This window comes from Monodon monoceros, unplaced genomic scaffold (genome assembly GCF_005190385.1).
Source record: "Monodon monoceros isolate NGI ecotype Baffin Bay Population unplaced genomic scaffold, NGI_Narwhal_1 Super_Scaffold_14, whole genome shotgun sequence".
Classification (NCBI taxonomy): domain Eukaryota; kingdom Metazoa; phylum Chordata; class Mammalia; order Artiodactyla; family Monodontidae; genus Monodon; species Monodon monoceros.
In genome coordinates, this window is record NW_021703770.1 from 42,207,523 (window position 1) to 42,441,984 (window position 234,462).

Sequence of the window (234,462 nt, forward strand, 5' to 3'; positions counted from 1 at the left end):
GCATCTAATGTAAATTGGGTGAATTGTAATAAAGACTCTAACTCCATTATTTGACTACTGCTGACAGCTTTTAAACCAAACACCTTTCTTTTCCCCTCTGCCCCACATCTGAGCAAACTTATAGGAAGGCTTGAGTGCTTCCTTCTTTGTTATGGGAGGTTCAAGAACACTTTCCCTCGCCACACCTAACCACCATAAAAATCTTAAGCTAGTCTCCTTCCCTTGGTCTCTCAAATCATTTCTTATGAGGGTAGGAGGCCTGCCCACTATCCCCAGAAAGCTGATTATCTAAGTAACAAACATTTTCAAATCGTCTTTGTGCCTGTGTGGCACCATCATTCTCAAGACAAATTTTGAGAGAGCGTAGCCATCTTGTCTCTAAAGAGTGACCACAAAAGAGGTGATCATGAAAGGTAGCCTGGATGATATTTGAACAGCATCTTAAACTGTGTATACTTAGCATGTAGGATTATAATTCTCTTTTTACCTATTTATGGCTTGCCCGGAAGTAACTAATATCCTTAAAGGAAAGAAATCACTCATTCTTGTATCCATATCAACCAGCATGGTACATGGAATGTAATAGATGTTCAAATACTTTTTGAACACATGAATGGTTTTCAGATGCCAAGAGAGAGCACGATTTTAAGGAAGAGAGGGGAGTTGAGAATATGAAAAGCAAAGAGGATAAGTAAGAAATGTATTAAAAAGTAGCTACTTAGTTTGGGAATTTAGAAGTAAATGATCATGTTTTTTCAGAATCCTTTAAAGTGATGAGGGCAAAAGTCAGACTGTGAAGGCCAGAGATGGGCAAGTTGAGACAGTAAATGTTGACTACTGTTTTAGCAAATTGGAATAAAGATTATTCAGGCAAGACTGAAGATAAGCATAGAGAAGAGCCAGAAAAGAAAGCATGGCCAGGTGAGGAATTTTTTTTTTTTTTGAGGAGGGGAGTAAGATAACAAAGTTTTTTTTTTTTAATAAACTATGGTTACATCCAGTCAAGCAAAAGAGATTAAGATAAGACACTAGAAAGAAGAGTTAATTGATAGATCTTGCCAGGAAAGGCAAGATGGAAGTTTTGGATTTTAAAAAATGAAGCTAAACTAACAAAGAAAGGTAGGGAGGAGAAAATTGCATGTGGCAGATTTGATCTTGATTAGAAGAAAGTACACCACAACCAAATATACTCAAACAATGTAAGTACTTATGGATATGGATGTGTGTATTTTTACGTGGCTAGGATCAGTAGGACATTGAGGGAGAAAATGCATAATGGCTTCCTAAAGTGGTGGAAGCAAGGTTATCTGTGGAAGGCCCTGAGGAATGGGATTTAGAAGGGGAATTAAGGATGTGATGATGGTTTAGAACACTGGAAAGTAGGAATGGCAGAATCACTAAGCACAGAGAAGTGAAAGCATTGACAGACAGCACACAAGGCCCACCTCGTGGTAGAGGCTAGGACTTTTCAGGGACACTAATCTTCAGAAATGTGACATTTTCCCAGTCTGTATATACCACAAGAATTGGGATACAGGATCTCAAGACTATACATATTAGATTCCCCTCCATTCTCACTCAGACTGCAACTAATTTTTCTAACATTTATTCTGTCCTGTTTTGCTTTATCCTCTCTCTCCCTCACATTGCTGTTAACCTAGATGGTTTGTCCTGGGCGAGTGAGGCATGGGAAGATGTGCAGAGAGGTCCCCCTCACAGCTCCTCTTGGACTTGGGTTGCAGAACATTGCTATATAACATTCACTTTAGAACAATTTCTGATTTCTTTAAAAAGAAAGAAATTTTAAAAAGATTGAGATGGAGTCCAAATACATATTTTTATTAATTTTTGGATCTTCGGAACATTTAATGTAATTAAATCAATTACCCATAGAAAGAGAATCACTTTAAAAAGTGGATAAGGAATATACTGAAGTAAGAATATTCCACAAAAATGAAACCTGAAGACATACATTCACACATCTGGCAGTGATTCATAATTGAATATTATTTTCTCTGTAGTTATGATGGTTTACATCAACCCCATTCCCAAACTAAAAGTAGCTGAGTAATATTACTGACACCATCTCTTTATCCTAGCTCCATAAGTGCAGAATAAAAGATTTTAATTACAATTCACTCTGGTAGCATTACACAGGAAATTTCAATAAAAATGCTGAAAGAAAATTATCACCCATGGAGCCTTAGGCTGGAAGGGAAATCTCTCTCTCTCTTTATGAAGTGTTTCTAATAGATATGTGTGAGGAGAAGCTTGGAGGATGAGACCATTTTCTTATATGACTATATTAGTATCTTTCAGAAACAGTATAAATTTGTGAAACAAGGAGGAGACTGAAATTTTCCATGATGAAAGATATTAAATACAAACTTCCTGTCTTAGGAAATTCACCCAAGAATATATGAATAGGGATAGTATGTTTCAGATACTTTCTGACTCTGACAAACTCATATTGATCAAAAGGTGTAGTGAATTTGACACAGTCCTTTGCCATGTTATGCCCAGTTCTGGTAACTGAAGCATAGCACTGTAGATCCACTATATATCCACAATACACTGTGACTGAAGCACAAGCCCAAATAAAACAAGTGGTGAACACATATGTGCCTAAGACTTAGAGTACAGGGCTTCTTTCTAATACCAGACTAAAGAAAGCCTTTGTGACAGTGATTCCAAACTTTAGAGTATAAAATGAAAGTGGATGATTTTTTTAAAACTCTTATCCACAAAGTCACTCCAAAGAAATTCTGATCCACTAGGTTTTGGGTAGGGTGCTTAAATCTACATATGTAGAAAATACCCATGGTGGTTCTTGTGCAGATATTATAAGGATGACATTTTAACCAAGATTTAGGAGAGAGCTGGCACCATCATTTTCTTGGTTTTAATTGATTAAGCCACTAATCTGTTAAGTGAGACCCTCACTACTTCAATCTTTTCATCGGCAGAGTGAAGAGGAGCAATTGAAAAAAAAAAGGTTTACACAAGGCAAGAATTGTATGTCAATTCCATTTTTGGCAGTTACACTGCTATTCTCAAATTTTAATTCCAGAGCCAAAGGCATGGGTCCAAACTCCAGGAAAAGCTGATATGTGGGAAGAACTGTGTTTGGCTTCATAAACACCAGTTCCACCATGTCTGTGTCTTTGGAGTAAGGTGAAGGGGTGAGGGCCTGGCCACCCAGTTATGCCTGAGGCACACTGTTCAGCCTGTCTCCCAAAGCCATATCGCCATTCTCATCCCTGCCCACAGCAGCACCCTGAACTCCAAAAGAGATTTTTTAACCAGCCTTCCCTCATCAAAATTCATTCTGTGCTTTGTTTTTCTCAGCCCTTGATGACAGTGTCATAAGCTTATCAGATGAACCAGTTCTTCCTAACGCTAACACAATGCATGGCAGGACTTACATGCATTCTTCCTTTCTTATAATATTTACTCCATCCTAAATAAGTGGTTAATGCTGAGAATCTCAGGCCCCTTGGAAGACTGATGAAGTATATATTTGGACTCAGGAGACAGCTAGATATTCCTAAAATCATAGGGTTTGCCATGCCAACCAACCTCCTCCTCATCTACTCACTACCCGCCTTTATCCTCAGCCTTTCCTCCTCCCCCCAAACCATCTAGTGCCTAGGCATTGCATTCACTGCCCTCCCTTCCCAATACTCTCTCAGGATTCATTAGCCGAAGGAAAGGCACCTTTATTTAAACAATAGATCCCTTGTTACAAATTAAGAAAATAGGGAGCATGGAAGCTTGAGAACTCTGTAGCATATAAATCAGGGTGTAAAGAAGTGTAGAAATAGGGCTGTTAAATATGGAAGTTGATTTGGAAAACATATTGCAGTCTAATAGAGTCTGTCTTCCTTTACTTTTCTACCCTCACAAGGCCAGAAATTGCTTTAAAACAAAGAAGGGACAAAAGGCAGCTTTAGAAGCAAAGGAAATAAAGATACAATTCTATTTTTTTAAATTGAAGCATTTTATTTTTTTAATGCAACAATTGTTCTTGTTAAGTATAAATTCTTACTGGACTTATTCATTAGCCAATTTCTAAATGTGGCCATAAAAACAAGAGGCTCCAAATAGGCAAAAATACTAAATACTTTCTATACTTAGTAGAGAGGCTGGTCTTTATTATTTAGGACAGAAAGGAAATATGTTTGACCAAGATAACCTTCCTGTTGCTGGATCAATAGAAAATGAGTGAGGATTTTTCATAATGAGCACTCTGAAAGCCATAATTTCAGAGCACTTAGCTAATTTGTAGTAACCTAGTATTCTTTCCTTCTTAATAAAAAAACAAACAAAAAAAACACAAAGAAACAAACAAAAAAGTGGAAAGCTTTCACTGCAGTTAGCATCAGGACTCTGTTCTGCACCTGTCCCTGTGACAACTGGTAGAATTAAGCATGTCTCTTGTTATTTTCTTTAACAATATGATAGTTAAGGGAAAGCTAACTAATTCAATTCTATCTTCAAAATAGGATGGCTAATCATTAGAAACTATCACCAGAATACAATGTCTCAGCTTCTGAATAACCATTGGTATACTGCAAACCCATTCTGACCACTTCACATGTTTCATGGCCAGAATCTCATCTCAGTAGCCAGGTATGGCTAGTAATATCTATGCTAACCTACACTTTCTAGCATTGAAATGCTTTAACCAGAGAGTTCACAATTATTTCTCATGTTTTTGATGCAAAAACATCATATTATATTAAATATAAATAAAATTCTAGTAAGCCTAATTTTCAGACATAAAAAGGAATTTTTTAATATATAAGAAATTTATAACTCCTTGCTATGGACTTGTGTCTCCCTAAAATTTGTATATTGAAGCCCTAACCCCCAATGTGACTGTATGTGGAGATTGAGCATATAGGTAAGTAATGAAGGTTAAATAAGGCCATAAGGGTGAAGTCCTAAGCTTATAGGTTTATAGGATCCTTTAGAAGAGACCAGAGAGCACTCTCTTTCTACCATGTGAAGGACACACCAAGAAAGTAGCTGTCTACTACTAGCTACAAGCCAGAAAAGAAGTTCTCACCAGAAAATTGAATCAGTTGCCACCTTGATCTTTGACTTCCCAACTTACCAAACTTTGAGAAATAAATGTCTATTGTTTAAGCTCACCAGTCTGTGGTATTTTATCATAGTAGTCTGCTAAGACATTCCTGTTATCACCATTCCTGCCACCCTATCTCAGGACACAACACCCACTTTTCTGCCATACTTTCTATCTTCTTTCCTTAATTTATTCTTATTCTTAGCACATATTATCATTTAACTTATAATAAAGGTATTTAAAGTTTATCCCATTTATTTTGTCTTCCCTTGTTAGAATGTAAGTTCCATGAGGGAAGGGATGTTTTTTCTGCTTTATTCACTGCCATACCTCCAACACCTAGAAGACTGACTTATCTTCTTTTTCTTTGAGCAGTAACCTTTAAAATTCTGGAGAATATTGAACTCAGCCTAGAAACTCAGGAAAGACAAACAACAGTATATAAATGAAGAACCCAAACAAATTAAAAAATTAAATTATATATTAATTAAAATTAGAACACAAAGGATTTAAACCTGGTGTAAAAGGATTGTGTAAATGTAGTGTTGCAGCAAAAAGTAACTTTATTAGCCTTCCATAAATTGACATACTATACCTTACAATTTTAGGTTTAAATTTTGTAAGAACAAATTACAAAGAATATTTAATCCAGGAATTGTCAACACATTAGACTGTGGTCAGTCTAAGACAGCAAAATGTATTATTTGCTTTACAGGAGGGTGAATAATTTGAAATAATGGACACAAATCCATTTAAGCATAATAGTTACCATATTTCAGTTTATTTCCATGTAAATTGGTTGTTATATGCTGAGTCAGGCAAAGGATTATTTAAAAGATAATTAAATGCATTGAAAAATATAAAAATATGTGTGACATATTAGATGATACGATTTTTAACTAAAAATCTTAAGATTGTGCAAGCCTCACTTAACTCCCTATTGAAAATCTGGCAACAAAATCACTGCCAAAAAGCATATTTTACATTGAATTAGACGATCATCCTACAGTATGCAGAACATGCATTTCTAAGCATATGTATGTTCAAAAACATACTAATATATTTTGGTAACCGCTAAATGTAAAACATTATCCATACAGGGTATTAACACATTAATGTTTTCATTAAAAAAGAGAGATTTCTTTCCTCATTACATTACACATTTATACAGTAGAGATCTGTCACATAAATTACTGCAAAGTAATTCAAGTTAGACTTTATAACACTTGAATCATATAATCAGGGGAAAATAACCTTTAAAATGAAAGACAAATGGTAAAATTTAAGGGCATTTAATTTGCATAAATATAATTTAACAGTCTTTTTCCTGGTTACACACTTTATGGTTAATTTATATATGTCACTCTATTAGGTCCTTAACTGGTCTTATAGGTCAGTTTTAATTTTTCCCAATTTTATTTTACCATAATAAGTAATATGAAAGTAATTTATCATATACAAAAATAAGGTAATCTCATAAAACTAATTAATCATGACTAGAAACAGTCTAGCATCAGTGCCATATTATAGTTCTCCTGTTATTAATGTCTGCTTTGAAATAAACGTTTATGTTTTAGAATCTTGTGTGTCTGAAACTCATATTCAGTTGTTGAGCTTTCAAAACTCAATTTCAGGGATTCCTACAGGTCTAGTCACTGGGATCTTACTATGCAGGATAAGCCTTAGAACAAAGGGTTATTTATGGTACATGTTTTGGTCTTCCTTTACTTTGAATATAATAACATTTGACACCAAAGTTATTAGCTTTTAAGTTTTATCCATTAGATGCCTATTATAAACACTGAAATGCATTCAAATACATCTTCTCATACAACTAGTTGTCAGCTTTGTTAATAAAATAGAAGAAACCATCCATTGATTACCTGTAAAGATTTTAACGCCATCTACAGTCCATAATCTCTAACAAATTAGAAAATGTCTACAGTGCATGCATTTAATAATAGACTAAATTTGCATAGAAATACATCAATTTATACATAGCAAAATATATTTCTTTCTTAACTTCCCTTGACTCATGTTTATGTGCCAATGACCAATGGATTAGTGATGGTGAATGTTGCCACCATCCACCATTGGAATAATTTAATCAGAAAAGGAGAGTGAAATTCCTTTCTTTAAGGAAATTTTACTTCTAATTATTACTTCCACAATTTCTTGGAACAGTATTTGATGGGAAGAAAAGTTGGCTTCACTCATTTCAATCCAAATTAGTGATGAAAGGATTGAAGCTTCCTGTGGGACAAAAACTACCGTTTGTAGTTCATGTCAATCAGAATTGACATGGCTAAATAAGTTACGAGGATTTGAAATGTTTATTATTCCCCTTTCATTTCATTACATTGTCTGCCTAGGACTCAATGGTAAAAATAAGGGCCATGTGAATGTTTACTACACATTTGCTAGGAATCATTACATCACACGGCAGATATTAGAATTTACTCTTACAGATGTTCTCAAAAACACCTAAATTACGAGTCTTTAAATTTGTTTTCAAACTACTTTTCAAACTCACTTTAAAGTACTTGGCTTTTTGTTAACTGGTAATTTCTAGAACAGTTAAAATGTCTTAAGACTAAAGCGTGCATCTACATCTATCTTTGAAAGTGAGATTTCTTCATAGGTAAATCAAATTGTTAGATAAAAATATGAAACTATATAATTGTATGTGATTGAAAATATATGTAGAAACATGAAAATAATAACTTATACAAGTCAGCCTGGCCTATGGTATTTATTTGTCAATACCCTGGTGGTTTAGTGGGTTAAAAGATAATCACTTACCTAAGCTCCCTTCTAACAAAAGAAAAGAAAAAGCATTCTAAGGAGATCTATCTATCTATAGGGGTATAGATAGATAAATGTATTATATTATATTGACTATCTCTCTGAAATAGGAAAGTCCCAAACTACTACAGTTAATCCTATATTGGAAAAGTACAAAGCTATTCTACTGGTGATATTTTCTTTTCTAAAAATCATATTTGTGAAAAAATCATAAGGGGTTCAACTTCCACATTCTCTGGTTCCAAAAAAACTAAAGCTGAAAATGGAAACTTTTATGGGGTGGGAATGTGGAAATTAGGGCTATAAGTTCTGAAGATCCTAAGCATTTCCAATATTTACAGCAAAACAGACTAATGTCAAGGACATGGTTTCACTGGGATACTACTTATGTTGAAAACATTCCTGAAGACATCCACACATGGAAAGGTATGGAGAAGAATAGTTTCTAGTTTGCCATTTGTTTTTGTTTGACTTACTTTCTGTGAATTTCATAATCATATTGCATGAAGTAACATTTAAGCTTATTGATATTTAATGGCTTCTTTGGTTAGGGAAAATGGCACACTTGCTAAGTTGTTTTTATGTATTAGTTACAGATGATCCTGCATTTTTACAAATGGCTTGCAAATGTTCTAAATCTTTTATCATATGACAAAGTATTCCTCACTTTTACAAATGAACTACAGCAAACTGAATTAACACAAAATACTTTGGTATGAAAAAAGGAAATAAATTCATGTTTACCTTTCAGTACACTAAAACTAAATGCATATTGATTTTTATAAAATAACTATACAATAACCTACAAAGTGAATTTGCTTACTAACAAAGATTAGATAAAATTGTTGGCAAACCTTGAGCAGCGGTTATGTGGTTAGTAAGTCACATCACACTTATTTTAGTAGAGGTCATTTGTAGGATCTACACAACAAAAAATGTTGTGAAAATACTTGAGTATGGCCTCTTCGGGGCAGTTGCTAAAGAAAAGAGCTGTACTGCAGCAAAAGAGTCTCAGATTTCACTGTGGTCACTGAGTTTGCTCAAATTCTGAAATAGAAGGGGAAGAAATTAGCAATTGCTACTTACTTAACCCTTAAGTCGATATCATAGTCAAAGAACAGTAGTAACTGAAGCAAGCTGTCCAGCCAAGCTAAGAAAATGGATATTCTCTGAGGCATCAGAGCATAGAAGTTTAAAGCTCCAGGTCCTAGGTCAGACTGCTGACTTTGAAACTGGCTCTATCACTTACAAATGGTATAACTTCCCTGGACCTCAGTTTCCTTATTTCTAAAAATAGGTTCAATAATAGTATCTACTTCATGAGGTTGTGGCACATTTAGTGAAGTAACATAGGTAAAGCTCTTAGCACATTCCTGGAACATAATGAGCACAAAGTGAATGTTAGGTATATAACAGTAGTAGCAGCAGCAGCAGCAGCAGTAATAGTAGTAGTAGAAATGACAATAATAACAATAATGTTATTATTATTATTCTGTAAATACATACTCTTCTAACTGCACATAATAGGGATGACTCAGAGAGATAACAGATGCTGTTCTAGGGATAAGGAAAGGCCAAACAATTCAAAATCAAAGAAAAATTATGGGAAATCAAAGTTCTAGGAACAGTTCTTAAACTAACCATACAGCCCAGTATTGGAAGATAACTTTGACACTTCAAACCATGTGAGTGTTGGGCTCTGTAAATAGTATTTCCAAAGGTGGCAGTATGAGCTTAGAGTAAAGGGTATGAGAGCAGCAAAAAGCTATAAGGCTATATTTACAGTTTTTGCATTTGACAGAGGTGGATTCCAATTCCCAGGATAGTGGATCCTGGAAGATGCATTTATTTTTATAAGCAAGCAGTTTGCACTTAATAGGTGATCACCAAATCCTCTAAGCAGTGATATTGTTGGAAGATCCAAATTATTAAACAATTCATAACTTGTCCAAAAAAGGAATGAAAAAATTCCTTTACTTGTAGCAGAGGACTCTGAGGAGGGGGCACATTTTAATAGGTTTTTAGATGTCAGTGGGATAATAGGCTAATATAAAAAATGCAAAGCCCATGTATTCTACATTCCAATTTTCTTATAATTCTGGCATGCAAACTTGCTCAACTCACCTTATTTAAGTGGATGTTACTTATTGCAGCAGATACTGATTCAAAAAAAATTGGTTTCTCTGAATCTAGGTCTCCCCAGTATTTCATTGCTTTTATCAAAGAAGCTATAAGAAAACACAAATGATATAAGGTTACATGTAGCAGCAGAAGGATCATGTCCAATGTTAGCCAAGGATACTCCCTTACCTGTGCAGTGGACTAATGATACATCCACACTCTTGTTCTTGCAGTCCGTGGAAACCTGGAAGAATTAAAATAGTACACCCACAATTAATTCAGGATAGCTGGCAGGAAGGAATAAGATGAACTTCAGAAGGCAGAATTTCTAGTAAAAAAAAAAAAAAGCCAATGTTTATGATACCACACCACCAGGGGGTGGCATTGTAACACATTCAGGCATACTCTGACCGACTTCTAAAAGAGATGGTCTTAGCAAAGGAAGATGAACGCCAGCAAGGCATTTACCATTTTTTCTTTCTTTCTTTTTTTTAAATAGATCTTTATTGGAGTATAATTGCTTCACAATACTGTGTTAGTTTCTGTTGTATAACAAAGTGAATCAGCTATATGTATACGTATATCCCCATATCCCCTCCCTCTTTCATGTCCCTCCGACCCTCTCTATCTCACCCCTCTAGGTGGTCACAAAGCACTGAGCTGATCTCCTTGTGCTATGCTGCTGCTTCCCACTAGCTATCTATTTTACATTTGGTAGTATATATATGTCAATGCTACCCTCACTTTGCCCCAGCTTCCCCCTCCTGCTCTGTGTCCTCAAGTCAATTCTCTATGTTTATGTCTTTATTCCTGCCCTGCCACTACGTTCATCAGTGCCATTTTTCTTTTTTTTTAGATTCCATATATATGCATTAGTATACAGTGTTTGTTTTTCTATTTCTGACTTACTTCACTTTGTATGCCAGACTCTAGGTCCATCCACCTCACTACAAATAACTCAATTTCATTTCTTTTTATTGCTGAGTAATATTCCATTGTGTATATGTGTCACATCTTCTTTATCCGTTCATCTGTCGATGGACATTTAGGTTGCTTCCATGTCCTGGCATTTACCTTTTATGTAACTAAGTTTTGCTGCTTACATTTTCCATTTTATTTAATAAAAATAAAAACACCACCTTTCCTTCCCTATAAAAGTGATATAAAATTGTTTTCAACCATCTTTTATTGGAAGTCAAGGACCCATCTGTGAATATGATGAAACTGCTTACTTTAATATTTTACAACAATTTGCACATATTCATGGATTCTCTAAACCCCATCCATGGACAGTAAATTGAGAACCTCACTATAATCAAAGCCAAGTTTGATTGCCCAACTTCCATTTTTATGGTCCACCAAGATGAGAGACCCTGACTAATTTTCTTGGCATACTGCAGGGTCTTGCCTTCTTTTAAGTCCTAGAAAATCTCAAGTAGTAACAACCTTACTGAAGGCCCTGATCTTAAATTCACCCAGACCAGGGCCTGATCTTAAATTCACCCAGACCAAAGTCAGCCAACAAAACTCAGTAAATCCAGAAGTTTTAGTAACAGTAGGATGGATTTGGTTACGTAATAGTAAAGTGTTATACATATAAAATGTAGAATGCTGCGTTTACAAAACTTTTTAAGGGTATGCATGATACACCCAAAGATTTCCCTTATATTCTTCCAGCAATAAGCAGTTATCTCTATGGTAGAAGAATTGTGGAATAATAGGAGACATCACTCTGGGCATAAATAAACAAGCAAATAAACAAATAAATAATACATGGTCTGAGACTTGCCATTGAATAAATGGCTTCTGTTTTCCTAAGTTAAAATGACAATTCAAAGTGATCTGTCAGTGTTTTACTTTTTCTTAAGCTCAGTGAAGCACAAACACATTGCTATGGGTGGTTTATTGATGCTGATAAACATATTCTCTAGTTCACTAAGTAGAAGTGTCCTAAGTAGAAGAACAAATAGCATTCACTCCATTTTCTTCAACCTATACCTCTTAGGAGAATCTTCCTTATACCAAAGTGACTGAGAAAATAATCCAGGGAGTGTTTTTGGGAAGCAGGAAGACATGCATGGCTGAAGAGATTCTGTGGCTCTTTAGTCTGGACCCTATTTCAGGGTGGCAGGAACTAAGAAATAGTATTAGTTGCAGTGATATTAAGAAATGACTTTTGCAAAATGAGAACAAATAGAAGCTAGCATTATTGAGTACTTAACTAACTTCTAGAAACCTTTTTATATGCTTTGTGTCATTTGTCATTTCTAATATGTCATTTCTAAGCTTCACAACAACTCGAAGTATTTCTACTTCCAGTTTACAGAAAAGCAAACAAATACTTGAACCCAGATCCTAGAACTAGTTATGTAGCTAATATTTGGACCTAGAATTTGTCTATATTTAAAGTTTATGGTTGTAACATACATCATAATTTACTGTAACCATGATGAAATAAACTAAATAGTAATAAGGAAACTAAAAATAGCAAATTGAAGGGCTTCCCTGGTGGCGCAGTGGTTGAGAGCCCGTCTGCCGATGCAGGGGACATGGGTTCGTACCCCGGTCCGGAAAGATCCCACATGCCGCGGAGCGGCTGAGCCCGTGAGCCATGGCCGCTAAGCTTGCGCGTCCGGAGCCTGTGCTCCGCAACGGGAGAGGCCACAGCAGTGAGAGGACCTCGTAACACAAAAAAAAAAAAAAAAAGAAAGAAAGCAAATTGATACAAAACTGCTGGTTTTGTATATACAGAAGGGCAAATGTCTTTCTGCCCATTTAAAAATAAAATGCATCAGTTGATTTATTCCTTTATTATGTTGTGCAGTATTTTAAAACCATTAAGATGAATTCTTAAAAGTTTCTTTCTCACCATGCCCAAAACCTAGATTATTTGAATTCCTCTGAATTTTCAACCTTAGATCTTAAACTCACTGACAATAAGTAACCATTTCCTCCTCTTTACTAACTCCAAGTCCTGATTTGCAATATCTAGAGAGGACAGCTAATAAATACTGGAGTATATTCAAAACAAATTTTAAATACAATTAAACAAAAAATATACATACTGACTTTTCCCAGTAAAAGGACAATCCTAGTCTAGTGTTGCTCAAAACATAATCCTTGGACAAACTACATTGTTTTCAATGAATATTCCTGGGCCAGAACCAGGACTCAGAAAACTGCATTTTTTCCTTCCAGTTTTATTGAATTATAATTGACATACATCACTGTATAAGTTTAAGGTATACAGCATAACGATTTGACATACATACATCATGGAATGATGACCACAATAAGTTTGGTGAACATCCATCATATATAGATACAAAATTAAAGAAATAGAAAAAAGATATTTTTCCTCTGATGAGAACTCTCAGGATTTACTCTCTCAACAACTTTCATATATAACATACAGCAGTGCTCATTCTATTTATCATGTTGTACCTACATCCCTAGTACTTTTTATCTTATAACCAGAAGTTTGTACCTTTTAACTGCCTTCATCCAATTCCCCCTCCCCTCACCCCTTGCCTCTGGTAACCACAAATCTGATCTCTTTTTCTATGGGTTTGTTTGTTTGCTTGCTTTTGGAGTATAATTGACCAACAACACTGTGTTAGCTCCTGTTACATAACATAATGTTTCAAAATTTCTGTACATTTCAAAATGATCACTCCATCAAAAGACTGCATCTTAAATAAGCTCCCCAGGTGATCCTTATACACATAGGTTTAACAGTGCTCTTCTAGACCTTGGCAACACAGTAAATAAAAGTGCTGAACACAAGAAGCCCTCCAATGATGAGAGACTCTCTGTTTACAGTCAGGATTTAGATGCAAGAAAAGTATTGAGGTTCAACCCTATGCCAAATTGTGCAAAGTTTTTATGGTGAGCAACAAGAAATTAAAAGCATATTACACGTGGAAAAGTTACCAAAAACAGCCACTAGATTTAAGGCCTAGGATATTTAAAATTCAATTCTTTTGCATAATTTATTTCTTTTTTTAATATCTACTAAATCTGAAACAAAATCGCCCCCCCCATTTTTACAAAATGAATAAACTGAGATCCAGACAGGTTAGACAATTTTCCTAACACCTCCCAGCAGGTGTGATAGATCTGAGACTACGCTCTGTCACATAGTAAGCTGCTTCTCTTCACATAGTCCCACCCCATCTTCATAGGAAAGCCAGACTGAAGCTGACCTTTGTACTATCTTGAGTTTGAAAGGTTGGACATTTCAAATTTAAAATATGAATGAATAGAGACAGTTATGCAACACCATGAGAAAGCAATCAAAATCTACAATGTGAGACCTTCTAGGACTACTGGTTTTAACTCTTTAAAAGTCAATGTCCAATTTTGACTTCTGGCCATGAAGAGTAATTAATATAAAGACTATCCTATCCTTCGTAAATAAGTAGACAAATGGAGAAAATATATAAATTGTTTTCCGGCAATGGGAACAGGCAGAAAAGGACGGAGTTTTCTGAAAGAAAAAAAAAACAAACGACGTGAGCTCTCAGATCATCTCAGCTTTCTGCTTCAAAGCAGTTTGTGGACCGTGACATGATGAGCGGGGTGGACCCAAGCAAAATGCAACCACTTTACTGAGCTGAGAAGACAGAACTGGCATTTAGGAAGGACTGAGTGGGTGAAATTTATGGGAGAGAGTAATGGAAAGAAGGGAAATATGCAGGGAAAGAGCTCCAGAAATTGCCATAGGTTATGATTAAGTTTTTGGCTGAATACAAAGCCTCACACAGCAGGAGACTGTATGAAGCCAGGGTAAGAGAACCGCTGGGAAACAAACCGCCAAAGGCGAGATGAACCAAGTTCCACACAGCAGAAGCTAATGGAGGACTGAGGACAGCTGAGAAATAGACATTGCTTGATCCTCAAGATCCTCCCTCATATTTAGGGTATTGAGGAGAGAATAAATGGAAATAAGAAAGGGAGTACATTCCTTGTTGACTTAGTATTTACTCAAAAAAAAAGGAGGAAACAATTCCGGAAGTGTCTGAGTTTTCCTTGAATTGGCAAAATTAGGTGTTCCATCTAACTAAATGGAGGCTTCAGTTTTAAAGAAATAAAACTTTTATTTTTTGCAACCGGGATCATGGAGACCCCATGGATATCATGGGGTAGAGGACACCATTGTCTGAGAGAATGGAGAAAAAACCCTGCACTGAGTATTATTTCAGAGACCAGGAATGGTTTCAGGTCAGACTGTACCCATCCATGATGTGAGAGACAACATCCTGCCATCATCAGGCCACTTGCTCATGGAGGGGACTTTTCTCCTTCTTTCTAGAAACCTAGGAGTTGACTGCCCAGCATCTGCTATACCCATTACATCCCAAGTCTATGTTCTGTTCTAACACCCCACATGAATACCCACCTCTACTCCTCCCGCGCTCTCCAGATTCACACACAGCTAGAAACTTCACAGCATCTCCTGAAAAGAAATCTACAGTAGTGGGAGTAATAAAGTCTATGCCCTTTGGAGAGAATGGATGAGATGAGTATTGAAACAAGCAGGATCAAAACCCCAGAGCTGAGAGAGAGGCTGGTGAAACCGTGTTACTAAAGGGAAGGGAAAGAATCAGTCCAAACACAAGCTGTGTAAATACCTCAACAAGCATGGAGACTCCAGAATAGTCATAAAAGGTCAATCCACTGCAATCTAGGATTAAAGAACACTTCTGATTCAGGCAGGGATGTGTTGCTTCTTCTGTAGGAGGAACAGAGTTGAGTTAGGGAGAATTCTTAGAGATTTTTACTGTTGATATTGTTGAACATTGGGAAGATTAATGGTGGCCTCGTGTTTAACAAGGTCAATTCCAAACACTTTTAATTTTTACATTTTTCAGTTAATTACTAATTATTTTTGAACTCTTTGATTTTTGAATATTCAAATGTTGTCTCAGGTAATTATTACATAACTCAGATAGGAAGATGGGCTAACTTAATTACCAGTATCATTTCACAGATAAACAAACTGAAGCTCAGCAAGTTTAGACGATTCTGAAAGGAGACTGGCAAGTTAGTGCCAAACACAGCCCAGAATTGAGGCCGCTAGACATCCTCAAAGTTCTCTTTGCACAATATCCCACATTTTCTTTCATACGTATGCCCAGAGGTAGAGCCCTATTTTGTGGTGTCTGAAGTTTATACAATTTTCGTGTCACACTAAGGAAAAGATTCTATCTTGGAGCGTGTCCCTCAGACTTAGAAGCGTTCTGTGTGAGGGGCCTGAAAATTAAGCTTCATTTGGTTCATAGTAAATCTGACTCTGAATGCACCTGCTGGGAATTTTGTTTTTAATTAGGAGTTCATGACCTCTTTCTCACTAATGTCCTCAGGGCCACAGTTTTCTCATGTGAAATGACATATTTCTAAACAGTGACAGGCCACCACATCTGAGGTCCCTCTAAAGAGTGATAAGGTTCTGAGACCAAATCATGTAGGCCAAGATTCCCCCACCATTAGTAGGGGGAATTCAAATAAACTCCAATTCATTCATTATTATGAAATTCTCTGAAAATATACATTTTTAATTGGAATAGTTTTGCTATTTAAAATGTCCATGGTTTTCCTCTATAGTGGCTACAGAAAAATTGGAATATGGTTGTTTCTCAATTAGCATTGAAGGGAAGTATGAGGGAAAATCGGTATTTTTAAAAACTAAGAAATGCTACAAAGTAATTTTTAATGTATTTTAAGAGTAGTATTCAGGTATAGGATTTGTTTCCAAGTTTCATCTTTAGATGTATATTCATATTTATTAATTGAAATAATAACAATAGAGCATGAGTTTGTTCAAGAAATTTTTTGAAATGAAGTGAACCATACAAATGTGCAAGATCCTATCCCTTTCTTCTAGGAGTTTATCCTTGAGTGCCAAGGATAATATTGGTAAATAACACATGATTAAAAATGAAAGAGAATGGAAAATTAAAAGAGGAAGAAGTCTCTTTGGAGCAATCAGGGAAGGCTTCACACAAAAGTAAGCTTGAAGGGTATGTTTAATTCCAAAAAGTAGAAACAGGATGGAATTTTAAGCATTCTAATCATGTGGACAGCTTTAATTAAACACTAATGATAGTCTGAGATCTCAAACTTTTACTGCTCCCAGTCAATCAATATTTATTGGGGGCCTACCTCATGCCAGGCACTCTAGTAGTGCCTTCTGTTTCCCTTTTTCTCCCATGAGAAGGAGGGCTGAGGGTAAGTATAGATTCAGGCTATGATACTGACTCCAAATGGTAAATTAGAAACTCAAACAAAATGAAAAGTGACCACAACTTAGCTCTTCCACTGACTACTCGGTAGTAACCATTATAATTCAATATTTGCCTAACTAAAATAGGACCTAGCCCTACTATACCAGGGCTCTTATTTATAGATTCAGATATAATGTGTCCCTGCTCATTATCAGAGATTGGAGAGAGGGTTTAAGAATACAGGAAAAATAAAAATATGTATCCTAAGCAAAGATAAACAGTGGAATGTTGATTGGTATTTATTCCTTTTATCTCCTAGTCTCACAAACACACACACACATGCACACACATATGCACACATATAGGTTGGTACTACATTAATTAGTTTAGAGATACATTTATTCCACCTTATTTAGAATTACAGAGGCAGAATTACTAGATCAATATTAAAATATTTGCTAAGACATTTGGCCAATTATTTGTTTGTGATATGTATTTCCTTGCAAATTTTTTATGATTCATAAATATATTTTTATCCAATTTGGAAATATTTTATTGAATTTTAAGAGTATAAGAATCTATAACAATTAAATATCACATAAGCTTTCCTGCAAAAGTTCAACAATTAACAAGATAAACATACATAAAATATATATAATGGAGTAGATATTTCCTTACAAAGTTAGATATAAAAAAACTTTAGTAAGGCTAATTGTTTGCAATGTACCATGGAGTTCAAAATTTGAAGGGCTTGTATGCAATTCTCCTGAATATATCTGTTTTAGAAAATAAACTGTATATGATTTTTTAAAAGACATCTCAGACCAGCTCTGTTTACATCTTTTCAGAATGTCAATAGTGTACATATCTTTTCAAGCTCTATGTTTAATGAAAACATATTTATACCATGGAAATCGGCAAGTGCAACAAATCTGTGCTTTTCCAACATCCCATGCCATAACCCCCACTCCAAGAGTTATTTGTCAAAGACTTACCATCACATCACTACGTAAATCTGGGTACTCTTGTTAAACAAAGAAAATAATCAGTAATGTTTAAAAATTCAATGGCTTGGATTAAATAAATAACTGAAACCTCTGACATATTTAGCAATAGATCTTAAAATGACAGTGATGCTCTACACACAGCCTGCTGTCTCCACCTCCATCTTGAGTTGGGATGCTGTGCAACCACTTTGAGCTAGAAACTCTGCTCTGAAGGTGCTGGGTTTGAGATCTCTGCACGCTGCACCCTATGAGCCAGTGAAACTAGACTAAATGCAAAACAAAAGAAAAAAAAGTGGCCTGGAACTGTACCAGCAATATTTTCAATGTCCTCCTATATACAATTTGATGAGTTTGGACATATGCAAAAACTCATGAAAACATCACCATGATCAAGCTGAAGGTGTCATTACTGTGATCTGTGGGATGATTCTGCACACGAGCCAGTATTTCTCTTTCCTCTCATCAGACTTGGAGCCGTGTGGCTGGCAGGGTCTTGGTGCTCTGGCTGGGTGTCAGCTCTGTGCCTCTGAGGTGGGAGAGCTGAGTTCAGGACATTGGTCCACTGAGACCTCCCAGCTCCATGTAATATCAACCAGCGAAAGCTCTCACAGAAATCTCCATCTCAACCCTAAAACCCAGCTCCACTCAGCAAGCAGTAAGCTACAGTGCTGGACAACCTATGCCAAACCACTAGCAAGACAGAAACACAACTCCACCCATTAGCAGAGAGGATGCCTAAAATCATAATAAGGTCACAGACACTCCCAAAAAAGCCAACAGATGCAGTCCTGCCCACCAGAAAGACAAGATCCAGCCGCATCCACCAGAACATAAGCACTAGTACCCTCCACCAGGAAGCCTACACAACCCACTGAACAAACCATAGCCACTGGAGGTAAAGACCAAAAACAATAGAAACTATGAATGTGCAGCCTGCGGAAAGGAGACACCAAACACATTAAGTTAATCAAAATGTGAAGACAGAAACACACAGCAGATGAAGGAGCAACATAAAAACACACCAGAAAAAAAAAAAAAAAAAAAGAGGAAATAGGCAGTATTCCTGAAAAAGAATTCAGAGTAATGATAGTAAAGATGATCCAAAATCTTGTAAATAGAATGGAGAAAACACAAGAAACGTTTAACAAGGACTTGTAAAACTAAGAGAAAACAAAAAATGATGAACTACACAATAAATGAAATTAAAAATTCTCTAGAAGTAATCAACAGCAGAATAACTGAGGCAGAAGAACAGATAAGTGACCTGGAAGACAAAAAACTGGAAATAACTATTGCAGAGAAGAATAAAGAGAAAAAAATGAAAAGAATTGAGGACAGTCTTAGAGACTACTGGGACAACATTAAATGCACGGACATTTGAATTATAGGGTTTCCAGAAGAAAAAGAGAAAAAGAAAGAGTCTGAGAAAATATTTGAAGAGATCATAGTTGAAAATTTCCCTAACATGGGAAAGGAGATAGTCAATCAAGGAGGCTCAGAGAGTCCCATACAGGATAAATGCAAGGGGAAACACACCAAGACACATATTAACCATACTACCAAAAGTTAAATACAAAGAAAAAATATTAAAAGCAGCAAGGGAAAAAACCAAATAACATACAGGGGAATCCCCATAAGGTTAACAGCAGACCTTACAGCAGAAACTCTGAAAGCCAGAGGGAGTGCCAGGACATATTTAAAGTGATGAAAGGGAAAAATATACAACCAAGATTACTCTACGCGTCAAGAATCTCATTCAGGTTTGATGGAGAAATTAAAAGCTTTACAGACAAGCAAAAGCTAAGAGAATTCAGCACCACCAAAACAGCTTTAAAACAATTGCTAAAAGAACTTCTCTAGGCAGGAAACACAAGAGAGGGAAAAAGACCTACAATAACAAACCCAAAACAATTAAGAAAATGGTAATAGGAATATACATATTGATAATTACCTTAAATGTAAATGGATAAAATGCTCTCACCGAAAGACAGAGGCTGGCTGAATGGATACAAAAACAAGACCCATATATATGCTGTCTACAAGAGGCCCACGTCAGACTAGGGACACATACATCCTGAAAGTGAGGGGATGGAAAAAGATATTCCATGTAAATGGAAAATCAAAAGAAAACTGGAGTAGCAATACACATATCAGACAAAATAGACTTTAAAATAAAGACAATTACGAGAGACAAAGCAGGACACTACATAATGATCAAGGGATCAATTCAGGAAGAAGATATAACAATTGTAAATATTTATGCACCCAACATAGGAGCACCTCAATACATAAGGCAAATGCTAACAGCCATAAAAGGGGAAATCAACAGTAACACAATCATAGTAGGGGACTTTAACACCCCACTTTCACCAATGGACAGATCATCCAAAATGCAAATAAATATGGAAACACAAGCTTTAAATGATACATTAAACATGGTACACTTAATTGATATTTATAGGACATTCCACACAAAAACAACAGAATACGCTTTCTTCTCAAGTGCTCATGGAACATTCTCCAGGATAGATCATATCTTGGGTCACAAATCAAGCCTTGGTAAATTTAAGAAAATTGAAATTCTATCAAGAATCTTTTCTGACTGCAATGTTATAAGACTAGATACCACTTACAGGAAAATATCTGTAAATAATACAAACACATGGAGGCTAAACAATACACTACTTAATAACCAAGAGGTCACTGAAGAAAACAAAGAGGAAATCAAAAAATACCTAGAAACAAATGACAATGAAAACACACAGACCCAAAACCTATGGGATACAGAGGGAAATTTATAGCATTACAATCCTACCTCAAGAAACAAGAAACATCTCAAATAAAAAAACTAACATTACACCTAGAGCAATTAGAGGAAGATGAAAAAAAAAAAAAAACCCAAAGTTAGCAGAAGGAAGGAAATCATAAAGAACAGATCAGATATAAATGAAAAAGAAATGAAGGAAACCATAACAAAGATCAATAAAACTAAAAGCTGGTTCTTTGAGAAGATAAATAAAATTGATAAACCATTAGCCAGACTCATCAAGAAAAAAAACGGGAGAAGACTCAAACCAATAGAATTTTAAATGAAAATGAAGTAACAACTGACACTGCAGAAATGCCAATGATCATGAGAGATTACTACAAACAACTATATGCCAATAAAATGGACAACCTAGAAGAAACGGACAATTACTTAGAAAAGCACAACTTCTGAGAGTGTACTAGGAAGAAATAGAAAATATGAACAGACCAATCACAAGCACTGAAAATTAAACTGTGATTAAAAATTTTCCAACAAAAGGAAGTCTAGTACCAGATGGCTTCACATGTGACTACTCTCAAACATTTAGAGAAGTGCTAACACTTATCCTTCTCAAAGTCTTTCTAAATATAGCAGAGGGAGGAACACCCCCAAACTCATTCTACAATGCCACCATCACCCTGATACCAAAACTGGACAAAGATGTCACAAAGAAAGAAAACTACAGGCCAATATCACTGATGAACATAGATGTAAAAATCCTCAAGAAGATACTAGCAAACAGAATCTAACAGCACATTAAAAGGATGATAAACCATGATCAACTGGGGTTTATCCCAGAAATGCAAGGATTCTTCACTATACGCAAACTGATCAATGTGATACATCATATTAACAAACTGGAGGAGAAAACCCATATGATTGTCTCAATAGATGGAGAAAAAACTTTCAACAAAATTCAACACCCGTTTATAATAAAAACCTCTGGAAAGTAGGCAAAGATGGAACTTACCTCAACATAATAAAGGCCATATATGCCAAACCCACAGCCAACCTTGTTCTCAATGGTTAAAAATTGAAACCACTTCCTCCAAGATCAGGAATACGACAAGTTTGTCCATTCTCACCATTATTATTCAACATAGTTTTGGAAGTTTTAGCCACAGCCATCAGAGAAATAAAGGAAATCCAAAGCGGAAAAGAAGAAGTAAAATTGTCACTGTTTGCAGATGACATGATACTATACATAGACAATCCTAAAGATGATGCCAGAAAACTTCTAGACCTAATCAATGAATTTGGTAAAGTAGCAGGATACAATGTTAATGTACAGAAATCTCTTGCATTCTTATACATTAATGATGAAAAATCTGAAAGATAAATTAAAGAAACGCTCCCATTTGCCATTGCAACAGACAGAATAAAATACCTAGTAATAAACCTACATATGGAGACAAAAGACCTGTATGCAGAAAAGACACTGATGAAAGAAGTTAAGGATGATACAAGCAGATGGAGAGATATATTATGTCTTGCATTGGAAGAATCAACACTGCAAAAATGACTATACTACCCAAAGAAATCTACAGATTCAGTGCAATCCCTATCAAAGTACCAATGGCATTTTTCACAGAACTAGAACAAAAAATTTCACAATTTGTATGGAAACACAAAAGAACCTGAATAGTCAAAGCAATCTTGAGAAGAGAAAAAAAAAACGAAGCTGGAGAAATCAGGCTCCCAGAGTTCACACTATACTACAAGGCTACAGTAGTCAAGACAGTATGGTACTGGCACAAAAACAGAAATATAGATCAATGGAACAGGATATAAAGTCCAGAGATAAACCCATGCACATATGGTCACCTTATTTTTGATAAAGGAAGCAAGTATATACAGTGGAGAAAGGACAGCCTCTTCACTAAGTGGTGCAGGGGAAACTGGACAGCTACATGTAAAAGAATGCAATTAAAACACTCCCTAACACCATACACAAAAATAAACTCAAAATGGATTAAAGACCTAAATGAAAGGTCAGACACTATAAAACTCTTAGAGGAAAACATAGGCAGAACACTGTATGACATAAATCACAGCAAGATCCTTTTTGACCCACCTCCTAGAGAAATGGATATAAAAACAAAAATAAACAAATGGGACCTAATGAACCTAAAAGCTTTTGCACAGCAAAGGAATCCAAAAACAAGATGAAAAGACAATCCTCAGAATGGGAGAACATTTCTGCAAATGAAGTAACTGACAAAGGATTAATCTTCAAGATTTACAAGCAGCTCATGCAGCTCAATATCAAAAAAACATATAACCAATCCAAAAATTGGTAGAAGACCTAAATAGACATTTCTCCAAAGAAGGTATACAGATTTCCAACAAACACATGAAAGGATGCTCAACATCATTAATCATCAGAGAAATGCAAATCAAAACTACAGTAAGGTATCACCTCACAGCAGTCAGAATAGCCATCATCAAACTATCTACAAACAATAAATGCTGTAGAGGGTGTGGAGAAAAGGGAACCCTCTTGCACTGCTGGTGGGCAGGTAAATTGATACAGCCACTATGGAAAACAGTATGGAAGTTCCTTAAAAAACTAAAAATAGAACTATCATAAGACCCAGCAATCCTACTACTGGGCATATACCCTGAGAAAACCATAATTCAAAAAGAGTCATGTACCAAAATGTTCATTGCAGCTCTATTTACAATAGCCAGGACATGGAAGCAACCTAAGTGTCCATCGACTGATGAATGGATAAAGAAGATGTGGCACATATATACAATGGAATATTACTCAGCCATAAAACGAAATGAAATTGAGTTATTTGTATTGAGGTGGATGGACCTAGAGACTGTCATACCGAGTGAAGTAAGTCAGAAAGAGAAAAATAAAAACCGTGTGCTAACACACACATATATGGAATCTAACAACAACAACAAAATGATTCTGAAGAACCTAGGGTCAGAGTAGGAATAAAGACACAGACATAGAGATTGAACTTGAGGAAACTGGGAGGGGGAATTGCAAGCTGGGATGAAGTGAGAGAGTGGCTTGGACTTATATATACTACCAAATATAAAGTAGATAGCTAGTAGGAAACAGCCACATAGCACAGGGAGATCAGCTCAGTTCTTTGTGGCCACCTAGAGGGGTGGGATAGGGAGGGTGGGAGGGAGATGCAAGAGGGACGAGATATGTGGATATATGTATATGTATAGCTGATTCACTTTGTTATAAAGCAGAAACTAACACACCATTGTAAAGCAATTATACTCCAATAAAGATGTTAAAAAAAAGACAGTGATGATACAATTTGATAATAAATTAATGAAGTCTTTTTTTACATCTCCTTACACAGCATTGTTCTTAACAAATGGCATATGTTTTTTATAATATATTACGTATTTCAAAATAAGCTAAATCTAAACTCCTTAGTCCAAAAATTTATGTAGAAAAAGTTATCATTAATATCTAATCCCCCAAATTATATAAATTATGAATTTTTGAGATTTTTAAGCATTATTATTTATTTACTAGAAAGCATAATTGTTATTGGCAATATTTAATATAATTAAATATATATATTCAATATAATCTGAAAAATATTAACAACTATTTTATTTGGAAAATGTCAATGCATTGCTTTTCCTGAAGGAGGTACATAAATTATTACCCATAACTAACTTTATGGCATGCGTTCTATCATCCCCATTCCTTAGCAAGCCAAACATGGCTAATCAATCATGGCAATTTTTCCACTTAAGTCAAAGAAGACCTCAGAATTTTTATCAATTCAGTGCTGCAGGAAGTCACTACTAGTTCATAAGAAATTTACTTGTTGATCTGAAAATAACATTGCAGTGAAAAAACTCTGTATATATTATTTGGAAAGATTGATCACTAGATCTAAATGATTTGGAAATGGTGGTTAAAAGGTACAGAAAATTATTTAAGAACTAAGTTTCTTTCTCTTTTCTATCCTAGCACATTTATTTCACTTGTAAATTATACTTGCCATTCTCTGTATTTTCTTGCAATTATTTCATTATTTAAGTGATGATAGATTGTTAACTATGAAAATGTTTGGGTTTAATCAATAGAGAAACAAAAATTTTCCTTCCATTGCTTCAGTGTGCTTGCTCTGTCTTTCATTTTTACATTCAACGTTCCTCTTTTCTGCTCCTTTATTCAAAATGCATGCACATTTTCACATCATCCAAAAAAAATAAATAAAAGAAAATAAAAGAATTGTGCCATGTATTTGTGGATAATCATTTAAGTAAGCTATATTAAGAGAAGCAATTCATGATTTTTTTGTAAATAAAAAGACATTCTTAATGGCAAAGTTACCATTTCACTCAAATGGAAATTTAAATACAATGGACATTTCTGAAATCTTTCCAAAAATAAGTGAAATTTTCTTTTACACTCTCAGTTTTGCCATTGTAATGATTTTATGGCTATATCCTCGTGTTCTAAGCTTCTAAGTAAATCAACCAGTGCAATAAAAATCACATTGTTATAGAAAAGAGTAAAGTGAATGCACAGCTAATATCCTGCCTTATGCAAAATGAGGTAAGCTTGGAGCATGTACAAAGGAGACAACAAATCTGTACCCATGTGGGATGTGGTAAATGATGGGCTTTATCTACAAAAAACAACATTTCAGAAAGAAATTAACAACCAGGTGTGGATGAGCAATTAACTCCAGACTGTGCAAGCCAGCTCTTTCCTGTGGAATATTCATTAACTCCTTTTATTAAAAAGTATTCATAGTTGCATAATTTAGGAGTGCTTCTTTTATACTTCAAAATGTTCTTGACAGTCTGTGAGTCATTCATAATTTTTTAAAAGAAGGCATTTTCTGTTGATATCAAGTAACTATTGAGAAACAGATTTACATCTCAAACTTCTCAAGAAAACAAGGATCTCAGAAATATTTAGGACAAACCAAAATACTATCTTTGGAAAACATGTGCACATATTATTGAGCATCTCTCTAATTCATTCATTCATTCATTCATTCATTCAAGCAGTCAATCAATATAGAAGTATTGAGTGCTTAGTCTAAGCATTGTCCTAAAAATACAAGCAGAATGATGGACAAGAGAGATGATGGTCCTTACCCTCAATAGACTCACAACCAAGCTAGGAAACCAGTCAGTTGAACTAGTAATCTGAAGTGTTACAAAGGCTGGGAAAGTTATGCAGAAAGAGCTAAGGAGGTACAGGATACACCTCATATTATAGACAGAATAATGACCCCCAATTATGTCCATATCTTAATCCCTAGAACCTGTGGAATATGTTGCCTTACATGGCAAAAGGAATTTTGCAGACTTGATTAAATTAAGGATCCTGAGATGAGCAGATTACCCTGGATTACTGCGGTGAGGGAGGTCCAATGTAATTACAAGTGTTCTTATGAGAGGGAGGCAGGAGGGTCAGAGTCAGAGAGGGAGATGTGGTGATGGAAGAAGAGGTCAGAGAGATATGAAAATGCCAACACTGCTGGTTTGAAGATGGAGAAAGGGGCCATGAGCCAAGGAAAGTGAATGGCCTCAAGAAATTGAAAAGGACAAGGAAGTAAAAGTGTTCTCCCCTAGAGTCTCCAGACAAAATACAGCTGGTTTGGGTAACTAGAAGTGGGGGGGCGCGGTTGAGAGAGGGGAGCTAATTTAGGTTTCAGCACCCATGATGACAGAAATCATGCCTGCTTTCTTCATCCTTGAATATACAGCATCTGTCATTGTGCCTAGGACTCAGAAGATGTCCATTAAATACAAAAATATTTGCTGAGTGAACAAGGACATGATAATACAGGAATGAAAGGAAGAATGGGACAGGTAACCTGAGATTTGGAGGATAGTTTGAAGTTAAGCAGGTAAGAAGGTGGTGGAGGGAGACCTTCAAGAAGGCAGAAGAGTAAGATGTGGAGATCACCTTCCTCCCCACAAATACATCAGAAATACATCTAAATATGGAACAACTTCTTCAGAACATCAACTGAATGCTGGCAGAAGACCTCAGACCTCCAAAAAAGCGAGAAACTCCCCTCGTACCTGGGTAAGGCAAAAGAAAAAACAGAGACAATAGAATAGGGATGGGACCTGCGCTGGGGGGAGGGAGCTGTGAAGGAGGAAAGGTTTCCACACAGTAGGAAACCCTTTGCGGGCAGAGACTGCGGGGGCGGAGTGGGGAAGCTTCGGAGCCATGGAGCAGAGCACAGCAACAGGGGTGCAGAGGGCAAAGCAGAGAGATTCCCACACAGAGAATCGGTGCCGACCAGCACTCACCAGCCCGAGAGGCTTGACTGGTCACCCGCTGGGACGGGTGGGGGCTGGGACCTGATGCTCAGGCTTAAGAGGACAGATCCCAGGGAGAGGACTGGAGTTGGCTGCGTGAACACAGACTGCAGGGGGCTAGTGAGCCGTGGCTAGCCAGGAGGGAGTCCGGGAAAAGGTCTGGAACTGTCGAAGAGGCAAGAGACTTTTTATTGCCTCTTTGTTTCCTGGTGCACGAGGAGAGGGGATTAAGAGTGCTACTTAAAGGAGCTCCAGAGGCGGGAGCCAGTGGCGGCTATCAGCATAGACCCCAGAGACAGGCATGAGATGCTAAGACTGCTGCTGCAGCCACCAAGAAGTCTGTGTACAAGCACAGGTCATTATCCATACCTCCCCTCCTGGGAGGCTGTGCAGCCGGCCACTGCCAGGGTCCCATGATCCAGGGACAACTTCCTTGGGAGAACACACAGCACGCCTCAGGCTACTGCAACATCATGTTGGCCTCTGCTGCAGCAGGCTCGCCCCGCACTCCGTACCCCTCCCTCACCCCAGCCTAAGTGAACCAGATTCCCTAAGCAGCTCTTCCTTTAACCCCGTCCTGTCTGAGCGAAGAACAGAAGTCCTCAGGCGACCTACATGCAGAGGCAGGGCTGAATCCAAAGCTGAATCCCAGGAGCTGTGCAAACAAAGAAGAGAAAGGGAAATCTCTCCCAGGAGCCTAAGGAGCAATGGATTAAATCTCCACAGCCAACCTGATGTACCCTGCATCTGTGGAACACCTGAATAGACAACGAATCATCCTAAATTGAGGAGGTGGACTTTGGAAGCAAGGATATATATTTTTTTTTCCCTTTTTCTCTTTTTGTGAGTGTCCATGTGTATGCTTCTGTGTGTGATTTTGTCTGTATAGCTTTGCTTTTACCATTTGACCTAGGGTTCTGTCTCTCCGTTTTCTTTTTTTTTTTTTTTAGTATAGTTTTCACCACTTGTTATCATTGGTGGATTTGTTTTTTAGTTTGGTAGTTCTTTCTTTCGTTCTTTTTTTAAAATTAATTAAAACAATTTTTAAATAATTATTTTTGGGTTTTTCTTTTAATAACTTTTTTATTTAATTTAATTTAATTTTTTCTTTCTTTCTTTCTTTCTTTTTTTCTCCCTTTTATTTTGAGCCGTGTGGATGACAGACTCTTGGTGCTCCAGCCAGGCATCAGGGATATGCCTCTGAGGTGGGAGAGCCAAGTTCAGGACATTAGTCAACCAGAGATCTCTCAGCTCCATGTAATATCAAATGGTGAAAATCTCCCAGAGATCTCCATCTCAATGCCAAGACCCAGCTCCACTTAACGACCAGCAAGCTACAGTGCTGGACACCCTATGCCAAACAAATAGCAAGACAGGGACACAACCCCACCCATTAGCAGAGAGGCTGCCTAAAACCATAATAAGGTCATAGACACCCCAAATACACACCACCAAACGTGGACCTGCCCAATAGAAAGACAAGATACAGGCTCATCCACCAAAACACAGGCAACAGTCCCCTCCACCAGGAAGCCTACATGACCACTGAACCAACCTTAGCCACTGGGGGCAGACACCAAAAACAACAGGAGCTGCGAACCTTCAGGCTGTGAAAAGGAGACCCCAAACACAGTAAGTTAAGCAAAATGAGAAGACAAAGGAACACACAGCAGATGAAGGAGCAAGGTAAAAAACCACCAGACCTAAATAATGAAGAAGAAATAGGCAGTCTACCTGAAAAAGAATTCAGAATAATGATAGTAAAGGTGATCCAAAATATTGGAAATAGAATGGAAAAAATGCAAGAAATGTTTAACAAGGACCTAGAAGAACTAAAGTGCAAACAAACAATCATGAACAGCACAATAAATGAAATTAAAAATTCTCTACAAGGGATCAATAGAAGAATAGCTGAGGGAGAAGAATGGATAAGTGACCTGGAAGATAAATAGTGGAAAACACTACTGCAGAGCAGAATAAAGAAAAAAGAATGAAGAGAATTGAGGACAGTCTCAGAGACTTCTGGGGCAATATTAAACACACCAACATTCGAATTATAGGGGTCCCAGAAGAAGAGAAAAAGAAAGAGAAGGAGAAAATACTTGAAGAGATTATGGTTGAAAACTTCCCTAATATGGTAAAGCAAATAGTTAGTCAAGTCCAGGAAGCACAGAGAGTCCCATACAGGATAAATCCAAGGAGAAATGCACAAAGACACATATTAATCAAACTGTCAAAAATTAAATACACAGAAAATCTGTTAAAAGCAACAAGGGAAAAAACAAATAACATACAAGGGAATCCCCATAAGGTTAACAGCTCATTTTCAGCAGAAACTATACAAGCCAGAAGGGAGTGGCAGGACATATTTAAAGTGATGGAAGGGAAAAACCTACAACCAAGATTACTCTATGCAGCAAGGATCTCATTCACATTCGATGGAGAAATTAAAACCTTTAAAGAAAAGCAAAAGCTAAGAGAAGTCAGCACCACCAAACCAACTTTACAACAAATGTTAAAGGAACTTCTCTGGGCAGGAGACACAACAGAAGGAAAAGACTTACAATAACAACCTCCAAAAAGTAAGAAAATGGTAATAGGAACATACATATCAGTAACTACTTTAAGTGTAAATGGACTAAATGCTCCAACCAAAAGACATAGACTGGCTGAATGTATACAAAAAGAAGTATAAGTATACAAAAAAAGTATAAGTATACAAAAAGAAGAATGTAAATATGCTGTCTACAAGAGACCCACTTCAGACCTAGCGACACATGCATCCTGAAAGTGAGGGGATGGAAAAAGATATTCCATGCAAATGGAAATCAAAATAAATCTGGAGTAGCAATTCTCATATCAGACAAAATGGACTCTAAAACACAGACTATTACAAGAGAAAAGAAGGACACTACATAATGATCAAGGGATCAATCCAAGAAGAAGATATAACAATTGTAAATATTTATGAACCCAACATAGGAGCATCTCAATAGATAAGGCAAATACTAACAGCCATAAAAGGAGAAATCGACAGTAACACAATCACACTAGGGGAATGTAACACCCCAATTTCACCAATGGACTGATCATCAAAAATGAAAATAAATAAGAAAACACTACCTATAAATGATACATTAAACAAGATGAACTTAATTGATATTTATAGGACATTCCATCCAGAAACAACACAATACATTTTTTCTCAAGAGCTCATGAAACATTCTCCAGGATACATCATATCTTGGGTCACAAATCAAGCCTTGGTACGTTTAAGAAAATTGAAATCGTACGAGGTAGCTTTTCTGACCACAACACTATGAGACTAGATATCAATTACAGGAAAACATATGTAAAAAATACAAACACATGGAGGATAAACAATACACTACTTAATAACCAAGAGATCACTGAAGAAATCAAAGAGGAAATCACAAAATATCTAGAAACAAAGGAAAATGAAAACAAGATGAGCCAAAACTTAAGGGATGCAGCAAAAGCAGTATTAAGAGGGAAGAATATAGCAATACTATCCAACCTTAAGAAACAAGAAACACCTCAAATAAACCAACTAACCTTACACCTGAAGGAATTAGAGAAAGAAGAACAAAAAAACCGCAAAGTTATCAGAAGGAAAGAAACCATAAAGATAAGACCAGAAATAAATAAAAAATAAATGAAGGAAACGAGAGCAAAGATCAATAAAACTAAAAGCTGTTTTCTGAGGGCTTCCCTGGTGGCGCAGTGGTTGAGAGTCCACCTGCCAATGCAGGGGACATGGGTTTGTGTCCCAGTCCGGGAAGAGCCCACATGCTGCGGAGAGGCTGGGCCCGTGAGCCATGGCCACTGAGCCTGCGCGTCCGGAGCCTGTGCTCTGCAATGGGAGAAGCCACAACAGTGAGAGACCCGTGTACCACAAAAAATAAATAAATAAATAAATAAAAAGCTGTTTCTCTGAGAAGATAAACAAAATTGAGAAACCGTTAGCCAGACTCAGAAAGAAAAAATGGGGTAAGACTCAAATCAATAGAACTAGCAATGAAAAAGGAGAAATAACAACTGACACTGCAGAAATACCAAGGATCATGAGAGATTACTACAAGCAACTATATGCCAATAAAAAGGACAACCTGGAAGAAAAGGACAAATTCTTAGAAATGCACAACCTTCCTAGACTGAACCAGGAAGAAATAGAAAATATGAACAGACCAATCACAAGCAATGAAATTGAAACTGTGATTAAAAATCTTCCAACAAACAAAGGCCCAGGACCAAATGGCTTCACAGGCAAATTCTAACAAACATTTAGAGAAGAGGTAACACCTATCCTTCTAAAACTCTTCCAAAATATGGCAGACGGAGGAACACTCCCAAACATATTCTATGAGGCCACAATCACCATGACACCAAAAGCAGACAAAGATGTCACAAAAACAGAAAACTACCGACCAATATCACGGATGAATATATATGCAAAAATCCTCAGCAAAATGCTAGCAAACAGAATCCAACAACATATTAAAAAGATCAAACTCCATGATCAAGTGGGATTTATCCCAGGAATGCAAGGATTCTACATTATATGCAAATCAATCAATGTGATACACCATATTAACAAATTGAAGGAGAAAAACCATATGATTATTTCAATAGATGCAGAGAAAACATTCAAAAAAATTCAACACCCATGTATAATAAAAACCATTCAGAAAGTAGGCATAGCGGGAACTTATCTCAACATAATAAAGGCCATATATGACAAACCCATAGCTAACATCGTTCTCAACGGTGAAAAACTGAAACCATTTCCACTAAGATCAGGAACAAGATAAGGTTGCCCACTCTCACCAGTATTATTCAACATAGTTTTGGAAGTCTTAGCCACAGCAATTAGAGAAGAAAAAGAAATAAAAGGAATCCAAAGTGGAAAAGAAGAAGTAAAGTTGTCACTGTTTGCAGATGACATGATACTATACATAGAGAATCCTAAAGATGCTACCAGAAAACTACTAGAGCTAATCAATGAATTTGGTAAAGTAGCAGGATACAAAATTAATGCACAGAAATCTCTTTCATTCCTATACACTAATGATGAAAAATATGAAGCTGAAATTAAGAATACGCTCCCATTCACCACTGCAACAAAAAGTATAAAATATCTAGGAATAAACCTACCTAAGGAGACAAAGGACCTATATGCAGAAAACTATAAGACACTGAAGAAAGAAATTAAAGGTGATACAAATAGATGGAGAAATATACCATGTTCTTGGATTGGAAGCATCAACATTGTGAAAATGACTATATTACCCAAAGTAACGTACAGATTCAATGCAATCCCCATCAAACTACCACTAGCATTTTTTACAGAACTGGGAGGAAAAATTTCACAATTTGTATGGAATACAAAACACCCCGAAGAGCCAAAGCAATCTTGAGAAAGAAAAATGCAGCTGGAGGAATCAGCACCCTGACTTCAGACTACACTACAAAGCTATGGTAATCAAGACAGTATGGTACTGGCACAAAAACAGAAATATAGCTCAATGGAACAGGATAGAAAGCCCAGAGATAAACCCATGCACATGTGGTCACCTTATCTTTGATAAAGGAGGCAAGAATATCCAACAGAGAAAAGACAGCCTCTTCAATAAGTGGTGCTGGGAACACTGGACAGCTACATGTAAAAGAATGAAATTAGAACACTCCCTAAAACCATACACAAAAATAAATTCAAAATGCATTAAGAACCTAACTGTAAGGCCAGACACTATCAAACTCTTAGAGGAAAACATAGGCAGAACACTCTATGACATAAATGACAGCAAGATCCCTTTTGACCCACCTCCTAGAGGAATGGAAATAAAAATAAACAAATGGGACCTAATGAAACTTAAAAGCTTTTGCACAGCAATGGAAAACATGAACAAGATGAGAATACAACCCTCCGAATGGGAGAAAATATTTGCAAATGAAGCAACTGACAAAGGATTAATCTCCAAAATTTACAAGCAGCTCATGTAGCTCAATATCAAAAAAACAAACAACCCAATACAAAAATGGGCAGAAGACCTAAATAGACATTTCTCCAAAGAAGATACACAGATTGCCAACAAGCATATGAAAGAATCCTCAACATCATTAATCATTAGAGAAATGCAAATCAAAACTACGTTGCGATATCCTCTCACACTGGGCAGAATGGCCATAATCAAAAAACCTACAGACAATAAATGCTGGAAAGGGGGTGGAGAAAAGGGAACCCTCATACACTGTTGGTGGGAATGTAAATAGATAGAGCCACTATGGAGAACAGTATGGAGGTTCCTTAAAAAACTAAAAATAGACCTCCCATATGACCCAGCAATTCCACTACTAGGCATATACCCTGAAAAAGCCATAATTCAAAAAGAGTCATGTATCACAATGTTCATTGCAGCTCTACTTACAATAGCGAGGACATGGAAGCACCCTAAGTGTCCATTGACAGATGAATGGATAAAGAAGATGTGGCACATATATACAATAGAATATTACTCAGCCATAAAAAGAAACGAAATTGAGTTATTTGTAGTGAGGTGGATGGACCTAGAGTCTGTCATACAGAGTGAAGTAAGTCAGAAAGAGAAAAACAAATACTGTATGCTAACACATATATATGGAATCTAAAAGTAAAAGAAAAAATGGTCTTGAAGAACCTAGGGACCAGACGGGAATAAAGACGCAGACCTACTAGAGAATGGACTTGAGGACACGGGGAGTGGGAAGGGTAAGCTGGGACAAACTGAGAGAGTGGTAGTGTATATATGGACATATATACACTACCAAATGTAAAATAGATAGCTAGTGGGAAGCAGTCACATAGCACAGGGAGATCAGCTCAGTGCTTTGTGACCAGATAGATGGTGGGATAGGGAAGGTGGGAGGGAGGAAGATGCAAGAGGAAAGAGATATGAGGATATATGTATAGCTGATTCACTTTGTTATAAAACGGAAACTAACACACCATTGTAAACCAATTATACTCCAATAACTATGTTAAAAAAGAAAAAAAAAAGGGAGAAGACTCAAAACAATAGAATTAGAAATGAAAAAGGAGAAGTAACAACTGACACTGAAGAAATACAAAACACCATGAGAGATTACTACAAGCAACTCTATGCCAATAAAATGGACAACCTGGAAGAAATGGACAAATTCTTAGAAAAGCACAACTTTCTGAGACTTAACCAGGAAAAAACTAAAAAATATACAGACGAAACACAAGCAATGAAATTGGGACTGTGATTTACAATCTTCCAACAATCATAAGCCAAGGACCAGAAGGCTTCACAGGTGAATTCTATCAAACATTTAGGGAAGAGTTATCACCTGCCCTTCTCAAACTCTTCTAAAGTAAAGCAGAGGGAGGAACACTCACAAACTTATCCTATGAGGCCACCCTCTTAACAAAACCAGAAAAAGATGTCACAAAAAAAGAGTACTATAGGCCAATATCAGTGGTGAATATAGATGCAAAAATCCTCAAAAAACATAGTAGCAAACAGAATCCAACAGCTCATTAATAAGATCATACACCATGATCACGTGGGGTTTATCCCAGGAATGTAAGGATTCTTCAATAAACGCAATTCAATCAATGTGATACACCATATTAACAAATTGAAGGAGAAAAACATATGATCATCTCAATAGATGCAGAAAAAGCTTTCGACAAAATTCAACACCCATTTATGATAAAAAAAAAACAGCCAGAATGTAGGTATAGTGGGAACTTACCTCAACATAATAAAGGCCATATGTGACAAACCCACACCCAACATGGTTTTTAATGGTGAAAAATAAAACCATTTCCACTAAGATCAGTAAGAAAACAAGTTTGCCCACTCTCACCAGTGTTATTCAGCATAGTTTTGGAAGTTTTAGCCAGAGCAATCAGAGAAGTAAAAGAAATAAAAGGAATCCAAATCGGAAAAGAAGAAATAAAGCTGTCACTGTTTGCAGATGACATGATACTATACATAGAGAATCCTAAAGATGCTACCAGAAAACTACTAGAGCTAATCAATGAATTTGGTAAAGTAGCAGGATACAAAATTAATGCACAGAAATCTCTTGCATTTCTATACACTAACAATGAAAGATCAGAAAAGGAGATTAAGGAAACAATTCCATTTACCATTGCAAGAAAAAGAATAAAATACCTAGGAATAAACCTACTTAAGGAGACAAAAGACCTGTGTGCAGAAAACTATAAGACATTGATGAAAAAATTAAATATGATACAAACAGATGGAGAGATATACCATGCTTTTGGGTTGGAAGAATCAATATTGTGAAAATAACTACACTACCCAAAGCAATCTACAGATTCAATTCCATCCCTATCAAACTACCAATGGCATTTTTCACAGAACTAGAACAAAAACTTTCCAAATTTGTATGCAAACACAAGAGACCCCAAATAGCCAAAGCAATCTTAAGAAAGAAAAACAGAGCTGGAGGAATCAGGCTCACAGGCTGCAGACTATACTGCAAAGCTACAGTAATCAAGACAGTTTGGTACTGGCACAAAAACAGAAATATAGATCAATGGAACAGGATAGAAAGCCTAGAGATGAACTCACACACATATGGCCCCCTTATCTTTGATAAATTTGGCAAGAATATCCAATGGAGAAAAGACAGCCTCTTCAATAAGTGGTGCTGGGAAAACTGGACAGCTATATGTAAATGAATGATATTAGAAGACTCCCTAACACCATACACAAAAATAAACTAAAAATGTATTAAAGACTTAAATGTAAGTCCACACACCATCAAACTCTTAGAGGAAAACATAGGCAGAACACTCTATGACATAAATCACAGCAAGATCCTCTTTGACCCACCTCCTAGAGAAATGGAAATAAGAACAAAAATAAACAAATGGGGTCTAATGAAACTTAAATGCTTTTGCACAGCAAATGAAACCATAAACAAGATGAAAAGACAACCCTCAGAATGGGAGGAAATATCTGCAAGTGAAGCAACTAACAAAGGATTAATCTCCAAAATTTACAAGCATCTGATGCAGCTCAATTACAAAAAAACAAACATCCCAATCCAAAATTGGGCAGAAGACCTAAATAGACATTTCTCCAAAGAAGATATACAGATTGCCAACAAACACATGAAAGGATGCTCGACATCACTAATCATTAGAGATATGCAAATCAAAACGACAATGAGGTATCACCTCACACCAGTCAGAATGGCCATCAACAAAAAATCTGCAAACAGTAAATGCTGGAGAGGGTGCGGGGAAAAGGGAACCCTCTTGCACTGCTGGTGGGCATGTAAATTGATACAGCCACTATGGAAAACAGTATGGAGGTTCCTTAAAAAAACTAAAACTAGAACTACCATGCGACCCAGCATTCCCAGTACTGTGCATATACCCTGAGAAAACCGTAATTCAAAAAGAGTCATGTACCACAATATTCATTGCAGCACTATTTACAATAGCCAGGACATGGAAGCAACCTAAGAGTCCATCAACTGATGAATGCATAAACATGTGGCACATATATACAATGGAATATTACTCAGCCATAAAAAGAAACTACATTGAGTTATTTGTAGTGAGGTCGATGGACATAGAGACTGTCATATAGAGTGAAGTAAGTTAGAAAGATAAAAATAAATACAGCATGCTAACACATATATATGGAATCTAAAAAAAAAAAAATGTTCTGATGAACCTAGGGGCAAGACAGAAATAAAGACGTAGACATAGAGAATGGACTTGAGGACATGGGGAAGGGGAAAGGTAAGCTGGGATAAAGTGAGAGAGTGGCATGGACTTATATATACTACCAAATATAAAATAGATAGCTAGTGGGAAGCATCCTTATACCACAGGGAGATTAGCTGGGTGCTTTGTGACCACCTAGAGGGGTGGCATGTGGAAGGTCGGAGGTAGACGCAAGAGGGACTACATATTGGGATATATATATATGTATAGGTGATTCAATTTCTTGTAAAGCAGAAACTAACACACCATTGTAAAGCAATTATACACCAATAAAGATGTTAAAAGAAGATGGTGGAGATGAACCTGAAAAATCACAATGCTAGGAGAGACGTTGGCAGAGTGCCTCTTGGTAATGGCACAATGTGACTAAAGTGTTTTGGAACACAACATACTAAACATGTTAATGGAAGATTTGTTCACATTTGTGCAATTTTTGTTTTCATTCAGAGAAATATGATGATTTCCATCTTATTATTTATGTAGTTTATATGTATTTACATATTTTGATTTTTCAATCCAATCTTCCTCTTCTATAAAGATTGTTTGGAGGGGGTATTTTTTATTCTCTTTCCTCTTTCCTACTCCCTTTCCCAGCTGATAACTCCCTTTGCCTTAGTTACTTCCAGATCTCTTCAGTGGTCCCCAAAACTCATGGATGTCTCCTGATGATCTCCCAGTATCTTAAATTCACCATCTCCTAAAATAAACTTCCCTTTCCTTTTAGCTACCCTCCTGGATTTCCTGTTATTTATCCCATTTTGAGCGGTTCAAAGTTTCAAATCATCATTTGTATTGCCCTCTCTCTTCCCCCAACACCCAAACTGTGCTGGTTATGTTAATTACATACTGAAATCTCTTTTAAGTTCATCCTCTATCTCCATTTTCACAAGCTTTCAACCAAAGCAGAGGAAGATGGTGCTGTCTGTTACCTCCTTTTCCCTGTATTAGCACCAACCAACCCTTCTTGGTTGTGTTCCTGCAGACTGCATCTGGCTCAGAACTCCCAAATCCCAGCTTTAAGCACCCTTTCCTGTACACATGTCTGTCTTAGACAGGGACTTGAGTTCCTCCTCTGTCCCTAACCAACTGCACAATTCTGAGCAAGTTAGTTATCTATGTCCTCAACATTTTCATCAGTAAAATGAATAGTATCCTATTACCTATTTGAAAATGGAAGTATAGTTGCCAATTATCTATTTCAGTTATTCAGAAGAATGTCCTTTGAAAACTTGGAAGTACTATACAAATATTAGCACTGTAATTTTCATTCACTGACCTAGTGTTCATTGGACAATAAAGGATAATGCAATGGAATTTAAAATACATTTCTTCCCTTAAAAATCTAGTTAGGAGGAAAATATGGATGAATGAAACAACTTTATAACCATGTAAGGTGATATGTGACCGAGTGAGGCATGTGGTAGTCTCTCCATGTTACTATGATTTCCATCTTACAGCTGAAGACACTGAATTCCAGGCTGCACTTGACTGTATATTCCCCTCTATGGATCTGGCTGACTTCTTTGTCTACCTGAGATTGCCAAAGAGTGTGTCCCTTCAATTTACTTTACTTCTCTATTAAACGTTGAAGAAAATATAGTATTTGGATTGGCAAAAAAGTAGATTGTTCTAGAAGGGAGAAGATAAATAAAGGATCAGATCCAGGGACAATAAAATTAGATGTAGGGGTCATGAACTGATTCATCTGATTGGGATAGAGAACTTGTGTAATGTGTAGTAAAAGGGAAATCGGTTTGAGAAAATAAGGAAGGGTTTTAGGTGTCAAGATGAGGAGTGGGCACTTGATCCTCAGAAGGGAATCTTTATAATATCTAATGCATAAGAAGGCTTTTTTAAAAAGGTGGTTTAAGATTAATGTATCATTACATCACAGAATAGAATAAAGCTGGGATGGCAACTACATCTCAGCTTGTGTGTCAACACCAACCATTTGTAGCAGCTTCTTACAACTGCCTGTTTAGAAGATTCTCAGGTTACTTTGGCTCATAGGAGGAAGTGCCTTGATTAATTAATTCTGTCTGATGTAAGCATGGGAAACTGGGTATTTTCTATCCATGGAGTAAGACAAAGACTGTCTCATAGCAGAAAAAAAAATATGAAAGTCATACTAATTCATTTTGAATATGGTTAAGGACAGAATTAGAGTCACAGAAGTGAAAATGTAAAGGCAATAAAACCAAGAGTTATAGGTTTTACTAGTTAAATTGAGAGAGGAAACCAAGAACATGAGCAGTAAATGAAACCTGAGGATTTAAAGCACAGGGAAGTGAGAACAGGAGGTTGCCCCTGAACAAGAGTGAGAGATGCGAGAACCTAGATACTTTGGAGTGTCAGAAGAGGGGAGAGAAGGAAAATACCAGAAAAATATTCTGGTCAACCAGTCCTAGCTACTATAAAAGGGCCACTGGGTGCCAAAATTTCACAAGGACAGAGCAAAGGTGACCATGCCCATCAGCTACTGCTCTGTGCAAAGTGAGCCTGATCTAGTGATGCAGAGGTGAGAATGCCCTTAAAAAGTTTCCAGATTAGCAGAAAAGTGAGACCTTTAAGAAATGATCATTAAATAAGTACAATACCAGTATTATACAAGCATCCTTTGAAAGCACAATGTAGGAGAAAGTAAATTCGCTACAAGAAGTCAGAAGAGACCAGAGAAGCTAACATCTGAGCTGCATCCATGTTGATGTGGGTCATGCAATTAATTCATATATTTATATGATATTTATTTTATTCTATTCTATATGTTATACATTTATTTAGAATACTTTACATAAAGTAATATAATAGATATTATAATATGTATTTATTATAATATGTATTTATATAAACATTCCATATGTTCTTTATCCACTGTACTGTTAATAAATATTTTAGTTGTTTCTGCATTTGGGAGAATTATAAACAAAGCTACTATGAACAATCTTGTATATGTTTCCAGGTACAGATATTAAGAGATTCCTTTTTTATTGTCTTTAGAAGAACAAAAATCAGTATGTCAGCTTTTCCTGTTTTTTTTTTTTAAGTTTATATAATGGAATTTGAATTTAATGTTTTCTTTCATCTTTTTATTTTTGCCCAATTAAGTTTATAAGACTCATCTAGTTTTCATTATTATATATGTATATAGTATAATAAATATATCAAATAAAAATTCAAATGTACAAATATTCCATAGTTATATATACCTGATAATTTTTTTTTGAAATATGAGCTGTTTACAGGTTTGTGTAGTTACAAACAATACTGTGTGAACATTCTTGTTTATGTAAATTGCTAGAATGTATAACTGGGAGTGGAATTGCTTGTCATAAGGTATGGTATCTTCAACTTTATATGATATTGTGAAACTGTTTTCCAAGGTGGTTGTAACAGTTTACGCTCCCACTAGCACTGCAAGAAACTTTTTGTTGCTGTACATCCTCACCAATACTTGGTATTGTCAGACTTTTAAAAATATCAATTATAAATATATATATGTATATATATACATATATATACATATATATGTAGTGTTATTTATTATGAATTTAATATACATTTCCTCAATAATTATTATAAATAACAATAGTGAATTTAAGCATATTCTCATATGTTTATTGGTATATTTGAAAATGTCTCATTTTGTGAAATGTCTGTTCATGTCTCGTGCCCATTTTCCTAACAGGCCATCTGCCATTTTTACTCCTTGATATCCTGGGGAGTGCAATTCTTTCTCCATTCTATTTGTTATCTCCTTTTACTCTGGCTTATCTCTTTATGCTTTATATGATGCCTTTTGGTAAACAAAAGCTCTTGATAATAATCTAGTGAATTTTAATGATAATGTTTAACATTTCTTATATATATTCTCCTATGTTCTCTTCTAATTTATAATTTGTCTACCACTCCTAGGACTTTGATCCAGCTGGTACTGATTTGGAGTATGGTATGAGATAAAGGTCTAATTTCATTCATTATGGATACATGATTGTCTCATCATTGTATATTAACAAGACTGTCTTTTACTCACTGCTCTCCAGTGCCACATTTGTCACAAATAAAACACCAATATATGTGAGATTTTTTCCTTACTTCTGTGCTCTCTACTCTGTCCTATTGATCTGTTCACTTATCTTTGAACCAGTACCACACTCCACTGATTATTAGGGCTTTATAATACATCTATACATACATAAGAAAACATGCTCTCCCACTTGTTCATGTATTTCAACAGTTGTGCCTATTCTTGGCCATTTGTTTTTGTACAAAATTGAGAATGAGCTTGTCAATTGCCATTAAAATGTCCTATTGGAATTTTAATTGTGACTCAATTTATATCTATAAATAAACTCAAGAACTGACATCTTTTCAATATTGTACATTCTGATCAGTGGACATTGTATTTCCTTCCATTTTCACAAAAATAGTACCATTAATTTGTGTTTCAGGTATTCTTAATGCCTCATAATAAAGTTTTACACCTTCATCCTTTGTAGGTTTATACATCTTAAATTCACTTCTAAAAGATTAGGAGGATGAGAGGGAAGAAGAAGAAAAGAAGGAGGAAGGGGGAGGACAGAATAGGAGAGAGATAAGAGAAAGAAGGAGGAAGAGAGAAAAAAGAGAGGAGGATGGAGTAGACAAAGAGGAGGGAGATGGAGGAGGAGAGAATAGGAGGAGGGAGGAAGAGAAGGTGGAGAGGGGAGGGAGGATGTAGATCAGGAGGAGAGAGGGAAGACAGAAGTAGGAGGCAGAGAGGGAGAAGAAGGGGAAGAAGATTTCATTCTCTGGTCTATATTCAAGTCAGAACACTTAGTTGTTTTTTAAGCTAACTCACCATTGCAAATGCCATTGGATAGAGAATTGAGCAATGTGTTTTGTTCACACTGAAATGAAAACAAATATAAAGAAGAATAACATTATAAAAATTCATTTCTGTCCCTGAAAAAGAACATCATTCTTTTCTCCATAAATAACAAAGAAAACTAGTATCCAATAATTATTTTTCCTAGCTTTTTTTCAGAATGATAAATACAACAAACTAAAATAATAAAATAATTAGTTCTAAGCTTATGTTAGCTCAGTAGATAATTTAAATTATCAAGTCAGACTATCTTCTTTAGAACGTTTTCTGCAAGATTAAGTTTGTTTTAATATTTGATCAGGAATTGAACATTTGTACGTGTTTTTCATTGTAGCGTACCCAGTCAGAAATTAACTTCATTAACACAGCACTCTCAAAGAGAGACCGCCAACCATATATTTCATATTATACAAAAGTTAGCTGTTCGCTTAATATGATAAACTCTAGGTCCATCCATGTTGCTGCAAATGGCATTATTTTATTCTTTTTTATGGCTGAGTAATGTGAAGTAAGCCAGACAGAGATAAATATCATATGATATCGCGTATATGTGGAAGCTAAAAAATAATGATACAAATGAACTTATTTACAAAACAAAAACAGACTCATAGACATAGAAAACAAGTGTATGGTTACCAATGGGGAAAGTGTGAGGGAAGGATAAATTAGGATTTGGGGATTAACATATACACACTACTATACATGAAGTATATAACCAACAAGGACCTACTGTGTAGCACAGGGAACTGTACTCAATATTTTGTAATAACCTGTAAGTGAAAAGAATCTGAAAAAAAAAGATACATATGTTTGTATAACTGAATCATTTTGTTGTAACCTGAAACTAACACAATATTGTAAATCAACCATACTCCAATAAAAATAAATATTTTTAAAGTTAGCTGTTCATCTGAAGCTCCATGAAAATGTCCAAGAAAAAACATTCCTGACTTATGGAAATGCTGGAGAATGAAAACGACTCTATATCCTACAATTAAACTTCTTTGAAATTAAAAATAATTGATTCCTCTAAAATTATAACATGCCCTGTACTTCTCAAAAATGTGTTATTGTTATTACTGTTAATGATGATAACAATTGTTATTTCTTGAGTACTTATTATATATCAAGAACTTTACATTAATCATTTAATCCTCAGAATAATCCTATGAATTTACTGATCTCATTTTTCATCCGAAAGTTGGAAAATTTCTGAATTTGGAAGACTTCTAAAGATTGAAATGGTTAAATAATCTGACCAAAGTCACAAAGCTAGTAAGAACTGAGTTAGAACCTGAGCTCATGTCTTTCCACTCTGCACCTCATGCTTCAAACTTCTACATTATATTGCTTTTCTCATGAAATCAGATTTCATCTTAGAGGGTGACCACAAAACATCTATTTTCCCTTCTTAATCCCAGTGGTTCAGTGTATATATTTTAAGTCTGATTCTGACAGTTATCAAATAATTTTCACCAGGTTATTTTACATTTCTAAGTCTCAATCTTCCTTTTTTGTAACATTCAGGTAAAGTCAGTTACATCATGGGGCTGATAACAATTAAGTTAGATAGCCCACTTAAAGGGACTTGCCCTTGAGAGACAGTCAACAAATGTGATTCCTTTCCCTCCTCTTAAAATACCTTGTCTGAAATCTCTCCTGCAGAAGAAGTTTAAATCAGATACTCCCCCCTCGAGAAGGTGGAGAATGACTCCATACTCCTTAAGTACAGGCTGCACAGAGTGACTTGCTTTCAAGGACTACAGCATGGAAAGGGGAAAAAAGAGTAACTTTACAGTGAAGAAACCTGACAAATACTATCTCATCCAAGTGATCAAGGTCAACATCAACAGTGATAAATCATGCTTATATTATGTACCCTTGAAACAATGTGATGAAAATGGCACTTCACCTCTATAGTTTTCCTCCTGAAAACCCATATATCCAGTCCTACCATGAGAAAAATAAGAGATAATTCCACCAGAGGGGCATTCTACAAAATACCTGACCAGTACTACTCAAAACTGTCAAGGCCATCAAAAAAGGGAAAGTCTAAGAAACTATCACAGCCAAGAGAATCTAAGGAGACAGGACAACTAACTGTAATGTAATATCCTGGCTGGAATTCTGGAGCAGTAAAAGGACATTAGGTAAAACTAAGTAAATCTGAATAAAGCGTGGACTATAATTAATGATAATGTACCCATATTGGTTGATCGATTATAATAAATATGTCACACTAATACAAGAAGTTAATAATAGAGGAAACTGTGTGGTGTGGGGTATATAGGAACTCTCTATACTAACTTCTCAATTTTTCTCTGTAAATCTAAAACTGTTCCAAAAACTAAAATCTACTTTAAAAAAAAAACCTTGTCTGAGCAAAAGAAAATTTTAGGTAAACAGCAGATTGAAACTTCTCTTGCAAAGTGAGACCACAAAATGGTGATAATATTATAGTGAATATCTGTAGCCTATATAATAATGAGCATGAATCCATCAAACACTAGCAGCCTGAGATCCTTCTAAGCTTCTGCATTTAATAGTGATATACAGGAAGTATAGCAGTATAACGATATAGAAGTATATTGTTACATAACCTAACAGGGGATCCTTTTTCAGTTTATGTTTTGAACAGGATGTAAATCTTCCTGCTCTGGAATGTTTAAAATGCCCTTCCATCACTACAATCTGTTGAAAATTCAGCTGCCAGAGAAGAGAAGATCAAGTCCCTGGCAGAGCACTCCAGTTCAAGGAACAACCATAGACTGCTGTGTTCAGTCTGATAAAGGAAGGCAAAGCTGCCGCAGAGATTAATTGATGCAGACTTGTTACTCCAAAACTGAACTTACAATAAGTGCATAGTCCTTAAAATAAGTAGATATCCTAGGCAGACAGTGTGTGACAAGGACAATATGAGTTGCCCAAAAGAGCATCCATGCTCAAGACTATCCTTTTAAGCATTCTGAATAAAGGTTTACCCCAGGTTCCCCTGAGAGGAGGAATTCCAGAGTGCCATCTGAGTCCTTGTTATGTCCTTTAAAATTCATAACATACAAATATACATACAATATTTGCTTTATTATCATTAGAGTAGAGCTCAGTTTCAACAAATTCTTTCTCACCATCATAAAGTTCTGAATTAAAGAATCCTTTTGGGTGCCATTACGTACCAATAACCTAGATTCAATAAACTCTATTTGATTTTTAGACTCAATTTTCTGAAGTCCCAAGTAGGTAAAATCATATATGTAGAACCTTCTCACAGAAGACTGTGTTAATGAAATTTGTTTCTAAGGTACACTACAAGGTAAACACATGCCAATTTGCAATTTCTGAAAACAAGTTGGAGCAACCTTAATCTTGCGGGAAAATATTCTAAGGAAAACACTATCGACTATCGGTAAATAATTTGTTATAAGAATCCTCATGTCAGGTACTCTACTAGAAATGATGAAGCCCACAAACTAGTATATTATTTCAATAAGTAAATTTAGATTTTGGTAAAATGAGACCACAACTTCTTGTGGGTTAATTAGGTTATTTGACACTCTAGACAGATTTTCCCACAATATTGTTATGCATGGTGTTATGAGCTTAATGTCAGCCACAAGAGCCTACCTCTCTCATAATACAGTTTAACACTCTGTAAGGTATAGGATGGCTTTGTGATTAAAAATAGGCCTAATATACAACTTGAACAATTAGGAATATATCTCTCCCTTTGGCATAAGAGCAAGTTCTTCTCACCCCAAAATCAAAGGTGCTAGTTCCTAATATTCCAATGAAAGTGACATCCTAAAGATCACAGTGAGGGGTAAAGAAGGTCTGGAGATATATAGACAGGGCCAGCTTCATGGGCTTGAGCCCTGTGTAGTCACACAGGACCCCATGCTTAGAAGGGTCTCTCATTTGGCTTAATGTTCTGCTGTCACCATTTTGAAATTCCAACAACTGTTGAACAAGGAACTTCACATTTTCATTTCGAACTGTGCCCAGCAAATTTCATATCTGATCTTGTATTTAGGACCTCTGTTGTGTGGATCACTATGAGGCCCAGAGGCAGAAGCATGAAGCTGCAGAGACAGGAATGTGGAATTAGCTTCTGAGACACCAGAAGTGGAAGGGCCAAGGTCTCCTATGCATCTGACTGACTGGGAGATAGTATATGCTCAAGGATACAAGAGAAAAAAGAGATCTTTGTTATCTAAAAGTCAAGAAATGCTTCATTGAGAGGGCATTATTTGCACTCAATCAAACTAATAATTCCAGCTAAGATTTTATAGTATTGAGTAGGCTAGGCACTATTCTAATTTCTTTGTGTATATTAACTCATTTAATCATCTCTAGTACTGATTAGGAAACTGAAACAGAAAAGATTAAATAACTTGATTAGGGTCCCACCATTCCTGAGTGGCTCACCCAGGCAGCTTAGCTCCAAAGTCCATGCTCTTAACATTGCAGAGAGCTTAAGGATTCAAATGATTACAGATAGCTCATTCACATGAACTCATCCTGATGCACATTTGATTTGCTATCTGTGTTAATTGAGATAATTTATGGAGATAAAGAATGATGGCATTTTAAAATAACGTTATAATGATGGCAACAGTTTATCCTTCTCTGAGTCATTTACCATATTCTCTTTTAGAGGTAGATCTAACTCTTCTTTCTCTTGGTAAAAAGATCCTTTGATTTAAGTGATTTGTCTTATGTATTCTCCTCAGGGTTATAGCACTTAGTACACATGTCCATTAGATATATGCTGAATTAATGAGTAAGTGAACAACTGAACAAATGAATGAACAAAAGCAATTACCTAAAGGCTAACTACAAGAGCCAAATAAAAAGTATAATACAATATAAGGTTTTGCTCAGGAAGAGGTCTCTAAACACTTTTATAACATATTATATTTACATGATAACGTTTTTGGGGCATCATGTTATAAGGTTATCTGTAGCATGATATTGTAATCATGAAAGAGTTGACCCTACCTTGCTGATTTCATCAAGTGGCTGGTTGCTGGCATTTTCTTTTTGGATTATGTTCATTAGATCAGTATGAAACTTCTTTACATTCAGAAAAACAAGTGGGTTGTTTATTGAGATAATTTTCACCTGCTGCAGGGTTTCCTTTTACAAGAAAAAAAAAAGGAATAGATTCAGAGTTCTGAATGAAATAAATCCTACAATGAATCGAAATCCTACAAGTCCAAATGCCACTCATTTATGGGAGCAATCTCCTGGCTGATGTTTTCATTAAAATTTCTTTGGAGAATTTAGTATACTATCATACTTCTCAGGGAAAATATGTACTTCCTCTTTATTAAGAAACATTAGTAACCATGAGATAAGTCTGCAGCTTTTCAGAAAAATGGTCCTTATTCCTACTAATTGGGTTTTGGGGAGGCAACAGCCTAGACTATCCAAAGAGTATCATGAAGACTTATCCTCCTAAAAGTACCTCTTCCACTCAGTCTAGAAATTTAAAATTCCTTTACCTAGCCATCAGTATTTTTAAAAATGAAAATATGTCCTAAAGGGTCACTGTCAGTCATTTACCTCAAAATGACATAGTCGTCCTTAGGCAGGAATATAATCTTACAAGTGACTGATAGTTCTAACTGAGGGAAAGAAACCAAGAGGTATTATCAGGAAGGTAATTTCACTTTGGGCAGGCCTAGATTACATTGGATTTAGGATATAGGCAAGACATGAGGAAATGGGGAAGGAAAAATTTCAAAACAAAAGGTGTCTGCTTTGGCCATTTGCCCAGGTCTTCCTGGCAATACCGTCTTCTCCATGACCTTTGGGGCAGGGGTCTGTCTTAGAAACTGAGAGGATGGTAAGTTCTATGAAATGATAACTCCTTACCAACTAAATAAAGCAATATCCCTTCAGACTTTAGTACTCACATTGAGGAGGAGACACATACAGGCAGAGATAGAAAGATAAAGGAAAATATCAGATATATGAATCTGGACAATTAGTTTAACCTCTCTTAGATTCCTTGCTTTTTAAAGTAGGTAATTTTTTTTAAACAATTCCATCATTTAATAAGTCCGAATTCATTTTTACCACATGGTATTGTACATGGTCAGCTGTTGAAACAGATTTCTTTTAAACAGATCTTAGTTTTAAAAAAGTCATAGATACTGTGAGTTCTGTATAAACTGGTGGATAGTAAGTTAGTTCCTTTGTTTTGACTTATAAGCCTCAATTTCACCGCAGAATAAAGAATGTAGGCCAAAGAAAGCATAATTGGTCACTCATATAGAACAGTATTATTTCTATAATTTGAAGCTTTCTGAATGGATGGGTTCAAGCCTGATATAACTGTAAAAAAGATTACTTAGTGAAAAGACTATATGGAAATCATACAAAATGTTATTAACTTTAATCAATAACTTAAACAGCACTATGTTACTAATTGCTATTCAAACTCAAAAACCTGTTTTTGAACCCCCATGAAGGCAGCAGGGGTACACAAACATGCCACCTTGTACTTAGGGGAGTGTCAATATATATTTCAACAGAAACTTTGGCTTTAGGAAAGAGTCATAATGGCTTTATAATGTCAAATAATGGCTTTAATTGTCATTTTAAGTATACCACAGGGGAAAGTGTGCTTTAATTAAATATATATACCAGTGATGCTGGTAAGGTTGAAAGTTACTCCTAATTTTGATAGCTATAAAAACTAGTTTGTACATGACAAGACAATGAGAGAAAAACAAGCAATTCCTTTGAAACAAACAAACAAAAAAGTTCACAGTGTTTTGTATCCAACAGTATGCATTTTATGACAATAACGTACAGATTGAGCACACTAGGTCTCTATATCCTAAAGAAAATGAGCATTTACATTATTCATGGGCTGTACTGAATTTTAAAAAAAAGATCAACTATACACTCACCCCTTACACAGGATAAACTGTCCTGGGCTGTATAGCTTTAGCACCATCACTAAAGTTGTTTGTAAAAGCTGACCAATATACATTTCAGTTTTAAAAATGAAGGATAATAGTATATGTTACAAGTCTCAAGTAGGCAGTGTCAAAATGACATCTATTTCTTTGCTTGCTTTGTGATCATACCCCTTGGAGGTGTTATGGGTCTCATGGTATTTGGTTTCTTTTTCTCTGCAGGATTTAAAATCTGAAAAGAACACATTAGTGTTTCATCCACACTCATCATGGCACCTGCATTGTCAAACCCTCCACAACAATTGGGTGCAGAAAACAGAGTGACCAATTGTCTCTTTGCAAAAAATTTATATCCGTCTTCAACCACCTGATAGGCTCTACATATAAAATCCAAATCATACTTATGGAGAAATTTTGCAACCACTTCTGCGCCAAATGTGAAGGACACGCCTCTGTCATTTTCCACCCAGCCTAAGACATCTTTATCAGGGTCAGACCACAAAAGATCACAAAGAAGACTTTGATCTGGTACATCAATTGGTCGAATAATTCACTGAATCTGCTCCATAGACTGAAGATCCTGGTGATAAACCTCCATGACAGCAGACTATTTTCTCATCCATGATGGCTGCTATCGGTAAACAGTTAAAGCAATCTGTGAAAGTTTTCCATAGTTTAATGTTGTATCTTCTTTTACATTCATCATAAAATCTATAAATTCTATTGATGCTGGCACATTCGTGATTTCCTCTGAGAAGAAAAAAATTCTCGGGATATTTGGTTTTGTAAGGCAATAAGAGGCAGATAGTCTCCAATGACTGCTATCCCCTGTCCACATAGTCCCCCAAAACAGGTAATTGCTTTCTGGAGGGAAAACACCATACTCAAAAAGTCGAAGCAAATCATAGTATTGCCCATGGATATCACCACATATTGTGAGTGGTGCTTCAAGTTCCAGTAGGATAGGCTGACTTTGGAAGATTTCTCCGAACTTTAAGCAAAGTCCTCTGATTTCGTTCTCCTGTAGCTGGACATTCTTACCAGGTTTGGACCCTCTCACTTCCAGCAGCCATTGGATGATGCTGTCGATGTTCAGTTTATATCTTCCATTACGTTCCCACCGCTGACCTTCCCGTAGCGGCAACAACTACTGCTAGCGCCTTGGGATTCACGCCTCCTTTCCCACACCACCAGCACAGACATGGTGGTGGCAGCGGTGGCAGGGGATCCCTGTTTCCTCCTTCTCTCCCCACTGGAACCACGAGAGCTAACGTAGGTAAATTTTTAAGCTAGATAATGTCAAAAAGTTTCTATGGCTACACAACTGTTTAAACTCTAGAAAGTTAGAAGATTTGCTGAAAATAAACAATTCAAGAAAACAAAAACGCTTAAGTTACCAAATTAACTTTTTTTTTTTTTTTGCGGTACGCGGGCCTCTCACTGTTGTGGCCTCACCCGTTGCGGAGCACAGGCTCCGGATGCGCAGGCTCAGCGGCCATGGCTCACGGGCTCAGTCGCTCCGCGGCATGTGGGATCTTCCCAGACCAGGGCACGAACCCGGGTCCCCTACATCGGCAGGCGTACTCTCAACCACTGCGCCACCAGGGAAGCTCTACCAAATTAACTTTTAATCAAGAGGAAATCTCTTATAAGCCAAAAATAAAACAATTATTTGGCCTGTCCGGTTTAGTTATGACAAAGACCCACATCTTAAATTGACTCACTAATCACACCACATGTTTGTGCCAATATGGTTTAAGATAATATACTTTTTAAAGATAGGTATTTATTAAGTAACAGAGACTCAAATGGGGCAAGAAAAGAAATTCTCAATAGAGTTGAATTCACTGAGTGGGGAGGGGTCTTCCAAATTGAGAATGAGTGTTTCATGTGAAGAAGGGGTGGGAGCGTGAATAAACAGAAGGGAGGAGTGACAGATCACCACTACTCTTGAAGTTAGCTAAAAATTCCACCTAAGAGTTCATATTCAAATTTTTCTCTATCTTACTGTTTTCCCTCCTAGTTTTGATACAAAACATTAAATAACTAGTGAGGTGTAATATTCTAATAAGATTTCCATGTGACACAGTTATTATTCAGGTAGGTAGCTAGACTGGAACAAATCAAGTTTTAAAGACATGGAGAAATTTCAGCACTTTCATCTTCCTGCAAATCCCCTCATTCACTTCCTCACATAATTAGCTTGACAAGAAGGTATGAATTAGGTAGAATTTATTAACCAGTGATCTTTAAACTGAAAAATACCAAACTTGAATTCTGTTTCAAAGCTAAGAATGTCAAGGCTATTGGAATACGGCTGTACTTGTGGGGTGGCTACACTGAGGACTTTAGAGGCCTGAGTCAGTCTGGGACTTTGTATGAGCATTAAATTCCCATGGAAAATTTAAAGGAGGAAAAGAAAGGGATAGGAAAGGAAGGTAGCATTGGTGGAAAACTTGAGCCTGGGACAGCTTCAAAGTCTTTGAACTCCAATAGCTTTCTATGAAGCAAATCTTTCCATACTTGTTAAAAAACACAAGCCATTTCCCTAGGTGTCACAGAAGGACTCCTGCTGCTACTTTCTACTTCCAGTCTACTCAGAAATACCCTGACACTGATCCTTCTGATAGGAGGCCAGTTCTCCCTGTTCTGAGGGCAATCATGAGGTACTAAAACAAGCAAAAATGAAAAATAAAGAAAAAAAAGGTTAGTGAAACATTACAAAGCAGGTTCAAAGTAAGGCCAATTTTTTTAATTGACAAAAATTCAAGTTGACATTTTCTTTCTTCACTTTAAACTTGTTTGGGTCATCCTTCAGAGCAAGAAGCTAGAACTCAAACATAATTGGCCTGCCTAAACATGGATTGAGTGAGACAATTTATATGTTGTTTCCTTAAAAAGGTGTCCACTGTGCAAGAAACAAATCCTAGTGGCATCAATTACCCTCTGCTAATAAAACAGAGGGTCACTGATTGTGTTAACAAATACCATGACCCCACTTTGCTTTATTCCCTTCCCTATTCCCTATCTTCCTCCATCATTTTATTTGGAATAGACTATTAGTTTAGTTTGACTGTTTTATGTCAACTTAATAATGGAAAAGAGGTTTCCAAATAACTGAACTAGTCTGGACCATGATTATTCTGTGAACTTTACATCTATGAACCATGCTACCCTCTTATCTGCATGCTGATACAAGCTTTCTGTTGTTATTCTATTGATTTGTTGCCTGTTGATTGCTATATATATGGTGGTTACACATGCCACTGAAAGTTCAAACTAATCAACAATAGAATTATCATTTTTAAAGTAGTAATTTATCTGCTTATGATACCTTGAAACTATCTGACCTACAAAAATTATTAGTTGCACGAAGGAAAAGGAAACTAAACTTACATCATCCATTTCTGTCTTCACTTTAAATTCCATTTCTTTCATATTTTTTATACTCAGAGTCTTCGCTCTAGAATTAAGGCAGATATAAAATACAATGTCATTTCCAAATTACTACATTAACCATGAAGAAATAAAAAGGATAAGCCATTTTATTTTAACAATTAGAACATATTTAGAAGGGTTTAGATGCTATATCCCATTTGTTCATAAGACACTGGTAAATGTGTATCTCTCTGGGATCCTCAGAAACAGAGACATCTAAATAGAGATTTTAAAATGTAATTTATCTCACCTGGGCTCCCAGCTACCATATCTTCAAGCTAAAGAGGTGGATTGATAAAGAAGAGCAATAAGGGAGAAGGCTAGAAAGTATATGGTATTTAAGAAAATTTTGTTTTAGGGTAAAGGAAGTAAAGAGGGAATCAATGGCAAGATCGGACCACATAACAATGAACCTATATATAGAAACTTCATAAAGATAGAATCTATAGAGGTAAAACTTAAATTTTTAAGAATATATTATTTCACAAAGAATTTCAAGGGAAGGATGAGAAGTGAGTAGAAGCATTATCGGATGATGAACATTGGGAAACAGAAAAAGAATTGATCAAAATATGGAACGGTTTACAGATGTACAGTAAAAAACAAAAAGAATGTGTTCATTAATAAATTATCTAGAAAAAAGTAGCTAGATTAATAAAGCTTCTGAAAAATTAAATTTTTGAGGTTATTTAACTTTTCAAATGATTACATTGTTATATGGTTTGTGTCTCATTAAATACTATATCCATTCACTTAAAAAAATAGCTCTGTGATGCACTGTATAGCTGTGGGGTTAATTTGTTTACTTTAATAGATTTTATATATTCTATTTTATAGTTCTGACAAAATATTTCTCTTCATTAAGACCAGTGCTGTCATATATCACATGTAGATAAAAACTTCTATATAAATAAAACATGAGAGTAATACTATCTATTCCACAGAAATAAAAGTAACTGGCAACAGTATATTTGCTGCTGTGTCAGAATAAACAGCATTTAAATAAGATCTTACCTTGGGAAACGACCAATCACAATAGCTATGGTACACACAACACCAAACAGCAGCCCCACATTGGCAGCAAAGCATATTGTAAATATATATGTACTGACCCATATGCCCTGAAAGACAAACAGGAAACAAGCTATGGGTCCTTTATATTCTCATCTTTCTCGTTATTGCTAAATTCCTCACAACCTTGTTCTCTACCATTCCTGTGATGAAATCTCTCAGCAAGAATATATTACTCAAGGAGTGGTAAACAGAAGCCCAGAAACACAGAAACAAACCCAGGCCCCAGCAGACTCCCAGTGACAGAGGTTAAGGGAAAGGCAAAGGGAAAAGGCACATTCTTTTTATATAGATGCTGCCAACCCTTATTTCAATCCCCAAAAAACTTTCTGTTTAAGATCTGTAAATAGTTGACTGATGTGCTTGCTTCAAAAGCATTCCATAATTACCTACTGTTTTCTCATTTGGTGTAATAATATTACAAACAAGTGTTTGTAGATTTTTGGTCATTCTCAGTAATATTCTGTTTTCTGGGATTGCTATAAAGAGAACTAAGATAGCTTATTACTATTGATACATAGGACTCTCAAAGCCTATTGTTAAAATGACTGACTCTAACAGCACAACCAAAGCCACTTTTAGACCAACCACTATAAAAATAGTTATACTTTTATTTGCAAGGGGTCACTTCTTGTGAAATTGTGAAAGCTAAAAACTCAAGGCCAACTTAGTTCTTGGGAATATTTCAAAAGATTGCAAGAAAATTCTATTTCTCCTTCAACTGGGATTCCAACAATATTGCAGTTTTGTCTACCACCTGAAATTACAATTTGCAACAGGATACTGTATTATATTGGCAATTCTAAGTTTATTTCTGACAAAAATAGCTTTAAAAGGAAAATAATTTGTGAAATCCAGAAAGTTATATTTTCTAAACACAAAATTCTGCATTTGGCAAATAGTAGACCAACAAAATTTTCAAACTCTCTCTTTTCTCCCAAATTACCTGCATTACTTTATGCAAGTAATTCTAAGTTGATTTCTTTCTGTCCCAATAGCTGTATTACCATTTTAAACAACATAATTCAATTCCATATGCTAATGAAAGATAACTTTCTCTATAATCTGAAAACAGCACAGATTCTTGGAGGGGTATAGGTTTCTTTTTTCCAGACAAGTTTGAAACAAATGTTTCTAAAAGGTATTTTTTAACTTGAAATTTTTTACTTCTCCTTTATCTGTATTATTTATCTACACTGAGCTTGAGTGGTTCTTAATGTTGAGCTATTTTCAAAAGTTAAGCTCTTGGAAGCAAATGGACAGATTTTTATCTGTAAAATTCCTTTTTGATATAGAAGAAACAAACATTTGGGAATAAATGAGAAACTATATTTTAAGTGTTCTCATGTTAAGATCCATCACCTACAAATGTAATGCTGTTAGCACTTATTATTACACCATCCTGTCATCTAATAGGTTAGACATTGAGATGTTTTTCCTCTATTCAGGTGAATGGAGAGTCATTTGAATCTTCTATTTGTACACAGTGTGTCTTTTCCTTCCCAACTTATTGCACCAAACTTGATTGTGTACCAAATAAGTCTGCAAATTTTTGATCGTTACTTCAACTTGCCATGATTGCTCTGTTTCTCACTCATCCCCTAATGCTTACTGAACCTGCCTGGGTATGGCAGAATAAGAACTCACCAAAAGCTTTATAAGTCCTGTTCCTCCTGGCCAACCTCCATGATTCAATATAGCATGGGGAACTGAGGATCCTGGTCCCTCCCGTTTAAAAAAACACAGAGCCTGGATGCCGTGATTCATCAGAGTGACCAAAAATGTTGGTACCATCTGGTTCTATTTTTAAAGTGAATTTACTCTCCCACAATATCATCTATTGTAAGCTGGACTTATAATGCTTAGTTATTTTCCAGGGCTACATTTATAACTTTGAAAAAAATATCAAATAGAAATTAGTAACATAGACAAGTAAATAGTTCTACTGGTTAGAATAAGTCCCAACACTATTCTGTAACAATTCCTATTAAAATCCAAATCCTAGATGTCATAGCTATAAGGAATTGGGTTCTTGAAACCCTTTTTTTTTTTTTTTTTGAAACCCTATTTTTTTGCATTATGGATTCTTACTTTATCTCCTCCCTATTTGGCACTCACAGCCCCTAAACATAAGATAACCCCAAAGTTGGCCTCAAGTAGGGAACACATAAACTCTTCCTTTTATAGAAAATGTATCGGTGTAAAACACAGTTCAGCAGATACTCAATCACTTCACTTCTCTGCTCCATCTGTTATGCTGTTTTGGTGATTGATCCATATTATTAAATTTCTGTAGGTCTTAATTCTATCTCTACTGTTCAGTTACTCAAACTCAGTTCTAAGCCCATCAGTAAGGCTTCCATTTTGGATCTCTATTTCCTCATTATCTCAAAAAGGGTTTTGATCTACAACTCAAAGTAGAATTATTATTAAACTGTAAAAAGTTTAAAGAAATAAAAATTTCTAATTTTTCTTTTATTTTAACATCTTTATTGGAGTATAATTGCTTTACAATGTTGTGTTAGTTTCTGTTTTATAACAAAGTGAATCAGCTATACATATACATATATCCCCATATCTCCTCCCTCTTGCCTCTCCCTCCCACCCTCCCTATTCCACCCCTCTAGGTGGTCACAAAGCACCGAGCTGATCTCCCTGTGCTATGCGGCTGCTTCCCACTAGCTACCTATTCTACATTTGGTAGTGTATATATGCCCATGGCACTCTCTCACTTCGTCCCAGCTTACCCTTCCCCCCACCCTGTGTCCTAGAGCCCATTCTCTACATCTGCGTCTTTATTCCTATCCTGCCCCTGGTTCTTCAGAACCTTTTTTTTTATTCCATATATATGCGTTAGCATGCGGTATTTGTTTTTCTCTTTCTGACTAACTTCATTCTGCATGACAAACTCTAGGTCCATCCACCTCATTATAAAAAGCTCAATTTTGTTTCTTTTTATGGCTGAGTAATAGTCCATTGTATATATGTGCCACATTTTCTTTCTCCATTCATCTGTGATGACTACTTACATGTTTTCTTAAACTTTCAGTGTTCAAATTGCTTTACACATACATACATCTTTGGTAAGTTTGCTTCATATTTAGGTATATTCTAACTATTGAGTTATCTGGACATATTCTGTCTACTGGGTGATCTAGCATATATCCACAAAAGTCTGTGCAATATTATCACTAAAAATGCTTTGCCCAGATCATATTCCAATAACCCATGGCCTCTCACTGTTGAATTCCTTAACAACTAGAGATACCTGTCAACTTCAACCACAGGAGGCCATTGTCAAGCTAAACCCAACATCGCATTTAATTATCATGTACCTGCTATATCCGTGTCACCTTTCTCAACATTATTTTCTTCCCAAACCATACCTCCTACTTACTCCAGGTTTTCAACTCCTACCTCTATGTAGGAGATTACAAATTATGAGCCATTAAAGCAGTTTCAAACAGTCTACCAAATACCTTCAAACTCAGTGTGTCCAAATGCAAACTCATTAACTTCATCCCCCAAGTCTTCTTCTACTGTCCTCTTTCAGTTATAACACTAATATTCTTCAAGACACTACAGTCAGAAACCTTGGAATAATATTTTCCTATTTCTCCTTTTTCATCTACTTGTCCAATCATTTCCAAGTCCTATCAATTATTAATAAAAAATATCTCAAATTATACCCTCTTCTCAATTCACTGATAGTGTCCTAGTTCATAATTTGCTATTGTTCCCTTAAACTGTTCTAACAACCTCCTACTTAACTATCTGCTTTTGTTATCAGCATTGTAAACCATTTGCCATACTGCTGCCAGAATAACCTTTCTAAGTATAGATTTGGATATCAGATTTAGATAGTGTATTAAAATCATTTTTACTTTACTCCCCTCTATTAAACTCCACCCAAAGCGATATAAAAATGAACATATACAGAGGAAAATCCAGCTTTGATGAAACAAGGACATAGTCACAACTCCTAACTATAAAATACAATGTAGACTTGCAAAATTTGTAAGATATCAAGGACATTGGAAGCCAACAAATTTATCCTCAAAGTTTAATCAATCATAGATTTCTCCATGAATGTCACAATTTTAAAAATTCTATACAATAATCTTCTGATAAGAGCTTTAAGTTCTAGGGGCAATAGTGGACCACCAGAGAAGAAGGAAAGGTACCCGTATGGTATCTATTTGATACTATATAAAGAAGAGCAGTAAGATAAAATGCCATTTGTATCACTTACAACCTAGCTTCCTAACCAAAGGAGACTGACAGAGATGAAACAAGGTGAAGAAGGTAGAGGAGACAGCTAGTAAAAGATCATCAGAGAGCCTGTGATTTGTGAGGCTTTATTTCAACTAGGGACAAATCTTCAGATGACATAGTTAAATCAAAGTCTTGAGATGCTCCACTTCACTTCCTACCTTCTGCCCTCCCCACATTATTTTTCAGCAAATAGCTATGTCCACTAAAGATGCATCATAATCATAAAGGAATAATCAAGGAAGCTATATATATAAATGGGAAAAAGAAATAAAGTAACAAAATAGAGACAGAGGATAGGTTTAGGCAATAAAATCTCAGGAAAAATCCCTCAAAAATAGATATGAAGAGTCAAAGAAGAAAAACTGGGAAAGAAATTGGATGGAAACAAAAATATAACAGAGATAAAAGCCATATTTAAAATTTACTAAATAGGATAATCACAATAAGAAATACATAATCAGAGATACAGTGAATAGTCCAGAGAAACCATATGCACACACACACACACACACACACGCACACCCCAAAATAATCACGGGAAAATGTACAGATTTTAAGAAACAAAGTAAATTAAAAATACATAATTCATTAAGAGAACAGAACATATATATTTGAAAAAATATTCAAAGACATATTAGAAGAAAAATTTTGTATGTAATTCCTGATTCCGAGATCACAAGGATATGTCACTCTCTTAGAAATTTGATACTAACTGTTCAACCACAAGAAATATTCTGACAATATTACCAAACTTTATGAGAAAGAAAGAAACTCACTGAGCATCCATTTAGAAAAATAAGCTCACATTAAATAGTAAAAAATTATGTTGACCTGTGATTTCTCTGCCTTATCCCTCAATGTCTGAAGATAATTCAAGGTTAAAAAGCCTGGGGGAAAGCATTTTACACTCAGCCAAAAACTTCCTTCTAGTATAAAAAGAAAACATGTTTGCACCATGAAGTAGTTCTGGGAATATAAAACACATGAGTCCTTCTTGGAAAACTGCTTTGTGATAACATACAAAATACAGCTAGAGGAACTGAAAGAAATAACTCAGGAATGCGAAACTATTTTTTTAAAGACTAAAGGTAACAACCAAATGCATTTAAATAAGGTTCCATGTTCTATAATTCAATGAATGACATCATTTTCCTCCAGTGCTGTTCCTAACTGAAAACTTAGGAGCCACTCCAGACTGATGCACTTCATGTGATGAATTGGTGATGAGGGATAACTAATGAAACCGCGTTAGTATTTTTCAACTCTATTCCTTCCTCTTGAATCTCAAGTGTTAGTTGTGGTCCAGGCCTCCTCATTTATTTGCCTGAATTATTAAAGAAGTGCTTCCAATTGTTGCATACTTCATCAGATCGATCCATCTTCCTCAAATTACTCATATGACCTTTCTAATACATAAATCTTATTCCTATTTCTCCTTTCAGTGATGCCTCACTGCCTTCATGATGAAGTCTAATCTTTGCAGGATGTAAGCAGCTCTCTCAGTCCAACCCTTTCTTAACTTTTCCAACCCCATCTGTTACTACTCTCACCTTCATGCTATATGTTCTATCCATCATTTCCTGGAAAAAGCCTTCCCTGACACCTCTCCCCTTCCATTATGGTAATGTGCTCCCCCTTACGTGATTAATGAGTTCCTTAGAAATACCTTTATCACGGGGTTTTCAGTAGCTTGTTAAATAAGTTTATATCTTCTCATTTTTCTGTTTCCATGTGCCATCTCACATATATCACCTTAAAAAAGTCATTATCCTCCAACAGCCTAGTTAATTTTGGTCTCTTGGACTGCCTACAAAATACTGTTCCTTCAAGTCTCAGTTCATATTTCAGCTCTGCTCTAAGTCTTCTGTATTAACCCAGTACAAATTAAATGTTCCAGCCTCTGTTTTTCTCCAGTACTAAGTTTTTTCTTTTGCTTCCAGGTCATATTGTATCTTGCGTCATATAATAGTTACTGTTTCTGTGCCTGCATCCTGCACAAATATTAGTGTCTAAAGAATGCAAGTATTTCTTTATTCATCTCTGAATTCCACATGGCACCCACTATTGTACCTTGGTAGAAGCTCAGTAATATTGAGACTTAAGAGGAATATTATCGTTTTTTAACATCTTTATTGGAGTATAATTGCTTTACAATGTTGTGTTAGTTTCTGCTGTATAACAAAGTGAATCAGCTATATGTATACATATATCTCCCCATATCCCCTCCCTCTTGCGTCTCCCTCCCACCCTCCCTATCCTACCCCTCTAGGTGGTCACAAAGCACAGAGATGATCTCTCTGTGTTATGCAGCTGCTTCCCTCTATCTATTTTACATTTGGTAGTGTATATATGTCAATGTTACTCTCTCACTTCATTCCAGCTTATGCTTCCCCCTCCCCGTGTCCTCAAGTCCATTCTCTATGTCTGCATCTTTATTCCTGTCCTCTCCCTAGGTTCATCAAAACCTTTTTTTCTTTTTTTTTTTAGATTCCATATATATGTGTTATCATACAGTATTAGTTTTTCTCTTTCTGACTTACTTCACTCTGTATGACAGACTCTAGGTCCATCCACCTCACTACAAATAACTCAATTTCATTTCTTTATATGGATGAGTAATATTCCATTGTATATATGTGTCACATCTTCTTTATCCATTCATCTGTTAATGGACATTTAGGTTGCTTCCATGTCCTGGCTATTGTAAATAGTGCTGCAATGAACATTGTGGTACATGACTCTTTTTAAGAGGAGTATTATTAAAGTACGTGCCAGCATAAGTAATCCCCCAAAGTGTCTCAGATCAAAGGCCCTGAAGGAGGGAGAATACATAAATAATTGCATTTCAATATGGTGAATGCCATAATAAAGCTAAACAGAGGCTACTCATGAAATAATTCACCCATATAGGAGAGGGAGAGAATTTTGGATGTTCTTGCATAGATACATTTCTCTAGAACAAGTATATTAAACATTTATGTTAGTAAAATTCATATTTTATCATTGTTCAATATAATTTAATCTGTTCCTAGCGATATCCTATTAACATAATGCTCCTCTCAATGTAACCCATTTAAAAAACAATTCATGAGACTCTTTGTATTTAGAATGAATATGGTCACTATTAATATGTTTACCCTATATTAATGCAGCATACATTTCTTAGCAATAATTAATGCTGGCTTTTCATATATGTTATAAATAGTCATATTTCTACTAGCTATTCTTTGATGAACTTCACTTCCAGAATCAATTCATAATGGAAACTGGGAATCCCCAAACCACTCAAGTTAGCTAGCATTTCTTTAAAGTTCTTAAACACATCAATCAAAATTTGACAGAATTCCATTTCTGTTTCTTATAAAGACATTTTACATTTTAATATTTTTATTGAGTTTGAAAAAAGATAGCTTGTAAAATGTAAGTCTCAAATGGCTAAAACTATTTTTTGCAAATGGAACTATTAAAGCTTATTTTGTAACATGTGTTTAAGCCAAAGATAGTAATTTTAGATCAAATTTCTACTTACCCAATCAATTTTATCCACATTCCAATATTTTTTTAAATCCCGAAACTGTATTAGCATTCCCTTCAGTCCCACGACAATAATACTTGCAAGAACACACTACAAATAAGAAATAAGTTGATGAAGATGTAAGATAAAGATTTTAATCTAAATTTAAAAGAATCATGGTATTTTTATGTCTTTGTCTTTGAAGTACTTACTAAAGAAAAGCAATAACCATTTAGAAGACTGAAGTAATATTCATTTTGTTTAGAACTAACCTATTATTGTACTTTAGGAATATAATAGCAATTCTAGAAAACCACAGGGTACATGTTATGGCATTCTAAAAAAAAGGAAGAAAGGAAAAGAAAAGTAATGAATTATAAGGTTGAATGTTATAAGGCTGAATGTCCTCTTAACTTTATAATAATTATTCACTGCCATTTGTTTGAAATGTGTTTGTTGCAAAAATTAAATATTTATATAATGTATTTCTTTAGAATTGTCTTGAGTATCAATTTTCTGGTTTTACCTGAATATATTTATAACTCTCTTGAAAAGTGAACTTGGTTATTGGGAGATCCTCTCGTGAAAGTGATTTATTCTTATTACATGAAAGAAGAATTAGAACAAGAAAGGACTGACACTGTCTCTGGATCTCTGAAGACCAGGATCTTACTCACATCACTTTAGTGCCCCAGGCTTCTGAAAAGCAAGGTAAATACGTGTACTAATACTCTGAGTCACTTTGTATAACCATGCATCAAGGGTGGCAAGTTGCATTTTGTTGCCTACTCTCTTGCCCAGTATGTATTTTCTAATAGTACAAATTTTATAAAATTCTTCCAAAGTCTACTTCTTATAACAGACTTCCCTGGTGGTCCAGTGGTTAAGACTCTGTGCTTCCACTGCAGGGGGTGCAGGTTCAATCCCTGGTCAGTAAACTAAGGTCCAGCATGCCACATGGCACAGCCAAAAAAAAAAAAAGAATAAAAGAATGTCATGTACTTCTTATAACAGAGATTGCCTAGTTCCACCTTCCAAATGAATACAGAATAAATCTAATTCCACGATGTCATTTTTATACAAAAGCCTAAGAATTAGAAAACAGCCATAGTACCCTCCCATACCTTCCCCATCAAATGTGGACCTTTCTACCTTTCCTCCATTCAGCCATTACTTATGTCACGTAAGTTTTCAGATTTAGGATCATTGAGGTTGTTCTTCAAAGAAATTTTTAAAATACAATGATTCTCATTAAAAGTAAAGTTAAAAAGTAAATAATAAAAAGCACTACTTACCATGGGCAGCCAGTAAAGCAAGGGTCCTATTGCATAGATGACTATCAGGATGAAAATGCAAGATATTAGACAAGCCACCTGTAAAATACAAGACAGACAAAAAAGAAAGCTTGAACTTTCTTATTATTCCAAAGTTATAGGGGGAAAAAGATAATTCTTTGTTCTTCTTGATAAGAAGAAACAAAATGTTGGCACGTGATTGTTAAATTAAATAGACTGTCATCTATATTTTGTAGCTGAAGGAACCCAAATGTGACAGCTGACAAACTGGTGCAATCAAATTAAGTCAGCAATGACAAAAAAAGCAATTCTAAACAAAGAAATAGGACACCATCAACTTTTATCACACATCACAGCATGGCTTTTTTGTTTGTTTGTTTAATAGTGAAAATGACATTTCAGCTAAAAGTCCTTTAGCCTATAGTTGTTCAGTCTGGCCCCCCTTCTCCTAGTTGTTTCCTAGTTGTTTGGGTAATAACAATATGCAGCTTAGGGTTTTTCTGTGCTGATGACAAATTTCCACAGAAGCCTTTACTCTCTTCGTTGGAGTCCTTTGTTAATATGAAACAGTTACATGGGATTAAGGAAGCAGTCTCTGCAGCGAAACAGACTTAATTTTATTAATCCTGAAAAGTCATTAGTATTGTGTTCTAACCAACTCAACTTGCTGACAAAAGGTAATTCAAAACAGCTCACTCCTAGCTATGCTCCACTTAATGGAGAACAAATTTCACATAAGCAAATGCTCATGTCTTAATAGAAACATTTAGCCAAACTGTCAGCCTAACAAGAGGAAAGAGGGCTTCACAGGACCAAAACGATACCTAAAATATCTTTATGGAAAAATCAAAGGAAATAAAGCCTATTAGAGTGGCTAAAAATAAATATATAAACAAATAATCAATAGCAAGGGCTGGCAAGGACTCAGAGCAACTAGAGTTCTCAGACACTACTAGTGGTAATTCAATATGGTACAGCCACTTCAAAACCAGTTTGGCAGCTTCTTATGGAGTTATGTATGACCCAGAAATACCTAAGAGAAAGGAAAACATACACTTATGAAAATACTTACATGTAAATATTTATAGCAGTTTTATTCATAAATACCAAAAACTGTAAATAACTGAATTGTCCACTAATTGGTGAATAGATAAGTTTTGGGACATCCATACAATAGAATACTACTCAACAATAAAAAAGAACAGACTATTGATACATGCAACAGCATGGATGAAACTCAAAACCATTAAACTAAATGAAAGAAGCTTGATACAAGTTCCTTCCGTATTTAGTGGAGCTCATCTACAGCACTCCCCAGCATATAAAGGGGGAAAAGTCCTTCTGTGGGAAATAAGTTATTAGAGAACTAAAGATTGTCCATAAAAGAAGTTATAGTACACAAAACTGTCACTAAACTGATTATCTAGGAGTAACTGGTGATTTTACATGATAATAATTTTTAAATAACAAAATATTATGCCTGTAACTCCACTAGACTGGAGAGAGCTAGTTGTCAGAAGGCAGATTAAAGGACTCATTCAGATACCCGTGTGACTCAGTACATCCATGTTTATGTGGAAAGAAAATGACACCAACCGCTAAGGTGCACTTCATATCAAAAGACAATGGCATGAGGAGGACTTTCAAAGATGGTGGAGGATTAAGATGTGGAGATCACCTTCCTCCCCACAAATACATCAAAAATACATCTACATGTGGAACAACTCCTATAGAACACCTACTGAACGCTGGCAGAAGACCTCAAACTTCCAAAAAGGCAAGAATATCCTCACTTACCTGGGTAGGGCAAAAGAAAAAAAAAAAGAGAGACAAAGGAACCAGGATGGGACCTGCACCTCTGGGAGGAAGCTGTGAAGCAGGAAAAGTTTCCACACACTAGAAATTCCCTTCACTGGCTGGGGAGGGGGAGCTTCAGGGTGTCAGAGGAGAGCTCAACAGGGTGTGGAGGGCAAAGTGGAGAGATTCCCACACAGAGGATCGGTGCCAACCAGTGGGTGGGGGCTGGGGCTGAGGCTTGGGCTTTGCAGGTCAGACCCCAGGGAGAGGATTGGTGTTGGCTGCGTGAAGACAGCCTGAAAGGGGCTAGTACACCACGGCTAGCCAGAAGCGAGTCTGGGAAAAAGTCTGGACCTACTGGAGAGGCAAGAGACCATTGTTTTGGGGTGCGCAAGGAGAGGGTCTTCCTGCTCTGTGTGCCCACAGACGTCAGAGCACCGCCTAAGTGAGCTCGAGAGATGGGCGCAAGCCGCAGCTATCATCTCAGACCCAAAGGCAGGCACGGACTGCTACTGCTGCCGCCGCTGCCACCAAGAGTCCTGTGTGCAAGTGCAGGTCACTACCCACACCTTCCTGGGAGCCTGTCAGCACACCACTGCCAGGGCACCATGATCCAGGGCCAACTTCCCTGGGAGAACACACAGCACACCTCAGGCTGTTGCTACTTTACACCGGCCTCTGCCACTGCAGGCATTCCCCACATCACAATTGTGACTAGCGTACCCCTCCCTCTCCTCGGCCTGAGTGAGCAAGAGAGCCCTAATCAGCCTCTGCTTTAACCTTGTCTTGTCTGGGTGGGGAAGAGACACCTGAGGGCAGCCTACATGCAGAGGCAGGGCCAAAACCAAAGCTGAACTGCAGGAGCTGCGCGACAAAAGAAGAGAAAGGGAACTCTCTCTGTGCAGCCTCAGGAGCAGCAGATTACATCCCCACAATTGGCTTGGTAAACCCTGCATCTATGGAATTCCTGAATAGACAACAAGTGTTCCCAAAATTGAGACTGTGGACTTTGGGGGCAACTGTGGACTTGGGGTTTAATTTCTGTGTTTGACTTATTTTTGGTTTTATGTTTATCTCAGTTTAGTTTTTAGTGTTTCTTTTCATTTATGAGTTTGTTTATTGGTTTGGTTGCTCTCTTCCTTTTTTGTTTTCTTCTCTTTTGTGAGTGTGTGTGTGTGTATGTTTCTCTGTGTGATTTGTCTGTTTAGTTTTGCTCTTTAAAAAAAATTAAGCACTTATATGAATACTCAGGAATATAAAACTGGCCAGAAGGAATTTGGGGTTCATGTGATCTAGAAAATATTCAACATTAAACTGATATCTGGTATTGAAGGTGGCTTAAGCTTGTTGATCTAATTAATATAGACATGTCTTTAGAGTCACTAATATTAGGCATAATACTTTATTGTACCTAGGAATGGAATAAGACCTTATTACATCTGTTGCAAGGAAAATAACTTGATAGGATGAAACTTTAAATGTAAATGAGATAAGAGCTTTCAGGTAAGTGCTATAGGAATAATTATGTTCTGAAAATCATCTAAAATAGTGTCTCCAGATTTTGGTAACTATTACTTGCCACTTGGTTTTCACTAAAAATTAAGGTTTTTAAGAGTTGGGGACTCTAATTTAAATATGTAATTAAAGCTACTAAAAATAAAATCTTTCACTATATAATAGGAAAGTGGGACATATGTTTTGAGTAAAAAGGAGTTTTATGCATGGTCAGACTGAGATTATATTAAACTTAATTGGGTAAATGGATTTTGTTATTAAAAGTAGACTGGTGGGGGGACCTTGAAGATGGTGGAAGAGTAAGACGCGGAGATCACCTTCCTCCCCACAGATACACCAGAAATACATCTACACGTGGAACAACTCCTACAGAACACCTACTGAAGGCTGGCAGAAGACCTCAGACCTCCCAAAAGGCAAGAAACTCCCCACATGCCTGGGTAGGGCAAAAGAAAAGAAAGAAAAAACAGAGACAAAAGAATAGGGACGGCACCTGCACCAGTGGGAGGGAGCTGTGAAGGAGGAAAAGTTTCCACACACTAGGAAGCCCCTTCGCAGGCGGAGACTGCGGGAGGCGGAAGGGGGAGCTTCGGAGCCGCGGAGGAGTGCACAGCAACGGGTGCGGAGGGCAAAGCGGGGAGATTCCCGCACAGAGGATCGGTGCCGACCGGCACTCACCAGCCCGAGAGGCTTGTCTGCTCACCCGCCGGGGCGGGCGGGGCTGCGAGCTGAGGCTCGGGTTTCGGTTTCGGAAGGAGCGCAGGGAGAGGACGGGTTGGCGGCTTGAACATAGCCTGAAGGGGTTAGTGCACCACGGCTAGCCGGGAGGGAGTCCGGGGAAAAGTCTGCACCTGCCGAAGAGGCAAGAGACTTTTTCTTCCCTCTTTGTTTCCTGGTGCGTGAGTAGAGGGGTTTAAGAACGCTGCTTAAAGGAACTCCAGAGACAGGCGCGAGCCGCGGCTAAAAGCGCGAACCCCAGAGACGGGCGCGAGCTGCGGCTAAAAGCGCGGACCCCAGAGACGGGCGCGAGCCGCGGCTAAAAGCACGGACCCCAGCGACGGGCGGGAGACGCTAAGGCTGCTGCTGCCGCCACGAAGGGGCCTGTGTGCGAGCACAGGTCACTCTCCACACCCCTCTCCCGCGGAGCCTGTGCAGCCCGCCACTGCCAGGTTCCCGGGATCCAGGGACAACTTCCCCGGGAGAACGCACGGCGGGCCTCAGGCTGGTGCAAAGTTACGCCGGCCTTTGCCGCCGCAGGCCCGCCCCGCACGCAGTGCCCCTCCCGCCCCCCCGGCCTGAGTGAGCCAGAGCCCCCGAATCAGCGGCTCCTTTAACCCCGTCCTGTCTGAGCAAAAAACAGACGCCCTCCAGCGACCTACACGCAGAGGCAGGGCCAAATCCAAAGCTGAGCCCCGGTGAGCTGTGAGAACAAAGAAGAGAAAGGGAAATCTCTCCCAGCAGCCTCAGAAGCAGCGGATTAAAGCTCCACAATCAACTTGATATACCCTGCATCTGTGGAATACCTGAATAGACAACCAATCATCCCAAATTAAGGAGGTGGACTTTAGGAGCAAGATCTATGATTTTTTTCCCTTTTCCTCTTTTTGTGAATGTGTATGTGTATGCTTCTGTGTGAGATCTTGTCTGTATAGTCTTGCTTCCACCATTTGTCCTAGGGTTCTATCCGTCCATGGTTTTTTTTAAATTTTTTTTCTTAATAATTAATTTTAATTTTAATAACGTTATTATACTTTACCTTCGTTCTTTCTTTCTTTCTTTCTTTCTTTCCTTCCTTCCTTCCCTCCTTTAGACAACGAATCATCCCAAATTGAGGAGGTGGTCTCTGAGAGCAAGATTTATGATTTTTCCCCCTTTACCTCTTTTAGTGAGGGTGTATGTGTATGCTTCTGTGTAAGATTTTGTCTGTATAGCTTTGCTTCCAACATTTGTCCTAAGGTTCTATCCATCCCTTTTTTTTTCTAAATAAGAATTTTTTAATTCAATAACTTTATTATACTTTATTTTATTTTACTGTATCTTCTTTCTTTCTGTCTTTTTTCCTTCCTTCCCTCCTTCCTTCCTTCCTCCCTCCCTCCTTTCTTTCCTTCTTGCCTTCTTTCCTTCTTTGCTTCTTTCTTTCTTTCTTTCTTTCTTCCTTCCTTCCTTCCTTCCTTCCTTCCCTCCTTTCCTTCTTTCTTTCCTCATACTTCTACTAATTCTCTCTACTTTATCTCCCTTTTATTCTGAGCCGTGTGGATGAAAGGCTCTTGGTGCTCCAGCCAGGAATCAGGGCTCTGCCTCTGAGGTAGGAGAGCCAACTTCAGGTCACTGGTCAACAAGAGACCTCCCAGCTCCACATAATATTAAACGGCGGAAATCTCCCAGAGACCTCCATCTTAACACCAGCACCCAGCTTCACTCAACGACCAGCAAGCCACAGTGCTGGACAACCTATGCCAAACAACTAGCAAAACAGGAACACAACCCCACCCATTAGCAGAGAGGCTGCCTAAAATCATAATAAGGCCACAGACACCCCAAAACACACCACCAGACGTGAACCTGCCCACTAGAGAGACCAGATCCAGGCTCATCCACCACAACACAGGCACTAGTCCCCTCCACCAGGAAGCCTACACAACCCACTGAACCAACCTCAGCCACTGGAGACAGACATCAAAAACAGCGGGAACTCCGAACCTGCAGTCTGCACAAAGGAGACCCCAAACACAGTAAGGTAAGCAAAATGAGAAGACAGAAAAACACACAGCAGATAAAGGAGCAAGATAAAAATGCACCAGACCTAACAAATGAAGAGGAAATAGGCAGTCTACCTGAAAAAGAATTCAGAATAGTGATAGTAAGGATGATCCGAAATCTTGGAAATAGAATGGACAAAATGCAAGAAACAGTTAACAAGGACCTAGAAGAAAGATGAAACAAGCAATGATGAACAACGCAATAAATGAAATTAAAAGTACTCTAGATGGGATCAATAGCAGAATAACTGAGGCAGAAGAACGGATAAGTGACCTGGAAGATAAAGTAGTGGAAATAACTACTGCAGAGCAGAATAAAAAAAAAAGAATGAAAAGAACTGAGGACAGTCTCAGAGACCTCTGGGACAACATTAAACGCACCAACATTCGAATTATAGGGGTTCCAGAAGAAGAAGAGAAAAAGAAAGGGACTGAGAAAATATTTGAAGCGATTATAGTTGAAAACTTCCCTAATATGGGAAAGGAAATAGTTAATCAAGTCCAGGAAGCACAGAGAGTCCCATACAGGATAAATACAAGGAGAAATACGCCAAGACACATATTAATCAAACTGTCAAAAATTAAATACAAAGAAAGCATATTAAAAGCAGCAAGAGAAAAACAACAAATAACACACAAGGGAATCCCCATAAGGTTAACAGCTGATCTCTCAGCAGAAACCCTACAAGCCAGAAGGGAGTGGCAGGACATACTGAAAGTGATGAAGGAGTAAAACCTGCAGCCAAGACTACTCTACCCAGCAAGGATCTCATTCAGATTTGATGGAGAAATTAAAACCTTTACAGACAAGCAAAAGCTGAGAGAGTTCAGCACCACAAAACCAGCTTTACAACAAATGCTAAAGGAACTTCTCTAGACAAGAAACACAAGAGAAGGAAAAGATCTATAATAACGAACCCAAAACAACTTAGAAAATGGGAATAGGAACATACATATCGATAATTACCTTAAATGTAAATGGACTAAATGCTCCCACCAAAAGACACAGATTGGCTGAATAGATACAAAAACAAGACCCTTATATATGCTGTCTACAAGAGACCAACTTCAGACCTAGAGACACATACAGACTGAAAGTAAGGGGATGGAAAAAGATATTCCATGCAAATGGAAACCAAAAGAAAGCTGGAGTAGCAATTCTCATATCAGACAAAATAGACTTTAAAATAAGGACTATTAAAAGAGACAAAGAAGGACACTACATAATGATCAAGGGATTGATCCAAGAAGAAGATATAACAATTGTAAATATTTATGCACCCAACATAGGAGCACCTCAATACATAAGGCAAATACTAACAGCCATAAAAGGGGAAATCGACAGTAACACATTCATAGTAGGGGACTTAAACACCCCACTTTCACCCATGGACAGATCATCCAAAATGAAAATAAATAAGGAAACACAAGCTTTAAATGATACATTAAACGAGATGGACTTAATTGATATTTATAGGACACTCCATCCAAAAACAACAGAATACACATTTTTCTCAAGTGCTCATGGAACATTCTCCAGGATAGATCATATCTTGGGTCACATATCAAGCCTTGGTAAATTTAAGAAAATTGAAATTGTATCAAGTATCTTTTCTGACCACAACGCCATGAGACTAGATATCAATTACAGGAAAAGATCTGTAAAAAATACAAACACATGGAGGCTAAACAATACACTACTTAATAATGAAGTGATCACTGAAGAAATCAAAGAGGAAATAAAAAAATACCTACAAACAAATGACAATGGAGACACAACGACCCAAAACCTATGGGATGCAGCAAAAGCAGTTCTAAGGGGGAAGTTTATAGCAATACAAGCCCACTTTAAGAAGCAGGAAACATCTCGAATAAACAACCTAACCTTACACCTCAAGCAATTAGAGAAAGAAGAACAACAACAAAAAAAAAACACCAAAGCTAGCAGAAGGAAAGAAATCATAAAAATCAGATCAGAAATAACTGAAAAAGAAATGGAGGAAACAATAGCAAAGGTCAATAAAACTAAAAGCTGGTTCTTTGAGAAGATAAACAAAATAGATAAACCACTAGCCAAACTCATCAAGAAAAAAAGGGAGAAGACTCAAATCAATAGAATTAGGAATGAAAAAGGAGAGGTTAAAACTGACACCGCAGAAATAAAAAGATCATGAGAGATTACTACAAGCAACTCTATGCCAATAAAATGGACAATCTGGAAGAAATGGACAAATTCTTAGAAATGCACAACCTACCAAGACTGAATCAGGAAGAAATAGAAAATATGAACAGACCAATCACAAGCACTGAAATTGAAACTGTGATTAAAAATCTTCCAACAAACAAAAGCCCAGGACCAGATGGCTTCACAGGCGAATTCTATCAAACATTTAGAGAAGAGCTAACACCTATCCTTCTCAAACTCTTCCAAAATATAGCAGAGGGAGGAACACTCCCAAACTCATTCTATGAGGCCACCATCACCTTGATACCAAAACCAGACAAGGATGTCACAAAGAAAGAAAACTACAGGCCAATATCACTGATGAACATAGATGCAAAAATCCTGAACAAAATACTAGCAAACAGAATCCAACAGCACATTAAAAGGAGCATACACCATGATCAAGTGGGGTTTACTCCAGGAATGCAAGGATTCTTCAATATACGCAAATCTATCAATGTGATAAACCATATTAACAAATTGAAGGAGAAAAACCATATGATCATCTCAATAGATGCAGAGAAAGCTTTTGACAAAATTCAACACCCATTTATGATAAAAACCCTGCAGAAAGTAGACATAGAGGGAACTTTCCTCAACATAATAAAGGCCATATATGACAAGCCCACAGCCAACATCATCCTCAATGGTGAAAAACTGAAAGCATTTCCACTAAGATCAGGAACAAGACAAGGTTGCCCACTCTCACCACTCTTATTCAACATAGTTTTGGAAGTTTTAGCCACAGCAATCAGAGAAGAAAAGGAAATAAAAGGAATCCAAATCGGAAAAGAAGAAGTAAAGCTGTCACTCTTTGCAGATGACATGATACTATACATAGAGAATCCTAAAGATGCTACCAGAAAACTACTAGAGCTAATCAATGAATTTGGTAAAGTGGAAGGATACAAAATTAATGCACAGAAATCTCTGGCATTCCTATATACTAATGATGAAAAATCTGAAAGTGAAATCAAGAAAACACTCTCATTTACCATTGCAACAAAAAGTATAAAATATCTAGGAATAAACCTACCTAAGGAGACAAAAGACCTGTATGCAGAAAATTATAAGACACTGATGAAAGAAATTAAAGATGATACAAATAGATGGAGAGATATACCATGTTCTTGGATTGGAAGAATCAGCATTGTGAAAATGACTCTACTACCCAAAGCAATCTATAGATTCAATGCAATTCCTATCAAACTACCACTGGCATTTTTCACAGAACTAGAACAAAAAATTTCACAATTTGTATGGAAACACAAAAGACCCCGAATAGCCAAAGCAATCTTGAGAACGAAAAAAGGAGCTGGAGAAATCAGGCTCCATGACTTCAGACTATACTACAAAGCTACAGTAATCAAGACAGTATGGTACTGGCACAAAAACAGAAAGATAGATCAATGGAACAGGATAGAAAGCCCAGAGATAAACCCACGCACATATGGACACCTTATCTTTGATAAAGGTGGCAGGAATATACAGTGGAGAAAGGACAGCCTCTTCAATAAGTGGTGCTGGGAAAACTGGACAGGTACATGTAAAAGTATGAGATTAGATCACTCCCTAACACCATACACAAAAATAAGCTCAAAATGGATTAAAGACCTAAATGTAAGGTCAGAAACTATCAAACTCTTAGAGGAAAACATAGGCAGAACACTCTATGACATAAATCGCAGCAAGATCCTTTCTGGCCCACCTCCTAGAGTAATGGAAATAAAAGCAAAAATAAACAAATGGGACCTAATGAAACTTCAAAGCTTTTGCACAGCAAAGGAAACCATAAACAAGACCAAAAGAGAACCCTCAGAATGGGAGAAAATATTTGCAAATGAAGCAACCGACAAAGGATTAATCTCCAAAATTTACAAGCAGCTCATGCAGCTCAATAACAAAAAAACAAACAACCCAATCCAAAAATGGGCAGAAGACCTAAATAGACATTTCTCCAAAGAAGATATACAGACTGCCAACAAACACATGAAAGAATGCTCAACATCATTAATCATTAGAAATATGCAAATCAAAACTACAATGAGATATCATCTCACACCAGTCAGAATGGCCATCATCAAAAAATCTAGAAACAATAAATGCTGGAGAGGGTGTGGAGAAAAGGGAACACTCTTGCACTGTTGGTGGGAATGTGAATTGGTTCAGCCACTATGGAGAACAGTATGGAGGTTCCTTAAAAAACTACAAATAGAACTACCATATGACCCAGCAATCCCACTACTAGGCATATACCCTGAGAAAACCAAAATTCAAAAAGAGTCATGTACCAAAATGTTCATTGCAGCTCTATTTACAATAGCTAGGAGTTGGAAGCAACCTAAGTGTCCATCATTGGATGAATGGATAAAGAAGATGTGGCACATATATACAATGGAATATTACTCAGCCATAAAAAGAAACGAAATTGAGCTATTTGTAATGAGGCGGATAGACCTAGAGTCTGTCATACAGAGTGAAGTAAGTCAGAAAGAAAAAGACAAATACCGTATGCTAACACATATATATGGAATATAAGGGAAAAAATTGTCATGAAGAACCTAGGGGTAAGGCAGGAATAAAGACGCAGACCTACTGGAGAACGGACTTGATGTTATGGGGAGGGGGAAGGGTGAGCTGTGACAGGGCGAGAGAGAGTCATGGATATATACACACTAACAAACGTAGTAAGGTAGATAGCTAGTGGGAAGCAGCCGCATGGCACAGGGATATTGGCTCGGTGCTTTGTGACAGCCTGGAGGGGTGGGATAGGGAGGATGGGAGGGAGGGAGACGCAAGAGGGAAGACATGTGGGAACATATGTATATATATAACTGATTCACTTTGTTATAAAGCAGAAACTAACACACCATTGTAAAGCAATTATACCCCAATAAAGATGTTAAAAAAAAAAAAAAGTAGACTGGTGCAGGACCAGACTTGGCTCCTCTCTGCTAAGAGAACAAGTTTACTTAGAATGCTGCTTTTGATAACGTATTGTGCGAACTATCTTGCCCTTAATTGAGCTGTATTTGTTCTTAAATATTCTATCTGACCAAATGCTTTTTAAGAAAAAGCTTTTTGATATTTTGGATGAATTTCCTATCAAATTTTAATTAAAGTTCTTTTGACTTCAGCTAGCTTTGGGATGCTTCAGAGGGCCCCAGAGAGCCTTCCTTATTGCATAGGTTTCACCTGTAGTGGAGCGTTGATTGGGATTTTCCCTTTTGAACTAGCCTTGGTCATTCATTCAGCTTTATCTTCGATGGGGCATTGGTTGGGGTTCTTCCCTTTTGGACTGATGGGGTATTGGTTCGGAATCTTCCTTTTTTGTGGCTGAGGAACTGTGACCCCGAGAGACTGATTTGGTAACAGGACTCGTGTGTGACAACACCAGGGTATACTTCCCTACTGCATTGGTTTTGCCTGCAGCGAAGCGTTCATTGGGATTTTCTTCCTTTTTGGGGGGCTAGGGAACTGTGACCCTAAGGCACCTCAGAGGAAAATAAATATTATATATATATATATATATATATATATTAAACTGACTAGAAGTGGTTGGTATGCTAAATTACATGGAAAGCATTGTCAAATGAGCAATAAGCCTCCTCAGATTATATGGTATGAATAAATGTTATTAAAATAGATTTTCTAAAAATTATACAGTTTATGAAATTTGCATATGTTCTGTTATAATACTATACTTTTAGTTGTTATCTTAAAATGCTGTATGTCACAACAACTTGGGTAAGCTTCTTTGCCAAGAAGAATTCTAATCACATCTTTATCCTTGCCATTTTAAGACTTTTGTCATTGATAGGCAGCTTAGGTGATGATTTACAAAACTGCTACATCTTCAAGAAGGCTCATAAAAAGGAACATTTTTTAACAAATATGTTTCTGATAGCCTTTAGATAATACCACTAGACTGAGTAACAAATGACAAATCTGGATGAACTGATTACTTCATCCAGATCAACAGGAATTAATTACATGGGACTGAATGAACTGATGAATATAATTTATAACTATATGACTTTGGGAAATATACTAGCCTTAACCTTTGTTTTCCAGAAAAACCTTTTCTCTTATGTTATGACCTACAACAAGTTGATGAAGTATACCCTTGTAAACAAAGATGAAACATTTATCTTTTTCTCTCTACCTGATCCTGCCTGAATTTGGTTTCTCCAGCTGGCTCTCCTATGGTCTTGATGGTTTATTGTAACTGGATTACAACCAGTTATACTAAGCATTGTTTTTGCTTATTCTTTGTTTCCAAATTGTTTATGCTTTGTGTCTTCCTGCTGCACTATGACTTTGTCAATGTTACTACCTGCATTACTTATATCCTGTCTATTTTATAAGATTGCTGTCTCTTACAGTGTGTAATCAGGCCTCCAACAAAATTGATGATGGCTAAACATCCTGAGGAAATAGATCACATTTATGACTCTTATAGAATAATTGTAATAGTATGATTCTAAGTATGGGAAGAAGCAATAAGGGAAAACATTTCTTGGATCACAATAGACTAGAAAGACAGAGGATTCAGAGAATCTTTAATTATCAACTGGGCCTAATCCAGAAATTAGCACCTGGAGTGGCATATCAACAAGAATTTTTGCCTGATCTGGGATGAGCCTCCCAGTGCTGTGGGACAAAATTTGGTCATGAAATGTCTCCCAAATACTGGTCAAATTCCAGACCAAGAGGAAGATCTGAGAAATTGAATATTTCCATTAGTCTGCCATCTTCTCAGATGCCAATCTTTCTGAATAAAGTCGCTATTCCTTGCCTCAACACCTCATCTCCCAGTTTATTGGCCTGTCGTCCGGTGAGCAGAGCAAGCTTGGACTTGGTAAAAGTATCAGCAAAATTGACTAGTTTTATAATTGTCAGATACTTTCATTTTTCATTAATTCTTTTTTTTGTGTGTGTGTGGTACGCGGGCCTCTCACTGCTGTGGCCTCTCCCGTTGTGGAACATAGGCTCCGGACGCGCAGGCTCAGCGGCCATGGCTCACGGGCCCAGCCGCTCCGCGGCATGTGGGATCTTCCCAGACCGGGTCACGAACCCGTGTCCCCTGCATCGGCAGGTGGACTCTCAACCACTGCGCCACCAGGGAAGCCCCGTCATTTTTCATTAATTCTTTCCACACATAGTTATTGAACACCTACTATGTGTTAAGTCTTGGGCTGGACACTGAGGATATGGTGAACCAAAGCAGACATGGGCTGTCTAGGAGCTGAAGTCAAGAGCAGAAGGCAGACATCAATCATATAATCACACTGATGAACACTTAATGTCCAACAGAGCTAAAGTCTCTGAAGAAAAGAACACAGTTGACCCCAAAGTGTCAGTGAGATCTGAAGGATGGGAGGAGTTAACTTAGAGGAGGCAGTCACAGAGACAAAAGGAACAGACACTGGAGCCCACGAGGAAGGAGGGGCTGTGACTGGTGAGCTGAGACTGAGGTGGAGAAGAGTCCAAGATGAGGCTGTAGGGGGAAGCACTCAGTTTTGGTAATATAAAGGTCTGAATTCTTAAGACCTATGTAAAACCTTTTATGGGCTCTAGGAGGAAGTAACAAGATCATATTTGTATTTTAAAAGATATCCTTCTACAGAAATACTAATAGTGTTTCTGAACAAGAAAGAGTCAGTTGGTGAAATAATTGGCAAATGCAAGGTGGTTCCCACTGCTACTTTGATTGGCTATTATTAGTCTAAAAGTGGAAGGGTTTTAATTCTTCTAGATTAACTTACTGGGTATAAGTCTAGTACCTAGGAGAGACAGAGCTATTTAAGAGATTGCTTTGTGAAGTATTGTCACATAGAAAACTGGTTTCACAGCCTATTTAGAACAAAACTTTTAAGACTTGGCTTACCCAGTGCCTTCTTCAAATCATGTCAGTTATCTCCATGTAAACTTAATAGTTGTAATGCCAAAATGACTACCATGGGAAAGCATCCTCGATTTGGGTATGCACAGTAAATCAGATTCCTTCTCTGTGCAATTTAATGGGAATTGTTGAGCAGATTAGTGACAATCTCAACAAGCAGATCAGCATGAAAATACTGTGCTGCTAAGCTTTGTTTCCCTGAACTAGTGTTTTGTTAGGTACCTTTTGTTTCTTCTGAAGTCTGATGAATAGAATACCATGCAGAAATGATGAGAGGAAATCTAACACACTCATCCTTGTAAGAAACTAGGTGGAAACCACTATAGAATCCTAGAATTTTATAGATAGAAGAGTCTCCAGAGTAAGGAATGATACTTGAGTACACTATGTATTAAACATTCAAATTTAGGTTACAAGTATGTGAGAGTTTGCAAAAATGTTTATGCCAATACACATGATAAACTTATGCTTTAAATCACGAACTGTGTAAAAATCAAATTGTCATGTAAAACAATGTTGAATGAGAATTACACATCTTTGATGATGAGTTGTGGCAATAATATGTCAAATTATTATAGATTCAGAATTTGTTACTGCTTCCCCTCTGCTCCATGGTACGTTCATCAAATTTTATTCGTCAATTTTATGCAATATTTTAATGTTCACTTACCCATCTTTCTCTGGCCACTTGCCCCCAATGTCAAGAACCATATCCTTTTCAGATTTACTCTTCTACAACCCCTGAAAAGGACTTAATATAAGGTAAACTCCTAATAAATGTTTAAATTATCACATAAAATGTTTTATAAATTCTCATTCAACTCCAATTTAAAATAAGTGTGAATTGTTTTATAATGGTTAGCTGTTAATGTTAATTTATTAAATTAACATATACATGAATTTTCTTGTATAGAACAGTAGTTAAGAATGCAAGATTTGGAGTAGATCTATCTGGGTTCAAATCCCAGCTCTGCCACTTACAAGCTCTGTGACTTGGATAAGTTAGTTTAACCCTCTTTTCCTCAACTTTCTCATGTGGAATCCTAGCATAATAATTACATCTCCTTCATAGAGGTACCTAAAAGATTAAATGAGTTCATTTATATAAAATGTATGACATGCATATAACTTGATATATGCTTCCACCAACACCACCACCATCATCATCATCACAGAAACATCTTTATTACTACCATCGACATCTTATCAATACCAAGCATAATAACTAGTATATAAAAGGTTCTCAAATGTCAAATTGATTTGAGTTCCTAAAAATACATAATTGTTTCTTTAAACCAAAATGTGCACAGACATCGTATTATTCATTTACATACATGTACATCTCTATAGACAGGAATGTCATTGTCAAGGACTGATTTTTCATACAGTTGTTTTCATTTTATTTAAAGGAAGTGAACAAAAATTTTAAAATTTCAAATTGACTGGTTAGATTAGCAAAAAGTACAATCAGAGACACCACTAGAGGGAGCATTTGTTCAAAGATTGACAACAATAAAGCTGCCATTAATACAGGATTTTTTTGTCTGCTTGTTGAATCATTCAGCTTCTCAAGGATCTATCCTAAGAAAGAGAAGAGATAGAATTCCTTGATACTAGTTTTAAGAAATTGAAGACGTAAAAATATTCTCAGGATTTTAGAGAGAAGCTCATTCTTCCCACTCTCCAAGGAGAGTAAAGGCCCATCAGTTCTTTTGTCCCTGCTGAAAATAAAGTTACCTGTGTCTTTGCCCCCGTGCTGTATAGGACAGCGGTCCTTCCCATTGCAGCAGCACTTGGTATGCAGAAGAAAAATGAAGGAATCACATTGCTGAGGCCATGGGCCAAAAGTTCCTACAGGAATGATAATAGGAGAATATATCATTTCCTAATCACAATCAACTTTTAGAGACCACAGGTAAAACTTGTCATGGAATGAGACTTATTCTGTATTCTATTTATGTTCTCTCCACTGGTCGTAATTTAACCATTATTTTAAGAATAGCTAACATTTATGGAGTGCTTACAATGAGCCAGAAACTGTTCTAAGCACTTCATTGTTTAATCCTTATAACAATAACAACCTTATAGGGAAGTACAAGGTATTTATTGTATCGGTTGCCAATTTCTCCTTTTTCAGGTCATTAGAATCAAGGTTTTGTTCCCACTCCACCAATGACCTCCACAGTGCTAAATCCAATGGTTAATTCCTATCCTACCTGACCTAAAATTAGCATTTGACACAGTCACTCACTTCCTCCTCCTTAAAGGCTCCTTCTAGGACCTCTCACCCTCCTGGTTTTCTCCTACCTCCCTGGCCATCACTTCTCAGTCTCCTTTGTGGTTCCTTCTCATCTAACCAATCACAGATATTGGACCACTTCCCTCTCTAATCTTAGCTACCCAAATACACATTGACAGCCCCCAAATTTATATCTCCAGCCTAGACCACTCTTCTGAATTTCAGACTGACATAGCCAACCTGCCACTCAGCATTTTCATTTGGATGGTTAACAGGTATCTCAAACTTACCTAATCAGGCTATGCTCTATATATTCCCACCCTGGTTCTCCCACATCCTTCCCAGTCTCAAGCTCCAGTTGCTTGGGCCAAAAGCTTTAGAGATAGTCTTGACTACCCCTTTTCCCAGATGGTGTCCACATCCAATGCAGAATTTGTCCCTTTCTCATCTCCTTCACTGCTACATCCTGGTCCAAGTCATCAAGTGTCATTTGGATTATTGCAAAAGCCTCCTAATGTTTTTCTGCTTCTGCTGTTGCCAGTAAATAATACAGACAAAAATCCCTGCCCTCACAGACTGGAGTTCTAGTGAGGGAATGCTGGCAATAAACAAGATGAATATGGAAAGTAAAGCAGAGAAGGGAGTGGAAAATTTTGGAATTTAGGATTTTAGCTTACCAAGGAAGGACTCCCTGAGAAGGGAACATTTGAATAAAGGAGGCATGCAGCTACCTGAGGGTACAAAATTCCTGGAAACGGGGACAGCAAGTACAAATGTCCTGAGCTAGAAACATAACTAGTGAACTCAAGGAAAAACAAGGCAGTAAGTGTGGCTAGAACTATAAAAGAAATATGAGATCATAGAGGAAAAGTGATGGTGACAAGGTCAGGTATGGCCTTGTAAGCCTTGGTAACAGGCTTTTAATCTGAGTACTATGGGAAGCCACTGGGAGGTTTTGAGATGAGGAAAGACAATGTCTGCATTATGTACCATTGTATCCCTTGTTCCTAGGCCAGTACCTGGTAAATAGTAGGGTTCAATACACATCTGTTGAATGAATAAATCTGCTTTTTTTACAGATGACAAAACTGGGGCACAGAAAAAATTTCAGAGTGAGATTTAGATATAGGTACTTTGGCATTCTAACCACTATTCCATAGCTATCTCTGCAGGCCTGTGCAGAAATGTAGGGCCACAGGGCTTGAGACAAGACACTAGCAGAAGTAGATTCAGAAACATGCTCAATAAAATCTTCATCCTTTGGTATTCCAAGAATAGACCCTTGCAACCTTTAGTTTTTTACCAAGAAGAGTAATATTAGTGTTCTTTGTATTTTGAAATCCAAAATTTTTAAGTCAGCATGAAATGATAAATATATTTAGATTCTCTCCTAAAACCAAATCATCAAGATGCCCCTCTCAAAAACAGAGTGTACCATAACCAATCCACGAAAGTCAGATTTTCACCTTTCTATGAATGACTTAGATATTTTCTTTTGTTTTCTTCTACCCATTTGTGTTATACACTTAGGAAAGTTGTATTTTTCATAAGTTCAACATTTTCAGGATCTGGGAGTACACCGTACAGTGATACAATAGCTATGGAGAGGTGTGGAGAGGGGTTGGGGCATACTCCACCTGGTTGTCATCAACTGAATATTTGAATTTTTTGGCAGATCCTTGAGCAAGAGCCAGTGAGGCCACATAGCCTACAAGTGCCACTCCAAAAGCTTCAGTGATTACTGCAGAGAGGATGTTCATTGGGGGAGCTCTAGGTGGAGGAATTCTGTTGAAAGAAAGACCATATTGAACTCATCAACTTTCATGTTATTTCTGTAACAACTTGCAGTGAATTCAACTATGGCAATGACTCTGAAGTTTACATAGAATACATGAAATATCCCTGAGAAAACCAAGCAATCTTACCCTTAGAAGCCTTTTGTTTTCAACATTATTTAGCAGAAAAGCAAAATCACAAAGAACACCACAAGGACAGCTCCATGCGTCTAACTGGCATTCACTCCCAGAGAATTCAGGTTATAGCACAGAAAATTTGACTCAACAAAAATTTCCTGTATCAGAACAAAAGCAAATCTGGAGCATTCTTTCATTGAATCTTCCTAAACTTTTATTTGGCTGGCATTAGAAACTGTATTTCCTGCCTTGAATACTGCAGTGCTGTATGCAAACATTAGTTTACTGTGAGCTACGATTCTTGAGCTAATCCTTAAATTTTCCATTGAGTTTATAATCTTAATTATGTTTTTTAACATGATTCTTTCACAGTACACTTAACTATTGTTAAAAAAGAGACAACAGGCCCACAATGGAGTCACTTGTGCTAAGCCCCATTTAAGCAAACTAAGAATTTAAGCAAGCTACCTAATTTAACTGCAGTTTCAGCCTTTCCCAGGAATGTAACCTTAGCCAGTCAATCTAGAATTACCTGGTCGGCACTACCGAGGTAATTTGCCCTTCTGTCCCACATAGGAAAGTGACCTTGCCTGAAAGAATCCACTCTTTGCTAGAAACTTCCTTTTCCTGCCCTTCCCCTTCTGACTATAAAAGCCTTTCATTTTGTACAGCTCTTCAGGGCTCCTTTCGATTTGCTAGATGGGTTGCTGCTCAATTAAGGAATTGTTGAACAAAGTCAATAAGACCTCTAAATGTACTCAGTTGAATTTTGTTTTTTGACTCTATGTATCACATGTTAAGAAAAATATCTATAAAGTGTCCAGTTACACTCTGTTGCAAAATATAGGACCACAGTTAGCTGTTTCTCAGTTTTAAAGAACTGTTTAAAATATTTCTTCCAACTAATACACAGTCATTGTCTTTTGGAAAATCACTTGAGCCCAGTGTCATTGTTTATCCCTGATGATGCTTTGTGACACTTACTTCCCCTCTTTAAAAAAAACCCTCTGGGGCAAAAGTAAAAGAAAAAGGTAAAATAATTCATGCTGATTTAATACTGAGCATGTAAATTGAATGCTCAGCACTTTCATATTAGCAGTTTTATTTAATTCTCCCCACAATCTCCAGACCAAGTACCACTAATGCAATGTATAGAGGAGAAAACATTTTGAGAAATGTATCTAAATCACAAAATGAATTCAACCTCAGCTCCATTTCTTATCAATGCCATGTTTTTCCTATGATTCTTTAAGATGGGTCTGAAAGGTTACTCAAAATAAAGAAGAATTAGACTGGATGGAGGAGAGGCATAATTTTTTTTACCCACTCCCTCAAGTTTATCCCCAAGTCAAATTGATTTGTACCATTACAGGCCCTAAGATATATGATACATAAAAGTGCTACCATTTCGAACTATAAGAACTTTTGTTTCATAAAAAATTGACTTTGCCTAATTATTAGTAATGATAAACTAAGCTAGAGAAAAAAACAATAAACTAAATTTGAAGGTGAAAAGTAGAGAACCCTTTAGAAAACACAAGTTGATTCCAATAATCACTATTAGCCTATATCTTTAGCATAAAGGCTAAAGACAGGATTTTTTTAAATTATCTTTTTAATCTCTGAGAATTTTTCTACTGTCCCTCCATTTTAATGTAGTTAGAAGCCAAACTTTGGGACTGGAAAATAAAAATATAGAAGACTCAGCAACTCTAACTTTGTCCCAAATTTATAAATATTTGTGTATAGTACAGCCCATTAAAAGAGACATCCCTTTTCTCCCCTAAGATGACTTTATTTTCTTTCAGGCTGTATTTGGAACAACATTTTGTCTTTTTAGGGTGAACACTTCTTCTTCTTGTTAATCTTCCCCTTAGTGTTCTGAAGAAGGCTTTAAGACAGGTGGGAAACATGCCCTCGTCTCCACTTCCACCCTCTCTTTCATGATTGTACACCACTCATGCCTATAGTTTTGCTATTTCAGATGATGCTTGTGTATTTTTACTATGTTTTAAGTGAAATAAAAATAGTCATAGGAATATGTGAGTGGAATAGAGAAGACTATATCCTAGAGCATGACTCTAATTTGGAAATTCAATGTCTTGCTTTGTTTTTCAAATAATATTCATGTAATTTCCAAATCTTTTACCTGAAGCAATGCTCTATAAAATAGTTATCAACTTCCTAAGTAATTGATAAGCAGTCTAAGAAGTTATTTTTTTCTTTATTGTGAACTGTTTGTTTCTATCATTGTAAAATAGAAATTAATTGGAATTTTGTCCCATAGAGAGCCTTTGAAAGAAATGAAATTCATACCCACCTACCTCCAGTTGCTTCCTCCATCAAAAAACAAATGAAAGAAAGAAAGAAAAAAAAGAAGAAAGAAAGAAGGAAAGAAAGAAAGAAAGAAAGAAAGAAAAAGAAAGAAAGAAAGAAAAAGAAAGAAAGAAAAAAAAAAGATTACATTACCCTTTTGGAATATGACCAACTACTTCTAATCCATATGTGTTTTCCATATTGGTACAATAACAAGTAAATGATGCAGCAATAATCTGTGTGGTTCCATTTGAAAAAAGAAAAAGAAAATTATTCCTGGCTTCTCAAACATCTTAAAACTATTTTTAAAAGTAAACATTGTTCATGTGCCCCATGATTTTCTCGAGTAATATAGCAGTGGCACAGATTTTTAAACACTAAGAAGAATTTTAAAAATCAAAACATCCCTCTGGGATTTGACAGCACTTAATTTGCAGTCTCAAAAATTAAATGGCATTATAATAATACAACTTTTCTTATATCCTTCCCAATTGTGTCTGATTCTGGAGGGGAGCAGAACACAGACTATAGGAGTGTGTGTGTGCATGCGTGCATGCTTGTGTATGTACAGATACCACAATCCAACCTAAATACTTGTCTCTTGTAATATGAAGGGATGCTTTATAACACAGAACATTTTCCCTCCGTTGCAGCAACCACCTAAGAGTTTAAGATGTTGCATCAATATTCCTAATGTAGGTTAGTAATCAATTATGATTTACAGTCTCCTTGAATAATTTTGAATTTTGGATTTTGCAATTTCTTGAAGTAAAATATCCTAGTTAATAATGTGTCGAACTTGATACTTTTGAAATTACCTCCCTGGAGTCTCAGGTGCCTGACCCTCTGTTATATGATATAATGATATATAATAAGTGAAACCAAGTGTTTGCAAATATCCATGATCACTTTTTAAATGTATATTCAGAATTCTGTTCAGCATTTGTTTTTACCAGCCATGCCACTTAATGTTTTCCATCCATTTTCACATTCTTTTTTCATTCTTCTGATAATTTAATAGGTGCTGTAAATTTCACATGGTTATCATATCAGTTTGGTATAACTATTTATATACTACACTTTTTTGTTTAAAAGAGACACACTAATTACCTATTTAAAGTACAAATTTACCATATACATGGTCAGAAAAAAGATATAACAAAATCACACTAGCAAAATAAGGAATATCTAACAATGCCCAATAATATTATTTTGTAGGGATTTTTCCTGTGTATTTCTGTTCTCTGTGATGATACTTAACTGAATTTATAGAAGTTTTTAAAACATCAAATAGACTTAAAAAGCAAAAGAGCCTTGAGGATATTTTTTAAAGGCAGCAAAACTCTACAGGTTATACTTTAAACTTTATAGATATTGTGCTATAATTGTATTTTCTACAGAATATAGTAGTAGTTAAAAGTTCAGGCTATTAGGTTGGAATCAGAAGTATTAATGTATTCAAAAATTTCTAAGCCAATTAATAAATTTTAATTGCTAATAATTTTCATGAAATATTTATATCATGTCAGAAAATATTGTGAGCTGTAAAAGAAAATACACCATAGCCACAAGATGCTGGATCCTTATTGAAAATGGAAGAATACATGGTGTTTAATACACAAAAATTAAGTAATCTAAGTCACTAACTTGGTCTTTCAGACAGTGCTTTAGAGGGTTCTAATCTGGTCATCCTCCTACTGTAGCTCTCCCCATAAAATGGGAGTTTTGTGGGGGCAAAGGGAGGTACCCAACTCAAACCTGGACTCCTCTTTCTGGACCACACCCTGAATCATCAGGAATATATAATTTCCTGCCTAAATGGCTCCAAGTCTACTTCCAGAATACCTTCCCCAGGTCTATCCTTCCAGTGTAGCCCAAGGAAAGGCCAAGGGACAGTTGTGGTGCAAGGGTATCCACATTTATACTTATGAATTCCACTGTATATGGGATAGAGCTGAAGTAGGAAGAGAAGAGGCAGGCCAAGGGACTGGCTTTCCCCTTGCAGCCACATTCTAGCAGAACCCAAAGGATTAGGAGAATTCTCTATTTTAACCTGACTTTCAAGGTAATCACTAAGGTTTTTTAGTCAAGATAGGAAAATAGAACCTATTTTATTTAACATTTTGATCTATAACTCAAGTATTTGGGCCTGCATTATTATTTTTGCCTTAGGTCTTAACACATATTAGGGGCAACACTGTATAAGGAGTACCTTTTATTTTTTCTAAGGATAATTCTTACAATTTTTGTATTGAATGAACAACTGTCTTATTCAGTGTTTTATTCAGTATTGAATAAAAAGAGTTAAGAGTCTTCTTCCCCAAGGTTATTTTCAATTTCTGGTTTCATGAAACATATAATCAAGCTTCCCAGGATATAATAAGCATTCCTTAATACCTATAGGACTTTGGAATAAAATATGTTTCACAGTTGTCTCCATGAAAACTACTAATAATCACAGTACCCTCCACTTATCTGGCTTATTTGAAATACACACACATATACAAGCACACACACATTATATAGATTACATATGTTATATGTATCTCTACAAATTATACAAGGCCTAGTTATGGAGAGAAGCCATCCATCTTAGTTATGCAGAAAAAAAGTCATATCCTTCAGAGACAGTTGCCAATGTGCTAGCCTTATACTATACCATTTCAACAGTATGAAGGGATATTTCAATAGGTGAAATTATTTAGACACCACTTGTCAAATACATGTATATAACCCAAAGACCATTAAAAAACTAAAGCCAATTAATAACAAGTAAGTTAGTAGACTGTGGTTGGCTTAACATTTCAATGTAATGCTTTGTTTAGTTAAGAGTTCCCATTAGAGGCACTTAAAATTTCAAAATGTAGTTTTTAATGCCATAAGTCTTAGGAGCAAAGTACGATTTGTTGCTTTGCCAAGTACAACAACAACAAAAACATCTTAGAGAATCAGCCCTGGCTAGTGAAAATCATGAGTATCCTTTAATAAAGCAAAATTGGGTCAATAAAAACAGTGTCAATAAATTTATCAATCATTAATGGACCTTTGTCAGTTGATAATATTTCTATGCATCATACCATACAAATAACATATCAATAGGATGTGGTATCACTTCTTGTTGCTTTAGGAGAATCATGCCAGAGATATTTTGGGTCTCATCCTTAGAAATGTCTCCTTATTTAAAATCTTAAGCTACATGTTTTCTTATTTACCTAAAAAATTACAAGTCTGTGAAAATTGAAAACGCGTGTGCCTCCTTTTTAAAATTATTGACTCAACATATTTCCTGTCTTTACATTAATGTATAGCCATGCAAATTAGCCCTGCTTTAATGAGAGACAGGATTAGCTGTGGCTTACTTTAGACAATAATGTGAGCCTCTGCAGGTTACCCACAGCAACTGCAAACATTGCAGGGCAGAATGCTAAATGTTGATTCATACTTACCAAGACTAAGTCAATAGGAAGAACAACTTTAATTTTCCTTTTAAATTGTTCATTCAGCTCTTTAACCAGAACAAGCACCACGATGCTCAGCAAGGATAAAAGCAGTGCTTCCAGTCGCACAGACTTGATGTTTTCAAAGACATATGCATAGATCTACAGTAATGAGGAAAAATACAAACAAAATTCAGGATCACCCACAATATATCAAAACTAAAATCTGGCCCCCAAATGAACTCAGTGATGTTTTGCAAAAATAGCTGAAGGTGGGTGAAAGGTGAAATGTGGGTCATAGAAGGGTAGTCAGTGCTGATATAGAGCAAGCTATAATTCATTTGCATGTAGAAAATTACTTTGCCCTTGATTCTTCCACCAAACTCAGTGTTTGTTCCTTCCTACATAAGGACTCTACTACACTTCCAGCTCCTCCCCAGACACTTATAGGCAGAGATGCTAAAACTCATTAGCTACATGCAGATTCATCATTAACAGCAAGTGAGGGGACTATAGGCTCCCTTGAACCCCACCACTCTTCTTCAAACCTCAGAATCAAAATACACACATACTTTAAATATCAATGGATATATCTGGAAGCTAATAGCTCTGTGTAAGGAGATATTTGTGTTAATCTGTATCTTCCAAATTTTCTCTTACAAAGATGTATGACTTGTATAATTTTAAGGTTTCACATAGGCCTTAAATGCTTACCTTCAAAATGTCTCAACTCCTCCTTTTCTTCAAATATGTTAAATCTGATTTTTATAAACTCATGTCTATTCATCCACAGCTGATTTATTAAGTCTAGTTTCAAGTGATAAAAACTAGTTTTTACTTTAGCATACAGACAATTCTTATAGTAGCCCAACTTGTTGGTGTTCTTTGCCCTCTCTTTTTAGTATCTCAAAGATAATTTGACCACAACTAAAAATATTGGATTAAAATACTATATAGACAACATATCAAAAGAATTTATATAGACTATGTTCCTCAGCGTCCCCTAAAATTCTGCTCAGTAGGTTTCCTCATTGAACCCATCTGATCCAAGGATCAGGAACACACCTGGTGTAAATGAGGTACATCAGGCTATCTAACATGGATTCTATATATTGAATATTATCATTAACACTGTAACTCTTTCAAACAAACAAAGAAAATATACTCAGTTAACATGGAGCCTTGTTGGGTGAACAGGATCGGGGTAATGTAGAATCCAGAATCTCCTTTGTCCACACAGTTAGAAAAAATTGATTGTGTAATCAAATACATTAAGGAATAATTGGGGGTCAGATAGCTTTACTTGTTACCCTTTTCACAGCATTCTAGTATTCCACACTACTTGGAAAGAAAATCAGGTACTACAATATCATGGTTATCTGAGATGCAGACAATATTTTTCCTCTCTGCCTAAGCTGTGGATAATAACGGTTCACAGAACTCCTACAGCAAGTGAAGAAGCAGGTTCCATTTCTCATAGTTACCCCTTACTCAAAGCCCAGGACAAAAATCCCAAATGCTACTCAAAGAAATATATTCTATAGTGGATGGAGTCAGAGGGATGTCAAGAAAACTTGGTCCAAATACACAGCTTTCTGATGATTTACTATGATCCAAAGATAAAAGTGAGACTATCATTCAGATGATTTGCTAAGAATAAAACAAGCATCCAAACGTTTTAAAACATTTAAGGCTTATTCCTTCTGTTTTATCCATGGTATTAAAAGTATGCCATGACAGTGCCTGTATAAGGAATCAGGGAAATGTGAAAACCTCGCAAGCCATACCAAATTTGCTGTAATGTGCATTTCAAGAACATGTGTTTGCAGTAATAAAAATGGCCACCCCAGAATGAAAGGAATGAGAAACTCTCCCCCAGGGTTTTTATTATCTGTCTGAATTAAACTACAATTTGTAGAGCAAATTATGTCTCACAAGATGCTCCAGAAGAAGATGGGGGCGGGCAGAGGCTTGTTGCAACCAGCACGAAGAACAACAATAGAAAAATAGGCTGATGAGGAGTTATACTAATGACTATCATGTGGACCCACATGGAGAAATCACAGCTAAAGATGGCTTCTAGGAGATGGGTGGCATTTGGAGATAGAAATAGGGACAGGGACAGGCATGTGCAAACACACACACATGCACACATTTACACATGCTCATTTAATATAGGTCTAGGCCTCCTAAACACACATTGACATTTCTCATTTCTAGTATAAATCAAGTCATTTGGGTATGTTATCACACGCTACACTTCAGTAGATAAAAATTCCTATTGAAGATCATTATTCATTTCCCAGACCTCAGAGAAGCAATGATAGTTTATATGTGTATAGATAAATAAGTAAACTCTTTCATTAGAACTGACCAATCTGTTTTATAAAATAGGAGTTTAGCTCAGTTTGAGACTATAATATTAGTAATTCTTTAAACTGGCCATTTAATATAACTTGACATAAAATGAAAAATATCAGTATATATAAACAAATGCATTTTGAGATATTTCAAAGAATGAAAATAGCCTATCCAACATATACATATATTATTTTTTATAATTTTCTTTACAGAGGAGACTTTTCTGAAGCACTTAATGTACATTTACACACACAAACACATTCATACATACACACCACTACTTATATAATGTGTTTTTATCTGATTTGGACATTCTTAATACATTTTTTTTTTCACTAATGGATTCTCAACTCCTAGAATAGTGTTTGGCAGACAGCAGGCACTCAATAAACACTGTTGAACGAATAAAAGATTTGGTCTAACATACTAATAGTAACAATAAATCTGTAAATAGGAGTAGATGTTACCCTGAATAAGCAGAATGACGGAAGAACTCACAGTCCTCTTTTCTCACTATCAATACTTAACTGTATCATATCAAGGGGATTTGTAGTTATCATTTATTCATTCACTCAACATATTTTTTTCATGTTCATTCTGTTTATATTTTTTAAATTTTTATTTTATATTAGAGTATAGTTGATTAACAATATTGTTAGTTTCAGATGTACAGCAAACTGATTCAGTTATACATATGAACGTATCTATTCTTTTTTAAATTCATTTCCTATTTAGGTTATTACAGAATATTAAGCAGCGTTCCCTATGCTATACAGTAGGTCCCTGTTGGTTATCAGTTTTAAATATAGCAGTGTGTATAAGTCAATCCCAAACTCCCAATCTCTTCCTCCCCCTCTAACTTCCCCACTGATAACCATAAGTTCATTCTCTAATCTGTATGTTTCTGTTTTGTAAAAAGGTTCATTTGTATCATTTTTTTAAGTTTCCACATATAAGTGGTATCATATGATACTTGTCTTTCTCTGTGAGACTTACTTCACTTACTATGATAATCTCCAGGTATATCCATGTTGAGGCAAATGGCAATATTTCATTCTTTTTAATGGCTGAGTGATATTCCATTGTATATGTGTACCACATCTTCTTTATCTTTTCATCTATATATGGACTTTTAGGTGGCTTGCACGTCTTGGCTATTGTAAACACTGCAATGAATATTGGGGCACATGTATCTTTGCGAACTATGGTTTTCTCTGGATATATGCCCAGGAGTGGGATTGCTGGCTTATATGGTAACTCTATTTTTAGTTAGTTTTTTCTTTTTTTAACACCTTTATTGGAGTATAATTGCTTTACAATGGTATGTTAGTTTCTGCTTTATAACAAAGTGAATCAGTTATACATATACATATGTTCCCATATCTCTTCCCTCTTGCATCTCCCTCCCTCTCACCCTCCCTATCCCACCCCTCTAGGTGGTCACAAAGCACCAAGCTGATCTCCCTCTGCCATGTGGCTGCTTCCCGCTAGCTATCTATTTCATGTTTGGTAGTGTATATATGTCCATGCCACTCTCTCACTTTGTCCCAGCTTACCCTTCCCCCTCCCCATATCCTCAAGTCCATTCTCTAGTGGGCCTGTGTCTTTATTCCTGTCTTACCCCTAGGTTCTTCATGACCTTTTTTTTTTTTTCCTTAGATTCCATATATATGTGTTAGCATACAGTATTTGTTTTTCTCTTTCTGGCTTACTTCACTCTGTATAGCAGACTCTAGGTCCATCCACCTCACTATAAATAACTCAATTTTGTTTCTTTTTATGGCTGAGTAATATTCCATTGTATATATGTGCCACATCTTCTTTATCCATTCATCCGATGATGGACACTTAGGTTGCTTCCAACTCCTAGCTATTGTAAATAGAGCTGCAATGAACATTTTGGTACATGACTCTTTTTGAATTATGGTTTTCTCAGGGTATATGCCCAGTAGTGGGATTGCTGGGTCATATGGTAGTTCTATTTGTAGTTTTTTAAGGAACCTCCATATTGTTATTCATAGTGGCTGTATCAATTTACATTCCCACCAACAGTGTACTCTTTTTCCAACACCCTCTCCAGCATTTTTTGTTTGTAGATTTTTTTTATGGTGACCATTCTGACTGGTGAGAGGTGATACCACATTGTAGTTTTGATTTGCATTTCTCTAATAATTAGTGATGTTGAGCAACTTTTCATGTGCTTTTTAGCCATCTGTATATGTTCTTTGGAGAAACGTCTGCTTATATCTGCTCATTTTTTGATTGGGCTCTTTGTTTTTTTGATATTGAGCTGCATGAGCTCTTTATATATTTTGGAGATTAATCCCTTGTCGGTCTCATTGTTTGCAAATATTTTCTCCCATTCTGTAGGTTGTCTTTTCAGTTTTTTATGGTTTCCTTTGCTGTGCAAAAGTTTTTGAGTTTAATTAGATCCCATTTGTTTATTTTTGTTTTTATTTCCATTACTCTAGGAGACGGATTCAAAAATATATTGTGGCAATTTATATCAAAGAGTTTTCTGCCTATGTTTTCCTCTAAGAGTTTTGTAATATACGGTCTTACATTTAGGTCTTTAATCCATTTGGGATATTTTTATGTATGCTGTTAAAGAATATTCTAATTGCATTTTTTTACATGCAGCTGTCCAGTTTTCCAAATACCACTTATTGAAGAGACACACTTATTGAAGGGCACCCTCCATTGTAGGGTCTTGCCTCATTTGTTGTAGAGTAATTGACCATAGGTGCATGGGTATATCTCTGGGCTTTCTATCCTGTTCCATTGATCTATATTTCTGTTTTTGTGCCACTACCATACTATTTTGATGATGTAGCTTTGCAGTAGAGTCTGAAGTCAGGGAGCTTGACTTCAACAGCTCCAGTTTTCTTTCTCAATATTGCTTTGGCTATTCATGGTCTTTATGTTTCCATACAAATAGTAAAGTTTTTTGTTCTAGTACTGTGAAAAATGCCATTGGTAATTTTATAGGGATTGCATTGAATCTGTAGATAGCCTTGAGTAGTATAGTAATTTTGAAAATATTGATTCTTCTAATCAAAGAACATGGTATATCTCTCCATCTGTTTGTGTCATCTTTGATTTCCTTCATCAGCATCTTAAAGTTTTGGAGTACAGGTCTTTTGCCTCCTTAGGTAAGTTTATTTTTAGGTATCTTATTCTTTTTGATATGATGGTAAATCAGATCATTTCTTTAATTTCTCTTTCTGATATTTCATTGCCAGTGTATAGAAATGCAACAAATTTACGTGTATTAATTTTGTATCCTGCAAATTTACTTTACTCATTGATGAGCTCTAGGAGATTTCTGGTAGCATTTTTAGGATTTTCTATGTATAGTATCATGTCATCTGCAAACAGTGACAGTTTTACTTCTTCTTCTCCAAATTAGATTCCTTTTATTTCTTTTTCTTCGCTGATTGCCATGGCTAGGACTACCAAAACTATGTTGAATAAAAGTGGCAAGAGTGAATATCCTTGTCTTGTTCCTTATCTTAGAGGAAATGCTTTTAGCTTTTCACCATTGTGTATGAGGTTAGCTGTGGGTTGGTCATATACGGTCTTTATTATTTTGAGGTATATTTCCTCTATGCCCACTTTCTGGAAAGCTTTTATCATAAATGGTTGTTGAATTTTGTCAAAAGCTTTTTTCTGCATCTACTGAGATGATCATATAGTTTTTATTCTTCACTGTGTTGATGTGGTGTATCACATTGATTGATTTGTGTGTATTGAAGAATCCTTGCATCCCTGGGATAAATCACACTCCATCTTGGTGTATGATCCTTTTAATGTATTGTTGGATTCAGATTGCTAGTATTTTGTTGAGGATTTTTCTGTCTATGTTCATCAGTGCTATTGACGTGTAATTTTCTTTTCTTGTGGTATCTTTGCCTGGTTTTGGTGTCAGGGTTATTTTGGTATCATAGAATGAGTTTGGAAGTGTTCTAAACACTGCAATTTTTTGGAATAGTTTCAGAATGATAGGTGTTAACTCTTCTCTAAATGTTTGATAGAATTTTCCTGTGAAGCCATCTGGTCCTGGACTTTTGTTTTTTTGGAGTTTTTTAATCACAGTTTCAATATCAGTACTTGTGATTTGTCTGTTCATATTTTGTATTTCTTCCTGGTTCAGTCTTGGAAGGTTGTATCTTTCTAAGAATTTGTCCAATTCTTCTACGTTTTCCACTTTATTGGAGTATAGTTGCTTGTAGTAGTCTGTAATGATCCTTTGTATTTCTGTGGTGTCCATTACAACTTCTTTTTCATTTATAATTTTATTGATTTGAGCCCTCTCCCTTTTTACTTGATGAGTCTGGTTAAGGTTTATCATTTTTGTTTATCTTTTCAAATAACCTGCTTATAGTTTCATTGATCTTTTCTATTGTTTTGTTCATCTCTATTTCATTAATTTCTGCTCTGATTTTATGATTTATTTCCTTCTACTAACTCTGGGTTTTGTTTGTTCCTCTTTCTCTGGCTGCTTTAGGTGTAAGGTTAGGTTGTTTATTTCAGATTTTTCTTGTTTTTTGAGGTAAGATTGTATTGCTGTAAACTTCCCTCTTAGAGCTGCTTTTGTGAAGATGGTGGTGGGGCAAGACACAGAGTTCATGTCTCCCCACAACCAGGGCAACTGCCAGACACTGATGGGGGACCTCGATGCCCAAAGAGATGGGAGGAACCCCCGAATGACCAAATAGGATGTAGGGGGAGTGAGGGAGAAGGAGAAGTGGAGGCTGGACAGGACTGGTGCCCCTGAGGGGTGGCTGGGAGAGGAGTTCCCACACCTGGAGGGACCCTCAAGGGTCTCGGAGGATCACAGGGGAGCATGCCTAGCATTTCCCCTGCCCAATTGGACCCCAGGAAGCCTGCAGGGCTCCAGGCTGGGTCCTCCATTCTCTGGGGCCCCCTCTGGCCTCGTGGGTTCTAGGGGTGTTGGAGGGAGGGAGAAGGGGGAAAAGCAGGAGAAGCAAACAAGGAGGGGCCCTCTGGAATTGGAGGATCAGGGGAGGTGTGGAGGGCATTTCCCCCACCCTCTTGAGCCCCAGGAATGCTGCTGGGCTCCTGGGTCTGGTCCTGCATCCTCTGGTGCCCCCTCCAGACTCATGGGTCCTAGGAGCCTGTGAGGGAGGGAGGTGGGGGGAAGAGTAGGAGAGGCAGATGGTGGGTGGGTGACCTTCTACAACAGGAGGATCAGGGGAGGTGCAGCAGGCCTTTCACCTGCCCACTCAGACCTGAGAAGTTTTCCAGGCTCCCAGGCCGGGTCACCTGCCCTCTTAGGCCCCCTCCAGGCCATGTTGGTCCTAGGGGAGTAGGAGGGAGGTGGGGGAGAAGAGGAGAGGCAGACGGGGAGAGGCTGTCCAGGATCTGAGGATCAAGGAAGGCACGGAGGGCACTTCTCACACTCACTTGGGCCCTGGAAAGCCTGCTGTGTTTTCCAGGCCTGGTCCTCTGCTCTTTGAGGCCACCTCCAGCTTCAGGGGTCCTAGGGATGTAGGAGGGAGGGAGGGGGGAAAAGAAGGAGAGGTGGATGGGGGGACCCTCTGCGGCCAGGGAATCAGGGGAAGCACTGCAGGCAATTCCCCCACCCATTCAAGCCCAGTGAGCCTGCTGGGGTCGTGGACCTGGTCCTCCACCCTCCAAGGCCAGAAACACTGCTGGACGCCTCGTGCTACACTGAGCCAAAGCCCAACCCCCTAGCCCCTTAGCCTTGTGCATCCTAAGCATAGGCTCTGCCCACCACCTAAACCCCGCCCCTTCCTAAGCCCCGGCCCCACACAGTGAAAGCCTTTTCTGGCTTTTTTTTTTTCTTCTCTTTTTCACTATTGTGGTTCTGTTTTACCTTCCCGTTGTTTCATCTGTATTTTTATTTTTTATCTTTCTAACATATTTGTTATATTTCTAATCTTATTTTGTTTTTTACTCTTTGCTATTTTCTGCTCCTATTTTTCATTTTTTCTCAACCCTGCATGGCTTGAGGGATCTTGGGATGTGAGCCGGGGGTTGGGCCAGAGCTCCTGCAGTGAGAGCTCTGAGTCTGAACCATTGGACTAACAGAGAACCTCAGACCACAGGGAATATTCATCACAGTGAGGTCTCCTGGAGGTCCTCATCTTGGCACTGAGACCCAGCTCTACCCAACAGTCTACAAACTCCAGTGCTGGACGCCTCAGGCCAAACAACCAGTAAGACAGGAACACAATCCAACCAATCAATAAAAAAATGAGATGACAAAAAAATATGTCACAGATGAAGGAGCAGGGTAAAAACCTACAAGACCAAATAAATGAAGAGGAAATAGGCAACCTTCCTGAAAAAGAATTCAGAGTAATGATAGTAAACATGATCCAGAACCTCAGAAATTGAATGGAAGTATGGATTAAGAAAATAAAAGAAATGTTTAACAAAGATTTAGAAGAACTAAAGAACAAACAAACAGAGGCAAACAACACAATAAATGAAATGAAAACTACACTAGAAGGAATCAATAACAGAATAACTGAGGGAGAAGAACAAATAAGTGAGCTGGAAGACAGAATGGTGTAAATAACTGCTGAGGAATAGAATAAAGAAAAAAGAATAAAAAGAATTGAAGACAATCTCAGAGACTTCTGGGACAACAGTAAACTAACCAATATTCGAATTATAGGCATCCCAGAAAAAGAAGAGAAAAAGAAAGGGTATGAGAAAATTTTTGAAGGGATTATAGTGGAAAACTTCCCCGACATGGGAAAGGAAGTAAGGCCAAGAAGTGCAGTGAGTCCCATACAGGAAAAACCCTAGGAGAAACACACCAAAACACATATTAATCAAGCTAACAAAAATTAAATTCAAAGAAAAATATTAAAGGCAGCAAAGGAAAAGCAAAGAATAACATACAAAGGAATCCCCATAAGGTTATCGGCTGATTTTTCAGCAGAAACTCTGCAGGCCAGAAGGGAGTGGCAGGGTATACTTAAAGTGATGAAAGAGAAAAAACTACTCTTCCAGCAAGGATCTCATTGCAATTTGATGGAGAAATCAAAAGCTTTACAGACAAGCAAAAGGTAAGAGAATTCAGCACCGCCAAACCAGCTTTATAACAAATGCTAAAGGAACTTCTCTAGGCAGGAAACACTAGAGAATTAAAAAACAGACCCAAAACAATTAAGAAAATGGTAATAGGAACATACATATTGATAATAACCTTGAATGTAAATGGATTAAATGCTCCAACAAAAAGGCACGGACTGGCTGAACGGATACAAAAACAAGATCCATATTGATGCTGCTTACAAGAGACCCATTTCAGACCTAGGGACACATACAGACTGAAAGTGAGGGGATGGAAAAAGATATTCCATGCAAATGGAAATCAAAAGAAAGCTGGAGTATCAATATTCATATCAGACAAAATAGACACTAAAATACTGTTACAAGAGACAAGGAAGGTCACTACATAATGATCAAGGGGTCAATCCAAGAAGAAGTTATAACAAATATAAATATTTATGCACCAAACATAGAAGCACCTCAGTACATAAGGCAAATTCTAACAACCATAATAAAGGAAATTGACAGTAGCACAATAATAGTAGGGTACTTTAACACCCCACTTACACCAATGGACAGATCATCCACACAGAAATAAATGAGGAAACACAGCTTTAAATGACACAATAGAACAGATAGATTTAACTAATATTTATAGGACATTCCACCCGAAGGTGGCAGAATACACTTTCTTCTCAAGACCACATGGAACATTCTCCAGGATAGATCACACCTTGTGTTACAAATCAAGCCTCAGAAAGTTTAAGAAAATTGAAATTGTATGAAGCATCTTTTCTGACAACATGCTGTGAGACTGGCAATCAATTACCAGAAAAAATATTGTAGAAAACACAAATACATGGAGGCTGAAGCGTGCACTACTAAATAACCAAGAGATCACTGAAGAAATCGAAGAAGAATTGTAAAAAATACATGGAAACAAATGACAACAAAAACAAGACAACCCAAAACCTATGCAATGCAACAAAAGCAGTTCTAAGATGGAAGTTTATATCAATTCAATCTCACCTAAAGAAACAAGAAAAACCTTAAATAAACGGCCTAACCTTACACCTAAAGCAACTAGAGAACAAAGAAGAAAACCCAAAATCAGTAGAAGGAAAGAAATCATAAAGGTGAGAACAGAAATAAATGAAATAGAAATGAAGAAAACAATAGCATAGATAAATAAAATTAAAAGTGGGTTTTTTGAGAAGATAAACAAAACTGATAAACCTTTAGCCACATTCATCAAGAAAAAAAAACGGACAGGACTCAAATCAATAAAATTAGAAATGGAAAAGGAGAAATTACAACAGACACCACAGAAATAGAAAGGATTATAAGAAACTACTACAAACAACTATACGCAAATAAAATAGACAACCTGGAAGAAATGGACAAATTCTTGGAAAGGTACAATTTTCCAAGACTGAGATAGGAAGAATTAGAAAATATAAACAGACCTATCACAAGTATTGATATTGAAACTGTGATTAAAAATCTTCCAACAATCAAAAGTCCAGGACCACATGGCTTCACAGGTGAATTCTATCAAACATTTAGAGAAGAGGTAACACCTATTCTCCTCAAACTCTTCCAAAAATATTGCAGAGGGAGGAATACTTCAAAGTTCTTTCTACGAAGCTACCATCACACTGATACCAAAACCAGACAAAGATATCACAAAAAAAGAAAATTAGAGACTAGTAACACTGATGAACATAGATGCAAAAATCCTGAACAAAATATGAGCAAACAAAGTCCAACAACACAGTAAAAGGATCATAGACCATGATGGAGTGGGGTTTATTCCAGGAATGCAAGGATTCTTCAATATACACAAATCAATCAATGTGATACATCATATTAACAAAATGAAGAATAAAAACCATATGATCATCTCAATAGATGCAGAAAAAGCTTTTGACAAAATTAAACACCCATTTATGATGAAAACTCTCCAGAAAATGGACATAGAGGGAAACTACCTCAACATAATAAAGGCCATACATGACAAACCCACAGCAAATATCATTTTCAATGGTGAAAAACTGAAAGTATTTCCTCTAAGATCAGGAACAAGTCAAGGGTATCCACTCTCATCACTATTACTCAACATAGTTTTGGAAGTCCTAGCCATGGCAATCAGAGAAGAAAAAGAAATAAAGGAATACAATTTGGAAAAGAAGAAGTAAAACTGTCACTGTTTGCAGATGACAGGATACTATACATAGATAATCTTAAAAATGCCACAAGAAAACTTCTAGAGCTAATCAACGAATTTGGTAAGTTTGCAGGATACAAAATTAATGCACAGAAATCTTTCACATTCCTATACACTAATAATGAAAAATCAGAAAGATAAATTAAGGAACTATCATATTTACCATTGCAACAAAAAGAATAAAATACTTAGGAATAAACCTACATAAGGAGACAAAATACCTGTATGCAGAAAACTATAAAACACTGATGAAAGAAATCAAAATGACACAAACAGGTGGAGAAATATACCATGTTCTTGGTTTGGAAGAATCAATATTGTGAAAATGACTATACTACCCAAAGCAATCTACAGATTCAGTGCAATCCCTATCAAACTACCAATGGCATTCTTCACAGAATTAGAGCAAAAAAATTAACAATTTGTATGGAAACACAAAAGACCCCAAATAGCCAAAGCAATTTTGAGAAAAAAAAAAAACAGAGATGGAGGAATCAGGCTCCCTAACTTCAATCTATACTACAAAGCTATAGTAATCAAAACAGTATAGTACTGGAACAAAAACAGAACTATAGATCAATGGAACAGGATAGAAAGCCCAGAGACAAACCATCACCTGATTTATGACAATGGAGGCAAGAACATACAATGGAGAAAAGACAGCCTCTTCAATAAGTGGTCCTGGGAAAACTGGACAACTACATGTAAAAGAATGATATTAGAACACTCCCTAACACCATACACAAAAATAAACTCCAAATGGATTAAAGACCTAAATGTAAGACTGGATCCTTAAAAATCTTAGAGGAAAACATAGGAAAAACACTTTGACATAAACCACAGCAAGATCATTTTTGTCCCACGTCCTATAGTAATGAAAATGAAAATAAACAAATGAGACCTAATGAAACTTAAAAGCTTTTGCACAGCAAAGGAAATCATAAACAAGCTGAAAAGACAACCCTCAGAATGGGAGAAAATATTTGCAAATGAAGCAACAGACAAAGAATTAATCTCAAAAATATAGAAACAGCTCATGGAGCTCAATACCAAATAAACAAACAACCCAATCAAAAAATGGGCAGAAGACCTAACTAGACTTTTCACCAAAGAAGACATACATATGGCCTAGAGGCAAATGAAAATATGCTCAACATCACTAATTATTAGACATGCAAATCTCTAATAATTAGTGATGAATGATACAATGAAGTATCACCTAACACTGCTCAGAACGTCCATCATCAAAAAATCTACAAACAATAAAACCTGGAGAGGGTATGGAGAAAGGGAACCCTTTTGCACTGTTGGTGAGAATGTAAATTGATACAGCCACTATGAAGAACATTGTGGATGTTCCTTCAAAAACTAAAAATAGAACTACCATATGACACAGCAATCCCACTACTGGGCATATACCCTGAGAAAACCATAATCCAAAAAGATACATGTACCACAATGTTCATTGTAGCACTATTTACAATAGCCAGGACATGGAAACAACCTAAATGTCCAAAAATAGATGAATGGATGAAGATGATGTGGTACATATATACAATGGAATATTACTCAGCCATAAAAAGGAATGAAAGTGGATCATTTGTAGAGATATGGATGGACCTAAAGTCTGTCATACAGAGTGAAGTAAGCCAGAAAGAGAAAAAAAAATATTGTATATTAATGCATATACAATGCATTAATGGAATCTAATGCATTGTGGAATCTAGAAAGATGGTACAGATAAACTTATTTGTAGGGCAGGAATAGAGATGTAGACATAGAGAATGGACATGGGGGTTAAGGGGAGGGTGGGACGAACTGGGATATTAGGTTTAACATAAATACACTACTGTGTGTAAAATAGATAGCTAGTGGGAACCTGCTGTATAGCACAGGGAGCTCAGTTCGGTGCTCTGTGATGACCTAGGTGGGTGGGATGGGGAGGTGGGAGGGAAGTCCAAGAGAGAGGGGATATAGGTATACTATAGCTGTTTCACTTCATTGTATAGCAGAAACTAACACAGCATTGTTAAGCAATTTTACTCCAATAAAAAATTAAAATTAAAATAATAAATTAATTTTAAAAAGAATTGCTTTGCTGCATCCCTTAGGTTTGGGATCATTGTGTTTTCATTGTTATTTGTCTCTAGGTATTTTTTTTTTATTCCTTTTTTATTTCTTCAGTGATCCATTGGTTGTTCAGTAGCATACTGTTTGTCCTCCACATGTTTGTGTTTTTTTACAGTTGTTGCCTTGCATTTGGTTTCTAACTCATAGCATTGTGGTTAGAAAAGATGCTTGATATGATTTCAATTTTCTTAAATTTACCATGGCTCGCTTTCTGGCCCAGCATGTGATCAATGTGGAAGAATGTTCCACATGCACTTGAGAAGAATGTGTATTCTGCTGCTTTTGGGTAGAATGTTTTATACATATCAATAAAGTCCATCTGGTCTAATGTGGCATTTAAGGCCTGTGTTTCCTTATTGATTTTCTGTCTGGATGATCTGTCCATTGATGAGAGTGGGGTGTTAAAGTCCCCCACTATTATTGTGTTTCTGTTGATTTCTCCTTTTATGCCTGTTTTATTTGCCTTATATACTGAAGTTCTCCTATGTTGGGTGCACATATATTTACAATTGTTATATCTTCTTCTTGGAATGATCCCTTGATCACTATGTAGTGCCCTTCTTTGTCTCTTGTAACAGTCTTTATTTTAAAGTCTATTTTGTCTGATAAGAATATTGCCACTCCAGCTTTCTTTTGATTTCTGTTATCATGGAATAACTTTTTCCATCCCCCCACTTTCAATCTCTATGTGTCCCTAGATCTGAAGTGGGTCTCTTTTACACAGCATATATATGGGTCTTGTTTTTGCATCCATTCAGCCAGTCTATGTCTTGGTTGGAGCATTTAATCCATTTACATTTAAGGGAATTACCGATTTTGTATATTCTTTTTTTTTTTTTTTTTGCGGTACATGGGCCTCTCACTGTTGTGCCCTCTCCCGTTGTGGAGCAGAGGCTCCAGATGCGCAGGCTCGGCGGCCGTGGCTCATGGGCCCAGCCGCTCCACGGCATGTGGAATCTTCCTGGACTGGGGCATGAACCTGTGTCCCCTGCACTGGCAGGCAGACTCTCAACCACTGCGCCACCAGGGAAGCCCCGATTTTGTATATTCTTACTGCCATTTTCTTAATCGTTTTGGATTTGTTCTTGTAGGTCTTTTTCTTCCCTTCCTCTTTTGTTCTCTTGTGATTTGTTAACAATTTTAGTACTGTATTTGGATTCCTTTTTCTTTTTTGTGTGTGTATCTCTTGTAGATTTTTGGTTTGCAGTTATCATGAGGTTTTGATATAGTGGTCTATAAATAAACAAGATTGTTTTAAGTTACTTGTCTTTTATTTTCAAATGCACTTCCAATATCCTGCATTTGTGCTCTCCTTGTTGCACAATTGCTGGTTTTGATATATTTGTGTGTGGATGATTTCCTACCTTTACTGTACGTTTGCCTTTACTGGTGTGCTTTTCCATTCGTAGTTTTCTTTTAATAGTTGTAGCCTTTTCTTTTCCACATAGAGAAGTTCCTTTAGCATTTGTTGCAAAGCTGGTCTGGTGGTGATGAATTCTCTTAGCTTTTTCTTTTCTGTAATACTTTTGATTCTCCATCGAATCTGAATGAGAGCCTTGCTGGGTAAAGTATTCTTGGTTGTAGGTTCATCCCTTTCATCATTTTAAATATATCATGCCACTCCCTTCTGGACTGCAGAGTTTCTGCTGAGAAATCAGCTGATGACCTTATGGGAACTCCCTCATTTGTTATGTTGCTTTTCCCCTTGATGCTTCTAACATTTTTTCTTTGCTTTTAAGTTGTCAGTTTGATTACTCTGTGTCTTGACATGTTCCTCCATGGGTTTTTCCTGTCTGGGACTTTCTGTGCTTCTTGGACTTGGGTGACTGTTTCCTTTCCCATGTTTGGGAAGTTTTCATCTATTATCTCTTCAATTATTTTCTCAGGTCTTTTCTCTCTCTCTTCTCCTTCTGGGAACCCTGCCATGCAAATGTCAGTGACTTTACTGTTTTCCCAGAGTCTCTTAGACTGTCCTTGTTTATTTTCATTCTTTTTTCTTTATTCTCTTCCATGACAGTGATTTCCTCCATTCTGTCTTCCAGATCACTTATCCATTCTTCTGCCTCAGCTCTTCTGCTATCGATTCCTTCTAGTGTATTTTTCATTTCAGTTATGGTATTGTTCATCTCTGTTTGTTCTTTATTTCTTCTAGCTCTTTGTTAAACATTTCTTATATCTTCTCAATCTGTGCCTCCATTCTTCTTCCGAGATCTTGGATATCTTTACTATCTGAATTCTTTTTTGGGTAGATTGCCTATCTCCACTTCACTTAGTTGTTCTTCTGGGGTTTTATCTTGTTTCTTCATCTGGAACATATTCCTCTGCTAGCTTATTTTGTCTAACTTTCTGTGATTGTGGTTTCCATTCTACAGGCTGCAGGACTATAGTTCTTCTTGCTTCTGCTGTCTTCCCCTTGGTGGGTGAGGCTGTCTAACAGACTTGTGCAGACTTCCTGATGGGAGGGACATGTTTCTGCCCACTGGTTTGTGGAACTGGGTCTTGTCCCTCTGGTGAGCAGGGCTGTGTCAAGGGATGTGTTTAGCAGGAAGCTGTGGGCTCAGGAAGACTTTAAGCACCCTGTCTGCTGATGAGTGGGGCTGTGTTGCTGCCCTGTTGGTTGGTTGGCCTGAGGTGTCCCAGCACTGGAGCCTACAGGCTGTTGGGTGGGGCCCCCTCTTGGTGGAAAAATGGCAGCCTCCAGGAGTGCTCATGCCAGTGAGTACTCCCCAAAACTACCACTGCCAATGTATTTGTCCCTTCAGTGAGTCACAACCACTCCCTGCCTCCACAGGAGACCCTCCAATTCTACCAGCTAGGTCTGAACCTGGCTCTTATGAGGTCACTGCTTTTTTCACCATGTCCTGGTGCACATGAGACCTTGTATGTACCTTCCAAGAGTGGAGTTTCTGTTTCCCCCAGTCCTGTGGAATTCCTCCAATCAAACCCCATAGGACTTCAAAGCCAGATTCTCTGGGGGCTCCTCCTCCCATTGCTAGACCCCCAGGTTGGGGAGCCTGATATGGGGCTCAGTTCTCCTGTGGGATAACTTTTGTGGTATAATTATTTTCCAGCTTGTGGGTCACCCACCCAATAGGTATGGGATTTGATTTTATCACAGTTATGCCCCTCCAACTGTTTCATTGTGATTTCTCCCTTTTCTTTGGATGTAGGATATTCTTTGTGTTAGGTTCCAGCATTTTTTTGTTGATGGTTGTTCAGCAGTTAGTTGTGATTTTGATGTTTCTGTAAGGAGAGGTGAGCTCACGTCCTAATACTGCACCATCTTTCTGAGGTAGCCCCTGGAAACCTGGAGATCCCATCATGACATGGCTACTGCTATTATTTGGAGAAGCAATCTCACTCAACATGTTTATTAGGGTTCTACTTGTACAAGACATTGATCTAAATTTTAAACCTATTATTACAGTAAATCTCAAGTAATCCATCTTTGATATATGCTATTTGATCTAAATAATCAGATGTTAAATCATTCTGTTTTTATAAGAATGAAGCAAAATCCAAAGCTAAAAACCCTCATATTCAGAATTTAATTAAGAAAAAAGGAGGTCTAGAAAGGTGCTTCCTTTTTCCCTTGGGATATATGGAGGGGAGATGCCACCCTTTGAAAGAGAGACTATCATGGAGCATGGAGTCTGATTTTAATAGTTTTAATAGTTTCAATGGTCATACCCATTCAATAGTTTCTCATTGTACAACTGTTACTGAAGTTCTAAAGAAGGCCCTGTATAGAAACACCTGTGCCCAGAGAAAAATAGGTTTGTGTTTCACTAGAGAAACAACAAAGTGATAGTATAACCAACAAAATTTAATAAATCTGACAGTACACTACTTTATGGTAGGTATTAAGTACTGATCTGAAATCTATGAATCTTAACTCCCAATATATGACTTTGTGTCAGTCATCGACCACAAATCCAGGAATATCTCCAGAAAAATGGTAACAATCATACATGCTTGTTACCATGTGTTCAGACTTTGGTCTGAAAACACATTTGGCATAATCTATGCATAGACATTTGTCTAAAATCCAGTTACCTGTACCCTTATAGGATACAGAAGAGGAGCAGACATACACACAGAGGGGAAGGCCATGTGGTGACAGAGGCACAGTTTGGTGTGATGCAGCCATAAGCCAAGGAATGCCTGGAGCTACCAGAAGCTAGAAGACAAAGAATGATTCTCCCCTAGAACCTCCAGAGCATGTGTGGCCCTGGTGACACCTTGATTTTGGACTTCTGGCCTCTGTAAATGAGAGAATAAATTTTTGTGTTTTGTTACCATGTTTATGGTAATTTATTACAGTAACCATAGGCTACAAACACAGTTACCAAGTAAAATGCTTCTCACTGCTGAGACAATTCAAAGAGGGTGTTATGGACTCAACTGTGTTTCCCTAAAATTCATATGTTGAAGCCCAAATCCTCAATACCTCATAATGTGACTCATAATATTTGGAGACAGGGCCTTTAAAGAGATAATTAAGTTAAAATGATGCTTTTAGGGTGGACCCTAATCCAATCTGACTGGTGTCTTTATAAAAAGAAGAGCTTAAGACAGACAGAGAGACACCAGGAATGCACATGCACAGAGGTGCTACCATAAGAAGAGGCAGGAGGGTGGTCATATACAAGCAAAGGAGAGAAGCCTCAGAGCAAACCAGCCATATTGGCATCTTGATTTTTGACTTCCAGCATTCAGAACTGTGAGAAAATACATTTCTATTTTTTAAGCCACCCAGTCTATACAGTTTGTCATGGCAGCCCTAGCAATACAGCGGACAAAGGGACTCACAGCTTTTGCCTTTGGAGTTCCCTATATACCCTAGTAAATTCCTTCCTCTTCAAGTTAACAAAGATAAAAGTAACCAAGATAAAACACAAACTGAAACTAAACAGAAAGCTTTTAGTAACAGTGACTAAACAATTAGTACCATTAAGAGAGACAGCCAACTGATTAAGCACCTGTCACAGATAAATAGGCATGGTGGATAGCTGTGATAAGGATTTCAACTACAGTGCCTAACAAAGGCAGTATTTAGAATACACTTGTCAGAGCTAGAAAGACCTTAGAAATCAACCAGTTGAATGTACTCATTCTACAGATGTAGAAACCAAGACTCCAAAGATTTGTAACTTACCTTATCCTAGGAGACTTGGCTTGTAAGTGACAGAGTCAAGACTGTGACTCAGGTTCTCTGAACCCTAGAGCAACACATTCACCAATGCCTCACACACTATTCTCTTCTTTCAGTCCAGCAAACAATTTTTCCAAACTTCCCCAGTGCTTCCTTTTTCCCTTGGGATATATGGAGGGGAGATGCCACCCTTTGAAAGAGAGACTATCATGGAGCATGGAGTCTGATTTTGTTTGTTAGTGGTGGGATTCAATGGCACCTATCTGCTTCTCAGACAAACAAGCTCTACCCACCTGCTGCCTTGTGCCTTTAACACCAGCAGCAGAATCAAGTCAATCCAAGGGAAGCAATAATGCCTTCCAACTTTATTCTAAAAACTTTGAGAACATGAACCATGACTGTTTTTTTCTTAGCATATACACATTTGGTGAAAGTATATTTGTATCTATACAGTGCATTCACCTTAGTTCCTTCTCTCTACCTCGAAGAGAAATTTTTATATTATCCTTACCACAAACATATGGTGGGAGGGCAGACTGGGATGGAAAGAATAGGAGAGATTGTTTAAAATTCATCACTTTCTAGAAGAGTGGGGGAACTAACATTTCTAGGCACTAGGCTAGCCAACCTATATGCAGTGACTCACTTAATTACTCAATTAATAGAAGGTGAGCATAATCACTTCTTCACTCTATCACATTATCTGCTTCAATTACACTGCCTGGTTTCCTTCTTTAATACTATCTGAGATTATCTTGTTCACCAATTTTTCTCCTCCCTTCCTAATTCACATCGCCCCTGCCTCAGCATTTCAATAAAACTCCATGAGAACAGGGATGTTATTTCTCAACTGTATTCTCATCACCTATGAGGTGGTCAATTAACATTTGTTGAGTAAATCCATTATAGTGGTTCTTAAACTCTTGAATCAAGGATGCACACTAATCTTTTCCCATCCACGTGTAGATTATTCTGTTGAATATTTCTGGTTTTGAAGCCTCACATTTAGTTCAACTCTTCCACTTTTCAGATGAGACTGAGGTCTGCTGCGGGCCCTGGCTTTTGTTTTTTAAGGTAGCTTTCACATCCTTGGAGACTTTAAGCATGAGCCACAATTGCCCAGGCACACCCTCTCCCTGCCCCAATTTGCTTTCAACTTGATTATATTTGTCTATTTTTTTAAATGTTTTTTTTTTTGGCCATGCCATGCAGCATTCGGGATCTTATTTCCCTGAGCAGGGATCAAACCCATGCTCCCTACAGTGGAAGCACGGAGTCTCAACAACTGCCCAGCCAGGAAGTTCCCAACTTGATTATATTTGAATTCTACCTAAGCAGATCTAGATTCCTGCTCAGGGACCATTAAAGCCATTTATGATCATTCCAAAATTGATGTTGGCACAAGTTCTCTCTGGTATTCAGAATTTGATGTCTCCTATAAACTTTGCCTACATATCTTTAAACAATTTAGAATGGTTATTGTTAAGATCAAGCTCCCCTAATCCCTCTACTTCCCAAAGTAGCACACACTAATAGAAAAACAAGACTAATATTAAGTTTAAAGCTCAAACACAGTCTGTGTTTTCATGAATACAAACAACCCCAAAAGGAAGAAAAAAATTACAACATTCTATTATTCTTTACATCATTTTATATGCATATTTCTGATCAATAACTGCTTCTTACACTGGAAATTTATCCCAATAAACTACTGCTTTAAGGGATACTTTAAGTCTCCAACCAAAATGTGATCTAGGGGAAGTATGGTATGTTAAACAGCTAGAGACAGCATGGGTGCACAAAACTCACTTGCACCAAACTCACAATCAAGCATGCCAAAGCCCAAGTGGCATCCAGCCATCCCTTGTCTAGAAAACCAAGTTTAATTTGAGTTACTTAAGCAACTGGATTTTGTGCTGATGCATTTTTCAGTGAATTGCGGGGGATGGAGAGCTTAGCCCAAGATAATTGAATTGCTAAAATATTTGCCTTCTGATTTAGAATTTTAAAGTAACCTTTGTTACAAATTCCCATATAATTGTTTCATATCCAAATTAAACCTGCCACATTTTCTCTCCCCTATATCCCTGATTGATTCAAGCTGCAGATTAACATTCCTTTTCTCTCCCCTTCAATTTATTCTGTCTATTTTTCAGGGTGTATTGAACGTCCTTACAATTCACAATAGAGATATCACAATAACTGCAGAGAAAATGTGGGCTGTCATAAACTACCAAAGCATGTTCTTGATTCAGAAATCCCAGAGGGCCTGTGTCTTCAAAGTAGATTTGTTCACATATAAGCCTCATTTTTACATTTTTAATTGTGATCTCATTCTCTATGGAAGAAAATGTTTCATTGGCTTTGATTTCCTTCTGATGTTTCTAGCCCAGTTTGTTAATATTCTTGGTTCCTGCTTTATAGCCTTCAGAGCTACCCAAACTAGAAAAGTGCTTTACTTGTACTTCAGGGATGGGAGTGGGAATGAAATTGCTTTCTGGTTCTGAAACTCCTCAATTTTGAAAAAGGAAGTAAAAACTTCCCAAAAAAGGTAGGTGAATGTGTTGCCAAGCTTGCCTTGTGCTCTTGGCTTTAATGTACAGAATTATTTAGAAGAGTTCTCATATAAAGCCATGCCAGTGAAAATAATGTTGCCAGATTTATCATAGGCTGCTACAGGCTGAGACACTGGTGCCACCTCAAAGAAATTCACATTTGCTAATATGAACTAGTAATTTTTGTTTTATTGTGCCTTTTGGGGGGAAACATCCTTTCTAATAAAAAGATACATCATCATTTCTCAGTATAAAAAATCAATTTTTGTATTGACAAGAATAATTAACCTTTTCCCTGTTATCTGTGTGGGACCAACTATCAGTCAAAAATTTAAATTTGATAAAAAATTTTATTTGGTCTCAACCTGCTATCTTCCTGCTCTCTGATTGCCTTCTCCAGAAGCTTTTAGGCTTCAAAAATACACATAGTGAGGCTTTTTCTCTAGATTTTGGTTTTATCAATTAGAGAATTTCCCTTCTAATGAGTATTAAAATAAGCTTCAAAATTATTTTTCTTTTTATAAAAATCTCTCAAAAGGGAACCCTAGTGCACTGTTAGTGGGAATGTAGATTGGTGCAGCCACTATGGAAAACAGTATGGTGGTTTCTCAAAAAAACTAAAAATAGAACTACCATATGATCCAGCAAGTCCACTTCTGGGTATCAATCCCCCAAAATGAAAATGCTAATTCAAAAAGATACATGTACCCCAATGTTCACAGCAATATTGTTTACAATAGTCAAGATATGGAAGCAACCTAAGCGTTCATCAATAGATGAATGAATAAAGAAGATGTGGTGTGTATATATATATATATATATATATATATATATATACCATATATATACAATGGAATATTACTCAGCCACACACGCAAAAAAATGAAATTTTGCCATTTGCAACAACATGGATGGATCTGGAGGGTATTATACTAAATGAAATAAATTAGACAGAGAAAGACAAATACTTTATGATACGACTTATATGTGGGGTCTAAAAAATAAAGCTAAAAAATATAACAAAATAGAAAAAAAAATTAATTTGAGAATACAGGAATAAAATGATTTAACTGGTGAGTCAGGGTCCAAAGATAGAAGTGACTCATAATATTATTGCTTCTGCTTGTTTTACAATATATTGCAGAACTGTTTATAATTTATTAAATGGGTTTATAACTGGTTGGGGGGGGAATGAGCTGAATAGATGGAATTATTTTAAATTAAAAATAAAATAAAAAACATAGCATTTCTTTACTTCTGATGACTAACCCTCATTAATAGCAGATATTTTTTATGTTTTACAAATTTTGGAATCATCTTTATTTGTAAGTTGAAAAAAAGATATAATTTTGTTTTATTATTTAGATTTGCTTATCTGATTAACAGTCCTCTAGAGAGGAAAAGGATTAGTATCTATTACTTATATAGCACTTTTTAAAGTGCACTGACATAGAAAACAAACTTATGGTTTCCAAAGGGGAAAGAGAATGGGGGGAGGGATAAATTAGGAATCTGGGATTAACAGATAAACAGTACTATATATAAAACAGGTAAACAACAAGGACGTGACTGTATAACAGAGGGAACTATATTCAATACCTTTTAATAACCTTAATGGAAAAGAATCTGAAAAAGAATTACACCTGAAACAATGTAAATCAACTATAAGTCAAAAAAAAGGATCTATTGGAAGTCTGTTCTATAATCTGAGAGGGAAGAACTGAGCATGTAACACTAACCTTATCTGATTCAAATTAATCGTTTAAAATGTTCCATGGAAGCAAGAACATCTGCCAGCCCTAAGTAACCAAAGAGATAGAGATTTTAGCTAATCAAACTAGAGAATTAGATTCTCTTAGTAGAACGGAATCAGGCATCCACCAGGAAGAAGACACTGTAGAAACCATTGCAGTGGCAGATGGAAGATACCTCAATATGCAGTAACCTAAGAACAGGATAAAGGCAAAAGGCTATGTTTTCTCTCAAAGTTGACCATAAGCGCTGCTATTACTGGAATTAATTAATGCACATTTTGATTGGCCAATTCTGAATTGTTTTAGGAAATTTGAGTGTTCCAGCTGAGACTATTGGGAGTGGTGATTGGCACATTGTATAAGAGTCTCAAATAGTCTAGATATTAATTTATGTTCCAAGGAATATCAGTAACATATTCTTTATCCTTCATCAACTTGAGTAGCTTTCATAAAGGATATAACAGTTTTGAGAACTTAGAAGCAGAAAAAATCCAAAAATATGTTAAATCATTCTCCTCTAGGTTCTTTGACCTGATGATCAAGGCCTCTATTTTGTCCTCTGTTCTATACCTCTGTACTGAGTTCAGCTCTCCTCCTTCACATCCCACCTAAATGATCCATGGGCAAGTTCAGATTTACATTATTATCATCAGGTTCTTTTTTAGCCTAACTACACCAAAGCACACCTTCTAAATGTCCCAGTGTGACCTATGCATGATGCAAAATCTATTTCTTAATCTAATGCTCAGATCACAATTTTTGACTTTGCAATATTAGCATTAATTTTGAAACCTTGGCAAGAACCAAAGCATCATTCTTACCTAGGTGCCTAACAGTGCAGGGCTCTGAGACTTTGAAAAGCAAGAGAAACTTTTCTTTGTTTTCCATCTACACAAAGCATACCAACTTCCACCAACTGAGTAATGCAAATATAGTCAGCCATCTAACAATATTTCTAAATCTGATTACATTTCAGTATGAGACCTTACAAAAGACCCCCAAAAGTCACATTACAGTGTCTGATCTACAAGGCAAAGAAAAAGTAGCTTGCAGCTTAACCTTCCAAGAAAACAAAATTTAAAAAATCATACACAAAACACTTCAATGTAGAATTTTATACACATTGCCACAAGAGAAACAAGCTGAAAGACCAAATGTTCTCATATCCGGCTGTTCAGCTTCTTTTAGCACAACTAGTGAAAAGAGGAATGATTATTTGTGTAATGTGAATATGACTGAGGTGGCCAGCTTGTAACCTGCACTCATTTCTTTACACTGCTCATGCACAGACAAGCATGCTGTTCCCAGCCAGGATATCAGGACAGAATCTAGTACTGATTTGGTTCTGTTGGTACACACCTGGCATCACCAAAAGTTTTAACTCAGCCAGTCACCTGATAACTTACAGCTATTTTGATCTACTTTTGTTTGATTTAGAGCTTAGAATTATATTGTTTCCACTTCCAGTTTTAGTGTTCTTGTTTTAGTTTTATGCTTTCTTATAATGAATGAATCACTGAGCAAGATATTACCTAAATAACAAAAATTTAGAACAAGCTTCCAGCTTTGTGTTGCCAATTACTATCTATATTAACTACTTTACCAACTAATCAGAGAAACACACAAACAGAAAAGTGATACTATTTTTCACATAACAAAATGGCAAATTTTAAAAATAGTAATAATCAGAGTTGACAATGATGAGAGTAAATATTAATTGGTACAGCTTTTCAGATTGATATTTGGCAAAAATATTTTAATCCAGTGATTCCATAACTAGGAATTGATCTCAATGAAATCATCAGGGATGCAAACTAGAACATAGGAATAAAACAAATCTTCAATGAGCTGTGTATAATGGTGAAATACCACAAACCACCTCAATAACAGGAATTAGATAATTTATTAAACTTCTATATATGGAGCTACTATTCAGCCATTCCTTGATTAAGAGCAAGAATATTAGGAATGGGAATACTCTCATTATAAAACATTAATGTAATTCAGTATAGAACATTACATTGTAGGAGACCAGAATATGCCACTCCAAAATATGCCTCTTTGGTATAAGAATTATTTTTAGCTTATTATTTTGAGAAACAACAGACACAGGGAACCTCTGAGAACAGTGTAAGTTACCCTTTCATAGAGAAATTTACATTTATATAGAAAATCTCTGTTTGCAAGGGTGTCTTCCTCTTAGTACCAGGAAGAAAAAGATGACTCTAAATCACAAGAGATTCTTACCAATGGAGAAGGCACTGATTTAAACCTGCATAATAAATCTTACCCATGTTCACTGTATTTTTCATGGTCACCTTCTCATAACTTGCTTCCCTCAACTCTTATTCCTTTGTTTTAACTAAAGATATTATTTAAACCCAAATCCTAGCCACTTCTTTTGAGTTACTAATCCCGGAGTTTCTCCCATGTGTATATGAAATATACATGCTAATATACTTGTTTGTTTTTCTCTTGTTAGTCTTTTGTTACAGGAGCCCCAGCTCCTCAAGGATAGAAGGAAAATATACTTTTCCTCCTCTACAATATAAAATTAAATAAAATGAAGTCTGGTTGCTCTCAACTTCATTAACAAGACATTGATTTTCTTATAAAACTCCAATAGGATGTGACTTCCTGAGCAGTCATAAATTTTAGGTCAGCTTCCAAAAGAGACCAAGAAGAATGGGGAATTATTAGGATAATATGTTCAAACTGGACACATGTTCCTATCTCAGGTTCAAGTGACTTTTAATAACTGATTGTCTGCTATTGGGACTCGGCCCCAGTTTTGACCAAGCCTCTGATTTGATCTATACCAGGGTTCACAATATGGAAAGAATGTGGTAAGGTGTACTGTTGTTACACTGGGCCACAAGCCTGGTAGATGGCTTCCATTAGAAGTTAGCAACATATCTGGTCACAGAAAAATTCAAGCTATTTTTCCAACCATGTTCCCAAATTATACCGTATTTAATTGTTTATTACAAAGAATTGCTCCCCAAATTAGTAGGTTTTACTAATTAGTTTCACACCCTTAATCACATTAAAAATATCCTAAAAGATTTTATTTAAGCCCAAGTTGCTTTAAAATAGAATAATCTCAACATTGTAATTAACCAAATTTTACTATGTGAAACACACACCCAAAATATATGAACAAAGACATACGGAAAAACTCACATAAAAGAATCCAAGTGGTCCAGATATATACGGCATTTTCATTCCCAAGAGATATTTGACTTGTGAAGTCACGACATGGGTGGCAGCCCCAGTTGTCATCGCACTGATCACAGGTTCTGTAAGCAGGAATGTGGCACTACCCAGTTGTAGCACAAACATGGCCACCTAAGAGGACAAAGGAATATGAAACTTCCCAAGCTTCCTAGAAGGATTAATATCTGACACACTTTCATTTTCAATACACAGACATAGGGAACTGATGTGAAATGTGCTCCTTAAATTTTATATATTCAGTAGCTTGAGTTTTCTTGAGAACATTACTAGTTTCCAAGATTCCCCAGATGTTTTTGGGTACAATTACAAGTGCTTCAGTTAAAGTTAACACAGTTTTTTTCTGAATATTGACTTTTTTTCTCTTTTCCTAATAATATATGTTACAAAAAAGTAAATATGTTCAAATCAGTTAATATATGGGGTTCTGTGGGGAAAAATAAAATTTGCATTATCATATCTATAATTTTTAAAAAATCCAAAGGACATGATTCACTACTTTATACCCAGTAGGCTTAAAACTTCAAAAGCATTGAGGAGGAAAAGCCATTTCTTGAGTTTCTGCCAGGTTCTGAGAAATGGAAACCTACTGTTTTGACTAGATACTCCATCAAGTAGCTGTAAAGGGCAAATATTAATAGGAAAACATCAGGACTTATGTGTATATGGAGAAGAGCAAAAGACAGAAATAGGTTAAAGGAATATGTCTTAAGAAACCCAGGAATCAGTAGGAAAGTCATTCTTCTTAAACTTTTCCTTTCTGCTTCTAGCATCATGCTCAATTGCAAAACTATTTCATGGCCAGACAAAATAATCTCATCTGAGTAGAAGCTGTGCATTGAGCTCTGCTGGACAAAAGATGGCAGCAAAAATCAATTCTCTTTTCTCTACTAACTACTAACATTGCAATGATTAGTGCAGAGAAAGAACTTTTAGGAGATGGCCCACTCTTTGACTGAATGCATCCATGTAAACTCAGTCATAGAGATTTGTTGTTTTGAAAGTAACATTAAATTACATTAATGAGTATCCACACTGTAAAATGAACACAAAGTGGGTCATGCTGATATATCCTCTTAATGTGTTAATTATAATATTTAGGTCAGGTCTTAAAATTCTTGTTGGAAAATAAGATTAACTATTAAAGAAATCAAAGGAAAGAATAGCAATGAGATCTCTTTCTATCAAAAGGTCACAGTGATAAATATGAGAAGTATAAAGTGCTATCTAAGTACCACCAGAGCATACATTGCAAAATATATCATTTCCATCATATCACAATGTCCCTTGGCCAAAAGCAGTAATACTCTAAACTTGTATTAGGGTGGAGTTTTCTGGGCTCAAATCTGAAAACTTAAGTTCTGATTCTGGCTCTACCACATCCTAGTTTTTGTGACTATAGAAAATCTGTTAAAAATTTCCAAGCCTCATGATCTATGAATAATTAGAATGATGTCTGCCCTATTGATATTGCAGAATTGTTGTAAAGTGAATGTGAAATAACATATGAAAGAGCTTTGAAACCTGTAAAATGTGCAACATATGTGATGTACCTTGAATGTCATAAGGTGCCATATATATTTACCCAGCATGGAAAACTAGCCACGAGATTTCAAAATGTAGAAAAGGTCACACCATATTTTCCACTTCTGGAGAACATGAACAAATTTATCAGTGCAGAAAGAAATGTATTTGAACTGTTTGCATCTATGTGTCAGCTTGTCAAATAGAAATGTCCCAAGGGAAATACCCAATCAATCAATAGTATAGGTACAGTTGGAACACACTGATTCATAGTCTGTTGATCTTCATCCTGAAAACACAATTAGTTAAGAAAAATACTGAACCAATTTTTCCCAAGTATCTTTCTACTAGTTAGTTGCAAATTATGACACTAACTCTTAAAGGCCATGAGGATGAAATTAGCATATTATTGGGGTAAGATGAACTCCAGAGAGTTGGATTTTCATTTCAGCTAAATGCAGTATACAAGCAATCCAAATCTTTCAAATTGTGAAACCTGTTTGCATATATGGAATTTTATGCATACATGGAATGTTAGAAAGTTCTTATCTGTATGACAAGAAATCTTATTTTCATTTATTTTGAGAAGCAAACTCCTTTGGGAGGCCTCGTATTGATCATCACCATTTTATTTTTTGGTTTTTATTTGTTTCCTACCCAGCGTCTACTTAAAAGGGTTAATGATTTCTCATGCCTGAGAAACAAACATCACCTAACCTGAAGTGATACACCAACAACTTCCAGCTAACCACCATCTTCTAGTAGCAACTTCTTTATGTCATTTCCACAACCTGAAAGTTACAAATGGAAGGGTATGGGAAAAGTTCAAGATATAAAAAGAGTTCAGCCCTTTCAAATGTTCAAAATATATGTACCTACCTTACAATATAAATCAAAAAGATTTAAAACTTATCCAAAGACTCAAAGTATTTTTGCAATATTCTACTCGTAGTTTTATACTTTAAAAAAAAATCTTCCCAGCAACGAATAAATTCCTAAAATGGAGAATTCTTGACTTTGAAAGTTCAACAAGCCCCTTAAGACCTCATTTCTGATACAAAGTATTGTGTATGTAAAGGATGATTGCAAACATGTGAGATTTAGCTAAAGAGAAATTACTTTCTTCTGGATGACAACATTCTCCATAACCCAAAACAATGGCAGACATTTTAAGAAGGAAAAAGAGGAAGAGGAGGAGGGGGAGGGATAGGACAAGGAGGAGAGAGAAGAAGGAGAAATTTAAGAACTCCCCTTTCCCCAGCACCCAAATCTCAACAGTTTATTCACATCAAAATTAGGGATCTAGCATACAGAGGTTGAGGTACACAGGTTGAAGGCAGCAAGTACCTGTGCAACACAGGCTTTGTAAGAGGTGCCCACAGATGGAACTGTTGTTTCCAAGATTTTTCTGGAATCTAAGTATGTAAAATGAGGATCCTTCTAGAATATTTCACTTGGAGGCCTAGTGTTTAAATTTTATGCCAATGTTAAACAATTTTTAAGCTAATGACTTAATAAAGAACTACATCAACGCCTTTTACTAATAATAGGAATGATGATAATTCTAATCTGGCTAGCTAATTCCCAAAAACTTGCCCATGCAACATTTTATGAGAAAATAAATTTCTTACAATATATTTCAGCTGTTTGTAGTAATGTTGATGTTCTGGGCTAATGCTGAAAACCTCTGACACACATTATCAAGGTTCACTAGCATGATACTATTTGGTAATGCTTTTATAAACACCATATGTTCTATATAAATTGAATGTATGTCAGATTTCAGGCCATTTTTTGCAAGTGGCCTTCAAGTAGTGAAAAAAGAAAAGAGTGCATAGAAAATAGCTATACTACCCAAGTGGATGGAATATTGCATGCATTTCAGGCTTTGTCAGTTTGTCTGCAATCTGGCTCTCACATTATACCAAATCACTTATTTGTTTGTTCAGTGAATATTTATTGAATACCTACTAGGGGCAAGGCACAACACTGTTGCAGAATACAGAGATAAAGATATAGCTCACACTTTGAAAGAACTTATAAAGTGAGATGAAATGCTGATGTTGGGAGCAGGGAATGTTAACCAGGAGCATAAAGAACTGTAATGTAGGTGTTAATAGGGAGGTAAGGTCTAAGCTGTTTGAGTGGGAGCTAAAACCCTAAAAGCCCTTTGTTCTCTACTGAGTATAGTATGCAGGCTTGGGGAGAGAGCTAAATTGTTCGTGATAATAGGAGAACAACTGAGTACTGTGTAGGGATATGGCAGAAAAAACCTCTGTGTAACAAGAGAACATGAGAAAAAAATGTCAGGTGGATACCTATGAGGTTATGTGCTGTGGAATTCAGAATATAAAGCCCTTCTCCATACTATTCAGTAATAAAAAGGAATGGCCTATCAAGCCATGCAAAGACATGGATGAATCTTAAATGAATATTGTAAGCAAATGAAGACAGTCTGGAAAGGCCACATACTGCATGATTCCATTTATGTGACATTCTAGAAAAGGCAAAACTATAGAGACAGTAAGCAGATCAGTAGTTGCCAGGGGCTTAGGTGTTGGAAAGTATGTAAAAGGTGAAACATAGGGAACTTTTTAGGATGGTGAAATTATTCTGTATGATGCTATAATAGTGTATATATGACATTAAGCATTTGTCAAAACCCATGAACCTTAATGTGTGCAAATATTTAGAAAATCATTTGGAGGTCAGGAGACCCCAGGATGGAATGCAGAATGTGACAAAGAATCTAACCGATGACCAATGCTTCATTTACTCTCTATATATGTTTTGCCTTTTCTAGAGTGTCATTTAAATGGACTCATACAATGTACAGATTTTTAAGACTTGCTAAATGTATGAACAAACCTCACTGAAAGGAGTGCAGAAAATGTGCTCATGTGAATAACTCTGGAAATTGGTAAAGAATGTAAAACCAAAGGCAAAAAAGAAACACTGTACTTGAGTTGATAAAGTTATTTCCCATGGGAGTAGAGGTTAACAATTCTGAAACCACTATAAATATACACTGGAATTGAAAAATCAAGTAAATGGATGATAGACAGTGAGAGCCAGGTTTCTCACTATTGCATAAGTTATAGATAAGCAAGGGGAGAAGGCTAGAACGATCAGTATGGGAGGGATAAGAGTTGCAGACATCAGTAGGAAACCATGTTTAGTTTAACACAGATATAGATGGATACATTTAGAAATATATAGGTATGTTTACATACTTTTGTTGATATACACACATATATGTCCTTGCTGTGTCAGCTGAAATGGCCTAGAAGCCAACAACACCCCGGTGGCACACCTCACACCCAGATCTTAATCTCTAATACCATTGTACAATGAAAGAAACCAGATCTCCTTAGAAAAATGGCTGATTCTAGGACTAGGGTAGGAAATATACACTATGAGCCTGGATCATCTTGTAGTGCCAGAAAGTGAAAAAGAACTCCAAAATTAAATAACAAACAAACAAATAAGTGGGAGTATATTAAGGAGGGACATAGAAGCCAACTGAAAAAAAGCTCCCAATGTTCAAAGCTGGAACAATCTGAAGAACAACATAAAGTAGTACTGAATTATAACCCAAAGGATAAAATAAATATGCTTGAATCCATACTGATATAAATGATTGATTAAATTTTAAAATGGGAGAGCTGGAAAACTACTGTTCAGAAGAATTCCAGTAATTTATGTAGATAATCCCCACTTTTTATCTTAACTCTCCTTTAACGTAACTCTCACATGTTAAGAGTAGGCTGTGCATATTGACTTTTTTCCAAAAAATGCAGTATGGAAAAGTGGAAAATAGAGTAACTTAGAGAAACCTAACAAACTAGTGCTAGTTCAACCAGGTGATCCAGGTTAACATTAAGAGTGATAAGTTATATTGATAGTCTATACTGTTAATAAGATGTGATGAGAATATCACTCTGTCTCTCTCATTTTCCTCCCCCAAACCCACAACCCCAGTTTAATCATAAGAAAAACATCAGACAAATCCCAATTGAGGGACATTCTAGAGAATACTGACCAGTAGTCCTCACAACTGTCAAGATCATCAAACACAAGAAAAGCCTCAGACATTTTCACAGTTAAGAAGAGCCTACCAGGAGACAAGACAACCAAATGTAATGTGGTATATACCAGATGGGATCCTAGAAAAAAAAATAACATTAGGTAAAATTTAAGGAAATCTGATTACCGTATATGGACTTTACTTAACAGCAATGTATCAATCTGATTCATTAGTTGTGACTAATGCACCATGGTAATGTAGATATTAATAATAGGGGAAACTGTGGGTGGGTGGGGTATGTGGCAACTGTGTGTACTAGCCTTGCAACTTTACTGAAAATCAAAAATTACTCTAAATCAAGGTTTGTTTTTTTAAAAAAAGAAAGAAAAGAAAAGGAAACCTCCTCTACCTCTCTCACAGAAACTTCAGGTAAGTCTACATTTCTCCAACATGCATGTGTTGTTTAATATGAATTCCTGAGTTCTGCATACATGGGGACAGGGGAAAAGCGGAACTCCAGAAGCTCCAGGCAGCTGGGTTTAGAGGAATGATATGTGTAAATAACCACACCAAGATAAGTCTGTACACGTATAAAAGAGAGGAATAGAAAATGTGCCACTAGTTTTCAGAAGGAGAATGAAATACTGCTGAATAGGAATAAAAGTGTATCTTGACACTTAAGGAATACAAGAAGAAAGAAGTTATTAGAAAGCATTTCAGAAAGAGGGAAGAATATGAGTATAAAGCAGGACAGCATGGGATATGCTCAGAAGACAAGGCATTGTTAGTTTAGAAGAACAACTAGCCAAAAGGGAGTAATAAAAAATAAAGCAAGACATTTTGAAGTCCAAGTATGGAGCACCTTAAAAGTAGTGAAAAGAGAGTTTTCCAGGTGTGAGGGACATCACTCTTCCATACATTTATTAAACACTTAATTTTGCAAACAAGTGTGGCTCAAAACACTGGCTCAAAAATCAGAGCTGTGCTTTGGTAGGATCAATCTGATGATAAAATGTGAAACAACTAGCTGGTTTCAAAGGTTAGTATGAGAAGAGTAGCAAGAGGAAAAAGGACAAAAGCAGCTAAACTGGACATAGCAGGAATGGAGAACAGATATGAGACAAATATTGGATTATCCAGTAGGCAGACTTATCATATGCTTAGGAAACAAACACAAATTATGTTTTATTTGATGTTTTATTGTGGAATATATCAGAAAGTCACAGGGCTTAAGAATTATTTTATTTGGAATTGCATGTTTGAAGGCAGCCTCATAATCTTTTCAGTTCTCAGACTTTTCTAGAAAATAAAAAGCCTCTAAAGCAAGAGGCAGTGAGAATCAGAACTGCTAGGGATGGACAACAATTTGACTCTTCTGCCTTCCATTCTGCCCTAGCTAAAGAAAATGATAAAGATTTAAAATGGGGTGATTGGAGCATGATATTATTAGCCTTGGTGTGTGCATGTGTCTTCTTGTGGGGGATGGAGGGAGAAAATGATAAATTAGAAAAGGTAAAAATAAAATCTCAATTTAATTTTGGTTATTTGACATAGTGATACTACTAGCATTAAACTGATCTTATTCTTATACAAGTTATTCAACTCATGTTTATTCTGTACCAGCTGTTAGAATTATAGAGCTCGACAGTCTCTGTTATATAGAAACTAACTTGAATGTCTCCAGAGAGACATTCAAGATGGCAGAAAAGTAAGACGTGGAAATAACCTTCCTTCACACAAATACATCGGAAATACATGTACATGTGGAACACTCCTACAGAACACATATTGATGCTGGCAGAAGACCTCAGACTTCCCAAAAGGCAAGAAACTCCCCACATACCTAGGTAGGGCAAAAGAAAAAAGAAAAAAACAGAGACAAAAGAATAGGGATGGGACCTGTACCACTGGTAGAGAGCTGTGAAGGAGGAAAAGTTTCCACACACTATGAAGCCCATACACTGGCAGAGAAGGGGGATGGCAGGGGAGAAGCTTCGGAGCCACATAGGAGAGCACAACAACAGGGGTGCAGAGAGCAAAGCGGAGAGATTCCTGCACAGAGGATCAGTGCCAACCAGCACTCACCAGCCTGAGAACATTGTCTGCTCACCTGCCAGCCAGGACAGGTGGGGGCTGGGAGCTGAGGCTCAGGATTTGGAGGTCAGATCCCAGGGAGAGGACTGGGATTGGCTGCGTGAACACAGCCAGAAGGGGATTAGTGCACCACAGCTAGCCAGGACGTAGTCCGGGAAAAAGTCTGGACGTACCTAAGAGGCAAGAGACCATTGTTTCGGGGAGCACGAAGAGAGGGGATTCAGAGCATCGCCTAAAGAAGCTCCAGAGAGAGGTGCAAGTGGCGGTTATCAGCGCAGACACCAGAGACGGGCACGAAACGCTAAGGCTGCTTCTGCATCCACCAAGAAGCCTGTGTGAAAGCACAGGTCACTATCCACACCTCCTCTCCCAGGAGGCTGTGGAGCCCGCCACTGCCAGCATCCCGTGATCCAGGGACAACTTCCCTGGGAGAATACACAGCACACCTCAGGCTGTTGCAACATCATGCCTGTCTCTGCCACCACAGGCTTGCCCCACATTCTGTACCCCTCCCTCCCCGCCGCTTAAGTGAGCCAGAGCCCCCTAATCAGCAGCTCCTTTAACCCCGTCCTGTTTGAGTGAAGAACAGATGCCCTCAGGTGACCTACATGCAGAAGCAGGGCCAAATCCAAAGTTGAACCCCAGGAGCTGTGTGAACAAAGAAGAGAAAGGGAAATCTCTCCCAGCAGCCTCATGAGCAGCAGATTAAATCTCCACAATCAATTTGATGTCCCTGCATCTGTGGAATAACTGAATAGACAATGAATCATGCCAAAATTGAGGTGGTGGACTTTGGGGGCAAAGATATATGTATTTTTTTCATTTTCCTCTTTTTGTGAATGTGTATGTATATGCTTCTTTGTGTGATTTTGTCTGTATAGCTTTGCTTTTACCATTTGTCCTAGGGTTCTGTCTGTCCTTTTTTTTTAGTATAGTTTTTAGCGCTTGTTATCATTGCTGGACTTGCTTTATGGTTTGGTTTCTCTCTTCTTTCTTTCTTTTTCTTTTTTTCTTTTTTTATTATGTTATGATTTTTTATTTTTAATAATTATTTTTTATTTAAATAACTTTATTGTTTCTTTCTTTCTTTTTTTTTTCTCCCTTTTATTCTTAGCCGTGTGGCTGAGAGGGTCTCAGTGCTGCGGCCAGGTGTCAGGCCTGTGCCTCTGAGGTGGGAGAGCTGAGTTCAGGACACTGGTCCACCAGAGACCTCCTGGCTCCACGTAATATCAAATGGTGAAAGCTCTCTGAGAGATCTCCATCTCAAGGCTAAGACCCAGCTCCACTGAACAACTAGCAAGCTACAGTGCTGGACACCCTATGTCAAACAACTAGCAAGACAGGAACACAACACCACCCATTAGCAGAGAAGCTGCTTAAAATCATAACAAGGTCAGAGACAGCCCAAAACATACCACCAGACACAGTCCTGCCCACCAGAAAGAAGAGATCCAGCCTCATCCACCAGAACACAGGCACCAGTCCCCTCCACCAGGAAGCCTACACAACCCACTGAACCAGCATTAGCTGGTTTTTGGGCAGACACCAAAAACAACGGGAACTATGAACCTGGAAAAGGAAACCCCAAACACAGTATGTTAAGCAAAACGAGAAGACAGAGAAACACACAGCAGATGAAGGAGCAAGGTAAAAACACAACAGACCAAACAAATGAAGAGGAAGTAGGCAGTCTACCGGAAAAGGAATTCAGAGTAATGATAGTAAAGATGATCCAAAATCTTGGAAATAGAATGGAGAAAATACAAGAAATGTTTAACAAGGACCTAGAAGAACTAAAGAGCAAACAAACAATTATGAACAACACAATAAATGAAATTAAAAATTCTCTAGAAGGAATCAATAGCAGAATAAGTGAGGCAGAAGAACAGATAAGTGACCTGGAAGATAAAATAGTGGAAATAATTACCTCAGAGCAGAATAAAGAAAAAAGAATGATAAGAATTGAAGACACTCTCAGAGACCTCTGGGACAACATTCAATGCACCAACATTCGAATTATAGGGGTCCCAGAAGAAGAAGAGAAAAAGAAAGGCACTGAGAAAATATTTAAAGACATTATAGTTGAAAACTTCCCTAATATGCGAAAGGAAATAGTCAATCAAGTGCAGGAGGTGCAGAGAGTCTCATACAGGATAAATCCAAGGAGAAACACGTCAAGACACATATTAATCAAACTATCAAAAATTAAATACAAAGAATATATATTAAAAGCAGCAAGGGAAAAACAACAAAAAACACACAAGGGAATCCCCATAAGGTTAACAGCTGATCTTTCAGCAGAAACTCTGCAAGCCAGAAGGGAGTGGCAGGACATATTTAAAGTGATGAAAGGGAATAAACTACAACCAACATTATTCTAAACAGCAAGGATCTCATTCAGATTTGACAGAGAAATTAAAACATTTACAGATGAGCAAAAGCTAAGAGAATTCAGCACCACAAAACCAGCTTTATAATAAATGCTAAAGAAACTTCTCTAGGCAGGAAACACAAGAGAAGGAAAAGGCCTACAATAGCAATCACAAAAAAATTAATAAAATGGTAATAGGAACATACATATCGATAACTACCTTAAATGTAAATGGATGAAATGCTCCAACCAAAAGTCATAGACTGGCTGAATGGATACAAATACAAGATCCATATATATGCTGTCTACAAGAGACCCACTTCAGACCTAGGGACACATACATCCTGAAAGTGAGGGGATGAAAAAAGATATTCTATGCAGACAGTAAACAAAAGAAAACTAGAGTAGCAATTCTCATAACAGACAAAATAGACTTTAAAATAAAGGCTATTACAAGAGGCAAAGAAGGACACTACATAATGATCAAGGGATCAATCCATGAAGAAGATATAACAATTGTAAATATTTATGCACCCAAAATAGGAGCACCTCAATACGTAAGGCAAATGGTAAGAGACATAAAAGGGGAAATCAACAGTAACAAAATCATAGTATAAGGGATTTTAACACCCCACTTTCACCAATGGACAGATCATCCGAAATGAAAATAAATAAGGAAACACAGCTTTAAATGATACATTAAACAAGATGGATTTAATTGATAATTATAGGACATTCCATCCAAAAACAACAGAATACACTTTCTTCTCAAGTGCTCATGGAAGATTCTCCAGGATAGATCATATCCTGGGTCACAAATCAAGCCTTGGTAAATTTAAGATAATCAAAATCATATCAATTACCTTTTCTGATGACAACGCTATGAGACTACATATGAATTACAGGAAAAAAATATGTAAATAATACAAATGCATGGAGGCTAAACAATACACTACTTAATAACCAAGAGATCACTGAAGAAATCAAAGAGGAAATCAAAAAATATTTAGAAACAAATGACAATAAAAACACAATGACCCAAAACCTATGGGATGTAGCAAAAGCAGTTCTAAGAGGGAAGTTTATAGCAATACAATCCTACCTCAAGAAACAAGAAACATCTTAAACAAAAAACCTAATGTTACATGTAAAGTAATTAGAGAAAGAAGAACAAGAAACCTCCAAAGTTAGCAGAAGGAAAGAAATCATAAAGATCAGATCAGAAATAAATGAAAAAGAAGTGAAGGAAACAATAGCAAAGATCAATAAAACTAAAAGCTGGTTCTTTGAGAAGATAAACAAAATTGATAAACCATTAGCCAGAATCATAGAAAAAAACAAAAAAACGGGAGAAGGCTCAGATCAATAGAATTAGAAATGAAAAAGGAGAAATAACAACTGACACTGCAGAAATACAAAGGATCATGAGAGATTATTACAAGGAACTATATGCCAATAAAATGGATAACCTGGAAGAAATGGAAAAATTCTTAGAAAACACAACCTTCTGACATTGAACCAGGAAGAAATACAAAGTATAAACATACCAATCACAAGCACTTAAACTGAGACTGTGATTAAAAAAAATTCCAACAAAAGCCCAGGACCAGACGGTTTCTCAGGCGAAATCATCAAATGTTTAGAGGAGAGTTAACGCCTATCCTTCTGAAAATCTTCCAAAATATAGCAGAGTGTGGGAAACTCCTAAATTCATACTATGAGGCCAACATCACCCTGATACCAAAACCAGACAAAGATGTCACAAAGAAAGAGAACTACAGGTTGATATCACTGATGAATATAGATGTAAAACTCCTCAACAAAAATACCAGCAAACAGCACATTAAAAGGATCATACATCACAATCAAGTGGGGTTTATCCCAGAAATGCAAGGATTCCTCAATGTATACAAATCAATCAATGTGATATACCACTTTAAAAAATTGAAGGATAAAACCATATGATCATCTCAATAGATGCAGAAAAAGCTTTCAACAAAATTCAACACCCATTTATGATAAATACCCTTCAGAAAGTAGGCATAGAGGGAACCTACCTCAACATAATAAAGGCCATATATGACAAGCCCACAGCCAACATCTTTCTCAATGGTGAAAAACTGAAACCATTCCCTCTAAGATAAGGAACAAGACAAGGGTTCCCCTCTCACCACTATTATTCAACATAGTTTTGGAAGTTTTAGCCACAGAAATCACAGAAGAAAAAGGAATAAAAGGAATCCAAATTGGAAAAGAAGAAGTAAAGCTGTCACTGTTTGCAGGTAAAATTATACTCTACATACAGAATCATAAAGGCTCTACCAGAAAACTACTAGAGCTAATCAATGAATTTCGTAAAGTAGCAGGTTACAAAATTAATGCACAGGAATCTCTTGCTTTCCTATACACTAGTGATGAAAAATCTGAAAGAGAAATTAACGAAACACTACCATTTACCACTGCAAAGAAAAGAATAAAATACCTAGGAATAAACCTACCTAAGGAGACAAAAGACCTGTATGCACACAACTCTAAGACACTGATGAAAAAATCTAAAGATGATACAAACAGATGGAGAGATATACCATGTTCTTGGATTGGAAGGATCAACATTGTGAAAATGACTATACTACCCAAAGCCATCTACAGATTCAATTCCATCCCTATCAAACTACCACTGGCATTTTTCACAGAACTAGAACAAAAACTTTCCAAATTTGTATGCAAACACAAGAGAACCCAAATAGCCAAAGCAATCAAGGTAAAGAAAAATGGAGCTGGAGGAATCAGGCTCCTGGACTTCAGACTATACTACAAAGCTACAGTAATCAAGACAGTATGGTATTGGCAGAAAAACAGAAATATAGATCAATGGAAGAGAATAGAAAGGCCAGAGATAAGCCCACACACATATGGTCACCTTATTTTTGACAAAGGTGGCAAGAATATACAATGGAGAAAAGACAGCCTCTTCAATAAGTGATGCTGGGAAAACTGGACAGCTACATGTAAAAGAATGAAATTAGTACACTCTCTAATGCCATACACAAAAATAAACTCAAAATGGATTAAAGGCCTTAATGTAAGGCCAGACACTATAAAACTCTTAAAGGGAAACCTAGGCAGAACTCTCTATGACATAAATCACAGCAAGATCCTTTTTGACCCACCTCTTAGAGAAATGGAAATAAAAACACAAATAAACAAATGGGACCTAATGAAAACTTAAAAGCTTTTGCATCACAAAGGAAACCATAAACAGGATGAAAAGGCAACCCTCAGAATGGGAGAAAATATTTGCACATGAAGCAACTAACAAAGGATTAATCTCCAAAATTTACAAGCAGTTCATGCAGCTCAATATCAAAAATCTAACAATCCAAGCCAAAAATGGGCAGAAACCCTAAATAAACATTTTTCCAGAGAAGATTTACAGATTGCCAATAAACACATGAAATAATGCTCAACATCACTAATCATTAGAGAAATGCAAATCAAAACTACAATGAGATATCACCTCACACCAGTCAGAATGGCCATCATCAAAAAATCTACAAACAATAAATGCTGGAGAGGGTGTGGAGAAAAGGGAACCATCTTCCACTGTTGGTGGGAATGTAAATTGATACAGCCACTATGGAGAACAGTATGGAGGTTCCTTAAAAAACTAAAAAATAGAACTACCATACGACTCAGCATTCCCACTACTTGGCATATACCCTGAGAAAGCCATAATTCAAAAAGTGTCATGTACCACAATGTTCATTGTAGCTCTATTTACAATAGCCAGGACATGGAAGCAACCTAAGTGTCCATCAACAGATGAATGGAAAAAGAAGATGTGGCACATATATACAATGGAATATTACTCAGCCATAGAAAGAAACGAAATTGAGTTATTTGTAGTGAGGTGGATGGACCTAGAGTCTGTCATACAGAGTGAAGTAAATCAGAAGGAGAAAAACAAATACCGTATGCTAACACATATATATGGAATCTAAGAAAAAAAAATGTCATGAAGAGCCTAGGGGCAGGACGGGAATAAAGATGCTGATGTAGAGAATGGACTTGAGGACATGGGGAGGGGGAAGGGTAACCTGGGACGAAGTCAGAGAGTGGCATGGACTTATATATACTACCAATTGTAAAATAGATAGGTAACAGGATGCAGCTGCTTAGCGCAGGGAGATCAGCACAGTGCTATTCAACCACCGAGAGGGGAGGGTGGGAGGGAGATGCAAGAGGGAGGACATATGGTGATATATGTATATGTATAGCTGATTCACTTTGTCATAAAGCAGAAACTAACACACCATTGTAAAGCAATTATTCTCCAATAAAGATGTTAAAAAAAAAAGAATTCATATTTTTAGCTATTGATTCTAAAAAAAAAAAAAAATGAACTAACAGTCCATAAAGGAAGGTAAATACACGGAAAACATTTTCTTGTAGATTGAGAAGTCCTATAATGTAAGTTATGAGCAATGTCTCATAGAGGAAGTAAGGATAATCAGTTTAAACCATATTCAGAGATATCAGTGAAGGTTTGTCTGAGATGATTATATTTAAGCTGAGCCCTGAACGACATACAAGTGTTGTCATGTAAATGGTGTTAGAAAGGACCTTGAAGGTCTCAAGAATGGCAGGTACACAGTTGTACAGCCAAGTCCATTGCCCTACCAGACAAGTCATGCCTAGCACACAGGCTGCTGCTACTCTTAAGGAGAGAACTAGCACAATGCCTGGCTGGAGCAGGTGCTGGATTGAATTTCCTTGCTTCCTTTCTCAGTATTAGTTTAAAAAGCTGTGTAGCATAGCACTTAAGAGACTGTATACTTGAGTCCAACTCCTACCCACCAATTCCTAACTATGAGATTCTAAATAAGTCGCTTAACTTTCAATATGTTCATCAGTATATTGGGAAGTATAATATTATTTATTTCATAAAATGCTGATGGAGATCAAATATATGAATACATGCAGTAAGCTTAGAACAGAGTTTGGCACATAGTAGGATAATAAATATTATTACTGTTTTTAATATGTGGAATTTTCAATCTATAATTTTAAGGATGTTTAATCCTAAATTTATTAAGTGAATTTCTTCTTAGATTTGCCAGGTACAAACATAGCTGGAAAGATTTAGAGTAAACAGAATAATGGCTTCCTGTCTGTAATGGTTGTGAAATAGTAAAACATCATCAAAAGGGACTTTAGATTGTCTTCCCCAGCATTACAAAAGAATAAATTCAATTTTTCTGGAAGGAGTAAGAATGATGTGTTGAATAAGCAGGTTAAATGAGTTAACATCTTAAATCCTTTCTATACTCATGATCTTATTATTTAGAAAATGCAAAAAAATATTTAGTACAAAATCAAAAGTAAATGGAAAATCTCTTATTTGGTCTGCAGCTGTTTATTTATCATTTGTGAAGACGTAAGACTATGTGTTTCCAGAATGTACCAGTATGATAATAAAAGGCTCTGTCAGTAAACACCCCCACCTATGCCACCCCATGCTTGTGCAACTGTTGAACAAAGGAGCCATATATCCCCACATCCTCCAGGGCAGAAATCTTGTCCTGTGGTTGCTTCAGAAAAGTAAAGCTTGGGGAAATTTCCAAAGGTAAATGGATGGGGGACAATCCCAGACTCCTCTAAGTTCTTGGGAAAAGGAATGGGCAAAGTGCCCATTATGGAGAATAATAAGAGCTACAGGGAAAAGAGAACAATGGTTTTTAAAGTGCCATAATTTTTTTTTTTTTTTTTTTTTTCTGTTCGTGGGCCTCTCACTGTTGTGGCCTCTCCCGTTGCAGGCTCTGGACACGCAGGCTCAGCGGCCATGGCTCACAGGCCTAGCCGCTCCACGGCATGTGGGATCTTCTTGGACCAGGGCACGAACCCGTGTCCTCTGCATCGGCAGGCAGACTCTCAACCACTACGCCACCAGGGAAGCCCAAAGTGCCATAATTTTTAATAAGGGTTTGTTTCCCCAACAAAAATGCTTATTGATACTGTCATTTTAAATGGTTCTACCTTGCCTCGAAATTAACACCTCATTGCTATAAGCAAGTAATCAATTCCTCTCTTGGCTGCTGCCGTTTTTTGGCTAGAAAATGTTTCCTTGTGTTGAAAAGTAAGAATAATAGTACAAACTTACATCAGTAACATTAGTGTTTCTTTGTAAAATGAGACATTTAAAGTATCTTATAAATAGATGACATAAATGGAAATTAAAATATTCCCAGAGCAGTCAGTTCAGTCACAATCAGATAGTGCATGAGTTCTACTCACAGAGGTCCCTACTGTGTTACAAAACCATTACAATAAAACTAGAAAATCAACAACAATAAAGTTATGCAGAGGGAAAGAAACCAGACAAAAATAATACAATGGATAATTTTTATAAATCTCTAGAAAATATAAATTAATCGATAGTTCTTAGTGGTTGATGAGAAGGGGGTTTCCTAAAGGAATGAGAAGAAGGTCAAGTGTCAGGGGAATAATTTAAGGGAGTGACAGATATTTTCATTATATTGATTGTTGTGATGGTTTCATGGGTATGTCCATATGTCAAAACTTACTCCAAATATGTGGAATTTATACTTAGATAAAGATGTTTTTAAAGAGCCCATAATGCAATCTACAACATAGAAACATATCACATTACATCACTGTGGTGTAAAAGTACACTTTATACTAGCAACATAAAAGAAATAGTAAGGGAGAAGAGAAATAGGAATGATTTATTTTACATGAATGACAATGAATGAGAGGCATTTGAATGCATTATGACTCACATATGTACAGTTTACCTAAAAGGTGATCAAACCACTACAAGGCAACGTCTGTTTACTTTGATAAAGGCAACCTACAGTAATGAATGCACCATTTTTTAATGCAAGAAAGATCAAGTAGACAAAAATAATAATAATATTAAAGATGTAACAACATAATCAGTAAGGTAGACATTAAGAGACACATTTTCCCCCAAGTGCTCATGAAACATTCACAAAAATTTATTATATATTAGGTTATAAGGAAAAAGTTAGTAAATTAGAAAATGTAGAGCTATTACAAATAATAATCTCTGACCACAATGCAACAACAGTAGAAATTATAGACAAAATTGAAAAAAAAACCTCATTCTTTTGGAAATTTAAAACCATTTTCCTAAATAATCGTTGGGTGAATGGAGAAATATGAACTGAAATCACAAAATTTCTAAAAAATATCAATATTGAAACACAATCATAATGTATAGAAAATATTTCAAGAAATGAGCAGAGGAAAATTCATAGTCCTAAATATTTTTATAAATAAAAATTTTTTAAGTTATAATAAATAAATTGAATTCCTAGCTCAAAAACTAGAAAAATAATAAACTAAAATATAGCAAAAGGAAGGAAATAATAAAGATAAAAGCAGAGATACCAATAGAAATAAAAAGATCTACTATTTCAAAATTCTGTTATTTAAAAAAAATAAAGAATTAGCCAAATAGACAAACCACCAGCTAATTTGTTCATGAAAAAAGGATAAAAGCACAAATATAAAAATAAGAAATGACAGAGGGGAAAAATGATTAAAATAAGAGATTATTTAAAAATCATAAGAAATTAAAGACCTACATACAAATGAATTTGAAAAGCTGCACGAAAAGGATAATTTTCTACAGAAAATTTCTAGCAAAATTTCAATTGCCAAATTTGACAAATTAGAGATAGAATGCTTAAACTGATCAACTTTTGTAGAAGAAATAGAGTACATTATCAAAGTCACCCCAAAGAGCACCAGGGATCAAATGATTTCAATGGGAGATTCTTTAAAGGAGGATTCTCCAAAACCTTCAAAGACTAGATGTTCCAAAAGTGTGATACATTGCTTAAGAGCTTTGGAAAAGAATGTTAAGAAGAAAGAAAAGCATTGATAACTAGATCTGATAGAGATAGTACAAAAACGAAAACTATACACCAATACCACTGAAGAAGAATTATACAAAAGTACTAAATAATTTAATAAACAGAATCCAAACCACAATAAAAATAAAATAGAGGTGTGGCCAAGATAGTGGAGTAGGAAAACCCTGAACTCATCTCCTCCTATGGGCACACTAATATTACAACTATTTACAGAGCAACTATCTATGAGAACAACCTGAAGAGTAGCAGAAATGATGTTCCACAAACAGAGATATAAAAAGGAAACCACAATGAGATGGGTAGAAGGGGCAGAGATGCAGTACAGTCAGGAACCACACCCTAGGTAGGCAACTCACGAATGGGAGGACAATCACAACTGCATGGGTTCTTCCCAAGAAGTGATGGGTCCTAGTCACACATCAGTCTCCCAAGCCTGGGGGTTCTACACCAAGAAAATGAGCTCCCATAATGTCTGGCTTTAAAGACTCCTTTAAAGGAGGACTTGCATACAGGAGATCCCAGAGAGTTGTAGGAGCAGAAACTCTCTTCTTGAAGAGTGTTTGTGAAGTCTCAGTTGTTCCAAGTCCCAGCATGAAGGCAGTGATTTAAAATGAACCTGGGTCAGATCCAACTGCTGATCTTTGAAAGTCTCCAGAGAGGCAGGAGGTAACTGGGGACATAGATGCTGGGGTCAGCTAGTTTTTGGAGGTTGTTCTACCACAAGGACACTGGTGCTAGCAAGTGACATTTTGAAATCCTCCCTCTAGTCTACTAGTCCTGAGGGCATACTTATCCACCAGTGGGCCGGCACCATCCTGGGCCCATGATAGCTAGCCACCTGGGGATGCCTAACTGTGACACTGAACCACCCCAGGATCTCCCAAACTTCATGGTCAGCTATCCCACAACCACTACATGAAGCATGCTCTTAAAACAACCAGGCCAGTGGCTAGGCCCACATATGCCCTAAAAGGGCCCACACAGCCCATATAGGAGGAAACCTTCAATCATATAGCTCTGGTGACCAGAGAGGAGTGTGCTGCTGAGCTCCACATGAAGTCTCCTACATAGTCACTTCTCTAAGATACAGAAACATAAATGACCTATTAGATAGAAAGAAACACAGAGATTTGGGCAAAATGAGGAGACAGAAGAATATGTTCCAAACAAAGGAGTAAGAAAAAAGCCCAGAAAAAGAAATAAACAAAGTGGAGATAAGCAATCACTTGATAAAGAGTTCAAGGTAATGATCATAAACATGCTCAATGACCTTAGGAGAAGAATGGATGAACACAGTCAGAATTTTAACAAAGAGTTGGAAAATATAAAGATAACCAAAAAGAGATGAATAATAAAATTAATGAAAAATACACACACAAAAAAATCAACAGAATATTAGATGGTACCAAAGAAATGAATCAATGAACTGGAAGACAGGTTAGGAGAAATCACTCAAGCCAGACGGAGAAAAGAAAAAAAGGAATTTTAAATTAAGGATAGTTGAAGAGACTGCTGAGACAACATTGGGACAACATCAAGCAAAGTAACATTAGCATTATAGGGATTCCAGAAGAATAGAGAGAGAAAGGGGCAGAGAACTTATTTGAAGAAATAAATAAATTAGAAAATTTCTTAATCTGGGAAAGGAAACAGAAATCCAGGTCCACGAAGCACAGAGAGCTCCAAACAAGATGAACACTAAGAGGTTCACATTAAAACACATTATAATTAAAATGTCAAAACTTAAAGAAAGAATTTTAAAAGCAGCAAGAGAAAAGCAACTAGTTATATACAAGGGAACTACCATAGAGCTATCAGCTGACTTTTCAGCAGAAGTTTTACAGTCCAGAAGGTAGTGGCATGACATATTCAAAATAATGAAAGGAAAAAAAAATCTATGACCAAGAATACTTTATCCACCAAGGATATTTTTCAGATTTGAAGGAGAGGTGAAGGGTTTTACAGACAAGCAAAAGCTAAAAGAGTTCAGTACCATTAAACTGGCTTTAAAAGAAATGATAAAGAGACTTCTCTAAGTGGAAAAGAGAAGGCCACAACTAGAACTAAGAAAAATCACAAAAGTAAAGTCTTATTGGTAAAGATAAACATATAGTAAAGACAGAAGATCAACCACTTATGAAGCTATCAGAAAGGTTAAAAGACAAAAGTAGTAAAATCCTCTATATCCACAATAAGTAGTTAAGAGATACACAAAACAAAAATATGCAAAATAAGATTTCAAAGAAATTAAGTGGGGGGGGATGAGTAAAAATGCAAGGTTCTTCAAATTCATTTGAACTTAAGAGATCATTAACTTGTTATATATGAACTTCATGGTAACTACAAAACAAAAACTTATAATATATACACACAATAAAGGAGAAAGGAATACAAGAATAACACTAAATATAGTCATCAAATAACAAGGGAAGAGAACAAAAGAAGAATACAGAAAAAAAACAGCTACAAAAATTATCAGAAAACAATTAACAAAATTGCAGTAAGTAGATAACTATCAATAATTATTTTAAAAGTTAATAGACTAAATGTTGCAGTCAAAAACCCACTTCACAGAGTGGCTGAATGGATTAGAAAAAAACAAGACTCATATATATGCTGCCTACAAAAAACTTTTCAGAAATAAAGACACTCACAAACTGAAAGTGAGGAAATGAAATGAGGAAATGAAAGTAAGCAAATGAAAACGAAAAGAAAGGTGAGGTAGCAATATTTATATGAGACAAAATAGACTTTAAAACAAAGACTGTAATAAGTCACAAAGAAGGAAATTACATAATGATAAAGGGATCAATCCAATGAGAAGATATAACAACTCTAAATATATATGCACCTAACATAGAAGCACCTAAATACATAAAGCAAATATTAACAGAAATAGAGAAATTAACAGTAACTCAATAATAGTGACAGACCTTAACAACCCACTTACATCAATAGACAGATCATTCAAACAGAAAATCAATAAGGAAAACTGGCCTTAGATGACATATTAGACCAGATAAACTTAATAGATACACAGAGAACATTCCATCCAAAAGCAGCAGAATACACCTTCTTTTCAAGTGCACATGGAACATTCTCCAGAATAGATCACGTGCTAGACCACAAAACATGTCTCACTAAACTTAAGAAGATTCAAATCATATCAAACAGCTTTTCCGGCCACAATGTCATGAGATCAGAAATCAACAAGAAAAAAAATGCAAAACCACAAACACGTGGAGGCTAAACAATATGCTACTAAAAAACAAATTGATCACTGAGAAAATAAAAGAGGCAACCAAAAAATACCTGGACATAAAAAGGAAAAACAATGATCCAAAATCCATGGAATACCACAAAAGTAACTTTAAGAGGGAAGTTTATAGTGATAAAATCCTACTTCAGGAAACAAGGAAAATCTCAAAAACAATCTAATCTACACATAAAGGAAGTAGAAAAAGAAGAACAAGCATAACTCAAAGTTAGTAGAAAGGAAAAAATTCATAAAGATCAGAGCAGAAATAAATGAAACAAGATAAACAAAATTGGGACAAACCTTTAGCCAGATTCACCAAGAAAAAAAGAGAGAGGGCCTAATTAAATAAAATAAATAGAAATAAAAGAGAAGATACAACCAACACCACAGAAATACAAGAGGTCATAGGAAATTACTATGAACAATTATATGCCCATAAAATGGACAACCTAGAAGAAATCAATAAATTCTCAAAAAGTTCAATCTACCAACTCTGAATAAGGAAGAAATATAAAATATGAACTGACCAATTACCAATAATGAAATTGAATCAGTAATTAAAACAAAAAAACAAATAAAAGTCCAGGATCAGACAGTTTCATAGGTGAAGTTTACAAAACATTTAAAGATGAGTTAACACCTATCCTTCCCAAACTATTCCAAAAAACTGTAGAGGAAGGAACACTTCCAAACTCATTCTATGAGGTCAGTCTTACCCTGACACAAAAACTAGGCAAAGACACCACACACACAAAAAAGGAAACTACAGGACAGAATCACTGATTAAAAATGATGTAAAAATTCTCAACAAAATAATAGCAAACCAAAATCAACAATACAGTAAAAGGATCATATACCATGATCGAGTGGGATTTAATCCATGGATATAAGGATGGCTTAATATCCACAAATCAATCAATGTGATACACCACATTAACAAAATGAAGAATAAAAATCATATGATCATCTCAATAGATGCAAAAAAGCTTTTCACAAAATTCAACATCCATTTGTAAAAATCTCAACAAACTGGGTATAAAGGGAACATACCTCAACATAAAAAAGACCATATACACCCCACAACTGACATCATATTCAATGGTGAAAAGCTAAAAGCATTTACTATAAGATCAGAAATAATACATGGATACCCACTGTTGCCACTATTATTCAACATAGTATTGGAAGTTCTAGCAAGAGCAATTAAACAAGAAAAAGAAGTAAATGTAATCCAAATTATAAAGGAAGAAGTTGCAAATGATATGATACTGTGTATAGAAAATCCTAAAGACACCACCAAAAACTATTATAACTAATATAGGAATTCAGTAAAGTTACAGGATAGAAAATTAATATACAGAAACCTGCTGTTTGTATACACTAACAATAAACAATCAGAAAGAGAAATTAAGAAAACAATCCCATTTACAATTGCATCAAAAAAGAATAAAGTACCTAAAAGTATATCTAACCAAGGTGGTAAAAGAACTGTCCCCTGAAAACTATAAGACTGATGAATGAAATTGAAGATGACACACACAAAAAAAATTGTAAAGATAATACTGTGCTCATAGGTTGGAAGAATTAATATTGTTAAAATGATCAGACTACCAAAGGCAATCTACAAATTCAGTCTTTATCAAAGAATCAATGGCATATTTCATAGAATTAGAACAAGTAATTCTAAAATTTGTATGGAAGCACAAAAGACCCAGAATAGCCAAAAAATCTTGAGAAAGAAGAAGAAAGCTGAGGGTATCATGCTGCCTGATTTCAAACTATATTACAAAGCTGTAATAATCAAAACAGTCTTGTACTGGCACAAAATGACACATATAGATCAATGAAACAGAATAGAGAACCCAAGACCTCACACTTACATGATCAAGTAATCTACAATGAAGGAAGGAAGACTATATAATGGGGAAAAGATAGACTCTTCAATAAATGATGTTGGGAAAATTGAACAGCTAAATACAAAAGAATCAATCTAGATTACTTTCTCACATCATATACAAAAATAAACTCAAAATGATTTAAAGATTCAAATGTAAGACCTGAAACTATAAAACTCCTAGAAGAGAACATAGGCAGTACATTCTTTGACATCAGCCTTAGCAATATTTTTTTGGATGTCTCCTCAGGCAACAGAAATAAAAGCAAAAATAAACAAATGGAACTACCCCAAATTAAAAAACTTTTGTATAGTGAAGGAAACTATCAACAAAGCAAAAAGGAAGCTTACTGATGGGAGAAGATATTTGCAAATATATGTCTGATAAGGGGTTTATATCCAAAACATATAAAGGACTCATACAACTCAATATCGATAAACAAACAACCCAACTAAAAAATAGGCGGGGGACCCAAAAAGGCATTTTTCCAAAGAAGACAAACAGATGTCCAACAAACACATGAAAAGATGCTCAACATCACTTATAATCAGGAAAATGCAAATCAAAACTACAATGAGATACCACCTCACACCTGTCAGAATGGCTATCATCAAAAAGATAACAAATAACAAGTGTTGGCCAGGTTGTGAAGAAAAGGGAATCCACATGAAATGTTGTTGGGAATATAAATTGGTGCAGCTACTATAGAAAACATTATGGAGGGTCCCCCCAAAATTAAAAATATAATTACCATTTGATCCAGTAATTTCACTTCTGGGTATTCACTTGGAGAAAACAAAAACACTAATTCAAAAAGATATATTCACACTAATGTTCATTGCCACATTATTTGCAATAGCTAAGATATGGAAGCAACCTAAGTGTCCATCAACAGATGAATGGATAAAGAAGATCTGGTATGTATATACAATGGAATATTACTCAGCCACAAAAGAGAATGAAATCTTGCCACTTGTCACAACATGAGTGGATCTAGAAGGTTTATGCTAAGTGAAATAAATCAGACAGAGAAAGACAAATACCTCATGGTCTCACTTATATGTGGAGTCTAAAAAGCAAAACAAAGAAAACAAAATAAAAACAGACTTATAGATATAGAGAGCATATGGGTAGTTGCCAGAGGAAGGCAGGGTGGGAGGTAAGGAGAAAAAGAGTTTCAGCAAAAGTGATTAAGAGGTATAAACCTCCAGTTATATAATAAATAAGTCACAGGGATGTGATATACAGCATAAGTAATATGGTCAATAATACTGTAATAACTTTCCATGGGACAAATGGACTAGACTAATCATGGTGATCATTTCATAATGTATACATATATCAAATCATTATACAGTACAACTGAAACTAATTTAATATTGTATGTGAACTATATTTCAATTTAAAAAAAAGAATAAAATACACCATGATCAAGTGGTATTTATTTGAGCAATATAATGTTGGTTCAATATTAGGGAATCCATTCATATAATATACCACATAATAGATTTAAGAAGAAAAAAATCATATACTTGTCTCTATATATGCTGAAAAAGCCTATAACAATATTCAACACTTTTTCAGATTTCTATTCAAAACACAAAATTATAAAACAATAAATAATTTCTTAACATAATAACATATATAGACTTTATTTTTAAGGCCAGCATCTTAATTGAGATGCTAATGGCATTTTGAGTAAGCTTAAGAAAAACACAAGAATGCCCACTGTTTCCACTATTATTTAACATTATAATAGAGTATAACCTAATGCAATTGAACAAGAGAAATCACAAATTATATGAATTTGTAAAGAAGTAAAAATATCTCTAGAAAATACCAGAGAATCAATGAACAATAAAATGAATTTAAATAATGAACTCAATAAGGTATCAAGATATATATAAAAATCAATAGCTTTCATAGACACAAACAATAACTAACTAGATGGCATAATGATAAAGAAAGCCTCATTTGTAGTAGCAACAAAGATGATTAAATACATAGGAATAAACTTGACAAAAATGTGCAAAACCTACGAGAGGAAACACTCCTGAAAGACACAGAACTATGGTTGAACAAAAGGTAAAACATCCCTGTTATTGGATAGGACAAATCAACATCATAAATATGTCAGTTTAACACAATCCCAATAAAAATATCAACCAACTTTTTTATGGAGCTAGACAAGGTGATGCTAAAGTGTATAAGGAAAAACAAACATATAGGAATAGCAGGAGCATACTAAGAAATAAAAACTACAAAGGTGGATTACTGCTGCAAGATATTAAACCATACTATAAGTCTCCATCTCTAAAACAGGGTGGTACTGCCATGAGGATTTTATGTATAGACTAATAGAATAGAATAGAAAGTCCTGAGCTAGATCTAAATAAAGATGGATATAATGAGGGTTGCATCTTAAAACATGGAAACAAAGATGAGCTTCTTAATAAATGTCGCTGGCATAACTGGCAAGCCATGTAGAAAAAAGATAAAGTTAGATCCATATCTCATGCCACACACAAGAATAAACTCCACACTGATCATGAAACTAAATGTAAAAGAAAAATTATATATAAACAAATATATAATAGAAAATAATGTAATAAATTAATGTGGAAAGATATGGTGAATTCCTCTGTAAACTCAGTGTAGGAAAAAGATTTCTAATGATGACTCAAAATCTGGGGGCAAGAAAAGAAAGAATTCATCAATTTGACTATATAAATTTTTTTAATGGCATGGTAAAATAAAGTTAAAGAAAAACTGTCAAATTAGAAGAAAACATTTGCAGCATATATCACAGATAAAAGACTAATATCCATAATACACAAAGACCCATAAAATTTGAGAGGTAAAGGACCAAAACTGTGATAGAAAAATGGGAAAGATATATGAACAGACAATTCACAAAACTGATATAAATGGTCTTAAACATATGAAAAAGTGTCAAATCTTTCATAATTTAAGAAACACAAATTACTCTTGTAATATAATTTCTCACCTACCTGATTGGCTAAAATTGAAAAGTCTCACAACACATTCTGTTGGTGAGGCTGAGGGAACTCTCACACATTTCCATGGGAATGCAAACTGCTACAACTCCTTTGGAAGGGAATTTGACAATATCTAAAAAATGTACATATGCACTGACTTTTTGGATCCAGGAATTCCATTCTAAGATTTCACCTTGAACAGATACCAATAACATTATGAAAGTTCATGTGCACATACATAGCAGCATTGTTTACAATTGCAAAATATGGGAATCAACCAAAATGCTCAAATATAGATGTGTTGAATCACTATGATATATCCATATAATTAAGTACTATGAAATGAAATGAAATGCAATGAAAAAGCATGAAGGACATTTCTATGAGCTGACATGGGATGATTTCTAGGATATGTTGTAAAATAAAGTAAAATACAAAAGAATACTACCTTTCATATGACAAAATGTGGCAAATAAGAAAACACACATGTATCTTCTCATTGTGCAATGAGAAAAACTAGAAGTATAAACCTGGAATGAATGAGATGGGTTACCCCCAGAAGGTGAGTGAGACTAGGATAGAAATGATGAGGATATGGTGGGTGAAGTGTGAGGAGACTGAAATTCTATGAGTGTGCCTTCTTTTAAAATGCCCTCTTGATATAATCATAATTAAAATCAACAAATGTCAGATTCAATTATTTATTTTAATCACAAAATTATTACCTAGCATAATGTTTGCTATTTCTTAGGTTTCAGATTCCTGAACTAATATAGGCATATTTCATTTTATTGTACTTTGCAAATACTTTGCAAATACTGTGTTTCTTTTAAAAATTGAAGATAATGTGGCAACCCTACATCAAGCAAGTCTGTGCCATTTTTACAACAGCATTTGCTCAATTCGTGTTCGTGTAGCTCAATTACCAAAATCACATTTTGGTAATTCTCTCAATATTTCAAAAATTGTCATTATTATTAAATTTGTTATGGCGATCTGTGATCAGTGATCTTTGATGTTACTGTCACAAGCCTCTGAAGGTTCAGGTGATGGTTAGCGTTTTTTAAGCAATAAAGTATTTAATTAAGGTATGTACATTGCTTTTCTAGACATAATACTATTTAATACTTAATAGACTATAATATGCTGTAAACATAACCTATATTTGTACTTGGAAACCAAAAACTTTGTGACTTGTTTAATTGCAATATTCACTTGAGGACCTGGATCCAAAAGATCCAACAGACCATACGGTTTTGGTTGACAACAGACAGATGGCTTTGGAGGTCAAATAAAGTCCATCCATTTGTTTAAAAATTGGCTAAAATATAGGTCACATGTCCAGGATCAGAGCTAATGACAAAGGAAAGCAGATGCTTGATGACGTTACAAGACAAAATATGTTAACTCTGGATCAGATCTTACATGTAATAAAAGGCCATGAAAACCAAACTATTTTTACTATCTTTGATAATATCCTGTTTTAATCTTGTGATTCTATGGAGTTTCATTCTGGGAAATGAAACATTTATTTTTATGTTGCTAGAATTGTGGCATTTACATTTATATTTTATTATCATTTAAATTCTTAATCCAGGAAGCAACCTAAATGCCTATTTACAGACGAATAGATAAAGAAGATGTGGTACATGTATACAGTGGAATATAACTCAGCCATAAAAAAGAAAGAAATTAGGTCATTTGTAGAGACGTGGATGGACCTAGAGACTGTCATACAGAGTGAAGTAAGCCAGAAAGAGAAAAACAAATATCGTATATTAATGCATATATGTGCAATATACAAAAATGGTTCAGATGAACCAGTTTGCAAAGTAGAAATAGAGACACAGATGTAGAGAACAAATGTACGGAAACCAAGGGGGGAAAGTGGCAGCAGGGGGGTGGTGGTGTAATGAATTGGGAGATTGGGATTGACATATATACACTAATATGTATAAAGTGGATAACTAATAAGAACCTGCTGTATAAAAAAATAAATTAAATAAAATTCAAAAAATAAATAAATAAATTCTTAATCCAAATTGTCTATATAATAACAAAATACCTGGTAATTGTTTAAAACTCACAGAAAATAGTTAAAATGAGAATAAGCAGAGGTTGCTGGATCTTATTGCTAATTATATATGCTCTTAGACTTTTAAAAAATACTAATATATACCTAAAACTACTTTCTCCATGCTGAATGGGATAAGAGAAGGTCCAAACCTAGGAAAAATCATAAATTCAAAGAGAAATATGAATGGAAAACAATGGGACCAGAAGAAGTAGTGATAGTATCTTTGCTGTGTTAACACAGAGATTTTTATTTTAAGTGAACATAAATTAAGGAAAATCTATACCAAATCTATGGCAACATATCCAAATCTGAATCACCAGTTCACATGGCTGATTATTTCTGAGATGGACACAGATAATAGATTCATGAGGGGGACTCACATAGGCCAAGCTAGGAGGAAAAGGCCACTAACCTTGCTTTTGCGAGTCTCAGACATAGGCTGACATCATTCATGTCATGTTAAAAATGAATAGCAAATGTTGTAAGGTACCCAGGCAACAGGTTTGTATTTCATGAAAGCACAGACTCAGCCACAGAATATATCTATTGGCCCTCTAGTCTGATAATCTCCTAGGTAAAGCTACCACTCAGATGATCTGTTTTCTGAGGAACTGTGAATGCTGGAGTTCTTTGTCTTACATCCTTAATTCTTCCATCCTTTTTACATAGCTAGAAGGCAATGTAACTCTAAGAATTTTAATGTTTCTTTCCCTCTAGGTTATATTTTTCTTCCTACCATCCAATTACAGGCAATCATCAACTATCTTTCTCTCTTCTTGTAATTTACACCATCTTTGACCTTGTAAATAATGTAATACTGTAAAATAGAGCCTCTAGCAACCCAGAAAACAGCCACCAAGGAAGTTAATGTATACCTAAGCCAGTTTAAAATGGCTATCAAGTAGGCAACCCATGTCTAATAGTCAGTACTTGTCTACATTTATTTTATTTTCGCTTCTGAGTTATCTAATTTTGACAACTGATTAGAAACAGTAAATTACATGGTCTGATATATTTAATCTTCTAAATTTATTTATTTATTTATTTTTTGGCTGTGTTGGGTCTTTGTTGCTGTGTGAGGGCTTTCTCTAGTTGCAGCGAGTGGGGGCTACTCTTCATTGCAGTGCCTGAGCTTCTCATTGCGGCAGTTTCTCTTGTTGCAGAGCATGGGCTGTAGGCATGTGGGCTACAGTAGTTGTGGCATGTGGGCTCAGTAGTTGTGGCTCATGGGCTCTAGAGTGCAGGCTCAGTAGTTGAGTCACATGGGCTTAGTTGCTCTGTGGCATGTGGGATCTTCCCAGGCAAGGGCTCGAACCTGTGACCCCTGCATTGGCAGGTGGATTCTTAACCACTACATGACCAGGGAAGCCCCCATAGTCTGATATTTTGAAGAAACAGATAGACTAGAGCAGATCTGGCAACAACAAACATGCTTGATGCTGAAAGGGGCAAAGACTGGTACAGATCTGAATACCAAACCCTCACACCAGCAAGTCTATGGCACAAACTAAATACCATTTTTTAACTGATGTATACAGTAAAATCATAAGATCTGAAAATTGGGAAGGATCCTAGCAATCTAGTCATATCTCCTTCCCATTGTAGGAATTTCTCCTACATTATCCTACGGTGATGATCTGATCACTGTGTGAATACAAGGACTACATCATTGCCTTACAAGGAAGCCCATTCCTTTTTAAAAAAACATTTTTTAGAAAGCTCATTCTTGAAAAGTCAAGAACTCCTTCCCTGTAACTTCTATTTATTGATTTTAATTCATTTATTCAACCGGCACTTATAAAGTAATTACTCTGTTTAATAGACACTATTTTCATAAAGATAAAACACATCTGCCCTTTATCCATGTAGAGAGACAAACCCATGAACAAGAATAAAAATAAAGCAACAGAGTAAGTGGCCAAGACAGGGGAGTAGGGAGACCCTGAGCTCACCTCCTCCCACAGGCACATCCAAAATTACAACTATATACAGAGAAACTGTTGATGAGAAAGACTGGAAGACTAGCAGAAAAGATCTTCTACAATTAAAAATATAATGAAGGAACCACAATGAGATGAGTAGATGGGTGGAAACACAGTATAGTTGAGACTCACACCCCTAGTAGGTGACCCACAAACAGGAGGATAATTACAATTGCAGAGGTTCTCCATAAGGAGTGAGGGGTCTCAGCCCCACATCATGTTCCCTAGCCTAGAGGTCCTGCAGTGGAAAGAAGAGCACCCAGAATGTTTGGCTTTGAAGGCCATGGGGGCTTATTTTGGGGAGAGCCAGAGGACTGTGGAAATATAAACTCCACTCTTAAAAAGCACACACAAAATCTCACACACTCTGGAACCTAGGGCAGAAGCAGTTATTTGAAAGAAGCCTGGGTTAGACACATTTGCTTACCCTGGAGAGCCTCCTGTAGAGGCAGGAGGTAACTGGGACTCATCCTGGAGACATAGACACTGGTTGCAGTCACTTTAGGGAGCTCATTCTGCCATGAGGACACTGGTGCTGGCAAAGGACATTTTGGATTCCTCCATCTAGCTTATTAGCACTGGGACCCAGGCCCACCCACCAGCCTGCAGGCACCAGTACTAAGATGCCTGAGGCCAAGCAGCTAATCAGGCAGGGACACAGCCCCAACCACCAGCAGCACTGCTGCATTAAGACTCTCTGAGCCCATAGCCACCGTTGGACAGGTCCTACCCACCAGACGGCTGACACACCAGTGCAACCATACTAGCCTGAGGCCACACCCCCCATGCCTCGCAGCCAGAAATAGGGACCCAGCGCCACCCACTAGTAGACCAAGATCAACTCTGAAAAACTCAGGGTCCTGAAGCCAGAGACCCTGGGACACATCTCTGCCCACCAGTGGGCAGGAACCAGCCCTAGGACCCACTGAGCTCTGGCACCACCCATTAGTGGGCCAGTACACCAATGCCAGATACCCAGGGCCCTGCAGCCAGGGACTCTGGGACCAAGCTCCACCCACCAGTGGGCCCACACTAGCAAACCACCAGTGGGTGGACACCAGCCCAAGGACAACTGTGACCCTGCATCTTGTGATGTCATGATGCAGCTCACCCACCAGCAGACCAATGCCAGCACCGAGACACCTTGGGCACCTCAGCCAGCCACCCCAGGAACCTGCCCCACCCACCAGAAGGTTGACACCAGTTTTGGACCCCCCAGAACCCCAGCCAACTGTGTCAGGAGCAGGTCCTGTCCAGCAGTGAGAAAACTCCAGCTCTGGGACCCTTAGGGCCCTGTAGCCAGAGACCCCAGGACCTGGCTTCACCCACCAATGAACTAGCACTAGCCACTGGACCCCCAGGGACCAGGCCCCACCTACCAGCAGGCTGACACTAGCTTTGGGAAACACCAGACACTGCATCCAGCCACATCAGGAACTGACCCCACCCACTAGCAGGGCAACACTATATCCAAGATTATTGGGCCCACAACCACCCACCCCGGAACCCAGCTCCACATACCAGTAGGCCTGCACTAGCCCTCGAACCACCTAGGGCTTTGCAAACAGCCACATCATTACCAGGCCCTGCCCACCTGCAGAAGGCAGCTTTCCCAAAAGGCAGGGCCTAGCAACCAAACTGGACAGACCACCTACAGTAGTCAGCCTGCAAAAACAGAAGGATGCATACAGCCCAATAGGGGGCACACCTAACAATATATAGAACTGGTGATCAGAGAGTAGTGTGCTGCTGGGACAGATAGGACATCTTCTACAAAAAGCAACTTCTCCAAGGTCAGGAAACATAGCCAACCTACCAAATACATAGAAATAAAAATAACAAATTAGGCAAATAGAGGTAACAGAGGAATATATTCCAAATGAAAGAACAATAGAAAAAACAACAAAGTGAAGTGGAGATATGCAACCTCCCCAATAAAGCTTAAAGGTAATGATCATAAAGATTCTCAGACAACTCAAGAGAAGATTGGATGAACAGAGTAAGAAGGTAGAAGATTTTTAGCAAAGAGTTAGAAAATATAAAGAAGAGCCAAACAGAGATGAAGAATACAGTAACTGAAATAAAAAAAAAACACACTAGAAGGAATCAACAGTAATTAGAAGAATGGATTCGGTAGCTGGATGACAGAGTAGTGAGATTCACTGAAACTGAGCAGAAAAAAGAATAAAAAGAAATGAGGACAGTTAAAGAGACCTCTGCGACAACATCAAGCATACTAACATTCACATTTTAAGGGTCCCAGAAGAAGAGAGAAAGGGGCAGAGAACTTATTTGAAGAAATAAGGGCTGAAAATATCCCTAACCTGGAAAAGGAAACAGACATCCAGGTCCAGGAAACACAGAGAGTTCCAAACAAGATGAACCAAAATAGGTTCACACAAAGGCACATTAAAATAACAATGTCAAAAATTAAACATAAAGAGAAAATATTAAAATAAGCAAGGGAAAGGAAACTAGTTACGTAAAAGAGACTTCCCATAAGGCTATCAGCTGACTTTTTGGAAGAAACTATACAAACCACAGGGAGTGGCATGATAAATTAAAGTGATGAAGGAGAAAACCCTACAACCAAGAATACTCTACCCGGCAAGACTGTCATTCAGATTTGATGAAGAGATGAAAAGTTTTAAAGACAGGCAAAAACTGAAAGAGTTAAACACCACCAAAATAGCTTTACAAGAAATGTTAAAGGGACTTCCCCAAGTGAAAAAGACAACTAGATATATAAAAATTGAGACAGAAAAAAATCTCATTGGTAAAGGAAAATACATAATGAAGGTAGTAAATCAACCACATATAAATCTAGTTGGGAGGTTTAAAGACCAAAGTAGTAAAATCATCTAAACCACCATAAGTAGTTAAGGGATATTTTTTAAAAGTTGTAAAATATGAAACATTAAATGTGGGGTGGGAGAGGCAGGACTGTTAGAATGCATTTGAACTTAAGAAATGAACAACCCCAAATAATCACATATACATATAGAGATTTCTATACATAAACCTCATAGTAACCACAAACCAAAAACCTATAATAGATACACACTCAATAGAAGAGAAAGGAATCCAAAGATAACACTAATGATAGTTATCAGATCACAAAGGAAGAGAACAAAAGAAGAATAAAGGAGCAAAAAACAACCACAAAATGATCAGAAAACAATTAACAAAATGGCACTAAGTAGATAAATATTAATAATTACTTTGAAAGTTAATGGACTGAATGCTCCAATCAAAAATCCACTCCACATAGAGTCACTGAATGGATAAAAAAAACAAGACCCATATATATGCTGTCTACAAAAGACTCACTTCAGAAATAAAGACACCTGCAAACTGAAAGTGAGGTGCTGGGAAAAGTTATTCCATGAAAATGAAAAGAAAGATGAGGTATCAGTATTTATATGAGGCAAAATAGACTTTAAAACAAAGACTGTAATAAGAGACAAAAAAGAACATTACATAATGATAAAAGGATCAATCCACAAAGATATAACAATTGTAAATATATATGTACTCAACATAGGAACAACTAAATACATAGAGCCAATATTAACAGACATAAAGAAAGAAATTGACAATAACACAATAATAGTGGGAGACTTTAACATACCATTTAAATCAATGAATAGATCATCCAGACAGAAAATCAAAGAGTGGCCTTAAATGATGCATTATACCAAATGGACTTACTAGTCATATATAGAACATTCTATCCAAAAGCTGATGAATATACATTCTTTTCAAGTGTACATTGAACTATATTCAGGATAGATCCCGTGCTAGACCACAAAGCAAGTTTCTGTAAATTTAAGAAAACAGAAATCATCTTAAGCATCATTTCCGACCACAACACTTTGAGACTAGAAATTAATTACAAGAAAAAAAACTGCAAAAACACAAACTCATGGAAGCTAAACAGTATGCTACTAAACAAAATTTTTAAATCAAATAGGAAAAAATCAAAATTGAAATAAAAAAATATCAGAAGATTAATGGAAATGAAAAGACAAGGATGCAAAATTCTATGGGAAGCAGAAAAGGCAGTGCTAAGGGGGACTTTAGAGTGATACAAGCTTACCTCTGGAAACAAGAAAAATCTCAAATAAACAACCTAACCTGATACCTAAAGGAACCAGAAAAAGAAGAACAAACAAAACACAAAGTCATCAGAAGGAAAAACATTATAAAGATCAGAGAGGGTATAAATTAAATGGAGACTAAAAATAAATAAATAAATAAAAAGGTCAATGAAACCAAAAGCTTGTTCTTTGAAAAGATAAAGGATCATAAAAGATTACTAAGAAAAACTATATGCCAATAAAATGGACAACCAAGAAGAAATGGACAAATTCGTAGAAATGTACACTTTCCCGAGATTGTACCAAGAAGAAATAGAAAATACAAATAGATCAAATACCAGTAATGAAATTGAATCCATTAAAACAAACAAACAAACTACCAACAAACAAAAGTCCAGGACCAAACAGCTTCACAGGTGAATTCTAGCAAACATTTAGAGAAGAGTTAACATTTATCCTTCTCAAACTACCCCAAAAAATTGCAGAGGAAATAATGCTTTCAAATTCATTGCAATCTGTATCAAAATCCCAATGGCATGCATTTTTCACAGAACTAGAGCAAATGATCCTAAAATTTATATGGAACCACAAAAGGCCTCTAATAGCCAAAGCAATCTTGAGAAAAAAGAACAAAGTTGGAGGTATCACACTCCCAATTTCAAACTATACTACGAAGCTACAGTAATCAAAACAGTATGTTGCTGGCACAAAAACAGACACATAGATTAATGGAACAGAATAGAGAACCCAGAAATGAACCCACACTTATATGGCTAATTAACCTACAACAAAGGAAGCAGGAATATACAATGGGGAAAAGACAGCCTCTTCAATAATTGTGGTTGGGAAAACTGGACAGCTACAAGCAAAAGAATCAAACTGGACTACTCTCTCACACTATGCACAAAAATTAACTCAAAATAGATTAAAGACTTAAATGTAAGACCTGAAACCATAAAACTCTAGAAACAGGCATTATGTTCTTTGGTTCTGTTTTTTTTTTTAATTAAAAAAAAATTCAGGTAGTATGCTCTTTGACATTGGCCTTAGTAATACTTTTATTGGATATGTTTCCTCAGATAAGGGAAACAAAAGCAAAAACAAACAAGTGGGATTCATCGAACTAAAAAGTTTTGTACAGCGAAGGAATCTATGAACAAAACAAAAGGGTCACCTACTGAATGGGAGAAGATATTGCAAACAGTATATCTGATAATGGTTTAATATCCAAAAAAATATTAAAAACTCCTAGAACTCAACATCAAAAAACATACAACCCAACTAAAAAATGGGAGAGGATCTGAACAGACATTTTTTCCAAAGAAGACATACATTTGGTCAAAAGGCACGTGAAAAGATGCTCAACATCATTAATCATAAGGGAAATGCAAATCAAAACCACAATGAAATATCACCTCACACCTGTCAGAATGGTTATTATCAAAAAGACAACAAATAACCAGTGCTGGTGAGGATGTAGAGAAAAGGGAACCCTGGTGCACTATTTGTGGGAATGTAAATAAGTGCAGCCACTATGGAATACATTAGGGAGAGTCCTCAAAAAATTACAAATAGAAATACAATATTATCCAGCACTTCTACTCCTGGGTATTTATTCAAAGAAAATGAAAACACTAATTAGAAAAGATATATGCACCCCTATGTTTATTGCAGCATTATTTATAATAGCCAAGATATGGAAGCAACCTAAATGCCCATCAGTAGAAGAATGAATAAAGAAGACGTGGTCTATGTATACAATGGAATATTACTCAACCATATAAATAATGAAATCTTGCCATTTGCGACAACATGGATGGACCTAGAGGGTATTATGCTCAGTAAAATAAGTCAGACAAGGAAAGACAAATACTGTATGATTTATATATGGAATCTAAAAAACAAAACAATAAATAAACATAACAAAACAGAAGTAGAAATATAGAGAGAACAAATAGATGGTTGCCAGAGGGAGGTGGGTGGGGAAAGGAAAGAAATAGTTGAAAGAAAATAGAAGTACAAACTTCCAGTTGCAAAACAAATGAGTCACAGGTATGAAATACACAGTGTGGGGAATATAGTCAATAATTATGTAATATCTTTGTATGGTGACAGATCTTAACTAGACTTATTATGGTGATTATTTTGAAATATATAGCAATATCGAATCACTATATTATGTAACTATAAGATAAATACAATGTGATAAATGTAATTAATACTGCTGTATGTTATACATGGAAGTTGTTAAGAGGGTAAATCCTAAGTGTTCTCAGTACAAGAAAAAATACTTTTTTTTCTATTTCTTTAATTTTGTATCTATATGAGATGATGGATGTTCATTAAACTTAAATTCCATGATGTATGCATGTCAAATCATTATGCTGTACACCTTAAGCTTATATAGTGCTGTATGTCAATTATCTCAATAAAACTGGAAGAAAAATTCAATTGACAAGAAAAGATGACTTTAATAAATAAAACACCAATTGCCTTTTCTTTGCTACTGTCTCCCTTTCTTTATTCCCAAGTTTCAGTATACTTACCTGAATCACACCTCCCAAGAAGGAAACAGCTGCAGCAACACCAATCCTTTGCATCTCAAAGTCAGATAAGCCCAGCACACTTGTGTTACTCTGTGTGGTAAGGTTCTGACTGTTCAGAGGGACAAGCCGTTCCACTGCATTAGCTGATATTAAGGATGTCAAGGCAAAGGTGCCTAAAGCGGGTGGGGGGGATCTTCTGTTAGTAACAGACTCAATAAACATTATTGGATTCCACCATTAAAGTTGAATCCATGTTGTAAAACCAAAACAGATCTATTAGAAGCACTCTCCTCTGCACCCCCACTATTCCACCCTTACTCCATGGAATAAACAGAAACTCACCTTTTTACATACAAATTTCTTCCACATACAGCCATGCCATCTACTTGCTATTCCCTCCTAGGCCATACATTTTCCTACCTCTCTGCAGACCTACATAGAGAATGTCCTCAAAACAGGGATTAAGATCATGGTGTGGATTTGAATCCAGCTCCTCCATTTATCACTATCACGATTTAGAGCACATTACTTTGAGTCTAAATCACCTCATCCATAAAATGCAGGTAATAATGCCTATGTTTTAGAGTTTGAGGAGAATATAAATGAGATGATAAATATGAAGACCTCAATAGGCTCAGTGGAAAATATGACTCTTTGCTGAATCTGGGGCTCATTGACTGAAATTCTTGCTCCTCCAATCTACTTATGAAAACATCCTTGTCTTTCCTGGTCTGGATCAAATTCCATATTCAACATAGATCCATCCCAGATTCCCCAGTCCAGGTTAAATATTTCTATTCCCTGTGCTCTCATAACAGAGTACACCTTTATTATAGTATAACAGCATGCTGTGGCCCATAAAATGATGAAACATACCATTTCTGTCTACTGTAACTAGATAAGTTTCAAAGGTATATCCCAGGAATTGTCCTGGCCTCACACAAATGCAGGACCATTTTCAGTGTGTTCCCCTCTTCCTGCCAAGAGTTCTGATGCTCTTATCTTGGCACAGCATGTCTGAGAATGTAGCCACACCAGCAGGGAAATGCCATTTCCCAAAGAGAGGGTTCAGCAATTTTGGATTAAAAAAACAAATTGCAGCATGGTAAAAACATTCCCCCAACCCTTTACCTAAAGACCTTACTTTGCCCCAGGTCATAAATGACACTGTGTGAAAAAGGGCCTGTCACAAGATATAGACATCTCAACAAATGGTATGCAGCCTCATAGGGCAAGAGAGCCAAGTCAGACAGAAACAAAGTCTCAATGGAAAGCTGACACAGAAAATCCTTTGGTTTTAAAGGATAAGTGAGGCAGTATGTGCTGTGATTCAGAATAGTATGGTGATTGTAGCCTCCAATAAACCTCACCTTAAATCTCAGTACCGCCATCTCAATATCTTTATCTAAAGACAGAAAGCATTCCTCACCCAATGGGGTTGTGATGAGACTTAAATGAAATAATGTACTATACCACATATCTCAATATATTGCATGTAGCTGACACCTAAAAAAAGTAATTTTTAATAAGATTAAAACCAGAATGCTCTGTTATAGTCTGTTATTCGATGTTCACTGTTCCGTTGAATTGATGGTATATAAATACATAGAGCAAATTGCATAAATTTCTCTTAGAGAGCTAAGTCATTCTCAATAAATCATCAATAAATATCAACTGTCATGATCACTGTTCTCATCATAAAGTACTAAATTAAGAACACATCAAGGACCAAATATATATAATGATTAGAGACAAGATTCTGACATCAAGGGTTGGCAATGCCAAATAAGGAATATTTGCCATAGGATCTGCCCTTGCCTTATTTTTTCAAGGTATGCTACAACAGAATTTCTCAAAGTCTTATATTCCTGAAAGTAAAGAAGTGTGTATTTTGGCCTTTAAATCTAGAACATAGAGCAAAATGATTTGTACAAAAGCCACTGAACAAATGACTAGAGAACTGAGAACAAAAATGATCTAGAGTTAATTTTTGAGTAGGCCTAGCTTTCCTAAGATTTGAAAGAAGATAAGAAGGAATTGAATGGTAAGAGAGAACAGCCATCAAAAATGTTTTGTTGAGAAAAGAAAAGTGAGTCTCACCTGTGTGTGAGTCACATCCCAAGAACTTCTCTAGAGAGAGTCATTGCCAGAAATGGCTATGGGGTTACTTACTGTGTCAACATGGTTATGGGAGTATTGCCTCTTTTCAAAGGATGACACTTTGCTGTTTCTGAGATAGTTGAGAACAATCAAGGATGTTGAGGCTGCTGGTGACTATATGATGATGTTGTGAATGACATTTTACCTTCTCTATCTTATTGGTCTTGCTTTGTCTTTATCTCCTCCCTATTACTCCTCTGCTCTTTCCTTCAATTTCTCAATGTTTCATTCTGGTTAGGCTTTAAACCTACTAGTGGTACCCTTAAATACCACTAAACCCATCTAGTAGCTTAAGAGTGGGTGGCAAGACCTAATAGGAGGTGAATTGGGGCCTCAGAATTGGACAGGGCTAAGTTCAAATTCCTGGTCAAAGTACCTAACCTCTCTCAGCTTGCTTATTTGTAAGATGATGATAAAATATCTAGCTACAAAATCTGGGTAGAGATTAAGTGATATTTCATATATAAAAACATCTGTCACAATTCCTACCACATTTGGTAAATAATTGTTTGCTTATTTTCTTTTCTTCTACAGAGAATTCTATTGTCTCCCTAATCTTTTCTCTAAATTAATGAACATATTTTTCTCTTTAAAATTTTTTTCTCTAATTTAGAAGATAATTATATGCTACAAATTGTCACATATGGGTTATCTTCAACAATTTTGTTTCCACTGGACTGATACCCAAGTTTCTGTTCTTTTCCTTTTTAGTCTAAGATATGTTCTTTGCAAGTCACAAGAAGCAATCAATGATTTATTCCTTTTTAAAATATATATGTATTTTAAATTAAAATAAGAAAATTTTGCTGTTAAAAATACAGCACATTTGGTGTCTTTATATTCTAGCTTTTGAATTATTTGCTTTTAAAGATACCTCAAGCATTATTTATTATTGCATTTAGTAATTCATTATTGCATTCTGATTACCTGAGTTGGAGGGAAAATCCCAGAAAATGTGATTTTTCTTTATGAAAGCAACATCAATCTCTTAATAGTAAAATGGAAGTAGGCATTCCCACACACACATATATATATATATATATATATATATATATATATATACACCAAAATAAAGTACAATAATATTATTTAAAAGAAAAATATGTTCTCTATACTAAATGTTTGCAGAAAATTTAGGTTGGTTTCTATAATTAAGATCATAGGAAGTTCAAAAATAATTAGTTTGTATATTTCTCCTGATATATATATTATATTTAATATTATTAAATTTGTTAAATACAGAGCCTTATACAAGTGGTAATGTGTATATATAGAAATATAATACCATGAGGAAAAAGGATCATTTCTTCTTTACTGAGTCTAAAGAATTCTAAATCTGTTGGGATAAAAAGAGAAATGAGGAGATCCAGCTGGCTCTGTCTTTTGGAGAAGTGCTTATGCAGAAATAAAATGCCTTAAGCATTTATTGTGCTATACAGTATCTATAATAAAGCCTGTAAATTATATGTATTTTGAAATGTATATTATTTACCTAGTAGACTACGAGATTCCTATAGCTGTTAATAATATTTGTTAAATCCAAAGTTTTATATAAATGGCAATTTCAAAACCATGTCACCAGTAAAATGTTTATGATTCCTTAGGAAATAAAGTGGTTTATGTAAATACATACTTAGGTATATCAAGTTAAGTATTTTTGACTTCTTAAAGTAATTATGGTCTATTGGGAATTTTTTTTTTACCTTTTCTTTTATCCTTTGTTTAACAGAGGAGATGTTTTGAGTTCAGCTCTAAAAATAATCTGCTTTCTCTTGCTAGTGACATATTTAAATGTTTTGAAGAATGAAAATAAATTTCCTAGGAAATTAGGGAGCAGGAAATTTTGAATATAATAGGCTTCAAGAACTTCTAATTTATTATTGTGCTTTTCTCTCTTTACATCAACACAAAAGGAAACTGCATTCTTGAGCAGCTGGTTGTAAAGAGGAAAAGCTTGGGCTTCAGATTTGACCACACCTGGCTTGTAATCCATGCACCTACAACTTAATCTGTGCTCTCACAGAAAACTTTATGAAATTAAGAGGTATTTTTAACCTAAATATGCAAATAATGATGTCTATTTAAAATAATTGTATTAAGATAAAATAGCACATGTAAAGCTCTTAATAAAGCATCTAATAAATAGTACACCTAAGGTTCTCAAATTTAAGTACATATATACATGTGTAGATAGATGCGTTTTTTAAAAAAAACTGGAGATTGTGTGAAAATGCTGATCCTGATTGAATAGATCTGAAGTGGGAACAAGATTTTGCATTTCTAGCAAGATTCCACATAAAATTGATCCTGCCGGTTCGTGGACCATACTTTAAGTAGCAGTGTTGTAAATGTCTGATAATTGTTGATCCTATCCTCCATGACAAAGTTGATTATATAAGAAGCCAAATTTACATTAAAAAGACATTATTTTATAGGTTAATTTCTGCATGAGAAAATGCATGTATCAATGTGGTAGGCAGAATTATGGCCTTCCAAATGCATCCACATCCTGTAAATATCTTATGTTACATGTCAAAGGGTAATTAATGTTGCAGATGGAATTAAGGTTGCTAATAAACTGACCTTCAGATAAGGAGATTATCCTGGATTGTCTAGGTGTACCCAGTGTAATCACAAGGGTCCTTTAAACATGGAGGATGGAAGTAAAAGATCATAATCAGAAAGAGATTTCCCTGCTGACTCTGAAAATGAAGCATTTGAGCCAAGAATTCAGGAAGCCTTTAGAAGCTGGAAAAGTTAAGAAAACCAAATTGTTCTCTAGAACCTCCAGAAAGAAATGCAGCTCTACTGACATCTCAATTTTAGCCCTGTGGGCCTCATTTCAAACTTCTGATCTCTAAAACTATGGGATAATAAATTTTTCTTGTAGGAAATAAAGTTTTCTTCCATAACACAAACTGACCACTGAAGAAATAGACACAAAATGGTATTACTTGCTTACAGACTGATATCTTGCATAAACAAAATGGATAAAATGCCTCTATGGATATTTCCTCTTGAGTACTTTTATTATTATTACCATAATATTTAAGATTAAGGTATCATTTTTTAAAGATAGCAGCTTTTATTAATTTTTAGGTAGCAAGTAATAAATTAGACACTTGTACATTAATTATGTTATCAATATAATCATGATTTTTTTTGACATTTTACTATCAAGAAAGCAGCAAATAGACCTTTAAAACTTTGCCCAAGCTCATGCAGATAGCAAACACCAAATGTGACACACACCCAGGTCTATCTAACTTCCAAGCCTTTGTTTTTAACCAGGCTGGTCTATTATCAGATTACTTGTTCATATTTTATTTGGTAATGAAATGCTAGGCAATGTAAGAGATATACTAATTAGAGGGCATTGTAGAACCTAGCTTGGAAGAAACTTAAAAGATTGTTTAATCTAAATATTAATTACATGGAAAATAGTTTTCAATATTTGAGTAACTAAATTTTATAGTCTTTTCCTCAGAGTGCTTATTTTCATTTCATTGTAAATTCAGAATATTTATCCTTCTCTTACAGTCTTTTTACAACTTAAAAATGAACAGAATCTTTAACAATAACCTTGGTTACATAGTAATATAGCAATAAATCACAGTATGTGTTGAGGCACAAAAAGTTAAATGTTTTGCCCTAATATTTGCTGATATTATTTGCTGATAATATTTGCCCTAATATTTTCAGTAGTAAAGTAAGAATTACATTGGAAATGTAATCCGTAACAAATGATCACTTCTGAGTCCCTTCATTAGTAATATGAGAAGCATAAGCATAGACAGAAATTATTACCTGTGGCAACATGACGTCCCATTCCAAATATGGCATAAATGATGGCAGGAAACAGAGACCCATACAAACCAAACATGGGGTGCACAGATGAGAGAACAGCAAAGGCCAACCCTGTGAAGAAGAACCAGGGTAAACAGGACCATCTTATAACCCCAAGATACAGTCCATTACAAAGTAGAATGGATATTGGTTTATTTAATAATGAAAGGAATTATGATTTAATTATTCTACTTGTTCAGTGAAAGACTAGCATCATTGTCCTAAATAACAGAAAATTCACTCATTAGCTCATATTTACATTTCAATTCTAAAACCATTCTTTTTGACCTACTACTTTTTACTTGATTACAGAGATGGCTACAAGAAGACATTAGCTCAGAGTGTCTTCCTGGTAAAAGTGAGAATCATTTGCACATGTTCATTCTATTCACACAATAGCATCTGTGAGATAGGCAGAACTAGTAGCAATACCACTGACAAATAAGAAGCCTGACATGAAAGGTAATTAAGGCTGGGGCAAAAAGGATGCACACATTCAAAGGTGCCTGGTTGGCTGGCTAGCCGGCTGGCCTAAGATTGTGTATCCCAGTGTTGGGTCAGTCTGTGAATCCATGAATGTCTCATAACTGGACCCCAACCTGTGTTCAGGTACAATTTCTTAGAGTGAAAAAAACTCAACTTTGCTTATTCAAAGAATAAGTAAGGTGTACCTTAAAACTGTTAATTTTTGTTCTCCTTAGATACTACTGCCTGCACAGTTTGTTTGTCACAGGCACATAGAAAATTTTCCTAGACATGTCTAAATTACCACTAGCCATTTAAACGTGACCAAAGTGTGCATGAGTATAAATTGATTAAAGTGATCTTGTTTGCCGCTGATCCTTGGCATTAAACAGCTAGTTCTGAGGCAGGAGATAGATGGGCTCCAGGATAGAGATTTACAACTTGCCTGCCTGTTTACATTCCTTGGGGAGAGAAAAAGATGGGTTTCAGGCTGGACACTTACAAATAGCCTCCTGTTTATATTTCCTGAGACAGGAGATAGGTGGGCTCCAGGTTAGATATTTACAACCAGCCTCCTGTTTGCACTTTGAAATAGAAATAATAACAGAACAGGTTAAATAGCTAGGCTTTGTCTCCTGAGGACACTCTAAGATAACAGTCATGGCAGGAACAGAGAGGGGCTAAACCCTGTCTGAGTAAAGATCAAGAGGTCATGCATTTCCCATCCTTGGGGCAAGGGAGACACTGCACATGCGCAGAAAGGCTCTAAAAGGAGGGAGCACCACCCCATAATATGTGACTGTAAGGCCACTCCTGGGCTGAAATCCATTTTGGAAAAAAGTTGGGCATGCATATTGGGAAGCGTCCTATGGCAGGTCAGGTGTGGAAGAAGAAACCAGATAATTGGCCAAAGGTAAACAAAGACCCTGAAGAACTGCCCTATATAAGTGACTTAACCACCTCTTTACCGCTTTCCTCATTAGGGAGGATGCCCACGCCCTTTCTCTCTGGGTGTGCGTCTCTGCCTCACTTCTATCTTAACTAAACAATTTCTTTGTGTTCTATCCCAATTGTTGTGCTATGTCCCTAATAATAAACTTTGTACCTGTTTTTACAGTTTTTGCCTCCATGAGAAATACATTTTTAACTGGGGGCGAGAACCAAGGAAAAATAACTTCTAGCCTCTAGCCTTTGATGGTCTGGTGGCTAAAGTTCCTGGTTTTCATCCAGGCTACCCAGGTTCAATTCCTGGGCAGGGAATTAAGCCACTGCTCACTGCTGCCTCTCCAAGATCAGTTCAGCTAGGTTCTGATAATCCATTCAAGTTTACACGGTTTAATAATAGCCATTTGATTGAGCATAATGGACTTGACAAGCTACAAAAAGATTTGAGGAAGGAGCTGGCATTAGAACCTAGATTACCTGAACATTAGGCCAGTTAATTATTCACACTATGGAGCCTGGCAATCTGGTTCCCATATCAGTACTTTTTACTGTTTAACTTTTACTATTTTAAAGTTAAGTTTAATCTCTTTAAAATAAATAAACTCTAGTTTTACATCAAATATTTTGTTTCAAGAAGTACAAGATATTTCAGTTACAATTAAAATGTATGAAAGATCTACCAATAACCAGTCCCTTCTTCAGTGTTAAAAACCTGCTTGGGTTGCTTGTTTGCTGACAATGTATTCCTAAAAGTCTGGTGAAGACAAATAAAAAGTTGTTATAGAAGAATTAGTGGCAGAGGCTGCTCTAGAATTTCACACAGGCAGGATGAGAGGCAGCAATCTTGCTGTTGAGAAAGGTCGTGTGAAAGTGCAGGTCTCCAAGCCAGGTTAGCATTGTAAAGCTAAACTTTCCCCCACCCCAATAACAAACACCTCCTGGCATTTATTATAGTGTAAGCAACTGTGTAAGAACATTGTGTGCATTCAATCAGTCATATGGAAAGCTAAAAAGCAACTTTTTCTCATCCATTTTCAGAATGAGTTACTTGATAAAAATTACCTATCAAGAGACAGAAATACAGAGTGCTTCCAAGTAAGAAAAAATGTTGCCCACATTTCAGATCACCCAGATCTACTAAATCAGTGATGGGGAGGGAAGGGAAATATGTATGTGGCATATTTAACAAAAGCACCTTGGCTGAATTGCATGGACACTAAATTCTGAGAGATGTGGTAAATACCAACAGAATCAAGTTTGCCAGAAGTACCCTATTTGGCTACATTTCTACTCCACCTGCAACAGCAAACATAAATACAAAACTAGAAGCAGTCAGAATGGCCATCATCAAAAAATCTAGAAACAATAAATGCTGGAGAGGGTGTGGAGAAAAGGGAACACTCTTGCACTGCTGGTGGGAATGTGAATTGGTATAGCCACTATGGAGAACAGTATGGAGGTTCCTTAAAAAACTACAAATAGAACTACCAAATGACCCAGCAATCCCACTACTGGGCATATACCCTAAGAAAACCATAATTCAAAAAGAGTCATGTACCAAAATGTTCATTGCAGCTCTATTTACAATAGCTAGGAGATGGAAACAACCTAAGTGTCCATCATCGGATGAATGGATAAAGAAGATGTGACACATATATACAATGGAATATTACTCAGCCATAAAAAGAAATGAAATTGAGCTATTTGTAATGAGGTGGATGGACCTAGAGTCTGTCATACAGAGTGAAGTAAGTCAGAAAGAGAAAGACAAATACTGTATGCTAACACACATATATAGACACAGACCTACTAAAGAATGGACGTGAGGATATGGGGAAGGGGAAGGGGAAGCTGTGACAAAGCGAGAGAGTGGCATGGACATATATACACTACCAAACATGAAATGGATAGCTAGTGGGAAGCAGCCACATAGCACAGGGAAATCAGCTTGGTGGTTTGTGACAACCTAGAGGGGTGGGATAGGGAGGGTGGGAGGGAGGAAGACTCAAGAGGGAAGAGATATGGGAACATATGTATATGTATTCACTTTGTTATAAAGCAGAAACTAACACACCATTGTAAAGCAATTATACTCCAATAAAGATGTAAAAAAAAAAAACAAAAAAACTAGAAGCAGCTGGATTCTCTCCTCTTGCCTTGTGAATAGGTACTTTTTGTTTGCTTTATTACAAAACTCATCTCTCTCTCTGTTCATCCCAAGTGAAATCTATAAAAAATTAGTTCAAAATCAGAATTTCTTTGGATCTCATATTCCTATCAAATTAAAATAGGAATAATCATGGAAAACATTTCTAACTGCAATCTTTAAAAGATCTCTTGACCTATAAATGCAAAATATCACCTCAGTAGATTTTACAAGAACGATCTCAAAGACCAGAAATCATGTAGACACTTCCTTAATCTCAAATGACACTGATACTGAGCTTTCACATTAAGCAAATGTTGTACACTCTCAATGAGAATCTACTTCTCTGCTAATATGACAATGAACAATGGCCAAAATAAAGGAATGAACTAATTCAGAAATACAATGCTTTAAATTTCAAGTACCCCTTCCATAGATAAAAACTAAAAAACCCAAACCACCCTCCCATACCCACCTCGAAAAAGGAGAGGAAACTGCATAAAGTTTTCTTTTTCTGATTCATTTATTATTCTGGTTCATACTGTAACCAACATACATATTTTCATACAAACTAAAATATGTTAAATCCTCCAAAAATAATGAAAATACTAACTAGTTAGAGTCACTTACAAATTAGTAGAATTATCTACACTTTTCTCCATGTTTAATAAAACAGGGCGTTCAATTCAATCAGAGCAGAATTAGAACTCTCTATTACTTTGGGGGAAAATTCCTGCAAATACTGATAGATATTTGTATTATTTAATCTCACTTAGATAAGAGCAAAAGCAGCACAACAAACAAAAGTATAGAAGAATAAAAACAAAATGGGGGGCTTCCCTGGTGGTGCAGTGGTTGGGAATCTGCCTGCCGATGCAGGGGACACGGGTTCGAGCCCTGGTCTGGGAAGATCCCATATGCCGCGGAGCAACTAAGCCCGTGAGCCACGGCTACTGAGCCTGCGTGTCTGGAGCCTGTGCTCTGCAACAGGAGAGGCCGCAACGGTGAGGGGCCCGCGCACAGCGATGAAGAGTGTTCCCCGCTCACCACAACTGGAGAGGGCCCTCACACAGAAATGAAAACCCAACACAGCCAAAAATAAATAAATAAATTTATTAAAAATAAAAAAATTGGGTATTAGGCCAAAGGGTGCCAAAAGGGGACAGAGGAGGAATGAGAGGAGAAACGGAGAGAGAGAGAGATTGATTGATTGATTGATTGAAGGAGAAAACCCATAATGAGATCTTTAGATAGCTGATTATTTTTAAAAATCAAAAATCATGTATTGGTAATGCAAGTCTGATATATCCATTAAAGAATGACCACTAGAAGACTTTGAAAGATGCAATTTTTAAGAAAACATGTTTTATAGGTGTGATAGCGGTTATTAAAGTAGAAGAAACTCCATATTCCCATGTCAATATTATCAGCAGTTTCAGGGCTTATGAACACTCCCCAACTTTTGAGGGACCCTGAGTGTGAAGTTGGACATTTACCACTGGCAACACTTGCTCCTCCAGCCCAGGCTACAGTGAAAATGGCTTCCCTAGACAGAGTGCCTGACCCCTGCCAAGGAAGAACACAAAAGCAGGTAGTTAGCTCACTCTGCCTCTGCACTTACCACAATCTCTTGGCTGAGATTGCTAGAAAGTGACCAATCACTGCTAGTGAGAATGAGAACTGTTTATCACAGAGATGATATTTTATATTTTAAGATACATATTTTTATTTCAGCTTCAGACCAGTTTTATTTGGATTTGTATGATAGCAATTATTTAGAAAATTAAAGAAACCTGGAACTGCAAAGGATCATGTCTAGAAATTGAATAGTGTATCTGAAGTTGTTAATTGGTGCTGGAATTACATACAGAGAGCTGCTCTATTGGGGACTTTATATTTTCTTGGCTTAGTGACCCCACTTCTTTATTGAGAGCCCAGGCAGCTAAGACTCAGAGGCACTGGTTTATTCCCCTCAAGCATGAATACAAGAACAGCAGTATTTCATAGACTGTAGCATTTAGTTATGGAGCTTCAAATACTACCCAGAAAACTACAGTTACCACAACTCAATGAAACAACTATTCCAGTAGAATTCACTGCTCCCAGAATGTCAATCCTTTTCATGAAACACCTTTGGGCTTTCTTAGGGGTTGAACTGTTCCCCACTCTGATTCATATGTTGAAATCCTAATTCCTAGCACCTCAGAATATGACTTTATTTGGAAATAGGGTCATTGCAGATGTAATTGTGTAGGAATTCACAAGGTTGTAGGATGCAGTCATCCCAGAATACAGTGGGTTTATAATCCAATATGACTGATAAAAGAATGCCATATGAAGAAACATAAGCACACAGGAAGAATGCCATACAAAGATGAAGGCAGAAACCAGGATAATTATTCTGCATTCCAAGAACACCAAAAGTTACCAGCAAACCACCATAAGCTAGGGGAGTGGCACATTAACAAATTATCCCTCACAGCTCTCAGAAGATATAAACTCTGCTCATACCTCGATTTTAGAATTCTAGCCTCCAGAACTGTGGGGCAATAAATTTCTGTTGTTTAAGTCACCCAGCTTATGGTATTTTGTTACAGAACCCCTAGCAAACATACAAGTATTAGTTTTTGGAGGGAGCAGAAAGTAAGAGGTCATTTGATGCTGTGGTGTTCAATCTCACATTCTGAACAGGACTGAAACACTTATCCTTAAAAAATATTAAATAATATTTCCAACTTTGAACTTCCAATTCATGATCCCTAAATCTATATAATATCATTAAAAATTTGTATTTTGAATCATCTCAAATAGCATCTAAGCAATTTAGTTCCTAAATAATGAGTGTCTAGAAATTAAGTTGCTAAATGTTAAAGATAGTCTTCTGAAGACTGCTTACTCAAAACTCAGAAGTGAAAGGTAAAGTCCCATTCAATCTCTATTATACATGGTACCATCACTAGAAGTTGTGTTGGCAGGAGTCTCAAGGGCACTATTCTTAGTACTCAGCTTCTATAACTTTAAGGAAATGGAGCTTACTGAGTGTCTAAAGGCAAATGTGAGTAAATTTGGGCCAACCACATTTGGAACAGTGGTCAGTCTTTCAAGGCTTTGTAGAACTGAGTTTCTACAAGAAGTAAATTCTTCCACAAGAAGTAATACAAGTTAATTGTCTCATTACTTTCTCCAATTTCTAGTACACAAGAAAGAAAATAGTTGTAAAAATACTAAGAAAGCTGAACCCATGCTGACCTGCTCAAGCAAAGCTCTTACAGGTTCTTGGCCTCTGCAGCCAGCCCACATCTAACCCCACCTGCTGCTAGATCATTCAGTAGCCTTGTGTAAATTAGAAAAAGGGACCCCCTGCTAGATGATCTAACCAACTTTATTTGTGAACAATGACTGAGGAAATGCCACTCTCCAAAAACCACTGATAGCTTCCCCCTATCTTCTACAAAAATGGGAAGCTTTGGTCAATTCTGAAAATGTTCATTTCTCAAAATCATGTTAAAGCACTGGATTCATGTTTTGAAAGTTGCCAAAGAGAAACCAAACAATGATTTTCAATTCTAAATGTTGTGCTCACAGGTGAATTACTGCATTTGGCTATAGTAGAAGAGGAGATATTTATTTTAAAACCAAAGATAAGATTTTTATCCTAATAAGTCAGACTACATGATAAATCATAGCATTATCCCACCAGAGCGCATCCCTGTGCACAATCACAAGGGAGCTAAGCTAGATCCAGGGAAGAGTCCACTATCATTGAAGAGCTTCCTATGCATTCCTGTTCACATTTGGGAGGGGGCAGCTCAGTGGTGTGGCACCAACCTCTCCGGCCCTGACCCAGCCTCTAACCAAGGTGCACACACTGGGGAAAAAGTAAAATCAGCATGGAAGTTCAGCCCCAAGCCCTCAGGCCGTAGCTACCTCCCACCTCCACCTCAAACCAAGGTGGAGACTGCCATCACACTTGAGAAACCCAACTTTGCTACTGCTCCAGCCCCTCAGGCCCCAAACCCAATTGGACTGTGATGACCACCGAGCATAGTAGAAGCCTGACTTGCACCTGGCTCTGGCTCAGGCCCCTCCAACTCCAGACCACCCACTAAGGTGGTGGCTGCCAGCACAGTGGAAGAAGAGCTCACTATCACTTCAGATACAGTTCTCCCACCAAAGACACGGGCACGTGCAGACTACATAGGGATGCTCATACACAAGGACACTGGGAACATGCAGACTGCATAGGGATGCCTTCAAGATCAGGATAGGTAAGTGTTTCACATCATTTCATAGAGTGAGAGAAAGTTAAACAAATTAAGAAGACAGAAGAATATGTTTCACATGAAAAAATAAGAAAAAATCCTGGAAAAAAACCTAATGAAACAGAGATAATTTACCTAATAAAGAGTTCAAAGCAATATTAATAAGAATGCTAACTGAACTGGGGAAAAGAACAGATTAACATAACGAGAATTTTAACAAAGAACTGGAAAATATTATAAAGAATCAGTCAGAGCTAAAGAAACAATAACTGAAATTAAAAATACACAGGAGGGAATTAATAGCAGATTAGGTGATACAGAAAAATGCATAAGTAATCTGCAATACATAATAATGGAATTCACACAGTCAGGAAAGCAAAATGAAAAACAAATTAAAAATAATGAGGACAGTTTAAGAGACCTCTGGTACAACATCAAGCATACTAACATCCACATTATAGGGGTCCCAGAAGGAGAAGAGAGAGAGAAAAGAGTTCAAAAAATATTTGATGAAATTATGACTAAAAACTGAAGAATTAAACAGATGTCCAGGTACAGGAAGAACAGAGAGTCTCAAATAAGATGAAGTTAAAGAGACCCACACAAAGATATATCATAACTAAAATGGCAAAAGGTAAAGATTTAAAGACAGCAAAAGGAAAAAAAGAGTCACATACAAGGGAAACCCCAGAAGACTATAAGAGGATTTTTCAGCAGCAACTGCAGGCCAGAAGGGAGTGGTGTAATATAATTAAAGTCCGGAAAGAAAAAAAATGTACAGCCTAGGATACCGTCTCCAGCAAGGTTATCGATCAAAACTGAAGAAGCTATAACTTCTTAGAGAAGCAAAAAATTAAAGAGTTCATCAATACTAAATTGACCTGACAAGAAGTGTTAAAGGGTCTTCTTTAAGTGAAAAAGAAAAGGCCACAACAAAAAACAAGAAATTACAGGAGGGGGAAAATTCCACTGGTAAAGGAAAATTTAAAGACTGTGGTTCAATGATTGAAATAAGCTAGTACAAAGGTTAAAGACAAAAATTGAAAAATCAGCTATGATTACAATAAACAGTTAAGGGACCGACATGAAGATGTAAAATATGACATCAAAAATACAAAGCACTGTTGTGGGGAAGGAGAAAAATATGGAACTTTTAGAATGTGTTTAAGTTAAATAAGTATCAGTTTAAAATAAGTAGATATAGTTATAGTTCAATATATATGAACTCTATGGTAACCAGTAATCAAAAACTTACGATAGATATACAAAAACTAGAGAGAAAGGAACACAAACATAATACTAAAGAAAATCATCAAACCACAAGTGAAGATACTAAAAGAAGAAGAAAGGAACAGAGAAGAACTACAGGAAAACAAATAACAAAATGACAGTAAGTATATAACAAACAATCAATTTAAATGTCAATGCACTAAATGTACCAATCAAAAGACATAGGGTGGCTGATTTTATAAAACAAAACCAAAAACACCATTATATATGCTTCCTACAAGAGATTCACTTCAGGGCTAAGAAACACACAGACTGAAACTGAGGGGATGGAAAATGATATTCCATGCAACAGGAAATGAAAAGAAAGCTCAGGTAGCACTATTCATATCAAAGTGAACTTTAAAACAAAGTTTATAATAAAAGACAATGAAGGATATTATATAATAGCAAATCAATCAGTACAAAAAGATGATACAATATTCACAAACATATATGCACCTAATGTAAGAGCACCTAAATATATAAAGCAAATATTAACAGACACAAGGATAAATTGACAGTAACACAATAATAGCAGGGGAGTTTAACACCCCACATACATCAATGGACAGATCATCCAGACAGAAAAATCAATAAGGAAAGTGTGGCTTTAAATAACACAGTAGACCAGTGGGACTTAATAGATATCTACAGTGCATTCAATCCCAAAACTGCAGAATACACATTCTTTTCAAGTGCACATGGAATTTCTTCAGGGTAGATCATATGATAGGCTGGAAAACATGTCTCAACAACCTTAAGAGGATAGAAATTATATCAAGCATCTTTTCCAACTATAATGGTGTGAAACTAGAATCAATTATAGAAATAAAAATGGAAAAACACAAACATGGGGAGACTAAACAACATGCTACTAAAAAACCAATGGATCAATGAAGAAATCAAAGTGGGAACCAGAAAATACCTTGAGATGAATGAAAATGAAAACACAAATTTCCAAAGTCTACAAGACATGGCAAAAGCAGTTCTAAGAGAATTTTATAGTGATTAATCCCTACCTCAAGAAACAAGAAAAATCTCAAATAAACAACCTAATCTACCATCTAAAGGAATTAGAAAAAGAAAAACAAGCAAAGCCCCAAAGTAAGCAACAGGAAGGGAATAGGAAAGATCAGAGAGGAAATAAATAGAGACGAAAAAGCAACAGAACAAAAAATCAATGAAACCAAGAACTGGTTTTTTGAAAGGATAAACAAAATTAATAAACCTTCAGCCAGGCTCACTAAGACGAAAAGAGAGGAATTAGAAAAAGAACAAACAAGCTCAAAGTCAGCAGAAGAAAGGAAATAATAAAGACCAGAGAATAAATAAATAAAACAGAGATCAAAAAGGCAATAGAATAGATCAAAGGAAATAAGAACTGGTTTTTGAAAGGATAAACAAAATTAATAAATCTTTAGCCAGGATCACTAAGAAGAAAAGAGAGGACCTTAATAAACAAAATAAGAAATGAAAGAGGAGAAATAACAACCAATACCACAGAGACACAAAAAACTGTAAGAGAATAATATGAACAGTTATATACCAACAAATTAGACAACCTAGAAGAAATGGTCAAATTTCTAGAAACATACAACCTACAAAGACTGAATCAAGAAGAAACAGACAATCTGAACAGACTGATTACTAGAACTGAAGTTGAATTTGTAATAAAAAATTCCCAGCAAAAAAAAAGTGCAAGACTGGACTGCTTCACAGGGAAATTCTACCAAAATATAAAGAAGAGCAAATACATATCCTTCTCAAAATATTCTAAAAACTGAAGAGGATAGAACACTCCCAAATTCATTCTATAAGTCCCAATTACCATGATACCAAAACCAGACACTAAAAAAGAGAAAAGAAAATTACAGGTCAATATCTTTGATGAATATACATGCAAAAGTCTTCAACAAAATGTTAGCAAACCGAATCCAACAATATAGAAAAAGATCATAAACCATGATTGATTTGGATTTATTCCAGGGATGCAAGGATGGTTCAACATCTACAAATCAATCAATGTGATAAATCATATTAACAAAAGGAAGGATAAATATCATGTGACCATCTCAATAGACACAGAAAGAGCATTTGACAAAAATTCAACATTGATTCATGATAAAAACGCTCATCAAAGTTGGTATAGAGAGAACATATCTCAACAAATAAGGTTATTTATGACAAACACACAGCTAACATCATACTCAATGGTGAAAAACTAAAAGTCTTTCCTCTATTTTCAGGATAAGACAAGGATGCCCACTCTCTCACTTCTATTTAACATAGTATTGGAAGTCCTAGCCACAGAGATCAGACAAGAAAAATAAATAAAAGGTATCCAATTTGGAAGGGAAGAAGTAAAACCATCACTCTTTGCAGAATGGCATGATCCTTTATATAATAAAACCCTAAAGTCTCCACCAAAAACTATTAAAACTAATATAGAAATTCAGAAAAGTTGCAGGATACAAGATTAACATACAGAAATCTGTTGCTTTTCTATACACTAATAATGAACTCACAGAAAGAGAAATTAAGAAAAGAATCCCATTTAAAATCACATCAAAAATAATAAAATACCTAAGAATACACTTAACCAATGAGGTGAAAGACCTGTACACTGAAAACTATAAAACATGAAGGAAATTGAAGATGATAGAAAGAAATGAAAAGATATCCTGTGCTCTTGGATTGGAAGAATTAATATTGTTAAAATGGCCATACTACCTAAAGCAATTTACAGATTCAATGTAATCCATATCAAAACATCTATGACATTTTTCAAAGCTAAAACAAATAATCCTAAAATTTGTATGGAACCACCAAAGACCCCAAATAGTCAAAGCAATCTTGAGGAAAAAGAACAAAGTTGGAAGTATCATGCTTCCTGACTTCAGAATATACTACAAAGCCACAGTAATCAAAACAGTATGTTACTGGCACATAAACAGACACATAGATCAATGGAACAGAATAGAGAGACCAGAAATAAACCCGTGCACACATGGTCAATTAATCTATGATCAAAATATACAATGGGGAAAAGACAGTCTCTTCAAAAATTGGTGATGGAAAAAGTGGACAGCTACATGTAAAAAATGAAGTTAGAACATTTTCTCATACCATGTACAAAAATAAATTCAAAATGGATTAAAGACCTAAATGTAAGACAAGAAACCATAAAACTCCTAGAAGAACATAGGCAGTATGCTCTTTGACATAAGTCTTAGCAATATATTTTTGGATCTGTCACTTCAGGCAAGGAAAACAAAAGTAAAAATAAACAAATGGGACCTAATTAAACTTAAAAGCTTTTGCACAGCAAAGAAAACCATCGACAAAATGAAAAGACAACCTACTAAATGGGAGAAGATATTTACAAATATGTCTGATAAGCGGTTAATATCCAAAATATAGAAATAGGTCATACAACTCAACAATAACAAAAAAAAATAAACACCCAATTTAAAAATGGGCAGAAGACCTGAATAGACATTCTTCCATAGAAGACATACAGGTGACCAACAGGCACATGAAAAGACATTCAACATCACTAAGCATTAGGAAAATGTAAATCAAAACAAAAATGAGCTATCACCTCACATCTGTCATAATGGCTATAGTCAAAAAACAACAAATAATAAATTTTGGTGAGGATATGGAGAAAAGGAACCTTAGTTCACTGTTGGTAGGAATGTAAATTGGTACAGCCACTATGGAAACCAATATGGGGGTTCCTTAAAAAATTAAAAATAGAACTACCATATGATCCAGCAACTTCATTCCTTGGTATATATCCAAAGAAAATGAAAACACTAATTAGAAAACATATATACACCCAATGTTCATAGCAACATTATTTTTATAATAGCCAAGATATGGAAGCAAACTAAGTGCCCATCAACAGAAGAATATAAAAAGAAGTGGTATATATACAGAATGGAATATTACCCATTAAAAACAATGAAATCTGGACCTAGAGGGTATTATGCTTAGTGAAGTCAGTCAGATAGAGAAAGACAAATACTACATGATCTCACTTATATGTGGAATCTAAAAAATAAAATGAATGAATACAATAAAATAGAAACAGACTCATAGATACAGAGAACAAAGTAGTGGTCACCAGTGGGGAGAGGGATGGTAAGAGGGACAAGACAGGGGAAGTGGATTAAGAGATGCAAAGTACTAGATACTGTGGACAAAGAATGTTGCCTGCCATATCAGTAAATAAAAGATGTTGCAGCCATCAGGCCATCAGCCACTGCAGCTGCCATCCCCGAAGGTGCGTCATGGAGAAAAAAACAGGACACTGGCTCTAAACAGTTAAGGTGCATATCAAAGGAATAATTTCATTAAGGCCAGACTCTTGCATCTTTCCATACATAGAAAAGTGCTAAATTCAATAGCTTGAGATGTCCTTTTTTTTTCTCAAAAACTCCTATATATCCTGCTCCTCCCATCCCCTTTGAAACAGTCTCTCAGAGCTATCTGAGAGGCTGTCTCCTGGGCTTTAGTCCTCAGTAAGTCTGCCGAGTAAATCATAATTCTCAACTTTTAGGTTGTGCATTTTTTTCAGTCAACACTATAAAATAAATAAGATACAAGTATATAATGTACAACACGGGAAATATAACCAATATTTTATAATAACTTTAAATGGAATATAACCTATAAACATATCAAATCATTATGTTGTACACCTGAAACTAATATAACATTGTAAATCAACTATACTTCAATAAACAAATAAATAAATATTTTTTAAAAAATCATAGCATTATCCAAAAAACACCCCCTCATTAAACGTATTGCATATGAATAAAAGTTAGTCATTGACAAAAAATTATTTCTTAGAAAGACTGGGTGTTAGTAGTGGAAATGACAGAGTGATATCTTGAATACTGAGCATCAGAGGTATTTTTGTATGCTTCTCAGAACTTATTCTGAGCCTAGAATTGCTAAAAATTTACGCACTTAAAAGTTCTCAGGGACTTCCCTGATGGTCCAGTGGTTAAGACTTTGCCTCCCAATGCAGGAAGGGCAGGCTTAATCCCTAGTTGGGGAACTAAGATCCCACATGCCTCATAGCCAAAAAACCAAAACATAAAACAGAAGCAATATTGCAACAAATTCAATAAAGACTTTTAAAAAAATGGTCCACATCAAAAAAAAAATTTTTTAAAGTTCTCATTGCAAGGAATAAGGACTAAGTACCAATAATTCCATAAATAAAAGAAAGAGTTTAGAATTGGAGAAAATACTAGCAGTGAGCCCCAACAAAAGGAAATGAAAGATTAAATCCTGTGCTGCATTCCTTAATCGCCGACTTAAGGTTCATATGGAAGGCAAGGTGAACTTGAGACACTTTTCTAGGTTAACAATTAGAAAGAAGGATGGTTGCTTAAGGAAATATGAAGGTATTGTGCAATTGTCTTCTCCCTCCAACTCTCTCTCCCTCTCTCCCTCCTTGTTCCTCCTAACCTTCTTCTCTTTCTCTGTTTTTAAACTAGTTTTATATTTTCTCTGATTCAAAAGGAGGTGGTGGAAATATTTGGAATCTCTTAACATTGGGACAGTGGGAAGATAAGAATCTTGAGTCACTACAAATGGCCTATCAGCTACACATTTCATTTCTTCTTCAAATGAAGTTATTTGTCCCAGGAATAGAGGCAAACTTGATGCATTTATAAATCTGATAATGAAAGCTAATTTTGGATATGTGCCCACACACGCACATACAAAGTCAGGAGCTGCACACCGTGTGGAATGCTTCTGGGCAGGTTACTGACAGACTGAACAAAGGGCATTCTGTGTGCTACACAGGCCACTGACTTTTAGCTCCTCCAGAGAAGTGGGCCTAGACATACCCTTACTCAATACATGGATTCTGTTTGGAAAAACCTCTGAGGACTTAGAAATCAAAGTTAATTAGTTACTGCTGACTTCTACATGTTTGCTGAGAATATTCACTTCTCAATTCTAGATAGGGTATATAACCTTTATAGGGTAAACAAAATGGACATGTGTTCCAAGTTGATCAAGTCGCCCACAATAGCTTTAGGCTAACTGAACTTTTCTTGAGTCAGATTTTACTAATAAAGTGATACATGTATAGAACTTCAAAGCCTCAGTGTTTCTGTACTTCCTATGCTCCCATATGATGAAATCCTTGTCTACAACATGGGAACAATGTCACTCACCTGCTTCAGTGTTTGAACAAGCCATTAGCTCCTGTTACTGTAAGATGTTTGCTATGTTTTAACCACCCAATTCCATTCTTCCTTCTTTCATTAGCAGCACACTAATTTCCTTCAAGAAGCCACTCTTTCCACCTGAAGTACATGGGCTGAGAATAAGGGAATTGACCTCTACCCCAAATCTAGGCATGGCCACATGACTCATCCCAGCCAATAGGAGGTTTGCACTCCCCTCACCATAATATCTGGTTTAGAGAAGGGCACAGGATGTATGTATGTTCAGTGAAATCTCATTATACTTTTATTGGAATTGTTAGATGAATACATAGTTACATAAGAATTACATTGGAATGTATACCTAATGCTGTGTATTACAATACTTTATGTGCTGATTAAACATGGAAATGACCGAATGCCCATCAGTATGAAGATGGTTAATAAATTCTGGTACAATGATGTTATGGAATATCATGCAACTGTTAAAAAGATTGAATTAGAACCATAGCCATTAATCCACTATATATTGTTAGACATGACAGGTTTCAGGCTTATATTTTTTTGTATATACTTTACATAAAAATCCAAGAACAAGGCTAATGGTGTTTCTTATACATCTTTGAAAGATATTTTTTCACCTTGTACAATGAGTTCATAAACCTATACAACTTAATTTTTGATATAGACTTTTTAAAGCAATCTGAACGTTATGAATGTTATAGAAGCCTTTAGAAGATTTTTTTTCTAATGGAAACAAGATAATGACGTTTCCTTTTTAAGTGATCAAAGTAACAGTTATATGGAAGACACACTAGATTGGTGGAAAAAAAGAACAGTTAGGAAGTTACTGCTGATTTCCAGGTAGTCACAATAGAGAAAAAGACACCATTTCTCAAGGAAATATAGTTCCATCATATATAAATAGATGTTACTCAGACACATAAAAAAAACAAATCAGTTCCATTGCCCTTGGCTTTAGCAGAGAACCCTTTCTTCCTAGAACATGTCAGAGGTCTAAAGTTGATTGATTAAATATGAGCAGGAAATGACAGGAACCTCCTAAAAGACAACTAAAGTCCTGGATTAAGTCACTCAAAGAGAGTGGTCAGATTAGAGTAAGATGAGCAGAAGGCTGGAGGCCTTGGTCAACATCAGAATTCAAGGAGTGAAGGAATTGTCAGATGCATAGAAAAAGAACTAGAAGAAAAGAGTATAAAAAAGCCAGGGCCAGTCATCTGCAGCAACTCCACAGAAATGGTATTCATGAAAAAGAGCAGAAGTGTCTGTTGAATTGATAATATAGGGTTCTGGTGACCTTAAGAAGAGCACTTCTTGGGGAATCGAGGGTGTAGGAACCAAGTGGGAGCAGTTTAAGAAATAGATATGAGTGGAGGGAGAGGAGTCAGGAAACATGAACTAGTCTTTGAAAAACCTTGTTTGTGAAGAGAAGAGAGGGAAAGGCTTGGTGCCAAATGAGGACATGGGATAAGAAAACTTGTTTGTTTATTTTTTTTATTAGTTTTCAGATAGGATAAACTTGAGCACAGGAGTGATCCAGGTTTTGTGAGCCTTAAATCCTACGTATCGTAGGGGCTTCCTAGAAAAAAGATAAAATTACAATATAAAATTAATTACAAAGGCAATGTATTTAAAATGAGAAATCACAACAAATTATAAATTTTAAAATGCTGGCAAATTCCATGATCAAATATCCAGAAAAAAATATAATATTTTTATTAACTATTTGCCTGATATACCTGTATAATAGCTTTTCCCCTTACAATTTTAGGTTCTACATTCAATGATTTTTGCAAGATTTTCTATAGAGAGAATAGAAAGATAATTTTGGCTTTCCTCTTGCATATCAGACATTTCTAATACATCATTTCAGTGCTGTTGGTGTTGCCTGTTTCTTGTAGCTCTGCAAAGGCTGTCTGACTTCACATGGTGCAATCTGACAGCTCCTGTTTTTCTCATACCCTAGGATTTCCCTGTTAACACTTGTTCTGGGATTCAACTGTTAATGCCCAGACTCACCTATGCAAGCTCAGAGGAGCACTGAGAGGTGAGCCTTTGACCAATGAGAGAGTGAGCAGTCCATGTTTCCTCTTTTCTCCCCACTGAAAGATGGTTTGGAGGTGCAGTTGATACCTTCTCGGGGGTATGCTCCAGTGATAGAGCCATCTGCCCCCCTTAGAAGCAGCCAGCCCTGTAACAGGCATTCTCTGCCCCCTGCCCCTCACTTCTGCTCTCTGGGCTTACCCTCCCTAATAATAAAGTAGTACATAAGCCCTCTGTCTCAGGCTCTAATTTCTGGGAAATCAGAGTAAAGTATATTTAAGTTCATTTTTCATATTAATAGATTAGAAATTTTTATTTTAGCTTTATAAGTAGTTAAAAATATCATGTGAAATTCAAACTGTCAAACTGAAAACCTCTATTAGAACTCTTGGTAACTATAAAATTTCAAGGCATTTCAAGTTTTCTTATGCAAAAACTTAAATACTATTTGAAAATTACAGACATTAATTAACCAGGTCATGACAATGTCCTTTATACAATGCCATACAATGAGCTTTATTTGATCTTCATCAAGTCAGGTTTTTGCGGCAACTTACTCTTAATCAGACCCCAAAAATATCTGCAGCCACTCCAAAGCCACCAGACATAAGAAGCATGGGGGCTTCCCTGGTGGCACAGTGGTTGAGAGTCCACCTGCCAATGCAGGGGACACGGGTTCGTGCCCTGGTCTGGGAAGATCCCACATGCTGCGGAGCGGCTAGGCCCATGAGCCATGGCCACTGAGCCTGCGCGTCCGGAGCCTGTGCTCCACAACGGGAGAGGCCACAACAGTGAGAGGTCGGCATACCGCAAAAAAAAAAAAAAAAAAAACAAAAAACAAAAAAAACATGATTCAAGGGAAGTTGAGTTAGGAAAAGTGAGTACTTTTAATTTCTGTTAAAATATCTTTGGAAATTCCACAAAAATATATGACCATGTGAAGACAATTGGCCTTGGAAGTGGCACATGCAAATGGAGATGAAGTACTGAACAAGATATATATTGAGCATGTAAATATAAGTGTGATATGTTTTATACATGAATTATGAAGGGCAATGGAAGAACGATTAGCTTCCACTTGAGAGGGGTATTTGGGAGATAATGCCCTTAAATGAGAAAATCAGCTTTTAAGAAAGGCAAACAGGATGTCTTGTGAAAATTCTGCAAGTTCAGTTATTCCCTAAGTAAGAGTGCTTCCTCCTGCTACACTGTTGGTGGGAATATAAGTTGGTACAACCACTATGGAAAACAGTATGGAGGTTCCTCAGAAAACTAAAAATAGAATTACCATATGATCCAGCAATCCCACTCCTGGGCATATTCCCAGACTAAACTATAATTTAAAAAGATACGTGCACCCCTATGTTCATAGCAGCATGATTCACGATATCCAAGACGTGGAAACAACTTAAATATCCATCGACAAATGAATGGATAAAGAAAATGTGATATATATATACAATGGGATACTACTCAGTCACAAAAGAATGAAATAATGCCATTTGCAGCAACATGGATGCAACTAGAGATTATCCTACTAAGTGAAGTAAGTCAGAAAGAGAAAGACAAACACCACACGATATCACTTATATGTGGAATCTAAAATATGACACAAATGAACCTACCTAAGAAACAGAAACAGAATCACGGACATAGAGACCAGACTGGTGGTTGCCAAGGGGGAGAGGATTGGGAGAGGGACGGAGTGGGAAGTTGGGGTTAGCAGAGGTAAACTATTATACATAAAATGGGTAAACCACAATGTCCTACTGTATAGCACAGAGAACTATATTCAATATCCTATGATAAACCATAATGGAAAAGGATATAAAAAAAGAATGTATATATGTATATAACTGAATCACTTTGTTGTAGAGCAGTAATTAACACAACGTTGTAAATCAACTATCCTTTGATTTAAAAAAAAAAAAGTGATTCCTGAGGGTGCATTGGTAAAGGCTTGCTGTGAAGCTATCAGTGGAAGTACAAGCCAGGGAGGAGGACACACATGGCAGTGTCAGAGGAAGAGAAGGGAAAGATGATTAAGAAAGGACCTGATTTCATGTGGTGACCAATGATGACATGAAACAGAGACAAATGTGCAAGTATATACTTAATTATACATGACATATGCCATTTTTCTGTCTCTTCTTACCATATTTATATTGGACTCTTAAGACCTCCTGATTAGAAAGAGAAAGAGACTACCATAATGGTCCCTGGTTTTCCTGGTCTTGAAGTAGGTCAATCTGAAGGACTTTTTCCTTGTCACTCTCATCTTTTAATATTTTTAATGAAAGAGATGTTACTTATATATAGTCAAACTTCTAATTTTCAAAGAAAAAAAAGAAGTAATCTCTTAACTTTAGTGATACAATTATATAAGTAAACATCAGACCGTGAATGTAAGCAGACTGGGCAGACCAGTGCAGAGAGCTGCAGTCAGGCTGGCACTCCCTTGCCACAAGATGGTACCAGGGCAATAATGATGATGCTTCTCTCTGCGCAGTGCCATCCTCTGGCAATACCCCAGTTTAATGAAATTGGTCATGGACCTATAGGGTACAAATAACTATTAAAATGTTCTTTTACTCAATCATGGAAATAAACGTTGGTTCATGTGCCTAGAGACCCAAACAGAATGATGCAATGAACTTAAAATGCTAATTAGGCTACTTGACATTTCTTCCCACTCCCTTTAGGATTTGTTTGTTTTCATTTGTTTCTATTTTACCTGGGTAGATGGGGCGGGAGGAAAGGGCAATGAGACAGAGATGTGTATATTCATGCAAAGACTACCTGCAGATGTTAAATGATGTCTGTCTAACAATTGACATTGGTAGTAGCTAAGATTTGGAGAGAAAGGTTCAAAGTATCTGTCCTTGGCAAATTTGGGAGGGTGCCCTAGACAGTTTTTAAGAGGCCTAGAATTTCTCTAATTTACTTGTTTTGAAAGATTTTTTGCAACTTCCCTCGTGATGCAGTTGTTAAAAATCCCCCTGCCAATGCAGGAGACACAGGAAGATCCCACATGCCGTGGAGCAATTAAGCCTGTGCATCACAACTACTGAGCCTGCACTCTAGAGCCCGCACGCCACAGCTACTGAGCCCACACACCACAACTACTGAAGCCCACGTGCTCTAGGGCCCACGTCCCACAAATACTGAGCTCGTGTGCTACAACTACTGAAGCCCACATGCCTAGATCAAGTGTCCCACAACAAGAGTAGCCACTGCAATGAGAAGCCTGCGCACTGCAACAAAGAGTAGGCTCTGCTCACCACAACTAGAGAAAGCCAGTATGCAGCAGAAGAGACCCAATGCAGCCAAAAATTTTAAAAAAAGAAAGATTTCTTGCAAACTGATATTCTCTACCTTCTTACCTTCCTCTTATCTTCAAGTAGCAGAATTAAAACCCAGAGGTAAAAAATATCTGCCTAGAATTAAACACCTACTATGTGCCAGGCACTTGAGATAAATCAATTAACAGCCCATGTAAAAATTCCCACCTCCATGGAGTTTACATTTTGTGAGAAATAGAAGATAGTAACAATAATAACATTAAAATAAGTCTTTATGGAACACTTCTTTTGTACTAGATTCTGCCCTGAGTGCTTTATTTTCTCTCTTTTACTCTTCAAAGCAATTCTGTGTACTAAATATTATTATCCCCATTGTACATATAGGAAGACTTAATCTTAGAGCAGCTAAAGCACTTGTCCAAGTGATGTATCTGGAATTCAAAACTGAGGTCTTTGACTGTTAGCCTACAAGTACTCATAAAGCTCTTACTATGTATCCAAATCCACTTATTAAATTCCATGAGAGATTTAAAGGAACATGAAATATGAACTATAAGGTCCTTGCCTGAAACAAACATTATCCAACATTAAACAATTATATGTGCAGTTTATAGAACAATCAGTGTAGTCAAAGTTTAGAGAAGATAGAGAAATTATGAGAGACATAATCACAGAAACTTTTATTGGAAGATTATAATTTAAGTGTGGGTTGAAGGATAGACAGAACTTTTACAGGTTTTTTCCACAAATTGCCCACATTTCTGAAGAGTTGTGAAGCACTTTGTTCTGGTACAACTGATTTTGTCATTAAGAATATTTTCCAGGGCTTTTTGTTGAATTTTACATTTTTGGTTCTAAGCATTATTGCTTTCGTCCTGGAAACTCTATGTTTCATACATACATTTTACACTGTCAACCATACCTTTCTTAAAGCTCTTATCCATTGGCTCCCAGAGCACCATGATGTTCATGGACCATGTCTTCTCATTCCTCTTTGTCAACCCCTCAGCCACTTAAATATCAGTGTCTCCCAGGGCTTCTTCCATTCTGATTCCTCTTTTTATTGTACACATTAACCATGATTATCCCATCCATTCCCATGACATTAGTCATAGGATCTTAATCAATATATCTTAATAATATCTCTCCTAAACTCCAGATCCAGACATACATCAACTAGAGATCCCACAGGTGGAGGAGGAGTCAAGATGGCAGAACAGGAGGACACAGAATTTGTTGCTCCTCACAAGTTCATCAAAAACACATTTACGAATGGAACAATTCCCACAGAGCTCCTGATGAACAGCAGTGGTAGACTTCAGACACCTAAAAGAATGAAAGGAAGAAGAAAAAAGAAAAGAGGAATCAAAAATGATACAAGAAACCCTGGCGGGAAGCTGAGGGTAAACAGAGATCCCCACATTAAAGAAGATTCTCTCACGGAGGGGAAACCAGCTGGGACAGAAGAGGAACTTTGGGGGATCAAAGGAGAATGAAGCAGATGGTCTGTGGAAGGCAATACAAGGTAAGAACTGCACGCATGATCTACACTGCAGCTCTGTGCATTCCAGCCTGAATCATGAGTTGCCTGTTGCAAAGGGGAGCTCTGTGTTGGAAAGAGGGGTTTGGAGTGCAAACCCAGGGAAAGGAGAGTTCTTGGCTGTGAAAAGACAGCCCAAAGGGATAGGAGCAAGGGGTGCCACAACCAGGAAAGTCTGTGGAAAAAGCATGACACACCATAGCAAGGCATCATTGTCAAATGGTGTGCAAGGGGCGGAGCCTCCATTATAACCCTCTTCCCCACCCGCCGGCTTCTTTGGCCTCTGAGGGCATTGGGAGGGGCTCCCACCTGAGTGGGCCTGCCCGCCCCTCTGGCCAGGGCCACCTCTGCCTGCATAGGCTCTGGGGCCCTGAGCGCTGCTCACCCCAAAATCTTCTTGGGAATCAGCCCTGGGCACCCCTGCCTGGGATGAGAGTCCACCAAAGCTGGCAGGGTCAGAGGGCTTTAGCATGGGGTTGGAAGAACGGACCCAGGGAGAGAAACGCAGTTGGCTACATGGATACATAGAAGGGACAGGAGTAGGGGATGTGCAGCCAGGAATGCCCCTAGAGGAAGCAGGGTCTGCCTGGAAGGTGAGGTGCCATTGTTGAGAGGCGTGCAAGGGGTGGGGCTGACAACATTCTCATACACCAGCTCCTGCCACTGCAAACACTGGGAGTACCCAAGTGTGCTCCAAGCAGCCACTGCTTTTGCTCCCACTCACCTGGGCAAGGATCAGATGCCTTAGGGTGGCACACACACAGAGGTGGGATTAAAACCAAAACTGAGACTAAGGGGGGTGCAACCAAGGAAGAGAAACACAAATCTTTCTAGGCAGCAACACAAGCTGTGAATTAAATCCCCAAGATCGGCTGGGTAAATCCTGCATTTGTGAAATACCTGAATAGACAAGTGTTTCAAAATCTGAGACAAGTCTAGCCTTTGCAGCACTGGAATTTGGGCCAGATCAGTCTGACCTGGCCCCACAGTGTCCACAGCAGGTCCAGACCTACATAGAGGTATTAGAAGTCCTCCTGGGGAGGTGGCTCCAGGAAAGTATTCTTAGTACTAATATTTCTTTGTTGGTTTGTTTCATTTTGTTCACTTGTTGGTGCTGCTGCTTTTATTATTTTTTACCTTTTGTTTTTTATTTTCTACCTTTTAAAAAAAATTTTATCTTATGTTATTTTCTTAATATATATAAAGTTTTTATTTTTATATTTTTCCTTTAATTTTTTTGTTGTTCTGTGGCTTTTGTCTTGTTTTTGTTCTTCATTTTATATATATTTTTCCCCTTTTCTTTTTTTCAATTGTTTTTAAGTGTATGTTCTACATTTTATTTATTGTTGTTGATGTTGTTTGCTTGCCCCCGTTTCTGTTTTATTTTTCATTCTTTGTTTTCATTAGTATAATCCTTATTGACTGTTCTTATATCAGAATTCTCCTGTTTTGTTGTCTGTTCCCTTGGTTTTTTCTCTGTGTGTGTGTGTGTGTTTGTGTGTTGCTGTTGCTACTGTTTGTTTGCTGCTGTTCTTGTTGTTTGCCCTGAGCTTTGTTTGTCTGTTTTTGTTTTGTTTTGTTGTTATTGCTTGGGCTTTTTGTTTTTCTTTTTTCCTTTTCTCTATTTTTTGTCAGGTCACACTGTGCAGCTTGCAGGCTCTTGGTTCCCCAACCAGGGGTCAGGCCTGGGCCTCCTGGGTGGGAACATAGAGTCCAGGATGTTGGAACAACAGAGAATTCCTGGGCCCAGGGAATATTAATTGGTGTGCGCATTCCTGAAGGTATCCATATCAACACGAAGACCTGACCCCACACAACTGCCTGCAGGGTCCAGTGCTAAACACCTCACACCAAACAACCAGCAAGACAGGAACACAGCCCCACCCATCAGTAGACAAGTTGCCTAAAGTTGCACTAAGCTCTCAGACAACTGAAAACACACCACCTGACATAATCCTGCCCATCAGAGGGAAAATACTCAACTCCATCCGACAGAGCACAGGCACCAGGCCCTCCCACCAGGAAGCCTACACAAGCCCCTGGACCAACCTCACTCAACAGGGGTCAGTCCACAGAAACAAGAGGAACTATGACCCTGCAGCCTGCAGAAAGAAGACAATAAACACAATTGGTTAGACAAAATGAAACGACAGAGAAATACACTGCAGACAAAGGAGCAAGGTAAAATCCCACAAGAACAAATAAATGAAGAGGAAATAGGCAAGGTATCTGAAAAAGAATTCAGCTAATGATAATAAAGATGTTCCAAGATCTAGGAAATAGAATGGAGAAAATACAAGAAACTTTTAACAAGGACCTAGAAGAACTAAAAAACTATCAGTGATGAACAACACAGTAATTGAAATGAAAAATACCCAAGAATGGGGCTTCCCTGGTGGCACAGTGGTTGGGAGTCCGCCTGCCAATGCAGGGGATGCAGGTTCATGCCCCGGTCTGGGAAGATCCCACGTGCCGCGGAGCGGCTGGGCTCGTGAGTCATGGCCGCTGAGCCTGCGTGTCCGGAACCTGTGCTCCGCAACAGGAGAGGCCACAACAGTGAAAGACCCGCGTACCGCAAAAAAAAAAAAAAAAAAAACAACCCAAGAATGAATCAACAGCAGAATAACTGAGGCAGAAGAATGAATAAGTGAGCTGAAAGATAGAATGGTGGAGTTAAACAGAATAAAGAAAAAAGAATGAAAAGAATTGAGGACAGTCTCAGAGAATCTGGGACAACATCAAATGCACCAACATTTGAATTATAGGGGTCCCAGAAGAAGAAGAGAGAAAGAAAGGGACTGAGAAAATATTTCAAGAGATTAGAGTTGAAAACTTCCCTAATATGGGAAAGGAAATAGTCGATCAAGTGCAGGAAGTGCAGAGTTCCACACAGGATAAAGCCAAGGAGAAACATGCCAAGACACATATTAATCAAGCTAACAAAAATTAAATACAAAGAAAAATAAAAGCAGCAAGGGAAAAGCAACAAATAACCTACAAGGGAATCCCCATAAAATTATCAGGTGATCTTTCAGCAGAAACTTTGCAGGCCAGAAGGGAATGGCAGGACAAAGGGATAAACCTACACCCAAGATTACTCTCCCCAGCAAGGATCTCATTCAGAATTGACAGAGAAATCAAAAGCTTTACAGACAAGCAAAAGTTAAGGGAATTCAGCACCACCAAACCAGCATTACAACAAATGCTAAAGGAACTTCTCTAGGTGGGAAACACAAGAAAAGGAAAAGACCTACAAGAATAAACCCAAAACAATTATGAAAATGGTAATAGGAATGTACATATCAATAATTACCTTAAATGTGAACAGATTAAATGCTCCAACCAAAAAACACAGACTGGCTGAGCGGATACAAAAACAAGACCTATATATATGCTGTCTACAAGAGACCTATTTCAGACCTAGGGACACATACAGACTGAAAGTGAGGGGATGGAAAAAAATATTCCATGAAAATGGGAATCAGAAGAAAGTTGGAGTAGCAATACTCAGACAAGATAGACTTTAAAATAAAGACTATTACAAGAGACAAGGAAGGACACTACATAATGATCAAAGGATCAATCCAAGAAGATATAGCAATTGTAAATACCTATGCTCCCAACATAGGAGCACCTCAATACATAAGGCAAATGCTAACAGCCATAAAAGAAGAAATTGACAGTAACAATAATAGTGAGGGACTTTAACACCCTACTTACACCAATGGACAGATCATCCAAACAGAAAACAAATAAGGAAACACAAGGTTTCCTTGTGCACTTTTTTCTCAAGTGCACATGAAACATTCTCCAGGATAGATCACATCCTGGGTCACAAATCAAGCCTTGGTAAATTTTAGAAAATTGAAATCATATCAAGCATCTTTCCTGACCAAAACACTATGAGGTTAGAAATCAATTACAGGAGATCCCACAGGCACACACATAGCAAATCCAAAATGAAAATTATTTATTAATTATTTTGATCCCTCCCACAACAAATTCTGCTATAACAACAAAACAATATGCATTAAAAACAAAGCAGACAAAAATGCTGGTAGTTCCTTGTTTACTTATGCCCTATCTCAGAAAATGGCATTGTCACGCAAATAGTCACCCAATTCAGAAACCTAGAAGTTATCAAAAATGTTGTCTCCTTCTCTTTTTCACCCTCACATTGCAGAGCACATTGATCACCTTATCTATTCCATTTAATACTGGTGGATTCTGTCTCTCCTGCTGCTCCTAATGCTGCCTTTCTCTGTTCAGACCACCGTTTTTTCTTTCCTGAACAGGATTTATCCTAATTAGTCTTTCCTAACTAGTTTCTTGCCTCTGTCAAGTATGTAATTAAGCTGCTGCCAGAGTGATTATTCTATAACACAAACTTTTGTCACTCCCTGGCATCCTTCAAGATCCATCAATGTGCTCCATTACCCTGGAAAATAAGCCCAAACACTTTTTCCATGTTACTCAAGAAGACTTTTATGATCTGGACTCTGCTAACCTCTCCAGCTACAACTCCCACCAAGTTAGATTATTGACAAGTATTTAAACAAGTTATGTTCTTTTATTCTTCTTAACACTGCATATTTTTCTTCTTTCTATAGTGCCCTATATCCATGGGCTACCTGGGAAACTTGTATTAGCCTTCAAGATGCAGTTAAAGTATAATTTCCTCTTGAAACTTTCCCTGACTACCAATCTCATCCCCGCTCTAGGAAGAGTTTATAATGTTATCAGTGCTATTGCTGTACCTTATACATTCTTCATTTGTACAACCTACCAAAATTATTATAATTACCTGCTTTTGTATCCAGGTCTCCAATTATATTGTGAGATCTATTGTTAAGGAAGCTAATAAGAATTAATTCCATTTGTAAGTAAACTAGTGTGCATCAAGCTAAGTACTGGTATCTCTTTCATGGGGCTCCAATAAAAAAAGAAAGAGGCCTAGGAATAAAATGATACATTTACCCAAAGCTATGAAGAGTATGAGAAGGAAAACAAAGGGTCAAAGCAAAGAAATGTCCTGATTATCAGGTGGATGAAGGCATAAGTGAGGTTAAGTGGTCAAGAAGATTATAAAGAGGTCAGGAAATGAGGTTAATAAGCAGTTCATTGCAGAACCCAGTACCAACTCAAGGGTGCTGAATGCTAGATTTTTTAGGAGGTGCTGACCACATAGAGCATGACTGGGAGCTTCAAGGCTTCTCACAGGTCCTGACCGTCTTTCCCCTTGAATACTCTGAGTAAAGTTGAACAGGAACTTTACCATGGCATATTTTATTGGTTTTTGTTGCTTTTGTTTTTGATTTTTGTTTTTGTTTTTTGAGGACCAAGTTTATATAACACTCCTCTAAACCACACACTAGGCCCAGGACCAGCAGAGGATAAGAACTTTCCTCCCCACTTTACATTAACTGCTGGCTAATGTCTTCTTCCTTATTTCTCTTTGCCAGCTTGGTGCATCTTCTCAATACCTCCTATGGGCTCAGGCCCACCTACCAAAATTTGAGGCCTGCTCATGTCCTGGATAGAAAATTAGAAAAGACTATGAGATCTATTCATGCTGCTGGGTCCCTAGACTGTAATTGAAAACTTTTTACCCAGGATCTTGGACCCAGATACTAATCCTGAGTTGCTCTTACACTTTGCCTGAGCTTCTGACACTTTATTTTCCAGTTTTACCTTTTGTGTTCTGGTCCCACTAGTTGACACCCAGGTGCTATACTTTACACTCACAAGCTGAGTTTGTATGCCTTAGCTAACCCCCCTGGACCTGACCTCAATTCTACCTTCTCAAATATCTTGATTCCATCCACCTCTCTCTAGTTACAGTGCCACAACCTCAGCTCAAGTGGTAGAGCAGAAGTCCTCAGACTCCTCTCCACCACCTTCCACTTCCCCCACCCAAGAGGAGGACTGCTAATAGGAGGGGTCAAAATAGAACACCGAGGAAGACAGATTTCTTGATGGGAAAGGCTATGTCCACATGTGTATGTTTTTGCTCTTGTACTATTTCTTCATTCATGCTACTGATATGATAAAAAGATCAGGGCCTGCCTCAAGGTCAGCTCTGTTACATCTCTTTTCTTTCTACAAGCACATCCAAATCTTAGCTTTACAAGAAAAAAGGAAATAGCTCTTCAACCTCAAGCCTAAATTGTTTTGCTCCACTCCAGGTTTGCTAGATCTATGGTTTAAAACACTAATTCAGCTAATAAAGTAGGATACATTCCTTAAATGTTACCTGTGTATATAGTTCCCTTGAGATCCTCTCCAGAGAAAGAGTGCTTGGCAGGACTTGATTTCTTAAAATTCCATTTCATACAATACCATGTGCCCTTAGGTAATCAAATCTTGCCAATTTTTTAAGACTGTCATTTTCTTCTCTATGTTGATTCAGTTTTTACAACCAAACATTCATTTCATGTCATGTTATATAGATAGGATTGTACTACTCTTCACTTTTCTTAATAAAAACACAGAAATCTTTGGCAGCTCCCTAGGTTATACAATCTACTCAGAAAGTGGCTGAAACCAATACTCTACAAACTTTCATTAAGAAAATGTTCCCACCCTTATGTACCCACACCGGGATATCTTCAAGGTTGAAATAACAAGATCATATTCTCGTATACTTTTGTACAAATTTCTGAGGAAGGAAAAAATAATAAGGCCCTTGTGGGCTGGATTGTTGTCTTTTTCTTCTCTCTTTCCAAGAACATAGCAAAGGACTACTTTTTCAAGTATTTTTTTAAAATAGAAATGAATAAAGAACCCTAGGAAGAGAGATTAGTATTCTTGAAAACAAAATAATTAGGTGGTAGTAGGCACTTCCAAGAATTATATATAAGAAATCAAACACAAACTGTGGGTAGTGATAAAAGTTATTTCCCTCTGGCAACTGGTTTATGGTGGTCTTAGCACTGTTATTAACAAACCACAATATAATCAGCTGTCTGGTTCACAGCATCAGTGGGCTCAGGGTTAAGTGATATTACAAGTGGATCTCTCAGGGTAAATTTACATATACCCAAGAAACACAACTGTGTGAAACAAAATTCCTATAGAAAGACATTCTCTTGGTTCACAGACAAGTATTGTTAATCAAAGATCATTGGTTCTAATCACTAGAGGGGTTAAGGCAAAATACATCATGTTTTCATACTGTAGCTTACTGTACAGGTGAGATCTCACAAGAGTGAAAATAATTACCATGATCAAAAAGCTTCATGATCAACAGACCTACAAGCTTAAATATTGGAAACAGTAAGAGATTAAAAGTTTCCATGGGGAGAGTAGCCACAGGAAAGCTCTATCCCATCATCTCAATTGTGATTTTTTACTATCAAGAAACATTTGAGCACCTACTATGTGCCAAAGGCATTGATAAGAGCTAGAAGGGTTTCCTAGGACTCAGGACATTCATTGCTAAAACCAGGATGATTGTTCATCCTAAACAGTAAACAGTCCCTGCCACCAAGGAACTTATAGCTTAGAAGAAAAATCAGATATAAATCAAAAACAAATGTGACAGAGTTAATTAAGTGGATAAGAGAGGGTACTCTGGGAAAACAAAATAGAGGTATCTATCAAGCATCTTCTGAAAGCCCATAGTTCTCAACCCTAGCTGCTCATCTTACTTTATTTGTTATCATTAGTTGAGGAAGCTGAGGTGCAGAACATTAAATGATTTGCCCTAAATTCCTCAGAGATTTTGATTTAATTGGCATAGGGCTTGCTTGGGCATGGGTATTTTTTTAAGTGCTGAAAGAGATTATAATATACAGCCAAGGTTCAGAACTACAGAGCTAAACCCAGCCTGAAATGTGCTAAGATATAATCAGGTGAAGGGGGCCAGGGGAGAAAGATTATCCATTTAAGAGGAAGCAGTATGTGCAAATGTCCTGAGGCAAAACAAGCATGATCCTTTAGAACACTAAGAGCAGTTCAGTGTAACTAGAACATAGGATGAATATAAGGAGAGATGTATGTGAGATCCAGATATTGAAGGGCCTTGAAAAAACATTTTCAGAAGTTCATGCCTGTGTAAAGAGAGAAAAGTTGGATATTTATAGTTTGCTTTTTATATAAAACAACTTGTTTTTCTGAATGCTTTGTTACGTTTGGACAATCAGAGTGTCTTTGAGTTGAGTTTGAGAACATCCTACTCTAGATCTGAAGAGGATGAATAACAGGAGTGAAGCGGTATTAACGTAAAAGGATAGAGAGTGTTGGGGAATATGACAAATTGCAAAGTCCATGCCTACATAAAGGGTGCAGGCACCGGTCAACTTCAGCCTCTTGTTTCCATTCAGGAATATTAGCCCTTTGCTGTTAGATGATTAGATTTAAATGAGGGAAAAAAAACTCTCAATTTTAAAATGAAGTCTTCTAGTATTTATACATTGACTCCCAACATTATACAAGCCAATAAAAATGCATCTGCAGTTTCAGTTCCAGGGAAGTATTTGGAGTTCCAGGGAGCCAAGACGGAAGGGATGAGAAGGGATGAGAAGGGAAAGTGAGAGACGCCAGTGAGATGGTGTGAAACAAGGATGCTATGAAGAGTAAAATAGCAAATTAAAAAGCCATTTGCAAAGGCACAGCTGAAGGAATTTAAAACAAAGATACCCACTGTATAACTTAATTATTTTGTGCAGTTTGAAAATAGATAATAGAGGGACAAAATTATAAATGAGAAGACATTCTTACTGGCAAGAAATGAATAATGGTGACTTTTTATTAAGATAGGAGCACAGACTCAAGATTTAGAAAGACACACATTTAAACACTTCCTATGATTTATAGAAACTGTATTACCTTGCAATACAAGCAAACTAATCAGCCTTCCTTCATCTGTAAAATATAAATAATATCAAACTCTTGGGTTATTATGAAGATTCAATGATATAGCACACAGTGAATGTTTAGCACATTTTGTGGCACATTTTAAGCATTTAGCAAATGTAATATCTACTATTACCAGGGAGGTTGCCACAAGGACAATGGGCATTCAGATACATTAGAGAGACATTAAAAGGAAAGAATTTATAAAACTTGAATAACTGAATATGGCTGAAGGGGGAAAAGGCAGTAAAGATCCCCACTAGACTTCTGGCATAGACAACTGAATAGATGGGGGTGACTTTCAGTATAATAAAGAATAGAGGATAAGGACTATTTTCCCCTTTTATTTCTCCCTAGCTTTTAGTAAACTCTCATACAGACATTTTATCCTGTGTCACCTCTGCCACGTGGTAAAAGCTATTGTCCGTTGATGCTCAGGCCAATATTAAAGCACATCTCTCCTTCCTCCCACACCCTAAGCTAGTGTAGCAGGGGGTATGAGAGGCTCTCAAGGGAAAGAACAGGAGCTCTGGTGTAGGTACTTCTTCCCACTGGCACAGCCCTCTTCCCCTCTCAACCAGAATCTCTGGGTTTTATTTTATCAAGGAAGGTGACATGTCATCATGTGATGGGGCAGCCTGAGGGGCTGTTGTGCAGTGTGCTGCTCAGTTCATTCCCAGTCCCACTCAGGTTATGTCTGTTATACACAAAGCAAACTGGAGAACAGAGAGCAGTGAGGGATGAAAGATGGAGCCCAGCAGATTTACATTTCAATCCCTCTTAGCAGTACTAGAATTAAGGGCAAGTCACCCAGTGTTCTCAACCTCAAACTCCTCTTCTCATGAAAAGGACTGTAAAGTATGAAATATCTATCTTGCTGGGTTTTATAAAATTAGAGACAATTTGTGTAACACATTTAAATTGCAATAACCCTCAAATGTGTAGTTAAGGTGATTAGAAGTAATCCAACTTAAACCTAATTAACAACAACCAAAAAAGTGTTTGCACACGCAAGTGAAAAGTCAGAAGTGTACTAGCTATCATCAGTACTCAGTTTCTCTCTGCTACGCCCTTTGCTGGGTTGGCTTCATTTTCAGGCTTTGGAGGCCCAGGGAAGTTGTAGAGGCACATCATCCTGACTGTTAGTAGTCTCGGCACAAAGGAAGATGTCTTCTCCTTTCTTTCTGAAAGGTTCCACACATGTCCTAGGATCCAGAGTGAGTGGACCTTTCAGGTCATTTGTATTGCCATCAACATTTTAAAATAGGAAATGACTGTTTTGTTGTGTTGTAAACCCCCTTGTGCCTAGGGGGGAAATTGTCACCATTGAACCAGTCCCTGGCCAGGTGTATGGAATTGTGCTAATTATCAAGACGAGCCACAAGTCTTCACCTGGATCAACAACTGTCTGGTTGCAGCTCTCAACACTGATGCACATTAGAATCTGGGACAATTTATAAAGAAAGAAACACAATGCCTCCATGTCTTGGAACTACTCCCAGGAAAGCTGATTTAATTGTTTGTCACGCGGCCCAGGTACCAATGTTCTTTTAGGCCCCAAGTTGGTTCCAGTGGGCCCCAAAGTTGAGAATCCTGGTTGAGGGAGACTTATTTTTCTGATCATCCTAGAGCCAAAATTAGAATCTCACCTGAACCATGTATACCAAAAATGGAAGAGGGGTTGTTCCTCAAAACAAATCCAAGGCATAATTACTAAAAGAAGCAAGGATGGATCCTAGCTGGCAAAAACAGTAGTCTATTACTATATATGTCACACACCTTATCTTCACAGCCACTACACATCTGTTTGTTGCAAACCTTCCCAAGTCTTCACCACTCTAAAATGGAAGGTCATGGTTCTTCCATGTGAACAGGTCTAAATATTATAGGGAGTATTATTCTAAGTGCAGAAATATATAAATAGCCTTTGAATATATAAATCACCATTAATTTACATTTATGAGAAAAAGGAAATCAGACGTGCTGAATGAAGCCTAGAGCTATGGGTAAGAGCATGTGTCATGGGATGAGGGGAAATGGAGAGGTGAAAAGCCAGCAGAGTGTTCCTAGCTCCTGTGTCCATTTTATGGAGGTCAGGGAAAGTTTCATTTAGATTTATTTAGCAATATTTGGCTGCATTGTTCCTGGAGAAAAGTTACTAGATATAATAAATCATTATAATCTCTCTACATTATAATCTACATGTTTACAGTGATTAAGGGTGTTAGGTTAGAGATATGTAGCTAATGCTAAGATTCTTAACCCTCAGGGCTGAGACCATGCAGGGAGAAGTTCTCAGATAAGCCTTTAATTTTCAAAGTGCAGTCTGCTTCAGGAATTTCCACTTATCGTTCCACGTGTCACTAAGCTGCCCTCAGGAGTGCAATGAAGATCCGCTTCCACACATTTTGGTGCCAGTAATGCCACAAGTTCTACATAATTATAAGGAACATACGCCCTTTGTCTGTGGCTCAGAACACTGTGGTTTGAACATCAGGCAACCCTATGGCAGCATAAAATTTTCATGGTTTGGCAACAAAAATTCTAGGTGATCCCTTGGAATGCAAGTCAAAACATTCTCATATTCCTCCTCAGTGTATTAGATACTTATATGGCAAGTCATGCATTTTAGGTCTCCACCCTGTCTCAGTGCTTGAGTTTTTCAGATTGGAAAAAAAAAGAAAATATTTCCTGCAAGTGGTCGTTCAGGGTAGAATGTGAACTAAATACTCTAGAGTCATACTGCTTAACTTGCCAACCATGTTAGTGACATGTTTAAGTCAACGACATTCTCTAGAATGTTTGTTCACCTTCAAACTACATTCTGTAGTGAGGTCCTACAAGATGTCAATTAAAGAACACTGTGGTAGATGCCAGTTATAATGGTTTTCGCCTGATGTTAGTACTGAGTGCTCCCAAATGTTTTTAATATTTTAAAAAACACAAAGCATTTCTAAGAAATATTTGAACATGGTGAAAGAATGTCCTAAAATTCCTTTTCGTTTTTTCTTTGAAATGAGCACACATACACATATTTATTTACTTCGGGGAGTAAATATCTACTTTGAGGACTCCTTTAGCAGTCTGGTATAGCCTATGAACCCCTTCCTAGAATACTTTCTTAACATAAGTAACAGAAAATACATAGAATTATAAAGAAATGAAGTATTCATGCTCTCCCTGGCCAGGCCTAAGCCACGCCACACTAGGGACAGACGTTCCTGCCCCTCGCCTCCCCCACCCCAGCCCCGTCAAGGGGGTGTGTGGAAGGGAGGGGTGCGGCCTCCAGCCCTGACCCGCAGTCTCCCGCCCCCTGCCTCACGGCCTCAGGGGAGCCATGGTCCTCTGACGCAGCAGACACTCTCGCTTTGCCTCCTTGGCGTGTGCCTCGCCACTGGTTCTCCCTGAGGTGTGTGTGTGGGTCCCGCCCGGGGGGGGGGTCCCGCCGCGCGCTGCGCGCCCCTGTTGGTGCCTGAGCGTGCCTCTCCGGACCCTCTGTGGTGCCCCTGGAGCGCTCCAGGTCGTCCCTCAGGTGCCTGAGGCCGAGCGGTGGCGTCATTTCCCTTTCCCAGCGCGCTCCTCTGGTCCCCGCCACGGTGGTGTGTCCCGTGAGCAGCCCTCTTGGGGGGTTCGAGACGGTAAGACAGGCGTGCCTGTCCCCCACCCCTCGGTGGAGCTAGGTGCCACCTCATCGTGGTCGTCCTCTTGCGGTGTGCCCTGGGGAGACTGACTTTGGCCGGGCGAACGCCACGTGTGCCCCTTTGTGGGGGTCGTAGGCGGGCGTGGGGGTGATCATGGTGGGCCAGGGCCTGCGAGAGGGGAGGCTGTCACGCTTCTCGGGCGTGCTCCCGCCTTGAAGAGCCCGCTGGACGAGACTGAGAGCAGCACAGGTCGTGCCCCGGCCCTGACCGTGCGCGCTCCTGTGGGCCGTGTGCCTACCCATACTGCAGCAGCCCCTGCTCCTCCGCCCCGTCAAGGACTGGCGTCTCGTGGAGCGCCTCTGTGAGCCCGAAGGGAAGACGATGGGTGGGAGACGACGCGCCCTCGGTGAGAAAGCCTTCTCTAGCTATCTGAGAGGGAGCCTTGAGGTACCGGAACCCACAGCTGCTGCCCCTCCCAAGCGCAGTGGCCACTGTGGCGAGTGCCAGAGCACGTGGGAAGAACCTCTCGCCTTCCCCGGATGGGTGCGCCTGCCTGCGGTGGGGCCCAGCGCCTGCTCTTTGAAAAAGAAAAAAAGGAAAAACATAGAAAGAAAAAAAATTAAAAACAAAAGAAAAACAAAAAAAGAAATGAAGTATATTAGAATATATTCATGCAAGTCCACAGACCTAAAAGTTGTGCGGATTTAAGTTAAGAGCCTAGTCTTACGTATTCTCTTTTAAAGGTTTTATTCAAGAATGAGTTCAAGGCATTTCAACAAAACATGCTAGAAAGTGTCTTGGCAGGGGATACAAATTCAGACACTCATAGGGATAGGCAGATAATAGGGATACTAGGAGAAAGGGTGGCAGCAGATGTGTGTATGGTGGAAACTGTAGCAAAATACAAAGCACATGCCCTGTCCACAGAGGGAGCGAGCAGGTTTTTACCACATGGGAACATGGGCCTCTTATGGCCATGTATTTCCCTTTTTCAAGAGAAGCCAGGCACCTAGATTTTCATATGAACTATACAGATGGGTTAATGTTGGAGAAAAATTAAACACTGGGACGAAGGAAACACAGACAAATCTTTTACCAGATTTGTCTGGTGGGCTATAAGTTTATAAATTCAGGGAAGTAAGGGAAATTGGAAGAAATTAATTACTCACATTTTTATGTAATTTTTACTATCATATCTTTATTACATTTATTTTGAAGACATAAGAATTAATTTAAATTTAATTTCTTTCCTAGAGTGGCAGCATTTACCATAGAACAATCAGAGGCTTCAGGAGCTAAATTGTTTATTTAATGATATGGAGAAACATTTACTGAAAACCTATGTTACTGAAAACCTATGTCGATGCACCAGGTACAAGTCGGCAAAAATATAAAGATTAAGACATTCTTTCCAAAGCTTACCCACCAGTGCATAAAGAGTTGTACCAAAAGATTACAATGCAATCTGATAAGGCCTATCATAGAGATATGTAAAAAGTACAAAGGGAGTAGGAGGTAAGAAAACATACATCTTTCCCAGGAGATTGGGAGGGATTCTCAGAGGAAAGATCTCTTTGAGTAGAACTTTGCATTAAGAGGCCCAGATTATTAATGATCTAATAGATTATTCTGAAGAATCGGGCTTTTATCCTAGAGGAAACAGAGAGTCACTGAAGAATTATGAACAGGGAATTGATGTTTAGATTTTTATGATCTTTCCAGCTACAGTATGGAATGGCCTACAGGAGGAGATAGAGTAGAGAATGAAGACCCACAAGATGATGATTTCAGTAGGTCAGTGAACTAAGGCAGTAGCCGGGAACATGAAGTAAGACTACTAGTTTGGAAAGATATTTAGGGAATAGAAACAACAGAACCTGGTGGTTGATTGTACACTAGATGGTAGAGTAGCAAAAGAGAGGGAAGAGTTGAGAATGACTTGAGACTCTGTGAGAGGTAGTGTGGTACAAAGGTGAGAACATAGTCCCTGGAGCCAGACCACTTGGGTTAAAATCCTATCTCTTCTAACTCATTTACTGTGTGACTTTAAGCAAGTTATTTATTCTCTATAAGCCTCAGTTTTGTATATATGTCAAGTGTTCTTTTGTGTCTAAAAATTAGTTATTATTTATTATTATAATTCTGGTTAGGATGGTGGCATCATTCAGTTTGTTTCTTTTAGAAGACTAGCGTTGCCTTTGAAGTGCTTTTAGGAGATTCTAGGTTTGTATAGTTGAAGATGTGGATCTCGGGCTGAGAAGAAAGTTTCAATAGTACAGTTAAGGTGTTTAGAGCCTCTGATGCAGATGAAATAGCCTAAGATATTCATTTTCAGAGAAGAAGGCCCAGTGTTTGAGTCTCCAGGACACTAATGTTTAATGGGTAGATAGAGTAGAAAGCAAAATCTGCAAAGGCTCATAATAAGAGAAGGCCAGAGAGGTAGCAGAATGTAAACAGAAGAGCAGTGTCTAAAACCCAAGAGAAGAAATGGTTTTAGAAAGGCTATAGTCAACACAGAAAATACTACAGAGGAATCAATTATGATGATGACTGACAAGTGTCTATATTTAACAACTAGGAAATCTTTAATAAAGTAATTTAAAATGGCTCCTTGGTATTTGACATATAGAAAAGACTCAAATGTTAGTTTCCTTTAACCTTAATTTTAAATGCATTTCTAGAGAAAGAAGAATTTAAAACAACTACTGGATTAAATTATATAATTTTTTGTATTTGTAGGTTAAAAAACATTGAATTCAACAATTTCATGTAATTCAACTATGTTGAATAACTGAAAAGCTGCTTCAAAGACTGGTAGAGTAAAATCAGATCTTTGTTTCTATTGTTTGCATTATGATGCAAGAGCAAAAATTACCCCTTCTTTCTTCTAATTTTTCCTAAAGAAATGGAGTTGATAATGATTGCCAATACTGTATTCACATGAATAGCAGGTAATGATATCTAAGTGCCTTCCTTACTCCATGTTCTACTGTAGTTATTTCCCTTGTCACTCTGCCTTTGAGTCTAAAAACTACAGGGGTGAAACCTAAATGCAAAGGTAATTTAAAGGAAAGGATGTTTGCACCTTTCCAAAGAAATGCCTTCTATTACTAATAACATTGGTATTATGAAAAAGCCTAGTTATTTTGGCAGTGTAGAGTATAAAGCATAAAATGTTGAGTGTTAGCTTTGGAATCAAGTCCTGACTCTATCACTTATCAGGCATGAGGTCCAGGGAAAATTATTTACTTGTCTAAGCTTCCACTTTCTCATATGGAAAATGGAGGACTGCTATCATTTGGGATTTTGTCATGATAGGGTAAGATAATGTATATAAGGGATTTACAACAATGCCCCTTACAACAAATGGTAGCTTATGATATTTACCCATAGTGAGTAAGCATGAGAAAGTTTGAGAGAATTGTTTTTAAAGTACTTTTAGAAGGATTAGTCTGTCCATACACCAACAAAAACCTTTAAGTTCTTTCTAGCAGTGTAGCTTCCTTGCCCAATCACTGGGAGCCTTCCAAGAGAACCAAGAGCCAGATACATAACTTCCAAGACACAAGGGCTGAGTAAGCTTTGTGCTTCTCATCAGTCGGGGGCTGGTAACATATTTCTTCATAACCAGTGAAATGCATGACTCATAAAACAAAACCCCTCAATATTTATATCCAAAGAAAAGCCATACAATTAACCACCAAAGACACATAAATGATAATACTAATGATGTATCACAGGTATCTTTATCATATCCCCAAATTTTCTTACTAACCTGATATTTAACAAAGATGAAAAATATTTAGCTTTAGAAATATATTTTTCTTTCACTTTACAATAAATTAAAGCAAAATAAATTTATAAAATATACTGAAACTATCTGGTGAAAAAGTCCTTGTAAGCTCATCACCTTAGTTTCAAAGTCCATGGTAGTGTTTCATTTCGAATTTAAAGTTCAATAAATACAATCCTAAAAAATGCCTTAACCTGCTATTTACTTTGCATTTTTATGAAAGACTACTATGCTTTGCTTTTGGCAAAATGGTCATTAAAAATATAATAGAAGACTATTCAGGGAAATGGAATCCCAGAAAGTATGATAGTATTATGGATCTTAAAGTAAAGCCACCAGTGCAGATGTTCCTAATCATACTAAAAACAGAAACACATAAACCAGTTTGTTCCAGCTACAGAATAATTCAGTTATAAAAGTGCTTATAATTTAATGGTATGAATAATATTTCAAGCCAGGGAGGTAGTAAAACTGCAAAAAAATATAAATCTACAGAGTCTGTGCCAAGGAATATTTTACAAATTCTCAAGGCTGAAAAAATCAGTTCCTTTTCTTGCTACAGGTAGAAAATTATTACCTGAATTAATTTTTAAAAATACAATGAATATACCTTTCAGGAAAATACACACACAAAAAACACATACATGATCATACACTGTATGCACACTAGTTACCTAAGAGCTTTCACAAAGAGAAACATCTATCTAAATCCAGAATATCATTTATAACCTGCTTTGGCAAAGTTAAAATCAGACTTCTCAACAGTTTAAATTTTGTATTGAGAAATAAACAGTATGTAATGTGATACAGAATTAAATCGGCATGTGAAAACGTAAGCTCTAAGGACACACAGGATTCTCTTTGCAAATAATGATCTTGGCAAAGAGCCTCCTTTATGTACAGAAAGGTCTACTCCTTGCTTATAGCAACTCTCAAGACTACAAAGGTAATTGTATGCTGCTAATTAGGTTTACAAATGACTTGTTCAAGCCAGGAGATATTTTATAGCTTGATTCAGCTTAAGTAGGAAGCTGTATCAGCAAGGTCAAACTATAAAAACTCATTCTCCCACAATTACTAAAATTATTGATCTTTACTCATATAGTATGAATTTTAACATTGCAAATATATAATGCCATTAAAAATTTGGTTTGATGCTTATTAGGTATCAAAAAATAGCAAAAAAAAAAAGACAACTAGGAAAACATTTGTATACATTTTGTATATTATACAAAAAATAATTTGTTTATTCCCCCAAAGTTAATTAAAATACATTTCATTAGTAGATCTTAGGTCACAATACTCTTCCAAGAAAGCAAAGTGATATCTATTCTGCATAAAACAGGAAAATCAAATGCAGTACATTACCTTGTGTCACCTGTTGAACTGCCAGCATTATCCCAGACACAGTGTCTGGAAGCAAGTTTTCTTTCAGATTATAATGTGTTGCCCATTCCAAAATAGGTAGCCGCCTTTTACACCACTGTTTAAAGTCTTCACAATGGGGCATATGCATCTTGCTCCAGAGCACACTTTTCTTTTTTCTCTTTGCCCCTGTCATTTTCAGATTACCTCTTGTAGAAGTAAACTTCTTAAAACAAGAAAAAAATCGTTGCAGAACACCTCCTTTCAATGCCAGGCTCCAACTCGTCTGTGGTTTACAATGTCAAAGCAATCCAGGAAATAAATCAATAAAAGAAAGAGGGAGAGAGACAGCACTTAAATATATGCAGCCAGGCTGTATGTGTTATTATGGTACAGCTAATTATGCTAGATGAAAGATACAGACTAAAACCTTGAATTCTTATTTGAATGAGATGGAGAAATGGTCCCTATTAGTATAATATTTTTCTCATCTTGGAAAAGTAATGGATTCAGTGTTAAGTTGGTGTAGAGTTCTCTTGCCAGTAATTCCCCTTATATTCACTGTAGTCTTATGCTTTGGCTTAAATCCCAGCAGCTAATGAGGTAGTTCTGGGCATGTGTTGGAAGTGGGCTGGGTTATGCTAATGAACCCAGGACGCATTTAGCTATTCCCGTCTCTCCCTACAAGCTATGCAAAACCATAAAATTGCCAGAGAGGTTTGCCATGCAAAATGTATTCAGAGAATCTAGATTTACTTCTTTGGGGAGTGTATATTTTCAACATATCAAACAACTACCAGTTCTAAAACATTCAGAAACATAAGAGGCATTGCTAAAGGTTTTTATTTTTTTTTGCCTGGGAGACGAGATTTTCATTCATACAGAAACATTTAGACAGCCACTGCCCAGTCTGGGAACAGAATAGCCAGTTCTCATAAACAAACTGAAATTTCATTTCATGGGCTAAGAAAATATGCATACAATGAACAATTATTTGTGGCAATAGTTATTTCCTGTCTCTGAATTGTTCATTCAGTTTTCTCTATTTTTCCAATTATATAATTCTCACACTCGTGCTCTTGTAACTGAAATTTCTGAGGAATGACATATGGTTCATACTACTGTTTGAAATGTCCCCAATATTTTTTATGATTCTGGCCTCTTTTCACATGACTTTTGGGGGGTTTCTCTATTTTAAAAAGGATGTTACATTTTATAATGGAACAGTCAGGCTGTCAAAGACCTTTATTTTATGATTGTAAGGCCCAGCCCCCAGAATAAAAAGCCTGCATTTATGAGCTGTGCCATTCGAATTAAACCAAAAAGCCAATATATTAACTGAAATTGTGAAGTTAAGGAAAAGAATACCATGTATAGAGTTTGCTGGAGCCCTTTTAATGCCTATTTGTCCAGAGAGTAGAGATCTGTTTTCTGGAAGTCTTTAGAATAACGAAGTACTTGGACACCTTGGCTACCTCCAAGATTCCCTGCTGTACTTTTTTCTCATTGTTTTTAAATTAAGGTGAAGATCTACTCTTTCAGTCTTCCCAAAATGACATCACTGGCTTTCTATCTGTGCAAAACTACCTCTCTTTTTATAAATCCATTGAATCCTAAATATGTAGTGATATATGTACACTTTATTCATGTGTACAGAATAGAATTTGCTTTGTGTTTTTCCAATTGTTTACATATGTGTAAATGTAAATTGTAACAATGTAAATTGTTACATATTTATGAACCTTTCATTAATTTAGATTTGGAGTCCCATCAGAGACTCAGTTGTAGTATTTTAGCCCTATTCCTCTGGTGTCAGAGGTAGACTCATCAGATAAGGAAATCCACCTTTAATAGAGATGCTATGTTGCTTTTTCTTCACAAATAGCAATCTAACTTTGTTTTATATACTCTACTCATTACATAAACAAAGAAATACAGAAGCTGTATATAAACTGAGTATTATTACTTTTTAGTCAAAATAAAGAGTAAAGATTTTTTTTCTAAACATATCTAGGTGAAAAATTCAAATCCATGTTAACAAAATGAGAAGAATAATTGCAAGCTTAAATACTGAAATCACCAATCAACAACTGTGATTTGTGTAATTTCAATCATGTAAAAAAAAATCTGTGTTCAATGTTAGTAACAAAGAATTCACATGAATAGAATTTTTAGAATTGAAGATGAATCTATATAGAAATATCTAATCATATTAGTGCCAGAAATTGCTCTAAAACATCCTAAGGCCAGGAGGGAAAAGAAATTAGTTTGATAAAATAGTTCTGTAGTCTCTCAATAAAAGAGATAAAACTCCTAAAAGTCACAGTAAATCTTTCCTAAAAATATTTTGTTAAATATAAATCTGGAATTACAACTCCAGGTTTTCTTCCAACTCCATGTGCTTAGACATTATTTAAAACATGCCAAAATCTCACTCCAAAGCATGGTATCAAGAGTAGGATTGATTATAACCAGCAATACCAAAAATCCTTTGTGAAAAAATTTATTCACACCCACAATACTCTTAGAGCACTTTACCCAGCCCATAAAATTCAAGAGTAAACATATTTATTCAAAAGTTTCAATGGCTAAAATTAGTTTAAAGTTCGGTACTACATGTCATCTATATAAGATATCTCTTCCCAAATGTCCAGGTAACACCTATGCAAATAAAAAGTTGAACTTATCTTCCACCTCCCATGTAGAACAACAGAAAAATTCTTTTTCCTAAAATATTTTGATCACATCCCTGACATGTTAGAACTTCCAGTGATTTCCAATACTACACTTAAACTCACTAGCACAAGCATGTGACCCTTTCTCCACATCTCTATCCCTCCTCTAACTACATATCAACTCTATTTAAATCAGCAGCTATTTATTGATGAATCACATTTTGCTAGACTGTAGGAAATGCGATAGAAGGATGGGGGAGGGGAAGATATCGTCTATTTTCTAGGGGTTATTTAATGAAGGAAATAGAAAAAGGCAGAATAGGATAAACTAACAATCAAGTCACACAATGAGTGTTATGGGCACTCAAAGGATGGAGAGTTGCATTCCCAGTGAGAAAAAAAGGCTTCCCACCTTGCCTAGACCCTGTGTTTTAGCAGGTTAGTATACTTCCTATCTGCTGCACACTGACTCTTCAGTTTATCTCTATACTAATTTCCCTAGTTCCATGGTTTTTTCCTTGTCTAAACATTTACTCAATACTTACCTCTTCCATGAAAATTTCCCTGGCTTCCCCACAGTTCTGTTCTTGCTGAACACCCAAGATCCAGGTAACCAGGCTATTCACGGGTATACAGCTATAGTCATTTTCACTGTCTATTGATATTCTTCCTCGAAATTTATTGCATGTGATTTTAACCAGTCTGGCTCATGAAACTGTAAATTCCGTGTGAGTAGGGATTATTCACATAACCTGCTTTGCCTCTTTCCTCAGGATCTAATGGAAGGTTCTGCAGACATAGGATCTACTCAGTAAGTATTAACATATTAATGTCCCTACTCTTGAAATTACCAAAGAATCATTTAATCTATCTCAGCCTAGTCTCCAGACTGTGCTGTTAAAGAATCAGGAAAATAGGTAGAGATAGAAAGAGAGTTGGAGATAGTAGTGGGAAAAATAAGGAGAGTTTCTGTTTTTACTTGCTCAAACTCTCCCTATTCTTTCATAATATAAGGAAAATCCTATCTTTTTCAACATGATTCCTTTCTCTTATAGAATATGAAGAATGTGGAGAGGAAAAACTAGAATAAATGCAGAAGAAGAAAGAGATGAGACAAAAGAGAGAAAACCTCATGGACAGGAGTTTCAGAGAGAGTTTTAGAGGGTTAGTGTGTGACAGGAAAATTGCTCTGGAGCAATTATGAAAAAAGAGAGAACTGAGCCAGGCACAAATGAAGAAAAATGTTAAAGAAAAACATTTTAAGAAAAGTTGTGCACTAGAAACTGGATCACATTTAATAGTTTTTGAGAAACACTAGTAAAGACTGAAATTCTTCTCACATTACTTTTTATTGTGACATTATGCTTCTTTGAATGTGGTCTATGTGGAGACCAGAACACCTAAAGCAGTGATTTATATTCACATTACACTTGGAAAGGTAGACTTATAAATATTAGAGGGCATTAACTCCAAACTCAAGCCTACTTCAAGAAGTTGATCTACAGCATTCCTAATAAGAGGACATTGCAAAAGTTTCCTATCTGAGTAGGTAAGTAGTAGCTGAAACTGAATCCATGTTCTACTAAGTCATGTAACTGACATGGCGATACATCAACACAGAGGGAGCAACTTTAATTAACTCATCCAGTAGATATGGTACCTTTTTCACAATTTGCTTAAAATGTCATATAGGCTGGCCTAGCCCTGAATCCAACCTATGTTTTAATTCTAATGACTGTAATTGACAAGCTTAGAAAAATAGCTTTTTCCAATTTTCAGACATTCTAATTGTTAGAACATTTTTTTCTATTCATAATTGAGCCAAGATCTGCTATTTAAAATACCCACTGTTGACCAAAGGACAGACAGCAGGAGCAAGAAGAACTACAGTCCCAAAGCCTGTGGAACGAAAACCACCATCACAGAAAGATAGGAAAAATGAAAAGGCAGAGGACTATGTCACAGATGAAGGAACAAGATAAAACCCCAGAAAAACAACTAAATGAAGTGGAGATAGGCAAACTTCCAGAAAAAGAATTTAGAATCATGATAGTGAAGATGATCCAGGACCTCAGAAAAAGAATGGATGCAAGGATTGAGAAGATGCAAGAAATGTTTAACAAAGACTTAGAAGAATTAAAGAACAAACAGAGATGAACAATACAATAACTGAAATGAAAACTACACTAGAAGGAAGCAATAGCAGAATAACTGAGGCAAAAGAACAGATAAGTGACCTGGAAGACAGAATGGTGGAAATAACTGCTACAGAACAGAATAAAGAAAAAATAATGAAAAGAAATGAAGACAGCCTAAGAGACATCTGGGACAACATTAAATGCACCAACATTCACATTATAGGGGTCCCAGAAGGAGGAGAGAGAGAAAGGACCCGAGAAAATATTTGAAGAGAATTATAGTTGAAAACTTCCCTAACATGGGAAAGGAAATAGCCACCCAAGTCCAAGAAGTGCAGAGTGTCCCAGGCAGCATAAACCCAAGGAGAAATGCACCAAGATACATAGTAATCAAATTGACAAAAACTAAAGTCAAGGGAAAAATGAAAACATACATACAAGGGAACTCCCAAAAGGTAATCAGCTGATTTCTCAGCAGAAACTCTGCAAGCCAGAAGGGAGTGGCATGATGTATTTAAAGTGAAGAAAGGGAAGAACCTACAACCAAGATTACTCTACCCAGCAAGGATCTCATTCAGATTCTACAGAGATATCAAAAGCTTTACAGACAAGCAAAAGCTAAAAGAATTCAGCACCACCAAACCAGCTCTACAACAAATGCCAAAAGGACTTCTCTAAGTGAGAAACACAAGAGGAGAGAAGGACCTACAAAAACAAACCGAAAACAATTAAGAAAATGGTAATAGGAACATACATATCAATAATTACCTAAAGTGTGAATGCATTAAATGCTCCAAACAAAAGACACAGACTGGCTGAATGGATACAAAAACAAGACCCATATATATGCTGTCTACAAGAGACCCATTTCAGACCTACAGACACATACAGACTGAAAGTGAGGGGATGGAAAAATATATTCCATACAAACAGAAATCAAAAGAAAGCTGGAGTAGCAATACTCATATCAGGTAAAATAGACTTTAAAATAAAGAATGTTACAAGAGACAAGGAAGGACACTATATAATGATCAAGGAATTAATCCAAGAACATATAACAGTTATAAATATTTCTGCACCCAACATAAGAGCACCTCAATACATAAGCCAAGTGCTAACAGCCATAAAAGGGGAACTCGACAGTAACACAATAATACCAGGGGATTTTAACACCTCACTTATGCCAATGGACAGATCATCCAGACAGCAAATTAATAAGGAAACACAAGCTTTAAATGACACAATAGACCACATAGATGTAATCAATATTAATAGGACATTCCATCCAAAAACAGCAGATTACTCTTTCTTCTCAAGTGTACATTTAACATTCTCCAGGATAGATCACCTCTTGGGTCACAAATCAAGCCTCAATAAATTTAAGAAAAGTGAAATCAAATCAAGCATCTTTTCCGACCACAACTCTATAAGATTAGAAATAAATTACAGGAAAAAAAATGTCAAAAAACACAAACACATGGAGGCTAAACAATATGCTACTAAAGAGCCAAGAGATCACTGAAGAAATCAAAGAGTAAGTCAAAAAATGCCTAGAGACAAATGTCAATGAAAACACAACCATCCAAAACCTATGGGATGCAGTAAAAGCAGTTTTAACAGGGAAGTTTACAGCAATACAATCCTACCTCAAGAAACAAGAAAAATCTCAAATAAACAATCTAACATTACACCTAAAGGAACTAGAGAAAGAAGAACTAACAGAACCCAAAGTTAGTAGAAGGAAAGAAATCATAAAGATCAGAGCAGAAATAAATTAAATAGAAAAAAAGAAAACAATAGCAAAGATCAATAAAACTAAAAGCTGGCTCTTTGAGAAGGTAAACAAAATTGATACACTTTTAGCCAGACTCATCAAGAAAGAGGGAGTGGACTCAAATCAATAAAATTAGGAATGAAAAAGGAGAAGTTACAACGGACACCACAGAAATACAAAGCATCATAAGAGACAATTACAAGCAACTAATGCCAATAAAATGGACAACCTGGAAGAAATGGACAAATTCTTAGAAAGATATAACCTTCCAGGACTGAACCAGGAAGAAATAAAATATATGAACAGAACAATCACAAGTAATGAAATTGAAACGGTGATTAAAAATCTTCCAACAGGGCTTCCCTGGTGGCGCAGTGGTTGAGAGTCCGCCTGCCGATGCAAGGGACACGGGTTCTTTCCCTGGTCCGGGAAGATCCCACATGCCGTGGAGCAGCTGGGCCCGTGAGCCATGGCCTCTGAGCCTGCGCATCCGGAGCCTGTGCTTTGCAACGGGAGAGGCCACAACAGTGAGAGGCCCGTGTACCGCAAAAATAAAAATAAAAAAAGAAAAGAAAAGAAAAAAAATCTTCCAACAAACAAAAGTCCAGGACCAGATGGATTCACAGATGAATTCTATCAAACATTTAGAGAAGGCCTAATACCTATCCTTCTCAAACTCTTCCAAAATATAGCAGAGGGAGGAACACTCCCAAACTCATTCTATGAGGCCACCATTATCCTGATACCAAAACCAGACAAAGATAACAAAAAAAGAAATCTACAGGCCAATATCACTGATGAACATAGATACAAAAATCCTCAACAAAATTCTAGCAAACAGAATCCAACAACACATTAAAAGGATCATACACCATGATCAAATGGGGTTTATCCCAGGAAAGCAAGGATTCTTCAATATACGCAGGTCAATCAATATGATACATGATATTAACAAATTGAAGGATAAAAATCATATGATAATCTCATGCAGAAAAAGCTTTTTATGCAGAAAAGGCTTTGGACAAAATTCAACACTCATTTATGATAAACATTCTCTAGAAAGTAGGCATAGAGGGAACTTACCTCAACATAATAAAGGCCATTTATGGCAAACCCACAGCAAACGCCATTCTCAGTGGTGAAAAACTGAAACCATTTCCTCTAAGATCAGGAACAAGATGCAGATGACATGATACTATAGATAGAAAATCCTAAGGATGCCATCAGAAAACTACTAGAGCTAATCAATGAATTTGGTAAAGTTGCAGGATACAAAATTAATGCACAGAAATCTCTTGCATTCCTATACACTAACAACAAAAGAACAGAAAGAGAAATTAAGGAAACAATCCCATTTACCACTGCAACAAAAAGAATAAATACCTAGGAATAAACCTACCTAAGGAGGTAAAAACCTGTACTCAGAAAATTATAAGACACTGATGAAAGAAATCAAAGATGACACAAATATATGGGGAGATATACCATGTTCTTGGATTGGAAGAATCAATATTGTGAAAATGACTATAGTACCTAAAGCAATCTACAGATTCAATACAATCCCTATTAAATTACCAATGGTATTTTTTACAAAACTAGAACAAAATTCTTAAAATCTGTATGGAGACACAAAAGATCCTGAATAGCCAAAGCAATCTTGAGAAAAAAAATCGGAGCTGGAGGAATCAGACTCCCTGACTTCACACTATACCACACAATATGGTATTGGCACAAAAACAGAAATATAGATCAATGAAACAGGATAGAAACCCAAGAGATAAACCCACGCACCTATGCTCAACTAAGCTATGACAAAAGAGGCAAGGATACACAGTGGAGAAAAGACAGTCTCTTCGATAAGTGCTGCTGGGAAAACTAGACAGCTACATGTAAAAAATGAAATTAGAACACTCCCTAACACCATACACAAAAATAAACTCAAACTGGATTAAAAACCTAAATTAAGACTGGACACTATAAAGATCTTTTTTGACCCACCTCCTAGAGTAGTAGAAATAAAAACAGAAATAAACAAATGGGAGCTAATGAAACTTTAAAGCATTTGCACAGCAGAGAAAACTATAAACAAGATGAAAAGAAAACCCTCTTAATGGGAGAAAATGTTTGCAAACGAATCAATGGACAAAGGGTTAATCTCCAAAATATATAAACAGCTCATGCCGCTCAATATAAAAAACAACAACAACCTAATGAAAAATGGTTGGAAGACCTAAATAGTCATTTCTCTAAAGAAGATATACAGATGGCCAAGACGCACATGAAAAGCTGCTTAACATCACTAATTATTAGAGAAATGCAAATCAAAACTACAATGAGGTATCACCTCACAGCGGTCAGAATGGCCATCATCAAATAATCTAGAAACAATAAATACTGGAGACGGTGTGGAGAAAAGGGAACCCTCTTGCACTGTTGGTGGGAATGTAAATTGATACAGCCACTATGGAGAACAGTATGAAGGTTCCTTCAAAAACTAAAAATAGAATTACCATATGACCCAGCAATCCCACTACTGGGCATATACCCAGGGAAAACCATAATTCAAAAAGACACGTGCACCCCAATGTTCACTGCAGCACTATTTACAATAGCGAGGTCATGGAAGCAATCTAAATGTCCATAGACAGACAAGTGGATAAAAAAGGTGTGGTACATATATACAATGGAATACACTCAGCCATAAAAGGAATGAAATTGAGTCATTTGTAGAGACGTGTATGGACCTAGAGACTGTCATACAGAGTGAAGTAAGTCAGAAAGAGAAAAACAAATATCGTATATTAATGCATACATGTGGAATCAAGAAAAATGGTACAGATGAACTGATTTGCAAGGCAGAAATAGAGACACAGATGTACAGAACAAACATATGGACACCAATGGGGAAACACGGGGGTGGGATGAATTGGGAGATTGGGATTGACATATATACACTAATATGTATAAAATAGATAACTAATAATAACCTGCATCAAAAAATCTACCAACAATAAATGCTGGAGAGGGTGTGCAGAAAAGGGAACCCTCTTACACTGTTGGTGGGAATGTAAATTGATACAGCCACTATGGAGAACAGTATGTACATTCCTTAAAAAAAACTAAAAATAGAACTACCATATGACACAGCAATCCCACTACTGGGCACATACCCTGAGAAAACCATAATTCAAAAAGACTCATGTATCACAATGTTCATTGCAGCCCTATTTACAATAGCCAGGACATGGAAGCAACCTAAGTGTCCATCGACAAATGAATGGATAAAGAAGATGTGGCACATATATACAATGGAATATTACTCAGCCATAAAAGGAATGAAATTGAGTCATTTGTAGAGACGTGTATGGACCTAGAGACTGTCATACACAGTGAAGTAAGTCAGAAGGAGAAAAACAAATACCGTATGCTAACACATATATATGGAATCTAAAAAAAAAAAAAAAAAAAGCTTCTGAAGAACCTAAGGGCAGGACAGGAATAAAGAGGCAGTTAGTGAGAATGGACTTGAGGACACAGGGAGGGGGAAGGGTAAGCTGGGAGGAAGTGAGAGAGTGGCATGGACATATATACACTACCAAATGTAAAATAGATAGCTAGTGGGAAGCAGCCACAGAGCACAGGGAGATCAGCTTGGTGCTTTGTGACCACCTAGAGGGGTGGGATAGGGAGGGTGGGAGGGAGATGCAAGAGGGAGGAGATATGGGGATATATGTATATGTATAACTGATTCATTTTGTTAGAAAGCAGAAACTAGCACACCATTGTAAAGAAATTATACTCCAATAAAGATGTTAAAAAAAATAATAACCTGCTGCATAGCACAGGGAACTCCACTTTGCTGTATGGTAGAATCTCACACAGCATCATAAAAACAACTATATCCCAATAAAAAAATTTTAAATAAAATAAAATACCCACTCTTTATACTAATCCCTGTGACACATAACAACCTCTCAGGGCTAATTCATTTAGTGCTATCCCAAAAAAGCTCTGATGCTTTTATGGTGCTGTTCATTTTATAAAAACTGCTACATTTAAATGTGGATGCACATATATGTCAATTACAGTCCTTAACAGTGCAGTTAATATTTTACTCATGATAGGCCAACAAGTAAAGAAAATGAGCACAATCCTGTGCTCTCAGTGTTGATTGCTAACGTAACTTACTTTGCTCTCTTCGGATTAAATAACACTTTACAATCTGTTTCTTTAACATGTTTTTTCTTCTGCCGTTAGTTTATGTTCTGTGGCTTATTTTGCCTCATGATAGGGGTCAAAAGGAAATAGCTCTAATGAAGTAAAACAATGCCTAGGGAAAAGAATCACTTGTACTTTCAAATGAATGTTTTACCAGGATCCAAGGCATTTTCAAAGAGAAAGGAGGGAAGGATGAGGGGGGCTAGGGAGGGAAGACAGAAGGTGTTATGGACTGCAGGTTTGTGTCCCCCCAGTATTTTTATGTTGAAACCCTAACAACCAGTGAGATGGTATTAGAAGGTGGGGCTTTTGTGAAGTAATTAGTTTTATACAACGTCTTGAGGGTGGAGACCATGATGGGATTAGTGTGTTTATAAGAAGAGAAAGAGACTAGAGCTTGCTCTCTCAGTCATGTGAAGATACAGCAAGGAACTGGCAATCTACAAGCCAGGAAGAGGTCCTCACCAGATATAGAACTTCCTGGTGTCTTGATCTTGGGCTTCCAAGTCTTCAGAAATGTGAGAAATAAATATCTGTTGTTTAAGCCACCCAGTCTATGATATTTTTTGTTATAGCAGACTGAACTGAAAAAGAAAGGAAGGAAGGAAAGAAGGAAGGAGAAAGGAGGGAGAAAAAAGGAAGGAAAAAATAAAGAACAGCAGTTCACTGAGGATTAGTAAAAGCTCCTTCTCATTTCTGACCAACAATTGATAAACAGTAAGTAAAATAAACTATGGCTGGGGACACAGCTTGACTTGAAAAGATCTGATGATACCAAGAAGGAATTATCCCATACAGTGCTAGAAATTCACTTCCTTAGAAGTGCATTATTGTGGACCTATGACTGCTGCTTCAGCTCTCCTATTTCTAGGAACAATAACACTCATGCTGAAGGAAATATGTGTAAATATTTATATGTCCTTGTATTTAATGTGGATTTCTTATAGGCAGTATAGAGTTGGGTCCTGTTTTGTAATCCAGTGTCACAATCTCTGCCTTATTTGGAGTATTTAGATTATTTATATGTAACGTGGTTATTGATATGGTTGGGTTTAAATCTATCAATTTGTCATTTATTCTATATTTATCTCATCAGTTCTTCACTTTTTCCTTTTATTACCATCTTTTGGATTATTTGTATGATTCTATTTTACTCCTTTGTTGGTTTATTAACTATAACTTATTTTGATGATTGCTTTAGAGTTTATAATGTACATCTTTAACTATTAAAGTCTATCTTCAAATGATAGCATACCACTTCACATTTAGTATAAGGACATTACAACTGCGTACTTCCATTTTCCTTTGTACTACAGTTGTCATACACTTATGTTTACATGTGTTATAACCCCAAAATAAAATATATTAGTTTTTTGTTTTAAAGTTGCATATCTTTAAAAGACATTAAAATAATTTTAAAAGTCTTTTATATTTACCTGCAGAGTTACCATTCCACTACTCTTCATTTTTCGTTGGATAGTTTCAGATTTTCATTTGGTATGATTTTCCTGCCTGAAGTACTTACTTTAACATTTCTACTAGTGCAGGTTTGCTGGATAAATTATTTATATATCTGAAAAATGTTTTATCTTCCCTTTGGTTTTTTTTTGTTTGTTTTTAATTAAATTTTATTGGAGTATAGTTGCTTTACAATATTGTGTTAGCTTCTACTGCACAGCAAAATGAATCAGCCATACATATACATATATACCCTCCCTATGGATTTCCTTCCCATTTCCCTCCCACTACAGTGCATTACGTAGAGTTCCCTGTGCTATAGAGTATGTTCTCATCAGTTGTCTATTTTTTTTTTTTTTTTTTTTGCAGTACGCGGGCCTCTCACTGTTGTGGCATCTCCAGTTGCGGAGCACAGGCTCCGGACGTGCAGGCTCAATGGCCATGGCTCACGGGCCCAGCCGCTCCACAGCATGTGGGATCTTCCCAGACCGGGGTACGAACCCGTGTCCCCTGCATCGGCAGGCGGACTCTCAACCACTGCGCCACCAGGGAAGCCCCAGTTGTCTACTTTATACATAGTATCAAGAGTGTATATGTGTCAATCCCAATCTCCCAATTCATCCCAACCCACCCCTTTCCCCCTTGGTATCTATACATTTGTTCTCTACGTCTGTGTCTCTATTTCTGCTGGGTAAATAAGGTCATCTATAACATTTCTCTAGATTCCACATATATGCATTAATATACAATATTTGGTTTTCTCTTTCTGACTTACTTCACTCTGTATGACACTCTCTAGTTCCATCCATGTCTCTACAAATGACCCGATTTCATTAATTTTTTATGGCTGAGTAATATTACATTATATATATGTATCACATCTTCTTCATCCATTCCTCTGTTGATGGACATTTAGGTTGCTTACATGTCCTGACTATTGTAAATAGTGCTGCTATGAACATTGGGGTGCATGTGTCTTTATGAATTATGGTTTTCTCTGGGCGTATGCCCAGTGGTGGTATTCCTGGGTCATATGCTGGTTCTATGTTTACTTTTATACGGAACCTACAAACTGTTTTCCATAGTGGTTGTATCAATTTACATTCCCACCAACAGTGCAAGAGGGTTCCCTTTACTCCACACCCTCTCCAGCATTTATTGTTTGTAGATTTTTTGATGATGGCCATTCTGACTGGTGTGAGGTGATGCCTCATTGAAGTTTTGATTTGCATTTCTCTAATAATTAGTGTACTTGAGCAACTTTTCATGTGTTTCTTGGCCATCTGTATGTCTTCTTTGAAGAAATGTATATTTAGGTCTTCCGCCATTTTTTGATTGGGTTGTTTGTTTTTTGATATTGAGCTACATGAGCTGTTTATATATTTTGGAGATAAATCCTTTGTCAGTTGCTTCATTTACAAATATTTTCTCCCATTCTGAGGGATGTCTGTTCTTCTTGTTTATGGTTTCCTTTGCTGTGCAAAAGTTTTGAAGTATAATTAGGTCCCATATGTTTATTTTTGTTATATTCATTTATCTAGAAGGTGGGTCAAAAAAGATCTTGTTGCAATTTATGTCAAAGAGTGTTCTGCCTATGTTTTCGTCTAAGAGTTTTATTGTGTCTATCCTTACATTTAGGTTTTTAATCCATTTTGAGTTTATTTTTGTGTATGGTGTTAGGTAGTGTTCCAATTTCATTACTCTACATGTAGCTTTCTAGTTTTCCCAGCACCACTTATTGAAGAGGCTGTCTTTTCTCCATTGCATGTTTTTGCCTCCGTTGTCATAGATTAGGTGACCATAGATGTATGGATTTATCTCTGGGCTTTGTATCCTGTTCCATTGATCTATATTTCTATGTTCATGCCAGTACCATACTGTTTTGATTATTGTAGCTTTGTAGTATAGCCTGAAGTCAGAGAGCCTGATTCCTCAAGCTCCATTTTTCTTTCTCAAGATTACTTTGGTTATTCGGGTCTTTTGTGTTTCCATACAAATGGTCAAATATTTTGTTCTACTTCTGTAAAAAGTGCCATTGGTAATTTTATAGGGATTACACATGGGAAAGAAAAGTAAGAAATACAAACGCATGGAGGCTAAACAACACACTACTAAAGAACCAAGAGATCACTGAAGAAATCAAAGAGGAAATCAAAAAATACCTTGAGACAAATGACAATGAAAACATGAAAACCCAAAACCTATGGGATGCAGCAAAAGCAGTTCTAAGAGGGGAGTTTATAGCAATCCATCCTACACCAAGAAACAAGAAAAATCTCAAATAAACAACCTAATATTACACTAAAGCAACTAGAGAAAGAAGCACTAACAAAATCCAAAGTTAGTAGAAGGAAAGAAATCATAAAGATAAGAGCAGAAATAAATCAACTAGAAGTGAAGAAAACAATTGCAACGGTCAAAAAATTAAAAGCTGGATCTTTGAGAAGATAAACAAAATTGATAAACCTTTAGCCAGATGTATTAAGAAAAAAAGGGAGAGGGCTCAAATCAATAAAATTAGGAATGGAAACGGAGAACTTACAACTGACACCACAGAAATACAAAGGATTATAAGAGCAACTATATGCCAATAAAAATGGACAACCTGGAAGAAATGGAAAAATTCTTAGAAAGGTATAACTTTCCAAGACTGAACCAGGAAGAAATAGAAAATATGAACAGAACAATCAAAAGTAGTGAAATTGAAACTGTGATTTAAAATCTTTCAATAAAGTCCAGAACCATATGGCTTCAGAGGTGAATTCTATCAAACATTTGGAGAAGAGCTAACACTTATCCTTCTCAAACTCTTCCAAAAATTTGCAGAGAGTGGAACACTCCTAAGCTCATTCTACAAGAGTACCATCACCCTGATACCAAAACCAGACAAAGATACTACAAAAAAAGAAAACTACAGGTTAATATCACTGATGAACATAGATGCAAAAATCCTCAACAAAATACTAGCAAGCAGAATACAACAGCACATTAAAAGGATTATAACCATGATCAAGTGGGATTTATCCCAAAGATGCAAGGATTCTTCAATATACACAAATCAATCAATGTGATACACCATATTACCAAATTGAAGAATAAAAACCATATGATCATCTCAATAGATGCAGAAAAATATTTTGACAAAAGTCAACACCCATTTATGATAAAAACTCTCTAGAAAGTGGGCATAGAGCCAACCTACTTCAACATAATAAAGTCCATATATGACAAACCCACAGCAAACTTATTCTCAGTGGTGAAAAACTGAAAGCATTTCCTCTAAGATCAGGAACAAGTCAAGGGTGTCCACTCTCGCCCATATTATTCAATATAGTTTGGCAGTCCTAGCCACGGCAATCAGAGGAGAAAAATAAAATAAAATAATACAAATTGTAAAAGAAGAAGTAAAATTGTCACTGTTTGCAGATGACACGATACTATACGTAGAAAATTCTAAAGATGCCACTAGAAAACTACTAGTTAACGAATTTAGTAAAGTTGCAGGATACAAAATTAATATACATAAATCTGTTGCATTTCTATACACTAACAACAAAAGATCAGAAATAGAAATTAAGGAGACAATCTCATTTACCATTGCAACAAAAAGAATAAAATACCTAGAATAAACCTACGTAAGGAGGTAAAAGACCTGTAAGCAGAAAACTATAAGATACAGTTAAAAGAAATCAAAGTTGACACAAATAGATGGAGAGACATACCATGTTCTTGGATTGGAAGAATCAGTGTTGTGAAAATGATTATACTACCCAAAGCAATCTACAGATTCATTGCCTTTGTTTTTTTTGTTTTGTTTCGTTTTTTTAAATAAATTTATTTATTTATTTTTGGCTGCGTTGGGTCTTCGTTTCTGCGTGAAGGCTTTCTCCAGTTGTGGCGAGCGCAGGACCAGTCTTCATCGTGGTGCATGGGCCTCTCACTGTCACAGCCTCTCCCGTTGCAGAGCACAGCCTCCAGACGCGCAGGCTCAGTAGTTGTGGCTCACAGGCCTAGCCGCTCCATGGCATGTGGGATCTTCCCGGACCAGGGCTAGAACCCAGTCCCCTGCATTGACAGGCAGATTCTTAACCACTGTGCCACCAGGGAAGCCCCATTGCCTTTGTTTTTGAAAGATGATTCCATTAGGTGTAGAATTCTAGGTTGGCAGGTATTTTTTGCTGTTATTGTCATTTTCTTTTTGTTTTAGTACTTTAAAGACATTGCTCCACTGTCACCTAGCTTGCATTGTTTCCAACAAGGAATTTTTTTGCCACCTTTATAGTTCTTCTGTACATGATTTCTTTATCCTCTAGAGGCTTTTAAGATTTTCTCTTTAGGTCATCTTAAAGCACCGAGTTGATCTCCCTGTGCTATGCTGCTGCTTCCCCCTAGCTAATTATTTTGCATTTGGTAGTGTATGTATCTCGATGCTACTATCACTTCATTTGAGATGGGGAAGGTGGGAGGGAGGTGTAAGAGGGAGAGAATATGGGGATATATGTATGCATATGGCTGATTCACTTTGCTGTACACCAGGAACTAACACAGTATTGTGAAGCAATTATACTCCAGTAAATACCTATTCTAAAAAAATTTTTTTAAAAAGGTTTTTATTTACCATTGGTTTAAAGTAATTTCATTATGCTCTATCTTGGTGTTTCTTCCTTCCATCATATTTTGCTCTTATTTATTTCTTTATTTATTTGTGCTTGGTGTTTGTTGAGCTTCTTAGATCTGTGAGTTTACAGTTTTTAACACTTTTGGAAAATGTCTAGCAATTATCTACCGAAATATTTTCTATCCTACTTCCTTTGGAAGCTCCAAATAAATATATATTAGGCTACTTGATGTTGTCACACAGTTTAACGGTGCTTTGTGTATTTTTTTAAGGCATGTTTTTCTTTCATTTTGAGTAGTTTTTATTACTATGTTTTCAGGTTCACTAATTCTTTACCATGTCTAATCTACTGTTAATTCCATCCATCTTTTTCTTCATCTCAAAAATTAAAAGCCAAACCTGAATTATACTGATAGGTGGGACAAAAGCAACATTTATTCCCCCTATTGTGGCAGAACTCGTTGCCAGTTGATGCTCTGCGGACTATGGAATTTTCACTCTGGGTAATGGAAACATGAACCTTGTGTGAGTCCCTGGGATTGCTCCTTCTAATCATTTTCCCAGTGTCTGTAAATTCCCTACACTTCTGTGCAAATCTTTACTTGGCTTAACACTATGCACATGTGCAGATTTCTGGGGCCCTCTCTCTGGCACTCTGCCATGTGAAATCCAGCTGCTTCAGCCTCTCCAGACTTCCAGGTCCTTCTCTTCAACTTAGGGAGACTGTCTCCTCCTGGGTTCTCCTCCACCTTCATACTCTGCTGCACAATGGCCTGGAAACTCTCCTAGCAGTAAATTGGGACAATCACTGGGCTCATTTCATTTGTTTCCAACCTCTCCAAGATTATTGTCTTCTGTTGCCCGATGTCCAAAATCTTGACAATATTGTTTCATATTTTGTCAGGTTCTTATTTGTTTCAGGCAGGAAGATAAATGTTCCTGCAACTCCATTCTAGCTGGAAATTATCATATAATATGACTTTTAATTAATTAATTTATACATGAAGAAGGATTTTGTTTTTTTAATTTGGTTGTGCAGGGTCTTAGTTGCAGCAGGTAGGCTTCTTAGTTGTGACATGCACGTGAGAGCTAGTTCCCTGACCAGGGATTGAACCCGGGCCCCCTGCATTGGGAGTACAGAGTCTTAACCACTGCACCACCAGGCCAGGGAGGTCCCCATGTAATATGACTTTAAAATTGTCCATCATTATGATCACCCTCCTCATGATTTGCTACAACTTGCCGATTTTCCTTTTAGTATGTGATACCAAAATTTAACAGTGCTTAGCTGTGTTCTGGCTTGAAAAGTGTAAACAATACCATACAATTAAACTCTTTTTCCAAACCTACTCTGTTAAGTGATATATTCTCCATCCTTTATTATGTAGGAGCCTTTTTATAAAAATCTAAGCACCAAGTTTTATATTAAACCTTACCTGATATATTGAATCTGGTCAATTAATTCGTTGTGATAAAATCTTTCTGAATCTGATCTAGTCATTATTAATACTGATAATTATGTACTTCACTTAAACGTATCAGCTACTCCTCCAAACATTGTTACTTGTATTATTAGTCAGCTCAGGCTGCCATAATAAAATACCAGACACTGGATAACTTAAACCACAGGAATTTATTTCTCACAGTTGTGGAGACTGTGAAGTATAAGATCAAGGAGCTGGCCAATTTGGTTCCTGATAAGGGCCCTCTTCCTGGCTTGCAAAGAGCCACATTCTCACTTTGTCTTCATACAGCAGAGAGAAAGCAGAAGTACCTCATGACATGACCTAAAACTAATTATCTCCTAAAGGCCTCATCTCCAAATACCATCATATTGGGGGTTAGGACTTTAACATATGAATTTTGGGAGACATAACACAGTCCATAGCATTACCCAAAAATTGATAAAGCATGTCATATAAGTCCTTATTCAAATCAATAAATAAGAAAACCGAGATACATCTACTAGACTCTGTCCTTCAGACTGAAATTTATTTAGTAGGAATTGAGAACAGTCAGTCAAATATAATGTTTTTTTCATCTTGTCCACAAAGTTATCTTAAGAATTCATGTCAAACTTATTACTGAAATCAAATATGTCTTCAGTAGTCATGTAATTTTTCAGTTTAGTACTTCTACTAAAAGAGATAATAGAGTTTGTCTAATAACTTCGTTAGACTTTCCCTCTGGGTACAGAGTCTCATCTACAAGGTATCATAATAACAGAGAAAAAAAAATCGACTCTGGGATTGCTGTGTTACTCAGAAGAAAAATGTCTAAAATACTCCATACAGCCTATATTTCCACAAAGTGATCATCAAAAAAGCAAGTTTCCCCAACACTTTCAAGCAGTGTTTGATTTATGCAATTACTTTTAGTGGAAATTCAATACTAGCACAGATCTTGTAGTGTTACCTCATTAGGTCTTAAGTCTTAAAATTGAAAAAGTACCTAGAGGTTACTCCTAATGAAGAGGATTCAAGCAGTGTGAAAACATTTTTATAGCATTCCTGAGAAATGGTCACTCAGCTTTTTATGCATGAAATAGGGAGCTAGTCTAAGATTCAGGACTGATAATTACTCTTAGGGTCTCACTTGCAACAAGAAGTATTTTTATCAAAAGATAATTATTGTGTGTATGAAATATGAGTAAACTTACAAAACTGAAAAATAACCAAATGCATATATATATATATATATATATATATATATACCAAAAATTAAAACCCAAGTTTCTACTTATTCCATTGCTTTTACTTTCTGTGGTCAGCTTCCATGGTTTTGCCTACTTTGTGCCAAGGAGCAATAAGGCAAAAAGTAGAACACCTGCACTTTGATAAGAATTCAGAAGCCATTTATTTTTTCCAATAATTTTAATTTTTCTGATTATTACATAATCAAATTACTATTATAAAATAGAAAGTTTTGTAAAGTATAGAAATGGTGGCATTAAACAAAAAGACATGTTCCATGATCACATTGTTGATTAAATTTTTGATATAGTTTGTTCCATTTTTTTTCTATGAAATATTTTTCTTAACATAGTTGAGACAATACGGTACACATAACTTTTTTTTATTTCACTGAACATTATAAGCCTTTGCTATATCATGAAAAACTCTTAGAGAACACCATTTTTTTCATGAGTGCACAATATTCCCTCATAAAGATGTACCAAAGTTTACATAGCCATCTTCCTAGGAATAGATACTTTGGTTCTTCCAGTTTTATGGAGTTTTTTTTTTTTTTCAAATAACACTAGGATACACATCTTACTAATCATGTCATTTTTTTTGGTGGATATTGTTCTCATGCTCCAATGAGGCTTTTTGGGTTAACATCTTATGCCAGCAAGATGTATAAGAAATTCATCTTTTGAGTGGTCTTATTGGGACATTCTTCAACATGTTACATGTTGACTTCCACAATACTTAAGGATGTCTAGTTTTCTGGATCAACTGACTTCCCAATGGGAATTTAGAGCACTTATGCTTAGAATTTCCTGGGACCTTGAAGCCATGAAACATATTTTTCTTTTGAGCTAGTTTTTTCTTGCTGGTTTACATTCCATACTTAATGACATAATTCAAATATGGGTTTCTACCACTAATGTCTTATTACCAAAATGTACATAATAATATTCAGAAATTCTCAGTGCTCAAGCTTATTTGTCCCCATAGGAAGTCAAATTTGGTGGCTAAGTATAACTCAGACAGTGGAGTCAAATTAAAAAAAAGAAATATTTATCATTTATTGGAAGATGTAGACAAATACTCAAATAATTTTAGCTTATTGAAAATTCAAATCTTTGAGGTGCTTTTCAGGACTTCTATAAAGCATTTCTTTCACTTCAAGAAGTAGCATGTAGGGCTTCCCTGGTGGCGCAGTGGTTGAGAGTCCGCCTGCCAATGCAGGGGACACGGGTTCGTGCCCCAATCTGGGAAGATCCCACATGCCGTGGAGCGGCTGTGCCCGTGAGCCATGGCCGCTGAGCCTGCGCGTCCGGAGCCTGGGCTCCGCAACGGCAGAGGCCACAACAGTGAGAGGCCCGCGTACGGCAAAAAAAAAAAAAAAGAAGTAGCATGTAGGGAATAGTACCAGAGTTCTCATTCTCCCAATTACCTAGTGGCATAACTGAAATTTACATGAGAAGTTGCAAGATCTATATTGCACATAGATTACAATGATATTTTGTACCATATTCACTATATATTTGGCAGTTAAAAAAAAAAAAAAAAAAGAAAGAAAATACACTAGAGGAGATAAACCAAACCCGGGGAACATTACTTTTTATTCACGTCAAAAGGAGAACAAGAATAAAGAAGTAGTTGAAGTGTTGTATTATGAAACTGGATAATCAACCAGCACATTGGTGAACAAAGCTAAAATTCCATGCCAACTTTTCAACGTCTTTGAGGGGAGGACTTAGATAAGTAGAGTACCAAGGACAATGTCTGGCATATGGGAAAAGCACTGATAAATGTTAGTTGTTAACGCCTATAAATTTCTTTCATTAGTTGCTAAGACGATTTGAATAATGTATTTCAATAGTTTTGAACTGACTTTTTAATATGTCTTAATGCATTGAAAGCATAAAGTAAGAAAACCATATATGTCTTACTTCTTATCATTATTCAGTTAGAATGGAATATTTTCTTCTTCTGGGATGAACAATCTTATCCAGTTTATATTTTTTGCAAACCAGACTACTTAGATTCCAAATAGAATAACAAACCAAATCTATTTCTATCTGCCTTGCTTGAAATCAAAATTCTGAATTGGACTATGACATTATTTATCCTCCCAAAAAAAATGGTCACGTATCCCTGTTTAGTTTAAAGATCTGCATGTCAACTCCATTCTTCCTTTTCAGACTCTAACCTTCGTCATGTCCTCAAGGTGATCCTGAAATGCCTAAGCTCTTGACTTTATCTTCTCGTATTTATACCTTCTACATTCTGAAAATGATTAACAAAAAAGCCATCCATATCCTGGGTCAAACAGATGAATTAGTTCTTCAACTGAATTACTGAAATGAGTTCAGAAGAATTCTGAAGCAGTGCATCCATGCTCAGCAAGAAAATTTGCATAAATCTCTTAGTGATATATGCCATGGTTATTGGTGGGAGTGTAAACTTAACATTATTGCTCTAGCAGTTATTAATCTAAATTAATTCTTTATGAGAGCCAGGAGAAATATTTTCATCTATAAACTGCTTTTAACAAATTGACTGGGGGGTCTCAAATCAATCTGTAAAATCAAGGTTTTACTGTACCTAGAAACTTAAAACTCGTGTGAAGTAAGAAGTGATGAATATGCTTAGTAGCACAAGTATTTACGCCTGTCAATTCTTTCAGCTGTCTATAGAGAAGGGATTACTTTTGGTGGACAGCCTATTAACCTGTACTTAAAAGAAAAACTCCACTTAATTAAATTTATACTCCAAAAGTCTCCAATCCAATGAACAGTCTTATTATTTGAAGCCACTGTTTTAATTGGTTGCTTTAAAAATTACACTGGATGATCAGAATGTTTTCTGATACATCTCCATGGATTATTCATTCCCAAGGAAGTCCCAAGAATGAGGGAGAATTATACTTCAGGAGACTTAACATAATTAAGATTGTAAAACCAAGAACAATAGATTTAAAAATTCAAGGTCTAAACTTCACTTCTGGAATTGATTTCTGAGATTAGGAATAAGGTAGATTGTATGTATTATCTTTCCCACATTCTAATCAGCAACTTAAGCAGATAATGCCCAAAACAGTGAATGTAGTGAAAGTACCTATATCACATTCAGCAACAAAGCAATTTCTGAATCTGATGACCCGTTTCGGGTACAGGAGAAAAGAATTACTTTCATATCTAACCTCCATTCTCATGGACTAGAAGATCACTGTCAAATATCGACCAGCTGAAAGCAGAGAGATTATCAACTTATTCACAAGTCCAGAAAAGAAGAACCCCACCACAGAATATGCCTTTTACTTCTGGCAGTCCCAGGATAATCATCAGTTAAGGGGATGAAGGCAAGAAAGATGAAATACAATTCTTTTACTGTCAATCTTAAATCCTTTTGAAGAATCCTCTTCCTTTTGATGGTAATATAATCAGATTGAAAATCAAAAGGAATAGAGAGATGCAAGAATGTAGCAGAGGTAGAAGCCACGTAATACAGCAGAAAAATTGGAGGCCAAAAATTGTCAAAGAGGAATGTTTTTACGTGACTGAGTATATTATATGGTGATGTCATTACTACAATGGAGATACAATTCTCATTCTACAATGAGGATCTGAGAATCTATCACAAGAAGAAGGTGATGATTGATCCATGAGAAAAAATACAGAGAGACTAAAATAAAGAATTAGAGATGGAACACCATCAAATAGAGAGGAAAAAAAAGAAAGACGAGGGCTTAGAAAAGTATGGAATTTAGCAATTAGAAAGCTGTTGAATGAGTTTGGGGAGAAAAGTTTTATTACCAGTTGCAGTTGTTTGAAGCGTAAATGGGTGATAAGAAAATAGGGTCTGCTCTTTGAAGAAGTATAACCAAATAGGGTAGAGAAGAAGCTTGAGGTTTTTTTGAGGTACAAATCTCTAATCACTTTTATAGATGGGAAAAAGACATGGTAGTGAGAAAAACAGTGAAAATGAGACAGGGATGATGATAACAAATGGAGCAAGTCTGAAGAGAAGCAGGAAGCAAAAGGATAAAGGATACAGATCATAGGATCATCCTCTAAAAGGACAAATACATATTCCTCAGGAATGGAGGGGGAAATAGCGAAGGGAGAGAGTCCAAGATAGAAAGGGAGAAAATTGAGTGAGTTTTGTTAAACTGCCCCAAATTAACTGAAATAATAGATAAGGTAATGTTGACAGATTTAGCAAATTAAAATACAGGAGACCTACTTAAATTTGCATTTCAGATAAATAAGAAATAATTTTTATTTTTAATATAGATATGCCCCATGCAATATTGGGGACATACTTATACAAAAAATGTATATATTTATTGTGTACCAGAAATACAGATTTTTGTATGGGACATACTTATGCTAAGAAATCATTTATCTGAAACACAAATTTAAATGGGAATCCTGTGTTTTATCTAGCAATCCTAAATTAAGGTTTCCTCCTGTGAATAAAAATATTAGTAGGTATACCAAATAGACCCAGAGTTTTTTCACAGATATGAGTTTCCAAGAACACCTTTTAAAAAGTGCTTTGTGATGACCTAGATGAGTGGGATGGGTGGCGTGGGGGTAGGAGGGAGGTCCAAGAGGGAGGGGATATATGTATACATATAGCTGATTCACTTCATTGTACAACAGAAACAACATTGTAAAGCAACTATATGCCAATAAAAAAAAAGTAATGGAAAGGAAACTGTATTATGTTTATGTTAAACTCACCCTACTGTTTTTCCATAGGCCCTCTTATTTTGATATAGACAACTTGATTGGAAATACATACCATCACAGAGCTCAGGTTGTAACCTATCACTAAGCTTGCTGTGTGACTAAAGGGGCCAGAGAAGCCGTCATACAATGTTTGAATTTCAGTTCTGCCACTTCTTAGATTTGTAATCTCCTACAAGTTTGATTGAGAGAAGGATTAAATTAAAGTACAAAGTACAAAGGTCATCACAGAGTTGACAAATTTTACACATTGGTCTTGTGGTGTATGGTACTAGGAGTAGCAGCAGCAGTAGTAGTACTTAGTAGTTTGTTTTATTATAAGCATGTGTATATTTTATATAATAGATAGTACTGTCAGAACTATTTATAATAATGCTGATGATCAGTATTGGTCCAATTTCAGGCTAATATAAACAATAGTGCTTCCTGTATAACTTGTGTAGCTAATGGAGCTTCCTGCACTAACTTGGTGAAGCAACAGTGTCACCTAGTGGTTGTCAACAACGAACGATTACAAACACCTGGATAAAGGTTGCTAGGGCAAAATCTGCACAGAACTTAACGAATTTATGTCAGTGATGACTTTGATGGTAATTGATATTTTTCATAATATATTACATCAAAGTCGTCTCACTTTGCATTAAAATGATGCACACACTACCTACAAAAGGGTATTGGCTATCTGCTGCTTTTATCTACCTTCACCTAACAGTCTAACATACTTTGTTAAAGAAACAAATTCCTGCTGCCCAGGATGTTTTAATTATAAAATTACTCATAGTTTTTGAACTTCTCACAGCATCTCCTAACTCTACTATTCCCTGAAAACCTCAGCAGAAGGGGAGGAGATGGTGGGGAGAACTGGAAATATGAAGCTTGAGGCCTACTTAATTACCAGCTTCAAATTTATTTTCCATCTATTCAGGTTAGAGGTTTCTCTTTTCTTTTGCATGCAGTCAAGAGGATCTATGATTTTCTTTGGGAAAAGAAAAGATGTTGCTTTTCTAAAACTCAAATTGAGATATAAATATTCAATTACAAATTTTGTTTCTATATTAGCTGGGGACCAGTGTCTACTTCAGTTATATTTTATAGCTTCTGTCCTGAGGGCCTCTCAAGGAGATAAGAGATTTATAGCTCTTAGGGTTATGTATGTAAGTAAAATTTTTAAGAAGTAATGAATAATGCAGCTTGTGATCACTTCCAAAAATGTCAAGAGAAATTAAGAATCCCAAGTAGCCTTTGGGGGAGATTTTACTCTGACCCTACTTAATCTACTTCTTATATGAGACTATTATAGAAGTCCCAAACTAGAATCCCATGGACTAGTGGTCAACAGATGGTTAAACTAAGCAAACATTGCATTAAAACTGGTAATATATCAACTCAGATATGACTCAAGAGTTATTAATCAATGACTACTAGAAATATTTCCTGAGTTTGTGAGAAATACACACACACACACACACACACACACACACACACATTTCAAACATCCGTTAGGAATCATTCCTTTTAAAGAACCAAACTTTCTTAGATATATATTTTAAATCCCCAAAGATTCTTAATTATCAAAATATTTCTGTGGCTCCCAGACTTTTCACAGTTCTTTCTTCCCCAGACTCCATCCAAAAGCTTTCATAAATATTTCATGACTGACATTGCTTCACAATGTTCCTGGACTGGTGAGAATTATGACTTTCTCTTTTTCTCCTGATAAGAACGAGTAAAAATATTCACATGGATAATTTATTAGAAAGAACATGCCACAGTCCCTAAAACCAGTCCTAAACATGAGCAAAAATCCTGTAAGATTTCTTTCCATCTCCTCTAGTTGTTCCTTCTCCTCTTGATGGTTATTTTTAGGACTTAGGGGGACTAAGCTATCAATACCAGAGGTAGATAGCTTAGATAAAATTCTGCCATGCAGAAGTCCCAGGTATAGCAACAAGGCCAGAGCACTTCATCCCATAAAAACCTCCAACTCCAGCATACCTGGGAAACCACTTCACTAATTCATGTCACGTCTATTTGCAGGACATCAATGACTGCTACTAGAAGAAAAGCTAAATTTGAAGTAACAGGAGATATCACAGAATCCCCTTGAACTAATTTATGAGTTAGTCAAGGAAAAGAATGACATGCTCTCCTTGAATGTATGTACTGCTTATCTGAATACATCTGAGAAAACCAACTAGCAACACGACTGTCCATAACATGTGTATTCATTGAATAAGACTGATTTCAATCATGATCATTTACCATCTGAAAAAAATACAAGGTCTCATTCAGGTTTAGCTGTCTTATTTAAGAGCACCAAACACTTAAAAATTAACTTCTCAATTCCTTCATTAGAATTGAGAATGGGCCAGGTATTTTATGCAGATGAAAAGAAGGCAAAGATATGTGCCCTTCACTGCTAAGTCTCTCTGCAACATTTTCATAAATAATAGAGGAGCCATCCAATGTTAATTGATGCAAGAACTATGACATATACGTGTGTGTATACATACATATATAACTGTTTTAGTAATGACTTAATGATAAGCAACTATTCTACATAATCTACTACTTAAGGAATCTATAAGAATTTCCTAATACACAAACCAACTAATGAAGATTTTGGGGAGCCACTATGAAAAAATAACAGGTTTAAAACTTTCAGCAAGAATGTTTTAATAAATTTATTATAAGGCCAACAGAGTTTATTAAAACCAATTAATTTATAAGCTAGTGATCTCCAAAATATATTCTTGACCAACATTCCACACCTATAAGGATGGTGGTCACACTATGAAGAGAAAAAAACAAAAAACAGGTACTCTGAAAATTTCAGAGAACAGAGAATTACAAGCATACCTCTTTTTATTGTGTTTCACTTTATTGCACTTCACAGGTATTGCATTTTTCACAGATTGAAGGTTAATGGCAACCCTGTGTTGAACAAATCTATCAGCACCATTTTTTCTAATAGCATTTGCTCACTTCATATCTCGGTGTCACATTTTGGTAATTCTTGCAATACTTCAAACTTTTTCATTATTATTATATTTGTCATGGTGATCAGTGATCTTTGATGTTACTGTAAGACTCACTGAAAGTTCAGGTGTTGGTTAGCATTTTTTAGCAATAAAGTATTTTTTAATTAAGGCATGTACTTTTTTTTAGACATAATGCTATTGCACACTTAATAGACTACAGTCTGGTGTAAACATAACTTTTGTTTCTTTTTTTATTGAGGTATAGTTGATGTACAATATTATACAAATTTCAGGTGTACAACTTAGTGATTCACAAGTTTGAAAGGTTACATTCTACTTACAGTTACTATAAAATATTGGCTATATTTCTTGTATTGTATTTTATATCCTTGTAACTTATTTATCTTATACGTACATACCAGTTTGTACCTCTTAATCCTCTACCCCTATTTTGCCCCTCCCCCATTCCCTCTCCCCACGGGTAACCACTAGTTTGTTCTCTATAACTGTCACTCTGTTTTTGTTTTGTTATATTCACTCACTTGCTTTATTTTTTAGATTCCACATATAAGTGATATACATTATTTGTCTTTCTCTGCCTGATTTATTTCACTAAGTTTAATACCCTTCATGTCCATCCATGTTGTTGCAAAGGGCAAAATTTTATTCTTTTTTATGGGTGATTAGTATTCCACTGTATGTATATACTACATCTTCCTTATCCATTCATCTGTTGATGGACACTTAGGATGCTTCCATATCTTGGCAATTGTAAATAATGTTGCTATGGACATTGCGGTACATGTATCTTTTCAAATTAGTGTTTCTGTGTTTTTGTTTTTTTTTTTTTATAAATACCCAAGTGTGGAATTGCTGGGTCATGTGATAGTTTAATTTTTTAGTTTTTGAGAAACCTCCATACTGTTTTCCATAATGGACACACCAAGTTACATTCCCAAAAACAGTGTATGAGAATTCCCTTTACTCCACATCCTTGCCAAAATGTATTTGTGGTCTTTTTGATGATAGCCATTCTGACAGGTGTGAGGTCACCTGTGGTTTTAATTTTCATTTCTCCGATGATTAGTCATTTTGAGTATCCTTTCATGTGCCTGTTGGCCGTCTGTATGTCTTCTTTGACAAAATGTCTATTCAGGTCTTCTGCCCATTTTTTAATCAAGTTGTTTGTTTTTGATGTTGAGTTGTACAAGCTGTTTATATATTTTGGTTAACTCCTTATTAGTCATATCAATTGCAAATATTTTCTCCCATTCAACAATTGTCTTTCTGTTTTGTCAATGGTTTCCTTTGCTGTGCAGAAGCTTATACGATTAGGTCCCATGTGTTTATTTTTGCTTTTATTTCCTTTGCTTTAGGAAACAGATACAAAAAAATATTGCTATAATTTATATCAGAGAACCAAAAATTTTTGGTTCTCTGACATAAATTGTCTAGAACCAAAAATATCTCCAAGGTATGCCTATATGTATACCAGTTGAAGAAAAATTAAACTAAGTTAAATATGAAAATGAATTTCAGATTCACAGCAAAATTAAATCCATTCTTTTCATTGTCCCAGTCTTCTATATCTGCCATCTAATCTATTTGGAATAAGCAGATGTTTCTGAAAACTCAAATTTAGAATACCATCCTTAAGGGTGTTGGAGAAGAAAAGAGATAAACGACAGAGTAAAGGAGGGTCACAGGGCTAAAAGGCAATAACTGCACTTAAGTGTTTAAAGAACAGCATTTGTGTAGCAGCAAGGAAATTAAAGAGATATGTTGTAGAAATTCTGGTTTTCTGGAAGACTCTATGGGCAAGTTATAGGCATAGTTGAAATAAAACACATTGAACTAAGCTAAGAGTTTAGGCCTTTCCACTGACACACTGTATGATTTTGAACAAGTTACTTTACCTTTTCAGGCTTCAGAAACATATTTGTTTGAAAAGCAAGATGTCAGGTTATATGCCCCTCTCCCATGTTTTCTGAGGGGAAAGCTGCCTACTGTTTTTCCACACTGTCTCTTCAGTGATCAACTTATTTATTCCTTTTTCTCTTCACATTTCCTCTTCTTTCCTTCTGGGGCTCACTCTGCTTTACAGTGCTTTACAGTCCCCTTAATGAAAGGGTCAATCTGATGAGTCTTAACTAGGCTAAAATAAATTATTCTTTGTTTCAGGGTTGCTTCTTCATCAGGCTCTCAAAAGCATACTAAAAAAGCAAAATTTAAATACAATCAGTCAGGAAAGCATCTTGCAAATCCAGGGTATTCTCCACCAACTTGGGAATATTCCCAATATACTTCAGCTCTCCCAATGAGCACTGAGCAGCATTCTTGGCTAGAGTTTTCACACCTTAATTTGTCAGTAATCACCAGGTTTAGAAATGCATAGCCCTTCTTGGAATCACAGGACCAAAAATAATTTCAAGAGATCACCTCGTTCAATCATCTGTATTGTCTAAACGTTTTTCTCCCTAGACAAATCAACATTTTGTATACATTGAAGCTACACAGAGTTGTATCATAAGCCTGCTAGGCATAGGCAGTGCCTGATATTTTATATAATACTTAGAGTCTTGTGAGTGTTAATTCAACAAACACTAGCACCACGAAATAAACAAATTTAGCATGCCTGGCGACATCTTCACTACTTTCCCCCCTCCTTTTCACCTACTCAAGCATTCTGGCACTATGGTTTCCCCATGCCAAACCACTGTGATTTCTTTAGATGCTTCTGAAATTCAGCAAGACATGCTCAACTACAACTGATTATGGGACATACACCCTGGAAAATATATCAGTACTAAGCAAATAGGTCCCTTAGCATTGTAAGAAAAATAGTACAGTGGAAAAATATTTTTCTAACAAATAATTCCTTTCATGAAATGAGAAGTTTGGAATTAGTGGTAAGATAACTGGTATCTGTTACATGAAAGATTCTCTCACTTTCTCTAAATACCTCTCTAAAAATATAATGTATCAGAATTCTAGTTCATAACAGAGATCCTCATATGAACAAAAATACAAATAACATATTATGAACAGATTCACTTGGTTAGATAACCTCTGAAAGTGCTTAAATTGAAAGAATTTAATTCCATGAATATTTCTATCAGGTAGGTACTCACATATACTTTTAAAATACATCCAGGACAGTTAAGATGGTGGAGGAGTAGGAGGATGTGGAATTCATCTCTTTCCATGGATGCATCAGGAATACACCTATAGGTGCAACAATACTCACAGAACACTGGCTGAACACTAGCAGAAGACCTTGGACATGGGAAAGGACTATAAATATCCCTGCATAACTGGGCAGGACAAGAAAAAGAAAGGAGAAGGAGGAGGAGAGGAATCGCGATGGGACCTGCACCCTGGCACAGGGGAACTGAAGCAGAGGAGAGATTCCCGAATTTGAGGAAGCTCTTTCTGATACGGAAATCGATTGGGAGAGAAGGGAAGCATTTGAGGCTGCTGGAAGAGGGTGAAGCAGCAAATCTGTGGCAAACGTGACAGAGTGAGAACTACACAGATGGTCTGTACCACAGCCCTATGTACCCTGGACTGGGATGTGTGTTCACAGGTGTGCAAGGGGTCTGGGAGCTGGAGAGTTGGGATTGGAGAACAGGCCCACAGTGAGAACTGCTGTTGGCTGTGGGGAGACAGACTGAGGGGATGGGAGGGAGGAAATCCATAGCAAGGAATGCCTATGGAGGAAGACTGGACTTCCATGGAAGCAGGCACTACTGCTGAGTCCCACGCAGGGAGAGGAACCACTGTTGTAGCCTCTCTCTCCCCACATGCCAGAGACTGCATGGACAATAAAAGCAGCCCTCTCAGGGCTGGCCCTCACACGCTGGCTTCAGGGCAATAAAAACAGCCCCCTCAGGGCTGGTCCTCATGCACTTATGCAAGGGGCTAGAAAAGACCCTCACTAGGGCCATATCTCTTGTGCCTGTGGCCACCAGCTTCCCTGAGCATTTGGTTCATCCCAGGGCTTCTGTGATCAAAGCAGTCATACCACCTCTGCACCCTGTTCTCACTGGGGCAGACCCAAGGCAGCCTCAGGACCAGACTCCTCTGGGTGGACCACACGCTGAGGTGGGGATAAAACCAAAGCTGAACCCCAGGGATGGGGCGACTAAAGAAGAGGATCAAAAATCTTTCCATGAGCTTCACAAGCTGCAGATTAAATCCCCACAATCAACTAGGTAGACCCTGTGTCTGTGTAATATCTGAGTAGACAGTGAGTGTTCCCACAAATGAAAACAGTCTAGCTCTGGCAGCTGAGGACTTTGGAGGCAAGTACACGCAGGAATTGGGCCAGATCAGAGTCTGAATGGTCCCCACAGGGCCCACAGCAGGTCCAGAGACCAGCCCGGAGGCAGAGGAGGGCCTCTTGGGGAGGCAGAAGTGGGCTGTGGCTCACAGTGTATGCAAGGACACTTACAGCTGAGACTCAGGGAAACATAATTATTACTATTCTTTTTAATATGTGTTGACTCATTCTGCTGTTGGTTATGGCTTTTTTTGTTTGTCGTTTTACTTTTTTTATTTAGTCTTTTAGGATCTTTGTGTTTTGTAACATCGTTTTTATTTTTTTTTAATATATATTTCTATTTTTACTTTGCTTTTCTGTTCTGTGTTCTTTTCCCTTATTTTTTTCTTCTTCTTTTTCTTTAACTTATTTTTTTATACTTCCATTTCTACTTTGCTTTTGTGTTGTTCTGTGTTTCTTCCCTTTTTTAAAATTTTAATCATTTTTATCAGTTTCTTCTGTTTCTGTGCTTTATTCTTCAGTGGGCACACTGCTTTGGTTTTGTTTTTAGGTTTTGTGTTTTTGATATTTTTGATTTTAATTGTTTGATTTCATTCTTGGGTTCTTCTGTTTGTCTGGTTGTTCTCTTGCTTTTTGTTTTATTTGGTCCTGTTTTTGTTTCTTTTGTATGTGTGTGTGTTTCCTTGTTTCTGTTTTTGTTTACTTGATCTTGTTTTTACCATTTGTCCGGGGATTGGTTTGTCATTTTTTTTTCTTTAATATTATACTTTTTAAATTTCTATTTCTACATTGCTTTTCTGTTGTTCGGTCTTCTTTCGCCTTTTTCTTTTTCTTTCTTTTCTTTTATCATTTTTCTCAGTTTGTTTTGTTTCTTTGCTTCATTCTTTAGTTGGCACTCTGCTTTGGTTTTGTTTTGTGGTTTTGTGTTTTCATTACTTTTCTTTTTAATTGTTTGATTTCATTCTTGGGTTCTTTTGTTTGTCTGTTGTTCTCTTGCTTTTTGTTTTATTTGATTCTCTTTTATTTCTTTTGTGTGTGTGCGTGTTTCCTTGTTTCTGTTTTTGTTTGTTTGATTTTACTTTTTACTATTTTTCTGGGGTTCTGTTAGTCTTTAAAAAAAATTTTTTTAATCCCCTTTATTGCCAGGCCAAGCGAAATGTGAGGTCTTGGTTCCCCAACCAGAAGTCAGGCCCGAGGCTCTGGGGTGGGAGAACAGAGTCCAGGACATTGGACCACTAGAGAATTCCCAGCCCCAGGGAAAGAGCTCACATGGAGGACACTATCTGACCCCAAGACCCAGCTCCACTGAACTGCCTGCAGCTCCCAGTGCTGGGTGCCTCACACCAAACAGCAAACAGGACAGGAACACAAACCCACCCATCAGCACACAGACGACCTAAAGTCATACTAAGCTCACAGACATCCCAAAACACAACCTGACAGGGCCCTGCTTATCAGAGGTAAAAGACTCAGTTCTACCCACCAGAATGCAGGCACCAGTCCCTCCCATCGGGTAGCTTACACAAGCCACTGGACCAACCTCACCACCAGGGGCAGAGAACAGAAGCAAGAGGAACTACAACCCTGCAGCCTAGGGAAAGAAGACCTCAAATACTATAAATTAGACAAAATGAGAAGAGAGAGAAATATCTTGCAGGCAAAGCAGCAAGATAAAAACCCACAACACCAAATAAATGAAGAGGAAATAGGCAAACTACCTGAAAAAGAATTCAGAGTAATGATAGTAAACATGATCTAATCTCAAAAATAGAATAGAGAAAATACAAGAAACATTTAACAAGGATGTAAAGAAACTAAAGAGCAAACAAACAGTAATGAACAACACAATAACTGAAATTAAAAATACTCTAGAAGGAATCAATAGCAGAATAACTGAGGAAAAAGACCGGATAAGTGAACTGGAAGACAGTATGGTGGAAATAACTGCCGCAGAGCGGAATAAAGAACAAAGAATGAAAAGAATGCAGCACAGGCTCAGAAACCTCTGGGACATTAAGCACACCAACATTCAAGTTATAGGTGTCCCAGAAGAAGAAGATAAAAAGAAAGGGTCTGAGAAAATATTTGAAGAGATTATAGTCAAAAACTTCCCCAACATGGGAAAGGAAATAGTCAGTGAAGTCCAGAAAGTGCAGAGTCCCATAAAGGATAAACCCAAGGAGAAACATGCAGAGACACCCATTAATCAAACTAACAAATATTAAACACAGAAAAAATATTAAAAGCAGTAAGGGAAAAGCAACAAATAATATATAAGGGAATCCCTCTAAGGTTAACAGCTGATCTTTCAGCAGAAACTCTGTAGGCCAGAAGAGGGTGGCAGGATATATTTAAAGTGATGAAAGGGAAAAACCTATAACCAAGATTACCCAGCAAGAATCTCATTCATATTTGATGAAAAAATCAAAAGCTTTATAGACAAGCAAAAGTTAAGAGAATTCAACACCACCAAACCAGCATTACAACAAATGCTAAAGGAACTTCTCTAGGAAGGAAACACAAGAGAAGGAAAACGCCTACAAAAACAAACACCCAAAAATTAAGAAAATGATAATACAAAAATACATATCAATAATGACCTTAAATGTAAAAGGATTAAATGCTCCAAACAAAAGACACAGACTGGCTGAATGGGCAAAAAAAGACCCATATACATGCTGTCTACAAGAGACCCACATTGGACCTAGGGACATATACAGCCTGAAAGTGAGGGGATGGAAAAAGATATTCCAGGCAAATAGAAATCAAAAGAAAGCTGGAGTAGCAATTCTCATATCAGACAAAATACACTTTAAAATAAAGACTATTACAAGAGACAAGGAAGGACACTACCTAATAATCAAGGGATCAATCCAAGAAGAAGACATAGCAATTGTAAATATTTATGCACCCAACATAGGAGAACCTCAATACATAAGGCAAATGATGACAGCCATAAAAAGGGAAATTGACTCTAACACAATAATAGTAGGGGACTTTAACACCCCTCTTACCCCAATGGACAGATAATCCAAAATGAAAATAAATAAGTAAACACAAGCTTTAAATGACACATTAGACCATATCGACTTAACAGATATTTATAGGACATACATCCAAAAACAATAGAATATACATTCTTCTCAAGTGCACATGAACATTCTCCAGGATAGACTACATCTTGGATCACAAATCAACCCTCATTAAATTTTTAAAAATTGAAATCATATCAAGCATCTTTTCTGACCACAATGCTATGAGACTAGATATCAATTACAAGAAAAAAGAAACTGTAAAAAATACAAACACACAAAGGCCAAACAATACTATATTGTTATAAAAGAAAAAAAAATACCAAGAAACAAATGATAATGAAAATGTAATGACACAAAACCTATGGGATGCAGCAAAAGCTAAGAGGGAAGTTTATAGCAATACAATACTACCTCAAGAAACAAGAAAAATCTCAAATAAACAATCTAACCTTACACCTAAAGCAATTAGAGAAACAAGAACAAAAAAACCTTGAAGTTAGCAGAAGGAAAGAAATCATAAATATCGGATCAGAAATGAATGAAAAAGAAATGGATCAGATCATAAATAAATGAAGGAAACAATAGCAAAGATCAATAAAACTAAAAGCTGGTTCTTTGAGAAGATAAACAAAATTGATAAACCATTAGCCAGACTCAGCAGGAAAAAAGGGAAAAGACTCAAATCAACAGAATTAGAAATGAAAAAGGAGAAGTAACAACTGACACCACAGAAATACAAAGGATCATGAGAGACTACTACAAGGAACTATATGCCAATAAAATGGACAACCTGGAAGAAATGGACAAATTCTTAGAAAAGTACAACCTTCCAAGACTGAACCAGGAAGAATTAGAAAATATGAACAGGGCAAACACAAGCACTGAAATTGAAACTGTGATTTAAAATCTTCCAACAAAGAAAAGCCCAGGACGAGATGGCTTCACATGAGAATTACATCAAACATTTAAAGAAGAGCTAACACCTATCCTTCTCAATATCTTCCAAAACATAGCAGAGGGAGGAACACTCCAAATGCATTCTGAGGCCACCATCACCCCGATAACAAAACCAGATACAGATGCCACAAAAAAAAGAAAACTACAGACCAATATCACTGATGAACATAGATGCAAAAATACTAGCAAACAGAATCCAGCAGCACATTAAAACTATCATACACCATGATCAAGTGAGGATTATTCCAGGAATGCATGGATTCTTCAATATATGCAAATCAATCAATGTGATACACCAAATTAACAAATTGAAGGATAAAAACCATATGATAATTTCAATAGATGCAGAAAAAGCTTTCAACAAAATTCAACACAAATTTATGATAAAAACTCTCCAGAAAGTGGGCAAAGAGGGAATGTACTTCAACATAATAAAGGCCATATATGAAAAACCCACAGCAAACATCATTCTCAATGGTGAAAAACTAAAAGCATTTCCTCTAAGATCAGGAACAAGTCAAGGGTGCCTACTCTTGCCACTTTTATTGAACAGAGTTTTGGAAGTCCTGGCCACAGCAATCAGAGAAGAAAAAGAAATAAAAGGAATCCAAACTGGAAAAGAAGTAAAGCTGTATTGTTTGCAGGTGACATGACACTATACATAGAAAATCCAAAAGATGCCACTAGAAAACTACTAGAGCTAATCAATGAATTTGGTAAGGTAGCAGGATACAAAATTACTGCACAGAAATCTCATGCATTCCTATACACTAATGATGAAAAATCAGAAAGAAATTAAGGAAACACTCCCATTTACCATTGCAACAAAAAGAATGAAATACCTAGGAATAAAGCTACATAAGGAGGAAAAGAACTGTATGCAGAAAACTGTAAGACACTGATGAAAGAAATCAAAGGCAATACAAACAGATGGAGAGATATACCATATTCTTGGATTGGAAGAATCAATATTGTGAAAATGACTATACTACCCAAAGCAATCTACAGATTCAATGCAAGCCCTATAAAATTACCAATGGCATTTTTCACAGAACTAGAACAAAAATTTACAATTTGTATGGAAACACAAAAGACCCCGAATAGCCAACGCAATCCTGAGAAACAAAAACAGAGCTGGAGGAATCAGGCCCCCTGACTTCAGACTATACTACAAACTTACAGTAATCAAGACAGTATGGTGCTGGCACAAAAACAGAAATATAGATCAATGGAAAAGGATGGAACTCCCAGAGATGAACCCACACACATATGGTCACCTTATCTTTGATAATGGAGACAAGAATATACAATGGAGAAAAGATAGCCTCTTCAATAAGTGGTGCTGGGAAAACTGGACAGCTATATGTAAAAGAATGAAATTAGAACACTTCCTAACACCATACACAAAAATAAACTCAAAATGGATTAAAGACCTAAATGTAAGGCCAGACCTTCCTAAAACTTTTAGAGGAAAACATAGGCAGAACACTCTATGACATAAATCACAGCAAGATCCTTTCTGACCCACTTCCTAGAGTAATGGAAATTTTAAAAAATGTAAACAAATGGGACTTTATGAAACTTAAAATCTTTTGTGCAGCTTAGGAAACCATAAACAAGATGAAAAGACAACCCTCAGAATGAGAGAAAATATTTGCAAAGGAATCAATGGAGAAAAGATTAATGTTCAAATATACAAACAGCTCATGCGGCTCAATATCAAAAAAAACAAATAACCCAATCCAAAAATTGGCAGAAGACCTAAATAGACATTTCTCTAAAGAAGATACAGATTGCCAGCAAACACATGAAAAGATGCTTGGCATCACTAATCATTAGAGAAACACAAATGAAAACCACAATGAGGTATCACCTCACACCGGTCAGAATGGCCATCATCAAAAAATGATGAGGGTGTGGAGAAAATCGAACCCTCTTGCACTGTTGGTGGGAATGTAAATTGATACAGTCACTACGGAGAACAGTATGGATGTTCCTTAAAAAACTAAAATTAGAACTACCATATGACCCAGCAATCCCACTACTGAGCATATACCCTGAGATACCATAATTCAAAAAATATACATGTACCACAATGTTCATTGTAGCACTATTTACAATAGCCAGGACACGGAAGCACCTAAATGTCCATCGACAGATGAATGGATAAAGAAGATGTGGCACATTTATACAATAGAATATTACTCAGCCATAAAAAGGAATGAAATTGAGTTATTTGTAGTGAGGTGGATGGGTCTAGAGACTGGCATACAGAGTGAAGTGTCAGAAAGAGAAAAACAAATACCGTATGCTAACACACATATATGTAATCTAAAAAAATGGTACTGTTGAACCTAGTGGCAAGGCATGAATAAAGACACAGAATCTAAAATCCTGCTTTCTGAAGCAGCTTTACTCTTTTAGCTTTTGTAGCTCACTGATCCACCACCAATCCCCATGTTTACTTATAGTGTTGCCATCTTCACTCACTCCAATGCTGTACCTAGAAGCAGGGCACATGTCCTGGACTCCCTTCCACCATAGGGGACTTCTCTGGACCCTCAGGACACCCACTGAGTGGGATGAGAATTATTTAAAAGTCTCCTTGTTAATCCTGGTGTGTCAGGTCTGGTCTAGGTCTCAAGGGCCCTCTTGAACTCCAATAGCTTCAATAGCCTTCATGAGATATGGAGCCCTGTGGCCTACAGAAGGCTCCCAAAGTTCCAGCAGCAAGTGTGCAGAAAATCTGTACAGGGACTTTCTCTGTGCCAAGAAGCAAAACAATTCTTTAGCAAGTGCAGGAGACTTCCAGCCATTTTTTATCTCACAGCTGCAGTCTAGAAAATAACCTACACAACAAGGATCATGCAAAGAGCTATTTTATGAAAAAATGCCAATGAGGGTTCCAAGTGTTTATTTTAGAGATTTTAGAAGCCTTATTCAGCAAAAAAAAAAGTAAATCTACCTTCATTTAAAACCTTCTCAGTAATCTCCATTAACAAATGTGATAGTATAAAAGAAAACAATGTTTTTCAACATAAATTTCAAAAAAAGCAAATATCCTTAATGGCTTATTGCTTTGATTATAGAAAAACAATTATCAGTACTTTAGCTAGATCTATTGATATTTTTAAAAATTAATTAATTTATTTAATTTTGGCTGC

At 36.6% G+C, this 234,462-nt stretch overlaps 1 protein-coding gene and 1 pseudogene across 4 annotated transcripts; both read right to left on the reverse strand.

The window, feature by feature from the left end:
• Positions 1 to 5,669: 5,669 nt before the first annotated feature.
• On the reverse strand, positions 5,670 to 196,094 carry SLC26A7 (solute carrier family 26 member 7). Of its 4 annotated transcripts, XM_029222430.1 has the most exons (18): positions 195,740 to 196,094; positions 155,853 to 155,963; positions 149,886 to 150,058; positions 113,039 to 113,203; positions 86,633 to 86,785; positions 83,340 to 83,422; positions 80,595 to 80,742; positions 78,456 to 78,569; positions 62,519 to 62,596; positions 61,239 to 61,334; positions 53,378 to 53,484; positions 52,322 to 52,388; positions 46,995 to 47,132; positions 41,973 to 42,021; positions 15,649 to 15,749; positions 10,205 to 10,259; positions 10,019 to 10,122; positions 5,670 to 8,941 (listed from the first exon to the last, which is right to left on the reverse strand). In XM_029222430.1, exons 1-18 carry the CDS (start codon positions 195,930 to 195,932, stop codon positions 8,906 to 8,908), a joined length of 1,971 nt encoding a protein of 656 aa, XP_029078263.1. In that variant the 5' UTR covers positions 195,933 to 196,094; the 3' UTR covers positions 5,670 to 8,905. The 4 variants fall into 4 exon arrangements, with proteins under 4 accessions (XP_029078263.1, XP_029078264.1, XP_029078265.1 ...); XM_029222431.1 differs by lacking the exons at positions 149,886 to 150,058; positions 155,853 to 155,963 and having other exon boundaries at positions 195,740 to 195,775; XM_029222432.1 differs by lacking the exons at positions 149,886 to 150,058; positions 155,853 to 155,963; positions 195,740 to 196,094 and adding an exon at positions 115,331 to 115,341.
• On the reverse strand, positions 48,265 to 52,094 carry LOC114895646 (annotated as a pseudogene).
• Positions 196,095 to 234,462: the final 38,368 nt, after the last annotated feature.

Coding starts and splice junctions, on each gene's coding strand:
- SLC26A7 (XM_029222430.1), bottom strand. CDS start 195,932: ATGACAGGGGCAAAGAGAAAAAAGAAAAGTGTGCTCTGGAGCAAGATG. Junction 83,423..86,632: donor TTCCTATTGACTTAGTCTTG/GTAAGTATGAAT, acceptor GGAACCACACAG/ATTATTGCTGCATCATTTAC. Junction 80,743..83,339: donor GTTGGTCATATTCCAAAAGG/GTAATGTAATCT, acceptor TTCTTTCAACAG/AATTCCTCCACCTAGAGCTC.